The following is a 288,358-nucleotide window of genomic DNA, read 5'->3' as shown; positions in this document are numbered from 1 at the left end:
TTCCAGGGTGTGCAAGGAGCCCTGAGCCGGTAAGTGTACTTTCCACTCCAGTGAGGGAGCGGGGGAGGCGGAGAGGGCTGGTGTGGCCATGCTGACATTTCCAGGTTCTCTGCTCTTCTCAGAAGTAAGGCTGTGATGCGGCTGGAACCAGAGACCATCCCCATGGAACTGAAGACCACGTGTCGCATCCCTGGCCTGCGGGAAATGTTGAGGAGATTCCAAGGTGGGTGGAGCCCTGGAGCCTGGGAACTGATGCTGAGAGTGTGGGGCTTACTGCTGCCCTTACTGCCCTGGCCTGTGGCCACAGCAGAGCAGCCACAGCAGAGCCTCAGGTCTCTGAAACTCACTGTGTGAGTGTGCTCTCATATGCGAGGGAGCTCACAGGGTGTCGTGGCCTCTCACCTGGGGCCCAGCCTGGCAGACCTCCAGCTCCTTCCCGGGTACAGTGCGTCAGCCCTGCCCAGCAGAACATGTGGGTGTCTCCCTCGAGGAGTCCATCAGTTCTCCAGGGTTGCCCCGCTGGCTCCCACTCACTCAATTCTGACACTGTCCACCTGCAGGCATCATCGAATCCCACAGGTTGAGGGCCTGGTCCCGCAAAGCTGTGCCCTGCTTCAGGAGCAAGGAACAAGCAGGCTGTGGCTTGTGCCTCTGACCAGCCAACTGCAAAGCAGCTTTCCCAGGACCCGCTCTATGAGCGCGGTTTGTTTGCTAGAGCAGCTCCCAGAACTCAGACCCTACTCACACTTGGTCAGTTATTGTACAGGGTGTTGCAGAGGATGGGGACCAGAAGCCAGGTGGAGGAAACCAACAGGGTGGTATGGGGAGGGGCAACACACCCTCTCTGGGTGCTCCTTGCAGGATCTCCTTGTGTGCAGCCACTGTCAAGCTTCGCCTTTGGGTTTATGGAGGCTTCATTTAGCAGGCATGACCAGTGACACCACTGGCCACTGCTGACTCCTGGAGCTTCAGCCCCGCTCTCCTCCCAGAGGCAGGGGGATGTTGGACTGAAGGTTCTATCCCTTTAATACAAAGGGGGTTCCCTGGAAACCAGCCCCATCCTGAGGTCATCGAGGCCTACAAGCACCAGCCATCTCATTAGCATGCAAAAGAGTCCCTTGTCTCAGGACTTTTGGGAACTGGTGTGTCAGGACCTGTAGACCAAAAATACACTGCACTCTCTCACCATGACTCAAGCACTGCCCTTGGCCTTCCTGAGGATTTCAGTGTTGGGGTGAGTCTGGCTGTGAAGGGGTGGAACAGTGCACCTGCCTGCAGGAAGGGGGAGGGGACATTTGTGCACAATCCAAGCGGATGCCAGTCAGGGACACCCAGAGGGTCTGCATGAAATGGCTTTCATGTTGTTCTGTAAAATAGTGACGATTCAATATTTTTACTATTTCCTTTTAAAATCTACTTTGCACCACATAATACAAACTGTGGCTTCCCAGGGACAGTCTTGTCCTGTAATGAGAAAACCTACCTCAGTTGTAGCACCCAGTGACCCCCCCCCCCGTTTGGTGGACAGGTGAACATACACTAGCCATGTGACTTGATGAGGGCCTTCGCAGCACACCCCCAGACTCTGTCACCTCCTATGCTTTTCCTTTTTACCGAAAGAAATAGTTAGTGAATGAATCCAGCCCATGCTGCCTAGTTTATGCTGCCCTTTCTACCAGTGGAGTGAATCATTGAAGAACAAAAGCAAATCAAATGTGCTATGACCGTGATTCACGGTGCAAATACTGACTTCAGTTACCCAGGCACACGGCTATGAGGAGAGGACACGGGCTTCTGTAGAGTGTGATGAGGGTGGCCAGAGGCTCCAAGTTTGAACTAGATGAGGGGAAACAGTGACGTCCACTAATTTCTACAATTGATGCATGTTAATAATCATAATAATAGAAAGAAAAAGCTGCGCAACAGGGAGAGGAGCAGAGCGTCGGGAAGCAGGAAGTGCGGCAGGTGTACTGGGACGTGAGGACAGGATGGTGAGGGCAGCCCAGGGGGAGGGCAAGGAGGACAAGGCAGCAGGGCTGGAGAGGTGGGCTGCTTCTGTGAGCGGCACTCAGCGGGAGAGCACAGGGTATTCCTGGGGAGACAGCACGGTAGGACTGGCATGGTGTGCACATCATCCCGGTGCTTTATTGTGATGAATTAAAGTCACCAAGACAGCAGCTGGTGTCCTTTGTCACTGATCAGTAGCAGATGAGTGTAGGTGACCCCCAGTGTTGGTATGAAAGGTTCCAAATGGCCACATCCTTGGCCGGCCATGGAAGCGGAGCTGCTGGGATCTGCTCCTGAATGAGCTGTGTGTTGTGGTGAGAGGAGAGTGAGGAGGACCCAGGGTCTTGGACCCCGAGAACTGCCACACAAAACGGCTGGTTGTGCTGATGGCCATGCTGCAGGCAAGGCCCAAGAAGGGCAACTGGCTGGTTTGGGGGCAGGTTGGTGCTGTGGCAGGTACTGAGCATCCAAAACTGGCCAGGGAGGCAGATGAGTTCACAATAAGGACCTTCAGGGGAGAGGCCAGGCTGGCAACACGCACTGCAATCAGTAGCGGAGGACTGGAGTTGACTGGAGAGTTGAGTGAGCCAACCTATAACCATAGGGCGTGAGCCGGAAAAGAAGTCCCCAACTTGGCACTGCAGCTTGTCCTGGGGCAGTGACGGAGGAGGGGGGAGATCAAGAAGGAGGGAAGCATGGGCGCTGGTGAGTCTGGAAAAGAGTAGGAGTCTCTCCAGGACAGTCAGGTCCTCATGGTGCCGACTGACACAGGAGCATCCCTTCACCACCCTGGTGGCCACTGGGCAGGTGGGCAGGACAGTTTGTTGTGTGCGATGGTCCCATTATCCTTGATAGCTAGGTTTAGGAGAAAGGAACAGGGAGAACTAGTCAAAGCTCGTTCACAGATTTCTTTGGCTAACAATGGAGCTGAGCATTGTGCAAAGAGGTGGCATGTTAAATGAGCCCGGCAGTCCCACAGGAGCCACATTCCAGGCTGGTATTTGCTTCCTCTGGAGTTGGGAAACCAGGTACAGTCTTTGAATCTCCTCATCAATATTGTGGGGTGGTAATAGCCACATTAGAGGTGGCTTCCTAGCCGGGTTTGATGGTACATGCCTGTAATCCCAGCGGCTGGGGAGGCTGAGGCAAGAGGATCATGAGTTCAAAGCCAGCCTCAGCAAAAGCGAGGTGCTAAGCAACTCAGTGAGACCCTGTCTCTAAATAAAATACAAAATAGGACTGGGGATGTGGCTCAGTAGTCGGGTGTCCCTGAGTTCAATCCCCGGTACCAAAAAAAAAAAAAAAAGAAGAAGAAGAAGAAGAAGAAGGTGGCTTCCTGATTTAACATAGGTAATGAACACACAGAGCCTAATGATGTGGCCAGTTAGGTTTAGGTATCCATAGAAGTTCATGACGTGTGGCTTGAAGATGAATTAGACTAGTACGAGTAGTAACTGTTTTTGCCATGACCTTAAGGTCTATTAATGAATTTACTACCTTTGAGTACTTATAAGGAAGTACTCTGGTTTTGATGTAGATGTGTTTGCCTACTATGTATGTGAGTCAATCCTGCACCAGTCTTGCTGGGACTCCACAGTACATGTTAGATGGTCCTCCTCTTGCGGAACCAATCACTACAAACAGCCACTTTAGACAACATCCACTAGTAAGCTCACAGGTCCAAAGATCAGACTTGCAGGTGGGAGAAGCTGGCTCCCTTGCTTGGGTTAGGGTCTCTGAAGGCCAAAACCCAGGGGTTGGCTGCACTGAGCCTCTCTGAGGAGTCTGGGGAAGGACTTTCCAGCTGGAGTTCCCTGCAGCTGCAACGCCACGGTCCTTGTTTTCCTGCAAGCCATCATTTGGGCCACTCTGCTCCAGAGTGCTCTCACCTTCCCCTCATGTGACCCTCCCCTTCCACCCTGGCAACGCTGTATCAGAGCCAAGTCTAAGACTCTCTTCTGCCACCATCCTGATAGCTAGAGGACTTTCTAGTTTTAAAGGGCTCGTGGGATTAGGTCAGACCCTCCCAGATAGCCTCTGCTGTCCTAGAATGTCACATAATCATGAAGGTAATAACACCAGGGCGTGGAGTCAGGGCATCTAGCTTACAATTCCCCCACCACAGTCACACCACTTTGAAAGTAGTGGATTTCATATTAATGAAATTATCCTATACGTTTTAAGAAAAACAATCCCCAAGCAGTTTATAAATTTCATGCCAAGCGCAGATGATCCTAAGTGCACCCAAGAGCTCTGGGTGCAAATGCAAAGTTGCCTTCGACTGGGCGTTTGGCTTCCCAGCAAGCTGACAGCGCTGCTGTCCTAATGGCCTGGTTAAGGCCGCCCTGGGCGCCCCAGCAGATCAAAGACGTACTCAGACCCTGGAGAAAGGCCTATTTCTTGGGGCAGTCTGAGAGAGGGCGTTGCGGACGCTCACCCCCGGGGCGTCTAGTCCTTCCCGTGCATTCACGTGTCCCACCACTCTCTGCAGTGGACGTGAAGCTGGACCCTTCCACGGCGCACCCCAGCCTCCTGCTGACAGCCGACCTGCGCAGCGTGCAGGACGGGGAGCTGTGGAGGGACGTGCCCCGCAACCCCGAGCGATTCGACACCTGGCCCTGCATCCTGGGCTTGCAGAGCTTCTCATCAGGGAGACACTACTGGGAGGTGGTGGTGGGAGCGTGGGCCGAGTGGGGCCTGGGCATCTGCCAGGACTCGGTGCAGAGGAAGGGGGAAGCCACGCCATCCCCGGAGAACGGCGTCTGGGCCCTGTGGCTGCTGCGCGGCTGCGAGTACATGGTGCTGGCCTCCCCGTCCGCGCCCCTGCTGCAGCTAGAGCGGCCGCGCCGCATCGGGGTCTTCCTGGACTACGAGGCGGGCGAGGTGTCCTTCTACAACGTCACGGACGGGTCCTATATCTACAGCTTCAGCCAGGTGTCATCGGGTGTCCTCCGGCCCTACTTCTTCGTCTGCGACGAGGCGCCGCTGATCTTGCCACCGATGGCAGAAGCAGAGGCAGAGAACTGGGCATCCGGGGGCCACCCTGACCCTCCTCTCGTGGGCGACCTTCAGTCCTGAAGTGCTGTGCTCAGGGTCCTCCCGCAGCCAGTCCAAGGGCCCTGGAGAGCGGCGGAGGAGGGACCTACAGCTTCACCAAGTGCCCAGCTCAGGGCAGCCTCTTGCTCGGGCCTGAGGAGGTTCCTTGAAATCCAAGCAGACAGGAGATGCTGTGTATGCGGGAACGTTGGACCTGGAGGGTCTCCTCAAACTATTCCCGGATGGCCCCCCACTTACTCGATGGCTTTTCTTTCAAATTAATAGTCTCCTATTAAAGAGTTCTGTACGTTCGTTATAATTTCCATTCTCTTCAGTATCTTCCCATCCCGAGGCTGAATCTCGAGGCTGAGAGATGGAAACCCTGCAGGGGGCCCGAGCAGACTGAGGCTGCTCCCTCCCGGACACTCCCCCCTCACCTTCCTGGCTGGCTCCTCCTCTGTCTCATTCCTTGTCCACCACCACCACCACCACCACCACCACCACCCCGCCTTTTTTTTCCCCCTAGATACCTCTGGTTGTTTAAAGTTTCATTTCCTTTTACATCAACATATTCAAAATCATCCTTCACAAGTGTGTGTTTCTAGTCACAGTCTTCACTTGCTTTCTGTCTTTATTCTGGGAACAGTTTTTGAGGGTCGTGAAATTCATTGCTCCAACCATAAAATGGATTTCAATCTTCTCTCTATACCTCTGCAAATGTTTGTAAAAGTAGGAATGCCCTAGATATTTGATCCAACTGGTTTTCTTCAGGGTCAGGAGGGAATAAAGAAGGTTTGCATCAGCTTGCCAAAGGGCTGCACCCATTCATGGGGCCAGGGGACAGCTGCAGCCTCCTGCCTGCTCAGGGAACTGGCCCCAGGACTGCAGCAGGTGTCCTTCACTTGGGGTCTCCTGTGCCTGGAACAATTTACTGGCCTTCACAGTATTAGGGTAGGTATTTAAGGTCATGATTGATGTGACTAGTTTAAATTAACTGTGTTATTTAAATAAAATGGTAATGTTGAAAATGAAAGGATAACAATAACTATTTTTGAAGTATATTCTGTACCTTTCCAACAAAATCCTTTAAAAGTCATGGAAGACCCCCTATTCTGTACCTTTGTATTCATTTTTATCTAATATGTAATTGCTAAACCAATATTGTAATATTCTAATGCTAAATGCTGAAATGATGAACAAATATAAATTATGAGCAAATTTAATTAATGTTATCTTGATAATCTGTCCAAAGTGTATTCTTCCTTTTTAACTCCATCTCAAAGTTCAAGATGCTTTGTTTTCTTCCTGGAGATTTCTGCGACTGTCCTTCCCTGGCCTTGCAATCATGTGAATGACAAATTTATTTTCAGATTTTTAATTGTTTTGATGACAAGTAAGTGCTTGCCCTCTCTGCCTCTCATTTGCAAACAGAAGAGGTAGAAAGATGTTGTAGAAACCAAGCTGTCTCTGATGTGCAAGCAGTGCAGGGGACAGCTCTGCAGTGCAGCCTTCCCCACCGGGATGACAAAGGCTCTCTGGGGTGAAACCTCCAGGGACCCGGCCATTCTCTGGGACAGGAAGCCTTCTCTGTGGGAAGTGGCAAGTCTACAAGCCTCTGCTCTCTCTGCAGGGTGAAGGGAGCCTCAGGAACATCGCCTGCCTGCCCTGGAACCTGACAGCCTTGTCTCAACAGTGGCCTTGAGACTTTTCACCTCCTGGGTTTTATTTTGATTTCTGTGGGCCACTAAATGTCAGTCCTTCTCAGCTCCAGTGTGCTAAGCTTCAGGGATCTCCACAGTTCCTATTGCGACCTCTTCTTCATTCCTTCCAATTCCTAAAATGTTCCCACCATTCCCCTGGGATTCTGGCTCATTACCCGCCAGATCCTTTAAATCCGTATCTAATTCCTGACCTTCTTCATTCTTTCTCCTGAGCCTTAGCTTTTCACAGTCAAGTGCCACGGGTCATCAAAATCGATATTCTAGGGGCTGGGGACATAGCTCGGTTGGTAGAATGCTTGCTTTGCATGCACAAGGCCCTGGGTTCAATCCCCAACACCAAAAAAAAAAAAAAAAAAAAAAAGATATTCTAAGCTCTATATGCCTAAATCTTAACCACAAATATCTCCCAAGTCTCCCTGAATGATAAAAAGATATTTAAAGCCCTCCCCTTCTGAAGGGAGGCCTGCTCATTTCTCTGTCAGGTAGACCAAACATCTCAGTGACTCCTTTCTGCATTTCACTCCAGCTCCCATCCCTCAGCGGTAACACCCTGTTGGCTCCCATGGACCAGAGTCCAGTCAGCCCTTCCCCACCCCCATCCTGGTAGTCTGAGCTTCCCCTCCCTCGAGATCACTGGGTTCATCTCACAGTGGTCCCTTCACCTCTGAATGTAGCCCTCATTGCTCTAAGGTTTATTTTAAAATTTTTTTTTTTCCTCTCTTCTCCCCTCTCCCCCTCCCTAACAAGATTTGGAAGACAGTGTCATCTTTTCTTCCCCTAGTTAACTGCCCTCGAACACCTGCTACAGGAAGAGGGTGCCTGCTGAGAATCTGGGAAGTGAGGATCTCCAAAATGTGAATACTAATAGGCCATCAGGGCAACCTGAAGGCCCCCTCCTGGAATGTAACTCTTGAAAAAAAATTTTTTTTAATCTCCTTTGCTAGCAAAGCAATGAAGCTTTTCTTTCCTTTTCCTCAAAACCTTGGCCTCATTATCAAATTGCATTGGAGACAGGGACCAAGGTTTTGGTTACAAATCTTGGCACCCCAGATGGGACCTGAGAAGAAGCCCTGGCTCTGGGTTTCTTGGACAGTCCTGGCACCCCATGAACTGCACTTCCATGCTAAGGATGTAAGATGAACTTTTGGAGAGCTCCTGGAAAGTTAGGGGTGAGTGGGCCTCGGGTGGAACTGAACCAGAGGAGCTATTCCTGTAAGTAAAGGGAGGGACGGAGGGACTCCCAGCAGCTGCTGAAGCCCCTGAGCTCAGGGGGACTCCCACCTTCCTTCCCTGCACTGTAAGGATCCCTCCATCTTGGTCTACTTGGAGAAAAAGGAAACTGAATGCAGTAAAGTTTCGGCACCTTGGCCACCTGGTAAGCTGCCCAGTGCACACTGAGACCTTTGATTCTACACTTCTGGTCCCCTTTGTGGGAGCACCTGGTTCCCCACCCCTATGGGAACATCTGTGACACCACTGATGTAGGAGTCGCAGATAAGCGGGAATTGGGAACTTGGGGAGATTTTCCCACCATCTTGTCTGTTTTAAAGGTCCCCATCTGTCTGCCATGGTTTGGGGATCCTCTATGTTTCTCTGTCATTATGTTTCTTTGTTTGTATCTGTTTCTGGCCCTTTAAGACATGGGCAATAAGGAGTTGATCCTATAGATTGTTTCTTGGGAAAGATCTTGACTGAATGGGCTACCTATAGATGTAAACGTGACTAAGAAAAAATCATGTTTTACTGTGACAATCTGGTCTTTGGTTTTCTAAATTATTGTACAGTTGGGAGTTGGTCTGTCAGAGATAAAATAAGTGTTCTGTATATACAGACATGTAGGCCATTACATAATAAGGAGTCTTAACAGTCAAAACTAAGTTGGATGCAAAAGGTGCTGCCCTAATGTGTGAGCAGCAGAACACCAAAGGAGGATTGAAAAAAAGAAGTTGTTTTCCTTTCAACCCAGTGCTGACAGTGTGAGCACCTTCTCAGCCTGGCCCCAGGCAACTTCAAATCATCCTGCTGTGGGTCAGGATCGCCAGTTCTTGGATCAAAGAATAAACAAATAAATGAATAAAACTCAAGAAAGCTGCCTGGTCTGTAGAGAAATGGGCAAACAGGATCTGCCCTCTACTCTGCTTTTTAGCCACTCTTTGCCCAGGGATAAAAGTTTGAGACCGGGGCTCAGTTTGCTGCCTCTGAAATCAAATGAAATGTGTGCGGGCTGTAGGTCTCACTGATTTTCTTTCTGTGTTCTTGTCTCATGGGTTCAAAGAATGAAATCCATGGATGATGGCAAAGGATAAAAATTTTTTTAATTATTTTTGAGTGAGGAAAAAGAAATGAAATTCCCCATCATGTGAGGAAGAAAGTGGCGGAAAGCTTTTTTCCACTTGAGTACACTAGTCTGGGAACTTAACGCTGCTGGATAAAGGCTCTGATCAGAGTCCATGCTGAACAGACATTAAAAGCGTTCGAACTAATTGTTGGAATCTATGCTGTAGGATGTTGGGAAGGGATAAAAGTTACTGGCTTGGCCGTGACTTTCTATTTGGCTGAATGCCTTTAGCCCTGAAGTCTGAATTTTTTTTTTTTGCAACCTCCTTTTGGGTCCACCCCCATTTCCATTTTCCTGCCACCCTGGGGACAAAAGAGTGGACTGGAATGCTGGACCTCACTGGGTTTACTTTACATTTGGAAAAATTAAACAAATAAATAAATAGCCTTATCTGGAGCCCATTACACTCATTGTCTGATGATTAACTAGCCTATTTTAATGGGGTGTAAAAAAATAAAAATAAAAGCTGCCAGTCACTAGGAAAGGGGCAATGGGTTCCAGTACTCTTCAATAAAACAATAACCTGGGGAGAAAATAGTCTCCCCTTTCTAAGCTCTGACAGCATGTCCTATTTGGTCAGAGGACACTTGTGGGTGCAGCCCTACTTGTTGCCCAAAAAGCTAAAATACAAGGGCCTAAGCACTTATGTCTTGACCCTGCTGATTTCTGCAGAGAGAGGTCCCTAACAGTCTTTGTATGGTCAATGTGACCTTCCTTGTACAGAATTCCCTAGATACATACACACATACAAATGTAGAGAGAATCTCTGGGTACAATTGACAGTGGGGAACTCACTTAAAGTTGATGGCATTATGATGATGATAAGGGAGACTGGTCAAACAAGGATAACCTGTGCTCCAACCTCTTGAGCACAAACTGGAAGGGAAAAAGATTAAGGCACAATTTTTTGTTTTTAAATATTCCAGACTGATCCCTCTCCTGGGATAAAATTTGTTATAAAAATTAAATGTACAAATAACATGCTCACGCAAAGAGTAACAACTTCATTTGCAAGTGCCTTCCTCTCTGCTGGAGGTCTCCTAGAAGAGAAGGAGGCCTTTCTGGCCAGAGGGACCCTGAGAAAGTGATCAATGTTTTCTCAACCACAATTTTATTTTAGGAGGAAATAACTTGCCCTTGAGGGGAAGGGATAACTCCTTAAGAGAGAGACATTAATGGGGATTCATCCTCTTCTGGACGGTTGTTGGAAATGTGACTTGAGTCAGCTTTTCCAGATCTCCTACTCTGCCTATGCTGCCTGTTAAAAAACTCCACACTAATGAGGAACAATTTGTGCAAGGCTTGAGCTCTAAAATATTAAAGTGCGATGCCCATTACTTTTAGGTTTTTTCTTTATTAGAGAAAGAGATACCTTACAATTTTGGCCAGGCTTGATTTTTTTTTTCATGAATAACCTGAATATATATGTCACTAGAGATATGTATACATCTGAAACTAAATATGTTTGTCTGAGCCTTATCTAAATGTTCTGTAGAAGTTTATAAAAATGAAAGTTCATATAGGTTTAACCAACTAGCGCTATCTTTTATATATTGCATCTGACATAAAAGAGCCACACTGCCAATTGAGAAACTGATATAAATCTGTCTGCTTTAACTAAGTCTAGTTCTGACCAATAACACTGTTCTCTAAATGTATAAGAGATTTAAGGCTATCCTTTGATTTTTGGTAGTGCTGCTAAACTCTGCAAACCTGTAACAATCTATGAATTCTGAATTTTACTGTAAAAAATTAAACCTGATTAATATAAGGACATCTGTGGAATCATGATGCTAACTACTAGTTCTTTGCATATTAAGTATACTCATGTTCTTCTAACATACAAGTTTTAAAATATAAAGCTTGGAAAAGCACTTTACCAAGCTAATGTTCTCCAAACTAAATTTGTCTGAAATGGTAATTTTAAACTTAAAGAAAGAGAAATTTAATTGGAGATTTCTTTATGTCATTTAGTGTTCTGTAACAGGACCTGTTATCAATAAGATACACACACACACACACACACACACACACACACACATATATATCTATATATCTATATCTATCTATATCTATATCTATATCTATATATCTATATATCTATATCTATATATATATAATTTTGTTACTTTTAAAAATATTTATTTATTTTGTTTTTTTTTCCTAGGTGGACACAATATCTTTATTTTTATGTAGTGCTGAGGGTCAAACCCCATGCCTCAGGCATGCCAGGTGAGCACTCTATGGCTGAGCCACAACCCCAGCCCTTATGTTACTTTTTATACTGGGGTAAATGTAATTTAAAAGATAATAAGTGCCTGAACTTTTTAAAGGTGGATATTGTAAAACATGAAAACATCTTACCACTTTCCACAAAAGGGTTAAAAGCTCTCTAAGCTTTTCTTTCATTCATATTTCAGATATATGAAGAGCCCCACCCTACCTTAGATAAGGCTCTGGCTCCCACTTCAGCCCTTGGCCAGCATAGGCTTCATAGGTGAAGGTTTGCTACCTGGGAATCCAAAGGGAGTTTGAATTTAAGAGACAGACTCTAATTACCTTTAAACCAGCTCCAGTATGGCTTCTCGTACCCCCAGCCTCGAGTTACCTATTAGAGTAGTGAGGTTTACTGAAGAGGAGAGAGAGAGAGAGAGAGAGAGAGAGAGAGAGAGAGAGAGAGAGAGAGGGAGGGAGAGGGAGGGAGAGAACACATCAGGGAGTGGAGTTTTATTGGGGAACAAAAAATTCTGGGGAAAATCCCATCCAATGAAGATTAAGGGGGGCAGCATCCCAAGGTCAGGTGAGACAATTGGGTCTTCAGGGGCTGTGGTCAGGCACACCTCCACATGGACAAGCCCTCGGACCTGAGAAGGGTGGGGAAAGCTCTGAACATAAAGATGTGTCTAAGCACCTCTCTCCCAGCTGGGGAGGTGAATCACTTGCAAGGATGGCCTCCCACATCCCACTTTATTCCATGTTAGAATGGCTCCAAAAGAAGCTAGACTTCTGTGTTCAAAAGACTGATTTTTGTTGTAAAGATTACTGTGATCTTAAACAGGGGATAGAATATATAACTATGTAAAGTTTCAAGATTATAAGTCATTTTTCTTGATTCATAGCTACTACACAAACGGAATATGTTTTTGCTCTGTTAATTTCATTTTTTTAAGAGAGAGAGAGAGAGAGAATTTTTAATATTTATTTTTTAGCTTTCAGTGGACACAACATCTTTATTTTATTTTTATGTGGTGCTGAGGATCGAACCCAGCACCCTGCGCATGCCAGGCGAGTGCATTACCGCTTGAGCCACATCCCCAGCCCTTCATTTTTTAATTTTCCTTGTAAACTTTATAAATGTTTCCTGTTTGTGTTTTGCAGAGGTACTGCTTCTAAAAGAAAAAGGAAAAAAAAAAGAACTTGGGTTAATTTGGGAGAATAAGCCATCATCTACAGGATAAATAGTATAAAATGCTGATTTGCAGTACTAATACTAACCCAATTAAGGGAAAGGGTTAACTGTAAACTTACAGATATTAATGCTATAACCTGTTACTCCCTCTTTAAGACTGGTGCAATTGGCTTGATGGGTGTTTAAAACCAAAAATTTGGAGACAAAAGTCAAGGAAGTAAAAGGGCAAAGGAAAAAGCAGCCAATATTTGGCCCTTGGCCTCTAACGTCAGCCAGCACACAGGGAATCATGGGACCCTCTAAGGGCTCTGAAACCCTGGTGAGTCACCTGATCTGGCAGTAAGGGAGATGGAGAGGACCCTAGAGAACAGAAAGCCAACTGGTGGTGCATATTCTGCAAAGAGGAGGGTCACTGGAGAGTGAAATGCATGAAGCTTCCAAGAGAAGCCACATGTGTGGTCATCAAGACCCTGACCTGACCCAGCTTGGCCCATGGCACCACTGATAGATAAAATCTGAAGGAGCCAGGAGGCTTCAGCCATGTCCCCAAGAGTGATTGCTGATCTCAGCTGACGCTTAAGAATAGATGGGACAAGGTCAGTTTTGACCAAGTTGGTCTTGAACACCTGGCAGGAGAGTCTAGCCTGAGCACAGTCCTACAGGGACATTTACAAAAATACTATATATATATATATATATATATATATATATATTTAATAGAACTTAGGATGTACACTTGTGTCAGCCCTATCAAAATTAAGGAAGCTGGAGGCTGTAAAGGAAAGGTACTTAGGAAAGTGCCTAATATTTAACCATCACGGAGGACTCCAGAGACACAGGCTGTCCTGCATTCCAGAGACTGGCTGAAATACCGATTGTTTTCATTCTACTTGTTTGCCAAAAAAGTAAAGCTTTCTGTCATGTTTATTGTTGTCCTGGCATAAACCTTGCTTATACCTTGTCCAGCCACCTGCCAGCTGCCACCATGGACCTCTGGACTGCTGTGGTGTTGAATATCCTTAACTGTCCATGCCCCACCTCACAGAAAACAAGGACTTTGGTCACTTTCCCCCAACTTGGCCCTCCCTCAGCTTGAAGTAGCTTGAACGTGTAGAAGTAGCCCACTTTTCCATAGAAAAGGAAGGTAGAAATTGACAGTGGGGAAATGTAACAGTGGTCCCTTCACCTTCTGGATGTAGCCCTCATTGCTCTCTCTCTTCTCCCCTCCCCCTCCCTAACAAGATTGGGGAGACAGAGTCATCTTTTCTTCCCCAGTTAACTGCCCTGAACACACACACTACAGGAAGAGGAGGCCTGCTGAGGATCTGGGAAGTGAGGATCTCCCAAATTAACAAGTGAATCCTAACAGTTTCAATCCTTGCTGTCCCTGTCCCTCCCATTCATTCTAATCCAGTGGATGAACTGACCCTGACCCTTCCCAGATTGTGTGTGTGTGTGTTTGTGTGTGTGTGTGTGTGTGTGTGTGTGTGTGTGTGTGTATGGGGGAGGGGGCTGCTCCTTCCATTTAGAGACAAAGATCCCTGGTAGCCTCACTTCCTGCCCAGGGCCTTGCCCAACTCCTTCTGCTTGATAGTCCCCTTCCTCAGGCCTCTGGGACCCCCTTTCTTCCCTCCTTTGGGCTACTCTAATCCTGCTCCCCGGGAAGCAGGAGGGAGCAGCTGCAGGAGGGAGCTGCTGCAGGAGGGAGCTGTTGTGCTCACCCACAGCCCCTGGGCTCCCCGTCTGGAAGGCCCCAGGGCACCAGGGCTCTTTCCTTTCCAACAAGGTGCACAAGTCAGCTTCTATTGGTCCCTTATATATTGTTTTAGAATTAATTTATTAGTTTATTCATTTGGCAGATGCAAGGACCAAGAGGGAGAGGTGTTTAATCTAGGGACAACATAAGTCTTGGACACATTCCCAGCACCTCAAACACGTTTGCTCCTGGTCAGCACTGAATGCTTACTTGTTGAATGAATGAATAAATGTTTGACTTTGTGGAGAGCAGAATTAAATTATGGATCTGGAAATGTTTTGTGAAATGTAATAAGTTGTTATGATATTTTTAGTAATAATAGTAACCATTGTCCAATAAAGGGTTTAAGTTAAAGTTTTTTATTTTTTGTTTAATTTTTTTGGCAGTACTGGGGATTGAACCTAGGAGCTTTGTGGCACTGAACTACATATCCGTCTTTTTTTTTTTTTTAATTCTTATTTTTCAAGATAGGACCTTGCTAACATGCTGAGGCTGGCTTTGACCTTGAGAACCTCCTGTCCCAGCCTCCCAAGTTGCTGGGATTATAGGCGTGCCTCACCATGCCTGGTTTCCAGTAAAGCTCAGTACCAGGGGCTCAGTGGCAATGTCAGTGTTTAGGTACAGAGACAGTGTGACAGAGCCCTGCTGGAAAGCGCCTGAGTTCAGCCACACAGGAGTTCATCCTAGGCAAGGCATGGAGCCTCCTGCCATTCCAGCTCCCTGTGATTTCACAGAGACACCCTTGCATTAGGCACCCCTCATGCTCCATAGCCATCCCTCAAGATGCTACTCTGGCTAGGAAGCTGTAGACCCGCTCTAAACGCCTATGGATTAAACCTTCTCATTGGAGAGTGGATTCCCAGGCCCTCTGTTTGACTCTTTCTGAATGTCAGGGCAGAGTGCTCTCTCCAGAAACAAACTCCTGGGTCTGCCCTGCTCCCCACAGGCTCCCTCCACTGCCCTTCCCTTTCCTTGCTGTATGTTGATCTTCTTCCTAGCTCACATCACTTTCCTCTGTCTGACAAATCCTTAAATGCAGCCCTAATAAATATCAAATTCCCTAAAAGGCCTGGGTCCAATTCCCAGCTATAAAATACAATAAGATAAAAAAGATAAAATACAATACAATAAAATGAATAAAATGAAATACAATATAATAAAGTAAAATACAATACACTAAAATGCAATAAAAGGCAATACAAGGCAATGGAAGACAATGGAAGGCAAAGCAAGACAATACAAGACAACACAAGGCAATACAATGCAGTAAAATAAAATACAGTAAAATACAATACAATACAGTAAAATGCAATACAATAATAAAATAAAATACAAAAAAATACAATGAAATAAAATAAAATACATACAATTCAATATAATAAATTAATATACAATACAATACAATAAAGTAAAATACAATATAATAAAATGCAATACAAAGCAGTACAATGCAAAAAAATAAAATAAGTAAAATAAAATAAAGTAAAATACAATACAATAAAATGCAATAAAAGGCAATACAAGGCAATGGAAGGCAATGCAAAGCAATAAAATAAAAGGAAATAAATAAAATAAGATACAATACAATACAATACAATAAAATACAATACCATAAAATAAAATAAAATAAATACAATACAACAAAGTAAAATAAAGTAAAATACAATACAGAACAATACAATACAATACAAGGCAATACAATGCAATAAAGTAAAATAAATAAAATAAAAACTGTGATATACAATACAATAAAGTAAAATGCTATGAAATAAAATAAAATAAATACAATACAATAAATAAAAGATAATAAAATAAAATATAATGCAATAAAATAAAATAAAACACAATAAAGTAAAATAAAATAAAGTAAAATGCAATAAAATAAAATAAAAAAATAAAATTAAAAAAATTAAAAAACAAATATACATAAATTAAAAAATAAAAAAAATATAAAAATTTTAAAAATTAAAAAATAAAAAGTAAAATAAAATAAAAATAAATAAATTTTAAAAATTAAAATAAAATAAATTGAAAAAATTAAAAAATGAAATGAAATGAAATATAAAATAAAATGTAAAACAAAATAAGATAAAACAAAACAAAATAAAATAAAATAAATAAAAAATAAAATAAAAAATAGTAAAGTAAAAAATAATACAAATAAAATAAAATAAAAAATTAAAAAATAAAGATAAATGAAATGAAATATGAAATATAAAACAAAACAAAATAAAATAAAATAAATGAATTAATTACAAAATAAAATAAATAAAATAAAAAATAATACAAATAAAATAAAATAAAAAATTAAAAAATAAAATAAAATATAAAACAAAATAAAATAAAACAATAAAATAAATTAAATAATATGAATAAAATAAAATAAAAAATAATACAAATAAAATAAAATAAAATAAAAAATAAAAAATTCAAAAATTTTAAAAATGAAATGAAATAAAATTAAAAAATAAAAATAAAATAAATAAAATAATAAAAATTTAAAAATACAAATAAAATAAAATAATAGAAAAATTAAAATAAAAATAAATGAAATACAATGAAATGAAATATAAAATAAAATATAAAACAAAACAAAACAAAATTAAATAAATAAATAAATAAAATTAAAAAACAAAACAAAATGAAATAATAAAATAATAAAATTAATAAATAATACAATACAATACAATAAAAATAATACAAATAAAATAATAAAATAAAAACATAAAAATAAAATAATAAAATGAAACGAAATATAAAATAAAATATAAAACAAAACAAAAAAAAATAATAATAATACGAATAAAATAAAATAGAATGAAATCCTCCATGTCAGATCCCGGTGCTCACTTTCCCGGTAGCGCTCCCACAGCTGGGCCACAGTCTGTGTTCCCAGAAGCCTGGGCTCATCACTCACGTCACTAATTTGACAGGCAAGCTCTCTTCTCAGGTCCCTCTCTAGTCCGTCGAGAGAACTAGCTAAGCGGCCATTTCCGGGCAGTGGGGACGGCCTGAGAGAAGGCAGCTGGGCGGTGGTCACCTGGAGCTGGTGGGACGGGAGGTGAACAGCCCCTCAGCCGCCGAGGAGGGACTGGTTTAAACTCCCAGCTCCCAGAGGGCAGAGGAGTCGGCGCCGCCGGACTGATTACACCGCCCGCTCTTGGCACCAGCCTCCCATTGAAGGATTTCCACGGGAGACTCGGGCTTGCTGCTGGACCCTGCTGGATCTGTCTGTTGCCCAGGGGAGGCGGAGGGAGGCCTGCTGGGTGCAGAGCCCAGCTCCGCCGACGCAAGCTGCTCGCTGCCCTTGCGGAGTGGTCTCTTCGCCCCTCTCCACCACCTCTACCAAAGTACCTGAGCAGCATTTTGATTGACCGCTTGGTCATCCAGGAAATCAATTAGCTGGCTCTTTCTCTGACACTGCCTTGCTGATTGCAGGGTCTCAGTTTCTCTTCATTTGATTACGTTTCAAAAAAGTTGTAGCCTGTGACATCGTTTTTTGCCTCTACAAGAGCATCATCAACATGGGCACATATGCACAGTCTGAGGAATCAATCACAAGATGTTCGATTTCCTTCTGGTTAGTTTGAAATTAAAATACAAACCGGCATAGGCTGACACCTCCTTTCATATCCAAAAGTAAAAAGAAGTAAACATAAGTAAAACAAGCTTTTTGTTCATCCGGGCCCCTCTGGAGTTCTTTCAGTAGGTGGACAATGGGTATTTTTCTTTTTCATAGATAAAATTGTTAGCCAGAAGATGTCAAAATACATTTGTCCTGTTTTTAGTAGATCCAAGCGTTTGGTTGCTTCTTGGCATGTAATACTTCTGGGGGGGGGGGGGCGATAAATGGCCCTGGGATTTATGTCCTCTGAGCAACCCTGGATGGAGAACTCCAGTTTTACCTGTGTGAGGTATTACTTCCTTCTGATCTCGAGGGACAAATTCTCATGGTCCTCATTTTCTTCCTGAACCCTATGGGAGGCTGGAGCATTTGAGGTGATGCTTGCTGAGCCTGGTGGTTTCAGAAGTTTCCCCAGAGCTTGGGGAGGCTGATGCACCTGGGCATCCTCAGGTCCCTCTCTGATATTTCCTCAGGGGAGCTGCATCAACCCGCAATTGCCATAAACCCCTCTGCACACACGTGTGGTCCATTGGATAGAGGAACGGGCTGAGCCTGAAGGCGCACCCAGTTCCTCCCGCGCCTGGCACTGTGCATCAGGGGGGAGCAAATGGCAAGATGGCGACCTTCTGCGTCCTGATTGGCTGTGGCCCCTAGCAGTGCACAGTGTGCAAGGAGAAATGGTGAGTGGGTTTCTGATTGAGAAGCTCATCTCAGAGATGTGCTCTTCCAGGTTGGTTTGCTGAAGAAAGAAGCTGAGCTGGGGTTTGGCTCAGCGGTAGAGCCCTTGCCTGGAAAGCTCCATGCCCTGGGTTCCATCCCGGGTAATGGGAAAAAATCCCAAGGCTGCCTCAAAGGTGTGGAAGGAAAGAGAATCAACAGCTTGCTCTTTGCTCTTGAAGAGTTTATGGTCTATGACAGACACACCAAAGACAGGTGCACATAGGAACATGCATATCCAATCCAAGTTACTTAAGTAAAAGAAGCAGTAAATTTTTCAATGCGAAATCATATTAAAGGATTGGGTATAAGATTGCTTAGAAGGTAACTTGTGAAAAACAAAATCTTTTTTTTTTTTTTTTTTAATGTTGGAACTGGGGTTTGTTGGGGAAAAAAGAACTGAGATTTGACAGGCAGAACTAAGAAAATGGAATCTCTGACGTGAATTTTATTGAAAACAAAACAAAACAATGGAAAGGGCGTGGTCCTCAGGCTCCAGTGGGGTTGAGGAGCCTGCAGCCGGTGCCTGGGTGAGGGGGCGGGCCTGCGCCCTTCTCTGAAAACAAGATCTCACTCTCCATCATCTGTCATTGCATTCATAATTTCTGTCAATTTTGAGTTCTTTAATCTTCAATGCTACAAAGTAAAATTATTTTTAAAATTCAAACAAAAATAATTTAGTTTTAATTTCATTTTTTTTTTTTTTTTTAAGATTAACTAGAAATCCTCAACCATATAACTACCTCCTCGCTCCAGGAACTGAAAAGGGCACTTCTTGGACTTGTGGCTTGCGAGTGGCCCTTTCTGAGACAGACAGTGAGTACTTCGGGGAAGCTTTCCCGCTGCGTGACCAGCCCGCAGCCCCCGGGCCTCAGGACCAGCGAGTGGCCCGCAGGACCTGTGAGTGGCCTGGCCCCCAACCCTCGCCCACAGCTGAGCAGGTGCGTTCCTAACGCCGGGCCTCCTGCCTCAGGGGGCGCCCCACTCTCTGCGGGCTCAGCGGGGCGCTCTGTCTGGCAAACCCGTGTTTGCAGCCGGTTCTTGGCCTCTCCACTGTCACCGTGGTGGGCACCTGGCGGGGAGCCCTCACCAGTTTAGTGCGCAGCACTGCTGGCTGTGTTTCGCTTGGCTCGGTGAGGAGGAAGAGCTTCCCCAAGGTCAGGGAGCCCTGGCTGCAGCTCCACCGCTGTCACCAGCTGGGGGCTCCCTGAGCCGCGCGCCCACTGCGCCCAGATGTAAAGGGCTGTGGGAAATCTACCCTTTCTCCAGGAGAGAACATGGAAGAGTGTTGACCAGTCCACAAGAAATACAGAGAAACCCACCGTGTGCAGGAAAAGGTGGCGGACTTTTTAATAGAATAACCTTGGCAGGGATGGTAGAAGGTGTTTGCAGGGCAAACTGCTGGGGTGCAGAGAGCCAAGAGGACTGGGCAAGTGGCCGCAAGGGACTTCTCCATGCAGGGAATAGAGGATCCACTTTATTCTAGAGTGAGGATTCCGGGAGAAAACACTTGTCCTTCCCAGAAGGTAAAGGAGCCCTGCACTCCTTGGGGGCCTCCTCCACAGAGAGGCAAGTGTGGGCAGCAGGACAGGTGCTCCTGCCCCTCTGCTTGGATTTATTTTGATTATTTATTTATTATTTATTGATTTATTTTGGAGAGAAATAGGTGATGTTTATTTCCCATTTTTTAAAAGTGACTTTTGGGTTAAATTTGAACTAATGTGACCAAAGGCACTACTCTAAGGTAACTCCCAGCAGGGGTCATGTTTCTGCTCCTCTCCCACACTTCTCTAAGCTCTGGGTGTCACCCACATTTTTCAACTCTTAGATCAACCTATCAAAAAAGCAAAGGACTTTATGCTCCAATTTGTATAGCCTTAGTCATCAGTGGGAACATTCCTACCTCCTACAAGTCACTGGGTTGTGAATCACTTATAGTCTAGCGAGCTGTTCCAAGTCATCTCTGATTTCTATGTTATTATAGGTTTTTCTTGCCAACGTTTTGAAAAAAAAAATTTACAAAGTAGTCTTCTACCATTGTCATTATTTTTCAGACTTCGTTAGAAGCAGAGATTCTTTAAAAATATATCCAGATTTATTCATATTTTATTTCACCATTTTTAAGAACTTAAATTTGACTTGTGAAATCTACTCAAGTCCAAGATGAGGAGGAAAATAGAAAAGTCTTCATACTTTCTTGTAGTAGTTAAACATTTTAAAATGTTTAAATATGTAATTTGGTTTGTTTTGGTATAAGGAATACAGCAGGGATCTACAACCCCCTCTTCCGCCCCAAATGTCACGTCACTCATGCCACTTATGTTTTAATTACTGTATTTTCAAGGTATGCTTAGATACATGTTAGTACAATTTCTCCTTGTAGACTTTTTTTCCTAAAAAAAGGCTTATTTTCATGTTCTCTGTTTGTATGACACATCAGCTTTATTTAACACACACAGAAACTTCTATGTTTACACACATCCATATATATATATATATAATATATATATATATATATATATATATATATATATGTGTGTGTGTGTGTGTGTGTGTGTGTGTGTGTATTTATATTGAATATTTTTTAAAAAAATCTGTGCATAAGTGGACCGTGATGTTCAAGGATGAGCTGCATTGGTATTTCCTAAACCCTACCAGGTGATTGTTTGGAGTGATCTTTTGTATCTCTGAGGTTTTGACAGGAGCTCAGGAACTTGTGGCTCTGGAAGAAGCAGAGGTTGGAGCTTGGCAGGTGGGTGCCTTTCCTCTCTGGAATGACAGAGCACAGGGGTGGATACGGACGAAGATGTCAGGCACGTTCCCTGGGGCAGACCAGCTCTGTCTCTCCACATGTGACATTTACTTAACACACCGGTGCCTCAGTTTCCTTTTCTATAATTTGGAGACAATAATCATAGCAGAGCCTCCACACCAGTGTTTAGGGCTTAGGTGAGTAAATAAACCTGCTCTGTGCTCCTCTAAGCCTGGCTAGGAGTCCATACTCCAGCATCAGCAGGTGCCACTACTGGTGTTGACACCTCTCCTCAGGTGCAGTAGAGATGGACAGGACCAACGGCAGCACCCAGAGCCACTTCGTCCTCCTGGGTTTCTCTGACTGCCCCCACCTGGAGAGGGTCCTCTTTGTGGTCATCCTGATAGCCTACCTGCTGACCCTGGTGGGCAACAGCACCATCATCCTGGTGTCTCGGCTGGACTCCCGGCTCCACACGCCCATGTACTTCTTCCTCACCCACCTGTCCTTCCTGGACCTCAGCTTCACCACCAGCTCCATCCCCCAGCTGCTCCACAACCTGAGTGGCCGTGACAAGACTATCAGCTATGTGGGCTGCATGGTCCAGCTCTTCCTGTTCCTGGGCCTGGGTGGAGTGGAGTGTCTACTGCTGGCCGTCATGGCCTATGACAGGTTTGTGGCTGTCTGCAAGCCCCTGCACTACACGGTGATCATGAGTTCCAGGCTCTGCCTGGGCTTGGTGTCAGTGGCCTGGGGCTGTGGAATGGCCAACTCCTTGGTCATGTCTCCAGTGACCCTACGATTACCCCGCTGCGGGCACAACAAGGTGGACCATTTCCTGTGTGAGATGCCAGCCCTGATCCGCATGGCCTGCGTCAACACAGTGGCCATAGAAGGCACTGTCTTTGTCCTAGCCGTGGGCATCGTGCTGTCTCCCCTGGTCTTCATCTTGGTGTCCTATGGCCACATCGTCAGGGCTGTGTTCAGAATCCAGTCGTCCTCAGGAAGACACAGAATCTTCAACACCTGTGGCTCCCACCTCACAGTTGTCTCCCTGTTCTACGGGAACATCATCTACATGTACATGCAGCCAGGACACAGCTCCTCCCAGGACCAGGGCAAGTTCCTCACCCTCTTCTACAACATGGTCACCCCCCTCCTGAACCCCCTGATCTACACCCTCAGAAACAAGGAGGTGAAGGGGGCACTGAGAAGGCTGCTGCTGGGGAACAGAAAGGGGGGTAAGGAGTGAGGCCCTGGACTGCCCAGCATCCAGCCTCAGGGTCAGCTGCAGTGGGGCCACTGCTGACCTCTGAGCTGTGGAGCAGAACTGGTCTCAGCCTATAGCTCTCAGCATCCTAGCAGGGCTGGCCTTCTGGAAACCTATTTATGAGAGAACAGCACAGGGCCTGTCACCCACACCCAGGTGTGCAGACCTCACCCCACCAGCTCCTATCAGGGCCATGCTGGAAGCAGCCCCTCTCTGAGTCCTGCTTCTGTAGCTTGTTGTTAGTTCACATTGTGCTCTCACATAGGCATTTTATCTAAAATCCCCCAGCTCTCTCTGGGCTCTTGGTGTGAACCACTGTCTCTTCCTGGATGGCATCAAAGGCTGAGTTCAGTGTGGTTTGGTGTTTTCTCTCCCATATTGCACCACAGACTTACATGGTATTTCTGCCCTTTGTTGGACAGATAGATGAGTATGGTGGGTACACAAGTTTAAGAGGATGACTATAAGATGGGCCCACTGGCTGATACCAACCCCCCCATGCTTTCTTTGCCAAAAAGCAATTTCCCTGCAGCCCTCCCTGGCCTAAGTGGACAAGATATGTCAAATTCATCAGCAAACCACCTGTTATCTGCATGGAAATGCAGGTAGGAATTAGCATTGATGAGAGGAATGAGAAGAACCCAAGAGAGTTTGAAGGGAGTGACTTTTGTGACCCTTTTCGAAGGCCAGATTCTGAAAGATAAGCATAATTCCTCCTAACCATAAAACCTGTAAGAATGTATAGTTAAGAATCCAGTCTGGGCACAGTGATGCACACCTGTAATCCCAGCAACTCGGGAGGCTGAGGCAGGAGGATCACAAGTTCAAAGCCAGCCTCAGCAAAAGTGAGGTTGTAAACAACTCAGTGAGACCCTGTCTCTAAATAAAATACAAAAGAGAGCTGGAGATGTGGCTCAGTGGTCTAGTGCCCCTGAGTTCAATCCCAGGTACAAAAAGAAAAAAAAAGTATCCAATTAGAACTGGTCAGCATGGGCCAAGGTGACGTAGGGTTGCCACGATAGTGGGGACTTGAAAGTCTTATGTCACCCTGTTTTCAATCTAAAGTCAAGAGGTGGACCTGGACTGGTCTTTCTGGAAACTTCTCTGGGACCCCAATAAAACTGGAGTGCAGGAATGGTACACTGTCCCTCTCCTCTCTGAGTGGACTGAGTCTCTCACTTGAGAGTGTCCCCTTCCCCATTTTCCTATCCCTTCAGTAAACTCATGCCTGTTACTCTGACTGACATGTCTGAAACCTTTCTGATGTGATCACAGAGTCAGGTTTTGAAAGTTTGGAGTCTTTTCCGTGCCTCAGTTTCCCTGAAGGCCCCACACCTGTAATATCTTCTTCCCCAAACTTGGTCATTGTCCCTGATTTCTGGAATCATGTCTGGATTAACACTCTGGATTCATGAAGATTTTCACATGTGACATGATTTTGAATCATTTAACTCTTGAAGCATGATGATTTTGCAGTTGTGTTTTAATTTTGCTTGTGAGAATCACCTGGTGTTTGCCAGGTTCCCACCTGGTGCTCCCAGTTCATCTCACCTCTGTGCTTTTTAGAGGCCAGTGTGACTGGCATCCTTCCCACTGTACCCACTTGGTGCTTGAGATGTGGAGGTTGCATCAGGAGATTTGTTCAGGAGAAGAGAACCAGGATTTACCCAGGGCCTCTCTGACTCCAATCTCTGAGGTTCCTACTGCACAGAAACTTTCAAAGTGTGAAACTTCTACAGCCTTTGACAGGTAGACTCTCCCCAGGACTCCTCCACTTGCTGTGCACACAGAACCCCTGAGAGCTGGGAGGCACACTCTGATTCAGGGGTCTTGGGAGGGCTGAGGGTCTGCACTTCCCTCACCCCCCAAGTGACACTCCTGGGACTCAGGTCACATTTTGAGGACCTAGGGGCAGGTCACCTTTGCCCTGAGGGCAGACACCTCTAGGGAAGAGCCAGGACAACAGCACAGACCAGGGAAAGGAGGTGGGAGAAGGTGGCCCAGGCTCCTCTGCCACCGCAGCCCTTCCCAGCCCTGTTCCTTCCTCACCTCCTTGGCCTGTGCTGTCCCCACTCCACCTCTCATTTCCTCCTCTCCACACCACAAGTCACAAGGCACCAGCCCTGGGGTGGGGTTAAGTGGAACCAAACCAGAGCTCCCTGGAGGGGCTTCAGGGGAACCCAGGTGTGAATAGGCAAGTCCCCTGTGTAAAGGATTAAGGGTGTGGCCGGGCTGAGGGTGAATGGGAAACTGGGCTCCCTGTGAGACCCTCCCCAGAATGAAACCCAGGAGTCCTGCTGGAGCTGAGCCAGCCCTGGGAGGGGTTCCTGGGAATGGGGCAGAGCTCCCTGGACCCCTGCGACCCTCCTCCTTTTGGAAGGAGCTCACTAGTGTTCTGAGTGGACTCCATGCTCCCTGTCCCCAGGCAGCTTGGAAGGTGCCAAACTCCCAGCCTCTGGAAACATATCCCAGAGAGAACAAAGTGTTGCCAATTTTTGACCCCAAGGCTGGGTCCTTTCTCACTCAGAACTGTAGAAGCAGCAACAGTGTAACATTGACCGGTACCTTTTGAAATAGCTCTGAGGCTTATTTTTAAAAAGGACTGTTTTCCTTTTCCTCTTCTCGCTTTACCCCTCCCTAACTGCGAGTGGGAACAAGATTATCTTTGAGTTATCTGTGCCTCACAGAAGCCAGACTTCTGGCAGAGGATCTAGGAAGTGGTTGTCTCCCAAATTAACAAGTGAATCCTAACACACCCCTAGGGCACCCGGAGATCACCTGTCAGGGTACTCCTGGAATGCAGCCTTTGAATAGCTCCTTTAAAGTCCCCCTGTTGTTCCTGCTGATGGGCAGAATCACAGCCTCTGGGACTGAAGTCCCCTGTGTTTCTCCTTTGCTAGCAAAGCAATAACACTTATTTTACCTTTTCTCAAAACCGTGTCCTCGTTATTGAATTGGCTTGGGAATAAGAACTGAGCTTTTGGTTGCAACAGAATCAAATGCCAATTGAGAAGCCAAGGAGAATTTGATTCTTGGCCAAGAACAGGATGTATAAAAGCTGGACTCCCAAGTGAACTTCCCACCCTTAAGATGGGGCAGCAATTAAGGTAGGGTAAAAGGAATGAGGGGGAGGGCTGGCTGTGAAGGGGAGAGACATTCAAGTGTGTTATTGTGATGACGTCAGAGTTGTCTGGTGGTCACTCTGCCAGCATATTAACTCCAGGTTCACCAGCCCCTGAAGAGGGGCTCTGGCCTTGAGCAGCCTGTCCTCTGGACAGGATTAGGGCGGTGGAAATTCAGTGAGACCTCCCAGGCTGGCCAGGACCAGACAGGTAACAAATGTGGTTTGCTTAACTCTGTTTCAGAACAGAGACCTTCAGGGAAACTGGGGCCCTGGGAACTCCCTTCAAACCCTGATTTTTGCCGTCAAGTCAGAAAGATTTCAGACAGAGTGCTCAGAGTATCGGGCAAGATTTTATTAGGCGGGATGGAAAGGGAAAAGGGACACTCTCCAGGGAGAGAGGGTCCTCCCAGAGAGGACAGGACAGCATGCCCCTCCTGCCCTCTAGTTTTACTGGGGTCCAGGGAAGTTTCCAGAATCCTGCTCAAGGCCACCTTCTGACTTTGGACCGACAGCACAGGAAGTGCATGGACCTCCTCCAAGAGGTGGGGTGGTGCTCACTGAGGACGGAGTCCCTGAATTTGCCCCCACTTCCTGCCTCCTCGGTTGGTTCCTTGCACTTTGAAGAGCCCTCAGCAAGCTTCCCTTTTGTCCTGGGCACACTGAAGAGGACCTGTAATAAAGAAAGCTCCTGGATTCTAGTAGGGACAGAGGGTGTCAAGATGCGAGGACAGGCAGGTAGCAGTGAAGCCAGAATCAGACAGGCAGTCAGGATAGACAGGTAAGTCAGGTCGCATCAAGGATGCCTATTTGAATGAGTCTGGGAAGTTGGAGATTGTCCCCTGAGGGACTGAAAGGCCTTCAGAGCCCTTCCTCTACCCTATCAAGATAACCCGCTGAGGTAACCTGTCCCAGGGATTGCCCCTCCCTACAGGGAGTTGTGAAAGTTGTTGATTAATGTTTCCTGGGCTGCTCCATCTGGCCCTTCCCCTCCCATCTGCTTCTCACCTTTTGGCCATCCACTGAGCATCTCCTGGGCCTGGTCAGGCATGTAGGAAGGAGAGACCAGGGGAAGAGAGCAGGAGAACTCAGGAAGCCTAGGCAGGACACCCTCGCTTCTTGGGATACCAGGATACCAGCTATAGCCCCCTACTCCCTCCTGCAGAAGTCTATGTACCCCCTTTTAAATAAACCCTATTTATATGCCTGCCTTGGTGTGCTTCTCTAATGTCATACTTCAACATGGAGGGACCAGAACTCATCACCCTTAACCGTGGTATCAGCAGCATGGCTGGGCACAGATGCTGTGCCTACTAGATGCTAGAACCTAGAAACCTGTGCATATAGTCAGTTGATCCCAGTTTAGGACTATGAATGATTGGGCCATCTAAGTTGTTCCCACCAAGAATAATTGGGGTCTGCTGAAAAGAGGTCTGACTTGAGCCAGCTGAAAGATGATCACAATCTCACCTACTTTTTGGACCTGAGTCAGTTGCTAGATGAGGAGATTATGGCAGAAGTGAGAACAGGCCTCATGTTTCTCCACAGTTTTACTGCAGAGCTGGACCTGACTCAAGGAGGACTTCTGTGGACATGGACAAACATATTGGAGAAAAGAGCACATATTGGGTGGAATAATACATGCAAACACTGATAAACAGTTATTGGCTTCTCAGGGACATTGGGTGGAAAAGAGTTTGATTTCACATAGTGGTAACAGAAAGACACAAGGCTACTATGACCTTATACTTAAATTTCCATCACTCCAGACTCAGAAAGGCTCTTAGGGACGCCCTGGCCCATAGAAAAGGCGATTGTGGCCAAAAGCTATGCAACACCGCCACCTGGAGGAAGTAGCGAAGATAGCGCTTCATCCCTCCGATGGCAGGTGTGACTTGGAGGTAGCTGCGGTGTCCCCACTTGCCTTCTCACTTTTCCAGTGCAGATCAGACCTAGAAGTTGCAGTGTGTCATCAGCAACCCAGTGGCGGTGATCACTGCTCGAGAAGTGAGCACTTCTCCTTAGCTTTCTTCATTCTCCTGCAAGCCCACAGTCCTCAGGTGGTGTAAATAGGGCTGATCATAGGTGTACCAATGAAGCTCAGCTTTGATGTGAAGCACAGGTGTTACAGCTCCATTGCAGGTGACATGGATGTTTGCTTGGTCAAACTTTAGTCAGGATTATGACTCATCCTTATGAAATGCACTTATAGCAAAGAACCCTTGCTACATCAGCTTAGGTAGAAATTCCTGGGCTGATCCCTGATCAGGGTCCTGGTCCCTCATCTTCCCACAGGTAGCCACTGACCATCCTGGGCAGGCTTCAGCAATTGTCCCATTAGGTCAATTTAGCCAGAGGTCCCTTAGGCTGGTGCTTGGATTTAGCCACCTTCCCTACAGATCCCGCACCACTCCATCCCCACTTGCTGCACTCACAGCTGAGCTCAGTCCCTCTCAGGCCTGAGCCCTAAGGCCCAGCACAGTGGTCCTTATCTATTGTTTTCCTACTTCACGTTAATTACTATCACTGAATGATTTTTCTCAGCAAAAACATCACAATAATGTAAAACTATCAGAGCCTTCTCCCAGAGATCATGGAGAAAACATGCCAGCTGGAATGAAGAGCAGCTGGAAGGGGAGAAATGCAGTGTCTCTTAAAGTGGCCCTTTATTATTTATTAACATTTTTTTTATTGGTTGTTCAAAACATTATAAAGCTATTGACATATCATATTTCATACATTAGATTCAAGTTGGTTATGAACTCCCAATTTTACCCCAAATACAGATTGCAGAATCACATCGGTTACACATTATTAACATTTTTAAACTTCATGGAGGAATAGTTTACTGACAACCTTTAACAATGATTTTTGGGTAAAGGAAGATATCAGTACGGGTAGATTCACTAGTAAAGGGATATCAACAGAAACGCCTGTTTTCCCTGAAAGCAACGTACAGCAGCAAATGCACAGACACAGACAGTCCAGGAGCAGGGGCGATTTTACGTATGTTCGTGGGGATTTCAGATGACACACCCGGGAGGACCACCGTAAATCAGAGGCCACACGCAGGACGGCCAGCAGGGGGCATTCTGCTCACTGCGGAGTGTAGAAAACCGTCCCACGGAATCAAGGACAGGGTTCTGAACTCAGGAAACTGGATGAAGCCTTCTGGACCCCAGCACAGCACAGAGCGCAAGAAGAGACTGCAGAGGTATGAGAGAGAGAGGCCTCGGGAGGTGCTGGGAAGGAAACCCTCCAGCTCCAGGGTCCTCTAGGCCGACTGGGGATTAAACTGGCATACAGAGATTAAGGGAATGGGCTGGGATATAGCTCAGTTGGTAGAGGGCCTCCCTCACATGCACGAGGCCCTGGGTTCAATCCCCAGCATCACCAAAAAGAGACAGATTAAGGGAGAAAAGCTATTCAGTGACTTGCATGTGCGTGGGAGTCGCCCTCAAGTCGAGACCTAGAGAAGGGCCAAGTAACTAAGATGGCAGAGCCTCTTGAGCTACAGAAAGGGTGTGGGCATCTGGGCATGGTGGAGGGAAGGGAGCAATTCAGTGAATGAGGGTGGCCTTGCTGTGCTGATAGGTCTGCGAGTGCCAGCGTTGCGGGGTGCAGCCCTCTTCCTGGAAGACACCTTCACTGATACAATTTCCTCCCCAAACGGGGTTCTTCAGAGCCACTCCTGTGCCTGCTCAAAAGAATGACCTTGGAATCAATAGGCCAGCAGGCATATTGGGGGGCCTACTTTGGTCTTTAGAGTCATAATCTAGGGTGGAATGTGGTGAGCCCCAACATCTGGTTGATTCTTCTTTCTTTCCAAGGCACCCACTTGGGAAGGGTCTGCCAACGCTGTAGGCTTCTGAAGGCCTCCTCTAGCAAGCTGATTGCCCCCAATTCCATTCCCCTTGTGCAGTCCTGACACAGCCACTGTCCTTCACTCCAGCATGCAGAGGGCACTCATCTGTGTTTCTAGATACACCCTGGTCAACCCCAGTCTGGAGGTTTACTGAGTCTACTGTGTTAACTTGACGCTGAGACCAAAATACCTGGAAAGAACTGCTTAGAGGAGCAAAAAGCCAATCTTGGCTCATGGTTTCAGAGATTTAGTCCATGGTCAGCCAATGCCACTGCTCTGGGTGGGTCTTAGGTGGGGCAGAGCATCACCTTGGTGGAAGGACATGGAGAAGAAAACCTGCCCAGGTGTGAGATGAGCTTCTGTCATAGCAATCACTTCCTATCTGCAGAAGAGGGTGCTCAACAGGCTGTCACCTTTGCTTATGGGCTATGTTGGGTTTTGTCTGCTGCTTGGGTTTCTTTTGGGGTGGGGGGCTTTTGCTCAGTTTCTGCTGTAGTATTATTTATTCACATTTTACAGCATATATTTATAACATATAAACTTTTCTCTATTTCCTACAGCCAAGGTGTTAATGGACAGGTCCCAGACCTCACCCCAGTTCTTCTCTGCTGCTGGGCCTTCTTTCAAAAGGGCAACTATAACTGTGCCCACTCTGCATGGTGACCCACAGCGCTCTTTGTCTTCTGAATTGCATTCAGTTCCAGAGTCATCCCCAAAGTGGACATTGTTCTTCACCATGTGCACCTCCCATAAAGCATTAATCTCTAGGATATATAACGAACTCAAAAAACTTAACACCAAAACCCACAAATAACTCAATCAATAAATGGGCTAACAAACTGAACAGACACTTCACAGAAGAAGAAACACAATCGATCAACAAATATATGAAAAATTGTTCAGCATCTCTAACAATTAGAGAAATGCAAATCAAAACTACACTAAAATTTCATCTCACTCCTATCAGAATGGCAAATATCAAGAATACAGGCAACAATAAATGATGGTGAGATGTGGGGAAAAAGGTACACTCATATATTGCTGGGTGGGACTGCAAATTGGTGCAACCACTATGGAAAGCAGTATGGAGATTCCTCAGAAAACTGGGAATGGAACCACCATTGACCCAGCTATGCCACTCCTCCGTTTATACCCAATGGACTTAAAATTAGCAATTACTGTAATGCAGCCACATCAATATTTATAGCAGCTCAATTCATAATAGCTAAACTATGGAACCAACCTAGGTGCCCTTCAATAGATGAAATGGATAAAGAAAATGTGGTATAAATATTCAATGGAATATTACTTAACTTTAAAGAAGAATGAAATTATGGCACTTCCCAGTAAATGGATGGAGTTGGAGTATATCGAAATAAGCCAATCCCAAAAAACTGAAAGCCGAATATTCTCTCTAACATGTGGATACTGATTCACAATAAGGCACTAAAGAAGGATAGTATTACCTTAGATTAGATAGAGGGAAGTGAAGGGAGGGGAGGGGAGGAGATGTGTGGATAAGAAAGATAGTAGAATGAAACATACATTATTACCGTATGTATATATATGACTGCAGGACCAATGTGATTCTGCAACATGTACACTCAGAAAAATGAGAAATTATATCCCATCTATGTATGATATATCAAAGTGCATAAATGCATCCTACTATCATGTATAACCAATTAAAACAAACAAAAAAATTTAAAAAATTGTTTCTCTGCCATCATAAAATTCCAGTGGTTTTGATTGCTTTCATTTTCATTGTTTTTATTTTGGAGAATGCATGAAGAAATGTGGACGTAGGTAGCTACAGTGTGCTGTGGAAGCCCTCCACTTCTACTTGGGAGTTTTAGTGGGAGGCCTCTTCACTGTGTGACCCAGGCATGGCCATGGTGCAGAGCCACCAGCAGAGGAGTGCTATTCTGAGGTCCTGAGTTGGAGACTGGTTCACCCCTCAGTGTGACAGCTCTACGGACTGCCAAGCTGGGAGCCCTGGAGAGCAGACTGGAGATGGCTGACTAAGGCCTTCAGGTAGGACAGCCCAGACAGCAGTATTCTTAAATTTTCAAAATCAAAGGGGAATCCACACTTGACACATACCATGTAGCTGTCTGTGAAAAGGTCTTGCTGCTCCTCACAACTTTGAAGGAGGCTCCCTGGCATGTGAGAGCAGGGAAGCAAGGGCCAGCGATGTGAGAGGCACTTTGTGCTCATAAAACTGGTCCCAAACAGCAACAGCAAACAGCAAAGCCAAGCAAGGGAAAGGAAAGACGCACACAGAGGGTGGGAAGGAGAACTGACCTCAGGAAGCCAATTTCAAGACGTATTAGAGAGGATATGTGCGGAAATAAAAATATGCTGTGCAGAGATATTCAGTCAAAGTAAAATATATTCCTGCTAATTAAAAATATGGTAAAAAATCCAACAGAAGGGCTCGATGATCAGTGAGGAAATAGTCCAACAAGCAATCAATAATCAGAAAGAAATGAAAATAAGAGGAAAAAAACCCAGAAAATTGATACAGAAGATGGAACACTAAGTAATAATAGTAGTCTTAAAAGTTGGGGCTGGGATTATGGCTCAGTGGCAGAGCACTCGCCTAGCACGCGTGGGACCCGGGTTCGATCCTCAGCACCACATAAAAATAAAGCATTGTGTTGGGTCCATCTACACCTAAAAAAATAAATATTAAAAAAAGTAGAAAATAGAGGAAAGGAATCACTAATGGGATCAGTTGATTGACAGCATTTACCATCTGAAAGTCAGGTATTACCACATTAATGGGCTTTCTGAGACCACGGCAAGGTGGTGAAGATGGTTTACTATTCATAACCTGCAAGGAAAGCAATTTCTCCATAAGCTTCTGCAGAGGCTAAAAGGACCAGAAGTTCAATGGCTTTCAGTTTCTCACCAACAAATTGAAATTGGAGATTTTCAAAGTAGAATATTGTCGCTAATCCAAATGTCATTCACATAGAGGCTAAAATAAATATTTTTAAGGTCATAAAAGTTTAACTTCTCTAGGAAACTTTTTAAAAGACTTTGTGTTTCTGTAAAAATAGAAAATATGAGGGAAGAAGATGTGAGTTAAGGGGCTGTAGGTCCAACAAGCAGCGGGGGCAGGTCTGGGAGCTGAGGTGGGGCTGTGCCTGTGATGTGGAGGAGGACCAGGGCGGAGCAGGCTGAGCTGACCCCAGCAGACACAGATGTCAGTCTAGACTCATATACAACCTGATGGGTGACTTTTGTGAGGTGTAGATAAATTAGGCAATAGTTATTCTCTAGATTTCACACTCTCAAGGTATAATTGTAGTGAAATATGTTTGTGCATGATCATTAACTTGAAATGCCTTCTCTCTGCTCTAAAGAGTATGAAATAATTTATTCCCAACCCACATTTGTGCGGCCTTATATGTTTTAGTCTGGTGATTTATAAGCACTGAATCCTCTATTGGGAATATCCAACTCTCCATTTTTGTATATTCTGTTGATTTCCTGTCTGTAGCAGTATTCCTTTCTTTTTGATACAATCTTAGTTTTTCCATGTGATGTATACTGTTCTTCTTGCTGTAATAATAGAGAAATAAGAATAAATTTCAGTATTTCTAAGCTGTGCTCTAGAACTCTGCCCTGGGATCTACCAAGGTGAAGAAGAGAGAGCCATTGCAGACACCAAGACTTAAATGACTAAATGCTCCACTCACATCCAGTGTGGGAAGCTCAGTGCTCAGAGCGTGGACAGACGGTGTTTGGAGACCTACACAGAGGAACTGCAGCAAGATCCCTGTTTTGGAGAGAATGTGCTCAGAAAGTTTAGAGCACGAACTTGCCCCCAGTCTCCTGGGACAGAACTGGGAGCCCTGGGACTCATTAAGCCCTCTGCTTCTTCCTCTAGTTGCTGCCAGCAATTAGCGTGTTTTCTGTTTCTTGTGTTCTCTGTCTCTCCTGGTGCAGCCTGTCTGTTGAACTGAGCAGGAAAAGACAGCCAAGGGTCTTCTGTTTGCTTGGAAGCATAGGAATTGCAAGGTGATTTGTTAGTTTTTGTTGCATGCAGTACTGGGCACTGAACCCAGGGTTGGTCCACCACTGAGCCACATCCCCAGCCCTTTTTATTTTGAGACAGGGTCTTGCTAAGTTGCTGAAGCTGGCCTAGAACTTGTGATCCTCCTGCATCTCTCAGCCTTGTAGCTGGGATTACAGGCAGGACTACAGTGCCTGGCGAAATTGAAGATTTTGATTGATTTTTCTGCCTGGTTTTATTTGAGAAATGTATTTGATGATTCCATTTTCATGAAATTGATGCAATCTCACTGGCAAATCACTTTATTTACTTATTTATTTTTTTTGTTGCCACAAACTCGTATTAATGAATTAGGAATATACTTACATAAATAAGTTTTTAAGTAACATTTCCTAGTGAATTTCTGAATCTCTATGTTAATTAAACTACAGATGTGGGCTGACTTTGCTGTTTCAGATCGGGAAGAAATTAGCCTCAAGGATTCATGCAGCTCCCCAGAGAATGTGCCTTCTGATGCCCACGTGAGTCCAAGGGAAGACTCAGGGGAGCCTTCATCTGCCCTGGGCATGGTAAGAAAGTGGAGATGAGGAAGCAGTGTTCTCACCTCTTTGCCCACAGGTGTGTCAAGGCTTGTGACAATAAAATACCACTGGAGGCTGGGTGTGGTGGCACATGCTTATAAAACTAGCAACTGGGGAGGCTGAGACAGGAGGATTGAGAGTTCAAGCCAGCCTCAGCAACAGCAAAGCTCTAAGCACCTCAATGAGACCCTGTCTCTAAATAAAATACAAAATAGGGCTGGGAGTGTGGCTCTGTGATTGAGTGCCCCTGAGTTCAATTCCAGGTATTAAAAAAAAAACAATTATGAAAATTATGGATTACTCCACATTTTTGGTTTAAAGAAGCTGATGAGGACATTTCCTATCAAGGGGGGAAAAAATACAACTCTGGTTTTCTTGTTTTCTGTCACAGGCCAGAGGAAAAACGTGGTTGTACAAAACAGAAGTGTGACTGATTCCCTGTAATTTCTCCTTTGTCCCTCCCTTGAGCCCAGGGATCCCATGGGGAATGTGAATGCCCTGGAGTCCCAAGCCCTGTTACTCTGGGTCCTCTTCCCGCTGTCTCTGAGGATCCCTCTGGGGAGACTACCTGTCTGATGTCAGCTTCACGAAACCCTTGTCCTCAGGGCCACTGAGGCCTGCTGGAGTCCAGTAGGCAAGGGGAAGCTCCAGGGTCCCTTCCTCTTTCTCTCCTAGTGTCTCTGCTGCTTTGTGGCACAGGAGAGTCATTCCCACCAGCTCAGGCTGGGAATATTCTGGAGAAAGAGCGAGAAAACAAATGGGCATCAGAAATCACAGGGCAGAGGGCTTTGCTGGAGTCAGACCACCCCTCTTCCTCCTTCCACAAACAGCCAACCTCAGCTGCCTTGGCAACATGACATGCCACCAGGAATGGTGAGCAGGGTATGTACCTAACCTTTCTGCTGATTCTTCACTCCTTCTTCTGTGCATTAGCATGCTGACTAACGACCTCCTCGAACCATCCAGAGTGTGCAGGTAATGCCAAAGAAGGAGAGGCATGGCCTCTGTTCTTAGAGAATTTAATAGAGTGATGCCCGTGCACACCTGCAGAGTGCGTGCCACACACAGACCTACTCAGAGTCCCACAGCAGGGAAACCATGCACAGCCAACTGTCTGGAATTCATTTCTGCTAGTTAATCAAAGAACATAGGCTATAGAAAATACACTTTGAGCTACTCTTCAAATAAAATAATAGGCAAGGATATGCATAGCGATTTAAAAGAGAATGGACAAAATTCGTTCATATCAATGGCCCAGAGGGTAAAGAAGATACTGAACTGCAGTAAGTTAATGAAGGGCAGTGCCCAGCAGAGAACAATTTCATCTGAATTTGAAGTAAACTGGTATGTAGAGATAGGATGGGAAAGAAGAAACCCAACCTAGACAGGTAACAGAAAACACTCTGTCATCAGCCTTACCCCAACACAGGCTGTGGTAGGAAGTCTGGATGTGAGGAAGACCAAGGGTGAGGTATGAGAACTGAATGTTGGAGTGATGTGAACACACTGCCAGCATTGGCATTGATGTGGTGGGCACCAGGGGCCAGGATCCCATGAAGTCACTGTGCTCTAGAGCAGGGTGAGGAACAGTGCTGTTTCCTGCGAGGAGTAAATGGCCCTCACAGCCCGGTCCTGACGGGGTGGGCAGAGCTTCTGCCACTCACCTGCTCTGTGCTGGTCACACCTATTGGCACTCCCTACCGCACATCTGCTACGTGGGTGCCTGATTCCAGTGCAGGAGGGAGAACCAGACATCCTCTTGTGCTCAGCGACCTCCACAGAATAAAACCTCAGGGCAGAATGAGAGACAGTGTGCGGCTAGGGGAAATCAATGCCTAGGTGTAGGGACAGAGGGTGTGTAGGAAGAAGGGAGGCCCAAGGGATGGGTGGAGACCAAGGCTGCCAAAGCAGGGTCAGTGCAAGCAATCTGAGCAGTCCTAGGAGCTGCACAGAGGAGGTGAATCTGAAGGACATTATGAAGAGTGTGCCCAGGGCTGACGGGCCAGGTGGGCTTGCACGCTGCAAATGGCCACATGCTGGCCAAGGAGTTTGGAAAATTCTCAGCCCTGGAGAGTAGAAGTTGGGACAGAAGACACATAGGCCATTGATGAAGGAATGGTTTGGAAGCAAACCCGTGCACACGGCAGGGCTCTTGAAAAGCAGGCAAAGGCAGCTGGGGATTCATCAGGTGGTGAGCAAAGGGAAACATTTGAACGTTGTAGGGGGAGAGTAGTAATTCAGCAGAGGACTGAAGGTCATGGACAATGGTAGGGAAATGGAAGAAGTGGGGGAACTAGAAGAGGAGGGAAGAGCAGAGGGGACACTCAGCATAAATCTAGGCTGTGGTCCAGGTAATGCACGGGCAGGCACAGTCAGCTGAGGTGTGCACTGTGGATACGCAGGGAAGTGGGAAACTCTCCACGGTGAAGCACCAGCTCCTCGTGACCTCCCACTGGGGTTATGATCTTAGTGCAGTGAAAAGATCTGTGTCTTGCTTATTACTAGTGGCATGAGGTCTAAAATTTTGGTTTATATAAGCCTTTAAATTTCAAATATTTGAAAATGGTATCATTAATTTAAGAAGCAATCATAGCACCTTAAGTTCTATGAGATTTCAAGGTGGCGTTTTATGGACTGAAGTTGACCTCCTACTACCTGGACAGTAGATGGAGTCTTAGGAAGCATTGGTTTTAACAAATGATACAAAGAGTGGGAAAACGGAAGTGAAGTTTGTTCCACAATCAAGGAACCTGCAGCAATGGAAGGAAAAGAGGCACAAGAGGGTCAGTCTCCTCTGCCAAGGGCACACTTCTTCATTCTAATAGGAGGTGGAAAAGGGACAGGCTTATCTCATTAACGTCTGTCTGAGACCTGCTTATAAACATTTAGTGATCACCAAACCCCCAAAATCTGGCTAAAATATACTCCCTCTGGGTCCATAGGGAAGTCAGTAACCATTTCATTAATAAAATGCAAAGTTCTCAAGCTGAACTACATACAAAAGGGCTCTCACACACACACAAGGAACAGGAATCACCTCAACAGATCATAAGCCCAAGACCTCTGAAAACATGAAGAAATAACCAAGTTTTCACCCCAAATTTATAACACCCCAAGAAAGGAGCCTGCAGATATGGAAATGGATGACATTCCAGATAAAGACCATAGAATTATTTATATATTTAATGAGCTAAACTAAGATCAAAAGAATAAATGAAGAAAAATACAGAAAGTGAAAGACCATTTAAATAAATAAATAATGAAATTGAATACAGAAAAGCCCATCAGAATTCCTGGAATTGCAAGGCACAATGAAGCCAATAGAATTCAACTGAAAGTGTCACCAATAGATGAGATTGTGTAAAAAATGAGGCACAGAACTCTCAGCAATTTATAGAAATACCCGTGGTCTTGAAATATGTACTCTAGAACTATGTCCAGCAACCATAACTAAAATAAGGGAACGTTCATTTCTAGGTGAACTTCTGTGTGGGAACATTAATCAGGATTATTAATAAGTCTCAGAACCTGAGGAAGCAATTACTTCAAGGAGTAGGTGATTTATCAGCCACTAAATACTGAGTATTTATAGCATTGTAGTGGACATAGAGGTAAATCTAAGTATTCTATAAATCAGATGTCATTATACCCTGTCTCTAAATTAAAAAGGAAAGAGGGCTGGTGTTGTGGCCCCGTGGCTGAGCACTCATGGGTTCATTCTCTGGTACAAAAGAAAAAAAGAAAAAAATGAATGAGTGAAGGAATGAATGAGTAAAATGAGTGAATAAAATTGAAGTCTAGTTTGACATTTGGGCCTTAGGATGAGCACTTTCATCCAATTGCCACCAATCTAGGTAATTATAATTATAATCTTATTGTTTGCTAAATATTTCAATGTTTCTCTCCTCCTCCATTAGTATAATTACTGCTCTTGCTTTCCATAATATTTTCTAGTTACATTCAAACTGACATTTGATTCTGATTGTATCAGCCAGGGTTCTTAATTGAAAGGAATGAAGCAAATTAATTTCTATTAAGACAGAAAAGAAACATACTGAAAGGTATATGATGGCCCCTATGGTCTTCAGAAACACTGAGCAGTCAGGCTGGATGTGTATACATCAAGAACATCCCCAGTACATATGTGAGATAAAATGATAGAGGATGTCCCCTGGTCCAACAGCAGATGATTGTGCTGATCCCACACCACCAGATCATGTGACCTCAGTAAATCCCATAAGCTCCAGTTTGGTGAAATGGGACAGAACGTGGATGGAGCTGGGCATGTGACCGATGGCTCATGGAACTGACCAGGCAGGCAGATTAGAAAGCACGAGACCCAGTGATACCTGCAGACACAGGCTACCTGTGAGGCTCGGGAGGGCACAGCCATGCACCTGAGAGAGGCACACTGTGTTGACTGCCCAGATGGTGGGAAAGAAGACCCCAAAGAGCCAATCAAAGAAGGCACTAGTGATACGAGCCAAGGAGAACCTCCTAATGGAGTCAAGGATCATGGATGCTGCTGGTCAAATAATTTGAAAAGGGAAGTGAAGGAAAAGTGCAGCATCTACCCAGGGCATAGAATGCTCTTTACATAGCACATACCAGGAGAATGATCAGAGATGTGGGTGACGGTGGATTCCAGGAGCTGCTTAGAGTATCATATATCCATAACTGAGATTTAAAGGAAATAAATTATTATTTTAAGGCATTTAAAAGAAATGCATGGCTATTTTTCAGAGTGCAATTCTTGGTCTCAAGACCAGGAATCATATAATAAAGATGTAACATCTTTCCCTAAAGGAAAAGACTTTGAATCACCCAGAAATCCTGTGATTTGGGGACACTGGCCCCATGTTTGTGGGACACTTGAAGTTTCTACAGTTCAAGTAGCTGTGGGCTATAAGTATAAATTACACACAGGATTTGACAAAATAGAATAAAAACAAAGTATACAAGCAACAATATTTTTTCATGACACATGTAGACATGATAACTTTTCAATATCAGTATAAAATATTTTATATTGACTAACAGATATAAGAACATATAATGTATTTTATTTGCAATTATTACGATACAAAATAATATGTAATTAATATTTACATTGTTAATATTAAATGGATTTTAACATATTCAATTAAAGATATTGTTAGTATATTAATTTATAATTATCAATATATTATTTCAATTAGTTTTACATATGTGTCACTAGAAAGCTCTAATTACATACAAAGATCTCACTATACACCTATTGGTCAGCTATGATCCAGCATGTTCCAGTCTGCATGGAGAGAAGCCATACAGAGGAGTAGGGACAGCCATGCTCACTCCTTCCTGGGGGAGAACATCCCACACACTCTTCCCATGGCCCCCAGCACCTCCTTGTTCCTCAGGCTGTAGATGATGGGATTGAGCATGGGGGTGAGGATGGTGTAGAAGACTGCAAGGATCTTATCCTCTGCTGGGGAGCAGAGAGTCTTGGGACGGAGATAAGTGTAGACAAAAGGAGCATAGTAAAATGTCACCACGGTTAAATGTGTGGAGCATGTGGCGAAGGCCTTTTTTCTCCCCTCTTTTGAGTGCATGTGGAAGACAGCATAAAGGACCCGTCCATAGGAAACAGTAATACCAAGGAAAGGAAGGAGGAGAAACACAACTGTGCTCACAAACACCATGTACTCATAGACCCAGGTGTCCATACAGGCCAGATGAACCATGGCTGGGACATCACAGAAAAAGTGGTTGATGGCCCTAGACCTGCAGTAAGGAAGATGAAGGATGTAAAAAGTGTGTGAAACAGAGTTGATGGAGCCCAGTGTCCAGGACCCCAGGATCATCTTCAAACACATCCTTTTACTCATGCGGATGGGGTAGTGGAGGGGGTGGCAGATGGCCACAAAGCGGTCATAGGCCATGGAGGCCAGGATTAAACCTTCTGATCCAGCCATGGTCAGGAAGAAGAAGCTTTGCACACCACAGCCCAGGAAGGAGATGCTCTTCTGGCCAGAGAGTAAGTTGATGGCCATCTTGGGGACCGTGGAGGAAATATACATCAGGTCCATGAGGGAGAGCTGGCTGAGGAGAAAGTACATGGGAGTGTGGAGCCGTGGGTCCAAGAAGATGAGGGCAGTCATCCCTGAGTTCCCCAAACAGGCGAGAACAAACACAAAGATGATCAGGAGCAAGAGAAGTAGGCCAGTTTGGTTTTGAGGAAACAACCCCAATAAAGTAAAATCATTTGAAGTTTCATTCCATCTTTCCATGGAAATGTACTCTATAATTTCCTTTAAAGAACAACAACAACAAAAAAAAAAACCCTAAGTAATAATCATAGTAAAACAGGAAAGGAGAATAATAGAAATTAAGTTTATTAGTGTTTTTTAGAGTGAGTTATTATTATTCCTACAACACTGCAGTTATTATTATTCCTACAACACTGCAATCCAACATTCAATGGATTTTTTTCAAACAAGTATCTTTATGCTTCAGATAATGAATTTTATGTGTAGCAGTAGCTAATATGTTTCTATTTCCATATTTTTATTGCTGCATTATAATTGTACATAATGATAGTACTTGTCCACTCACACAATGTGACTACATAATGTGGCTTATATCCCTCTCTGGAACTGTTTCTGCTGGGTAGGAGCATTCCTAGGACTTTGCACCAGGCTCAGTCCCAGAGGAAGCCAGGATCCTGCTTTCCCAGCTCCCCAACTCAGCACTCAGGTTCACCACAGACATGGCCTGTGGGGTGCAGAAGTTCCCTGTGTGCTTGAGTCTGCATCCTCAGTGACCTCGCCTCCTCCACACCTTTAGTGCCTGCTCTCCCCTCCCCACTGGCACTGCTACAGCTGAGTAAGCCAGGGTCTTCTCCCAGAGCTGTGCTGCTCACCTCCTAAATAGAAGCTGCTCTGCTGGCCCTTAAAGTGGGCCACCATCCAAAGCATTGCTTTAAAACTGTGAAGGTATTATGACCCTAAAAGATCACCCTAACTGTAACATGTTCCTTGGTTATTGTCTCTTTCCTAATGAGGTTTCCATCTGTGGAAACTTTACAAGCTTAATATCAAACATGTAGGATTTCTTATATATTATCCTTTTCTTCAAGTAAGCAAATTACACATGATGAAATTGACAGAATAAACAATATACAATAATTCCATTCTATATTCACAGTGGCAAGCTAGAAGTAGAACAGTAACAGAAATGTAAGCTGGGTGTGGTTAATAGAATACACACATAGACACAGAGGAAACTTGGAGATGACACCATTTAAATGAAGTTTTCTTCACATTACTGCATTTTTAAAATCCAAATTATTGCATTAAAGTTTTCATTTCCCAGATAATAATAAGAATTCATGGATGTGAAGAATAACATTCTCAAATTCAGGTATTACTGGACTCAGACTTGACATCATATTTTTAGTCATTCCATGATAGAACAGTTAGTAACTGGTAAATGATTTACCAAAGTAATTTGTGTAATTATTATTGTCCTTCATAAGCTCAGGCCTAATTCCATACATCAGTCTAGGTCAGGCACATGGACCTTGGGGAGGATGTTTCTTTCTTCTGTTCCTGTGGTTTAGTTTCCCAAGGTGCAGGCAGGAGGTGACTCTGCTGCTGAGCTGTTCACTAGGAAGGAGCCTAAGCAGAGGCACTTCCTGACTCTAGCTAAGGAAAGGGAGCTACTGATTGTAGCTCATACATGTGTGTACTTGCCCTCCTCAGACTTGATTATGATGGGAAAGTAAAACAAAAATGAGAAATTTTAAAAAAGCAAGATTTAAAGAAAAATGAGCCAGTTCCCTTCCTAGATTGTTTTCATGCTGCGGTCTTTTCTTGGGAATGTGCAATTGTACCCCAGCTCCTGACAGCCTCTCTTCTTCTCTTTATAATATCTCAGCTGACAATTGTGTTTTAACCCTTGTTTAACCTCCCAAATATTCATAGAAAAATATTGACACACTCCTTATATTTCTGGTATGTTTTTGACTTCTTTGCGCATCAAGTCTTAGTAGACTTTCAACTTTAGGTTTCTGCTTTTCCATCTCAAGGAAACAATGATACCACCACCTGTTGTGGATGTTAATTTGGATTAATAGTTTTTTTAACAGGAAAAGAGAACAATTAATAGTTTGTTGGCACTCTTCATCTTAATAACTTAAAAGCGGTTTCCTGGATACAAAACACAAATAAAATAGAAAAGGAGAGCTTGGAACATAAAGAAGGGATACGTTTTGAGAGCTGTCAGGTTGACAAGCAATGAGAGTGAAAAAGGCACCATCAGGAAGCCAACAGGAGTAGAGCATCACTGCACCTGAGGAAGTGACAGGATCACAGGTCCCTGGCATCCAGCATGGCCTAGAGACAAATCTCCTGAGCCTACAGAGAAAGAAAACCATAATGTCCCCAGCACTGAGATGCATTCATCCCTTCAAAATGTGCTCACTGCTTCTGTTTTGTGGCAGTGCTGCTGGGGTTGATTTGCTTTAGCAGTTCAAATACACAAGATTTCACAACCTGGAGTTAATCCTTAGTGGGTGACACAGACAATAGAGGAGCAGCTCACACATACTCTGAGGTGACCCAGCCATTCATATGGGAAAGAATCATAGGACAGGGAGGAAGGACAGAGGGACAGAGGGCAGCAGCACTGAGCACCTCTCCAAGGAGGTGCTGCTGGAGCCCTCAGGCTCTGGACCACTCTGCACAGACTGAGGAGCAGGACCAGCCCTGGGGTTCATCAGGGCAGCAGCAGGGACAAGAGGGCTCTGGAAGCTCGGGCCCCAGGGCAAGTGTGCAGGGAGGGGAGGACTCAGACTCTGCTCTGGACCAGCGAGAGGCCAGTGGGTGTGGCATGGGGTCAGGTCCCCTTCTGGAGCTCACACAGGAGGCTCTGGTTGAGGAGAGATCTGAGAGGAGGACCCCAGGGCAGAGACTGGGCAGTGGGCAATGAGGACAGCTGGGGCTACCCTGGGTTTAGCAAAGGAATCCAAGCATGCCAGGGACCCCTGAGGCCTGAGCACATCAGCACAGCTGTGTGCTGCTTAGGAACAGGGTGGGACACATTGAGTCCTCTGTCTCTGGTCCCCATCTCAGGGGTTATTGCATCATAGGCTCTCAGCAGATCTGCTGATTAACTAAACCAAATGTGATCCTCAGAGTTAAATTAGCAATATAGATCAAACAAAGAAAATGTGACTAGATAATTTCATAAATCAATCTTTGACATACACACTCTGCAAATCAGGGCATGATAGACTTTTGGGTACTTGCTTCACTCCTCAGTTTAGTCCAAGTTTAACTTCAGAGGAGGAAAGGGCCCAGCAGCCCTGGCAGTGCCAATCCCTGAACACACAGTCTGCTGTACGTTTATGACTTCCTTGGGCAAGTCATTCTGAAGGCAGGCATTCTGCGGCTTAGGATGCCATAAAAATGTGTTGATAATAGTCCTACAATATTTTTTTCTAAACTGAAATTTTTAATTTTGTCAAGTAATTGATGATCATAGTTATTTTCAAGTCCCCATACATCTAAGATTTGAAGCTTTTAGGATCTGGAACATTGGAGCTAAACATGGGATCTATTTCCATTGATGGCCAACAACTTTCTAAATTGGGTAAGGGACATTATTTCATGTATCAATATCCCATGAAACAGCTCCCTCTTGGTTACATGATACCTTAGAGAATATTGTTCAATGGCTACAAAACAGGTCTAAGATTAGTGTTTTCATTGATTTTCCTATAAGGCACATTGCTCAAATATACAGGGTTGGAAAAAAAAAAACAACCTCATTAGACAGGGCTTAATACATGTAAGGATAGCAAGTGTTGAACCCTGAGTTTACCTTGCAATGGTACAACTATTACCCAATTTAAAAAGTATTATGGACAACCAGCCCAAGAACAATAAGAAAATTGTTTGGACTTCAGCTAACTTAAAGTCAAAATTCTCTTATGAAAACTGTGGAGATGGAAATAAAAGAGCTCTGGGTGTCTAGTACATAGAGTGTCCCGAATGTGTGCCAGCTCCACTCTTCCTTACATACATTAAACATTGAGAAGACTCAGAACAGAGTAATCACTGCCTCAGCTAAGGTTGCACCTCTCAAGAGCAGCACCTTGTAGAATCCTAACAGGTTTATACTGCCTCATGTTCACAGTTTTTTATTTTAGTTTATGGGTTCTTTTTACTTACACATAACAGAAGAATCCATTTTGATAGAATCAGACAAGCCTGGAATATCTCTTTTTCTAGTCAGAAACCAAGTCTTGAGGATGTATATGATGGTGGGATTCACTGTGACATATTCATGTATATACAAAGGAAAGTTGTGTCAGATTCATTCCACTGTCTTTTCTTTTCCTATCCCCCACCCATTCCCTTCATTCCCCTTTGTCTAATCTTCCCTTACTCCTTATTATGGGTTAGCATCTGCATATCAGAGAGACTATTTGATCTTTTTAGGGTTATTCTTATCTTTTCCAATTGTTATGAAATAGCCCTTACATTGTGAAACAGAGACAGTTTTCTCATGATAGGAAAACCAATCTCCAATATATTTTTCTTAGTTTAACTTAACCCAAATCAATTCAGTTCAATGACGTCATCTGGTCTCACCTTGTCTGAAGTCCTTGAGTTTGTACTTTGAGAGGAGTAATTTCATAACTATGACATTCTCAGCTGAAAGTCAATTGAATTCTTTAAAATAGTTAAACCCCATGCCATATTCATACTCTGCCCAGGTAAGCATCTTGGTCCTGCCACAGAGCAGCAGCCCCAGCATCTCACCAAGCTCTCTTGATATGAGAAGCCAAAGGGCACCAGGAAGGAATCCTCACAACACATTCAGCGCTCACTGCTCCCACCTCCACCAAGTCTTGATGCTGAAATCACAAAGCTCTTCACCTTGTGAGTGTTCCCTGTATTATTGCTTTGCTCACACATCTTCCTTTGCTATTTCCTTGTTCAAGTGAAAACAGAGTAAGACACGACACACTTACTTACTTGGGTTCTACAAAGGGGACAGAAGAATGAGCTGCTGCACCTGGTAGTGTGCAGAACCTTCCTCTACCAAGCCTCACATGTTCTCCCTTTGACTCTAATTGATCCCCAATGTCCAAGCCCACAGGGACAGGAGCCTTGGCCATTTCACCTGACTCTGCTGACTTGGAGATGAACTCAGTTCAAACTTAGAGCAAATCCACCAACCTGCTCTGGCCTGCTGCCCAGAATTAGTCTCAGGGAGGATGAACCCAGCTATTCTAAAGCAGGATGGAGAGCTCTAAGAGATATTTAGTAATAGTCACCAAAACCTTCTGGTTTTGTAAGTGAGAGACCTCAGGATCAACAAGGTGCAGAAAACACATACAAGTGTTCAGGGGATAACAGTTACATTAGAGCAGGAACAATTACCTTCTACAGTCTGATCAGTTCCCAGAGGAAATTGCTGGTATTTCTGACTAAATTAAATTATGCTATAACAAGATACTTTCTCTATTTGAGGAGAGGTTTACAGTTGGTTCATGAAAATATAATGCAGTCAGCAATTTGACTAAAGTGGAAAGTAGACTCAGAAGTTTTTTGATAAAATAAGGACTAGGTGTAGAGAGAGGAGTCCAGCCTGCCAGATCCACCCTGACTAGGAGACAGAGTTAGGCCAATTTCATAAGTCATTAGTTTGTTGCCAGATCTTTAAAACAAGACTCATTGGAGGGACATTCTGTGACTTAGCTGGACGTATGCATGCCCAATGTCTGCAAAGTGTCTGTTTCAGGAGTAGGAATGGATAGACATGACAATCTCTTATTATCTTACTAAAATACAGATTGGAAAACCAGAGAATGGTACATTTCAGGTTGTTTTGGGTACTTATCTGTGATGTGGAGACTCTTATCATAGGAGGAGATGTCAGAAGATAACTTAAAGAAATTGTACCCATACATATCAGTGACCCATTATATGGAAATATGATGAAGTACAAAACTTAACAAATGAGTTCCATTGCTTCAGATTTCAGTTATAAACACACAGATTTTTTATTGCCATTGTTCATCTTTTGTGGATATCTCCTGTCTCCCCCCTTATGCAGAGTTGTACCTATTGTGTTTACAGGCAAAACTCCAACCCAGCTAATCCCCACTTCCTGCCTGTTCTGAGGACAACAGAACCCATATGGAATAACGAAAATGACAGAAGAAGAGTACAAGCCATACTGATGGATCTAAATTCAAACTTAGGAACAAAAACCTCACATTTATGTCTTTGGCATGTCACAGTATGTTCTTATTCTCTGAAATATAGTAATGCAAGCCTCCTCTGAACTCCAGCCCCCTTCCATGAGCTGGAAAGTGCTGGAAGTGGCCCTGCTCTTGCACCAATCCACCCGTCCACTTTTGCAAGGGGCCCATCTCTTTATCTCCTCTTTCCATTGTTTCTGAGCTGGACTCTTTTCACAGGTGTATAAACATGATTTTTTTTTTAAATAGGAAAAGTATGGGTATATGTAATTTTTTCTTCTGGTCTTTTTTATAATTTTTTTAAATGACAGAAGAATACATTACAATTCTTATTACGTGTATACAGAACAATTTTTCATATCTCTGGTTGCATATAAAGTATGTTGACACCAATTCGTGTCTTCATACATGTACTTTGGAGGGTACATGTAATTTAATACTGTTCTTCAAACCAAAGTAAAATTGAAGACTCTGATATTAGATTGAGTTTCCTCTTCTGTGGAGGAGGAAGTTTCTCATTATAAGGTGGAGTAATGATGGTTGGTGCCTATTTTCTTTGAGGACATGGTATATAATATTCCAAAGGTTTTGGCTTTTAGGTTCTGGCCTGGGAAATCAGTTGAAATTCTAATTGACTTACCTCAAAAAGTGACCTGCTACTTTTTTTTGCAATTAAAAAAAATCTATTCATGTCCTATATATTAGGCATTTTAATCAAAGTGTGTCTTGGAGAGGATTTTTTTTTAATCTTGCCTATTTGGGGTTCTAAATACCTTTTGTGTTTGGATTTCTACTTCATTCCTAAGATTTGGAAATTTAAAATCTTATTTCAGTGAGAAATTCATGCAATAATTTTGTTTGTATTTTGGAGTAGTCTCCATAATTCTCAAATTTGGACTCTTAATGCTATCTCAGTGTTGAACATTTTGGTACTGGTCTCTTAACACATTTTCTTTGTCAACTTTATTTTCAAATTTATATGTTTTCTCTTACAGGCTTGAGAATCTGTCTTCAGTGTTATCTAATCTATCAGTGATACTTTCAACAAAATTTTTAATTTGATTTATTGAGTTTTATACTTCCAGAATAACTGTTTGGTTCTTTTTCAGGAAAAAGGTACACTCATATATTGCTGGTGGGACTGCAAATTGGTGCAACCACTATAGAAAGCAGATGGAGTTTCCTCAGAAAATTGGGAATGGAACCACTATTTGACCCAGCTATCCCACTCGTTGGTTTATACCCAAAGAACTTAAAATCAGAATACTATAGTGATGCAGCCACATCAATGTTTATAACAGTTCAATTCACAGTAACTAGACTATGGAATCAACCTAGGTGTCCCTCAATAGATGAATGGATAAAGAAAAGGTGATATATATATATATATATATATATATATATATATATATATATATTCAATGGAATATTATTCAGTTTTAAAGAAGAGTAAAATTATGGCATTTGCCAGTAAATGGATGGAATTGGAGAATATCATGCTAAGCAAAATAAGCCAATCCCACAAAACCAAAGGTCAAATATTTTCTCTAATATGTGGACGCTAATTTACAATAAGGTGGGGGTGGGGAGGCACTAGGGAAGAATAGCATTACCCTAGATTAGGTAGAGGGAAGTGATGGGAGGGAAGGGGAGGGGATGTGGGGATAGGAAAGATAGTAGAATGAAAACGACATTATTATTGGATGTATATATGTGACTACATATATCAAAGTGCATAAATGCATTCTACTGTCATGTATAACTAATTACAACAAATAAAAATATTTTTTAAAGTGGAAAATGAAAACCAGCATGGGAATAAATTGTAGCAAAAGAATAGTCAATTAAAGAAGAATAAAGTTTGAATTATGCATTAGAACTAAAAAAAAACATCTCTCTATAATAACACTGAAGGTAAATGGTCTAAACTCTTCAATGAAAAGACCTACACTGGCAGATTATATTAAAAACAAAACAAGATCTAACAATATGGTTTTTTGCAAGAGACTCACGGTTACAAACACATCAACAAATTCAGGTGAAAAAAATGAGAAAACATATAACATGGAAATGATAGCTGAAAACAAGCAGAGGTACCTACTCTCATCTCAGACAAAGTAGACCTCAGGTCAAATTAATAATGAGACACAAAGAAGTCACTTTATAATGGTTATAGGAATCATTCAAAAAGATATAGTGATTGAACACACTATGACACAAACAGTGGTTCATCTACTTACATAAAACAAATGCTTCTCAATATAAACAAGTAGACTATGATAAAGTAATACTTGGTGATTTGAAAACACCCCCTCTCACCACTACACAGGTTATTCAGACATGAACTGAGCAAAGATTCTTTAGAACTAAAAAAAAAATACTATTAATCAAATGAACCTAACAGACATCTATATAATATTTCATTCATTGACAACTAAAATCACTTACTTCTCAGCAGTACATGGAACATTCTCTCAAACAAATCATATTTTAAGGCACAAAGCAATCTTTAGCAAATACAATTAAAAAAGAGATAAGTCCTAGCATTCTGCCAGACCTTTAAATAATTATATTCAAAATGGAATATAATTTTAAAATGATATGAAAAAACAAACCATTCTAACACCTGAAGTTTGTATAATATACTTTAGCTTAAGGAATAGATCACAGAAGAAATCAGGGTAGAAATAAAAAAATAAAAACAAATAAGAATAGAGACATATAAAATTGTCTGGGACCATATAAAGGCAGTTCTAAGAAGAAAGTTTACAGTACTGAGTTCCTACATTAAAAAAAATAAATAATCTAATATTACACCTCAAAGCCTAGAAAAAGAAAAAAAAAATAACACCAAAATCAAGAGGAGTCATGAAATAATTAAAATCATAGACAAAATCAATTAAATTGAGACTAAGAAAATCAATACGAAGAGTCAACAAGACACAAGAGTTAGTTCTTTAAAAACAGAAAGAAGATTGATAAATGTTCAAACAAACCTAAAGAAAGGAAGAGAAGAAACAAATTAACAACATTAGAGATAGAAAAATAAATATCATCACAGATACTACTGAAATCCAGACTATTGTGAGAAACTATTTGGAATTTTATACTCCAATAGATTAGAAAATCTCAAAGATTCTGAGAAATTCCTCGAGATATATAACCTACCCAGATCAAGACATGAGGATGTAGAAAACTTAAACTTCATATAAAGAAATGAAATCGAAGCAACTATTAAAAGATTTTCTAACAAAAACTCAGAACCAAGTTCTACTAGACCTTTAAAGAAAAAATAATACCAATCCTCCTCAAATTATTCCATGAAATAGAAAGGGAGGGAAGACTGCAAAATTTATTCCATAAAGTCACGTCACCGGGGCTGGGGATGTGGCTCAAGCGGTAGCGTGCTCGCCTGGCATGCGTGCGGCCCGGGTTCGATCCTCAGCACCACATACGAACAAAGTCATGTCACCCAGATATCAAACCAAGGCCACACCAAGGAAAAAATAAATCAGGCGAATATCATTGATGAATATAGGTGTAAACTTTCTTAATGGAATATTGACAAATTGTATTCAAATACACTATGACAAGATAGTGTACTGTGAACAAGTGTGTTTTATTTTATTTTTATTTTTTTTAGAGAGAGAGAGTGTGTTTTAATATTTATTTTTTAGTTTTTGGAGGACACAACATCTTTGTTTGTATGTGGTGCTGAGGATCGAACCCAGGCCGCACGCATGCCAGGTGAGCGCGCTACCGCTTGAGCCACATCCCCAGCCCAAGTGTGTTTTATTCCAAGGATGCAAAATTAGTTCAACATACACACATCAAAAAATGTAATTTGCCACATAAATAAAGTTAAGGACAAGAATCATATGACTACCCAATAGCTGCAGAGAAAGCCTATGACAACGTCCAACAGCTATTCATGTTTAAAACCCCGGAGAACGTAGGGATACAAGGCACTTGCTTCAGCATTGTGAAGGCTATCTATGGCAAACCCAAGAGCAATTCCACACTGAATGGAGAACACTGAGAGCATTTCCCCTAAAAACAGGAACAAGGCAAGAGAGTTCACACTCACCGCTCATATTCAACATAGTTCTTGAAACTCTAGCCAGAGCCATCAGGTAAGAGAAGGAAAGGAAAGAGAAATAGGAAAAGAAGAAATCTAGTTAACTCTAAATCTAGTTAACAGCATGGTCCTATAATTAGAACATTAAAAAAATCCAGCAGAAGACTGCTAGAGCTGCTAATCAATTTTAGTAAAGTGCAGGATACAAGATTAATATCCATAAATCAATCACTTTCTTGTACTCCATTAATAAAGCTACTGAAAAAGAAAATTGGTAAAACGATTCCATTCACAATAACCTCAAAAACAATTGAAAGTTAATCAAATGAAGAATGTGAAAGACCTCTATAATAAAAAATGATCTATATTTCACTAAATAAAGAAGACCTTAGCATATAAAAAGACCTCTCAGGATCTGAATAGGCGGTATTAATATTGTCAATATGGCCATACAAAAGTGTCATACAGATTCAATGCAATCCCCATCATAATAGCAATGACATTATTCACACAACTAGAATGAGAGTTCTAAAATTCCTTTGGAAGGATAAGTGACCCATAACACACAAAGCAATCCTAAGCAAGAACAGCTATAATGGGGACATCACAATTCCAGACCTTAAATTATACTGCAGAGCTCTATTAATAAAACCAGCATGGTATTAGCCTTGAAGCAGACATGAAGACCAATTGAATAGAATAGATGTCACACAGACCAACCCACATAGATACAGTCATCTGATACTCAGCAAAAGTGTCAAAAATATATACTGGAGAAAAGAAACCCTTTTAAAAAAAAGGTTTTAAAAAACCAGGATGTCCATATATAGAAGAATGAAATTTGAGCCCTATATTTCACCTTGCACAAAAGTCAACTCAAAGTGGATCCAGGACTAAGGAATTAGATCAGAAACCCTGCTACTGGAAGAAAATTGTATAGGCTCAGGTCTCCAACATACTGCCACAGGCATTATGTTCCCTAACAAAACTTGTAAGTACAAGAAATAAAACCAAGAATCAGTAAAGTGAGATGACATCAAATTTAAAGGTTCTGAACAGCAAAGGAAACAATTAAGTGCATGAAGAGGGAGTGCACAATAGGTGATCTTAGCTACCTGCTCCTCAGAAAAAGGATTAATATCCAGAAAGTATGAAGAATTCAAAAAACTTAACACCAAATACCACCACCAACAACAATTAATCTAATTAAGAAATGGGGAAAAGACCTGAACAGACATTTTTTAAAAGAAGAAATACAAATGGCCAATAAATATATGAAAAAAGTTCAACATTTCTAGATATCAGGGAAATACAAACCAAAACCCACCTTGAGATTTCATCTTATTTTAGTCACAATGGCAATTATCAAGAATACAAATCATAATGATAAATATTGGTGAGGATGTGAGAAAAGAGGTACACTCATACATTTTTGGTGGGACTTCATATTAGTGCAACATTCTGGAAAGCAGTATGGAGATTCCTCAAAAACCTAGGAATGGAAAAACCATATCACTCCCGCTTTCCCAGCCCTCAGTATCCAAAAGATCTCAAATCAGCACACTGTAAGGATTTAGCCACATCAATGTTTTTAGCAGCATAATTTACAATATTCTGATTGAGGAACCAATCTAAATTGCAATCAGCAGATGAATGCATAAAGAAAATGTGATATATGTGCACAATGAAATATTATTCAACCATAAATGTGAATGAAAATACGGCATTTGCCAGTAAAGGTATGGAACTGGAGAAGATCATGCTAAATGAAACAAGCCAGATCCAGAATACAAAAGATTGGATAATACCCTGATATGCTGAAGCTAGGCCACAGAAGGGAAAAAGAGAAAGAGAAAAGGGGGAGTAATTTGATGAAGATAGAGATCAGGAGGGTAGAGAAAGGGTATTGTAGGGGAGGGAGGAAGTACAGGAAGAAAGGGGGAATGAATCTGATCACACCTTCCTATCTACACACATGACTACACTACAGTGAATGTCACCTTTATATATATATCCACAAGGCACTAATTAAAAAAAAAATAAATACAAGAAAGATGAGGAGACTAGAGGAAAGAGAATAAGGGAGGGAGGGGAAAGGGAAGAGGAAGCACTGGGGATGATCCATAGTCAGTTATAGTTCATGATTGTATAATTATGTCAAAATGAAGCCTGATATTATGTGGAACTAAAAAGAACTGATAAAAATTTAAATTAAAAAATATAAACCCCAGGACAGTGGACAGCAATGGATTAAGGAATTTGAAAATGGCAATGAAAGAAACATGTCACAGCTGTCCCCATTGCAAGAAAGAGCTGTTTTACATATTACATCCCCAAATATTTATTGGATTAATAATTATTTATAAATAATAGTGGTTGCTAGAAGATACTTAAAATTCAATTTCGCTACAAGAAATAAACCCAAAATTTAAAAGAAAATAGACAGTTGTTTATAAGGGTTGAGAATGCAAATCTTTATCCCAAAAGGCCAAAAATAACTGTCTGAAAGAGAAGCTTCATGTGGCCCTGAAGGAAAGTACTATAAGTCACTCACTGTCCCTTTGCTTCTATGAACACAGGCCCCACGATTCTCTGGGACACTTGACAAGTGTAGGGTGGAAATTGTCATGTGTTCTAAGGTCAGAATTTATACAAGACCTTGAGAAATTAAAATGAAAACAAACTTGACAAGAACAGTCATAATATCTTCTCAAATATTTCAAAATGATAACATGTCGATATTATTACAGATATTATTATATGCATTATAGTAACATGTGTAACATATTGTATAAAATATAAAATAATGTATGATTAATTTCAACATTGCTAAAATTAACATTATAATATTTTTTAACATAAACATATTCATAATGATTGTGGATATATATAATAACCAACATAAGATTTACATTAATTTTACTTTTAAATGCATCCTAGAATATTTAATTTGCACAGGTGGCTAGCATTATCCTTCTGTTTGTCAGCACTACTCTGAAGTGATGCAGAGGAGCAGGGACGGCCATGGTCACTTCTTCCTGGGGGAGAACATCCCACACACTCTTCCCATGGCCCCCAGCACCTCCTTTGTTCCTCAGGCTGTAGATGATGGGATTGAGCATGGGGGTGAGGATGGTGTAGAAGACAGCCAAACTCATCCTCTGCTGGGGAGCAGAGACTCCTGGGCCAGAGATAAGTGTAGACAAACCGTGTGCAGTACAATGTCACTACAGGTAAATGTGTGGCACACAGTGAAGGCTTTTCTCCTTCCCTCTTTTGAGCACATATGGAAGCCAGGAAAAAGACCCCTCCATAGGACACAGTGATGCCAAGGAAAGGAACAAGGAGAAACAGGCTTGTGCTCACAAACGCCATGTGTCATAGACCCAGGTGTCCCCACAAGCCAGGGGCAACATGGTGGGAACATCAGAGAAGAAGTGATTGATGGCCCTGGACCTGCAGTAAGGAAGATGAAGGGCATAGACAGTGTGTGCCAAGGAGTTGATGGAGCCCAGTGTCCAGGACCCCAGCATCATCTTCACACACTTCATTTTACTCATATGTGTAGGATAGTGGAGGGGCAGCAGATGGCCACAAAGCAGTCAGGCCAGGATTAAATCTTCTGAGCCAGCCATGGACAGGAAGAAGAAGCTTTGCACACCACAGCCCAGGAAGGAGATGCTCTTCTGGCCAGACAGGAAGTTGTATGTCATCTTGGGGACAGTGGTGTAGATGTACATCAGGTCCATGAGGGAGAGCTGGCTGAGGAGAAAGTACATGGGGGTGTGGAGCCGGGGTCCAAGAAAATGAGGGCAGTCATTCCTGAGTTCCCCAAACAGGCGAGAACAAACACAAAGATGATCAGGAGCAAGAGAAGTAGTCCAGCTTGATTTTGGGGAGGCAACCCCAACAAAATGAATCATTTGAAGTTTGGTTCATTTTCTCCATGAAAGTACACTCTTTTAATTTTTTTTAAATAAAAATAAATACAAAAACTAAGTAATAATCATGACAAAACAAGAGGAGAATAAAATAAATTAAGCTTATTACTATTTGATTAGAATGAGTTGTTAATCCTACACAGCTTTTGTTAAATGAATTTTTATACAAGTATCTGTATGATTCAGAAAACAAATTGGTAATAGTAGCTTATATGTTTCTATCTCTTTCTCCATTTTTTTTTAGAGAGAGAATTTTTTAATATTTATTTTTTAGTTATTGGCGGACACAACATCTTTGTTTGTATGTGGTGCTGAGGATCGAACCCGGGCCACACGCATGCCAGGCGAGCGCGCTACCACTTGAGCCACATCCCCAGCCCTCTTTCTCCATTTTTAATTGGTGTGATATAGAGAACAATCACATTTGTTGTTACATAGTTGTACATGCCCACAATATAGCAACACAATAGGGTTGACATAATTCCCTTCTGCCTTAATTTCCTTGAAAAAACTAAAGCCAAGTAATAAATAGGAAAAGAAACAGAAAAGAAGGATAAGAATGAATTGACTCTATTAGCCTTTTTAAATAAATTCTTTTTCCTTCAAAATCATAGCTTTTGTTAAATTGAATTTTAAAATCTGATAGTATATTCTGTCCCAGTTCTCTCTGGTAACCATCTCAGCACATCCTGGACACATACATGGTCTTGGAATACAAAGCCTATACCAGGCACAGGAAACCCAGTGAGGTAGCTGGAGCCTTCCTGCCTGCCGACTCCCAGCAGGAACATTCCTAGGACTATGCACCAGGCTCAGCCCCGGAGGAAGCCAGGATCCTGCTTTCCCAGCTCCCCAACTCAGCACTCAGGTTCACCACAGACATGGCCTGTGGGGCGCAGAAGTGCCCTGTGTGCTTGAGTCTGCATCCTCAGTGACCTCGCCTCCTCCACACCTTTAGTGCCTGCTCTCCCCTCCCCACTGGCACTGCTGCAGCTGAGTAAGCCAGGGTCTTCTCCCAGAGCTGTGCTGCTCACCTTCTAAACAGAAGCTGCTCAGCTGGTCTTAGAAGTGGGTCACCATCCAAAGCATTGTTCTAACACTGTGAAGGTATTGTGTGTTCTATAGTATCCTCCTAACACTTCTCCATGTGATCATGCCTAATTCCATATTTCAGGCAGGTCAAAGCCCAAGGACCTTAGAAAGCATGTTTGTTTCCTCTTCTTGTCCTGTATTTCAGTTTCCATAAGGTGAAGGCTGAGGGTGAATCAACTGCTACCTTGCAGTTCAACTAGGAAAGAATCTTTACTGTCGTACATTCACGATTTTTAGCTTATCTGTATTTTTAATTATTCTCTTCAGAATTAATTATATAAGTAAAGCATAATAAATTCTTTTTCCTTCAAAATTATAGCTATTGTTAAATTGATTTTAAATCTGATTGAATTTAAAAATTTAATCTAATTAAGAAATTTAAAATCTGACTGATTTAAAGTCTGATTGAAAGTAACAAAAATTAGATGTTCATCACCAAAAAAAGAGAAAAAAATTAAGAAACCAAAAAGACGAGATAAAATGAGTAACTTTACCCTTCTAGATAATTTTATTTTTTACTATTTGTTCTCATTGACATTGGTATTTATGTACTTTTATGTAAGTACTTTGTACTTATTAATTCATTTAATTCTGACAGCAACCTTAAGAGGTAAGTGTCAATATATCACTATTTTGTAGACAAAACAACAGAGGCACAGAAAGATTTATTTTCTCAAGGTCATATTAGTTAAAATCAACAGATCCCAGATGCTAACCAGGTAGTCTAGGGTCAGGTAGTCTAAATTCTCCTATATCCTACTTTGTCTAATGTTAAGGAAATGTTATTTATAGTTAACCCCAATATTTTAAAATTGATTCCCACTGTTAATATTTTGATACACACATTTCTAAGCTGATAAAAGTTTCAAGTTTTTATTAGTTTAATTTTTGTAATACAATTCAAATATGGTATTTATATTTGTAACTCAATTCATAATACCCCTCCTTTATCTCTTTAGGTCATCTCACTTCTGGAAATAAGCTTTTCCTTTCATCTATTTTCCCAAATTTGTATAAACTCTGATTATTATATATATATATATATATATATATATATATATATATATATATATATATATATATATATATATTTTTTTTTTTTTTTTTTTTTTTTAATATTTATTTTTTAGTTATCAGCGGACACAACATCTTTGTTTGTATGTGGTGCTGAGGGTCGAACCCGGGCTGCACATGCTTTCCAGGCGAGCGCGCTACCGCTTGAGCCACATCCCCAGCCCATTGTAATATTTTTATATTTGACTTATTCTCATATCTAGCCTTGCTGTGAGATATTCTGCTTTACAGATTTGTACTCATCCATCTAAAGAAACAGCGAGACTGCATTGTATCTCAGCTATGAATTTGGGTCATTTTGAATTATAGATTTTTGAAGAGGAAAGAACAATAATTAATAGCTTTTTGTCACATTTACACTTAGTAACAAAACAACTGTTGCTACATATAACTGTGGTGAACAAATAATATTTTGAAAATACATCTAATAAAAAATGGAAAACATTCATAGAACATTCTAATTGACAAATATTAGGAGTGAAAACATGTTTTGGGGAACTGAACAGGTGCATGGGGACAGATGGGACCACAGGCAACTCTGCTTCTAAAAACTTGGAGACAAAAACCCATAACCACAAAGGAAATGAGAAAACACTAGACCACCATCTTTGTGATACATTCAGCCCCAAGTCTTGTGCTCACTCGTTCCATTTTGTGGCAGTGCTGCTGGGTATCGACTTGCTTTAGTGGTTAAAATACACAAGATTCCACAGTTTGGAGTTAATATTTAGTGGGTGACACAGAAAATACAGCAGCAGCTCAAACATGTTCTGTGGTTACACAGCCATTATATGGGAAAGAGAAATAAAGCAGGGAGGAAGGACAGAGGGCAGCAGCACTGAGCACCACTCCAAGGAGGTGCTGCTGTGGGAACCCTCAGGCTCTGGACCACTCTGCACAGACTGAGGAGTAGGATCAGCCCTGGAGGGAGCCTGCCTGGGTCATCAGGGCAGCAGCAGAGACAAGAGGGCTCTGGAAGCTCAGGCCACAGGGCAAGTGTGTAGGGAGGGGAGGACTCAGACTCTGCTCTGGACCAGGTGAGAGGCCAGTGGGTGTGGCATGGGGTCAGGTCCCCTTCTGGAGCTCACATGGGAGGCTCTGGTTGAGCAGAGAGCTGAGAGGAGGACCCCAGGGCAGAGACTGGGCAGTGGGCAATAAGGACAGCTGGGGCGACCCTGGGTTTATTAAAGGATCCCAAGCACTCTAGGGATACCCCTGAGGCCTGGGTACATAAGCAGAGTAAGGTGCTCCTGAGGAACAGGGTGGGACCCATTGAATCCTGTGTCTCTGCCCTTTTTTTGGCTAAAGGTCTATTGCATAGTAGGCTCTAAGAAGATATTCTGATTAATTGAACAAAATAATAGCCTTAGGAATAAATTAATAATATAGACCAAACTAATAAAATCTGACTAGATCACTATATACATTAGTATTTACTATGCATACCCCAGAAACTAGGGTACTTTCTCCTTTGTTTAGTCCAGGTTAAATTTCAGAGGACAGGAGCCAGCAGTCCTGGCAGTGCCAAGTGCTAGACACACTGTCTGCTGTAAGTTTATGATTCCACTGGCCAGTCATTTTGAAGGGAGACCTGTGTTGACAGTTACATTCACTGCCATGTAATTATGATTCAGTGTCATAATGTTTTTGATGATAATTACTGAAATAATTATTACCTTTGTTGCAAAACTGAAAACTCTTCTGTTGTCTGGTAATTGATAAGAATATTTACTTTCAGTTTCCTGCATCTTGGATTTGAAGATTTTATAATCTGAGACATTGGAGTTTGCCCTGATGGTCTGTTTTTCATTGATGACCAACAAGTTTCTTCATTGTAGATTGGGTTTATTTTCATGCCCCAGAATTACATGAAACACCACCCTTTAGTTACATTATAACTTGCAGAATATTGATTCTGTGGCTACAAGGTATGTCTAAATCAGTGTGTCTCTTAATCATCCTTCAAGGCACGTTGCTCAATTATGTAGTTAAAAAAAAATCCTCATTTGACAGATCCTAACACAGGTAAGCGAAGCAAGTATAGAATCCTGAGTGTTTCTTGTAAAGTTTATAAGTAATATACTTTTAAAACATTACACACAGTCACCCCAAGAACAATGAGCAAACAGTTTGACCCTCTGCTCAGTCCTAACAACCTCAGGTGATAATTTTGGAGATGGAACAAGAAAGCTCTGGTGTCCAGCACATAGAGAGGTCTGAAGGTGTGTGTCTCCCCGCTTCCTTCCATACCTCAAACATGGAGGAGACTAAGACCCAGAGAAAAGCATTATCCCAATTAAGGTCATAACCCTGGAAATCAGCACACTGAGGGATTTTAAAGTTTACATCAATTCATTAAACTCTGGGGATTGAACCCAGAGGTGATAAACCATTAAGTACATCCCCAGGCCTTTTTATTTTTTATTTTGAGACAAGGTCTGCCTGGGTGAAATCGACCTGTGCAATGGAGTAATGTGTGTGAAGGGGGCAAGTGAGCATGAGCTCACAGACATGTTATGAGACCCATCAATGCCTGACACCACAGATAATACCAAACCCCATGTACACATACATGCCTATGATCACCCTTTGTATAAAACCTCAAAGTCCTTGTCACCCCTGAAGCCAGGTCTAAGGACATGGTTCCCTTGTCTTTCTGTTGTAGCTGCACTGATCACCGTCCCTTTCCTGCTTTTCATCATGACCTTTTCTGCTTGGTTTTGGAGTAAACAGCTGACCTGACCTGTGGGATCACCAGAGTCAGGTCTCTGCCTAGGACTCCCTAATAGTAGAATGTACAACATCTACATTAAGCACAAGGTGCCCATTTTATATCCCCCGCACACTTGCTGTCCTAGAGGATTGCCTCCTTCCTTCCTTTTTAATTTAATTTTTATTTTTTTGTCTCGTACTGCTGGGGATGGGACACGGAGCCAAAGCAGGAATCCCAATTGCTTCCTTTCTTAGCTCAGGTTGCCTCTTCAAAAGAGCAGAGGCCAGGAGGGGCTGACAATTATTAAAATAATTGTCAAATTGCTCTCATTTTTTGATATCATGTGATATATATGATATCTTTAAACAATGTTTCACAAGTTCTGAGACTGTCTTGCTAAATCCTGAGCTCACACCAGCTGATAGCATGTAAACACCTCGTTCTTCTTCTTTGCCATCCTAGGGATCAAACCCAGTGGGGCTCGACCTCTGAGCCGGGTCCCCAGCCGTTTTTACTTTATTCAAGAGAGGGTCTCACTGTTTGCAGAAGCTGACGTGAACTTGGGCTCCTCCTGCCTCAGATTCCCCAGGAACTGTTGCTGTCATTGCTGTTCGTTTCCGTGGTGAGGTTACAACCCAGGACCTCACCCGTGCTAGGAAAGCCTCTCCCCGGAGCCACCTTCTGGGCCAGGTTCCCAGCAAAAGCTTCCTTCCGCGATTGGTTCCCAGAACTGCAAAGAGGCCCCGCCTGAAACAGGGCGGGGGCCAAGGATCTGTCCCTCTCGCCTATGTCTGCCAGTGATTGGGTGATATTAGCTGTCACTCACGATGCCGCGCCTGGAGGCGGTCCATCAGGGACGCCGGGTGGAACTGTCCAATCAGGTACGCCCGACTGCGGGGGAGGGCGGGCTTCCGCGTTTTGGCGGGAGTTTCTTCCTCAGCAACACCGCTCCTGCTTTTCCAGGCAACGAGTCCTCTGCTTCTGAGGTTTCTGTGACTCTGAGCAGCCTGTGTTCTCGGGCAAGCTCCGGTGCCTGGAGAGGACAGCGGGTCACCACGGAAGCAAAAATGTGAGTGTGCAGCCGGGACTGACGGAACCGGGTCAGCACCAGCGGGTGAGCTGCGGAGCGTGGAGGAGTCAGGGCTGGCGGTGGGCAGAGAGCTGTGTCCCGAGGTCAGCTGCAGAGCATGCTGCCTAGTCTCTGCTGGCGGTTGACACTGGACTCTGTCCTCTGGTCCCCCGGCTTGGCAGAGGGCTGGGTCCCGAGGTCAGCTGCAGAGCTCAGCTGCAGAGCGTGCAGCCCAGTCTCTGCTGGCGGATGGCCCAGGGCCTCTGTACCCGTGGGCTGGGCTGGGCTGGGCTCAGGTCCTTGGCGTCCCCTCCCTTCCTTGCTGGTTGCCTGCATGCAGTCTTCCAAATGTGGAGGAAGTAGGATCACAAATCCATCTTCTTTCCCCTACTATAGTTCCTCCGAAGATTTCTGTAGGGCCTTAAAATTGCTGTTGCCTCCTGCATTCATTCTAAAATGCCGTCTTCCTCTGCACTTTACAGCTTTATCAAATATTCGTTCTTCCTACTATGTTTCAAATGGACACAGTCTATTAATTTTCATTTTTTTCCCTAGTGAAATATTGCAAAGGACATATTTTTTATTTACCGTCAAAACTAGGGAAGCTTTAACTGTGACCCTGATTGCAGTTTCATCAGTAGTCTCTTTTTTACTTTCCTGTCTTAATTTACATTTACCTTGCTCTTCTTTCTATGGTTTCCTGAAGTAGAAGGGTAAATGATTGCTTTTAGCCCTTCGTTTCTGAAATGTGCAATAAATGCCTTAAATACTACCAAAGCACCATCTGATTTCCTACAGTGCACTTTTACATTTCATTTCGCTCAAAATTGTCAACTTTTCCCTTGAGTCACCTCTTCCTCCTGTGTCTGTTTAGAGCCTGTGTTTCCCATTCCATTTCCTGGAGGCTTTCCAGCTGCTTCTGATCTGATTTCAGCTTTAACTCCCATGTTCTTTGAGCATGCTTGGGATTTCACTGGTGTTGCACACTTGTAGGGATGTGGTTTATGGCTCAGAATGGGCCCTGTCCTGGGGGGTGTTGCTGTGACCCTGAGCTTTGCTGTTGGCTAATGGCCAGGGAAGCCCTCCTGTCTGCTGCTCTGCTGCGTGGTCTCAGACCTGACAGAGTTGTGGTGTTGTCTCCCAATGTAACAGTGGGTTTTTATTGTCCTGGGCAGTTCTGTATGTCTCTGCCTGGTGTATTTTGACTTCCTTTCAGGTCAATGCATATTAAAAATTCAAGACAATTAGTTGAATGTTTAGCCTAGGACTGGCCCGGTGGCACAAGCCTGTAATTCCAGTGGCTCAGGAGGTTTAGGCAGAAGGTTTGAGGTTCAAAGTCAGCCTCAGCATCTTAGTGAGGCCCTGAACAACTTAGATCCTATTTCAAAATAAAAGTAAATATATAAAATAAAAAGGGCTTGGGGTGTGACTTAATGGTAAAGCACCCCTGTGTTCAATTCATGGTTAAAAAAGAAAGAAAGACCTTTATTGTAGGAATACTGGAATCTGATCTTTCTTAGGGATGGTCAATTTCAAGTCATTTATTTTCCGTTGATGAGTTGGGCTTTCCTGTTTCTCAGTACTCTGTGTATATTTTGTTGTTGAAAAGTGAATGGAATTGTGTTTCTCCCTTTCTTCCATGGCACTATTCCTATTGAAGGCTTCATGCATTCTGTTAGAGTGTTGTATGTGCTATGTATAATGAATAATCTCGTGTTCAGCCAGTTTGACAGATTTCCCTGAATTCCCGTATAATAGAACAGGATGGAAACTTTCACAGTTTAAGAGCTGACAGAAGGGAAAACATTTTTCCCCTCTACTGTTCTCGTTTTCCCCTCTTCCCCTCTACTGCAAGCTAGGAAAGAGCAGTAGAAACAGCAAGAGCTCAGCTCCTCTGGTTTCGGTGGGTAGTTGTGCTGGTTTCTGTGGGTAGTTGTGCTGGGGCCTCTGCCTTAACACAGGGTGCTTCTGCTTAAAACTCTGCTCTCCCTTCTCTCTGCAGAACCCAGCCTAGAGAGCAACCAGTGCTGAGCATGTGGGTCTTGGTCCTCTTTGAAAGGATTTCTCCTGGGCTACACGCACTTCCTACCTTTTCACTATACCTAGGTGGTTTTATTTTTTGGGGGGTGGATACTGTGCAGTAAACCCATGGGTGCTTAACCATGGTACACATCCCCAGCCCTCTTTGTTTAATTTTTTATTTTTAATTTTGAGACCAGGTTTTGCCAAGTTTCTTAGGGCCTCACTAAGTTGCTGAGGCTGTCATTGAAATTGCAATCCTTCTGCCTCAGCTTATTGAACCTGGGTATTTTTGAAATGTGATTTAGAAATTTTCCCTAGGCTCACTCCCACCCGATTTTATGTGGCATTTGAGTGGATAAACAATGATTTACTGTTATTGCTAGATGCAGGCTGTGTGTTTACTTAAAACACTTTGAGGAATTCCTACTAAATTTTCACAGTGATTGCTTCTGATTTAGAAGAGTGAGAGGCTTTTTTATTTATTTTTTTTCCTGTTAGACATTAAGATACTTCTGTGATTATTTTAATAGAAAAAATCTCAGAAACTCAGATAAGATCTGCTGTGTGCCCTTGAGCCAGTGACCTGGGTCTCACACTGAGAGATCAGGCCACTGACCTGCCCCAGAGAGGAGCTATCTGAAGGGCGTGTGTGAAGGTCACTCCATGCTTGAGGCTCTCCACTGTTCTTCGTGACTGCTTCATGTAGCTGTTGAGAACTTCTCAGGGTTTTCAGGCATGATGGCATTCTTATCCTGATGGTCCTGCTTGTGTTTCCACTGTTTCCGGAAGGCATGGGTATGGAGCACTCCTTTCTCTGGAATCATTGTCATTTGGATGTAAATGACTTTCCTTCTTCAAAGATCAATTGACTATATTGTGTGAGTTTCTTTCAGGGCTCTATTCTGTTCTATTTTATGGCAGTGCCATGATGGTTCCAGGCTCTCTGTTCTGTTCTATTTTATTATAGTCCATGATGGTTCCAGGCTCTCTGTTCTGTTCTGTTTTATGGTAGTACCGTGATGGTGATGGTTCCAGGTTGTCCTGTTCTATTTTATGATAGGACTGTGAAGGTTCCGTGCTGTCTGTTGTATCATGTTGGTGTTGATCTTTTTTCTTTACTGCTTATCATTTTTATAGAATTCTTTAGCTTATTCTATAATAGTAAATTTGCACTGGGAGCAGTGGTTCATGCCTGTAATCCCAGGAACTGGGGAGTCTGAGGCAGAAAGATTGCAAGTTTAAAAGGTATCCTCAGCCACTTATGAGGCTTTGAGGAACTTAGTGAGACCCAGTTTCAAAATAACAAATGTGTTTAGGATGTGACTCAGTGATTAAGCAGCCCTGGGTTCAATTTCTGTGGTATTTATTTATTTATTTATTTATTTGCCCCACCATAAATAAAATTACATTAAATTTCCTGTAGGTTTTGTTGGGAAAAGGTATAATGGCAGCCACACCCCCAAAAACCCAACATGGCGCCTGAGGTGCTTCTCTTCCTACCTCTCTGTCTCCCGCCAGCGCCAATACTCACTCCTGCCAGGGGGAAACCTTAGCCCCAATAAGAACTAATTTTGTGGGCTCCGGAACTGACATCTGGAAGAACTTACCAATAAATGGGTGACCCGTCATTTACCTAAGCCCTGCCACCTCTCCTTACATCTATATAAGCCCACAGCCTTTTGTAATGAAGTGGAACTTCTCCGGTGATTTGTCTCGTGTCGCATCTTCTTTCAGGTTTCTAAAAAGTATCTTATTTTTTCACATTTGAATGTATAATAAATATACTTCTGTCCAGAGAATAGAGAGATGCAATGCCTTTGCCCCTTAGATTCCAGTTTGCCTGGACCATCATTGTGATCTGTCTCCACAACACCTGCTGTCATTTCCACAGCATGAAGGCCAACCCACTGAAGGCTTTCTCATGGTCTCTTGCTAACCTCTGCTGATACTGTGCTGCTCTAAATGTCACATGTCTTAAGTCCTTGAGTGTGGTTGTGTGTAAGTTGCAGGGACACATTCTGGTAGGTGATTGTTTTGGCTCCTCCATCACTGTGTAGACATCATAGCGTGCTTACAGACACATGGAGTGGCCCATTTCACACCCAGACTGTGTTGGATATGTGAGGATTCTGGGCCGCAATCCTACTGCTTTACCACACCCTGGAAGTGCTGCTGCCTTAGATTTGTTTGCACCAGCATCTCTACGGTCATGAGGAATCTCTTTCACAACAGACGACCATTGCACATGTGAGCCATCCTTGATCAGAATGTCCTTGAGCAGAACATGGCTATGTGGCACATGAGTATATATTATGCTAGTGAACCATCTACTGTTCAGAAGTGTTTGTTAATTGTTGGACGTTCATTATTGCTATGAGATTTGGAAAAGTAGTTTCTGCTGTCTATTAAGAAGACTGTTTAAGAGTCTTATAAAACTTTATAAGGCTATTGGGAGAAGGTGACATCTTAGGACATTGAGTTATTTCTAAGATACATGCCATCGTTCTACCTACCCCATTTTGCTTTGACATTAATCATTAGAAATTATCAAATTGTTCTGTTTATTAATCATTGCACTTGTTTGTTACTGAATTTGGTCTGGAGTAAAGCACCTGCAAACTTATACGTGTTCCCTTGGTTTAATCATCACACTGGATGAGCTTAATCTCCACTTAACACATTGAGACTAAGTGGTTGAGAGGTTGTCTATGAGGGAAGCTCTGTAGTGAGCACATGCCCAGAGGGTGTGTGTGAAGGCTGATTATAGGCACTTCTGTAAGGAAGGAACAATAGACTTTCAGAAAAAAAAAAAAAAAAAAGATTAGTAAATACCATGGTGTTTAGACTATGGTTTGCAGAATTTGTCTCAAATGCTGAGTTTTCTTATTCCAGCAATTTCCTACTCAGTCACCTTTCTTTTCTAAAGGTAAGTAATATACTAAATGCTAATATTAGCTCTGTACTGCACAGGACGTTGTTAGGACATGCAATAGCGGTCAACCAACAAAGAAGTTAAGAGTGACCTCGGAGCCAGCCTTACTTCCTGTGAACTCACCACTAAGGGTGTAAAATACTCTACTGTTTGCCTGTGAGTAGCCCAATTTTAGTGTTGAAATGGCTATGAGGAATTGAGTATACTAAAGATTTGATGGACCAAATCATGGAATTTATTTGGGGCCAGAGAATCATGTGAACATCATGCATGTTGATTATAGATTCCCCAGGTTATCCATCTCTTCTGGCCTCCACTACAGATTTGTGTGATATTTTAGATCTCAGTGACCTTTGAGGATGTGGCTGTGAACTTCACCCAGGAGGAATGGACTTTGCTGGATCTATCCCAGAAGAATCTTTACAGAGATGTGATGCTGGAAGTCCTCAGAAACCTGATTTCTATAGGTATTAGTGATGTTTCTTTATTTAGTCAAATAGAGAACCAGTGTCATTTATGTAGAATGTGAAAAGGGAATCCTTTGATGAATTATTGCAACATAAAATGCATGTAGACTGTGGCAAAGTTTTTCTATAAGTAATACATAATGATTGTTCTGTGTTGCCATTTTAGGAAACACATGGGAAGACAAGAACATTGAAGTTCAGATTGAAAATTCTGGGAGTAGTCTAAGGTAATTGTACTCACCAGAGGGGGCAATGTCCTTGAGGAAATCTTACAATGTCATCTGATTTTTAAAACCAACCAAAGAAATATGTACAATGTGAAATGTGTTTATTCTTATAATTTTTTTTTACCAGATATATATATATATATTTGCATGTAACATAGATATTCAGTCTTTTCAAAGTAGTCAACATGAAAAAAAAATACTATGAAATTGCATATGTGCATATCACTGTTTGGATAAAAGCTATAGGGAAACTGTGTTGGTAAGGATTGTTTTCTTTCACTCTGTTTATTTTCAGGCAATTTGAACAAGTCAGAAAACCTACTGTTTAACTGCATTGGTGGTAATATAAGCCTATTAATGAATAGAAAATCATTAATTAATCAAGCATTGATAATGTGCTGGTCATTTTTATAGAAGTCATGGTTAAATTAACCTGACAAAGAAAAAATTTAATAGAGTAAATCCATGTTACTGCATTATGTATTCAAAAGACTTCGTATGTCCTTTATTCTTTCACAGGCAGATCACATCTCACTCTGGACAGAAACCCTACATGCATGTGGAATGTGAAGAGAAGCCATGTGAATTTAAACAATATGAGAAATCTCTGGTTTCTCTAAGAAGTGCTCAAACACAAAGGTTGATACAAACTGTAAATGGACCTTATAAAAATACAGCATGTGGGAAAGTCTTCAGTTGTCCCAATTCCATTCAAATGCATGAAGAAACCCATACTGGGCAGAAACCCTATGAAAGTACACAATGTGGTGAAGCCTTTTCTTCTTTCACAGATGTTCAGAGACAACTGATAGCACCCAGTGGCGATAAACATTTTAGGTGTAGAGTATTTGGGAAAGACTTTTGGTTCCCCTATTTGCTTAGAAGACATGAGCAAACTCATACTGGGGAGAAGTGCCATGAATATATACATTGTGAGAAAGGCTTCAAATATTCCAGATCTTTTAAATGCCATGAAGTTACTCATACTGAAGAGAAGCCCTATAAATGTGAGCAATGTGGGAAAGCCTTCAGTAATCCCAGTTCATGTAAAAGACATCAAATAACTCATACAGAAGAGAAGCACTATGAATGTAAACAGTGTGGAAAAGCCTTCTCAAATTCCTCTTCCCTTCACATACATAAACAAACTCATGCTGGGGAGAAGTCCTATGAATGTAAGCAGTGTGGCAAAGCCTTTACTCGGTCCTCTCACCTTCACTCTCATGAATAATCTCACACTAAAGAGAAGCACTATGAATGTCAACAATGTGGAAAAGCCTTTGCTACATCCAGTGGCCTTCACAAACATGGAAAAATTCATACTGGAGAGAAGCCCTACGAATGTCCACAATGTGGAAAAGCCTTCACTATTCCCTCTTACCTCCAAGTACATGAACAAACTTATACTGGAGAGAAGCCCTATAAATGTAAGCAGTGTGGCAAAGCCTTCACTCGTTCCTCTTACCTTCAAGTACATGGAAGAACTCATACTGGAGAGAAGCCCTATGAATGTAAGCAGTGTGGGAAAGCCTTCACTACTACCTCTTACCTCCAAGTACATGAACGAATTCATACTGGAGAGAAGCCCTATAAATGTAAGCAGTGTGGCAAAGCATTCACTTGCTCTTCTTACCTCCAAGTACATGAACGAATTCATACTGGAGAGAAGCCCTATAAATGTAAGCAGTGTGGCAAAGCCTTCACTCACTCCTCTAACCTTCACTCACATGAACGAACTCATACTGGAGAGAAGCCCTATGAATGTCAACAATGTGAAAAAGCCTTTGCTACAGCCCATCAACTTCACAGACATGGAAGAATGCATACTGGGGAGAAGCAATGTGGAAAAGCCTTTACTACATCATGTCATCTTCACATACATGGAAGAACTCATACTGGAGAAAAGCCTATAAACATAAACAACGTGGAAAAGACTTTGCTTCATCCACTCAGCTTCACTCACATGAACAAACTCATACTGGAGAGAAATCCTACTAATGAAAACAATGGGAAAAGTCTTCTGTTATTACCATTTCACTCATAAACATGTAGTAAGTTTACTGGAGAAAAATTCTTGGAATGAAAAATGTGGCAATATTTCTTGTCACCTTCAAAGACATTGAAGGACTCACAAAGTAGAATTTTTTTTTTTTTTTTTAAATCTTGGTAGTGGTGTGCTCTACCACTAAGCTACATCCCCAGTCATTTTTATTTTTTATTTTGAATCAGGGACTTGCTGAGTTGCTTAGGGACATGCTAAGTTGTGCAGGCTGGCCTTAAACTTGTGATCCTTCAGCCTCAGTGTCCAGAGTTGCTGAGATTACAGGTGTACACCACCACATTGGAGTGAATAACTCTGTACAAAATATGACAAATCATTCATTTTTCCCCATTACCTTCAAAGCCATTTATTCACACTGGAAAACAGTCCTCTAGAATGTGTGATATCTCATTTTCCTTCTCATATATGACTGTGTTCTTGGAGAGAAGTCTGTGATTGTAAGAAATGTTGGAAGCCTTTCATTTTTTTTCAGTTCTTTCTAAGGACAAGGAAGATTTGTGTTGAAAGGTTCATGCAAAGAAATAATAATAATAAACCCCATGCAAGTAAGAAATATAAAGGCTTTAGATATTCTAGTTTGTTCAGTTGTATGAAAGGACTCACCAAGTATCAAAACCCTGTGCATAAGCAATGTGAGGCAGTATTCAACTTTCACAGTTTCTTTCAAAGACATGAAAGGATTCAGATCACCTCTGTCCTTTAAGCAAGGTGGTAACACTATCAACTTTCCAGGTCTCTTAAAACCGCATGGAAGAACTCATACTGGAGAAAAGCCTTCTATGTAGAAATGTGGCAAGGCCTTCAGTTGTTTCAGTTTCATTCAGTCTTATTCAGACTTGAGTTATTTTATTTTTAAACCAGGGATTGAACCCAGAGGCCCCTATGAGCTGAGCCAATCCCAACCCTTTTTAAATTATTTTCAAATTTTGAGACATAGTCTCACTGAATTGCTTAGGTCTTCACTAAGTTGCTGAGGTTGGCTTGAACTTTTCATGCTCCTGCCTCAGCCTCCTGGGCAATTGGAATTAGTTGTGCACTTCCTTCAGCAAGGGATGTCTTTCTTGAGAAAAGAACTGTAGGTGTGTGCCTTCATTTGTCCTTTGTCTATTCAGAGGTCATGGGAATCTTTCCTGGTGTTTACATGAGCATTGCATCAGCATGAGGATGTGAAAGCAACATGCTTTTATGGGTTAAATCTCCCTTTCCATATCATTAGATTCAATTTTCCTGTATTTTAAGTTTTTTGCATCGGTAGTCAACTCTCACATATTATGACATAATCTTATACATACTGTGTATGTAGGTATGTAAAATATAGTATGTAGTAGAATTTTGTACATAGAAGTATATATTGTACAGAGTAGTTTATGAGATTTGTGGTTAAGTTTTATTAACACTTATTTGCAACACTTTAATTCTTTTTAGAGTTTCCATCTTTCTACTTGCTTTAAGTACATTTTCTTTCATGTTGTCCATTTTTTCTAATAAAGGCCTTAGCAAATAAATCATATTTTAAAACAATTATCTGATAATTATAAAATGTTTTTCATGCCCATGTGTGATTCTGTTTTCTGTGACTCTTCAGATATCTTATAACTTTATATATGTTGTACATAAATTTTGAGAGATTCTAAATTTTATTACAAAGATAAGATAATGGAGGGAGAAGAGAAAATATTATTATTATTATTATTATTATTATTATTATTATTATTATTATTATTATTATATTAGAAGTACTTAAGCACTGATCCACATCCCCAGCACTTTTTATTTTTTATTCTTAGACAGGGTCTTGCTAATTTGCCAGGCAGCTTACTAAGTTGCTGAGGCTGGGTTTGAACTTGTGATGTTCATGATATAGTCTCTTGAACCACTGTGATTACAGACATGCAACCACATCTGGTTCCTGCATGTTTTTTGGAATCTTCTAAAAAATATTTATTTAGTTGTAGATGAACACACAGTATCTTTATTTATTGTTATGTGGTGCTCAGGATTGAACCCGGTGCCTCACTCATGCGAGGCAAGCACTTTACCACTGAGCTACAGCCTCAGCCCCTTGAAATCTTGATATAAGTAAAAATGTGCCCTTTTTTGTGTATAGATTCCAGATGTTAACCAATTCAGAAGCAAGAATTACTTTCTAATGTGTAAATGTAAAATAAATATTCAAGCTCTAATATTCTAGAATAATTCTGATTTTCACAAGAACATTAATTCACACCTTATATTCCAAATTTTTATTTATCCACTTGAACTAAGTCTACTTGGAAAAATGTTATTTTAGATAACTTCCATTGAAAACAGGTGGAAGAACTATTTAAATATTTAAGGGAACAAGCTATTCATTTCTATTAAAATCTCATGATATAACTAACTTTAATTAATCACAATGAGTCATCAATTTTTTTTCAACAAACAATTTAATATTCCCTTATGTGAACCAGGCACCAGCTAAGCAGCTTAGTAGGATCACAGAGGCCATGGAACAAGGCATGGTGCTAATGTGAGTGTTTTGTAGAGCACCAAGTGAAATTACACACAAAACACCAGGGAGGGGTGAAGTGTGACCTGTCAGCACACATGCACATGCATACATCTATCTCATATGTACATGCACATGCATGTACAGGCTCACATTATCCTTCCTATACATACCCTCCCTAGTGCAATTCTTTAGTCCTCATTATGCAATGTGACCATCCATTTCTTTGTTTTTTTCTCACAACTTTGCTTACCACTGTTTCTTCTTTAAGTCAATTGTTACTTCATGACTTCACAATTTAGTTCTTGCTGTCTTTCTGAAGTTTCATTACACATTGTGTATGTTAGTGTAGGCCTCACCACTTCAGCCTCATGTACAGATTGATGAAATGCCTCTTGCCTTTCTTCTTGGCTCCCTTCCTGTCCATATTTCATCTAGGTGTTCTCCACACTGAGCTTTGTCATAGCCCTTTGAATTTTTATTTTGACACAGGGTGAGGCTGGCCTCAAACTTGTGGTCACCCTCCCTCGGCCTCCTAGCAGCGGCAGGTACCCTGTGTTCCCTGCAATTGGCCTCTTCCTTTTCCTTGATGTATTATTGTTCTATTAAAGATTCTGAAGGGCTGGAATTGTGGCTCAGTGGTACAGCGCTCACCTAGCACAGGCAGGACCCGGGTTCAATCCTCAGCACCACATAAAAATAAAGGCATTGTGTTGTGTCCATCTACACCTAAAAAATAAATATTTTTTAAAAAGAGTGGGTTTAGTCTCTCCCACTTAAAAAAAAAATTCTGGGACCACCACTCTGTAACTCATGCTTATTCTAAGTCCCATCTGTTTTCTTGTAGTTACACATGCTAAAGAGTGATATAAAATGTCATTTATATCTATTGTTTGATTGAGGCATCTTCTCAAAATATATTTTGCCCTGTACTTGAGTTTCTTTCTCTTCTCTTTTTCTGGTGCCGGGGACCCCATCCTGCCTGCACTTGTTAGGCAGGTGCTTTCCCCTAGCTAAAGCTGTAGTTTGCTGCTGCTGTGTCTGTGGACCTCACTGATCACCACTTCAGGAGATGCAGCTCTGCACATGTTTTCTGCACATTTGCAGCTTCTCTCCCTTTTAAATGTCTTTTATAAAAGCAAATTTTAAAAATATTCCACCATCATTGCTAAACCCCTTACCCTCCCACCCCTCTGTCCTAGCTCTGTGTTTGTCTATTCCTCCCATGTTCCCCTCCCTACCCCACTATGAGTCAGTCACCTTATATCAAAAAAAAAAAAAAAAAAAAAAAACTTGACATTTGTTCTTTTTGGGGGGGATTGGCTAACTTCACTTAGCATTATCTTCTCCAACTCCATCCATTTACCTGCTAATGCCATGATTTTATTCTCTTTTAATGCTGAGTAATATTCCATTGTGTATATATGCCACATTTTTTTAATCCATCTACTGAAGGGCATCTAGGTTGATTCCAGTTTAGCTATTGTGAATGTGCTGCTATAAACATTGATGTGGCTGTGTCCCTGTAGTATACTGTTTTTAAGTCTTTTGGGTGTAGACTGAGGAGTTGGATAGCTGGGTCAAATGGTGGCTCCATTCCCAGATTTCCAAGGAATCTCCACACTGCTTTCCATATTGGCTGCACCAATTTGCAGTCCCACCAGCAATGTATGAGTGTACCTTTTCCCCCACATCCTTGCCAACAATTATTGTTATTTGTCTTCATAATAGCTGCCATTCTGACTGGAGTGAGATGAAATCTTAGAGTAGTTTTGATTTGCATTTCTCTGATTGCTAGAGATGATGAGCATTTTTTTTTATTTGTTCATTGATTGTACATTCTCTTTTGAGAAGTGTCTGTTTAGGTTCTTGGACCATTTATTGATTGGGTTATTTATTTTTTTAGTGTTTAGATTTTTTTAGTTCTTTATATATCCTAGAGATTAGTACACCATCTGATGTGTGAGGGGTAAAAATTTACTCCAAAGATGTTGGCTCTCTATTCACATCACAGATTGTTTCTTTTACTGAGAAGAAAATTTTTAGTTTGCATCCATCCCATTTATTTATTCTTGCTTTTAGTTCTTGCTCTATAGGAGTCTTATTAAGGAAGTGGGGCCTAATCTGACATGATGAAGATTAGAGCCTACTTTTTCTTCTACTAGAAAAAGAGTCTCTGTTTAATTCCTGGGTCCTTGATCCATTTTAAGTTGAGTTTTATGCATGGTGAGAGATAGGGGTTTAATTTCATTTTGTTGCATATGGATTTCTAGTTTTCCCAGCACCATTTGTTGAAGAGGCTATCTTTTCTCCAATGCACGTTTTTGACACCTTCTTCTAATATAAGATAACTGTAATTTTGTGGGTTAGTCTCTGTGTCCTCTATTCTGTACCTTTGGCCTACCAGTCTGTTTTGGTGCCAATACCACACTGTTTTTAGTTACTATTGCTCTGTAGTATACTTTAATGTCTGGTATAGTGATATACCAGACTATACATACCACCTACTTCACTCTTCCTGCTAAGGGTTGTTTTAGTTATTCTGGGTCTCTTATTTTTCCAGATGAAATTCATGATTGCTTTTTCTATTTCTATGAGGAATGCCATTGGGATTTTGATCAGAATTGCATTACATCTGTATAGTGCTTTTGGTAGTATGGTCATTTTGATAATATTAATTCTGCCTATCCAAGAGCACGGTAGATCTTTCCATCTTCTAATATCTTCTTTGATTTCTTTCTTTAGCATTCTGTAGTTTTCACTGTATAGATCTTTCACCTCATTCGTTGATTCTCAAGGTTTTTTGTTTGTTTGTTTGTTTTGCTATTGTAAATGGGGTAGTTTTCCTCATTTCCCTTTCAGAGGATTTGTCAATGATATATAGAAATGCCTTTGATTTATGGGTGTTGATTTTATAACCTGCTACTTTGATGAATTCATTTACTCGTTCTAAAAGTTTTCTGGTGGAATCTTTTGGGTCTTCTAGGTAAAAAGATAATATCATCAGCAAATAGTGCTAATTTGAGTTCTTTTTCTATGTGTATCCCTTTATTTTTTTTTTTCATCTGTCTAATTGCTCTGGGCAGCATTTCAAGAACTATGTTAAATAGAAGTGGTGAAAGAGGGCATCCCTGTCTTGTTCCAATTTTTAGAGGGAATGCCTTCAATTTTTCTCCATTTAGAATGATGTTGGCCTGGGGCTTAGCATAGATAGCCTTTATGATGTTGAGATATATTTCTGTTATCCCTAATTTTCCTGGTGTTTTGAACATGAAGGGGTGCTATATTTTGTCAAATGCTTTTTCTGCATCTATTGAGATGATATATGATTCTTATCTTTGAATCTATTGATGTGATGAGTTACATTTATTGATTTTCATATGTTGAACTAACCTTGCATTCCTGGGATGAATCCCACTGGGATTGATCCCACTGAGCATGGTGCATGATCTTTTTAACATGTTTTTTATTCAATTTGCCAGAATTTTATTGAGGATGTTTGCATCTATGTTCATTAGCAATATTTGTCTGAAGTTTTCTTTTTCTTTTTTTTTTTTTTTTTTTTTTTTTTTTATGTGTCATTGCCTTGTTTTGGAATCAGGGTGATATTGGCCTCATAGAATGAGTTTGGAAGTGCTGCTTCTTTTTCTATTTCCTGAAGTAAATTGAAGAGTTCTTCTTTAAAGGTCTTGTAGAACTCGGATGTATATTCATCTCATCCTGGGCTTTTCTTGGTTGGTAGGCTTATGATGGTGTCTTCTATTTCATCACTTGATATTGGTCTGTTTAAATTGTGTATATCATTCTGATTCAATTTGGGAAAATTACATAACTTAAGAAATTTGTCTATGCCTTCTATATCTTCTATTTTATTGGAATATAAATTTTCAAAATAATTTCTAATTATTCTGTTTCTGAGGTGTTTTGTGATTATTACCTTTTTCATCACATATGCTGGTAATTTGAGTTTTCTCTCTCCTCTTTGTTAGTGTAGCTAAAGGTCTGTCAATTTTATTTATTTTTTAAAAGAACCAACTTTTTGTTTTGTCAATTTTTTTCAATTGTTTCTTTTCAATTTTATTGATTTCAGCTCTAATTTTAATTATTTCCTGCCTTTTACTGCTTTTGGTGTTGATTTGTTCTTCTTTTTCTAGGCTGTCAGATGTAAGGTTAGGTCATTTATTTGTTGACTTTTTCTTCTTTTAAGGAATGATCTCCATGTAATGAAATTTCATAGTGTCCCAGAGATTTCGATATGTTGTATGTATGTTCTCATTTACCTCTAGGAATTTTTAATCTCCTCCTTGATATTTTCTGCAAAATATCACCAGTTTTTTTTCAGTAGCATATTGTTTAGTCTCCATGTGTTGGAGAAATTTTTATTTTTTATTTTGTCATTGATTTCTAATTTCATTCCATTATAATCTGATAAAATGCAGGGCAGTATCTCTACCCTTTGTATTTGCTAAGAGTTGCTCTGTGGCATTTTATATGGTCTATTTTAGAGAAGGCTCCATGTGGTGCTGAGAAGAAAGTGTATTGAGATATGTTTCTGTTATCCCTAATTTTCCTGGTGTTTTGAACATGATGAAATATTGTTCAGGATGCAGGATGAAATATTCTATATATGTCAGTTAATTCAAAGTTATTAATTGTATTATTGTGATTTATAGTTTCTATATTCCTATAGAAACTTTTAAATATTTCTATAAACTTTGTTTGGAAGATCTATCCAGTGGTGAGAGAGGTGTGTTAAAGTCACCCAAGATTATTGTGTTGTGGTCAATTTGACTCTTGAACTTGAGAAGAATTTGTTTGATGAACATAGCTGCTCCATTGTTTGGGGAATATATATTTATGATTGTTATGGCTTGTTGGTGTATTGTTCCCTTGAGCAGTACATAAAGTCCATCTTTATCCCTTTTGATTAACTTTGGCTTGAAGTCTATTTGATACAAGAATGGAAACCCCTCTTGCTTCTGCAGTCCATGTGAATGGTATGATTTTTCCCAACCTTCCACCTTCAGTCTGTGTATATCTTTTCCTATCAGATGAATCTCCTGGAGGCAGCATATTGTTGGGTCTTCTTTTTAAATCCAATCTGCCAGTCTATGTCTTTTGACTGGTGAGATTTAGACATTAACATTCAGGGTTATTATTGAGACATGGTTTGTATTCCCAGCCATATTTGTTTTTCTGTTATTTAACTCTACTTGATTTTCTTCTTTGATTAGTTTTGCCTTTAGGATACTAGCCCTCTGCTGATTTTTATTGTTGTTTTTTGTTTCCTCTTTATGGAATATTTTTCCAAGGATGTTTTGTAGTGCCAGTTTTGTAGCTGTAATTTTTTTAAAATTTTGTTTATCATGGAAGGTTTTTATTTCATCATCAAATCTAAAGCTTAATTTTGCTGGATATGGGGTTTTGTTGGTTGGCATCCATTTTCTTTCAGAGCTTGATATACGTTGTTCCAGGATCTTCTAGCTTTCATGGTCTGGTTTGAAAAATCTTCTGCGAGTCTAATTGGTTTCCCCCTATATATAATCTGATTCCTTTCTCTCATGGCTTTTAAAATTCTCTCCTTATTCTGTATGTATGGCAGTTTTATTATAAAGTGCCTTGGTGTGGATCTATTGGGATTTTGTAATTCAGCATCCTGTAGGCTTCTTTAATTTGGAGTTTTAATTCATTCTTCATGTTTGGAAAGTTTTCTGAAATTATTTCACTGAATAGATTGTCCATTCCTTTGGTTTGGACCTCTATGCCTTCCTCTATCCCAGTAGCTCTTAAATTTGCTCTTTTTATGCTATCTCATATTTCTTGAATGTTCTGGTCATGGTTTCTTACCATTATCACTGTGTGATCTATATTCTTTTTAAGATTATATAGTTTGTCTTTATTGTCTGATGTCCTGTCTTCCAAGTGATCTACTTTGTTTGTGATGCTTTTATTTGAGCCTTTAATTTTGGTTTATTGTTTCTTTAATTTCGGAGATTTCTTTTTTCTTTTTATTTTTTAGAACTTCCATCTCCCTTTTGAGGTCATCTTTTGCTTTCTGTATTTATTTATGTAGCTCCTTGTCAAAATGATCCTTTATTGCCTGTATTTGCTCTCTCATATCTTCCTTGAGTCACAGAACATTTTTATCATGAACATCCTGAACTCTTTCTCTGTCATTTATGCTACTGTGGTTGCCAAGGATTCAAATAATGTGGCATCTTGATTTGTTTGTGGCACTTCCTTCCCTTGTCTTTTCATGTTGCTCATGTGTCTTCCCTTCTAGCTCTGTGGGTCCGGGGTGTTATTTTTTACCCTATAGGTTTGTAGTGCTCTTGTAGGGTTCCAAGACCTCTTCTTTGTGAAGGATAATGTTAATAGATGCCAGTATCAACAATATATCACCTATGAACAATTCATTGTTATTAAGACATTTACAGTTTGGTCTCAATGTACAGAAATGTTGGATTTGATTTTTATCTACGATATAATCAGTAGTTTTGTAAAACGGTTTACATTTCTGACGGTGGACAATGAACTGGGGGTGGGGTATAGGATGATATGCTGAAGAGGTAGGATGTGAGGATATAGGGTTAATATATCTTAGGAAGTGGGAAAGAGAAATAATGAAGAGGGTTATAGGAGGAGAATAGACAGGAAGTAATTTAGGGTAGATGAGTACATGGGAAGACAGTAGAGTACATAAAACAAACACACATATGTATTTAGAAAAATAAAGGATGTTAAAATAGTATAAATTGGAAGAGGAAGGAAAAAATGAAAGAAGAAAAAATAAAAGGCATATACAACACCTCTACATTATATTATTCATATGTTCCAGTCCTCAAACCTTATTTCATGCAATGTGCTTGGTTTCACTTATGTTGGGGATGTGAGGGCGGGAGGATAGGGGGGAGAAGAAAAAAAAATCAAAGGAAGAAACCAGGATTTTTCTAGTTTTACAGATCCATATCTTTCCTGCTTCCCTTCTCATTCAATAGGTGAGGTTGTCTGTTGTAAGCTGATGTCTCTGCCCTTAGGATGGTGGAGGTAACCAGGGTGGAAAGGCTAGTCCTCATGGTGGACGCCTGGAAGCAGGGAGTGGCATCCACCAGTCCCTGCAGGGAGACGGCACATCAAGGGTCTCTTTTGAGACCGCTCGGATGACTTGAGCGCACAGTCCTCTCTCTCTATCTTGCCTGGAAATTTCCCAGTTCTCTCTGTTAGGCTCCAAACTTTACCCCCATTTCCTGCTCCCTTATCAGTTCCCAAGTGAGGAAACCCTCACACCAGGGCTCTTGTGGGCAGTGCCCTGGTCACACTGCACACCTGTCCAACTGAGAGCTGTTTTGTATTGGGCAGCTACTGTGTTGGGTTATCACCCCTGGGGAGAGGGGAAAGTTGGAAACCTGGTACCTGGCCAGCTGGAGTTCTGATCTGGGAGCTGCCCCCACTAAATATGGGGAGGAAGTTATGCCAAGATGGAGGCTGGCTGCTTCTAGTGCTGGGGTGTCAGGTGGAGTGGGGGGAGCTGATGGCGTTGTGCTGAGGGTAGGTAGCAGCTGAGTGTCCTGTGTGGGAGCAGAGTGAAGTCTGGGAGTTCTGAAGCTGTGCTGATAGGTGATTCTGCTAAGGTGCTCTGGAGCCCTGCAGCCCCGCCTTTGCTAGAACTCCAAGGGTTAGGTGCTGGGAGTCAGGAGTCCTTCCCGAGAGCAGCTGTATAGGGGTCCTTTAACACTCTCAGAGATGCAGTATTCTTACTAGGTTAGATCTGAATCACAGAGCAACACAGAATGCTGCTTCCCTCTCTCATAATTGTTCTTATTAACAGAATGTCAGCATGTTTCTGCAAAGAAGTCAGTGTGGGTTAGAACTTCCTATTCTCTGTTGCTCTGCCTGCACAAGCTACGTTTGGCCGCAGACTGGATGATGTTATTTCTGTTTTAGTGGTAATTAATTTAACAAAAATTGGACAAAAGCACTTTATGAGAACTAAAAAAAGAAAAATACTGTTTTGTAGATGCCAACAAAAAAGTAAACCTCCACGACTTTCTCCCGCCACTGGGTATAAAGATCAAAGAATTTCCAAACTCAAGGTCCAGAGAATTTTAGGAGATATCCCCTCTGGAACGTCAGGCAATAAACCTTCTCCCTGAAAATTCCTCAGGTGTCCAGCCTGATATGTCCTACATTACAAACGGACCCTCCAGTGGCAAAAGAAGCCAGAAACGTGGCCAGGAATTCTTGTATTAAAAGTATACAGCAGGGGCTGACTGCCCTTCTCTGCTGGAGGCAGCATTCTTTCCTAGTGACACCAGCGGAGTTTACCACCACTCCACAGCAAGTGGGTAGGAGGAGGAGTCCCCTGCCCAGCCACACAAGCCTGGGTGATCCCAGGCAGAGCCAGCCTCCTGAAGCTCCAGGTGGCCCCACCCATCCAGGCCTCGGAGGCCATGGCCACGGCAGAGACAGAGCCACGGAGCATGGGCACCATCTGTGCCAAGAGGAAAAAGAGGGAGAAGCAGGTGTAGAGCAGCCAAAGGGGACACAGGGGCAGAGCCATGGGCCTGGGTGGTCCCCAAGGCTGTGAGGAAGGAGGAAGGTGGGTGGGGAGGACTGAGTGAACTCCAAACTCAGGCAGTCCAGGGAAGTAAGGAGGAAGAAGCTGAGGATGAGGAGCACATCCAGGCACGACTGGGTGGGCATGGACCTGGCGGTGCTGCAGCAAAATCATCAGGCCCTCACAGGAAAATGGCACCAATTCAACTGCATCCTGATCCACAGTTGTTAAGAGACCCCAGGTGTACTGGCCTCCTTTGCAGGATGACCCCAGGAGAGCACCCAAGGACTCCCCAGAAGTATACAAAGGCAAGCAGGTTGCCCCGGCCACCCACACCAAGCACTGGAAAGCGTGAGTGGCTTCTGGAGGGTTGAGTACCCCCGAGCGGCTGCACATACCTTGGACATCACGGGAGTGACGCCTGCTGGAGAAGAAGGTGGCAGCTCTGAAGTGTTGGCAGCCACCTTGAAACCAGTGCTGTGAATTCCCATCAGAGACCCTGCGGAAAGGCAGCCACCTGGGATCTGATCTGCTGGGAGAGTAAAGATTGAAGTGGCCTCCACTGACCTATGCTGGTGCAGTGGGCCCTGCGTGTATTATGCTCCTGGGACGTGCCACCAGGAAGAACTGTGTTCAAGTCATCTGGGAACGGTGATTTATAATTTAAGCTTTTAGTTGTAGTCTGAGGTAACTACAAATTATGCTTAGGCAAACTTGGGTCCCCCAAATGGGAAAAGGGGTGGGGGAGTGAATGATCTTGTTTTTCTTAGTAAATTTTTTTTTTTATATATTTATTTTTTAGTTATCCGCGGACACAACATCTTTGTTTGTATGTGGTGCTGAGGATCGAACCCGGGCCGCACGCATGCCAGGCCAGCGCGCTACCGCTTGAGCCACATCCCCAGCCCCAATTCTTAGTAAATTTTTATTTGGACAGTGCCTTTTCAGTGTTCCACATTAAGGCCTTTTTTTTTTTTTTTTTTTTTTTTTGACTTAGAATAAGCTCCTTGACAGCATATTGCTTGGTTAGGTAAGTGCCTGAAATATGCATGAGAATTATAGAGTGTCTCCTGAATTTGCCAATCCCTATAGTGGAACCAAATAGCCTTTGACAAGGGTCAGCAGATGCCAGTGGCTCTACTTCAGGTGCTGCTAAAGCCTCCAATCAGGGCTACATCGTACAGTACATGCAGTGGAGAGAGCAATTCTGCTTAGGCTCAGGGATTCACTGACCTGTCCTTAAGGATTGAAAGCATCCTGAGCAAAACCTCACCCACAACCTAATCAAGTGGCATAGATCTTCAGTGCTCATTGATAAGAATCCCTTCCATACGTGTGTCCAAATTTTTAAGATAGTAAACATTCTAAAGATGGAGTGATTGTTTCTACTAGCTCTATTACCAGCCTTTGGTGTGTCTCTAATAGTGATCATTTGGAAAGGTAGGTCAACAGATGGTGATGTGGTGGTGGTTCTGTTTATAATAACTATAGTTTAAGATATCCAGTGGTATTTAGTCCTTAAAAGGGAATTTCAGAAGCTCCCCAAGACTACTGAAAATTTCCTTTCTACCTAATGAGGCAGTTTGGCAATTTCCTAGTTTAATATTTTTGATTCAGTAGAAATACTGCATATTGGTCTGTGACCACTTGATGTAGAGTTTGGGTTTCTTTATGATAAATTCATTTGCCAAAGGTAGGGGTTACGGCTTGCTACTGGCCAGTGTGAAGCACATGAGTGATTGCAACTGTTCTGGGGTGGGGACATTCTCTGTAGGAGTTCAGTCTTTGTGAGTACCATAATGCAGGAATCAAATTCATAGGAGGGCTAAGTATCTCCTGCCAGAGGCCAGTCCCTGCAGAATCACTACTACAGTGATGTCACAACAAGCTTGGTCTAATGGAAGGTAGAATGTGATGGGTGACAGCTGGAAGGACTAAGCATTTAGTACATGACCTGGGCTCCACAAGAGTTGAAATCCTCAAATGTTCCCCTGGCAAAAGCAAGCCCCCCCCCCCCGCTCCCTGAAGGGACTGTCAACAGGGATGCTGTGGCAGGGGGAGCTGGCACAGGGCACCTGGGTTGGTGAAGGCTGCCAATGGAGCTGAGGTGTCACAGCACAAGTTCTGTAGGAAACTAGGCTCAGCCAGCTGTCCGGAGGGCTCCCTGGTGGAGATGAAGGCAGACACAAGCTGCACACAACTGCACATCTCCTAAGAACCCCATGGGAAAGCAGGCTGTGTGGCTGTGAGCACTGGCTCCTCTTCTAGAGGGTGAGGAGGGGACCTCAGTCATGTCATCTGTGCATGTCATCTGTGTCTCTGTCAAGCTGACCCTGGAGGATGGCCTGTTTCTCACATCCAGGAAGCAATGCCACCGAGGGAGCTTTTCCAGTTGTCCCAGAGAGAGCAGCACACACACATATCCCCAAGGCTCCCTTACACACCGTGAGGTGGCATCTGAGCGCCTCTTCCCTTCTGCCTGTTTTTCTTTCCCTTTGTGTTCTTTAATTAATTAAACTTTCTTTTAATAAAGCCAGTGACCCAGTTTACAATTAATATGTTAACAGAAAAGAAATTCCTGTTTCCTTCTTTAGCTTCCTGCAGGAAGAATGCCTTGTTGGCCAGGACGTGCTTGTAGCCCTGTCCCCTAAGGACAGCAGGACGGTCTTGACACCTGCCCCTGATGAAGCATGAGTAGTCAGGAGGGAGCTTTCCAGGAGGGACTATTCCCATCCTTTACAGATGTTGGGGGCCGGAACTTCACTTGCAGGTGAGCCCTATCTTAGATTCTTGGTAAGTTGTCCAAATGGGTCATTTCCCTCAGGGACAAATATCTTGAGATTTGAAAAGTATGGACTGATTACATCAAAAACTAGAAAAGAGGATAATGAAGGTTGGGCCATTAGGACATGATGACTATATGAGGAGGTCAGCAGGTTTTACCTGAGTGACTGTCACACAGTATTTGTGCATCAGGACGTCATGTGGAACCTATTCATATGCATACTTGTTTTACATATCACTTAAGATGAACTTAATATAAACTGGAAACTGGAGAAAGTCTGTGTCCACCCACATTCTCCTCAGCATGATCCTGCGGCACCCCCAGAGCTGAAGCTCAGGGCTCCAGAGGGCATTCTCTCTGACCTTTCTGCCAGCAGCTGGGGCCGGTGGGGAGCTGCACCTGGTGACCCAGGGCCAGAGTCATGGACTTCAGGTGCCTCTGCAGGCTGGCACCACCCCTGGGACACTGGGGGCTGGCAATGCAGGACCCCATTCTGCAAGCCTTCATGCTGTTTTACTTCCCAAATGGAAAGTATTTTCTCATAATCCATATAATTTTGAAAACTGATAAACTACATTTCACCCAGCATGCTCACAATTCTTCCCTTTGACCCTCTGACATACACACTTTATGCTCCTGTGTTGCCATGTGGGAGTGCCACGGTTGTGTCATGGTGTTAGTCAGCTTGTCCTGCTGTATCCAAACTATATGATAAGAACGACCTAGAGGAAGAAAGGCTTGTTTTGCCCTATGGTTTCAGAGCCTCAGTCATGGTGGGTGTGAAACAAGAGGTGAGGCAGAGCATCAGTGCTGAAGGGAGAAAGGGAGCAGAGGAGGAGCACTGCTGACCCCATGAAACCAGGAAGGAGTGGGGAGGGGGAGAGAGAAGGGAAGGAAGGAGGGTGGAGGGGGAGAGGGAAGGGAAGGAAGGAGGGGGAGGGGGAGAGAGAAGGGAAGGAAGGAGGGGGAGGGGGAGAGAGAAGGGAAGGAAGCAGGGACCCAAGGAAGACCAGCCCTTCCAGGACGTGTCCCAAGACACCCACCTCCTCCAGGCATGTGCCACCTGCTCAGTGTTGCCACTGAGAGTTACCATTCAAACTAGGATGGGCTGGTGAGGTGACAGCGCTCACAATCCAGGCATTTCACTGCCTATCCCTGCATAAGCAGGAGCTTTGGGGAAAACTCATATCCATAGCAACACAGCTGTGATCCATGGAAACAATTTAATTTTCCACAATTATCTTCTAATTCTTCTTATTATTTTATTTTATTTTTTTTTTTTTTGTACTGGGGAGTGAACCCAGAGGCACTTAACCACTGAGCAATATCTCCAGCCCTTTTTAAATATTTTGTTTACAGGCAGGGTTTCTCTGAGTTGCTTAGTGCCTTGCTATGTTGCTAAGGCTGTCTTGGAACTTGCATTCCTCCTGCCTCAGCCTCCCAAGATGTCGGGATTACAGGTGTGAGGCACCTGTATTTCTTGTTGTAAACAAACTTGAAAGAAATGTCACGAGTTGTGTCTATAATTTAATCCCTTTTGTATTATATCTTGGAATGAAAAACAGATCTATAAAAATTGTGCCTGTGGAAAAGGCCAGCTTACAGTTCAAACTCAAAAGTACCAAACTTATTATAGAAATATATTTTAAAACATATCTCTGAAGTTAGTTTTCATTTTATTCTGGCTGGTTATACATATAATAAGGAAAAATTCCAGAGGCTGATAATGTAGCCTAGTGGCAGAGCAGTCGCCTAGCATTCTCCAGGACCTGGGTTCCATCCTTAGCACTAGCAAAAAAAAAAAAAAAAAAAAAGAAGAAGAAAGAAAACAAAATTATTAACTCATGTTTCAGTGCATGAAAACAAGAATTCATTTGTTTAATGTGTATTTGTTCAATTTCAGTAAATCATATTTTAATGCTTACAGGGCATAAATATGTATTCTCCATTTCCCAATTATGCAAAGGAAATTATTAAGCTATTCAGGATTATAGAGATTTGGTTTGTGGTCCATCCCAATGTTAGATGAATTCATTCAGTTTTGTCATGTAGACCCTACTATTCTGCTTTTTTTTCTTAGAGAAGTGATAGCTTTGAATAGATGAAAGGAATAGTGGCTGCTGTTTATTGATAACTTTCTAAATATAAGTATCTAATTAAAGACTGTTTACAAACCTCCATTTTCATTCCTTCAACAACCCTAAATGTAATCACTGTGCCTATTTTAGTACAATACCTTGAGGTTCATGGGGTCCAAGCACTGTGTCTAATGCCACTGGTCTTGTAATTGTTGGAATGTAGATTAGAGGTGAGCTCTGTGCAACTCACAAACTCACACTCTCATGCTCTCAAATGCTACCTGTGATTGCCATAGGGATCCACGAATAGACTTGTTTACATGATTAAACTGTAGACAGAACTGGGAATTCTCATTTTCACTTTGTTAAATCCATGTGGGTAAAATCACCTTGTGTATACAATATTCCATTTATTTATGAATGCATTAAAATATGTATTCCATGTTTAATCTTTGCAATGAGATATACTTAGTAGTAAAATAAGCCTGGGATTGCATTCCCCCCCCCAATGACTCTAACAAATAATTTGTCCCATTTGAATAATATTTTTCTGTGTCTGATTTCCAAATATCTCTTTCCAAAAACATTTTATTGGTGAATATTAATCACACAGAGTTGTGTGTTTCATTGTGGCATATTCAGACATATACATAATTTTTATTAATTTTAAAATAATTAACCCCTGTACTCTCCCCCTCACTCCCCTGGATGCCCTTTCTCTGCCCTACTAGTCTTCATTCTATTTTCTCCATTCTTTTTTCTCTTTCTCGCTCCAGCTTCTCCATATGAGAAAACATGGCACTTGTCTTTCTGAGCCTGCATGATTTCACTTAGCACAATGGTCTCCAGATCCACCCATTTTCCTGCAAATTCCATAATTTTATTCTTTTTTTATGGGTAGGTAAAGTCCATTGTGTAGATATTCCACATCTTCTTAATCTCTTCATCTGTTGACAAACATCTAGCCTGGTTCCATAGCTTGGCTATTATAAATTGTGCTGTAATAAATGTGGGTATTTGTGTATTCCTAAAGTGTGATATCTTTAATTCTTTAAATACCACGGAGGGTTCTAGCAGGATCATGTGGACAATCTATTTTCAGTATTTTAGGAACCTCCATTCTGATTTTCACAGTGGCTGCACCAATTTATATCCCATCATATTGTGTAAGAAATTTTCCCCCAACCTCACCAGCATTCATTGTTGCTTGGATACTTGATGACTGTCATTCTAACTCAAGTGAGAAGGAACCTCAGAATCGTTTTCATTTACAGTTTCCTGTGGGTTCAATATATTGAACATCTTTTTCATATGACTAATGGTCATTCTTACTTCTCTTGAGAATATTCTGATTAGCTCATTTGCCCCTTTATTGATTGGGATATTTGGTCTTTGGTGTTAAAAAAATTTTAAATTTCTTTACATATTCTGCATACTAACCTCCTATTGGAGGAGCAGCTGGCAATGATTTTCTTTCATTCTGTGGGTTCTCTCTCCTCATTGTTTATTGTTTCCTTTGCTGTGCAGAAGTTCTTAATTTGATTTCCCTTATTTTATTCTTTGTAAAATTTCCTGAGCTCTAGCAGATCCATTGAAGAAGTCTTTGCCTGCACTTAAATGTTGGTCCTATATTTTTCTGTAGCAGTTGCAAATTTTTTTGGTGTAATATCTAGATTTTTGATCCATTTTGAGTTAACTTTTGTGCAGAGGTAGAGATGGGGATCTCTTCTCATTCTCCTATGTCTGGATATCCAGTTTCCTGGCACCATTTGCTAACAAGGCTGTCTTTCCTCTGACATAATTTTGGGGACTTTGTCAAATTTGATGACAAACTGTGGCTTTGTCTCTGTGTCTTTTATTCTATTCTAGTGGTCCAGTACCTGTTTTCATGGTAGTACCATACTGTTTTGGTTACTATAGCTCTGTAGTGTAATTCAAAATCAGATATTGTGATGTGGCCAGCATTGCTCTTTTTTGTTCAGGATTGCTCTAGCAATTCTGGGTATTTAATTATTCCATATGACTTTTAAGTTTTTTCCCACTGTTGCTGAAAAATCCTGTAATAATGTCATTGAAAAAAAATACAATGATGAAAATACATACTCACACATATACATATATACATATACCTAATATTGGAGGTGAAAATCAAAGTTAACACAGTGGGAACCTAGAAAAAATAATACATGAAGAATCTTCTTGTTACCAAGAATATTAATCAAAAGAAGTTAAAAATGCTGGCCATTTTAATGTACTTGTTTGACCCAGAAAAATAAAGACAAAACTGTAAAGTCCACCAAAATAGAGAATCAGATAAAAGACACCTGAGCAGAGGGGGGTTAAAGAACTACAGGCTCAGTGCTGGGCAAATGGTTGGAAGTAAAGCATCCCCTCCAACAAGTCCAGGAAGGCTGGAGAAACTGTCTATCTCAACCCATAGCATGAGACATGTGGTTGTGGATGTGACTGAGAATAACTAAGTCCCATGAAGACACAGGCTCATCTCCTCCAGGGAGAGGTGGCAGGATCACCATGGAGGTGATAGATACCAAAGAGAGGACTGAGTGACCCTCATGGACATCCAAGCCAGGAGGGCTTACAGGCACCCCAGCCAGCCCCTACCTGCAATCTCAAAGCACACCCCTAGCAGAGAAGCATGCCTCTGAGCGCAGCAAGACTGCAGCCTCAAGGAGACAATAAGGTCATATCACTGTCGTAGACCTACAGGGGGAGGGTGGTTGTTACAAAGCAGCACAAATGAAGATATTCTGAGAAAATTATATAGCATCTCTTTCATTGAGAGAATTCTAGGATTGTATTACAATTAGTATTGGATAAAGAAAGCAAATGTTGAAAAGGTCTCAGATACAGACAGAGAAAGCACATTGTCTAAAGTGGTGGAAAGGAACAGAAAATATGGGAAGCAGCCAGTGAACAGAGGAAGAAAGGAGATGGAGGGGCCGTGGAGAAGGAAGGCAATCAGAGTACACCAAGCCCAGAGGGGCAGACAGCAGACATGCCAGGTTTCATTCCTTCCAGAGACTGTAAGCACACCCCAGGACCCAAGGAAAAGCAAAGGGCCTGGACTTAGAAAGACAACCATTGGGGTTGCAGACGCAGGACATTAAAGGTAAGATGGGCTCATCACACAGGCACTAGCTCAGTGGCTAACTGCGTAGCCTCAGATGTATGAAGCAGAATGCACTGTAAAGCACACACGTTGCCAGATATTAAATTATCTTATCAGTCTGCCAGCTGTCCACATGTCCGTCTGTTTTCAGATGGGCCCACTGCTCCCCTCCAGATGTGCTTTCTAGCAGGTGACAGATGATATGTGATACCCATGACCACGTGACAGTTGTCTGTCCTTATGACATCCCGGTGCTGGCCCCAGTGATGGGTTGGAAGATCTGCAAAGCAACAGTCAAACAGATCCTCATTTCCTTCTCTCTCTGCCTCAGTGGGGGGTCTTGGCTGAAGCTGAGACTTCCAATGATTCCAGTTCCCATGAGAAAGACTCACAGCTTTCAGGCTTTCAGGCACCCCAGCCAGCCCTTATCTGCAATTGCAAAGCACACCCCTAGCAGAGAAGCACACCTGAGAACACTCAGGCCTGAGAGGCTCAGGAGCCAGGCTGCCAGTGCCGCTCTGCTTTCCAGGCCTCGAAGCTGCCGAAGCTGCCGTGCTCCTTGTTCCTGGGTGAGTCGTCTTGTGTGGCTCTGTGGTCCTCACGCCTCCTTTTACTCTCCCCCTCCCGTGTATTCTCAGGGTTTGAAATTCCCACGTGCCTTTCAGTCCCTTGACCTGATTCTTGGGGAAACTTCCTAATTTCACCATAAGGAGACCACGCGTAAGAACGTTCAGGTTTGGAAAGACTCGAGCTGCCCAGGACCTTTTTTTTTTTTTTTTTTTCCTGATGCTGAAAGAAGCAGGAGGACAGTCAGAAGGAGCATCTCTGCCATCCCAGGCTCGGGACTGGTGGGGACATTGGCAGCCCCAGGGAATTGGCACTCAGGCCCAAGGCACTCAGACGCAGGCACAGAGTGTGTGAGTGGATGCCTCCCAGGAGACCAGGAGCAGGTAAAGCCCACCTGGGAAGCACAGCTTACCAACCACTCACCACCCATGGGCCATGAGGGCTTGATTCAGAAAATGACTTCACAGCAAGGAGAGCATTTTCCATAATTGTCCTGCAGATAAGGCTTTTAGAAAAAGGAGACTAACCCAAAGGAAACAGCCAAAACAGTGATGAAAATGAAGGTGGGAAAACTTTTCCAAAGAAGAAAATACTGTCCTTATTTTTGATGTTCCTCATCCAGAATGCAGAAGGTGCTCACATATTCCCTCAGGGATCTGGGACTAGGTAGCCATGATGTGCGGGTTTCCTGTTCCCACCTTTCCCCAGGAGTGGGTGCTGCTGTCGAGGACTCTACAAAAGGTGCCGTGTGTTTGGTCGTCACAGAGAGAGCCCTCGGTGAGCTCCACTTGGGGATCAAGGGCCAGAACCAGGAAGCATTAGGCTTCTCAGCAGGTGGGTGCCACCCCTGGGTGATGGTGGGAAGTGGGAAGAGGCCACGGTCAGGAAAGGGGAGAAGGAGCAGTGTGGACACATGGGATGTTAAATGTGGGGGAAGGAGGAGAACTCATGCTCAGGGTACCATTTTGCCTGAGTGGCTGACAGGGTGGAGTACTGGTGTAAGCCAAGACAGAAACAGTCCCATCATGCGGTTCCCTGTGGACCTTCCTTGGTAACACCTGCGCCTGGAAACAGCAATCATCATTTTGACTTCATCACCATTGAACAGAAATGCTTTTGCCTTTTTAGCTTCTTTTCCTCAATGTGTTTATAAAATTTTACATGCTTCATATTTTCACGTAATTATTTTTTTACTGATTGGCATTATACTACATTATACTATATAACAATCATTTTTATTCTGACATTGAATATTTGTGACTGTGAAGAAAGTAACTGCCATGAAGATTTCTATGGTGACCTGTTTTGCTTTTTTTTTTTCTGATTAGTGGACATATAATCTCAGTCATCTTGGATATATACTTGTGACTTAAATTGCTTGGTTATGGGTAATGTCTTTTTTTTAAAAGAAACAGACATTTTCCAGAATAGCTTTAACACATTATATACAAGTCAATGATGCATCAGAATTCCCCAGTGCCCAAGGACGATAATAAGTCAGTACTTTGCTGAAAACACTGGAGTGAAGTTGTGCAGAGTGTGATCCAGCAGCTAATAAGCCCAACCTGGCTGCAGTCACAGGGGAGAAAAGACACATTTGGTGTGAAATGTTCTGGAGAGTCCGTGACAAAAACCTTTATATCCACTGTCAATATTTTTACTCATGGGCGTGTGCAATGGCTTCGCCTTCATTTTTGGTTGAGATACTTGTTGACCATGAATGGCTCACACTAGTAACAGCTCCTAACATGATGTGCAACAATAGACCCAGCCCCCACCCGAGCAATGAAGCTGCATGGCTGCTCAAGTCCTGCCACTCCTCACATACCCTCCTCAACCTGCCCCTTCATTCTGAATTTCTAGTTTATCACCCTATGGCCATAAAGATTTGCAGAGAAGTGGGGATTAGCCCAATGTGTGTCCATGAGGCACCACTGAACACACAGGGACTGCTCCCCATGGTCGGGCCAACACTTCCCGCCGACGAGAATCCCCACCTTCTCCCACTGTCCACCCATTCTTACTTCCTGCAGAGCTGCGATTCTTCTAGTGACACACTGGTTGACTGAGCCTGTTGCTGGAGTGCTGGGCATGCAGCACCTGTCTTGTACTTCTGTGTGCCGCGGCCTCCCCAGCTGTTGGTGACATCTGTCTGTGGAGCTCTTGTAGGTGTGGCCAACTCATTCCCACTACTGTCTTGTGTGTGGAATCCTGTTCCATGACTCACAGACTTACCAGAGCTTCCCCTGGTGATGAGGACAAGCTGCTTCTCTTTGGGACACCTGCAAACACTGGTGGTGAGCGCGATCCAGCATTCGCCCCCCCCCCCACACACACACATCTGGATGCATGTCAGATTGCCATTTGCCAGAGAGTAGAACAGCAAGATCCTGATGTCTCTGAACATTGGGATGGAAAAAAAAGGTCATTCAAACCATCCAAGGAATGGAGATTAAAATAAGGTATGATAAAACTTAGAGAACATTATGAGCTATATGAACAAATTTTAAATTACCACCAAATAACAATTAAGAATTATGAAAGTTCTACATAAAGACCAAAATCTTTCCTAAGGAAATATTAATATTTCTGAGAAAAAAAATGAATTGAATCATAGCTAATGGAGAAAAATAAATTCCCTATCAACTATACAATTTTTTAAAAGGGGGATTTTCTCCAACTTGCTTCCTAAATTCATTCAATATTGCCCTCCATTAAATTCCCTCAGTGAGTCAGTGTGTGTGTGTACACGTGCACAGTGCAGAACTTTTAATCATGTTAGAGAATAAAGTAGCTCCAAACAGACTTCATTTTTCCAGTTGTCTTCCAATTCCACAAATGAAATTGTTTGTGCTATAGAGTAACAGAACTTACTTAAAATGTGATAATTAAGTAATTATTATTGTTGAGCAAATACTGGTCAATAAAGCAAAATAGGGCAACTACAACAGAACTCATGCCCTGATTACTGACTTAAGACAAAGGAGGCTGTGGGAAAGCTCTTGTCTTTGTGTGGAAACAGACTGACTCAATTGAATATCCACATACACTTAAAGAGACTTATTTTATAGCTAATCTCTAAAACCAGGTGGCTTTTTATCTCAATATTTAAGGTACAGCAATAATTTCAAGAAGATAATGTAGGCAAATGTTATCGGGGTTTAGGTAAAGAAGTATTTTTTTTTTAATTTTTTTAATTATAGGTGGACAAATACTTTTATTTATGTGGTGCTGAGGATTGAACCCAGGGCCTTACACATGCGAGACAAGCACTCTACCGCTGAGCCCCAGCCCCAGCCCCTAGGTAAAGAAGTATTTTATATGTAGAAAAAAAAAAAAACACCTTGCCAAGCATGAAGAAAAATATTGATAAGCTAAAGAAAGATTTAATTTAAACTATACAATGAATTGAAATGCAAGCAGCTCAAACTAGCTGAAATAGCCATGTAGCTATGCTGTGAAAGAATCTCCACATACCTAGATAATGTCCCAGAGCTCAGTAAACAAGGCCAATCATCTTTTTTTAAAAAAATTTTAATGTTATATATGACAGCAGAATGCATTAGATGAAAGGATAAAGAAAATGTGGTATTCTCTTTTACTGCTGAGTAATGTTCCATTGTGTATATATGGCACATTTTTTTTATCCATTCATCTATTAAAGGGCATCTAGGTTGGTTCCACAGTTTAGCTATTGTGAATTGTGGTGCTATAAACATTGATGTGGCTGTGACCACATTGATGTATGCTGTTTTTAAGTCCTTTGGGTATAGACTGAGGAGTGGGATAGCTGGGTCAAATGGTGGTTCCATTCCCAGTTTTCCAAGGAATCTCCATACTGCTTTCCATAGGGGCTGCACCAAGTTGCAGTCCCACCAGCATCCTCGCCAACACTTATTGTTGTTTGTATTCTTAATAGCTGGCATTCTGAATGGAGTGAGAAGAAATCTGGATGGATTTGCATTTCTCTAATTACTAGAGATATTGAACATTTTTTTCATATATTTGTTGATTGATTATATATCTTCTTCTGAGAAGTACCTGTTCAGTTCCTTGACCCATTTATTGATTGGGTTATTTGTTTTTTGGTGTTAAGATTTTTTTTTTTTTTAGAGAGAGAATTTTTTCAATATTTATTTATTTATTTTTAGTTTTTGGTGGACACAACATCTTTGCTTTTGTATGTGGTGCTGAGGATCGAACCCAGGCCGCATGCATGCCAGGCGAGCGCGCTACCCCTTGAGCCACATCCCCAGTTCTAGTGTTAAGATTTTTGAGTTCCTGGGCTGGGATTGTGGCTCAGCAGTAGAGCACTCGCCTAGCACAGGCAAGACCAGGGTTTGATTCTCAGCACCACATAAAAATAAAGGCATTGTGTTGTGTCCATCTACACCTAAAAAAATAAATATTAAAAAAAAAGATTTTTGAGTTCCTTATATATCCTAGAGATTTATACTGTGTCTGATGACCATGTGGTAAAAATTTGTTCCCATATTATAGGCTCTCTATTCACCTCACTGGTTTTTTCTTTTGCTGAGAGGAAGCTTTTTAGTTTGAATCCATCCCATTTATTGATTCTTGGAATTAATTCTTGTGCTTTAGGAGTCTTATTAAAGAAGTTGGGGCTTAATCCTAGTTCAGTCACCTTGAAGTGTCACTTCACAGCATTGTTAGTCAGTGTTAGAAAGGTCCTCAGCCTCAGCAGACATGAGCAAAACTCAAATGATGTCCATCATCACTTACCACTTTAAACTCAGAAGGTCTCAAGTTAATAAGAGAAAATAACAAAAGTTGCCCAATACATAAAGGAGAGTCTTTTACAGCTGGTTGGGAAAGCCATTGTAGGAGACATTTTTGTATATCTAAAAAATTAAACTCCACATTCTCTTTGTCCTGCCAATATCACTCCTAGGTACAGATACCCCAAATTTGCATAAATATTTACTGAACACATGCACAAAAGTGTCTGGAGAGCATCATTTCCATCATCACAAAAATAAAAACTAGTCTAACATCTTCTAACATTGGAACAGAATGAACAGGTAATTTTGCCCCAAGTATGAAATTTAAGTACCTATTATTGTATGGATGAATTTCAGAAATACAATTCTGGAGAAAATAAAAGTAAGACAAATGTAGCACATGCAGTCTGATCCCATTGACATGTATCTCACCTTATTAGGGAAACTGAAGGAAAAGTTAGTGCTTGCATTTTCACAGGAGAGGCAGAGTTCTCAGAGGTGCACTCATTACCCTCCCTGCAGCAACCAACAAGGACATGGCAGGGACTGACTGCTATGGCCTGGCTCACCTTGGAGTGAGCAGGTACACACAGCACCACAATAGGGTGTGGGGGTGCAGGTCTTGGTAAGAGGGCTTGGGAAAGAGCACGAGCCCTGAGCACTCAATGTGGGGTGGTGGTGGGAGGGTCACAGTTCCTGCAGTCAGCAGACAGGAACAAGCCTATGAGGGATCTTCTCATATCCAATGGACAGGGAGGGCACAGGAGGTCAAAGCTAACAGTAACTGGTGTCAGAGTGACAGCCGGGAGTGTGCTGGCTTAGAGCTCTAAGACTTGGCACGTGCCTGGGTTCCTCTGCCCTGACCTGATTACAGAGGGTCTTGTGTTGTGTTGGCCTCTCATGGTCAACAGCCATCCTGGGTGTGATGCTGATGGTTTGTTTCATGCTGATGCTGTAACACTGAACACACCCTCAGTGACTTCAACAGTTCAAGTGCATTGCCTTCCTTCTGGAAAACATAAGTAAAAATCAACCTCAGGAGACTAATAGCAGGCTGCCTCCTCCTGGAAGCCCTAGGGCAGAACTGTCCTTTCCCCATCCCACCTTCTGGAGACCCCTAGAGCTCTGGCCCCTGGCCCCCTTTCTCCATCCCCATCCATATTGGGAGTATTGGGTAAAAACCTCATTCCGGCATTTCAACCATTCTCTCTAATGCTTCCCTCTCACTTTTAAGCATCCTGTCATTACTTTGGACTCACTTATATAATCTATATTTTAATATCAGCCTATTAGAAGCTTTACTTCTGTCTGCAAACTTTTCTTGGCCTTGTAAACTAACACGCTGACAGATTCGTGCGATTGCTACATGGAAGTCTTTATGAAGCCATTTTCTGCCTACTATGTTGACATTAAGTTATACTTTGCAATTTTAAATAAATTCAAGGCCAGTGTTTAGCAATACCAAAGCTCAATTGCTAATCCCCCCTCAGCTCTGGATGCCTCAGGCTGTGTTCTCTAGCCACGAGTACTCCATTTCTCACCTCGACAATCTGTACAGCAATTGGTAGCTAAGTTTACTTTGGCATATGCAGTTCACTATAGCAGTATGATTCTTTCATTTCATTCATTTATCTATTCAATGAAATTAAAATTGAAACTACTTCAATAGCTATTTAAAACATATTACAAATATTTCAGCAGAAATAAGAAGATTTGACTTTAAAAGTAGACTGTACCCATGTGCTCTATCAATCACATTCTGCGTCTGATTGGGATTGGACACTTTGCTAAAAGTCAACATCTACAGACAGGAAATGTGAGAGCTCTCCCCAGCACTGTTGCTGTTATAGTGGATGTTGTTACCTAGACACAAAAATGCAAACATACAAATAAAATAAAACTCTCTTTCATAAATGCAAATTGGCACCTGTACTTTAGCATTGATTCTCTTAAATTTAGTTAAAAAGGGGCAAAAAAATTAGCTGAATTCTACCCTTTGCTTCATTTCATTCCCGTTATAGCTTTTGACAGTGGTTGGTGTCAGTGGTTTAGTTTTTAATCTTCTCTTCTATTGGAATTCAGAAAAGAAATACCAGGATCCTATAACTTCACCCATAGATGTGTTTTAAAATCATGACCTTTTCCCAGGACACTTATTTACATTTTCTTTTTACTCCAGAATGAGCCTCTATTATTTTATGACTCACAGCTTTCTGAAGCATACAAAGTAGGTCAGAATCCTGGGAATCTTTAAAACACCCCTGAAATCCAACCTCTCTGTCCCCTGAAGTGTCACGTCACGTGGCTCTGGCTAATGAGAGTGCTTCCAGCCCCTGTGGGTATAGGTCACACACCCTGTAGCTGTGCATGGGCACTGATATACTCCAGCTGGACACAGCAGCAGCAAGTCACTCCTGCAGCATGAGGGGACTGCAACCATGCTTCTCACAGAGGACGCAGATGCAGCCTGCTGCAGTGAGTGTCCCCTCACATGGGTAAGGGATGCCAATCCTAGCACTTCATGCTCAACAAGTTTGAGAAAATCCTCTGTTCCCTGTTGTGCTTGTTATCCCCGGAGAGCTGCAGTGTATGCTTAGCTGCTGCTCACCAGCTGGATTCTTTAACAGCCCGATTCCCTCAAATAAAAGGTCTGTATGATATTATTTGTTACAGAAGATCATCTCAGTACACTGGGTAAGAAACTTAACATCTTAATATCAAATTTTGGCAATGAGTCTGGAAAAAAGTATAGAAAAGAAAATTACAGGCACTTATTTAAATTTCCCATGATTACCCAAAAGCTTTTTAAAAAGGAAGAAAGGGCAGGGGAATGTTGTGCTCCTCACAGCATTGCAAAGACATGGGGAAAACAACCGTTTTCACATCACTCTAAGAAAAAGCTGTGGAAGCATATGGAAATGTAGGTAAGAAATCTCCAAACCCATGAAGTCAGAGGGAAGAAAAAAAAAAAAAAAGAAATCTTTGTTTTCCAGGATAATACATTTTCCCAACCCTGGGATTTGAGCTTCCTTTCCTCCTTTTAATGGCATGTTGTATTTTATTTGTTGTATTTTATTTACTCTTTTAGCAACACTTTGCATCCATGATCATTGTTCTAGAAATGAATCCCAAATAATTCTATTTGCATAGCTTTGCAAGTATTTTTGACTAGTGTCAACTTAGTTTGTGTAATATAAATATATAGATAGTGAATTTTAGTAAAGTCAAGCATTATCATTTCTTACAAAAATAACTAACTGGGAATTATTTTATTATTTGGAGAATTCATTTGCTCTTTCTTTGAATTTAAATGCTATGTAATGCTGAGTGGAAAATTACATTTGTAATGGCAAATCACATTTATATACCCATTCTACCTTCAAAAAGTATATACAAATACCTATTTCCTTTGAAAAGTTAAGTGTTAGTGATTTTTAATTTAAAATGATTTAAACACAAGCAGAAACTTTGTAATGAATTGAAAAGTCATGGGAGTTGTTGAATTTAGTCTCTAAAACCTCATAAACCTCCCTTGCATGACTTAAGCAAAAGGATTACTGAAGTTGTCCTATTTCATGTGACATCTTATCACATTATGAAAGAAAAAGCTGTAATTTCTGCTGTCAAATGTCCATTAAAAATCACATAAATGCTCAGGAAAGTTCATGGAAGTGCAAGGCGGCCACTGATGTGTACAGAAATAAGCAAAGTGTGCTGTGCACAGCCAGTGGGGCACTAGTGACCCTCGAGAAGGAGGGACTCTGACACACCAAGAAGCACCCATGCACCCGAGTCAAGGTCATGGACAGCAGGTAGTGCAAACAGACAAGGACAGGAGTGACTTCCTCCAGGTGCAATTCCTAGAGTCACCGATTTATAGAGGGAGAGAGAATGGAGGCTGCTAGTGGCCTGGGAGAAGCATGGGGAGTTCTCTCTAATGGTGCATGGTTTCATTTTGGGGAGATGAAAAGAGTTTTCAAGGTAGACACTGGTGAGAATTGTACCGATATGTGAATATACTTCATGTCACTGTGTCACTGTTCACTTAAAGATGTTTACAGTGTAAAAAATTAAAGGAACTTGCCCAACATCCTAGAGTTACTGAATTACATAATGATTTCTAAACAGGTCTAAAGCTTAGTCCGTCTTTAACACTGAGAAGTTGGAGTAGGGAAGAATGGGTTAGGGTTTCCTCCAGTCTTGGGAAGGCAGTGAGAGCCATGGCCAGGGTTTTCATTTGGTCACGAGGCACACAGATCATGCTTCAGAGATTCAGGGGTGTGCAGAGCACAGAGGTTGGCAGGTGAGGACATATTTGACAAAGAAGTATGTCCACAGGGTGGAGCAATCCAAGGTAGGATGCTCTCCAGCCACGACTAGCATTTGGACTTAGGGTAGATCTTGGCACTCCCTAAGAGCTGCACACCTTCTGCCATGTGAGTATGATGAAGCAGGCAGCATCCCTGAGGACAGACTAGTAGCCATAGCTGTACAGTTCTGGGCTTCTTCATCCAGTTCTAGCAGGAGAAGATCAAAGACAAAAATTGATTTAAAGATTTTGGTTCTATGGGGAATGAGGAAGAAATTAATGTTTCTGCACACATTTGTAATAAAGAACCAGATTTTTTCCTTACCCAGTGAATAGTGCATCTTTAAATCAATACAAAGCACTGTTGAAGGATTAATGAGAGAGTGAATTGAACAATAGAGCTCCACACTAACTAACAAACTCAAATAACACTGATTACCTTAAGTTTAAAACTGTGGAAGTGACTAAGGTACTACCAACTTCACATGAAGTTATGCTTCTGTCTGCAGACGCTGTCTTCCTGCCTTCTAGATCTGAGAAGATAAGCCCTCCAGTTTTAGAAAAGGCTTTCCAGATTCAGTCAGCGTCAGGGAAAACATCATGATTTTGGAAGTTTAACCAATTTTCACGTGTTTTAGATTTGGAATCTTCATTATTAAGTACATAATTTTTTGAAAGTAAGATATGGACAATTCATCTCTAAGATATTGATCATGCAGGACACGACTAAAGCATCAATATGAATGACACATGTACACCATTTCCTGCTCACCCATTTATTTGGGCACCAAGTAACTAAAAAGTCTCTCTGGTATGTCAGTTGCAACTTCTCAAGAATTAGGATTTGGTATGCCAATTAATCAACACTCAACCTAGGAGGCATTTATCATGTGAAACTTCAAAATGACAAAAAAAAAACAAAAACCTTTAAGTTAATTTTATCTTGATTTAAACATGCTTAAAAAATAGATGAAGCCAGGCGTGGTGGCACATGCCTGTAATCCCAGCAGCTTGGAAGACTGAGACAGAAGAATTGCAAGTTAAAAAACAGCTTTAGCAATGGTGAGGCACTAAGGAACTCAGTGAGACCATGTTTCAAAATAAAATACAAAACAGGGCTGGGGATGTGGCTCAGTGGCCAAGCACCACTGAGTTCAATCCCCAGCACCAAAAATAAAAACAAGAAGAAAAATAAGAGATGAAAGATTTGAAATAGGTTTCATTATTACACATGTGATTATTTAGAAGGATATAAATAACAAGGGGCATTTAAAAAATTAATCTCTCTCCTATGTTTCCACTGACAGTGTCTCTTCTGTTGTTTGAAATCATGGAAAGTGGGAACACCAGTTCCGACTTCATTCTCCTAGGTCTCTTGGGCCACTCCAGAGCCCAACAGTTTCTCTTTGGGATGGTTCTGACAATAGCTTTTATGGCTCTAGTGGGCAATGCTCTCATGATTCTCCTGATTCAGTGGGACCTCTGGCTCCACACGCCCATGTACTTCCTCCTGAGCCAACTGTCCCTCATGGACGCCATGCTGGTTTCCACCACTGTGCCTAAAATGGCTGCTGACTACTTGACTGGAATCAAGTCCATCTCCCTTGCTGGCTGTGGCTTGCAGATCTTCTTCCTTCTCACTCTGGGTGGTGGGGAGTGCTTCCTCTTAGCAGCCATGGCCTATGACCGCTATGTGGCTGTATGCCATCCTCTGCGCTATCCCATGCTCATGAACTGGCCACTGTGTCTGAGGATGACCATGGGGTCCGGGGTCTTGGTTCCTGGGAGCAGCTGACGGGCTGATGCAGGCAGTTGTTGCCCTTAGCTTCCCGTTTTGCAAGAGATGAGAGATAGACCATTTCTTCTGTGAGGCCCCTACACTGGTGCGCTTGGCTTGTGCTGACACGTGTGTCTTTGAGAATGTCATGTACATCTGCTGTGTGTTGATGCTCCTGGTGCCCTTCTGCCTCATCCTGACCTCCTACAGTCTCATCCTGGCTGCTGTCCTCCACATGCGCTCCACAGAAGCCCGCAAGAAGGCCTTTGCCACCTGCTCCTCACACGTGGCTGTGGTGGGGCTCTTTTATGGAGCTGCCATTTTTATCTACATGAGACCCAAATCCTACAGGTCAGCTCACCACGATAAGGTGGTGTCAGCCTTCTATAGCATTCTCACCCCAATGCTGAACCCCCTCATTTTCAGCTTGAGGAACAGCGAGGTCAAGGGCACCCTGAGAAAGTGTGTGGCCAGTGTGTGGCCTTGAGGCTTTATTAACAATACACTACATTGCCCCAGATTTTGTGGTTGGGCAGAGTGACTGGTGGGATTTTTAGAGTTGTAATTACAGGGAACCCTCCTTATGAATTACAGACACAATCCACATTGCCCAGGGGATACCTGGAACCACTGATGCTCTCTTTGAAAACATTGTTGACCTTAGCTGAACACTGAGTGCTGTGGCCAAAACTTTTGCAACTTGAGGTTCAAGAGCAAAAGTAGCATGCTTTTCTTTTTCCTTCTTTGCAGTTTCACATGTATATTTACTCTTAGCAAAGATCTCTGCAACCTCTGCCTATAATTCTTTTCTCATTAAGTGGAGAGGTTCATCTTTTCAGTTCAGACTGGAGCATTGCTGTACCAGATTCTATACTTATGGATTATGTATTTCTGGATTTTTTAATTTTAAGTTTTCAGTTTGTTGTTGATTGCAGGTAACTGAGTCTATGGTGCACAAAACCAGAGATAAGGGAGAACAATTGGATTCCCTTGGATCTGCCCCCCACATTTTACTTATCAATAAACCTGCATGTTTTAATGAACTGTTACTCAAAAAGTGAATTCACTATTCCAGCAATTTTGGGATTATTATCTATGTTTCAACTGAGGTATACTTTTTAAGAAGTAGGATGCTCACAACCCAGCCTTTTCTTTCAAGAAATTTCAATAAATACTAGCCTAAGACTCCACACTGTTATCAAGAAAGGCTACATGCTCCAGCCTCCCAAGTCCCTCCACCACCAGTGAAGCACCCTCAAGAAAGACCATGGGACTGCTGTTTATCCCATTGCTTAGTTTGGCCTGTTCTATTCTTGTCCTTCGAACCCCATGATGAATAGTCCTACATCCTGTGTTTTTCTCTCAGTTCAAAGACTCCTCTGCAACTCTGCTCTCACCAGTTCTTCACCCCGTTTAATTCCTTCAGGTCTTCTATTGTCTAAAATGTCACAGTATGTTACCCCATGTGTTTTGGAGGATGTCTGGACTATGTTCAGTTTGGATCTATGGAAATTAAAGTTATTTGTGGGATCAAAAGTTGTTGTTGTTGTTTTTAATAACTATTATTTAGGTAGATGGATGGTGAACTTTTTCTTGACTTGTTTGCTGAAACAGAATGTTAATATGACATTTCCACCACCACAGTGCTCAAGATTCTTTTGCATCCATTGTTATCAGACTTTATTTTTGAGAACTTCTAGTGAGTGTTTTGGTAACTTATTTTGTTTTTAGCTTGGCTTCCCCTGATTGCTGTGAAAGTTCTATATTTTTGTATTATTTTACTGTCTGATTTTTTTTTAAATTTTGTTAACTGTATGTTTTTATTCTTGGAAAGAAATAATAAAGCATGTAGTCTCCCCAATGAGCCCAACTTGGTAGTTCATTCATGGACCATATATGACATTTAAAATGCTATATTAAATTTAGTATAAAAGGAAAAAATGAAATTATATATTCAGTTGTTTGTTGTGTATTTTCAAACACTCACTTTAATTCAATGGCTGAAGATGAACTGTTTTTACTAATTGTGTATTTGTGTAATATATCTTCATCCTCTTTCATTTTACTTTAAACAATAAAACTTACATGTTTGGTTATACTATGCATTTTGTTTTGTTCAGTATTTTTATGTTGTGCTAGGGATAGAACCCAATGCCTCATGCATCTTAGGCAAGCACTCTACCACTGTACCACAACCCCAGCCCTAGAGTAAACCCTTTAACACAGTCTTCCATTTCCATTGGAAGAATAATGACATTGAGAATCTGAAATTTTATAGAAACATTTTCTGCTAAAATATAAAATATTAGATAAAAATGGTAAAAATAGAATTTCAAAAATGATGTTTCAGGTGGTGAGACTATATGTTTTATCTTTAACTGGTGAATTTTTATAAAACTATAATAATTTTCAGGGAAGACATGTGGCAAGCTTGCAAAGGTCTTAATTTTAAAATAAAATAATGAAACATATTTATGTGTTGTGAAAATGTCTAGATATTATTTGTATAAAAGTCAAACGAAAAAGTAATTAGTACAAATTCAACTCCAAGAAAATAAAAATAATATAATCAGAGATTAACTATTTTGTTTTTTACTTTGACTTATTTTGTTCTCATCTGAATTACTTCTTTCACAACTTTTTATTTTCTTGAGTAACATTTAGTCCAAATTTTGTTTTCCACTTTAAAATAACATATTTTAGAGCAAGGTATTTCTAAGACACTCTATCCTCTGTAACTTTCAGATCTTTATTGACACATGGATATTGCTAAAGTACAGGACAACAGAGTGGATTGCATTCCCAGTAAAGAGAGAATTCATTTACAATTACCATCTCATTTATTGTTGGAAATCTGCCTCCTTTCAATGAATCATATCCTGGTAATAACAGTGCACTAGCCCTGCAGGAAGTTTGCTTCAGGGATCCAATATCCTGGGATTTGAGAATCATCTGCATTGAGCTAATAAGAAGAGAAAATGTCTTGTCACCCCATCCTACTGAACATGCTGCTGTTGAGACTTCCTAAGCCTGATGGTAAGGTGCTCTAGGACTTTGGATGGGTGCCTCTCATTTTACACAAGCAACAGTGCCTTTTATACAAGTACAGAGTAGTCCAGGGCAAGAGCCTGGGAGCTCCGGGCCCTGCACAGTGGCTGCTCAGGAGGCAGGTCAGTACCAAGACTTAGCCTGAGTGCTGGAAAGAGGTAGTGTTCTCTAAAGCTTACATTGCTGTAATTTTTTTTTTCATATTTTTAAGGCCTGTACCTAATTTTAAAATCAAGAATTAAAGTATCTTGATCTCATCCAATAATCTCTTATCTTTCCTTTTACTCTCTGCAAACACATTTTGTAAAATTTGCAAAACATAACTGTTACCTCTGTCAAATATCATGATCATTGTGACTGTCACTATGGATTCCCTGGTAACAATTTCATAGTTGTATAATAGTTCTCATTGTCTATTGAAAAGGAACTTAAAGAAGCAACAACTTCAGTGTACTCAAGGTGCTTTTCCTTCCTTTAGGTTGTTTCCAGGTACAAGGTTAGCTCTACATTTTCACCCCATGTTAATGAACAAATTATATTTTTAAAATTCTCACAGTGTAGTTGATAGTAAGCTATTCCAACAGGCAGTGCATAGTATCAGGAGAAACTGAAGTCTGAATGTTTGTGCATAAATACAGTAATTGTATTAGACCTGTCAATTTCTACAGAGACTACATATTTTCTATGCTTACATTAAATGATTTCAATTTATCAAGTTGAAATTTGGCAAAAAATATTGGTGATGGGGAATTCAGGAGCAGTGAGAGATGCTCAGGTTCAGCTCTGGGTTAGATGAATGCAGTGAATCCTCTCACTTAAACCTGTGCACCTAAATCTGGGAGTTTTTGAGTAGATGAGAGCAGTGGTTTCTATGATGAAGTGAGCGCTGACTAGGAAACAGTAACAGATTAATCACTTTATCTTCACTCCTGTGTTTTCCTTATGACTTTGGGGTAAGGTTTCTATCCACATTTTAAAACACCGACTGTAGACAGGTGTGCCTAACCCTCAGGACCTGTCACTACCATAGTAGAAACCAGTAATAATGTCATGCACAAGCCCACCTGCTTGCCCTCAACCCACTCCTGTGGAATGGGGGGTTCACTGCAACACACTGACGGGTTGGCTAGTGATTAAAACTACAAGGGGGACAGAGCCACTGTTTCCCATGGATTAGGTCAGCATTCCTATAGTCAAAGAGTTTTCATTTGTGGTAAATTAATAAAGTATTTCTCACCTACTTCCTTTGTGCAATAAGGGTGTGTGGGGCACTGCATCTGCTGAGAATGACTATCACAGTGGTGTGCCCTACTTGAATTAACTTGTCAGTTGCCAGAAAGCTTATCCTTGGAGCAGACTAAGCCTTGGAAAGTCCATTATTTATTTCATGTTATTTGATTTATTCAGTACATGAGTCTTGACACTGTTGTAATTGCAATGAAATCTGGCAATCAGGAAACCTAGGAGTACTCTCTCAGGCCTGCATTCTAGAGTCATGTTCTCTGGTTTAAGAACAAATATTTCCCTTTGATTTTTCAGGAAATTAAAAAAAAAAAAAACATTTTCTAAATACTCTCTTTCTACATCTGCAATTCTCAAATGTAAGCACAGTCTGCTTCATTTATCTGTTGTAACATTTGATAAGACAATCCTTGATCAAGTGGGGCTTAGGGCGATATTTGCCACAGCTGTTATCATCCATGTTGGAAGTGAGCTACCACTCTGTCCTTGGGAGACCTAGTGAAAGGTGCTTTATGGCAAATTCTGTGATTGATTGAAGAAAACTACCCTATTCAGGACAAATCTTTGTATTGGTCAGCAAGATACATGACATGCACCTTCGGTGGAAAGATTGTAGCTTTTTTTCATTCTGGGGAGCCACACTGAAGTGGGTGGACATACACTGTAGATGTAAGAAGTGAGCTCTCCATAATCACAAAGCTTATGTAATTTGGAAATAATCAAGAGCAGGATGTCATTGTTTTCAATATAAGAGGAAAAGGGCAGCGAACTGACAATTCTTTGTCCCCACAAATGTTTCTTGAAATTAATTGTATGGAGGCATACATAATTGTACTCATTTGGCCACAACATCTATTTTTTTTTTTTTTTTTTTTTTTTTGTGATGAACACATTCTAGGATTTTATCATTTGACTTAATGCTTCCAAATTTGAAAAAAAAAATTTGTGAAAATTATAGTGTACATGAAAATATCCATGATATATTAACTCAAAATAATTCTTTAGCTTATTAATTTTACTAATTCAATTCTTTAAGTATATTAATTTTACTAATTAAAATTAATTTGCTAATTTATGAAGAATTTCAAGACTAATAATGAAAGGGCACAATAGCCTTACAATGATTAAATTAGCAGTGCTCTTGTGGGACTGTTGTATATTGAAATAATTTATGAAACTTGGACAAAGTTCAGAGTCCAAAGTGATGTTGAAAGTATTGTCTTTTAAGTATACACACACACACACACACACACACACACACACACACAATATTATAATCCTAAAGTACTTATTTATTTTTCCAAAATATTTGGGTAGGCAGTATCTATTCATGACCAATTGTAATAATATTCCAAACCTAATAATTATGGGCAATATTTGTGGAACTGAAGGGTCATGCATGCTACAATGTTTTTGCATGAATTTTCTTTTGTAATAACCAAACAATGGAAGAAGTGCATACTGTCCTAATACATATTGTTAGGCTGTCCAGTCTGTACAGAATAAAGTTGAGGTGAATATTGATTTAAGTTTCCTAATTTTATCCATCTACTGGTAAGATATATAGATTTTTAAGGTTAAGTCCCCAGACCACAAATCTGTATTTCTGTATGCACATTATTAAAAGAAATGATTCTATTGAGATAAGGAAAGGAAGACAAATGCATATTAGTTCTTTAATTTTTAGAATTTGTCTTAACAACTCACATAAATTTCTGGATTTTCGGTGTCCACTTGTTAATATGCATACATTCCACAGGATACTTCATGTGGAAATTTAAATAGAAAGGAGTGTTCAGTGAGTGAAAAGTTCATCAGATCACAAAAATGTTTTGAAATACTTTTAGTGTCAAATGATTTTCTTCTTCACATATGAATAGAGAGTGCAAATTACATTGAAGTATTTTATGCTCTGCAGATTTTGTAGGAAGCTGGTGTCAGCACAGCTGTTGCTGCTTTTATAAAACACGGGTCAGAGAGTGAATCCACAGCAGCAGGAAGCCAGGGCTGGAAGCCTCCAGGGCAGTGTGAGGTTCTCCCAAGTCTGGGACCTGCCGGGGCATGTCTCAGGGGGCTGGTGACCTGCCCCACATCTCACACACCTTTTCTGAGTAGATTTGTGCAGGACTTGGATGCTTTCCTTCCACTCTCAGGCTAATTTAGCTACCCATAATCACACCTCTGTCCACAGTACACTGTGCTGACTGGCTTAGCCACAGCAAGCCCTCCTTCATCTGTGGTTGAGCCACTCACAGAGCACAGCCTTTCCATCCACACCAAGCAGTGGGAAGACAAGCTTGGACCAGTGCATTTGTAAGACTGAGATATATGAGAGCACTATTTGCTAACAGTGAAAATCAATACCAAACTCACAGTGATTATGAATATAGTTTACATAGCAATCAGTGGCACCTTTATCCCAAAATTATGCAGAACATTCAGATTTGAAAAGCTACTCACATAATGCAGCCCATCCACATATGAGTAACAGCATGTAAGTCCACCAACATGGGTGTATATAATGCAAAGTTTGGTCCTAAATAGTGTTATAAAATTTTGGATTCTATAAAATAGTTCAGGGAAGATATCTACAATATATATAAATGATAAAATAAAGCAATTGTGTATAAATAACAAGATGTGTAAGAAGCATTTTCAATAGAAAGAAGAGAAAAATATTTTAAAATGAGTTTGCAGATTAATCCAGGCGTCAAGGAGTAGAACAGTTTCTGCCTTCGTATCTTGGGAAATGTGACTCAAAACTTATTTTCACAGTAGGTATTATGACTGGCAAATTATTACTGCTCCTGAAAATACCTAACAACATCACAGCTGCAGGAATTGAAAAAGATTGACAGCTGAATATAGTGAGAAAGTAAGGGATTCATTTATCCTCAAAGAATAAAGGCAACAATTTAAGATTGATTACTACAGAAACTCTTACCACATATAAAGGACTTAGATCACAATATGAGTATTAGAGAGTTACCAGGCATTTATAAGTATAATATGCTATATGCATAATGTCTAACTGATGCAGCAGTGATTAAGAATTGGTAAACTGGATGTATATATACATACATATGCAATTAAGAGAGCATGATAGTGATATGTTCAATATTATAACAATAATATTAAATATTATGATAATTAGAACAATGGCTGTTTTGATAACAAGAACATCTAAGTATTTAAATTTAAAGAGCATTGTTGGCATACTACATTAGTCACTATAGCTGCAGTGTTTATTAGAGGTGTGCTGCCAACTTACAAAATTTATCTTGGGTTTTAATTAAATTGAAAAAAATGAATCAGAAATGGCCTGCTACACATAGATTATGACTGAACCCATGCATTTTTTATTGGTAGTCATTAATCTATTATTCTCTGTACAAACTTAAATTTATAAGGAGAAGATAAATCTCACTGAGGTGTGAGAAGAGAGCCTTTCACCCATACAGGACATCATGGCAGAGAAACGCCATCTGGAGGTTTCAGTTACAAGAGAGCCATCTCTATGATTAACAGAGAGGCTCTGTGTCCTGTTCGTAATCCACACTAACTTCATGTGAAGAAGCTTGTTTGGACCAGTCTTAATTAACAGACTGGCGCTTGTCTCCTGCCTGTAAGAACCTAGGATTACTTAAGTGTGAGAGCCTGCAAGTAGCAGTTTGTTTCTTCATGTTATTTAAGTTCCTCTAAGAAATTATCAACTTTTTAAATAGGAATTTTCAGTCTAACATAGCAGCTCTTTGAGTACCTACTAGATGTGGAAGACAGTTGCCCGGAGGGTGTTGTACTGACCAATGGCTCCTGATCAGGAGGAGAAGTGGTGACCAGTTGAGGAGGTGGGCGTGGTGGGGCACACCCCTGCCTTTGTGGAATAGAGAAATTTAGTCATGTTTTCTTTCCTAAACAGCAAAGTCTGATTTCAGTGGTTATACATTTTTGTTTAGATTGCTTATTTAAATTTTAAATTTCAATTCATCCTAGCATTGAAGGAAATCTCCAGAAACTCCCTTAAATACAAGTGTGAGAAAACTGAAAAGTTACAATCACAAGAGAGAGTGCAACATCCACTAATCTACATGAATTCAAAAGCCCTCCAACAGGGAGATATTCCAATGTAGAAACCTGGGATTACACAACATGGCTTCTTTGGGCCAGGATGACATGAAAGGCATCACACTGGCAATCACAGGCCACGCATCAGCCTTCTCAGACTAGCACTCTGCTGCAGCCTGAGAGAGAGAGCCTTGTATAAGGCCGTGTATACATTTTTTCTAATTTAGCTGGAATTGAGAATATACTAAACTCCTGGCAGCTATGATCCGTGAATGCTAAGGAAAATGTTTTGCTGGAGAGAAGAAAATTAAATAACTAGGCCTCCAGGATAAGGCTTTCTGTCAGGTGACCAAGCCATTTTAAGGAAGTTCCAGATCCTCATTTTAACCAGGCCAAATTCCTCAGACATTCTCCTGCCTTCCAGGTTGCCCACAGCCATGGAGAACTCCACTGACCCCACAGCGATGAACTTCATTCTCCTGGGGCTCTTTGACTACACAAAGACCCATCAAGTCCTGTTTTCTCTGGTGTTCATGACCTTCATCGCCTCCCTGGTGGGCAACATCCTGATGATCCTGCTCATCCACACAGACCCCAGACTTCACACCCCCATGTACTTCCTGCTCAGCCAGCTCTCCCTCATGGACTTGATGCTGGTCTCCACCATCATCCCCAAAATGGCAGCCAACTACCTGCTGAACTCCAGATCCATCTCTCCTGCTGGCTGTGTTTCCCAGATCTTCTTGTTACTCACTCTGGGAGGGGGAGAGTGCTTCCTCCTGGCAGCCATGTCCTATGACCGCTATGTGGCCATATGCCACCCATTGCGCTACCATGTTCTCATGAGCCACAAGCTGTGTTCCCAACTGGTAGCAGGCTCCTGGCTTTTGGGAGGAATTGATGGGCTGATGCAAGCCAGTGCCGCTCTGAGCTTCCCCTACTGCCACTCCAGGGAGATAGACCACTTCTTCTGTGAGGCACCTTCGTTGATGCGCCTTGTCTGTGCAGACACCACTGTTTTTGAGTTTTTCATGTACATCTGTTGCATCCTGATGCTCTTGATCCCTCTGTCTCTCATTGTGGTCTCATACAGTCTCATCCTGGCTGCTGTGTTAAGAATGCATTCTGCTGCAGCCAGAAAGAAAGCCTTAACCACCTGCTCCTCTCACCTGGTTGTGGTAGGGATGTTCTATGGCACCCTCATGGTCATTTACATGAGACCCAGGTCCTACCACTCAGTGGGCCACAGCAAAGTAGTCTCTGCATTTTACACCATCTTTACTCCTGTGCTGAACCCCCTCATCTACAGCGTGAGGAATAAAGATGTCAAGGGGGCCTTCAGAAATTGGCTGGGCAAGACACATGCTATGTGATTCCAACACGGGGATTTACTGAAATGGCACCTCCCAAAATGTACTCATGCTATCATCACAAGTTACTAGTTTATTTGCTCTATTGAACTGCTGATTTTGTGTTCTTTCAATTGATTTTGTTTTCACTTTGCCATTTTACCTTTTAAGGTATTTCTGTGCAGTGTTTGGTGAATCAGGTAAAAATTTTATTGTGATAGGCCCAGTCTGATTCCCTCTTAAAATTGGGAGCCATCTCGCCACACCAAAATCTAATTTTGGCTTTACTATAAATTACTGCAAATTCTGATCTTGCTTGTAATGCCTGACCATGCCTTGAACTCACCCATGCCTGGCTCTCTCTGACCAGATAGCAGCCTTCTCTAAACTTCAATGATGCTTCATAAATCTTGGCATTCCCTGGCCAAGATAAGGACCCTCACTGAGGCTCTGATGACCTTCATAAATTCTGATGTCGGGGCCAGCAAAAATGTAAACTAGCATTAGTGTTATGCTCCTCAGAATTTTGTTATCTGTGACCCCCCTTTGTGTAACTTTCTGCGCTATAAAGCTGGGCTACAAGAAAGCTGCAGTGCTATCTTGTTCCTGCATTTTTTGTTGGGAGAGGCAGCCTGGCTGGTTGAAATAATAAGCTTGCTTTAATTTGATTTTAGTTGGAGTCAGTGGTCTTTTATTTGTGTCCTGGTCTAACACCATCTCCTTGGGTAGATGCCAGAGTCTTTGGATAAGAACACGTTGGGGGCCATGTTCTTGCCTGCCCACTGCATCCACTTGGTTTCAGGTGCAGTTAAACCCAGGGCTGCCCTGTTGGATTTCTGTCTGGTTGAGGTTCCCATTGCTGAAGGCAGGTGTTGAAGGTGCCTGTCATTATTACACTGCTGTCTCTGTCCTCACAGCAAAGAGTGTTGCTTTATATATTGGATATGTTTTATTCTCCTGCTGAATCATCTCCTGTATAAATACAGGACTTCAACTCTTTTTTCTTTCAGCATTAGTCATTTTATTTGAATTCAAGCCTAGGTGGCTGCTCTCTTTGGCTTCCATTCATGGAATATCCTCTTCTTTCCTGCACTTTCCTCTGTGTGTTCTCACATGTGAGGGGTCTCTTGGAAGCACATGGGGTTGCTCTTTGGTATTTTTAACCATTCAACTGCTTAACATTTTAGAATCAAAGAATTTATTCATTGTATGTTCAATTTATTCATTTTATGTTCAAATGATGTAATTATTAATAGGTAAGAACTTATTACTTTCCCTTGTTTTTTTTTCTATTTTTGCTGTATGTTAATTCTTTTTTTTCTTACTGAATTCCATGTAGTTAAGCAATTTCATCTATTGTTATGTTTTGAATCTTTGCTTTTGATTTTCATTGCATCAGGTTTTTTGCTTAGTGATTACCACAAACTCTGTAGAGACTATTTTACAGTAATATCAGGTTATATTAATTAAATGGTTACTTAATTTTGATTACCTTCAAAAAAAAGAAAAAAAAAACTATAACAAGACAGGTGTCTCTCTGTTGTACAGCACTTGTCTAGGATGCATAAGGACCTGCGCTCTGTCACCAGCCCCACAAATATAAATACATAAATGTGAATACTCCATTTTAACTACACTCCCTCCTCATATTTTCAAGGTAAGTTGTCATGATCTATAACCTTGTTTCTTGCATACTTTTGAACAAATAATGGTTATTTTTAATAGATTCACCTTTCAAACTTTGAACTAAGGAGAACCAGGGTACACACCCAGTTGTATTGCTGGTGCTTTGATTGTGACTTCAGACTTCTCTGTTCACTGGGCTTTGTTCCTCTAATTGTCTTTCTGATGCTCAGCAAGGCCTTGTCTTTCCTGACCCTTGACTTGGCGCCTGTGTTTACTGGTGAATGCCGTGTGGTGACGTAGGAGCTCTGCTGTTCCCAGCCTACTCTGTGAGCAGTGTTCTGCTTGATGTGGACCCTATTTCAGGAAGTCACGTGCTATGAACAGCAACTCCCCCTTCACTACTCCAAGGGGAATGATGTACAACACAGGGAATCAACTTGAGTGTATGACCAGCTAACTGTGCAGTTGTGGGAGAGAAGTGAGTCAGAATTCTGACAGTAAGACATTGTGTTTGTCTTTTCACATTGTGTCAAATGTGAACTTGTACCAAAACACAGAATGGAAAGTACAGATTTATCCACATGTGGTGTCTTCCTATATGACTGAGGAGGTGTGATCACTATCTCTGGAGACAAGGGGAAGATTTCCCTTGATGCACCATGAGCAGTAAACCTTTTTCTTCCTCTTTGATGTCAGCGTCACTTCGGGACTCATGCTTGCAAAAGAAAAGTGACAGAAGGTAGGGTTCTTGTGGAATCAGAAGCTTTGGGAGACTTCCTCTTGCTCCTCATTTGCTTGTCTGCTGTGGTTGGGGCATAGCCTTCCTAGGGGCCAGTGAGTTTGCAGCAGTTTAAGTGGAAGGAAAGTTCCTGTGGAGCAGAGGTGAGGCGCACTCACACTCACAAGGACATGGATGGGGCATGTCCTGCACTGGGCACCATGGAGATCTGGGAGTGACACACCCACCTCCCAGCTCCAGGCCCACTTCAGGTAATGTCTGGCCACTAGCAGTGATCCCATTCCTCTCTATGATGTTTACAGAAAAGAGTTCAGCATGCATTCCAGTTAGACCAGATGTACATCTGTGAAGACAATTTCAATATTATTTTGACAGTTTCTTGAGTAGAATCTTATAAATACTATGAATTGTATATATAGAATTAGGAATGTGGCTCTCAGTTTTTAAAAGAAAAACACTCACATTCAAAAAGAAATTGTAACTCTATAAAGTAGAAAAAGGTGTAAAAGTAGATTTATTATATTATCAATCTATGCTGCGCCCCTCCCCTGACTCAGGCAAAGGCAAGGCCCTACTGAGGTGGATACTGCAAGGCATCCATCCTCTGTAGGAGCGCAGTATGTTTCTGGGAATGGGCTGGTTTGTTTTTGTATTCCTGCTAATAAGTATAGTTGCAACTTCTCATATGACCATTAAGTATGAAGGAAAAAACATGACTTTCCCAATTAATGCAACCACTTCCAAAGAATAAATCTGTTTGCTCTAAATGCAAGGATTCAGCTGTGGAATGTAAATTGTTAACGTTTAATGAGAAACCCCCTTTAGGAAAAACAGTCAAGTAAGTTTTTTAGAAATTAAATTAAAATCCAGAGAAGAAAAATTAATATTAAGGTGACAGATTAGTGCTTGGTACTGGCCAACTTGTTCTTGTTCCTATGCACAATGGTTTGGTTTTCTTACTCTTGTTTGATTAAAATTAGTAGCCTCTCTTTTCAAGATAACCACATGCCATAACCGTGGTGCCAGTTCTAGTCAGTAAATCAAGAAAGAATAGTCAAGGTATAGGCCAAAAGTCTGGGACATTTCTAACTATTATTAAAAGCTAACTAAGCAGAAACAGCTCAAAGCAAAATGTGAACTGAAAGTAAAAATGCTTGCTTATGCATAAGCCAAGATATATTCTTTTTATCTAATTGTAGCTACGTAATACTTTGTTTATTTGAATAATGATTCCTGATTTATAACCACAAAATACTGGGAGCCTGCCAAAATGAAAAGTATATATGATTAACTTCACAAGTAAAGATTGGGATTCAGCACCTTCACTTCATGTCCGTGTTGTTTCTTGGTCACCTTTCGCCGCCTCCTCACCATCCATTCCTCTCCTGAGACCCCTTGCCAGAGCTGGACTCTGACAAATCTACTAAATTAAATGTGACTCACAGTGAGCAGAAAACCTTCACCTGAAATTATTAGGTGTTTGAGTTTCCAGGGTTTTTGTAGAGGGAATTTTTTATACAAATTCAACATTACTGAATTAAAGCAGAGCTGCTCCTCTGGCACTGCCGAGCATATTGATGTAGCTCCCCTCCCACCCATTTATGCCACATAAGCAATGGTGACGGTGACTGGCTTGGAATATAGATTTGCTCTTGAAGGCATGGTCTCCAGCAGGGAGAGGAGGGACCATATCCAAGAACAGTGGGCCTATTGACGGGCCCATTAGGTAAACACCTCTTTTCATTCCATCCTTGTTTAAATGTACCCCTGTAATCAGCTCTACCAGAGAGTTATTTCCTTTAAGTGATGAAACATCTTTAGCACATATTGTTAGAACTGTACAGTATCAGTGATAACATAAAGAGATGCTTAACATTATTTGATATTATTGCCCCAATTTATTTTCATTCCATTTTATTTTCAGGCCCTATTTTTCTACATAAATCATATGTGGCACAGTATTTATTGCCAGATATCACCAAGTTATTGAGTTCAACATTTTTATACCTAAAAAAAAAACAATAAATGCAACTATTTTTTCCTAGGCAGACACAACTATTCACAATCAAGTATAATTAATTCATATTCTGGTTTTTGTCCATATTAATGTAGACTAAGTGTCAGAAAAATTGAAGAGCGTGTTCATCTTTAAAATCTCAAACATCTGTGGACAAATTATCCTGATATTTTAAAGGCAATATTTATTGTGTTTATTTTGAGTTTCCACCCAATGGCCACAATTCCACCTCACTCATAAAATCCAGTGCTTCTCAGAGGGATTCACATACTCTGAGATTTTGTCCCAGGAATCTCTCTGCTCTCCTCCCCAGCTGTGATCCCTTTGCCCCATGCCAGCTCTCCAGCTCCACTGTCTAGGGCCTGCTTTGTCCTTTGCAGGAGAAGAATTCCTCCTCTGAGCACCAAACTGCTTAATGTCCCCACCCCCTCGCATGGCTCACCTCCCTCCTCTAGAGCTCTACTCAGACATCAGGTCCTGCACCCAGGTCTCACTCAACCAGGCCATTCAAGATGGCACCTCAGAAGTGAGCACTGTTTCTGTTCTTTTCACCTATCATCCACTTTTACTTTGTATTTGTTTTTTATCACCTGTAATAATATGGATTTATTTGTTCATTTATGTATTTTCAACCTTTCCCCAGAAGTTTCTTGTACTAAATTCTTAAAATGTTACAATGCCAACACTTCCTGGGATGGTTAATAAATTGAATGGGATCTAAGATGAAGTCATAAAGTCTATATTTTTATACCTATCTAGTGTTCCCTCATTGTGGAATGTCCCATATCATGTGTGGGCCCCGTCAGCCTCAGAAGTTCCTGTTATGAGGTAATGAATGTAGCATTGCTATGTCATATGCATTGACACTTGTGTCCCACTTCAGTGTGGTCTCTTGGGGCATCTGGTTGGTTTTCTGTGGCTGTCCTTGCTTATTGACGGTTACTATGAAATAATATGTAGCCACCACTTCATTCTCAATATGTGAAAGCTTTGCAAGGGAAAAAAAGCAGGGGGTGGGGATAACCAGAGAAGCCTCTGTGTCATCACAGGGCCAGCAGCTGCTCAAAAGTGATAGTTGGCTCAAGGCACTGACAGGAGCAGAAGCAGCACGGCCAGAATGTGTGTCTTTCTGTCTTTACTGTGGTACAGGAAGTTGGAGGCTTTCAACTTTCAGCTCTATTTTATTCTGTTTCCACAGAGTTTCCTCCTGATGATTGTGAATTGTGACATATGTTTTCCATCTAAAAATACTAGAATGCAAACGTGCATCCTTTCCTTTTAACCATCAATATCCCATGAGCAATCACAAGATTTAAGCAACACCTTAATTGTTTTCTTTCTGCTTTTTTATCCCTCTCACTAAACTTTAACAATAAGACTGCCAATCTTTCCCTCAAGAGTCTAAAATTTTAGTCACCCTCTCCTGTAAAAAGTGAACTGCCGGTGCCTCTTCTGTTTGAAATCATGGCAGGTATGAACATGAACACTAGCTCCACCTTCATCTTCCCAGGACTCTTGTGCCACTCCAGTGCCCAACAGTTTCTCTTTGGGATGTTTTTTGACATTAGCTCTCACCTCCCTAGTGGGCAATGCCCTAATGATTCTCCTGATTCAGTGAGACCTCCAGCTCCACACGCCCATGTACTTCCTCCTGAGCCAACTCTCCCTCATGGACGCCATGCTGGTTTCCACCAGTATGCCCAAAATGGCTGCTGACTACTTGACTGGAATCAAGTCCATCTCCCCTGCTGGCATGGCTTGTAGATCTTCTTCCTTCTCACTCTGGGTGGTGGGGAGTGCTTCCTCTTTGCAGCCATGTCCTATGACCGCTATGTGGCCATATGCCACCCTCTGCACTATGCCATGATCATGAGCTGGCCACTGTGTCTGAGGATGACCATGGGGTCCTAGTTCTTAGGAGCAGCTGACGGGCTGATGAAGGCAGTTGTTGCCCTGAACTTCCCATTTTGCTGCAGGCGAGAGATAGACCATTTCTTCTGTGAGGCCCCCACGCTGCTGTGCTTGGCTTGTGCTGACACATCTGTCTTTGAGGATGTCATGTACATCTGCTGTGTGTTGATGCTCCTGGTGCCCTTCTGCCTCATCCTGACCTCCTACAGTCTCATCCTGGCTGCTGTCCTCCACATGCGCTCCCCAAACTGCTGGCTGAATTTCTTGAAGCACAGTCAGAGGAGGAGATGTGGGAACAAGTGCCTGGGGTACTGCATAAATGGCATATGTAAAGGGCCTCTGAGTGGCAGGCCACCCCCCTGTGCTAGGCATGTGAGCAACAAACTATTGACCCCATAAGCACAGCCCTGGGTGAGAGGCCATGTGCTGCAGTCCCTGTGCTTGCTCCACGGCCCACTCCTTGATTGGCCACTGAAAGGACAGTTAGCAGAAATTGCATTGGTGGCTGCCTGTAATCTGCTTAGCTACTGCCTGAGTATATATACATGGTAACTGCACACTAAAATCAGACCTGCTTCCTGCTTGCTCTCTGGAGGTCTTGATTAGTTACTCTGCAGCCACACTCTCCTCTACCTTGTTCAGAGTACCTTCTCGCTGGAATAGCAAGCCCATGCAAATAATGACTAAAAAGTCATCTACTTGCCCAAACAGGAAGGCCTGTACAAAGACCTTGGTATTTCTTAGGGAGAAGGTATTTAACTTTCATATATACATAGATATAGATATAAATATATTTTTTCTGCTTTACTCTGGATCATGCGTGAAGGTCCACACTTTGAGTTTGTTTTCTGAGCTGTCTTCAGCAGGTCAAACTGTGGATTGTTAAAACTCTGTCAGTTAAAATTTCAGTAACATTTCTATGTCATGCACCACAGTGGTTTCTTTTTTAAATAATGAACTAAGTGTCTAGTGATTTTGAGGACTGAGTTTCTTTGCTGCCGGTCAGTGTATGATTTCCACAGTTGGGTGTTTAGACTGCAGGAATCCTCTTCAGAGGTTTCCTCCAGTCTCTGCATTCGCAGCTCACACCCACCTCAAACAACATGGCCCACTAAGGCAGGAAGGCAGAGCACCCCTTGGGACAGGACCTGGGCCTCAGCAAGGGAACGAGGCAGGGAGGCTGTGCCATCCTGGAGGAGACATGGGCCTGGACAGCACCCTTCACTGCCCCAAAGGCGTCAGCTGTGGGGCTCTGCCTTAATGTCCCTTCCCCTCCCCCAGCCACGGCCAACCGCAGAACCTGTAAAGCGCTTCCTACTGGACAGCAGAGCCTCGTCCCAACCCTGGTGCTAATGGAGGCTTGGAAACTAAAGGAAGCTTGGAGTTTGAGCTCCTGAGACAGGAGCCCCCAGCCAGCGCATATGGAGCTGCAGCGTCGCAGGACGGCGCCCCCTGTCAGTCCTACCAGGCTGCGCATCTGCGCGGTTACCCTGGCCCTGGGCGCAGCAGCTCTGCGACTGTGTCTAGAGGCCAAGTGGCTGCAGGTGCTGTCTCTGCCTGGGTGTTTCCCTCCAAGGTCAGGACGCTGGTCAGAGTCCCGTGTTGCACTGTCAGTGTGTCTACTGTTTTCCTGCCAGTGGTCCTCCCTGGCTGGAGCCTTTGCGTTCCTCGGCCCATCGCTTAGCGGAGAGGCATCTGCGCGGTGTGCAGTGCGAACCACCATGACTTGGCTGCCTCCAGCCTCTCTATGTGTCACGTGCCTCTGTTCCTCTTGGAATGGCGGTGACTTACTCAGCCGCTTTTCAGAGCTTCTGCGTACTTCAGCCAGCAATGAACACGGATCCCAAATGTTCCCAGTATTATGGAAACTTTTCCATTTTGGTCAATTCTTGTGAGGCTTTTCATTTGAATTTTCCTGATGACGAATGGGCCTTGAGGACTTGCCATTAGCAGATTGTCTATGTGCTTATGTTCCTTTTTGTCTTTTGGACTATTTCAGTTTTGGAAAAGGAGTCTGTGGATACTTCAAAACTAAACACAGCCATTGATTCCATAACAGAAAGTATAGGGCACTCAGAACACTGTTGGGAGTTTTAGAAATAAGAGTCATGTGTTATGAATTTTCTAACATATCTTGTAATTCATTGCCCAATTTAATTGGAGAGAGAGAGAGAGAGAGAGAGAGAGAGAGAGAGAGAGATATTTCTCTTCCACCTCCTCTGTTTTGCTAGAAACTGTAACTTTATTTCTTTTAATTATGATTTCTTACAAACTACTGGTCTTACAATGGAGGGCAGATTCCACTGAAAATCCAAGAACTTTTTAAAATTGGGACTTGGGTGTTTTGGAACAGTCTTTGTTTAACAAATGATTACATACAATAATTAATAAGGAATAAATTTGACACCTTTAAACAAATTGTTGAATTTGCAAAGAAAATAAATTTGGCTATGCATTTTTAATAGACCTATCTTTCACACATATTTGTGTAATCTTCAAAGACAAAGCTAGTGAATTAAAAAAAACATCCCAAGGCTGTGGTTTAAAATACCACCTACAGTGTTTACTGTTGTGTTTCTTTTCTCCTCTTCTGATAATCTTGTCCAGATCTGGTTCCCCTCTTCACCACCTTTTCTTCTCTTGACTGAGGCTCAGTGGTTGTCCCTGGTCAGGTGGTGGAAGCTGCAGAGGACTCTAAGCAGAGCAGGAATAAAATATACTGAGGAAACAGAGCATGGTGGAGAGGCTAAGGAAAACTTTATTTTTCCTTTTAAAAACTTTTTTTTCTTGATCTTTTTTTCTTGTTGTTATCATCATTACCATAAATTTAATTCCACATGATTAATTGATGGCAAAACAGTCCATCCCTTCTCCCCTGAGAGCCAGCCTTGCCATTGCTCCCCCCAGAGTGCCAGGGCTGCCCTAGGTGTCCACCACTGTCACCATGATACTTAGGCCTGCTCCCACCCCCTCCTTCCCAGGCCATGCCATGCGAACTGGCTCCTTCTGCTGCCCTATGAAAAGACCACTGTTTTCTCCCTGAGGCCACTTGCCACAGGGCTCCCATTAAGACCTATCCTCTGTGCTTCTGCTTGCTGGTTCCAAATGACTCTTCTGCAGTGCACTTGCCAAATCCATCCCATCTGAAGGAGTGCCAAGTCCAGGCAGCTCTGGTGCCCTCAGCCACTCCCTTGGATGTGTCTCTTTGCACAAGCCAGGGCTCAGGGCCATTGGGATGAGGGTGACTGATGCCCCAGTGAGCGGAGGAGGCTAAGTGAGAAATGCTGCCTGTGGTGTTTACCTGGTGAGGTCCAGGGAGGTGGAGGCGGCCCTGCAAGTGCAAATGTGGGACTCAGGGCTCCAGGGTGAGCCTTCAGCAGAGCGCACATCCACCTCAATGCTTGACCAGTGCACTGGGCATCCATCCTGCCAGGCCTGCCTGGTTCTAGGGGACTGATCTGTTTGTCAAGAGCATGAGATCCAGTGGAGGGGGACTTTACCACTGAATATGGAGAACTGAAGACGTTGAATCCTCTGAGAGTGCTGGGTGGAGGGTGTGTGCTGCAGAAAGCATCCAGGCTTGGAAGGGAGGCAGGTAGGTAAGATCCACCACCCAAACTCTCAGACTCCAGTGGAAGGCCTGCAGACCAGGACTTAGGAGGAGTGAGGGAATGTGATGGAGCAGAGTGGTGTGTACTTAAAAGTGAGTTCCAAGTGCTGGAGATATACCTCAGTTGGTAGAGCGCTTGCCTCACATGCACAAACCCTTGTGTTCAACCCCCCTGCACAGAAAGAAAGAAAGAGAGAAAGAAAGAAAGAAAGACTCAAAAATGAGTTCCAAAAGAAATGTCTGCATTAGGATGAAACTGTATGTGTATGTGGCAAAACTTACTACTTTAAATTTCTATCTCATGAAATGGTGAGTGCTCAGCATTTTGAGTAAAAGGTACTAGAATTATCCTTGGTTGAAGATTCCCCAAATTATAATTTAATAGAAACTTTAAGAGCAGCCAACTGTCATGAGAGGCAGTAGATTTTCCCTTCCCAGATCTCACTTGCCCAAGTTAGCGAATTTTGTTTTCATTAATATGTTCCTGGAATAAATTCTTATTTCAAAATGTATAATATTCTACAATGATTATATATATATATATATATATATATATATATATATATATATATATATATTATGTATTATATGTATCCATCCATACATAAAATTCATGAAAAAATTAAAGTCTGAAACTCATGTGGAGAGCATATTTTGGGGCCAGCTTGCAAGATTATAGAGGAGAGGTGGGTAGGAAGTCTGTTTTGCGTGTCTCTCCAACATTAACAAGGATTTGTGGAGTGAGGTGGGGAAACAGACTTCACCCTGGGAAAGAGTTGTGTATCCAGAGGAGAAGCTGCCGGGTGTGTACCAGCTTCTTTCTCCCTCCTTACACATTAACTAGCTTGCTGCTAGAGCACTCATCTTTGGATTCAGGTGTAGCTCTGCTTGTCAATCCAGATGGCACTGAACAGCACAGAAGGTATAGTTTCATTAATAATCCTGGCATCTTAGGAGTGTGCTCCAGACCTGGGGTGATGGGTGGGCAGAGTCATGAAATGTGTCTGTGGAAATTCTAGGTGCCTCATAGAAGTTGCCCCCAGAGGTAGATGCAGGACACTGAGGGAGACAGGAGTGAGTGATGTTGGCTTCCCAGGGCTGCAGGGAAAATGTGGATGTGGCTGTGTAGACTCAGTGAACACCACAGGAACACAGTCAACTCAGAAATGCACAGGAGGAAGAACTTAGGAGCAATTGAAAATATTTGATGTTGTAGTCCATTTAAAAATTCTGTGTGGGAGGCCATCCTTGCACGTGATTCGAGTTACCTCCCTGGCTGGGTGAGAGGCACTTAGATACAGCTGTGTCAGAGCTTTCTCCACCCTTCTCCAGGTCCAAGGGCTTGTCTGTGCAGAGGCGTGTCTGACCACTGACCCAAAGACCCAATCGTCGCCCCTGACCATGGGATGCTACCCCCCTTAACCTTCATTGGTTGGGATTTTCCCTGGAATTTTTTGTTCCCCAATAAAAGCCCATTCCCTGGCGTGTTCTCTCTCTCTCTCTCTCACTAGCCTCTTTAGTAAACCTCGCTACCACATTAGGTGGCTAGAAGCTGGAGCTAGGAGAAGCCGTCCTGGAGCTGGTTTTAAAGGTAATTAGAGTCTTGTCTCTTTAATTTAAAACTCCCTAGCGTTTTCTCACAATTCAAACCTTCTTTAATGAAGCCAGCGCTGGTCGCTGGGCAGAATTCTGTCTGTGGTAAGTCTTTAATGGCACCTGCAATGGGCACTGGGGTCTGCTAAACACAGGGATCTCAGTAGTAAATGGTCAGGGGATGACTTCAATAAAGTGGAAAATTGAAAAAGCAAAACCAGAGGGAAAATATGCTTCCAGAGGCACAGTATTGCTCAGTTTGAGTTGTGAGTGATTTTCACTGATGTGGGAATGCTTGTGACCAGCTAGCTCACAGGAGGCACATTGCCTGAAGTCTCCACCTGAGTGTGTCATCAAGGCTTCTGAGCTGTGGGTCAGAGCCTTTGGAACAGCCAGGACAGGGGCACAGGCAGGGTCCCAACCCTCACTCAGAGCTGGTCTTCTTGACTCACTTCTAGGTCATTTCATTAAAAAAAGGACCACAGCAAAATGCTGCTAGCAGTCCAGGGAATTAGAAATAAGGTTAAGAATTGATCTAGTGCATGATACAGAAACAACATTTATAAAAAATATATGCAAGGCTAAATCATTTATGCACTGTTAGTGACTTAATTTTCATATATGCAAATATAAAAATTAATTATATTTAAGCTCAATAGTAATTATCAATGAGATGATCATTTTTTTGTTGTTCTTAATTATATATATCAATTATATGTCTCTATATATTAATTATATATATTAATCATAGATATATATATAATCTCCATATTGAGGTAGAGATTATATATACAGAACGTTACAAATAAGTATAAAATAAGGATACAAGTAACCACCTTCCAAGTATAAATAAATAACATGAATACCTATGACTTCCCATATGTAGAATAAAAAAGTTATGATTCAAATTCTACACATTAAGAAAACAGAGAAAAGTAAAATTTATTTGTAAAGATATGTTGTTGATTTTGACTACATATAGCTTTCATTTCTTACATATCAACAAGGAAAATGTTTAAAATCATCCTATATTTCATCCTCTGTAAGTTTTATCTACTTAAAATTTTATTTAAAATGAAGTTTTATTGTCATAATATTTATGTGTCTATTTGTGTATTTACTCATTTGTTCATGGGCTGCTGTGGTGCATGCCCTTGAGAGAGGACTCTCACATACCAGGCTCATGTAGAACGGTCTCTCTGGCATGGCCCATGTATGTTAGTCATGAGCTCAACACCCATGATTGAGCAACTGCTGAAGGCCAGGTCTGTCCTGGGCAGTGTCCATCATGAGGTTAACCCTGGTGGAGCAATGACAATGAGTGGTGAGTGGAATTGACCTGTTCATTTAATAAACAGAAGGCCAGGGTGGGCTGCAAACCCCACACAGCAGAACAGTAAGGAGACCAGAGGAGTCCGGGTCCAGCGGGAGCATTGGGATTTTAAGAAGTCTGTGCAGGGTAGGCCTCCTTGAGAAGGTGAGAGCTGACCAAGGACTGGACTTAAGTTCGTTACATGGAATAAACTGACACTTTGAGACCCAACAGAGACTCAAAGGCCAATTGAGCAAGCTAAGCATGATTCAGGAGCGGATCAAGTGCAGGCCCGCTCTGTGAAACAAGCCATGGGTCTTCGTGACAAAACATGCATCAGTAACCTCACTTATCCGGCAGACCTATGTAAGTGACATCGAGATGCAGCACTGTTTTCTTTTTCTAATTAATTAATTATCTCTTTTTAGGAAAAGCAGAATCGAGATGAGGCCCGACAACCACAGCGCCAACACTGACTTCATCCTCCTGGGACTCTTCTCCTCTTCTCACTCCAGTCTGGTCTTCTTCTCCTTCCTGTTTGGCCTTTTCATTGTGACCCTAACAGAAAACGCCCTCATGATCCTGCTCATCAGCAGGGACCCGCGCCTCCACACCCCCATGTACTTCCTGCTCAGCCACCTGTCCTTCATGGACATCCTGCACGTTTCCAACATCATTCCCAAGGTGATCGCCGACTTCCTGTCAGGCCACAGAGCTATTTCCTTTGCAGGCTGTGGGATCCAGGTATTTCTGTCCCTCATGCTGCTGGGTGGTGAGTGCCTCCTCCTGGCTGCCATGTCTTGTGACCGCTATGTGGCCATCTGTCACCCCCTGCGCTACCCAGTGATCATGAGTGAGAGGGTCAGTGTGCTCATGGCTGCAGGGTGCTGGCTGGTTGGGACCCTCAACGCCATGGTGCACACAGGGCTGGCCCTCCACTTCCCCTTTTGTCGCTCTAGGGCCATGGATCACTTTTTCTGTGAAGTTCCTGCTATGCTGAAGCTGTCCTGTGCAGACACTTCACACTATGAATGAGGGGTTTATGTGAGTGGCATTATTTTCCTGCTGATTCCTTTCCTCATGATATCAGTGTCTTATGTGCAAATTCTTCTCACCGTCCTCAAGATGAAGTCATCAGAGGCCCGGAAGAAGTCCTTTTCCACATGTTCCTTCCACATGGTTGTGGTCATAATGTACTATGGGCCCTTTATTTTCACATATATGAGACCCAAGTCATACCACACTCCAGGCCAGGATAAGTTCTTGGCTATATTCTACACCATTGTCACGCCCACGCTCAACCCTGTCATCTACAGCTTCCGGAACAAAGATGTCTTGACAGCCATGAAAAACGTGCTCAGAAGTAGCTTCCCATATAGAAAATGAACAGGAAAAATGCCTGAAGTTAGTCTTCTTTCAATCATGGAACACTAAATGCTCTGTCTTTATGTTTGTTTTTAGATTAATCTCAATGTTTTATCATCTTGAACACTATGTTGAAATAACATAAACATGTTGGATGAGTAAACCCAGGCAAAAACTGTGTCTGCCTTACCCTTAATGATTTTTATCCAAGAGCTCAGGAAAGACTACGTTCATATCAGCAACCACATGGCCTTAGGTTCTTCCAGTGCTCCCAAGAAAAAGCTTCCCCGGTTCTCCCAGTGTAACTCCCTGTACAGACTGCACTACATTCCCCTTCTGTGTGGATAGGTATTTAGACTCACTTATTGAGATGCATCATGTTCAAAAATAACAGCGGGCAAACCTTACTGAGGGTGTTCAAGGTTGTTACAGAAGCTAAAGAATAAGATCCAAAGAGACTGTCACTTGAGGACCCTGGACTGCTTGGTAACCATTACCCTCAGCTTGCAGGTGGCTTCCGAGGCTGGCAGTAATTCTGCAGTATAGCCCTCTGCCCTGCTGTGTCCTGCCTCCTGGTGACTCTCACAGGAGCAGGTTGCCCTTGTGCCCCTTCAGAATAAGTCCTATCTGTGGAGGACACAGGGTTCGGCCCTGACACGAGCCAATCCACATCTTGAGGAGTAGGAGATTAGTGGTCAGTGTGGACTGCGGATTTGTGAGGTACTGTCCTCACAGCATAGCCTCTCAGAAACTTTGCTTGCAGTGACTCTACAGTGACAACTCACACAAAGGATTGCAGTCAGTTTTCACTATATATTGTCTCAAATAGCTTTTCAGACCTGTCTCTCTGTCTTCATATCACTGATAAGGTATAGAATACATGAGGGAAATTCAGGAGTGAAAGCTTACATTTCCTATGAAAGAAGAAGCTAGAATTAGGGCTGGTTTTAACCCTAATCTGTCTTCAGCACATTTGTGTGCAGTGAAGTAGAAAAAACTTAATCTCATCCTAAAATACCAGCTCAAAGAATATGTTCACTCAACCACCTCCTTCCTGGGTAGAAATGATACCACCAGTTACCAGTTACCAGTGATGAGTTCTGCTCCCTCACATGTTGAAGTATAGCATTAGAGAAGCTTGCCGCAGCAAGCATAAAATGCAGGGTTTATCTAAAAAGGGGGTCACATGGACTTCTCCCAGGAGGGAGAAGGGGGCCATAGCTGGTATCCTGGTATCTCAAGAAGTGAGGTACTTTTGGTTTTTTTAATATGTCTCAGGCTTCCTTTGTTCTCCTGCTCTCTTCCATTATCTCTCTCCTTCCTGCATATGTGACTAGGCACAGGAGATGCTCAGGTGTGATGGCCCAAAGGTGAACAGAAGATGGTCTGGAGGGGCCAAGATGGAATGATCTGGACAGGAAGGAGGGCATAATTAACAACTTGTATAACTCGCTGTATGGAGGGACAATCCCTGGGACAGGTTACCTTAGCAACAGGTTGGAGCAGGGGCAGGTTATTTGATAAGGGTGAAGGAAGGGCTCTAAAGGCATTTCAGTGCCTCAGGGAACAGTCTCCAACTTCCCGGACTCACTCAAATTGGCCTCCTTTATCCGACCTGACTCGATTTTCCTATCTATCCTGACTTCTTGTCTAATTCTGGCTTCAGAAATAGGTCTCTTCATACTAATCTGCTCATCCTTCCATTGCACTGCCTCACCACTATGGTGGGGGAGTACTTGGAGGTAAATTATTGACAAGAGCCAACACAATCTAATGGCTTTCAAACTCCAGGACCCACATGTTTGGAAATTCAAATTGCTTGTGTATTAAATAAGACGATTAAGGCTGTGTCAGCAATCTGGTGTATCCCACCATGTGCTGCTCATCTCTTTTCAGCAGAATCAGTTGTGAAAACTCTTGAAACCATGAAGAATTGCAGGAAGAATCCACGAAGGACTTGGTACAGCTGTGCTGGTGTACAGCACAGGGGACATTCCTCTGACCGCTCCTTCTAATTCTGCGAAAGATACTCAATATTGTCAGTTCTGCACAGCAGGTGGCAGTACAAAATGAATTCTTTTTTCAGACTAATGTGTGAACAGGCACTATAAGAAACTAATGTGAATTTATGTACCCCAAAATTTCAAAACTCTCTTGGGAAAACTGGCCTCAATGTCTAATTAAACAGTTGGTTCCCCAAACACATAGGAAATTAGTGTAGTCATTGTGGAAAGCAGTGTGTGAAGGTGCCTCAAGCAACTAGGAGCAGAACCACCATGCCCCACCAACCCCACCCTGTATATCCAAATGAAATGACATTAGCACATCAAGCAACATTGACACTGCTGTGTCCATCCCAGCAGGGTGCCCAATAACCAAGAAATGGAAGCAACCTCCGAGTCTATCAGAGAGAGGAAAAGTGTACAGACACACAAAAGTCATACCATCAGACATGGACACATGTGATTCTGTTATTCATGACAACACAGATGGAACTGAAGATCACTCTGTCACATGAAATAAGATGGGGACAGAAAAATAAGGGTCAATGCTCTCACTCAAATTTGGAAAAATAATCATCTTATAGGCAAGTGGGATAGTGGTCACCAGAAGGTGGGGCGTAGGGAGGTAAGGAGAGATGGGGAAAGGTAGATCACTGGTTAACTAAGCTGTAGTTACAAGGAGAAGGAATTCTGGTGTGCTATTGCACAGTAGGGTGACAATAGGTGACACGATGCATTGCACATTTCAGAAAACTAGAAAAAAAGATTTAGAAAGTACTCATCATAAAGAAGTGAGAAATGCTTGAGGAGATGGACATGTTCTGGCTGATTTAAAGATTTCACAATGTAGTCATTTGTTGAACACCACATGGAACCCCATTAGTATGCACAGTGTGTGTGGTTTTATGTATCAGTTAAAACTAAATTTAACTAAATGTAAATTCCAGAGAACTGTAGGAAATTGTGTTAGCCTTTCATCACTGTGACCAAAACACCTAACAAAAACTATTTAGATGAGGAAAAAATTATTGTGGCTCATAGCTTCAAAGGATTTAGTCCATGATACGCTGGCTCCAAGGTGAAGTTCTGTAGCAGAAGGGCACAGTGGAGGAAAGCTGCTCAGCTGATGGCAGCCAGGAAGCAGAGGGGGGGGGAGAGGGAGGGAGGGAGGGGGAGAGAGAGAGAGAGAGAGAGAGAGAGAGAGAGAGAGAGAGAGAGAGAGAGAGAGATGGGGGAGGTCCAGGAACAGAACAGTCCCCAAGGGCTCTGCTTCCTCCTTCCCTGCCCTTCCCCTCCACCTGCCTGTGTCTACTCAAGTCACTAGACCATCACTCCTCACTCATCTCACTCATGGTTCTTTGCTGAAAATAGCAAGTGAAAGAGCAATATTTCAAACTTTTCTAGGATTTTATATCTCATGCAATACATCCTTTGCCTTCTAAGGCTAAAACAGGCAGCAGAGTAATATAATACCCTGATAATCACCACATTACACACCTCCCTAGGTTCTCAGACTTCCTTGAGTCTTCGCTTAATTTCCTCCACCAAAGCATGGAAATAGTTTTTAAACTCTATTGTTTGTAATTTATAGTGCATCAGAGAATTAGGTTTTGTCATTAGTATGAATGACCTCATAGAAATTTTTTAAAAAGAAGAATAAGCAAATGTGCTTAAAGATTAAATTTAATAAGATGATGTTGTATAAGGAATGTTGTTTAATGACTAGATTTTAGCTCTTTGTTTCACAAAAATAACAATGTGATGACATATATTTGTAACCATAGGTGATGATGGGAATCAATCTGCCCCACTGTTGTAGCCACTTCACTATCGATATGCACCCCATGTTATCATGTTATAAACCTCAAATATACACAACTGTAGTTATTGTAGAGAACTAAGAGAAGGGTCATTCTTTGCATGTCCCTCAGGGACGGGGCAGATTCTGGCAGATGGAAACTGGGCTGGTGCCTCATCATCAGCAGTACGTGGAGGTGCCAGCTCTCTCTTCCTCTGAATCCCCAGGGATGGTCCTGTGACACAGCACGTGAGGAACCCAGGATAAAGAGGGGATGGGGGCTGTGTTTCCAAGTCCTCCCGGCTCCTGGGCTGAGATCGTCCAGCACACAGCCAATCCCACACTATTGGCTTCAAGGGTGCAGAGTAGTCCTGTCCCACATGGGTGGTGCTGAGCCCACCCAGGTTCTGTGGAATTAAAATAGAGGTGGAGAAGGCATGCCTTAGAGCCACCACAGCAACACAAGGACAGAACGGAGGAGAGACAGTAGCTTATCAGAGACATTTGTGTTGGAAGAGTGTATAGCCGATGGTGCTTTGTGAGGAATGGGCAGCAATGAGTGGTCGAGCTGGTGGGCTGGTTTCTGGCTTGACCTACTGCACCTGGTGGAAACCTTCACTGTCAGAGGGCGCACTTGGGCAGGTCCATGTCAGACCTGGTGGAGATGATGTCCCTGTGACACCTGATCACAGATTCCCATAAAATGCAGTGACAACAACTAGCAGATGACAGATGGTCACCAGTCAGTGATCTCATGGATTAAGAAGCAGTGCTCTGAAAATTCAGAGGGACAAACTCAAGGAGTGGTTGGTATAAAGTGGGCCTGTAGGTTCAGGTGGTTGACTTCACGGGAGGAGCATGGCCTTACCCTCTCACCACTCACCCTGAACACATGGGAAGCCACAGCAAGCATTCTGACCCAGGTGCCCCTGCTCCTCAGGGGCAGATGAGATTGAGGGGCCAAGATGAAATGATCTGGGCAAGAAGGGGGCATAATTAACAACTTGTATAACTCCCTGTATAGAGGGACAATCCATGGGACAGGTTACCTTAGCAACAGGTTGGAACAGGGGCATTAGAGAAGAGGTCAAAGTGGTTGACCATCTTCCCCTTTAGCTCAGGACCACAGCAAAATGTGAGCAAATTTTGACCCATCAGTGAGCACAAAATGCATTTCTCCTGCATTTTGGTTGGCTCAGTCACATTCTCTTATATCTTAGATCACTTTCTAAGGGTCTCTTTGAAGCAGATGGAAGCCATGGTGACAGGATAGTGGCATTAACAAGGACACAGTAATCATAGAGACGGCGATGGTGAGCACAAACCCTGAGCACATCCTGTGGCAGACTGTGCTCCTTACTCAACTCTCACATTATTTAATATGGCTTGTTTAACCTTCAAAGCAAAATTGTGACTCACTGCATTTATTAGAAATTTATTGCAGATGTAATTTCATAGGTGATTGTGCACAAAAAGGCCCCAAATGGAATCTTTTCTGAAACTACATATGATTAATTTTTCTTCTTTTTTTCTTTTCATAGGAGATAGAGTTTGTCCATTACTATTTTTTCATAATTACTTGTGCCAAGGGCGTGCTCCTACCTAGATAAGGTGGAGGATTATGTCTTTCTGTAGTCATTTTTCACAAGACCTTTTTAACACAAAAGGGATCACATCTCTTCCATCTTTATATTGATTCAGCATCTGACTGCTGCCTATCGGGTGAAAGTTCAGTGTCATTTGATGAGTTATGAATAATAACCAGCTATTTTCAACCAGCTGGTCACTAACCTGCTAAGTCCCCTATCTCAAATTTTTGATATGAGTTGTAATTATGATGTCAACTGTGTCTCAGAATAATTTGTTATTTTCTTATAGTAAAAAATCCAGACTCTCATGTCAGACTTAATGTTCACAAGGTTTTCATATCAAAAACACTTGTCAAAATGAACATTTTTCATGAAGAGTTAATAGTGTTATTTTTGTCTTTTTCTTGTCTTTGGCTCAACAATATAATGTCAACAAATAATGCTAAAAGGAAAAGAGGTCCACATGAGGAAGTTACAAGTTACAAGGTGAGTGGGGCCAGAAGAGGTAGGGATCCAAGGAAAGTGACATTTTCAGAAGGGGGTATGGGGAAGGGGGCTCCTGAGAAGGTTACCTTGAAAAGAGACTATATTTCGAGAAAAATTATGGAATTAATAAAACCTTGAGACTCAACATGGCTTGAAGGTCCTTTCAATATGGAAAATATCATCATTTGATTCAAGCAAGTAAAAGATCTTCCTGAAAAATGTGGCCACTCTAAGCCCCAGCAGAGAGGCCCTTGATGTTGATTAGAAAACATGCCTCACTAGCTCAGATTGTGTTACAGAAACACAAAAAAATTAACTACTTTTCTTTTCTTATCTTCATAATTAAGTAATCATGTGTTTGATAATTTATTTTTCTTTTTAGGTTGAATATGGACACTCAGTATGAGACCTACGATCCAATTTTATCCTTACATTCATATTTACTTAAGTATTTTAATCATTTATTTGAAACAATCATTCTGTATCAATTCTAAGGAATAAAATAGAATAAAAGAAGCATTCAAAGTTATTACTCCACCTTTCTAGCTACAGACAAGACGACTTTTGAGAATCACATTTCTGTTCACTTGGTCCATTCATGTCATGTTGTATGAGTCATTTGTACCCAAGCTGGTTTTGAGGAAGGCCACTGTGGTTTTCTATATGTTCCAGCTGTCCTGGAATGCTCATCTTCAGCACCACACTTGACAGCTTCAGATCCAGAAGCCTCCGCCACCCTGACTTTGGCTCATGTGGATGGTGTGACTTTCAGCCAAGCATCTCTGTTGCTTGCAGCCGTGCTGCAGCTGCAGATCCTGGGATGTGCTGTGGTCCAGCTGCATCAAGGTCTCCCACCGCATCAGAATGTGGCCCTGGAAGAGCTCCCTTGCTGCTCTAGACACTGTGATAGCTGTGTGGGCTGCTCCAGCTAAGATGCTCAAAACACGTTCAGAATGTAGCCTAATAGTTTCCTAACTTTTGATAAAAGTGAGTCAACATAATGCCGATATTTGTGACATAGTAAAGGAAAATGTACTAATATTCATGATTTCATTTGTTCCTACTTTTAAAAATCTTTTATGTGGAAACATATGAATATGTTTAGAAAAATATGAGAGGAACTGGGTATGTGGCTCAGTGGTATTGCCTCTGCAAGAAATCCAGTACCTGTTGTACTTTGAGGCTCTCATCCACACAGAACAGCTGGTGATTGATTGCTTCAATGATGGGTTAGGTTATGACCATGCAGGTTTTTATTTTTACTTTGTTGAAGTTGATTTTATTTGTATTTTACTTCCACTATCTTACTATTCTGATGGGTCAGTTTACTTTTTTGTATTTGAATTCATCTGAATTCAAGAGACCATTTTTTTCATAGTACAGAATGAAAAATAAAATTAATAAGCTTATCTCTCCCAGGTGCCAGAGGCACATCTGGATTGACAAGTGTCAGTGCAAGCTTCATACTCTGCTAAATGAAGGTTTCACTGTTTTTCCTCTTCTCCTCACTCCCTGGCACTTGGCGAAGAAGTGGAAGTGGTAGGTGTCTACAGGGACGTGGGGCTGTACCTGCACTGGGGGCTTCATCACATGAGCACTGACCAAACGTTAGGACTGCCTCCAGTAGAGATGCCGAGAGTCAGGGCTGCAGGAGAGGGGCCACTGAAGATTCTGAAGTGTCAGGTGTGGCCCCAAAGGGATGCTGGGCTTCTCTGCAGGAACCCCTCTACAGCTTGGCCAGTGTGATGACAGTGGCACTACCCAGCTATCAGGAAGACAGGGAGGCTCTGGTTCCAACCATGTTGTCACAGAGAAGCATGTGACTGCATTAGCAGAACTGTGATTTCAGCTTATGAAAAGTCACCCTCTATAAGGTACTGGGATAGAAGACCTGCAATTTACAGGTCTCATTAGTAAGTCAACTTCAAAATGGATATTTTATTTTAATTGAATGCATATAAGTGCCATATACAGTCCTTCAATTGAGCAACTGGATGGCTATGTGTGTGTGCTTTGATATAAAGGTTCCTGTGTTCCTTAAACATACCTGTCTCCAATTCTAGGGAGAGCTTTTGTCCATTTGGGCTGGTCCAGCAGGTGCACAACCCAGGGTGTGCTGGAGAGGAGAACTGAGAGACGAATGGGGTGTAACACACTGGAGGACACGGGAGAGGAGCTCCTGGGGTGGGGGAAAGGAGGCTGTGAGGGGTAATACCACAGCCACGTGCTGACGCCCAGACGAGAGCCCAAGGTGGCCTCAGTCCGACCTCCCTCTCGGGACACTGAGGTCGGTGCCCCTGTGATCACACTCACGTCCACTCCCCTTCCTCCGTGGGGTCTAGAAGTGGCTGCTGGGGATGCTCCAGGAGCAGGGGTCAGGTCAGACCGGCAGGTTGAGGACCCTTGGGCTGTGTGCGCTGCAGTGTGCGGCAGAGCCATCCTTGGAGGTGCAGGTGCGTGGTCCGCCCTGAGCCCACGGGGCGTCCGGGGGCGGCTCCTCCTGACCAATGCTGCCCGGGAGAGCGAGCAGCCGGGAGGCTCAGGTCCAGAGCTCAGGGACTACACCGAAGTCCTCTCACTGTCCTGAGCGTGTTCCCTGGGTGTGCGGCTCAGCCCGGGACCCGGACTTCACGCCAGGGCCAGCTGCTCCTGTTAACTTCCGGAAAATACCCTGAAAATGTTCTCTTTCATTATTTTTCTAGGTATCTGTCAAGACACCCTAATCAGCATTGCTGCTGCTGCTTCTCTCCTCCTCATACCTTCTCCCCCTCTCCTTCCTCTCCTCCTCCTCCTCCCTCTCCTCCTCCCCTTCTCTCTCCTCCTCCTTCCCCCTTATCCTCACCCCTTCTGTCTCCTCCTCCTCCTCCCCCTTCTCCTCCCTCTCCTCCTCCTCCCCTTCTCCTCCCTCTCTTCCTCCCCCTTCTCCTCCCTCTCCTCCTCTTCCTCTTCCTCCTCCTCGTCTCTCTTCCCTCTCCTCCTCCTCTCCCTGTCCTCCCTCTCCTCCTCCTCCTCCCCTTCTCCTCCCTCTCCTTCTCCTCCTTCTCTCTGCTTCTCGTTCTTGCCCCTCATCCTCACCCCTTCTGTCTCCTCCTCCTTCTCCTCTCTCCCTCTCCCCCTTCTTTTCTCCCCTCCCCCTTTCTCCTGTTATACTACTGCAGTGTAGTTGTACACAATAGCTGGGTTTCTCTGGACATGCACAAAATTTTAGGACTCAATTTCTGTCCAAGTTGCCCTCCTCCATGTTTTCCTCCCCTGTCTATTCCCCTATTCTTCTTGCTCTTTCACTTATTTGTTTTCAGTTGGTGTTTTATAGCTATACATAAAGGTGAAATTCACCTATGTATACATGCACACAGTGTAATGTTGTCAAATTTGTTATTCTTTCCTCCACCACCACCCCGAACTCCTTCTTCTACTCCCTCTATCTTTATGGTAGCCAACCCTTCCTTTTTTTCTACCTGCCTTGCTCTATCTTCCACTCCTTAGAGAAAATATTCTATCCTTGACTTTCTGAGTCTGGCTTATTTCGTTTAGCATGATGTTCTCCTGTTCCACCCATTTACTGGTGCATGCCATAATTTCATTCTTATTTATGGCTGAATAAATCTCCATTGTGTACATATACCACATTTTTTTAAATCTATCCATCTATTAATAGGCATCTGGGCTTATTACATAACTTGGCCATTGTGAATTGTGCTGCTATAATAAACATTGAAGTGACTCTATCACTGATTTTAGTATGCTAATTTTGTTCTTTTAAATAAATACCAAGGAGTGGGATAATTAGGTAATAAGAGGTTCCATTCTCAGATTGTTCAGAAATCTTCATATTTCTTTCCAGAGTGTTTAATACTAATTTGCAGTCCCACCAACACTGTATTAGCATAACTTTTTTCCCACCTCCTTGCCAACAATTATTATTATTTGTGTGCTTGATAATTGTGAATCTAATTGGAGCGAGATGGAATTGCAATGTGGTTTTGATTTGTATTCCTCTAATTGCTAGAGATGTGGAGCATTTTTTAAAAATATAGTTGTTGGCCATTGATATTCCTTTTTTGAGAAGTGTCTGTTTACTTATTTTACCCAATTATTGATAAGGTTATTTGCATTTTTGTGTGTCGAGGTTTTTATATATTCTGGATATCAATCTCCTGTCAGAGGCATAGTTGGCACAGATCTCCTATTTTGTAGGCCTCTCTTCATGCTCTTAACATTTTCTTTGCTGTGCAGAAGCTTTTCAGTTTGATGGCATCCCACTTATTGATTCTTAGTGTTATTCATTGAGATTTAAGGGTCTTCTTGAGGAAGTTGGTACCTGCACCTGTAGGAGGGAATGTCACCTTATGTTTTCTTCTAGCAGTTGCAGAGTTTCTTGCCTAAATTATGAGTCTTCAATTCATTTTGATTTCACTTTTGTGCAGAGTGAGAGATTAGATCTAATTTCATTCTTTTATATATGAATATGCAGTTTTCCCAGCACCATGTTTTTAAAAGGCTAACTTTTCTCCAACACATGCCACCTTGTCAGGTATCAGATGGCATGGCTATGTGGGGTTTTCTCTGTGTCAGTGATCATGTCATTATTCTTTGTAGTGATGTCTTTCTTAGAGATCATTCTTTTAGTTATTCCTTATAAAGGTAAGATTTTATTTTTTCTTAGATTCTGATAGATAATTTTTCTGGATATAGCAAATATGGCTGGCTTTTTTTTTTTTACAGATTGGAATATTGTCCCTCCTTCTTTTTAGGGTTTAAGTTGAGAAGTCAGAAGTGGCCCTTATTGCTTTATCTCTGAAATGATCTAACTTTATTCTCCTACAGCTTTTCATATTTTTTCCTCAGTTTCTATATTAGATATTATGATTGTGTTGTGTCCTGGATAACTTCTTTTTTTATCTTTTCTACTTTGTGTTCTTTATGCATCCTGTATATGTATATTCATTTCATTTCTAAGGTTTAGAATGTTTTCTGCTATTATTTTATCAAAAAGGTTTTTAATGACATCTGTCAACATCTCCATTTTCTCTTCTATCCAAATGACTCTTACTTTTATTCCCTTGACCTTGTTCCTGAGTATGCTGCATCTTTGTGTGCTCAAATTGTATATGAAATTTCTGATCATAGCCTTTCAGTTGTTTTTATTTTTTCATTGCATACTGAGTGTTTAAGTTCAGATACCCTGCCTTCAAGACCTGAAGTTGTGTCCTCAAGGCCTGATTGTCTATGTGATCTTATCTGTTGGAAATACTTTCAAGGGGATTCTAATTTGATTCATTGTGACTTTCATTTCCAGGAGTTCTGATTGGTTTCTTTTCAGAATCTCTATTTCTTTATTAGAATTGGTTTTCACTTCCTATATTTGTTCTCTTAATTTGTTCTTTTTATTATCTTATTTTTGCTCACTGAACATTCTCATTATCAGTTTTTTATAGTCCTTCTCTGGAATTTTATCCTTTTCTTTTTGAGTGGGGAAGGCTTCAGTTTGGGTGATGAAAAATATATAGGGGTGTATGGTGTTGATGGCTGTACCAAAAGTGAGTCTGCTAAATGTAACTGACTGATGCAGCAAAAATTGACTATCATTATAAATTTTATTTAATGTATATTTTACTACAATTAAAAGGTTAGGAAAAATAAGGTAACCTGGACCCCAAGGACCTCCTTCCCAATAGAAACATACCATTGTTTGTTTAATTATGCCATTGTTTGTTTAATATTTAATTTCTGACATAAGAACAATTTGAAATTAAATGTTACCAAAAGCAAATTAAAGACTGTACCCCAAGTGTCTAATGTTCTAAGAGCACCTTCTAATGTGTTTATATTAAATTTACTGCTTTCCACTGTGGTGAAGTAAATTTACTATCAGATGATTCAGAACTATAATTCTCATGTAGACACATTATGATGATGAACTAAATGAATGACAATGCATAAAAAGATGCACTAAATTAATAACAATACATAAGATACTTGAGTAAATGCATTTGTTTGTTTTCCATTTGAACTGAGCATTAACACACCTAGGATACATGTTTAAAAAAAAAGAAGAAGAACTTGTTCCCATCTTGGCAAAAGGCCAGTCAGTGCTGGTTTTGACTAATTTCTGTCAGCAATGTCTCAGTGGAGATTGCTCACAGAACTACACACGCACACACGAGCGCGCACACACACACACACACACACACACACACGGCTAACTCAGATCCATGTAAAGTTGGGTGACTCATGGTTGCTCCTGAGTCTTCCAGGAAACATTTCAAAAGGCAAATAAAGAGATAAGAAATGATTATGGCCATTAGTTTGAAAAATATTCAAAATATTTACTCAGAAAATGAATTTGACAATGAGAACATGCTAGGAGCCCTGTCAGCTACCCAATCCAGGAACTTCATAAAAGAGGACTGAGAAGAAAGGAACATATACTAAAGTTATTTTTATTGATATAATTAATATTAGATTATTCCATTATTAGATTAATTAAAAGCTGCCATTTACAAAGTACTAGAGTAAGCAATTTGTAAACTTAGAATTTCCTTTCACCAGAGAACTTTTAAAAACAATTGACTAAAATGGGATTAAAAGTTACATCCATAGTGATAAGCCCACAGTATATAGATGATAAACTTTCTTTTTCTTAAAAGTAGACAAAATACACGTGTTCCTTACATACTTATAAACTTTGCAAATCATGAAGCTCTTTTTATGTCTAAAGCAGATTGCTATACAATTCTGGCAAGAATTAGTATAATTGCTAATACCTAATGCGATTTGAAAGTGAAATTGATAATACAACCAATGTCTGATATTCTCTGTAAAATTGTTTCCTGGATTTATGGTAAGATTAAGGTTGGAACCACTCCACACTTAGGCCAATCATTTGGTAAGTGAGTGCAGTAATCAAGGTAGGAAAGTGCGTTTAGAAAGTGAGGGGAAGTGGAGTTTGAGCAAAAGTGGCTGCAGTGCTGTAACTGAACCCAGCCTGGGTGCCAACCCTTCTATATGGCCTCAGGATAGGAGGAAGGAGAGTCGAAGGATGAGTGTGTACCTGGAGCCTGCCTTTGACATGCAGGCATAATGTTGGGGAGCACGCTGACCTACATATCCTATGTGATTGACAAGCAGACAGTGCGCTTGCTCCTTTTAAGCAGAATCCCATAGTGGGATCCTTGCTGTTGTCAGGAATACAAGGAGAATTCACACAGGGGTGCTAAGTACAGGTGAGTGTGTCTTCTGGACCACTAATTAAAGAGGCTGGGTGTGTGGAACAATGCAAATGTGGTAAAAATAACATGAAAAAGAAGTAGAAGAAAGCAAGATCTTGAAATATTTAAATTGTAAGCACTACAGAAGCTTATGTGGGTAAAAAGGTTCATTTCCCCCAAATTCTGAATCCTCTAACACCTACAATAAATTTTCACTTTTATTAGTTTTTTTTTCTTAATTCTTTTTTTTTTTTTAATTTGGAGAGTTAGAAAGATAGCGACCCTTATTTCTGAATTGTTGCCTCAAAATACTGAAGTGTAAAGACAGGTTATCAATTTAACTAAGCCTAAAATGTAAGCATCTGTATCTGTCTATCCATCCTTAAGTCTAAATTACTAACAGGCAATCAAAGGAAAGACATTCAGCCTCTTTTAAATCGACTTTATAATCTATGTAATAATAGTGCTTCCATTAACACCAAGGATGAGAGGTTGGGATAAAATGTGACTTGAAAGTGGCACAAGTTCTTGGCATCTGTCAGTTTCCCACAGCTGGGATTATCGGGAAAGTTTCTGTCCCTGTCTTCCTTTCTCTACCCAGACCTTGTCTAAGGCAAGTGTTTTCTTCTCTAAGAAGCTGTTGTCAAGGTTTTTCTTTTTATTGCTCTTTCTTCATATTTATACTACCATTAAGGTTAATGCCCAAACCACAAACTTGTAGGGGGAATCAAGACAGGTGAAAATTTTTGTGAGTGGTTTATAAATAGATTATTTGTTACTTCAGTGGAGGAATGAAAATAAAAGAGAAAATAGTTTATTTGGATCTTTTTATACAAACACAAAAGTATTCTTTTCCTTTTAGACTTTGACACAGATATTGATGTTGGGAGCTCTTTCCTGTCAGATGCAATCTTTATTTAAATGAGCCTATCATCCCACAGGAAGAGGAAAACACATAATTGGAAGAATGCTTACTTTGCAGTCATGAGCTCTGATCCCAAAGAGCAGATTTGATATGGCCCTCCTTATTTCTCTTTGGTGATGCTTTTTTCTCTCCATTAAAGTCAGAGTATATTAGCTGCCTCAGGGACACAGGACATAGTGGACGGTCCTATGTAAAATGCCAATGGTGGATGAAATGGCAATGTTCATTTTACTGATGATTATAGCTTACCTTTCAACCTTGTCAATCATCTGAACTATTTACATAGCTTCAGGCTCTGGTACCCACCTAATATGCTGACCTTGTGATGAATCCAAATGCTAGGGTGTGATAAAGATCTCTCTCCCAGAAATTTTCCTGAGCCATGCCAGTGGCCACAGAGTCCTCAGGAATCGATTGCTGCATGGAGGCACAGGGTACCACGGTGAGTTTCTTACTAGCCACTTGAGGATTCACATGTGCAATACTTTCAGAGCTTTCTATTTGTTTACCCTGATGTGATTTTATACATTTTAAAGTGTTATCCACATAACGCATAAACAGAGCATCAACATCCGCAGAATAAAACAACCAGCTCCAAACCATCCCCCTTGTCACCACAGTGAATGCTTCACTGTCTCCAAATTTTGCTAATATTTTAAACACTATGCTTTTCATCTCATGCTTGATTCCTAAATCTAAAATGTCAGGCCATCTTTTATGACTCAAACCAGCAAGTATGGACGTGGACCCTGCACTCCCCTCACTCATGTCCCTTGCCCTGCCCATCCTCTCAACACACCCACAGCCTCCTTTCTATCTGGGGAAGCAGTTGAAAAACATAATTTCATATTTAATTTGTTGATAGTATATAAAATATAAATTATTATAAAATCTGTAGGTATTTAATTGTTGTTCTGCATTTATTCTCACTATTGTGATGTTTCCTTAAGAAGCTTCTAGGAACTTATTCTGTAGCTGATAGTGATAATTTATGAGGATTATATTTAAGATGGCATTTGGAATTTTTAATAAAATACCTTTCAATATATTATTTCTCATTTTTTTCAACTTTACATGCTGTTAAAGTATGGAGCATGTATATTTGTTTGTTTGGAGAAACTGGTTGTATTGACCGTTATTAACTCAGTACTCATGTCACGTGTATTATCAGGAATGCCCGTGCATATTGGAAGGCCATCTGATATTATTTCCCTTATTCTCCCTTTTCTAAACTTCAAGCATTTGTGTTCCTATGTTGCTTTAGTTTTCTTTCTTGTAGTGTCTCTTAACTTTATGTATGTCTCAGATTTCTAATAGGCTCATTGAGTCCATTATATCGATTGTGATCATTTTAATTTCAAGTTATTTTGGTTCTCTACTATTCGTTGTCATGACACTTATTTGCCTGTACACTTAATCACTTTTCCTGTGACTCTGATGATTTGTCATTAAATTTCCTGTGCATACCCATTGTCATTTTTTTTTTTTTTGGTGCTGAGGATTGAATGCAGAAGATCTTACCATCTGGGCACCACCCCAGCCCTTTTTATATTTTATTTAGAGACAGGGTCTTGCTAAGTTGCTCAAGGCCTCACTAAGTTGCTGAGGCTGGCCATTAACTTGTAATCCTGTTGTGTCAGCCTCCTGAACTGCTGGGATTACAGGCATGCACCACTGCACCTGGCCTCCCCATCTTCTCTTCTAAGGCATTCTGTGTGTGCCCCTGTGTATGAGGGTGCCCGCATGTGTGGGTGCACATGTGTGTGTGCGTGAACATATATGTTGTGCTTCCCTCTTTCATCTGCAGGCTTTCTCAGCCAGTGGACCTGGCTACTCTTGGGCCTGGCCAGCAGGGCTTTCTGCTGATGGCATTTTTCCCTGGAGAGAACCACAGCACTGCACTAGATCTCAAATTCCCATACTTATTTTGAAATAAAAATAGACATAAATACAAGAAATAGAAGAGCAAACAAAGAAGGAGCAAGGAAAGGCATTGGAAGGCAAGGTGTAATATCATGTGAGCTGTAGGGAAGGGGAGACAGCATAACCACCAGCAGATGATTGTGGTGTTCAGATGTTCAGGGAAGGGGTCTACCACAGCGTTCTGAGTGTGGGTGAGAAAGCGAGGAGAAGGACCTTTGGTAATTTACACTGGGCCATAAGAATACATCATAGATTTTTGAAGACATGAACTAAAAGATGGCACCTGATTTGAAGGGAATCTGATTCTGCATTATTGAAAGAAAAGTGGTGCAGGGCTGATCAAACACACACGTGGGACAAGAAGTGGGTTTATTGTCAGGAGCCTGACAAGGCTGATCTGCAGAGAGAGGGACAGCAGCAGCAAGGAGGAAATGTTGGAATGACTTTCAGTTTACAGCTAGCAGCTAGCAGCTGTAAGCAGCTCGGAGTGCTTGAAGAATCTACACTTGTTCAGGCCTGATAGGAGCACCTGCAGGATGGGATGCTCTGCTCTAGCGAGCCATTAGTGAAACCACATCCTTAGCACTTGTTGCCAAGCTGCCAGGTCAGGAAACTGAGGACCAGGAGCTTCAGGAATGGAACTTCTAACTTAGAAATCCCCTCCCCTAGGGACCTAGACCCTTCCTGATGATAGCAATATTTAGAACATCCTCATAGTGTGGTTACATTAGGAAGAAGATGATTGGCTTATAGACACTATCTTGCTCATGTATGATTGACGGGCATGCCCACTCGAACCCTATAACAGTTGTATGCATTCCAAAAATAAACTGAGCTACTGGATGACAACCTGAGGTGGGTCTCCAGCCAGTTCTCTCACCAGCTCCCGGAGTCTCTGTGTTGATTCTACCCCCCGCGACAAGGTAGCTGAGCAACTAGTTGACCAGAACCACAGCAAGGGAGGGCAGCAGCGACCCCCTTGAATGTCACTTTTGACAATCTAGAATCATGGCCACAGGCTAGGGGAGGGTTTAGTCTTGATTGACACAGAAAACACCCTCTGATCTTGTGGAAGGCAAGTTTGTTTCTCAGGAACAAAACAGGCAGTTTTTCTATCTCTCAGGAGGAACAGGGAAACTGGCATGTCCCTTTATCTTCACAAGGAGAGAACAGGGAAGCCAGTATGTACCCATCTCAGGGGCTGGTAAGCTGTGTCTATCTCTCAATGAGAGAACAGGGAGACACTGGCACCTCTCCAGACCAGTACGTTTTATCTCAGGCTAGTTTCTATTTCTTGGGAATAAGAACAGTATTCGTAAAGTGGGGGTGGGGAAAGGAAGATGGCTGCAATCATGCCAACAGTCATGTGTAATGATCGCTCACAAAATGAACTAACTGTTTAAACTTGAATTGGTAAATGAGTTCATTTTTGGAGGTAAAGCTAAGACTGAAATATGGAAGAAAAGTCACCCCCGCCCCTGGGATGAGAAAAATGTATCCAAATATGAGCTATACTTTAGACATTTACATTGATTTCTATGCACTTACTCATAAGAGCTCATCTTGATGACAGCTGATTCTGTAGGGGAATAAATACCCATATTCTAATAAAATCATTGCAGAAATATGCTATTTTCATGACTGCACAGGTTTTATAAAAATGTCGGCCATGTTTGCTACCTTAAGATATATTTATGAAGAAGGAAAATGGGATTCCATTTTCAGAATAGTTTATTCTTTATCTAAGAACTTTAATAATTCACAGTCAAAATAAATGAATGATTCTAAAATACCTTACTGTCTATGTAACTTTTTGTTTCATGTGTTTGTAGGAAAACCTAAATGAATGATGGAAAATTATAATCAAACGTCAACTGATTTCATCTTGCTGGGATTGTTCCCACCATCGAGAACTGGCCTTGTCCTCTTGGCACTCACTATGCTCATCTTCCTACTGGCTTCCATTGGCAACCTGTCCATGATCCTGCTTATCCTCATGGATGCCCATCTCCACACCCCCATGTACCTCCTCCTCAGTCAGCTCTCCCTCATGGACCTCACTTACATCTCCACCATTGTCCCGAAGATGGCTTCCACTTTCATCCTGGGAAACAAGTCTATCTCCTTCACTGGATGTGGGGTTCAGAACTTCCTCTTCCTCACTCTAGCAGGTGCAGAGGGACTGCTGCTGGCATCTATGGCCTATGACCGTTATGTGGCGATTTGCTTTCCTCTCCACTATCCCATCCGCATGAACAAAAGAGTGTGTACGTTCATGATATTGGGGTCTTGGATGATGGGCTCTGTCAACTCCTGTGCTCACACTGTATATACTCTGCATATCCCTTATTGCAGATCCAGAGCCATCAATCATTTCTTCTGTGATGTCCCCGCCATGCTGCGTCTGGCCTGCATGGACACTTGGGTCTACAAGTACACAGTGTTTGTGAGCACCACCTTCTTTCTCATGGTTCCATTCACGGGTATTGCATGTTCTTATGGCCGGGTTCTCCTTGCAGTCTGCCGCATGCACTCAGGGGAAGGGAAGAAGAAGGCCTACTCCACCTGCAGCACCCACCTCACTGTGGTGACCTTCTACTACATACCCTTTGCTTACACTTATTTACGCCCAACATCCCTCCGCTCCCCAGCAGAGGACAAGGTTCTGGCTGTCTTCTACACCATCCTCACCCCAATGCTCAACCCCATCATCTACAGCCTGAGGAACAAGGAGGTGATCGGAGCCCTGAGAAGAGTCCTTCACAGAATTTGGTCCATGAAAATGTAGTCAAAGTTTTCTGCTTTAATCCTTATAACCCAGATAACGTTTATTCAACAGTGTAAAAAGGCAAGAATAACCTTATCCAGTGACTACAGCCAAGGAACTAAAATTAATCTACAAGATGTGGAAATACTAAGATTAGACAGAATAATTGTATTTTTTCTCATCAAAATAATGGACATGTATTATCCAATAACATGAAGGCACTAGGATCTGGTTGATTTGCTGAAATGAAAAAGTAAAAAGTAGAAACTATTGAAATTATTCCACCTAATGGTTGTACCATATTTTATTTTTTTCCTGTGTTTAGTAAATTATCACAAAATTACATTGAAATTTTAATGTCCATAAGTAACTGAAAATAATTTCCTTTTAATTTTTAAATAATTTACATGTAAGGCAGACTACACAGTTTACAAAACTTTTGCTTGGTATATAAAAATTTACTTCAAATAAATGCTTCAAACTTTTTCTTACACTAATGGTAATTTATAGTTGTATGAAGTATAAATAAATTTTCTTGAGATTTAGTAGTTCTTTTATCACTAATTGGGACATGGGGTAAGTTCATATTTTCCATGAGAGAGGCCCTGCATTTATCTGATTGAATTCCATGTTTGTAGTGTATTTAAAGATCTAAGGATCAGTAATTATATCTGGAAAAATATAAATTTGAATTAGAAGATTCAGATGCATTTTTAAATATTAATAAAAAAATTGTCTCTAACAGATGAACAAAGGTTAGACCGTTGGAGCAATTATGCAATTTCTACAATCACACTAGTACAACTTTGCATCCTGAGTATCAATCAGTAACCTTGGATCCATATTCTCTTTTATGGACAACATAATTTTTTACTTCCTGTTCTCATACATTTACAATACCAGTTTGTGTTGAGAGAGTCATCTTCTCTGTACCAGTGCTTTTTTATCAAGATTATAGTTTTTGTTCTTTTAACAACTGTTGATGGAACTGCCACCATGACATCAAGACCAGCTTTGCAAAATAACTGCTAAACCCTCCTTTCAGAGCTTGCCTGCTTGCTGAATGACCTGTGCAGATTTCTCTTTGTAATGAACTCAACCTTCACTGCATTCTTGGCATGCCCAATTCTGCACCAGCCTGTGTGCGGGCATCCTGCAGTGAAGCCCTTTAATGTATTGCCAGATAAATTTTTTTATTGGTGCTTCATCTCCCTATTTTTGTTTTTTTTAATTGGTTTTTCCAGTGACATTCTTACAAAGAATGTCAGAGACAATCTAATATTTCGTGCCAGTTATCTCTTTACTACCAGCATATATGGAGAACTCAAAGTCGATTAGAAATGATTTTGTGAAATCCTCCTAGATCCTCTGGATCAGGGGAATTATAAAGTTTGCCTACTATCATGGGACTGCACCCAGGGGCTCTCCTTCCTCTGACATCACAAGGTGTGCAGTAGAGAGAAGCAGCATTGCTCAAGTTTGTGCCATCTGCTATCACCTTTATAAGCATCTACTCCAGATAATCTTGCATGTTGGGCAACGGTGCCTCTCGGGGAGACTGACCTAATCCCTCTCTTCCTACAGGGTCCCTCGATCCATGTTCATTGTGCACTTTTTGACCATGTTTCACACAGTTTTAAATCTGTAGTCATTATTTCCACTTCTTCACATTCATTATTTCCCCTCCAACTGTGAGGTGCACATTTATAACACATGGTATCTCCTTGAGTAGATTTATAAGGCATAGGTTGCACACTTACAGTTATCTTAAATAACATTTTAGGCAAGTTTGCTTTAGGGAAAGGGAAATGAATATTTTATCCTTTTAGTCTTTTTGTTTGTTTGCTTTTTGTATCAGGGATTCAATCCAGGTGTGCTTTACAATCAAGCCAAATCCCCAGCCTGTTTTAAACTATTATTGTTTTTTTTTTTTTTTTTTTTTGAGAAAGGTTCTCACCAAGTTACTTAGGGCCTCACTAAGGTGCTGAATTTGGCTTTGAATGTGCAATCCTCCTGCCCCAGCCTCCCAAGCCTCTTGGAGTAGAGGCATGTGCCACCACTCCTGCTTTTACCTCATATTTTGAAGAATGAGTGTATTTCTCATCACAGTTGTGGTTCACTAGTGTGATAATGTGCAAATTATAAAGGATTAACTTTCTGTTGTAATATTTACCTCAACCCCACTATTAATTTTTTTAATAGTCTTAACATTGTGAGCAAGTGTTACTTGTTGTTGTTTGTTTTGGTACTGGGGATTGAACTCAGGGAACTAGACCACTGAGCCACGTCCCCAGCACTATTCTTGATTTTATTTAGAGAGAGGGTCTCATTGAATTGCTTAGGGCCTCACCATTGCTGAGGCTGGCTTTGAACTCGCAATTTTCCTGTCTCAGCCTCCAGAGCTGCTGGGATTACAAAAGTGCTGAGCAAACATTTTATCAGTCCCTAAACACTGTGAACTTACAGAAATTCAGTGGATATAGAGGTGCACAGAAACCTCCAACAAATTGGAGGACCCATTTGGTATTGGGTCCTTAAACACAGCCCTTTCATCCCATTGCCACACTCTAAACACTCATAAAATATTCTTGTTTCTTGCTCTAAATATTTAAAAATATATAACCCATCAATAAATGGGCCAAGAACTGAACAAACACTTCTCAGAAGATGATATAAAATCAACAAATGTATGAAAAAATGTTCATCATCTCTAGCAATTAGAGAAATGCAAATCAAAACCACTTTAAGATATCATCTAACTCCAGTCAGAATGGCAGCTACTATGAAGACAAACAACCAATAAGTGTTGGAGAGGGTGTGGGGAAAAAGGCACACTCATGCATTGCTGGTGGGTCTGCAAATTGGTGTAGCTAATATGGAGAGCAGTATGGAGATTCCTTGGAAATCTGAGAATGGAACCACCATTTGACCCTGCTATCCCTCTCCTTGCTCTATACCCAAAAGACTTAAAAACAGCATACTACAGGGACACAGCCACATCAATGTTTATAGCAGCACAATTCACAATAGCTAAACTATGGAACCAATCTAGATGCCTTTCAGTGGATGAAAGGAAAAAAATGTGGCATATATATATATATATATATATATATAATTTTACTCAGCAATAAAAGAGAACAAAATCATGGCATTTGCAGGTAAATGGATGGCATTGGAGAAGATAATGGTAAGTGAAGTTAGCAAATCCCAAAAAATCAAATGCCGAAATGTTTTCTCTGATATAAGGAGACTGACTCATAGTGGGGTAAGGAGGGGAAACATGGGAGGAATAGATGAATTCTAGGTAGGGCAGAGGGGTCAAGGGAAAGGGAGGGTGCAGGGGATTAGCAAGGATGGTGGAATGTGATAGACATCATCATCCAAAGTACATGTATGAAGACACAAATTGGTATGAACATAGTTTATATGCAACCAGAGATTTGAAAATTGCACTGTATATGTGTAATAAGAATTGTAATGCATTCTGCTGTCATTTATTTTTTAAAATAAAATCAATAAAAAAATAAAATCCACCCTAATTATAATTATGTTCTTTGTATATTGTGTCCTTCCTAAAGAGGTTTTTATTTTCTGAAGTCCTACAAACTCAAACTCAAACACATAGATTTTTTATATCCTTTTTTTGTGTGTGTAAGCAAATAACAACATTAAAACAATATGCAAGAATTTCATTCTATTTTTACATTTCACTGCATTTCAGGAGGGTGAAAGTATTTTCTGTGCTCATGCTGTTAGGTTTGACACCTCTTGGTTGTTCATATCTACAAGAAAAGTTTACTCATGTAAATAACATGATAATAATATAAGGGTATCATGCAATTACAACATCAGAGGAAATCATAAACAAAGAAAGTACTGCCAGATTAAAAACCTATGAAATTGTAAAAAGTTGGTTTGAATTAAAAATTTAACAATATGATTGTTTGTATTCCTATTGCGAGTCAGTTCTACTTGTAAACTTTTTATGTAATTAATATTTTCTAAGTAATTTTTTATTTCTTATTATATAAATGATAGAAGAATTTGTAGATTAGTATTCAAAAAATACTTTTCTTTATAAATTGATTGAACTTGGAATTTTAAGTTTGAAAGAAAAATATAAACTATTGAAAAATGAGAGAAAACATACAATATGTTTTCAACATTTACAATATAAAGATTTTATAATAACTGAATTTGCAGAGTGAAATTTGCATAAATTCAAATATAAAATACATGGAAGAGCCCTACAATTATGAGGTAAATAATGGATTATTTATTCATTATTAAAATATAAAAAACAGTTAAATGTGTAAAAAATTATGACTATCAGTGCAAATATGTAGACAAGAAATGTTACTAATAAATAAAATATTACTAAAATAAGCATGCTAAACAGCACAGAGATGTGAGAAATGACCTTACTATTGACTGCCATCAAATATTGGTTACAAAACCAAAGAATCTCTTGTTTTACTCACTAATCTATATGTAAATGATGTTAATTTAAGAAATAAGTGAAGATAATAAAATTCTCTTAATCCCAATATTTTGCTTTTGACAACTTGTCAAGAAAAAAAAATCATAGAAAAGGTAGTGCTACTAAAAGCATAAAGTGGATGGATCAATAAGATAATATTTAAATAGATAATTAGGGTTAATTAGGTCAAACTTGTATAGATAATATTGTAAATATTTATCAAAGTTTAAATTTATGTTTAAAGCAATTAGTTAAAAGCATATTATCTATAAATAAATAATTTAAAAGAAAAAAACATGCACTTGTGTTTATATGCTCAAATATTTTGTCTTAAGAAGCAGAAAATGAATTTTGGGCAATGTATTCAAGTGTTTACTTTTCAAAATGTTGCTGTAATATTCTACTATTAAAAATAGTATAAAATTCTGTATACTGTCAACATTGAATATGTTCACATTTAAAATTAAACAAAAGAGTTGTGGTTTATTTTGATCAAATATGCTGGTATATTTCTTATTTTCAGTATTATGCTTAGTAGAAGCTCACAAGAAGCAGGGCTCTGCCCCATCAGCAGTCTGCTTGGGCAGGTGGAATGGTTTGTCTGCAGAGAAGTGCCCTTTGCCTGCTGTGTATTGGCATCTCTGTTCTGATAATTCCCTTCTGCAGCAGAGGTCCATCCTTCCCCAACATGTTCACAATAAAAGCCAACTTCTGGTAATTCATCATGCCAGAACTTTCCTGCAGCCACCTCCTTGTTCCTCAAGCTGTAGATGAGTGTGTTGAGCATGGGTGAGAGGATGGTGTAGAAGATGAAGACCCTTCATCCTGCTCAGTTGTGTGATAGGCTCTGGGCAGGAAGTACTTGCTGATGGCTGATCCATAGAGGAGGGACACCACAATCACATGAGAAGAGCAGGTTGCCAGAGCCTTGTTGATCTCCATGTTGGATCCTGACTTCAAAATAGTGGAGAGGAGGCCACTCTTGGATACACACACACTAGGACATTGTGATAGTTTGGCTTACTTCTAATTGACTGTTCACCAAATGCATGGTATGTGATTATCTAGAAACCCATCTTTACAGGACTGAGCATTTGTTTCTCTGGGTCCTTTTCAAAGATCAAATATATAAATAAGAGAGACAGCATCAGATAGACATTTTAGAATTATTATATAATTTTAACTTATGTTGTTAAATGATTTGCACCTATAATGTCTCCCATATGAGGCCATTAGGGCAGATATTGGAATGAGCAGGAACACAATGCTACTGACACAGAGACTGTTTTCATAAAGAGAGGTGTCAGAACAGATGAGTTTCAGCAGAGCACAGATCTCACAAAAGAAGTGGTGAATTTCCCTGGATGCACAGAGGGGAGAGCCATGGTGTAAACGACCTAGACAAAGGCATTGAGGAACACCCCCAGCCAGGTTCCAGCCACAAGGACAATACAGATAATGGGGCACATGAGGACCAAATAGTGCAGTGGGTGGCAGATAGCCATGTAGCAGTCGTAAGTAAGCCATGACTGCCAGGAGGAGGCACTCAGCACCCACTAGAGTCATGAAAAAAGAAGATCTGAAATCCACAGGTAGCAGAGGAGATGCTGCTTCTTCCAGCCAAAAAGTCAATGCCTATCTTGGGGGTAAAGGTGGAGCTGTCCAAGAGGAACAGATGGCTGAGAAGGAAGTACATAGGGGTGTGGAGGTACATGTCCAGCCCAATTAGAGTCAACATCATGCCATAGCCCCCAAGGGCCACAAGGAAAGCCAGGAAGAAAGGGCAAAGAGAAGCCTGGGGGCTTAGGTGTGGTAGAACAGGTCCAGGAGAACAAAGTCAGCTCCCATGGTCCCTTTTGTTCCTCTCCATACCACTCTGCAGCTCTGCCCTGGAGAGGGTTACAGGAACTTCATTGCCACTCTCCACCCAGAATCCCGCTGCACTCTGAAATGGGCCGGTTTCATCTTCTCCATCAACACTGTGTGTTCTTGCTATTGCATGACAGAGTAACCATTCTAAAGCACTGGTCTGTGTCAAACAGGAGTACAGATGTCACCTAGGTGGGATATGTGGTAAACAGGCTCAATAAAAGTTCTATTTCTACAGCCTCAGTCATCTGCTGGAACAATGTTCTCCCTCCAACAAACAGTAGTGTTACTGAGACATTAAGACTTTAGACACACTAGGACATTGTGACAGTTTGGTTTACTTCTAGTTGGCTGTTCACCAAATACATGGTATGTGATTATCTAGAAATCCATAATTCCAGGGCTGAGCATTTCGTTTTCAACCTATAAATAAGAGGGACATAGCATCAAACAGTTATTTTAGATTATTATATAATTTTAGCTTATGTTGTTAATTGACTTGCACCTATAATGCTTAACATACTGCCCCATAATGTGGCAGTTCTTTCGTGCTCAACAGTTTTATGCAGAAGGAACAGTTTGTACACAGAGAGAGATATGGCAGACCCTTCTCTAGACTCTCTGGGTTGTGATTACTCAAGTTATTCTATTAAAATATTCTTCAGTATCTGAGAATCTGAAGTGCTCCCAGTCCTTTTTTTTAATTGCAACTTCTTACCTAACTTTGGTTTTACTTTTCTGTTTTGGGTCCTGGGGATGATGAACACAGGGCCTTGTTCATGCTTGGCAGGTGTTCTAACACTGAGCTGGATCCCCAGCATTTAATTTTTTTTGAGATGGCATCTCCCTAAGTTGCCTGGCCTTGACTGGAACTTGCCAATTCTCCTGCCTCAGCCTCTGAGTCACTGGGATTCTAGTGCACATTACCATGTCTGGCAGTTTTTACATTTTTGAGTACTATTTACAATAAGCTATTTCATCTGCATTAATTTATGTTTTAATACACCTGGTAGAAAAAGATCTTTTTTTTCCCGTAAAACAACTATTTTCAGAGTAACTATTTTAGACTATAATGTAATATTTGGATAAAATTCAAATTCTTGTATTGAAATCTTAATTTTAATCTTATTTGAGCCATCAGAATTGTATAAATAAGTCAATCTCTTCAACAATCCATGTTACAACATTCAATAATTATATGTTGAGGATATATTTTTTATAACTCAAAAAATTTGTGAGTCTAATATGCCCTCCCTAGCTATTGAAATGCCTCTAAAGGTTGTATAACCTCAGAAACATTTTGGTAAGTACATAAAAACTATGTTTCAGAGCATTTCTCAATTTTTCTTATATTTATCCAGAACTAAAGACTTGATGGGTTACTTTATAACTTTATTTTCAGTTATATATTAGAAGCAACATGAAGGATGTTGGATTAAGTAATGACTCACCCGAGCAGAACAACACATTGGTCATCATAATGCCTGAAACTTGATTAATTTCTTTTGGTGTAAAATAAATCCTATTTTTTTTTAGAAATGCTAGATGTAAATTGTTATCTTTTATATTTTCTTTGCAATGTCCCATAAGTGTACTTAGGTGGAATGAAGGTTGCCCAGGAAAGTGTCCAGAACAATCATCTTTTCTTGATGTTGGAGTCATACTCTGCCAGCGAGTAAGGAGATTCAAGGCCCACAGGACTCTCCCACAGAGACTCATGTCACAGAGTGCCCCTACCTACACTGTCCTCTGAGGAACTCTTCTTGTTTTCTCTGCCTACCCTCAGGTAGGATGCTGCCTAATTAAAAACTGTCCTTCAAATACTGAGCTCAGTCGAGTTTGTTTCCTTGGAAAAACATAAATAAAATTATCAATGAGTCACACAGTCACCAGCACCAGAAGCCTCCGTCTGAAGAAGGCCAAGAGGCAATCTCAGCTCAGAATTTCACATTTTCCCTTTGGATCTAGATAATGTCTGTTTCTTGGCTTCATGATTTTTTATTGCTTTCAGCTATATTACTTATAGTGTAAGCAATTGGTTCTTTGTTTCTTCACCTATAAAACTGGATAATATCAGGGTACATGGTATATATGGTCTGTGGGTATAAAGTTAATTTGTTATTGAAAATTTCTTGGAAGAGTGCCAGGTACACACAGGATATTTAGAGCTACACCTCTTAGGTTGACTTTGAATTTTATAAAGGAGTATAAATTAGTTCACAAAGTAGAGTTTTATTCACCTACTGACATCCTCAAACACACAGATTATGGAATTATGCAAGAATTAACTTTAAAAATATTATTTTTAACAATTTTATTTCTTGCTGGTGTACCTCATGGTCCTTTGATAGACATGTGTTTTGCAATGGTCAGCTTTGACTAGTTAGCAGATGCAGTACCTTGTGCACTTGGGGATTTTTTTGTCCTGACAGCACTTAATCTCTATCTTCTCAGCTGTTTTCAACATGTGGTTCATGATTATAGCTGAGGTCACCATACTGCATGGTAAATCTCTTGAATGCTTCCTTTGAATTCCTGCCAGGCCACATCACTTTCCCAGAAGCTTTGTTGACTACAGTGCCACTCTGCTTCTAAGAGTATCATTTTTTCTGACTCCAGGGTCAAGGTCATGTTTTGCTTGTTCTGCTGAGCCTGGCTTGTTTCACACAATGTCCTCTAGGTCACCCATTGTCACTAGTGAGAGACTGTCCCTCCTCTCTAATGCTAAGTGGTACGATGTCTCTTGCACACACGTGTTTTCTCATTCCATTTATTTGCTGATGCATACCTGGGTTAATTCTGTGCCTTGGCACTGGGAATGATGCTGCCATAGCTAGAGACATGGACTTTCTTTGACACACTGACTCCTGTGGTTTGAGGACACACCCTGCCGAGGACTGCTGCATCCTATGGTAGTTCTACCTTAGGTTTTCCAGGAGCCACTAGACCTTTTCCCAAAGTGACTGCACCAATTGTCATTCCCATTAGCAAAGTGTGTGAATGTTCCGTTTTCTCTGAATTCTCACAAACATGTAGCTTTTGTTTTTTGAAAATAGCCATTCAAATATGTATGAAGTGAACAAATAAATAGGTATGAAGTGGAATCTCTGTGGCTTTTGTTTGAATTTCACTTATGATTGGTGATGTTAAACATTCTTCAAACATCTGTTGATCCTTTGTACATTTTTTAGTGGAATACCTATCAGATCACTTGACCATTTAACCATCAGATTATTTTCTTGCTATTGAGTTGTTTGAGTAATATAAATAATGAATCTCCAGTTCTCCTGATCTTGTCCAACTCTTTACAGCCATACAGCATGTATTATCACAGAAAAAAAAACTGTTTAATATTTTTTCATTCTGCTAAGAAATACTGAAAATAAGGTAATCAAATAAAAATGCAAATCAACACCAGGAGGCACCTCACACAATCCAAAATCATTACAGTCAACATGCCATTAGATCCAACCAAACTCCCTGCAAAAGAGTCACCAAATTCTTAGAAGAAACAAAATACAATGATTTGCATTACAGTTACTAAAAAGAATTAATAAAAAAATAATATAATGTTAATATTAATCTTGTATAATTTTTAGAATTTCAGTTGGATTTTAAAATTTCTACAGTAATATTTCAGTAACCTATGGCTTTATTTATTTATTTTTATTTGCTATTATTATTTTTTCAATCAAAAAAAATGGAAAGACAAGGTTTTTAAAAATTCTCCTATTCATTAAAGAAGCATGACTTTCTTACTAGGTCACAGTATTTTGAACATGTGTCTGTATTTTTATGTTGATGGAATTATTGTCAGAGTGTTGGCCACTCCATCAAGTGTGAGATCTCAGCTGCTTGGCAGAGGAGAGTGGGAAACCATCACCCAGGAGTGTATTCCCTATGTGACCTCTACTGTCACCTGCCAGTAACAGGGTTTCCTTGGAGAGGAGAAGAGAATGAAAGCAGTCCTCTCTGAGGCAGGCAGGCATGTAGACAGCCAGGATTATGATCAGCTTCTAGACATCGTTCAGTGGATGCACCACATTGGTGCCAGAGACCCAGACCATCAGGGGGGCACCACATACCTTCTGAGATCTGTGGCAGCTCCCAGGTGTTTTTCAAGAGCACCCCAGGGTGGCCTTCACTGTCCCCACCATTCCAGAAACCAAACAAGCCTCTGATTGCCAGTGGTACAGTCATATACACTCTGAAAAGGTTGAGTGACTTCTGCCTTTCAGGGAATGCTGCCTTCCACATGGGATGCTTCTGGAAGGCATTGTCAGGAAACAAAGGTCAAAGGTGGGACTTGGTTTCCTATCAGTTCAGATGAACACACAGTGATTATATGGTTGCGAGTGGAAAAAACCAAGCAGTGTTATTCTACAATGAGAAAAGATGGATTTCCCTGGTAACTTGGTGAAAGTGTTGGAGGAGAAACTTACTCCACGTGGGGGAAGGTGGAGTAGAGGAAGGGTCAGGTACCAGCTGCCCCTGAGCTGGGATCCCAGCAGCAGGAGGATTGCTTCCCAACAGGGTGATGGAGGGTGAGGGAGGAAATTCAATTCACTGGAATTCCCATTGGACAGTAAAATAACCATAGAGAGACATTTACAGGTTTTGAAGATAGAACAAAAAGTACTGCATTAGAGATGAGCCAGTTTTGCTGGAGGTGGTGTCTGCTCCCCCTCCCCTTCCCTCCTTCCCTTCAGGCAGCCAGGGAGGGAAGCCCTGGCATTGAACCTGGCACCTGTGAACCTGTGGAAGAGAGGGAGACGGATCTCAACAGACCCAGAAAGGCAGCACATTGGTGATGGAAAGACGCTGAGTTTCTCTGCACAAGCTGGGGATACCCAGGCCTGAGGGCGCCCTTGGCTGCTGGCAGCTGGTGCAAGTGACTGGGAGGAGAACAGACAGTGTCGAGACCCCGCATCTGCACTCTAGGCCTGACCTGGGGAATGTGCATGTGGTGGAGTTTGTGCAACCTGTGCAGGGACTAGCAAGGTTTCTGAGCCTGGGCTCCAGTGGAGTGTGCCGTGTGTGTGTGTGTGTGTGTGTGTGTGTGTGTGTGTGTGGTGTGTTTGATGTTTCATTTTTTTATCATTTTTGTTCCACTCATCTGTTGTTTTTCCCTGCTCTGGATTTGGAATGGAGGTTTTTGTGAATCTGTAGCATCCCAATCACTTCCTAGCTGCACTTAGGAAAAAGGGGGGGCGAGAAATAATTATGGTGGTGACCAATATACGGCCTTAAAATAAATATCTGGCACATGAAATGACCTGAATATTACTAATGGCCACACAAAGCAGAATAGTGGGTCAACATTTAATGCAAGCAACAGCAATACACAGCCACAAACTAGATCTGGCACTGAACACCAGGTGTCGCCTGGGTCACTCATCATGTCAATAACACAACATCATGAATGTTGGGGGCAGGAGTTACATTCACTGAACAGTTCTCACAGAGCAGGGTTAAGTACTTTAAAACATTTTTTAAAACCCAGTTTGGTGAAATGGGATAGAACGTGGATGGAGAGTTACCTCCAGGATGGAGCTGGGCATGTGGCCGATGGCTCATGGAACTGACCAGGAAGGCAGATTAGAAAGCACGAGACCCAGTGATACCTGCAGACACAGGCTGCCTGTGAGGCTGGGGAGGGCACAGCCATGCACATGAGAGAGGCACACTGTGTTGACTGCCCAGGTGGTGGGAAAGAAGACCCCAAAGAGCCGCTCAGAGGAGGCACTAGTGATAGGAGCCAAGGAGAACCTCCTAGCGGAGTCAAGGATCATGGATGCTGCTGGTCAAATAATTTGAAAAGGGAAGTGAAGGAAAAATGCAGCATCTGCCCAGGGAAGAGAATGCTCTTTACATAGCACATGCCAGGAGAATTATCAGAGATGTGGGTGACGGTAGAGCTGCTTAGGGTACTATATTGCTACAAGAGTTACAACTGAAATTTAAAGGAAGTGAATGGCTATTTTTAAGGGTTGAGAGTACAATTCTTTGTCCCAAGACCAGGATCATAGTCAGAAAATGAAGCCACATGTTTCTCTGAAGGAGAGGCTATTAGCCACCTAGAAGCCCTATAACTTCGTAGACACTGGGTCACATATGTTTGTGGGACACTTGATGGATCTATAGTCCAATTAGCTGTAGGTTGTAAGTATAAATTACACATAAGATTTGACAAAATAGAATGAAAACAAAGTATATAAGCAATAATAATTTCATGTGATGCATGTAGACATAACATTGACTAATATATGTAAGAACATGTACAGTATTGTATGAAATAATTCATAATAGTATAAAATAAAATGTAATTAATATTTGCATTGTAAATTTTAGCATGTTTTGTTTTAAATTAAAATATTAATCATTATATTAGTTTATAATGATCAATATATTATTTCAATTAATTTTACTTATAAATGTCACTAGAGACACATAGTGACATGCATCATTTGCACTATAGTACTGTTGGTCAGTGCTGCATGAGGGTGTTCCAGTCTGCATGAAGAGAAGCCATACAGAGGAGTAGGGACAGCCATGCTCACTTCTTCCTGGGGGAGAACATCCCACACACTCTTCCCATGGCCCCCAGCACCTCCTTGTTCCTCAGGCTGTAGATGATGGGATTGAGCATGGGGGTGAGTATGGTGTAGAAGACAGCCAGGTTCTTATCCTCTGCCGGGGATCGGAGATTCTTTGGTCGGAAATAAGTGTAGGCAAAAGGTGTGTAGTAAAATATCACCACGGTTAAATGTGTGGCGCACGTGGTGAAGGCCTTTCTTCTTCCCTCTTTTGAGTGCATGTGGAAGACAGCAAAAAGGACCCGTCCATAGGACACAGTGATGCCAAGGAAAGGAACAATGAGAAACAGGCCTGTGCTCACAAACACCATGTACTCATAGACCCAGGTGTCCATACAGGCCAGAGGAACCATGGCTGGGATGTCACAAAAAAAGTGATTGATGGCCCTAGACCTGCAGTAAGGAAGATGAAAGATGTAAAATGTGTGTGCCACGGAGTTGACGAAGCCCAGTGTCCAGGGCCCCAGGATCATCTTCAAACACATGCTTTTACTCATGCGGGTGGGGTAGTGGAGGGGGTGGCATATGGCCACAAAGCGGTCATAGGCCATGGAGGCAAGGATTAAACCTTCTGAGCCAGCCATGGTCAGGAAGAAGAACATTTGCACACCACAGCCCAGGAAGGAGATGCTCTTCTGGCCAGAGAGGAAGTTGATGGCCATCTTGGGGACAGTGGTGGAGATGTACATCAGGTCCATGAGGGAGAGCTGGCTGAGGAGAAAGTACATGGGGGTGTGGAGCCGCGGGTCCAAGAAGATGAGGGCAGTCATCCCTGAGTTCCCCACTGAGGCAAGAACAAACACAAAGATGATCAGGAGCAAGAGAAGGAGGCCAGTTTGGTTTTGAGGAAACAATCCCAACAAAATAAAATCACTTGAAGTTTGGTTCCATTTCTCCATGAAAAGGCACTGCTTTAATTTTCTTAAAAGAAAAATAAAAACAAAACTAAGCAATAAACATGATCAAATAGAAAAAGAGAATAAAAGAAATTAAGTTTATTAGTGTTTGTTTTGAATGAATTGTCATCCATACAACACCACAGATTCTGTTCAATAGATTTTTTTATATAAGTAAATTTATGCTTCAGATAACAAGTGTGTAGTAGTTGCTAATATGTGTCTGTATTTTTCCCCATTTCTTATTGGTGCATTACAGTTGGACATAATGATGACATTTGCTGTTACATGTTTGTACAGGCTGAAATACAATATGGCTGAAATCTCTCCCTAGAATGTTCCCCATCTCTCCCTCCCTCCAACTTCCAAGTCCCTTTCCTTACTGATGTCTGATTTTCATGAGATTTCCACTTCCCCTAAGTTTCTTTTCCTTTTCTCTCTCTAGCTTCTACTTATGAAGGAAAACATGACTCTCAATATTTAGAGTTTGGCTTCTTTCCCATAACATAATGAACTCCAGTTCTATCCATTTTTCTTTAAATAAAGTTATTTTTTTCTTTATGGCTGGATAAACAGCTGGTTCCATAGTTTGGCTATTTTGAATTGTGCTGCTATAAACATGGGTATGCATATATCACTGCAGTATGATGACTTTAATTCTTCAGTATAAATACTGAGGAGTGGTAGAGCTGGGTCATATGGTTGTTCAGTGCTTAGTCTTTTGAGGAACCTCCATACTGTTTTCCATTTTGTTGTACTAATTAACAATCCCCAAACTGTAAAAGTGTTTCCTTTTCCCCACATCCTCTCTATCATTTATTATTTTTGTATTCTTGATGACTGCCATTCTGAGTGGTGTGAAGTAAAATCTTAGTGTAGTTTAAATTTACATGATCCTAATTGCTAATGGCGCACTAGAAGACATAGGGAAAAGCCCACACATCTCTATTCATCTGATCTCTGATGCAGTGCCAATAACATATGTTGGAGAAAAGATGGTCTTTTCTACAAATGGTGCTGGAAAAACTGGTTATCCAATATGGAAAAAAAAGATACAAAACCTTATCTTTCACTCTGTACAAAATTCAACTCATATTGTGTCAAAGATCTAGGAATCAAACCAGAAACTTTACTAGAAGAAAACATGGGGTCAACACTCCACCATACAGGCAGAGGCAACAATTTTCTGAATAGGACCTCAAAGCTCAGGAGATAACACTCAGAGTTCATAAGTGGTGTGCCATCAAATTAAAAACTTTCTGCACAAAAAAGGAAATGATAAGAAATGTGAAGAAAGAAAGAGAGAATAGAAGAAAATCTTTGCTAGGTATTCTTCTAACATTATTATCTAGAATACATAAAGAACTCACAAAACAGTAGCAAAAGTAGCTCAATTAATAAATGGGCAAATGAATTAAACAGACACTTCTCAATAGTGGAAATACATCGGCCAATGGATATGTGAAAAAATACTGTTCAATAGATTTTGATATCGGAATTAAAAATTGCTTTCCCAGTTCTTTCTGGTAACCATCTCAAATTGAAATACAAACTCTACTCCCATATGCAACAAATACAAATGAAAGAACTGAGGAAGTCCTTCCTAGATAATGCTGGGCAGGAGCATTCCTAGGACTATGCACCAGGTTCAGCCCCAGAGGAAGCCAGGATCCTGCTTTCCCAGCTCCCCAACTCAGCACTCAGGTTCACCACAGACATGGCCTGTGAGGCACAGAAGTGCCCTGTGTGCTTGAGTCTGTATCCTCAGTGACCTCGCCTCCTCCACACCTTTAGTGCTTGCTCTCCCCTCCCCACTGGCACTGCTGCAGCTGAGTAAGCCAGGGTCTTCTCCCAGAGCTATGCTGCTCACCTCCTAAACAGAAGCTGTTTGGCTGGTCCTAGAAGTGGGTCATCATTCAAAAGCATCTTTCTTAAGTTGTAAAGGTATCATGAGTCCTATATTATCAACCTTAGTGTGGCATGTTCTTTGGATACTGTCTCTTCCCTAATGTGGTTTTCATTGTGAAAACCTTACAAACTAATATCAAATATTAAGGTTTTTATATACATTTTCCCTTTCTTTTTGGAAGCAAATTACATAACATGAAGTTGACAGATTAAATCATGTGCAATCTTTTAATTCTATATTCACAATGGCAAGCTAGAACTAGAGCAGTAACAGAAATACAATGTGGGTATGGATAATGGAAGCACATACAGGGACAGACTTTTTGTGTATACAAGAAACCTGGAATTTCCCTTTTCTCAAGAACATACAAGAGGAAATGAGGGGAAAGGGAAAAATAATACAAGGGGGAGAAATGAAGGTCAGTAGAGGGGGTAGAGAGAGAAGAGGGGTGGGGAGGGGAGGGGAGGGGGGATAGTAGAGGATAGGAAAGGTAGCAGAAAATGACAGTCACTAGTATGGCAATATGTAAATCAATGGATGTGTAATTGATGTGATTCTGCAATCTGTATATGGGCTAAAAATGGGAGTTCATAACCCACTTGAAGCAAAGTGTGAAAGATGATATATCAAGAACTATGTAATGTTTTGAACAACCAACAATAAAAAAAAAAAAGAAACCTGGACGTGTAACATAACTTACATGAAAGATTCTTCTCATTACTTCATTTGTTTTAATGTGATTTAGACACTAAGTTTTTTTTTTTTATTTCCTGATAATAAGAAGAATTCATGGATGTGAAGAATAACATTCTCAAATACAGTTATGCCTTGGAAGAGATTTGGTATCATATTACTAATCATTTCACAATAGCACATTTAGTAACTGGTGAGTGATTTACTGTGTGGGCAGTAAAGCATTCAAAGTAATTGGTGTAATGATTACTGTCCTCCATAGGATCAGGCCTAATTCTAGGTCAGGCACATGGGCCATGGAGAGAATGTTTCTTCCTGTCCTGCATTTTAGTTTCCCAAGTTACAAGCAGGAGCTGGCTCTGCTGCTGAACTCTTCACCTAGGAAGGAACGTGAGCCGAGGCAGTGTCCTGACTGTAGCTTACATATGTGTGCACTTGCCTTGTTCAGACTTAATTATGTAGGGAAAGTAAAACCATAATTAGTTATTAATCATTTAGAGTAAAGAAACCAAAATGAGAGGAAAATGAGTGAGTTCCTCTCCTAAGTGATATTGTTGCTTAGGCTGTTCTTTGGGAATGTGCATGTGCCTCTCAGCCATTCACAGCCTCCCTTCTTCTCCTTGTGCCATGTCAGATCTGCCAATTTTGTTTTCATTGTTTTTATTCTCACAAATATTCATAAAATGAGAACGTCACATTTCTTATATCGCTGGTATGTGTTTGACTTCTCCCTATGTCTAGTCTTAGAAAGATTTGCAATTTATGTTTGAGCTCTTCCATCAGGATGCTGCCACAGGCTACTGTGGATGTTAATTTGGATTAATTATTTTCTGACAGGAAAGAAAAGCAACCAATAGTTTGTTGCCATAATTCATCTCAGTAAGTAAAAAACAGTGATTTCTTGATATACCGTTAGTAAACAGGAATACAATTGCCAAGGAGAGCTTTTCACATAAGAGGGGACACATTTTGAAAGCTGTCAGTTTGACAAGCACTGAGAGTAAAAAAGTGGTGGTCAGGAAGCCAACAGGAGCACAGCATCACTTTACCTGCAGAGCAGTGAGATGTCAGGCTTCCTGTGCCTCCAGCAGGTCTAGAGACAGAGCTCTGACCTCACAGAGAAGGAAAACACAATGTGCCCAGCCCTGAGATCCATTCATCCAGTCAAAATGTGCTCACTGCTTCTGTGTGTGGCAGTGCTGCTGGCCATCAACAGGATTTAGTGGTTAAAATACACAAGATTCCACACTCTGGAGCTCGTATTCAGTGGGTGACACAGACAATAGAGCAGCAGCCCAAACACATGCTGCAAGGTGTGTGCAAATTAGTGACAGCAAGAACAACAGAGCAGGGAGGAAGGACAGAGGGACAGCTGGGCAACAACACTGAGGAAGCCACTCCAAGGAGGTGCTGCTGGGGCCCTCAGGCTCTGGACCACTCTGCACAAACTAAGAGCAGGACCAGTCCTGGAGGGTCATCAGGGCAGCAGAGACAAGAGAGTTCTGGAAGCTCAGGCCCCAGGTCAAGGGTGTAGGGAGGGGAGGACTCAGACTGTGCTCTGGACCAGGTGAGAGGCCAGTGGGTGTGGCATGGGGTCAGGACCCCTTCTGGAGCTCACACAGGAGACTCTGGTTGAGCAGAGAGCTGAGAGGAGGAGCCCAGGGCAGAGACAAGGCAGTGGGCAATGAGGACAGCTTGGGCTACCCTGGGTTAACAAAGGAAGCCACCTATGCCAGGGATCCTGAGGCCTGGGCACATCAGCACAACTGGGTGCTGCTTAGGGACAGTGTGGGACCCATTGAATCCTCTGTCTCTGCCTCCGGCTCAGAGGCTCTCAGTAGATCTGCTCATCAACTGAATGAAATATTAGTTTCAGAAGTAAATTAGTAACATCGACCAAACTAACAAGGTGTGACTAGATCATTTCATAAATCAATCCTTAACACACAGCCCGGGCTTGGAGGGCACAGAGCCACTCGTGGTGCTTTCCGCCTTTCATTGTTTAGTCCAGGTTTAATTTCAGTCTGCTGTTTATGCCTTCCTTGGGCCATTTTTGGAGGTAGTCTATATTTATATTTAGATTATGTGATGTATACTTTACAAATTAAATAGTTTTGATGGTAGTTACTACAATAACTAATTTTGCAACATTAAAAATTTTCATGTGTTCAGAGAATGGGCCTGAATCATTACTTTCAGGATACTATACAACTTGTAATTGAGCTCTTATGATCTGGAACCTTTGGGTGGTACTATTTTCATTGATTACCAGCAACTTTGTTTTTTAAATTAGGTATGGAATCTTATTTCTTACAACAGAATCATTTAAACACCACATTTTTTGCTGTATTATACTTTGGAGAGAACTACTCCTGTGGCTGCAAGGTGAGTCATCCTGCAAAGCCCATTGCTCAAATATATAGAATTTTTTAAATAGAAAAAAATGAAAATCCAATTTGACAGAGCCTGATACATGTAAACATAGCAAGTGTTGGACCCTGAGTTTACCTTGCAATTGTTATGAATATTGCACAGTTTTGAAATGTTAGAGAATCAGCCCAAGACAGCCAGCAACTTGTCTGAGCCTCAAATAACTCAATATCAGCATTTTCCTATGAGAATTCTGAGGACAGAAGTAAGTGAGCTCTGTGTGTTCAGCACATAGAAGGTCCTGAATGTGAGTCCATCTCCTCTCTTCCTTCTATATGCTCAACATTGAGAAGACTCAGGCTCAGAGACATTTGTTGTCCCAGCGAAGCTCCAAATCCTTGAGAGCAGCATGTTGTATAATTTTAACAGGTTCACATGGCCTCATTTTACCTTTAAATTCACCCTTAGCTTTTCCAGTTGATTAAGGAAACACCATAACAAACCACTTTTCTGTTCTTTGTACAACAAAAAGTGTGTGAACTCATCTCCAAACTATTTCCCTCATTTAAATTTCACCCAAATCAACTGAGTTCAATAATATCATCTTGACTTACCTTGTCTGAAGTGCTTGATTTTGTATTTTAAGAGAAGTAGTTTTATCATTAAAAGAATCCCCGCTGACAGTGTATTGAACTCAAAATGTTTAAACAGCAATGTTCCCACATAGTTAACCAGGCTAAGGAGCTAGGTCCTGCCACTGAGCAGTAGCCCTGGTTCTCACCAAATTCTCCTGACACAAGACGTCAAGGGCACCAGGAAGGAATCCTCAGAACACATTCAGTGCTCTCTGCTCCCACCTCTACCATCAGCTTTATGCTGAAATCACAAAGCTCTTCACCTTGTGAGTGTTCCCTATGTTGTTGCTCACACATCTTCCTTTGTTATTGCATTGTTAAAGCCCAAACAAACTAGGATATGCCACACTTACTTCGTCAGGTTCTACAAAGGGCAACGAAGGTTGAGCTGCTGCATTTGGTGTTCACAACCTTCCTCCAGCAAACCTCACATGTCCTCCCTTTGACCCTAATTGATCCCCATTGTCCAAGCCCACAGGGACAGGAACCTAAGCCATTACACCTGACTTTGCTGATGTAGAAATGGACTCAATTCAAGCTGAGAGCAAATTCTCCAACACACTCAGCTCTGCAGCTCTGGCCTGCTGCCCAGAATTAGTCTCAGGAGAAGATGGAGTGCTGTAGGAGATATTTGGTAATGTTCACCAGAATCCTCTGATTTCCTAGGTTAGAGATCTAAGGATCAACATGATGAAGGGAATACTTAGGAGTGTTCATTTGAGTAAGTCACAATGGAAATATTAGAAAATGTAAAAAATGATATATTTCTTATCGTCATATCATATAGGAATGAAATTACAATGAACAGCAAGAAAAATTATAGAAATGATATACACATGGAGGTTAACAATATATTTAAATAATGAATGGATCATAGAAGAAAAAATAGAAACAAATTAGAACATATATGCAATATATTAAATTCTCTGGGACAGCATGAGTGTCATAATAAGAAAGTTTAGAGCATTGGATGCTTACATAAAAAAAGAAGAAGATAGAAAGATCATAGATGAATAATCATGTTACACATCAAATACCCAGAGAAAAAAGAGCAAGCTAGTTCCAAAACCAGTGGAAGGCAAGAAATAATTAAGAAGATAACCATAATTCAAAAAATTGAGAATAAAAATGCAAAGGATGAATGCAACAGAATTGGTTCTTTGAAAAGCTAAAGAAGATGGATAAACCTTAGACTTACTAACTCAAAGAGACAGAAAGGACACAAATAACCAAATTTGAGCTACAAAGGGAGATATTACCACAGGCATTGCTGAAATCCACAGGATAATTAGAAATTCTTTTGAAAATTTGTACTCCAATAAATGATAAAATCTAAAAATATTCTGATAAATTTTTAGCACTGTCAGCTACCCAAATTGAACCATAATGATATGGTAAATGTGAAAAGACCAATATCAAGCCATGAGACAGAAATAGCAATTAAAAACATTCCAATGAAGAACTGCCCTCGTTCAGATGGATTCTCAGTCATGTTCTACTAGACCTTTAAAGAAAACCCAATGCCAATCTTCCTCAAGTTATTCCATTAAATATAAAAAGTGGGAAGACTCGAAAAATTCATTCTATAAACTCTGTGTCATTTTGATATCTAAACCAGACAAAGATACATCAAGAAAAGTATAGATTAATGTACCCAGAGAACATAGAAACTAAAATCCTTAAAAATATCAGCAGACTGCCTTCAAAATCACATTAGGAGATATTGCACCACGATCAAGTGGGTTTCATCTCAAGAATGCAAGTTTGGTTCAATATACACAGTCAATATATTTAATTCATAACATCAACTGAATTAATGACAACAATCACATGATCATCTAAATAGATATAGGCAAAGCCTTTGACAAAATGTAGCACCCATAAAGGTTAAAACACTGGAGAAACTAGGGATAGAAGAAACTGACTGTAATTTTAAGAGCTCTATATGACATATTCAAAGCCATTATCATCTAGAATGGAGAAAAAACAAACACATCTCCTCTAAAATAAAGAATGGGACAAGGATGTCCACTGTCACTCTTATTCAATATAGTTTTTAAAACTGTAGCTGAGGCAAGAGAAGGTCATTAAAGAGATATAACTAGGTAAGGAAGAAGGGAATGTATCTCTCTTTGCTGAGGACATCTTCTTACACTTAGAAGACACAAGAAACTCTACCAGAAGAAATCCATAGTAATCAGGGAAATGCAAATCAAGACTATATAACAATCACCCAAAATATGAACAACAATAATTTTTGGTGAGAAGGTAGGGAAAAAAGTAAATTCATACATTTTGGAGGGACTGCAAATTAGTACAACCACTTTTGGAAAAAGCATGGAGATTCCTCAAAAGTATAGGAATGAAACCATCGTATTACCCAGTTGTCCCACTTCTCGGTATTTATGCAAAAGAACTAAAATGACGATGCGGTGATACATGCCTATCAATGTGCAAGGCAGCACAATTCACAAAAGTCTAGTTTGGGAACCCTATACAGGGGCCCATGAACAAACAACTGCATAGAGAAAATGTGGCTTTGTTCAGCATAAAGAAGAATGAAATTATTTTACTTGGTAAATGCATATACCTGAAACTACCATGCAAACTGAAATAAGGCAGACTCTGATACTTGAGGGTGGGTGTTTTCTCTCATATGCTGAAGTCAGAGTGAAGTAAAAAAAAATAGAGAGATGACTCCCTGAAAAGAGAGGGGAAATCAGTGGGAGACAAAGGGGATGAAGGTTAGGGAAGTGGAATGGGAAAGGGAGGAACTAGGAAATAAAACTGACCAAATTGTGGGAGGTGGATGTACGAACACATCTCCATGAATAATGCCTTTATGTATGTATAAAGCACAATCAACCAGTCAACCAATCAATAAATGAAAGGAAGACCAGTAGACTAGAGGAAGGGGAAGAGGACAAGCAGGAGGGAGGAAAAGAAGATGTACTGGGACTGAAATGTAGCAAATTATATTCTGTACATGTATGAAAATTTCAGCCTGCCCCTCACTATTCTGTATATCTATTATACAGTAAAAAAATATTAAAATGAAACTGTTGCGGCAACATTTTACATGATCATCTAATATTTGTGGATTATGTAAGTTCTCTGTTTGCACTAAATAAAATGTGGGGAGAAATCCAATAAGAGAATTGTTTAAATCCCCAGTTCAAAGCTATTGGAGAATCTGACAGTTTCAATAACTGTCCTTACAAATTCTTTCTCTTTTTCTGGAGGCAAAAAACCTGAGGAGAACATAATATTTGGTGCTGAACATGACCTAATTTATGTATGTGCGCAAGTTTATAGAGAGAAGAAAAGTGTTAGTGCCATTTTTACTGTCTTATCAAGGAGAGATAGACTAGAAGCTAGGGGATTAGAGCTACAGAAAAATTTACAGCACAACTCTGGTAACTTTGATTTTATCCCTTTATAGAAACTCAGTTTTTTGGTAAAGACGGGTGGACTATGTAAGTATAAGGTTGATGTTGGCCAAAAGTGGATTTCACCCAGGATATCCTCAAGTCCTACCCAGTCATTCCAAAGTACAGTCCAAATTCCAGTAATTCAAGGAGTCTCCGCTCAGCTTTGTCCCCTTCCACACTGCTCCCCTGACCCCTCATCCTCATCCTCACTCTCGTTTTCCATCTGCCGGCCTTGGCAGGTGGGGGTCCTTCAGCATGGACACCATCTACCCCACAGTACTGCAAATTCACTCTGTGGAATGGGGCTATGCCCTGTGCCTGTCCGTCCTCTGTGGTCTTTGGAGGGAGGAACAGCAAGCACTTCTCCATATTTAGGGGCTTCGCTTGGTCCCTGGAGCTTACTCAACATCAGTGGGTGTTGTGAATGAGTGAAAGCGAGAATGAGAGAGAACTGACTTGCAAGGCCAAGGTTGAGGGTGACCAGACTCTGGAACACCGGGGTTGAAATCCCACTTGGTCTCACATCATGCTCAGGCTGTGTTGTTTGCTTTTGAATTTCACTTTGAAGCAATACTACTCCTTAAATTATCCTTGATTAAGGAACAGAGGTGCCTGTGATGTCTCAGGAGGCCTGACAGGAAGCTCTGTGACCCTGATAATCAGAATCCATTCTCCTAACTTGGTGTAAATTCTTTATTAAACTTGATCAAAAGTAACAGAATTTGAAAGATATATGGAAGACAGTCTTGGGCTCTCTTCCAGGCCTCTATGAGGGCTTGTGCCCCTATGTGTGGGCCCAGAGGCTGCCCAGGGAGGGAAATGGGTGGGTGCCAGGTGAGGGACAAAGAGCCACGGCCAGGGCCATCTTCCAACTGGGAGGAGTCTCGCCATGACACTGACCAGGTGGGAATGCTGGGCGGGGAGTGGCTATGTCTGAAGATGGGTTTTGAATCTTTAGAGGAACTGGGTCAAGCTGGGATAAGGGATAAGTGCAAAGGGCTTGAGGCCACCTGGGAGGAATGCAGAGGGCAGCCTTCAGCCCTGTACACGCCTTGGGGCTCCTTTCCTGCTAGACTGTGAGTCATCTGCCTCTGTGCCTACCAGCTGAGGGGTAGGTGCTGTCACCAGGCACAGGGGAAAGGAAGGAAGAAATGTGTAGTGAGGCAGCAGGGACAGAGGACTCCCACCCAGGGGGGGGCATTGTCCAGCTCTGGCACTCACACCCAGCTCCCTCCAAGATCCACAGGTGGAGAGCAGCTCTCCTATCACAAGCAGTGCTTCAAGGTAATGTTCTCATAACCCTCCTAATTAGGGTGCTTCTGTTTGTATGTTGTTACCTTGAAATCTTTTTCCCACACAGTGTCAGTGGGGAAGCAGAAGAAGAAAATGCTCAACACAGCAAAAATGTGTGGCATAGAAAGCCAGAAGCAGATGGGGACCCAGAGCTCAAACCAGGGCACCTGGCATCTCCAAGCCTCCCAAGCCATATCTTTTTTTCCCCTTTTCTTAAGGACAATACCACACCCCAAATATGCCTCAGCTTCTCAAAATGTTGGTTTGTCCTTTAACCTTATCAAAAATGTCCCCATTGGTGATTTACCTGTGAAACTTACACTGGGTACTGTCTGAGAACAGTTTTCTTTCTGCTGACACTATTAAAAATGCTGTACAGAACACTGAGAGGTGACATTTGAAGCTACAGAACCTCTGCTAGTGTAGGGGAAGTGACATGAGAGGCACACAGTCACCTGGGGAGCATGCAGGCCTGATCTGCAGAGGAGCATAAACCCCTCTCACTGCAGCCCACCTCAGCCTGCCCCTGGGATCCCTGCACATTCTGGTTGTCACTCTTGAGCAGAACGTGTCTTCCATCCTCTCATGGAATGAGGTCGGAGCCTGACTGTGGACATTTAACCTCACATTATAGTTCCTGGATGGGATAAACCTTCTGCACCCAGCAAGGTTGTTTGAGCACAGTGAAGGGTCCTAGGGCTGCCCCGTGAACTTGGACAGAGAGAGTCAGTGGCAACCATCTTGCCTTGCACCTGTGCCCTTTAGACCTCAGAGTCTCCAACTGTGAATGGTCACTGCAATCTTTTTAAAGATTCTTTGGGGTATAAATGTTGTAGTATGTGACACAGACCATACCCTGTGTTATGTACATCCTTGCTACATCATAATTGTGTGGTTTGCAAAGATTATACACCATCAGTTAAACATTGAGTCAATCTATGTGCAAATCTTAAGTGTGCAATAGCATAAGAATTTTTTTTTAAGTTGTCAGTTAAAAAATTCTACTTTTCCTTGGAACAAGTATATTTTACTCATTCATTTTGAATGAAACTGAATTTGACCATATTTTTTGAAGTGCAGACAGTGGTTGCTAGTGAAGTGTCACTTTTTGTGTGTACTGGGTGTTTCATTGTGGACTAGAGAGACCATGTTTTCCCAGGAGTGCAGGAGAAGGAGCCCAGTGAGGCTCAGCCTTCACCAGGAAGCCATCCCATTGAAAGTGAGGCACCAGAGTCTTTAAATGGCCCAGAAAAATCACACTCTTTTGTTTGAATTCTATTTTGCACGGATTGTTTTAAGGCTAAGTGATTAAGAGGTTACTGCCTGGAGCCCAAAAGCAATGATCTTATAAAGTCACAGTGTGAAAAATACTACTAAAAAGTGTTCAACTCAGAGATTTTTTAGGTTGTCTGTTTCAGGTGTTCCTAAGAAATAGCTTGATGGCTTAGAGATGTGTTTCTCCTTTCATATCTTTGTAACATGCATGATTGACAAATTGTATAATTTTAATTAAAAGCTTTTCAAAGAAGTTCTGGGACTTTCTAACCACCACCTCCATGTGAGGTGGCAGGGAATCCTTGTGCATTTCTGCAAACCAATCTCCAATATCTTAAATATTCCATTTCTACAAAAAATTTTGGAAGAGTTTTTGAAAGCACTTATATAAATCTATTGCTGTAATTTTTAAATTGAGCATTTTATAAAGTGAAAGACAACCGGTATGCCACTTGTCTGGAAGAAGAGATCTTTCCAGACCTCATCTTCTTGTCCAAAGTTGTGGCTTGGTGCAGGCAGGGAGGTATATGCCCTCAATCAGCCACTGAGCTGCTAGGCAGTGTCTGCCCAGCCAAGTGAACCCAATGTCAAGCTGAGAAGAGGATGTGAGCACACCTCATCTGTTCTTTCCAGGTAGGTGTGTGATGTGAGTGCTTACCTAGTGTACATCTTTTTGCCTGTGTGCTTACCTCTTTGCCTGGATTCTGACTCTAATGAGCTGTGCTCATTACCCAGGTATCTAGTGACATCTGCAGAAAGGACATCAAGGCAAGAATCTTATATTTATCTGGTGCCACATAGAGTTAATTTTGCTCAGTGGGCACAGGCTCCACAGTGTGACAGATCAGGGCTTGTTAGACAGTGTGGCCTCCACCTGAGGTGGCATGCCCTGAGGGCCATTGCATTCTCATCTGTGTGTCAAGCATGCCTTTTTCCTCTGAATTTGACCTCAAAATTCACAAGTGCACTTTATGTTTCAATACATTCAGCAATGCTCTTGGAAAAAGGCAATGTTGTAGTATAGGTCAACATTCTCAAAATAGCCAACACCATGGGATTTTTACCCAGTTTTGCTAAAATAAATTATTTTGTGTGTTTTTCTGCTCCCTGGCAGGTCTAGGAATTGTGCACTGTACCATTGTCCCAGCTACTTTCAACCGACTGGTGACATCAGGGAGGCAGAAGACACCACAGTGAGTGCTGGCTCTGTCCACTGTACCAGCACCCTGGCTGCAACCAACTACCTAAGGGCCTAAATCAATAGGAAAGGGATTTCTAGGAAAAGCAGAATTTGGAGCTTGGGAGGTCAGCATACACAATGTGTGTGATAGTAGGAGCATCAGCCGAGGCTCTCTTTAGACCCTTCACTACAATGCCAATCACTTATTGGCTGTCAGTTTGTGAGGTCTTCAGTGCTCAGCTTGTCCAACTCTACCGTGGCCTGCTGAAGTATTAAAATTGTGTCTTACTCCCTGTCCAAGCTCTGCGGTGCTGGTCACAGGCTTTAAGTGGGTGTCATTTTAATTTGTTCCACTCAGACTGAGAGTCTGAGCCATGACCTAATGGATCAGAACGGTGACTACTGTTCACTTCCGTGTTGGAGGTACTGTGTCTGACCTAGGATGATGGTGAATGTGAAACCATAGAATCTGTGTCAGTTTTGGTTTCCTTTCATGGGAGCTATGGTTTAGAATTTCACCTAAAAAGGAAGCAATATGTGCACTGGGTGAAGAGGGTGAGGGGCTCCCTAGAATTGAGGACCCAGGAAGCTCCTCTCAGCACATCATTACCTCCTCCAGGTAAGGTTCCATGTGCAGGGTGCCCTTTCTCTGGGGGTCTATAGGTGAGTTCCACTGCCCGGTGGGGAGAGGGTCACAGGAGTCAGGACTGCTGGTGCTCCTAGGGGTCTGTTTTTCCTGGTGGGAGTCAGAAACCTAACCAGGTAACCACCACACATGTTCCAGGGCTTTGAATTCTGTCCCCATTTATTAAGGGAGGAGAAGGACACATTTTTTTCCCCACACCAGGGGTGGCTGAGATCATTGCCCAGAGTCAGGCTCCCTGAGTTCCTCTCCTGCAGTGATGATGCCTGATACAGTTTGCTTTGGTTTCTATTTCTCTCCTTTGCAAGTGGCAGGTTGTATGGTCTCTGTTTGTGAAAATATTGATACATTTTAATTTTATATAATATTTATGTATAATTTATGTTAGTAAATGATAAAAATGTAGCATTACCAGTATGTATTTCATGCATTTATGACATTCTAAATGTTTCTTAAATTTGGGGGGTATTTATAGTCACATGCTTTTTCTTCAAGTTTTATCAAATGCTTGCAAATCTCCAAACATGTTTCCAATGCATTTACTAAAAAAAAAAAAAAAAAAAAAAAAAAGATTTTTGTAGAAGTTTACCCATGTAGTTCAAACCCGTGATGTTCAAGGATGAGCTGCCTTTGCTATTTCCTAAATCTTGACAGGGGGTTCTTTGGAGTGTTCTTTTGTGCCTCTGAGCTCAGAAACTTGTGACTCTGGAAGAAGCAGAGGTTGGAGCTCGGCAGGTGTGTGCCTTTCCTCTCTGGAATGACAGAGCACAGGGGTGGATACAGATGATGTCAGGCACGTTCCCTGGGGCAGACCAGCTCTGCCTCTCCACATGTGACATTTACTTATCACACCGGTGCCTCAGTTTCCTTTTCTATAATTTGGAGATAATAATCATAGCAGAGCCTCCACACCAGTGTTTAGGGCTTAGGTGAGTAAAAAAAACCTGCTCTGTGCTCCTCTAAGCCTGGCTAGGAGTCCATATTCCAGCATCAGCAGGTGCCACTACTGGTGTTGACACCTCTCCTCAGGTGCAGTAGAGATGGATGGGACCAATGGTAGCACCCAGAGCCACTTCATCCTCCTGGGTTTCTCTGACCGCCCCCACCTGGAGAGGGTCCTCTTTGTGGTCATCCTGGTAGCCTACCTGCTGACCCTGGTGGGCAACAGCACCATCATCCTGGTGTCTCGGCTGGAGTCCCGGCTCCACACGCCCATGTACTTCTTCCTCACCCACCTGTCCTTCCTGGACCTCAGCTTCACCACCAGCTCCATCCCCCAGCTGCTCCACAACCTGAGTGGCCGTGACAAGACCATCAGCTATGTGGGCTGTGTGGTCCAGCTCTTCCTGTTCCTGGGCCTGGGTGGAGTGGAGTGTCTACTGCTGGCCGTCATGGCCTATGACAGGTTCGTGGCCGTCTGCAAGCCCCTGCACTACATGACTATTATGCATCCACAACTCTGCTTGGGCTTGGTGTCAGTGGCCTGGAGCTGTGGAATGGCCAACTCCTTGGTTATGTCTCCAGTGACCCTACGATTACCCTGCTCTGGGCACAACAAGGTGGACCACTTCCTGTGTGAGATGCCAGCCCTGATCTACATGGCCTGCGTCAACACGGCTGCCATAGAAGGCACTGTCTTTGTCCTGGCCGTGGGCATCGTGCTGTCTCCCCTGGTCTTCATCTTGGTGTCCTATGGCCACATCGTCAGGGCGGTGTTCAGAATCCAGTCGTCCTCAGGAAGACACAGAATCTTCAACACCTGTGGCTCCCACCTCACTGTGGTCTCCCTGTTCTATGGGAACATCATCTACATGTACATGCAGCCAGGAAGCAGGTCCTCCCAGGACCAGGGCAAGTTCTTCACCCTCTTCTACAACATCGTCACCCCCCTCCTGAACCCCCTGATCTACACCCTCAGAAACAAGGAGGTGAACGGGGCACTGAGAAGGCTGCTGCTGGGGAACAGAAAGGGGGGCAAGGAGTGAGGCCCTGGACTGCCCAGCATCCAGCCTCAGGGTCAGCTGCAGTGGGGCCACTGCTGGCCTCTGAGCTGTGGAGCAGAACTGGTCTCAGCCTGGAGGTCTCAGCATCCTAGCAGGGCTGGCCTTCTGAAACCTGTTTATGAGAGAACAACACAGGGCCTGTCACCCACACACAGGTGTGCAGACATCACCCACCAGCTCGAACCAGGGCCTCACTGGAAGAAGCCCCTCTCTGAGTTCTGCTTCTGTAGCTTGTTGTTAGTTCACATAGTGCTATCAGCATTTTATCTAGAATCCCCCAGCTCTCTCTGGGCTCTTGGTGTGAACCACTGTATCTTCCTGGATGGCATCAAAGGCTGAGTTCAGTGTGGTTTGGTATTTTCTCTCCCATATTGCACCACAGGCTTACATGGGATCATGTTGTCTTTTTCTGTCCTTTATTAGGGAACAGATAGATGAGTATGGTTGGAACACAAGTTTAAGAGAATAAGTATAAAATAGGCCCACTGTGCTCACTGCACAAGCATTCTTTACCAAAAAGCAATTTCCCTGCAGCCCTGCCAGGCCTAAGTGGACAGAAAGTGTGGATTCCTCAGCAAACTACCTCTTATCTGCATGGAAATGCAGGTAGGAATTAGCATTAATGAGAGGAACCCAAGACACTTTGAAGGGAGTGACTTTTGTGACCCTTTTTCCATACCAGATTCTGAATGATAAGGAAAATGTCTCCTAACCATAAACCTGTAAGAATGTGTAGTGAAGACTGCAATTAGACCTGGTCAGCATGGGTCAAGGTAACATAGGGTTGCCATGACAGTGGGAACCTGAAAGTCTGAGGTCACCCTGTTTTCAATCTAAAGTCAAGAGGCAGACCTGGGCTGGACTTTCTGGAAACTTCTCTGGGACCCCAATAAAACTGGAGTGCAGGAATGGTACACTGTCTCTCTCCTCTGAGTGGACAAAGTCTCTCACTTGAGAGTTTCCCCTTCCTTGTTTTCCTAACCCTTCAGTGAACTCATGCCTGTTACTCTGACTGACATGTCTGAAACCTTTCTGACATGATCACAGAGTCAGGTTTTGAAGGGAGTCTTTCCTGTGCCTCAGTTTCCCTGAAGGCCCTATACCTGTAATATCTTCATCCCCAAATTTGGTCATTGTCCCTGATTCATTGTCCTTGGTAATTTTCTTGATTCATTTCTGGATTAACACTCTGGATTCATGAAGATTTTCACAATGACATTGAATTTTGGCTCATTTACATCTTGAACCATGATGATTTTGTAGTTGTGTTTTAATTTTGCTTGTGAGAAGCACTTGGTGTTTGCCAGGTTCCCACCTGGTGCTCAGTTCATCTCACCTCTGTGCTTGTGAGAGGCCAGTGTGACTGGCATCCTTTCCAGTGTACCCACTTGGTGTTTGAGATGTGGAGGTTGCATCAGGAGATTTGTTCAGGAGAAGAGAACCAGGATTTACTCAGGGCCTCTCTGACTCCAATTTCTGAGGTTCCTACTGCACAGCAAATTTTCAAAGTAAAAAGGTCCTTCAGCCTTTGACAGGTAGAGACTCTCCCCAGGGCTCCTCCACTTGCTGTGCACCCACATCCCCTGAGCTGGGAGGCACACTCTGATTCAGGGGGTCCTGGGAGGGCTGAGGGTGTGCACTTCCATCATCCCCCAGTTAACACTCACTCCTGGGACTCAGGTTGCATTTTGAGGACCTAGGGGCAGGTCACCTTTGCCCTGAGGGCAGATACCTTTAGGGAAGAGCCAGGACAACATCACAGACCTGGGAAAGGAGGTGGGAGAAGGTGACACAGGCTCCTCTGCCACCATAGCCCTTCTCAGCCCTGTGCCTCCCAGACCTCCTTGGCCTGTGCAGTCCCCACCCCACCTCTCATTTCCTCCTTTCCACCCCACAAGTCACCAGCCCCAGGGTGGGAGTAGTGGAAGCAAACCAGAGCTCCCTGAATGGGATTGCAAGGCTTCAGGGGAACCCAGGTGTGAATATGCAAAGGATTAAGGGTGTGGCCAGGCTGAGGGTGAATGGGCAACTGTGGCTCCCTGTGAGACCCTCCCCAGAATGAAACCCAGGAATCCTGCTGGAGCTGAGCCAGCCCTGGGAGGGGTTACTGGGAACCGGGAAGAGCTCCCTGGACCCCTGGGGAACTCTCCTCTTTTTGGAAGGAGCTCACTGGTGCTCTGAGTGGACTCCATGCTCCTTGTTCCCAGGCATCTGGGAATGTCCAAACTTTCTGCTTCCAAAGTATATTCCTGAAAGAACAAACATCACCAGTTTTTGACCTTATAGACTGGATTGTTTTTCCTTCTTGGAATTTTGGAAGCAGAAACAAGACTAAGTTCCAATTGAGCAGCCAAAGACACTTTTACTCTTTCTCCAAGAGATGAAGAGGTGCTCACTGAGGACAGTATGTCCCTGAATATGCCTCAATTTTCTGCCCCCTCATTTTGTTTGTCACCCTTTGACGTCTTCATCAAGCTTTCTTTTGGTGGTCTTGGTGTTTGGTTGCCAGGGTGACTGGGTTGTGGTAGCTTCTGTGATAAGTGAGGGTCCAGTCCACCAGGCAGGAAAGGGTCTGAACTTGAAAAGCTGGTTTTTCTCAGGGTTGTGACTATGGGCTGTGGAAGGTGTGACTCACCAGGCCCCACCCTCTCCCTCCCTGAAGGAGAAGACTTTGAGTCTCCCAGAGACCCTGTGATTATTTGGACAGTGGCCTCCTGTGTTTGTGGGTCACTGCCACAGTCTGGCTGGGCACAAAATCACGAGCCACCACACAGCTTGTAGATTCAAACAGCAACTCTTTATTCCCGAACTCACACCAGCCGTCTACAATCACGTTCTGGGGAAATCCACGTTCTCTGCCCAAATCCACGTTCTCTGCCCAAATCCACCTCCACTGGGCATCTATCTCCAAAATATACTGTCTGAATCCCGTGAGAACTCAAGGGGAACTCAGGCAGCAGGATACGCCCTATTCCCGGGAGGAATAATCTTAAACCTTAAACCTGGAACCTAAACTGGGAACGCCCTAAACACGATTATCTTAAAACCGGGAACACCCTAATCTGCCTTGGTCCTTGAGCAAGGTCACCTACATTCAATGTCGCTGCAACATGTCAGCAACATGGGGTACGCTGGCAAGGAAATTGTCATACCTACTTGGCTAATGGCTCCCAGCATCTCCCCCCTTCTGATTAATTAAACAACAAGCAATGTGGCTTAAGGACCGTGCCTGGTAGGTTGTCCAATTCAACATATGGTTCTTACCCGTCATCGGAAAACTGACCTTTAGGCGTCAGCCTCCTGTCTTAGGTTGATACCACTGCAATTGAATCATACCCGTCACTGACTACCGGTCCAGCATACAGCCATACTTGTGGATAGGTCTATGCACCAGTGGGGGGGTGAGGTTCTTTGCCTCACCTCTGTTGGCCCCCAAATTTGGCCTTGGTGCCAGTGGGGGAGTGAGGTTAATGTGGCTTATGGACCGTGCCTGGTAGGTTGTCCAATTCAACATATGGTTCTTACCCGTCATCGGAAAACTGACCTTTAGGCGTCAGCCTCCTGTCTTAGGTTGATACCACTGCAATTGGATCATACCCGTCACTGACTACCGGTCCAGCATAAGCCATTGGCCCCCAAATTTTAGACCATCACTAGCAGAAGGGAGGAGGATACAGAAATGCCATGACACCAAGCCAATTGACGGCTCCTTGGGAAAAAATTGCATCACTGGTGACACCATCAGCAAAGATATGTCAGCACTACCACAATTAACATGGGGTGTGCTGGCAAGGAAATAAAAATTGCATCACTAGTGACACCATCAGCAAAGATAAGCCAGCATTACCACAATTCGCTGCACCAAACGATAGTTACATAGTCCAGGCAAGTTCTGCAAGCAGTTCAAAGCAGAGGAATCTATCAATATGTCCATTTCCTCCCAAAATCCGTTTCCTCCCAAAGTAAGTTGACTCTTTGATTGAGCATTACTTGTTGAGTTCTTCACTGGCACTGGGATGGAGATAGGAATTCTGGCAATGATGCTAAAGAGACATTATCCTGAAAAGAATTATTAAATATAATGAAAAGGAAAGGTGAAAGTAAACAAACAGATCTGTTAACCTACTTTAAAAACAATCCTTAACAGCTGTTTACCTAATTTAAATTAAACCATTTAAATCACGTGAATAAAAATAATAATAATTCGGATCCATTTTTTCATGAGCGCTCCTCATATAAGAAATATGGACATACGCACATACAGACATACAACACAAAACACAAGAGTGTACACAAATGTACAACACATAAGAAAATAGTAAAGGCCTTGTAGCTTTACCTAGGTGAAATCTCCATTGCAATGTTTAAAAACTCCACAGTCAAAAAATAAAACTGATCAGAAAAACATTAACCTAGGTTTGTATGAGCTCAAAAAATAAAAATAGAACCTTATGATGTGGAAAAATGCAATAATAAAATAGCTATTGAAAAAAGCATCCTGGTTAATCACTGTCGCAGATGTAAGAATGGCCAAGCTGGAGTTCTGGATATCAGCTGTTATGGATTTGAGTCAAATCATCTTCTTTTCGATCTGTAGAGACTGTTTTAGTTAATCTCTCTGGAATCCAAATGGACTGCTGTTCTCCCTGTGGAAAAACACAAACAGACCCCCGACTCCAGACAATCACTGGGTCAGGACCTTTCCATTGTCCTGTTAGAATATCTTTCCAAAGTACTTTAGGCTTATGTACATTTTTTGGATACATATGTCTTTCCTCAGCACTAAGTCCTGATGAATCCAAATTTAAAAAGTTTAGAGTAAAAAGCGTTATTTTAAGTTTATCTTTGGGGGATATATACCCCTTTCCAATTCCCTCTTTTTGCTTTAATAAGTATGTTTTAATAGTTTGATGAGCTCTTTCAACTATGCCTTTTCCCTGTGGATTGTATGGGATTCCTGTTATATGAGTAATACCAAATGATGAGCAAAATTGTTTAAAAGAGGTAGAGGTATAGCCAGGACCATTATCGGTTTTTAACTGTTTAGGAACGCCCACAGTGGCAAAATTTTGTAAGCAATGAGCTATAACATCTTTAGTTTTTTCTCCGGCATGAAGGGAGCCCATCAAAAATCCAGAAGAAGTATCAACTGTAACATGCAAATATTTTAATTTTCCAAATTCTGGCAAGTGTGTGACGTCCATCTGCCAAATATGGTTAGGTATCAGTCCTCTAGGATTGACTCCAAGATTAACTTGTGGTAAAAATGTCACACAATTTTGACATTGTTTTATTATATGTCTGGCTTGTTCCTTAGTTATTTTAAAATGCTTTTGTAAAGTATTAGCATTAACATGAAACCTTTTATGAAAATTTGTAGCTTCTTCAAATGTAGAGAAAATATGTATGTCATGTGTAGTTTTATCTGCTAAATCATTGCCTAAACTAAGGGCTCCAGGCAATCCTGTATGTGCCCTAATATGTCCTATGAAGAATGGATCTTTTCTGTCCCAGATTAGACTTTGTATAGTGGAAAACAAAGAGAAAACAGTAGAAGAAGGGGAAATCCTACCAGCATCTTCAAGAGATACTATAGCATTAACTACATACTGACTATCAGAAAATAAATTAAATACAGAATCTTTAAACATCAAAAAAGCTTGTAAAACTGCATTAAGCTCTACCTTTTGAGCTGACTGTTTGGGTACTAAAAATGTAAAAGTTTGATCAGGGGTAACTACTGCTGCTGTACCATTATTTGACCCATCAGTGAAAATATTTGGAGCATTCATGATAGGTGTTTTTCTTGTCATTTTAGGAAAAACTACAGGATGCTTAGGCCAAAAAGACAACAAAGGATTAGATGGTAAATGATTATCAAATGAAATATTAGATTTACACATGATTATTGCCCAAGTATTTAACTCATTAGCTAACTCATCAATTTGATCCATAGTATATGGAGTAATAATTTTATTGGGAGAAATTCCAAACACTCCCTTCGCTGCTTTTATTCCTTTGAGTATTAATTGTCCTACAGCCTCAGGATACCTAGTAAGAATAGTGTTAGGAGAATAAGATAAATGTATCCATAATAATGGACCCTCTTGCCAAAATACTCCTGTAGGAATATTTTTTGTTGGTAGTACAATAAATAATAAAGGCAAACTTATATCAATTCTATCCGAATGCATATTTTCCATATATGTTTCAATAATTTTTAATGCCTTTCTTGCTTTAGGAGTTAACATGCGGGGTGAATTTGGATCTGAGGGACCTTTTAGAATATCAAATAAAGGTCCCAACTCTCCTGTTGGTATACCTAGATAAGGCCTTATCCAATTTATGTCTCCCAATAACTTTTGAAAGTCGTTAAGTGATTTGAGTTGATCTACTCGTATTTGAATTTTTGGTGGACGGACCATGGTTGAGGATAATAGAACTCCTAAATAATTAATTGGAAAATTTAATTGTACTTTATCTATTGCTATCTCTAGATTATAATTTTTTAACAAGTTTGTAAGTGTGGCATAACATTCCAGCAATATGTTTTTATCTTTATGTGCCAATAATACATCATCCATATAGTGAAATATTTGTAGTTCAGGATTTTGATTTCTAAGTGGCTGGATTGCTTTGTTAACATATATTTGACACATGGTTGGACTGTTAGCCATCCCTTGAGGGAGTACTTTCCATTCATATCTCTGATCAGGACCTTCATGATTTAGTGCAGGGATAGTAAATGCAAAACGTGGACTATCCTCGGGATGAATTGGAATTGAAAAAAAAAATCTTTAATATCTATAGCTAAAACATGCCAGGTTTTTGGCAAAGCAGACAATTGAGGAATCCCTGATTGAGCAGGTCCCATAATAACCATCTCATTATTAATGGCTCTTAAATCTTGCAATAATCTCCATTTACCAGACTTCTTTTTGATGACAAAAATGGGAGTATTATGGGGAGATATGGAAGGTTGTATATGTCCTTCCGCTAATTGTTGTTTGACCAGATCATGGGCTACTTGTGTCTTTTCTTTAGTCAGGGGCCACTGAGGAACCCACACTGGTCTTTCTGATTTCCAAGTAATTTTGATTGTCTCAGTGGCCCTTTCTGAAAATCCAACCCATGTCTGTCTGTTCCTTGATCTATTTGTACTGGTGCTGCTATACCTTGCCCTTGTTTTCCTAATCTTTTTTCTTTCCTAAAGCCTTGTCTAGCCCTAGTAGTGGGTGCATTAGGATTGATGTTATTTGTTAAAGTCAAACCTAATTGATCTAGGACATCTCGTCCCCATAAATTTATAGGAAGATGATCCAATACATATGGCTGTATAGTTCCTTCACATCCTTCAGGATCCTTCCAATCTAATATCATAGAACTTCTATGGGGATTAGTCACCACTCCTAGGCCTCGAAGCGTTTGAGTGGCTTGTTGTAATGGCCAATGTTTTGGCCATTCTTGACGAGATATGATGCTAAGGTCAGCTCTTGTGTCCAGTAGCCCATTAAACTCATGACCTTGAATATTTAGTTTTAGCATTGGGCGAGAATCTAAATTTAAAGACAACATAGCCCAATCTACACCTGTGGAGCCTAATCCCCTGGAACCTCTTTCTACACTATGACTAGGAAATTTATTATGTAGGCTGGGTATTATTAACAACTGTGCTATTCTATCTCCAGGTGAAATTACTGATATACCTCTTGGAGAACTAGCTATAATTTTTATTTCACCTACATAATCGGGATCAATTACCCCAGGACTTATCATAAGTCCTTTTAATGTAGATGAACTACGTCCCAGTAATAAGCCTACTGTTCCTTGGGGAAGAGGTCCTTTTACTCCTGTGGGAATGATTTGAACTCCCATCTCTGGAGTTAATACTGCTCTGGCAGAGGTCCAACCCTGCGCTCCCTCGGGTTTGTCTGATGAGGGATTTAATGGACAATGTGTCCTGGGCACTAGCCTGATGGTGTTGCTGGGATCCTCCACTGCCCCGTATATTTGTGGTTGTGGGCCCCGGAGCATTGGGCCCCCCTGTCCGTTTTTTGGCAATGGAGCCTGATGCCTTTCTCCACGATATCTTGGATAAATACCTGGTCTTTGTCCGTTTTTTGATAAGGGAGTACCTTCTATGGTGGTTTGAGAACGGCATTCATTAGCCCAATGTCTCCCTCTACGGCATCGTGGGCAAATACCCGGTATTCTATTCCTCTGATACCTACTTTTGTTAAACCCTCCTCCTATGGGGCAATTCCTTTTAAAATGTCCTGTTTGTTCACAATCATAGCATGTTTTTGGCCTGGCATCTAAAGCCTGTTGTACTGCAGCTGCCAAGACCTGCCCTTGTTCATTAATATCTCTACATAATTTAATATATGTGTTTAAATCTTCATGTCTCCATGGTCTAATAACCTCTCTGCAGCAACGATTTGCTTGGTCATAAGCCAGTTGTTTTATTAATGGCATTGCTTGTTCTGTATCCCCAAAAATTTTGGCAGCCGTTTGAATTAGCCTATCTACAAAGTCAGCGTAAGGTTCATTAGCTCTCTGTATTACCTTAGATAGCTGACCTTGTAAATCTCCATGTCCTTGTAAAGTCTTCCATGCCCTAACTGCGTCTGCAGCAATTTGTGCATATATAGCAGGATCATATTCAATTTGTTGCCGTTGACCCTCATAAGGTCCTTTTCCTAACAACATATCTAGATTTCTTTGAGGGTAACCGGCTGCTGCATTTCGCCTAGCTGTCTCCGTGCAAAATTCCTCATTGGAAACCTTCCATAACAAATATTGTCCTCCATTTAGTACAGATTTACATATGCTAGCCCAATCTGCTGGCGTCATGTCCAAGTTAGTAATGGACTCAACCATGCTTACCGTGAAGGGAGCTTGGGGACCATAGGTTGTTACAGCCTCCTTTAACTGCTTCACTGTTTTAAAATCTAATGCACGGTGAATTCGCTGCCCTCCTGCCTGTTCAAGTACAGGGCATGCTAATCTTTGAGGTCCTGTCTCAGGATCCCATTTATCAACTACGGGGTTTGAGGGCCACTCAGCTGTCTCCATCGGTGGGGCTGTTGGTTGAATTACGCCCTCTTGTGATAAAACGGAGTTAGTAACAGCCTCCTGTTGTGGCCTTTTTCCTAACAACCCCTTTTCCTTTAAATTTTCTTCCTCTGTCTGACTAGCTCGAGAGACCTTCTCTTTTGTTTGATCTAAAATGTCTTTCTCCATGGTCTGAACCTCTAACAATTTACTTAACATCTTTTCGGTTTGTTTTTTACTAATTTCTAATCTACTATAAAGATAACGCAACCCAATAAGATAGCACAAAACAAAGCCGAAACTGAATGAAACAAAAACGGAATAAAAAATCATTGTATCAATTTTCTCTTCCTCAGGGCCGACAAACTTCAAACCTTTAGTCAACCATTTTTTCCAGTTTGCCTGAGAAATTTCTAGGGATAGGCAGCTTGAAACAAAAACAAGATAAATCAAAACAATAACACATTGTTTTTTGAATTGGTCACCCATTCTTTCGCTCTTCCTCAGGGGCGAGCAATTTCACTTACCTCCAAGCTTCAGAAGTTCCCCGTGCGAGCCGCCAAATGCCACAGTCTGGCTGGGCACAAAATCACGAGCCGCCACACAGCTTGTAGATTCAAACAGCAACTCTTTATTCCCTAACTCACACCAGCCGTCTACAATCACGTTCTGGGGAAATCCACGTTCTCTGCCCAAATCCACGTTCTCTGCCCAAATCCACGTTCTCTGCCCAAATCCACCTCCACTGGGCATCTGTCTCCAAAATATACTGTCTGAATCCCGTGAGAACTCAAGGGGAACTCAGGCAGCAGGATACGCCCTATTCCCGGGAGGAATAATCTTAAACCTTAAACCTGGAACCTAAACTGGGAACGCCCTAAACACGATTATCTTAAAACCGGGAACACCCTAATCTGCCTTGGTCCTTGAGCAAGGTCACCTACATTCAATGTCGCTGCAACATGTCAGCAACATGGGGTACGCTGGCAAGGAAATTGTCATACCTACTTGGCTAATGGCTCCCAGCAGGTCACTAGAAGAGTTTATAGTCCATGTTGCTGGGACTTGGGGGCTAGTATGAATTACACACAGAATTGACAAAATAGAAGCAAAACAAAGTCTACAACAATAATAATTTTATGTGAAGCATGTAGATGCGGTAACATATCAACATCAGTATGAATATTAGAACATTAACTAATATATAAGCACATATCATATATATGATAACTTATAATGACATAAATTATGGTTAATATCTATATCATTCATATTAACATGGATTTTAATGTATTCCATTAAACTCATTAATTATTTTTATATTTGTTTATAATGATCACTATATTAAATTAATTTTACTAATAAACATCTTACTAGAAATTAATTACATATGTGAAATCACATCATAATTCTCTTGGTCATCTCTGCTCCAGAGTGTGCTAGTCAGCATGGAGCAACACAACAGAGAGAAGCAGGTGATGAACCCAGCCTAATTCCACCTTAAGATTGGGGGCTGTCTTGTCACAAAGTCATGAAAATTTAATTTCTGTTTTACTATAAATTATTGCAATTTCTAAACTTGTTTGGAATTCCTGCCCATGACTTGAACTCTCCCATGCCTGGCTTTCCCTGCCCATATAACAACCCTCTCTGAAACCTTAGTGGCAATTGATAAATCCTGGCTCCCCTTGACCAGATAACAACCCTTCTGAAACCTCAGCAGCACCTCATAAATTCTGATGTTGGGATCTGAGTTTATTCCCCACTTTGAAATATCATGCCGTGCAGATCACTAACCTGCTATCTGCTTTTGTATTATGCTTGTCAAAATCTTGTTAACTATAAGTTCTCAAGATACCTCCCCTTTGCAATTTTTTGTGCTATAAAACCTGTTTCCTGAAGAGCTGGGGGCTGCTCTCTAGCCCACGTTAAGAGAGACAGCCACTGATCAGCTCTCTTTGTGTACACAAATACAAGTTTGCTTTAATTGATTTAAAATTGGAGTTGGTGGTCTTTTCTTTGCATCAGGGTTCAACACAGGGACAGTCATGCTCACTTCTTCCTGGGGTTGAACACTTCACATACTCTTCCTGTGGCCCCCAGGACCTCCTTGTCCCTCAGGCTGTAGGTGATGTGATTGCACATTGGGAATGATAATGCTCTGCTGATAAGCCAAGACTCCTGGGCCTGAAGAAGCCAGAATTAGATAGGCAGATAAGCAAGGATCAGATCCAGAGAATGGAGAAATTGAAATGTTAATTCCTTCAGAGCCCTTCCTCCTCCTCTTATCAATAACCTGCCTCTGCTCCAACCTATTGCTAAGGTAACCTGTCCAAGGGATTGTCACTCCATACAGGGAGTTGTTAATTACACCCCTTTCCTGACTGAATCACTCCTCCCTGGCCCCACCAACCCACCTGTTTCCCACTTTAGAATTATAGCTATCTCAAGGAACCTGCAAGCTAGGACAGGAAAGAGTAACCCCACAGGAAAATACCCTCTACCCCAGACCACAAGGCAACTCAGAGGCTACCTAGGGATACTGGATACTACAGGCTTTAGATTTCTGGGAATGGGGAAATGGCTAAGCCTTTTTACAGCCTCATTAAAGGAATTCTACACCAAGTAACAATTGCCCTGACATGGGAACCAAAACATTGTAAAAGTTTCCAGACATTGAAAAGGGGACTTACTTAAAGACCCTGTGCTCAACTTACCTATAAAGCAAAATTTAACCTGTTTGTCACTGAGAGAGGAGGAATAGCCCTAGGAATGTCACACAAGAGAATGGACCCACTCAACAGACAGTAGCTTATCTCAGTAAGCAGCTTAACATAGTAGCTTTGGTCTCAAAAATAATGGAAAATAAGGTATCATAATTTTTGACATCCAGACCTGTGGGTTACCAACTAGCAAAAATGGTTAAAATGCCTTGGACATGAGGTTTCTGCTCAGAACAGTGGTTTTCCTGAGCTCTTTCCAGGTCTTAGCCAGGATTTACATTGAAATGTAAATGGAAGAAGACTGCAGGTTTAGTAGGAGCCTAATCTGAGGCCCAAGGGGGGAAAAAGGAAAAAGTGTCTTTTACCTGAACTTTTACTAGACTAAACCAAAAGGTTAATTGTATAATTTACTAAAATAGTTACCAGCCGTGTCTTTTTTTTTGGTAGGAGTCTTAATTTTTCTTAGATTCTGTATTTTTTAGCTCATAATTTTGATTCTACAAACCTAAAATAGAGTTTTTGTGATCAGTCCTATTTTTTATTCAACCAAAGAGGTTTTTAAAAATTTATGTATTTATTTATTTAAACATCTATAACATCACAAGGGAGATTCACCTGGGGAAAGCTACAAGGCTTTCACTTTTGTGTGTATGCATACTGTGTTTTGTGTTGTCTGTCCACATGTGTGTGCATCCATACATTATGAATAGATAGATAAGGAGTGCTCATAAATTAAAAAAAAAAGGATCCAAATACCTTAATTCACATGATTTAAGAAGGTTCAGTTTAGATTGGGTAAACAAATAAAAGTAAAGATATCTTTGAAATTACTTAACCCACAAGTCTCTCTAGTTGTTCAAGGAACTAATAAAATGTTGATATTTATAAAAGTTAAATATCCATTGTTTCTGGGACTTTTCTTCAACAAGGGAGAGATGGCTAATACTGAGCAATACACTTGTCTGATATTTTGGTAAAAATAAGTAAGTTAATTTTGAGTTAGGATTTCTCATAAATGTGTTTGTTAGACATCTGATTAATTTACAAGGTTAAAATGTCAACTGTTGAATTATAACATCAAGTACTCTTAACTCCTTAAATTCCCCTGAGTAGCATTATTGGTGTTTTTACAAATTGAACAATAAAAAAAAGAGTTTAAAATTGCTTTGTCATCACTGAAAACAAGATTACTAACAGTTTAAAGTCCCAACAGATATAATTCTATTTAAGGGAATTGCGTATATTTTCATAACATGGTAAACAGTTGTGATTCTGTATACAAAAGGGACCCTAAAATTTCAACTGTGTTTTTAATTAGAGTACTGTAAATAACATAAAGTATTTCTTCTCATTAAAATGGAGTCTAAATTCAGAAATTTACAAGGAATTTTTCAAATTGTGAACAGAAAAGGAGGTTAACAGGTGGGAAAGAGAAATTAAAAGGTTCTAGATATGAAAACTATATTCAATAGAAGGAAAAGTAGGTGTTTGGGGGTAAGAAAGTCATCATTTGATGAAATAAACAAAAAGAGTCTAAGTAAGTGATAAAGAACATCTTGTAAATAAAGAGCAAATTTCAACAAGTTTGTATGATACTGAGTTGGTTATTTACATATATGGAACAATCATTCAAACCTATTTAAGTTTTTTCCCTAAGGTCAAATGTTGATATATTGATACAAACTAAAGATTAATCTATATGTTAAAGTGACAAGAAATTTCTTTTTTTTTTTTTTTCCTTTCCTTGGAAGGGATTTTAGTTTTTATTTAAGGATCCTGCAAAGTCTTTGATGCTTTAAAGGGCTCCACCCATCAATGTGGAATTGGGTGTGGACAGGTAGGAGATGGATTCACTTATTTGATTAGTCAGTCAACAAACATGAAATGAGTTCCTGTGTGAGCCAGGCCATCAGATGGAGATGAACTCCCAGTCCAAGATGCCCTAGTTCTGAAATATACAATGGAACAGAGACTTGCACAGTCCAGGAAATGATAATATTGCTATGTGTTTGTAGAAAACTGAGCAATCATTTTAAAACCTTGCTTTCACAGTGTTGAGCCAGGTCATTACGTGCATGGCTATTTCCCAGGCAGATTAGTGGTGGAATCCTTTATAAAAGCCAAATTGGTTCTCCTCACAAGAAATTTCTTAAAACATTAATTTACTAGCATGGTGTCTGTTAAGTTTTATTTTTTAGAACATATACTTTTTAAGAAATTAAGATTCATACAACTCTGGTTAAACAATTGTTATTTTGGAATATTGCACTTTTACAAAGTCTAGATTTTTTTTAAAAAGTTAACTTGGTTAATATAAAAACATCAATGTAATTGTAGTGCTATTACTCCTCTTTGTATATTAACTGTGTTCATATCTTCCAGATATACAAGTGTTTAATGTAGAAGAATTGAATATATATATATAATCAAGCTGGTGTTCTCCAAATTAAAGTTGTATGGTAATTTTAGACTTATAAGGATTACAAATTTTATTGGGGATTTATTTATATGGCTTACTTATCTATAACTGGACTTGTTATCAATAAGATGCATAAAGTTTTATGTTAACTCTTACACTGGTGTAAAATTTCAATATATTTTGAAGCAAATTAGAGCCTAATCAATTTAAAGGTTAATATTGTTAAACATAAAAGCATTTTGCTACTTCTCTACAAAAAAGGTTAAAAGCTCTCAGCTTTTCTTTAATTTACCTTTTAAATGTAATATATTTTTCTAGCTAAAATTCATGTAGACTCAAAAAACAATATATGTAAACTTTATAAAATGATATTTAAGAAGCAAAAATCAGCTTCAAAACTACAACACTTAAGATTTATGAAGAGCCCACCTTACCTGAGATAAGGCTCTGCCCACCCACCTTATTACACAGCAGAATGACTCCAAAGTCGGCCACACTTCAGTTAATTGAAATTGTGTTAAAAGGATTGATTTTTGTTGTAAGAATTACTGTGGTCTCAAACAGGGGATTGTAAGGTCAGGCACTGGTGATCAAAATGAAGCAGATTAAAGGCAGCTGAACAAGGTTTTATTGATATTCACTCCTGGGCAAGACCCTCCAGTCCAACAGAGCAGGTCTGGGGGACTCATGCCCAGGCTCAGCCAGATTGGAATTTTATTGAGTGTAGGGCAGGAAGGGAGGAATTGGGACAGGAAAGGGAGGTTGTTCAAGTCCCTTGTCCTCCTGGGGTTGGTTAAGGAATCTTGATGAAATCTGTGTCCTTCCAGGATTGATCAGGAGACCCCGCTGATTGACAGATGGTTATATGAGGCATGATCACTGCGTGTGTATTGGCACCTGATTGCTTGTTCTTTCACACACACAGTTTGCCTGATGCTTTTGTTCCGTTAGCCACCTCAAATTGACCTAAAAAGGATATAATGTATAACTCAGCAAAAATTCAAGATAGCTATTATATGATCTAAATATGTTTTTACATTTGTTAATTTCATTTTGCATTCTCTTTATAAATGATGTAACTGTTGCCTTTTAATATTTTGCAGAGGTATTGCTTCACGAACACACAACCTGGATTAATTTAAGATAATAAACCACACCTTCAGGACACATAGGAAAATACAGACCCCAATTAATAAAAGGGGTCAATGACTGTAAGATTATAGACATTGAAGTTAAAGCCCAGTACTCTTACTTTAAGATGGGTGAAACTGACTTGCTGGATCTTTAAGATGAGGACTTAAAAATTAGAGTTAAATTAAAAGGGCCAAGAAATCCAATATTTGGCTCTTGTACTCTAAATCAGTCTGAATCCAGGGAACAAGGGAACTTCTCTGAAGAGCTTTGCAACTCTGGGCCACACAACCTCCTGACCAGGGAGATTAATGTGACCACTGGAGAACAAAAAGCCAATTGGTGCACTTGCTATGAAGAGGACGAGGGTCATTGGAGAAGGTAGACATCTATGATACTTCCAAGAGAACTCACATGGTCAGCAAGAATGTGAACCATTCTAGCACAAATGGCACTAACAGAGATAAGAAGGTGCTCTCAAGATTCACATTAGTGACTCCCATGGAAACTCACCTGACTCTTAACAGTAGGTAGGAAGTCAATTTTGACCAGCATGATTTCAAATACCTAGCAAAAACAGTTAAACCAAAACACAGCCATTTCTTGGCATTAAAAAAAAGAAAGAAAGAAAGTTAAATGTAACTTAAGATATATACACTTGTGTTACCCCCAAGAATAAGTAAAACTGGAAGCTACAAAAGATTACAAGAGATTCTTAGGAAGAATGCCTGATAACTATCAAGAGAAATTACCAGAGTCAGAAGTTTTTAGTTAGTTTAAGGCCTATAGATATTCCTAACCTACACAGGTAAGCTTAATAGATCCCTTTATTTCTGTTACTTAGGGATAGTATGATTATCTAGCCCTAAGTAACAGAAATAAAGGGATCTCTACTAAACATAGAAGTCATACAAGTAGAAAGACTTTACAAAATTAAATGACATTGAGTAACTTAACTACATCTTAAAGGGTAAACCTCTGTGACATTAAAAGTTAAATGTTGTGCTTTAATTCCTGATAACACACAATGTTAAAGATTTACATTCCCAAATAAAGGCCTTGTCCTCTCCAGTCTAGTTATGGAGAAAACCTAACCCTCAAACCTCTGGGTGAAAGACCTTCTATTATTTTCATGATATTCATTGACATGTTCCAGATGTTGCAACATTTATTTTGTATTAATCTCATTTTAGTACTCATGTCTTTTTGTTTATCTCTTATAGAAGCACCTGCCCTGAAATAACTTTACAAACTGTTCTTCCCCAAACAGACTTCAATTCAACCTGACTTCTAAAAGGAAACTTCAAACTGCTTGCAGCATTTCACATCGTCCCTCTCAGCTCAAAGCAGCCAGATGATCGTTGTCCCTTTTCCTCACAGCAGTAAGGAGTTTCTAAAATTAGAGGGGAAAATGAAGCCAGAATTTGGTATATAGGCAAGAGTCAGATTCTACAGGATGGAGGAATTGAAATGTTAATTCCTACAGAGCCCTTTATCCAACCTTATCAAGAACCTGCCCCTGCTCCAACCTATTGCTAAGGTAACCTATCCCAGGAATTGTCACTCCCTACAGGGAGTTACTAATTACATGTCCTTCTTGCCCAGATCACTCTTCCATGGCCCCTCCAGACTGGCTTCCCACCTTTTGGCCATCCCACCAAGCATTTCCTGGGCCTAGTCACATACACAAGAAGGAAAAGGGGGAAGAGGGTAGAACAAAGGAAGCCTAGGACACATAAAAAGGAAAAACACCCTTACTTCTTGCCATACCAGGATACCAGCTATAGCCCCCTTCTCCCTCCTGGAGAAGTCTGTTACCCCCTTTTTAAGTAAACCCTGCTTTATATTCTTGTCTTGGCACACTTCTCTAATGTTATAGTTCAACATCTGAAGGAGCAGAACTCATCACTTATAACTGGCAGTATCACTGAGATAAGTGTAAACAAAAGGTGTATGGTAAAGTGCCACCAGAGTTAAATGTGTGGCACACGTGGTGAAGGCCTTTCTTATTCTGTCTTTTGAGTGCATATGGGAGACAGCAAAAAGGACCCATCCACAGGACACAGTGATGCCAAGGAAAGGAACAAGGAGAAACAGGCTTGTGCTCACAAACACCATGTGTCATAGACCCAGGTGTCCCCACAGGCCAAGGGCAACATGGCAGGAACTTCACAGAAGAAATGATTGATGGCCCTGGACCTGAAGTAAGGAAGATGAAGGGCATAAAATCATCTTCCCACACATCATCTTACTCACATGTATAGGATGGTGGAGGGGAAAACAGATGGCCACAAAGTGGTCATAGGCCATGGAAGCCAGGATTAAATCTTCTGAGCTGGCCATGGTCAGGAATAAGAAGCTTTGCACACCAGAGCCCAGGAAGGAGATGCTCTTCTGTCCAGACAGGAAGTTGATGGCCATCTTGGGGACCGTGGAGGAGATGTACATCAGGTCTCTGAGGGAGACCTGGCTGAGGAGAAAGTACATGGGGGTCAGGAGCCGTGGGTACAAGAAGATGAGGGCAGTCATTCCTGAGTTCCCCAAACACACGAGAACAAACACAAAGATGATCAGGAGCAAGAGAAGTAGGCCAGTTTGGTTTTGGGGTAACAACCCCAACAAAATGAAATCATTTGAAGTTTGGTTCTGTTTCTCCATAAAAATGCACTGCTTGAATAAAAATGAATTTAAAAAACTAAGTAAAAAATATGACAAAATAAGAGGAGAATAAAGGAAATTTAGTATATTAGCATTTGTTTAGAACAAATGGTTAATCCTACAGAGCTTTTGTTAAATGAATTTTTATGTAAGTATATGTATGACTCAGATAACAAATGTGTAATAGTAGCTTATATGATTTTATCTCTTTCTCCATTTTAATTGGTGTGTTACAGTTGTACAGAATGTACAGTTGTACATTTGTTGTTAAATATTTGTATAAGCACAAAGCATAACCATAGGATATGGCTGACATCACTCCCTAGAACTTCCCTGCCTTCTCTGCCTCTCTCCCCTTGATCCCTTTCTTCTACGGATCTCCCTATGATTTTTATGAGATTCCCATCACTCTGTCTTTCATTTACTTTTCCTTCTATACCTTTCACATATGAGAGAAAACATATGACTTTTGAACTTCTCAGTTTTTTTTTTTTTTCACTTCACATAATGGTCTCCAGAGCTATCCATTTTCCTTCAATTGACATAGGTTATTTATTCTAAGGATGAATAAAAGTATATTTTTATTTGTATATGTATATTTTATTTGCTTATTTTTATTTGTATATGTACCACATTTTCTTTATCCATTCACCCACTGAGGGAAACCAAGGCTGGTTCTATAGTTTGAGAATTGTGAATTGTGCTGCCATAAACTTGGGTATGCATGTGTCATAGTAGTATAATGACTTTAATTTTTCAAGCTAAATACCAAGGAGTGGCACAGCTGAGTCATATGGTGTAGTTCCATGCCTATCCTTTTGAGGAACCTCCATACTGATTTCCATTGTGTTTTACTAATTTATAATCCCCCAAATATGAACATTTTCCTTTTCTGCCACACCTTCTCTATCATTCATTATTATTTATATTCTTGATGACTGTAATTCTGAGTGGCATGATGTAAAAGATCTCAGTGTAGTTTTGATTTGCATTTTTCTAATTGTTAATGATACAGAATAGAGGACACAGAGACAAAGACAGACACCTATAGTCATTCAATCCCTGACAAAGGTGCCAAAAACATACATTGGAAATAAGACAGGTTTTTCAAAAATTGGTGATAGAAAAACTTATTATTCATATGTAGAAAAATGAAAATGTATTCCTCACAGTTCTTTAAAGTGAACCCCAAATGGATCTAAGACCTAGGAATCAGACCCAAAACTGAAGCTTCTAGGAGAAAACATGGGGTCAACATTCTAGCATACAGGCACAGGCAATGACTTCTCAATAGGACCACTAAGGCTCAGAAAATAGTGCCCAGAGTCCATAAATGACATGCGATCAAATCAAAACCTTTCTGCACAGAAAAGGAAACAATAAGGAATGTGAAGACAGAGCCTACAGAATGGGAGAAAATCTTTGCTAGGTACTCTTCTGAAAGAAGCTTAATATCTAGAATACATAAATAACTCACAAAAATTTTTTGGCAAAAAGTAAAATAGCTCAATTAATAAATGAGCAAATGAATAAAACAGACACTTTTGAAAAGAAGAAACACAAATGTCCAACAAATATGGGGAAAACTATCAATTGATTTTAATATTTGAATTGAGTATTACTTTCCTAGTTCTCTCTGGTCCCCATCTCAACTTCAAATATAATGAAATAACTGGGGGAGTCCTTCCTCAACACTGCTGGGCAGGAGCATTCCTCAGGACTATGAAGGAGTCTTTGCACCTGAGGAAACAAGGATCCCTGCATTCCCACCACCTCAACTTAACACTGCATTTTTACCACAGATATGGCCTGTTTGGCTCAGAAAATTTCTTGTCATTGACACTATGTACTTCATGACCTTACCTTTCACATCTTTGGTTTCTCATTTTCCCACCCCACTGGTACTACTGCAGCTGAGTAAGCCAAAGTCTTCTCCCAGGTGCTGTGCTGCTCACCTCCTAAACAGAAGCTTCTCTGCTGGTCCTAAAGGTGGTTCACCATCCAAAGCATTGTTCTTGAACTGAAAAGGTATCATGTGACCTATAAGCTTCACCCTAATTATAACATTTTCTTTGGACATCGTCTTCTAATGAGGTTTCCATTTATGGATAACTTATAATATTTTTTTTTATCAAACATAGGTTTTCAGTACATTTTCATTTTCTTTTTATAAGTAAATTGCATATGATAAAGTTGACCAACTAAATCATTTACAAGGTTTTTATTCTATTTTCACAATGGCAAGCTAGAACTAGAACATGGGTGTTGATAATGGAAACACAGACACACTTTCTTATGTGTATAGGTGAAATTTGAAGATAACATAACTTAAATGAAGTTTTCTTCACATTACCACATTTACTCTAATATGAATTTAGTCATTAAGGTTTTTATTTCCCATGTTTTAAGTAGAATTCGTGGATGTAAAGAATAAATTTTCAAATACAGGCATATCTGGGAACACACTTTGACATCACATTTCTAATCATTCCATGATATCACATTTCATAACTGGTGAATGATTTACTGTGTACGCTGTAAGTTATCCAATGCAATTTGTGTAATTTTTACTGTTCTCTAAGAGATCGTGCCTAATTACAAGCTTCAGACCTGGTCAAGGTGCATGGATCATAGGATGCTTGTTTCCCTCCCTGTCCTGCAGTTTAGTTTACAAGCTGCAGGCAGGAGCTGACTCTGCTGCTGAGCTGTTCACCTAGGAAGGAACCTGAGCAGAGGTGGCTTCCTGAATGTAGCTTACACAGGTGTTTCCTTTCTGGCTATTGTTTTTTTTTTTTTCTCTCATTTATTCTCTCATCTATGCACATATTCTGATTCTGACATTTATTATATTTCCAAAATATGTGTTTGACTTCTTCAGTGTCAGTATGATTATCTGGTTTATACATTTGTGCCCTTCTATCCTAAAGAAATACTGAGGCCACATTCTATCCCACATATTAGTTTGAGTAGTTAACCTGGACTATTGATTTTTAACAGAAATAAACAACAATTAAGGTTGCATTTTTATTATTCATATTTAGTAACTTGAAATCAACTCCTACTTTCTACTACTGTGAGTAACATGAATAAGTTTGTGATGGAGAGCTTATGATAAAAAAAATGGGAATGTATTTTGGAGTTGTCTGGTAGAAACATACTAAGCATGACAAGTGTGTGACCAGGAACCCAGCTGAGCACAGACAGAGCTGCTGGGCAGAAAGACAGAGAAGATCCAGGCTCCTCTGCTTCCACCACTGACAGCAACAAACACTCATGACTCACAGAGAAGATGAACACAAGATCACCAGCACTGAGATCCACTCATCCATTCAGTAAGTGCTCAGGGTTCCTGCCTAATGGCCATGCTGCCAGCGGTGGACTGGCTTCTGTGGCTACAACACATGAGATTCCATGACCTGGAGTTAAAATTTAGAGTGTGGATACACAGTAGTTCATATGGGAAAGAGGAACCGAGCAGGAAAAAAGGACAGAGGGAGATGTGGGCAGCAGCATTGAAGAAGCCACTCCGAGGTGGTGCTGTTGGGGCCCTCAGGCTCTGGACCACTCTGCACAGACCAAAGAGCAGGACCAGCCCTGGAGGGAGCCCGTCTGGATCATCAGGGCAGCAGCAGAGACAAGAGGGCTCTGGAAGCTTCAGACTTCAGGGCAATTGTGAAGGGAGGGATGAGGACTCAGACTCTGCCCTGGACCAGGTGAGAGGCCAATGGGTGTGGCATGGGGTCATGTCATCTTCTGGAGCTCACACATCAGGCTTTGGTTGAGGAGAGAGGTGTGAGGAGGAGCCCAGGGCAGAGACTGGGCAGTGGGCAATGAGGACAGCTGTGCCTACCCTGGGTTTAGCATAGGAACCCAAGTATGCTAGGGACCCCTGAGGCCTGGGCACCTCAGTACAGCTGGGTGTATTTTAGGGACAAGGTGGGACCCATTGAATTCTGTCTCTGTTCACTGGCTCAGGAGCTATTAAATAATAGGCTTTCAGCAGATCTGATGATTAACTGAACCAAGTATTAGCCTCCAAAGTAAATTAGTAATATAGACCAAACTAACAAAATCTGACTAGAACATTTTATAAATTAGTGTTTACCATGCATAGCCCAGAAACTAGGGCACTTTCTCCTTTATTTAGTTCAGTTTTAATTTCAGAGTAAGAAAGGAGCCAGCAGGCCTGGAAGTGCCACTCCCTGAACACACAGTCTCCTATAAGTTTATGACTTCCACGAAGCAGCCATTTTGAAGAGAGCCTCTGTTGACAATTATATTCTCTGCTATGAGATTATAATTCAGTGTTATAAAATTGTTTAATGATAATTACTGCAATAATTATTTTTCTGTTGAACCAGTGACACAAAGAAAAGGCCACTGACTCCAATTTTAAACAAAATTAAAGCAAGCATACATTGTGTACACAAGAGAGCTGGCTGGCCGGCAACTGTCTCACACAAAAGTCAGGCCAATCTAAGGGCATAGGGTTTTTTATAACCAAAATTTACAAAGACAACTGTCTTGGGAAATTTACAGCTAACTTGTTTCTGGCAAGTGTAATACAAGGGAAGATAGCAGGTTAAAGCTCTACATGGCTTAACATTTCAAGGTAGGGAGTGAATTGAGATTCCAACATCAGAATTTATGAGGGGCCACTAAGGTTTTAGGGAGGGTTGTTATCTGCTCAAGAAGAGCCAGGCATGGGTGAGTTCAGAGCATAGGCAGGATTTCCAAAAAAGTTTAAAAATCAGATTATGATCAGGACAAATAGAAATCCTAGTATTTTATGGTAAAACAGAAATGAACTTTTTATGACTTTGTGATGAGATGGATCTCAATCTGAAGATGGAATTAGGATGGGTTTATCATTTTCCAAAATTGAAAACTTTTCTCTTTTCAGGTAATGGATAAAAAAAAACATTTACTTTGAGCGTCCTAATATCTTGGATTTGAAGGTGGTATAATCTGGGACAATGGAATTTGTCCTGAGGGTCTGTTTTTATTGATGATAAGCAAGTTTTTTTAATCAGAGATGAGACTTATTTTCATGCCCCAGAATTACATAAAACACCACCCTTTAGTTACATTATAACTTGGAGAATATTGTTTCTGTGGCTACATGTTGTGTCAAAGATTAATGTCTCCTTTAATCGTCCTAAAAAACAATGTTCAATGATGTAGTAAAAAAAAAAAAAAAAAAAAAAAACCCAAACAGACAAACAAAACCTCATTTGACAGGTCCTAGCACATGTAAGTGAAGCAAGAGTAGAAACACAAGTTTATGTTACAATGTTTACAAGTAATGCACACTTTTAAAAGTATTACAGACAGTCATCTCAAAAACAATGAGCAAATAGTTGAGCCTCTGCTAACTCAGTCTCAGCAACCTCAGGTGAGAGCTGTGGAGAAGGAGTAAGAGAGCTGTGTGTGTCCAGCACATAGCAGGGCCTGAAGGGGTGTCCATCTTCCCTTTTCCTCCCATACCTCAAGCATGGAGGAGACTCAAACCCAGGGAACTGCATTATCCCAATTAAGATTAATTACTAGTTTGTTAAAAACTAGTAAGGGGGTGTCCAGCACCTGGAGTGCCAATTTCTTCCAGGGTAGTGGCCAAGTAAAATAGGGCACAACAAAAATAGGAAGTTTATCTACATTGAACTCTTTTGTAGACAGTCCTATAATCCTATAATCCTGGAGAGCATCACACTGTGGGATTTTAAAGTTCACATCACTTCATTTAACTTTTCTTTTTTTTTTTTTTTTTTGGTATTGGGGATGAACCCAGAGGTGCTTAAACATTGAGTACATTCCCAGAACTTTTTATTTATTTTTTTTTATTTTGAGACAATATCTGGCTGAGTTGCTGAGGGCCTCACTAAATTGCCTAGGTTGGCTTTGAATTTGCAATCCTCTAGCCTCAGGCTCCAGAGACAATGGGTTTACAGGCAGGCACCACCATACCCAGCACTTCATTTTCCTTTCATGTTTACTCTTAGGTTTTCCAATCTGTCATGTAATGACTTAGTCTTTGTGCAGTTGTTGTAGGGATAGATGAGGCAAGGCAGCAAAGATAGCAGGAAACATTTTTATTTGGCTGAAGCCAGGTTCAGAGGGCACAGCTTTTGCTCTACTCAATCAATCAATCCCCTGAACCCTGAGTTCAGGTAGTTTCAGAGTTTTATACCCAGCATGTAAGGGGAGGGTCTCAGAAGTTCACAGTCTGCAGAAGTTCACATAAAGCAGCTTTTTCTTTTACTGTTCTGGGCAAGTTAACCCTTCAAGAACAACACCTGAGAAGGGAAGAGCTGCTTCCCCCTTTTCTTTCCTCCCCTGCCAGCTGTTACCTTGGAACCCAATTGGTAACTTTCTTAGAAATGTAGCAATCTCTGTGAAGCCCAGCTCAAGGTTAAAGGCCTTGTTTACACTTTTCAACAAACTACTGTACTGGATAAATGTTTGTGAAAAACTAGTAAGGGGGTGTCCAGCATCTGGAGTGCCAATTTCTTCCAGGGTAGTGGCCAAGTAAAATAGGGCACAACAAAAATAGGAAGTTTATCTACATTGAATTCTTTTGTAGAGACTCTTTTGTTGACAATCAACCATGGTGATGATTTCTGGAGAAACCCAGTTAAAATTTTCTATGAAGAAAGGGGATGCCACTACACAGTAGAAAGTGTTTTCTTTGGAGAGAAAAAAACAGATCTCCAAAAGATCTCCATTAGTTAAAGCCAACACAAATCAACACTCCAGCATAAAAATATCTTTTTGTATCACCCCATTTGGAGCTCTTGAGTTTGTATTTTTTTTAGTTGTAGATGGACACAATGCCTTTATTTTATTTATTTATTTTTAGGTGGTGCTGAGGATCAAAACCAGTGCATAATATGTGTGAGGGAAGCACTCTGCCACTGACCCACAATCTCAGACTTTGAGTTTGTATTTTGAGAGAAGAGAGTTTGTAATTACATATTTCTGCTTACAGTTTATTTAATTCTTCAAAATGTTTAAACACCAATCTTTATTCAGTCTGCCATGATCGGTAAACTAGGTTTGCTGATGAGCAGAAAGGAATCCTTTGTGATTTCAGCATAAACATGATGGCTAAAGAAGGGAGCAGTGAGGCTGAATGAGCATTCACTGCTCCCTCCTTTAGCCATCATGTTTATGCTGAAATCACAAAGCCTTTCTTTCACCTTGTGCATTGTCCCCTAGTTTATTGTTTTGTTCATATGTCTTCCTTTGCTGTTACCTTGTTCAAGTGGAAACAGTAAAACATTCCTCACTTCCTTGGGGCCGGGCCTACAAGAGGAACAGAAAGATGAGCTGTTGCACCTGGTGTAGATACTTCCTGCAGCAAGCCTTGCATGTCCTCTTTCTCCTCTAATTTATCCCCAATGTCCAAGCCCAAGGGACAGAATCCTTGGCCATTTCACCTGTATTTGCTGACTTGGAGATAAACTCAGTTCAAATTTAGAGCAAATTCACCAACCTGCTCAGCTCTGCAGCTCTGGCCTGATGTCCAGAATTAGTCTCAGGAGGGAGATACCCAGCTATTCCAGAACAGGATGGAGAGCTTTAAGTGTTAGGTAATGGTGATTTGAATCCCTTTGAGACAGAAGTTTCAACCACACGTAGGAATCACTTATTAGTCTTCTGCTTGATGATAGCTACACTAGTAGCAGGAACAAATACCTTCTATAGTCTGCTTAGTTTTCAGAGGAAATTGTTGAAGATTGTGACTAAGTTAATTTATGCTAAGACAAATAAATTGTTCTATTTGAACAAAGGTAGATCATGGTTTTGTGATAATAATAACACAGCCAGAAATTCTACTAACATGAAAATTTTGATTTAAATAAATTATGATAAAAATAAAGTTTAAGATTCAGGTAAATAAATCTATACTACAAGATCCACTGCTGACTAGGAGACTGAGTTGTGATAAACATTTAAAATATTAGTTTATTGACAAATCACTAAAACAAAACTAATTTTAAGGACATTCTGAGAACTAAGTGGAATTATGCATGCCAAATATTTGCAGAGTATCAGCTGCAGAGGTGAGCTGGAGAGACGTGAGGGTCTATTACTATCTTATTAACTCCAGAGACTGATAAAACAGAGAGGTGTGCATTCAAGATATCTTGGGTACTTGATTTGTCCCATAGTCTATTACTATATCATATGATGGCAATATTTATTTATGACATTGTACTTAATAAATAAGGGGTGCATCTTATACAGATTTTTTAATATTATTTTTGCTCATCTTTTGCAAGTACCTTCTGCCTCCTCATGTGCCGAGTGGTGCCCCCTGCCCCTGCTGAAGAACTCTAGTTCACCTTAACCCCCCCCCACACCCCCTGCTTCAGCCTGTTTCCCCAGCTGCACAATTCACACAGAACAACAAAACATGACTGGAGAAAGGTGCAAGCTATGACAACAAATCTTAGTTTGAATTTATGAACACAAATATCATACTGGTCATTTTGGAATGTCCCAAAATATTCTCACTATAAAATCTAGTAGTTCATGCCTTTTCCAAACTCCAACACCCATCCACATTCCCTTGCCATAACGTGGAAAGGAATGAATTTGGTAAGAAAATATGGTCAGAGTTCAAATCTACTGCCATTAAATGGATTGGCTTCCTTCTCTTTGGACCCACAAGCTCAGCCTTCTCTCCAGTGACAGTGCGGGAAGTGGCCCTTTTCTAGCCTAAGTGCACCATCATCTTCTCCAAGGGCATCATTTCTTCTGTTGTCTTCCCTTTCCATTTTCTTTTTTTCTCAGCTAGACCAGCCTTATAAGCATGTATACAATTTTGTTAAAAGAAAAGTGTGGTTGTATGAAATTTAATCATACTTTTTAAACCAATATAAAATTAAAAAAAAAAAAACCCTGATGTGTGATTGAGAGTCTTTTTCTGTTGGTAGAGATGGTAGCTGCTCATTATTAAGGTGGTTGATGTGGGTATTATGGATAAAGGGTATACCAGCTCTCCCTCTAGCCCCTTGCTCATCGCTTCATGGGCCCTTTAAAAGTGGCTGTGGGAGCTTAGACAGAGTCAGTTCAGGAGCTCATCAGCATAAGCTTGGTCTTGCTGGGGATAACTTTTTAAAATTATTATTATTAATAATATCGTCATTATTATAATTGAGACATAATGTCAATATGCTTCTGGGATCCTATAGGATAATCTGATACATTTACATAAGACATAATGAGCAAATCAGGGCAATAAACTCTTTCAACCACTCAAACATTAATCTGTCCAGAGTGTTAGGAAGCTTCATCCTCTTCTAGACATTTTTAAACATGCCATCTGTCACTGTAGCCAGCACTTACCCTACTGAGTAGAGAAAACCAGAAACTATTCATCCTCCTCCTGTGTTTGTGCCCTTCTCTCACTTCTCCTTCTCTCTACTCCCCACTGTTCTTCCCAGTCTATTTTTACCAATTTACCCTGTTTATCTACAAGATCAACTTTTTAATTTCCACAAATGTGTGATAATATATCATATCTGTCCTTCAGCCAGTTTATTTCACTTAATGACTAGCAGTACAAAACAGAGTGGGGCAAAAGACAAAATTTCATTCCTTTTGTATCTTAATAATGTTCCATTGTTAATATATATTATTTTCTTTAATGTTGAAAGTTTTTTTTTTTTTTAATTAGTGTTTCTAATGGCTAATCTGAATTGTCTGCTGGATTGGATTAAGAGATGCCTAAGTTTAAAAGGATTCTGGGTGTCTCCGTGAGACTGTTCCTAGCAATAATTGGCTCTGTGGGACAGCAAATTGAATTGGAGACCCATACTAAGAGGTTGGAGCCTTGAGTGGAACAACCCCGTAGGCTGGAGTCTTAGATGGAACACAGTGGGAAGCACAGCAAAGCACAGTCGACGCAAGCTTGCTACTTCTTGGATGGACTGGTGATTGCTACTGTGATGGCCTGAGGACACCAGACTCCAGGTCCTTCATGCTTACAAAGCAGTTTCTTCCTAGTGACACTTCAGGGAGTTTCCAGGCCTTTGGTTCTGGACTGGGAAATAACCACAGGGTGAATAAAGGGGCCCACTGGATCCACTGTGAGATGGACCTTGGCCAAAACTCCATTGGTCAGCTGACATTCACAAGTCCCCCCCTTTTTTTACAGGACAGCTAAAATAACAAGTTTGATCTCCCAGAATCAATATCAAGTAAGAGACTGTATCTAGCTGTCCCATAAAGGTCTTTATCACTGACTTTTCACCCATGCACAGTTACCCTGGTCAAGACGTTTGGTGTCTTTGGGGAAGAATGGGAGAAAAATTAACAGTAAAGCCTGGAATCTCAGAAGAGATTTTGGACTTGGACTTCTGGTAATGCTTGAACTGTTGAGACTATGGGGACTCTTGGAAATGGACTAAATGTATTTTGCAGCATGAGATGAGAATGAGCTTTGGAAGGCCAGAGACAGATTGTTATGATTTCAATATTAGTTGTACCCCAGAAAACTCATTTGTGACAAAATTTATGAGAATGTAGAAGAGATGTGATTGGGTTATGACAGCCCTAACATAACATGTGAATTAATCCCCTGATAAGATTTACTGATTAGTAAGTGAAGACAAGCAGGGTAAAATGGAGTCTGTTGGTCATTGCCCATATAGACTGGCCCATAACATTTCCCCCTTTTCTAGAAACAATGAAGCCCTCGATTTATTTTTGAAATTAGGTAAGGAGTTATAATGGCCATGCATATACATTAACTCAACTGATAAAATGTGTTGCTTTAACAGCTCAGTCCTTATAACATAGTCTAAGCAAGAGAAAAAATGGGATTAACTTTTTTTTAACTCAAACTAGCCTCCATTTTTCAATTCAACCCAATTATCTATCTATCTCTTATTTTTTCCTCTAATTTTCTGGACTTCCTATTGCTATAAGGAAAAGGGCGTTGACCACTCTTGCTGCTTAAAGCTGAAAGGGGGTGACATGGAGTGAAGCAAGCAGTCTGGAGTCCCTTTTTGGAAATTGGTTTAGTTGAGGGGTCCATGGTAAAAGTCTGGTACAGGAGGAACAGGTCGTAAATTCACCTGGGGGTAGGTGTTTCTATGAGAGAAATAAAAAGACATGATCACTGAAATGAGATTAATTGTTGTAGCATCTGAAACATGCTAATGGATATCATGAAGATAATAGAAATCAATAAGCTCTCACTAGGAGGTGGGAGAACTGAGAGGTTGTCTCCTTAATAAGACCTAATGAAGTCTAATGAGGCCTTTATTTGGGAATGTAAACCTTTAACATTGTCAGAGTTATTAGGAGTGTAAAGACAACATTTAGCTAAGTTACTTAGGGATACATAATCATACTAGCAAACATTGATTAAGCTATGTAGGATGTTAGGAAGATCTTTAGGCCTTAAAATGACTAAAAACTTCTGACTCTAGAAGTTTCTCTTGATAGTTATCATGCACTCCTCTCTAAGAATTTCTTTTTTTTTTTTTTGCCTCCAGTCTTACATATTTCTGGGGGGCTAACACACATGTACACCTTAAGTTACATTAAAATAAATATATATTGAAGGACCTCAAGGACCCAGGCCCCACATTAGGAAATCCAACCCCTGTGCCTTGAAGCTGCAAAAAGCTTTCTTACCCAACCCCCATGTCAAAACCCCACTAGTTGCACGTAGCATTTCAAGTCTTGCACAATGGCAACCACAAGATGTTCCATATAGATAACCCCGGGAGGGCCAAACTTGAGCAAACAGGGAGAAAACAGGAACCAAAAAGAGCAGGGTGCAATTTTATGGTTTTTCTGAGAACAAAAAGTTAAAAAAAAACAAGTTTACCCCCCAGGTGACCCCGCTGCTGGATTCAGGGAAACCAATAGAAAGGCTGCTGCTGTGCTAAGCTGAAAACTAACCCCCTGCTCCATATAAAAGATCTGTGCCCCAGAGCCCGGTGTGCCAGTTCACCGAAGCTCCGGCTGAGGTGTTGCTGAGCACCCGCAGGCACCTGTGTATCAATAAACTTGCCTCTTGCTCTTGCAGCCAGTGTCTCGTGTGGTTCATTCCGGGTTTGGGATCTGTGGATCTTTCATTTTGGAGGTTCCACCGAGATCCAAGATCCCGGTTCCGATCCCGATCCCTATCCGGAGGACACCCAACATCACTGGGAAGTAAGCTGGCCGGCTCGAGCTGTCTATGTCTAACCTGTTGTCCTGTTGGTTATCTGTTTTCTGTTTTGCGCGGCGTCTGAAAGACTATGCATAGTCACTTAGTATTCTGATTCTGAAGCAGTTCCGTGATCACTCAGGTTTCTGAGGCAGACGGGGAAGGAATTGACGAACTCGGACTTCACCCCTGCCACCCTGGGAGACGTCCCAGGGATCAGAGGGGTCCATTTCTTTGGGGCCCCCGGTGTTTCCGAGGGATACACCGTTTTTGTAGGCGACGGAGAAGCAGTTTTTCCCAGGCCATCTGTTTTGTAGGCGACGGAAAAGCAGTTTCTCCCAGGCCATCTGATTCTTTCGGTTTGTGCCAAAGCCGCGCAACGTTCTTTGTGTTTTATGTCCTGTCTGATTCATATCTGTACTTTAGAGATGAGAACCAAATTTTCAGTCACAAATTTTGACACTCTCAAAGGGACTTTTAAGGAGTCCCCACTCTGCTTTCTTGGGGAAGCCTAGCACTCGAAACAACTGCAAGCAGAAGATAAACTTTTTGGGAGCTGGCTACTAAAAAGTTAGAAAAACAAAAATGCCTAATGCCTAAGGTCAAACCAAACTGGAGGAACTAATCCTATGGATAAAAGATAAGATTAAGGGACTCCCAGCAGCTGCCAGAGCCATTTAGCTCTGGGGAGTTCCCTGGGTCCTTATCTACATCTTAAGGATTACACCACCTCTATTTACTTAAAAAAAAGGAACACTGAATGCAGTAAAGCCAGTCACACTGAGACCCTTGATTTTACACCTATAGTTCTAAAGCATTGCACTATCTTGCAGTTAAAAGTTGGGTTTAAGCAATTGTTTAGTTTGATTTCAGATAGTTCATGCTAGAAAACTTAAATACTTGGAATAAAAAAAAAATTAAAGAGTTTCAATTTTGAACTGGGTAACCTGAAAAAAAAAATTAAAAAATTAAAACGTTGGTCTGGCTCATAAAAATGACATTAGATAATTAAATAGCAATAGTCTTAAAAATTTTCAAAGCTTAATTTCAGATATATATGGTAATATGTAAGTAAATTTAATGTAACTCAATGCTACTTTAGAAACTTCAGAACAAGCAAAGTGGCTTAAAGGTACTAAAAAAATTTCTTCTGATGGTAGAGATTCTATTTCCAGTTTTATGTGAACAAGTTTTTCTAATGTAAAAAGATATAAAATTTTAAATTTTAAAAATTGCTTCTTAAATTTGTATCATAATTTCCAACATCTAAACCTGAAAATATAACTTAATGTAAACAAAAAAAAAGTTTATATAATTATGGTGTTATTAATGTGTTCATATCTTCCAGGTATACAAGCCTGTAAGGTAAAAGCTTCGAAAGAACATTATATCAAGCTGGTATTCTAAAGTTATATGGTAATTTAAAAAAAAAATGTAAAGGTTTTATTGCAAAACACAAAAGTACATCACTACTTTTCTATAAGAGGTTAAAAGCTTTCAGCCTTTAATTCATGTTTTAGGTGTGATATTATATTGTGTTAGCTAATGTTCATGTAAACTTGAACAACAATTTATGTAAACTTTATAAAATGATCAGCTTCAGAACTATAGTAATTGAGATTTATAAAGAGCCCTGCCTTACTTGAGATAAGGCTCTATCCCATCTCACTACATGTGAAAATGGCTATAAAAAAGTAAGCCAGATTTCAGTACAGTTAAAGTTGTGTCCAAAAATAGGTTTGTGCCAAGATTACTAGGATCTCAAACAGAAAATTATGATGTATAACCCTACTAGAATTCAAGGTAGCTATTATATAAGCTAAATATGTTTTTACCCTAGTTAGTTTTGTTTTGTAGTTTACTTATAGATGGTTTAAAAATTGCCTATTAATATTTTAAAGAGGTATTACTTTAAGAACACAACCTGGGCCAACATAAGATAAGGAGTTAGCACCTACAGGATAGAAAAATAAACATTAAAGCCCAGTGCTCTTAATATAAGGCTGTTAACTTATTTGCTGGATGTTTAAGATCAAGTTTTAAAATTAATTAAATTAAAAGGGCCAAGAAAACCAATATTCGGCTCTTGCCCTCTGAGTCAGTATGAATCAGGGAATAGGGAACTTCTCCAAAGGGCTCAGCAACTCTAGGCCACATAACCTCCTGAGCAGGGAGATTAATGAGACCAGTGGAGGACAGGAAGCCAATCGGTGCATTTGCTGTAAAGAGGAGGATCATTAAAAAAGGGAGACATCCCTGATGCTTCTGAGGGAAGCCATATGGTCAAGCAAGGCCTGGACCCATCCTAGCGCAAATGGCACTAGCAGAACTGAAAAGCTGCTATGAAGTTCCCGAGGACTCCCAGGATAACTCAGCTGACTGTAAACAATAGGTAAAAATAAAAGTCAGTTTGACTTGCTTCATCTTAAACACTTAGCAAAGACAGTAAAAGCCAAAGCACAGCTGTTCCTGGACATCTTAAATAATAATAATAATTAAATGTAACTTCCATAAATAAGTAGACTGGAGGCTACAAGAGAGATTCTTAGACAGAAATGCCTGATAACTGTCAAAGGGACTACTAGAATAGTTTTAGTCTAAGGCTTTTATTTCTAGCCAACGCAGGTAGACTTGATGTTTGCTAATATGGTTATCCAGCCCTAAGTAGCAGAATTAAAAATTTCTCTATTAGACACAGAGAAGAAACAAAAGGTTCTCTTGGAAGCTCGCAAAAATGTGCCAGGGGACGACGGGCGCCCCACCCAACTCGCAAATTTGATTAACGAAGCTTTTCCTTTAACCCGGCCAAACTGGGACTATGCGACTGAAGCAGGTAGGAACCACCTACGTCTCTATTGCCAGTTACTCATAGCGGGTCTCCATGGAGCAGGGCGATGGCCCACTAATTTGGCTCAGGTAAGACAGACTATCCAGGGGTCAGAGGAAACTCTGACAGCCTTCTTAGAGAGATTAAAAGAGGCTTATCGGGGGTTTACTCCCTTTGATCCTGATAGTGAGGACCAAAAAAAAAAAAAAAAAAACATTTAATAGGCCTGCCTTCGTCTCCCAGGTAAGTCAGATGGTGGCCAATACATTGGAAATTAATTGGAAATTACATTGTGCTTATAGACCCCAAAGTTCAGGACAGATAAAAAAAGATAAATAGAACCATCAAGGAGACTTTAACTAAATTAACGCTTGAAACTGGCACTAAAGACTGGGTACAACTCCTACCTTTAGCCTTGTATCGGGCCCGAAACACCCCAGGCCCACATGGACTAACCCCATTTGAAATCCTGTACGGTGCCCCACCTCCCGCTGTTAACTTTTATGAAACTGAAACCTATGCCTCCCTCACCCCATCTATGCAGACTCATTTGCATGCTTTGCAATTGGTCCAGAACGAGGTCTGGAAGCCTCTAGCCGCAGCATACAAAGAGGAACTTAAAACCCCCTTGCTGCCACATCCCTTCAAAGTTGGAGACACCGTCTGGGTACGCAGGCACCAGAGCAAAAACCTCGAATCGCGGTGGAAAGGACCCTACACCATTCTGCTGACCACTCCCACTGCAGTCAAAGTGGACGGCATCACCGCTTGGATCCACGCCTCCCACGTGAAAGCTGCACATCCACAGGAGTCCGCAGGCACCTCTCCGGATCCAGAATGAAAGTTGCAACGCACTCAAAATCCACTAAAGATAAGACTCACACGCTGTTGATTTTCCTTGCTTTGTGCTTTGTATTTCCCCTAACGGTTGCTAACCAAACTGTGAGCCAGACATGGCAAATATTATCGGGGACAGGAGATATAATTTAAAACCAAACATCCACAAAATACCCCCTTTGGGCTTGGTAACCTGCTCTAAGGCCTGATCTTTGTTACCTGCTGGCTAAGGCAAAGGACTTTGATGACCCCAGTGAGGCAGAAGCATGCATCTACAGTGGACGCTGCACCTGCGTAGAACATCCCACAGGGTGTAAAGCAGCTCTAAGGGAGACACCCTTCTACATATGCCCTAGGGATGAAAAAAACCCAGTCACAGGTACAAAAATGTGGACAACATGAAAGTTACTATTGTAAATCTTGGGGATATAAAACTACGAGGGATATATGATGGAAGCCAGGTTCATCTGGGGATTTAATACAAGTAAAAAAGAAAAGAGACAAGAGCCCCCACTATCTTCCGACTCCTGTAGGAGCCTAAAATGGTACGGGGCAGGGCCATGCTCCGCGTTTGCCTGCAACCCCTTAAACATTACCTTTACTCAGGCAGGCAAGGCATCAAAGGAATGAATAAAAAAAAAAAACAATGGGGCCTAAAAATGTACTTCAAAAATGCCTACGACCCTGGGGTCCTATTCAAAATTAGGCTAACTACTATATTATCTACTGTAGCTGGCCCCTTGATTATATTACTGTTAATTTTAACCTTTGGACCTTGTATATTCAACAAATTAATGCAATTTATAAAAGAAAAACTGTCTGTAATCCAAACTATGGTCCTCGCGCAGCAATATCAAGTACTCCCACAGCACCCTGAGCCATCAGCTGAGCTAGTGCCGGACTCTGAGCAGGTAGATCAATGGATATAGGATTATATCCCGGATAAAGAAAAGGGGGAAATGAAGGACCTCAAGGACCCAGGCCCCACATTAGGAAATCCAACCCCTGTGCCTTGAAGCTGCAAAAAGCTTTCTTACCCAACCCCCATGTCAAAACCCCACTAGTTGCACGTAGCATTTCAAGTCTTGCACAATGGCAACCACAAGATGTTCCATATAGATAACCCCGGGAGGGCCAAACTTGAGCAAACAGGGAGAAAACAGGAACCAAAAAGAGCAGGGTGCAATTTTATGGTTTTTCTGAGAACAAAAAGTTAAAAAAAAACAAGTTTACCCCCCAGGTGACCCCGCTGCTGGATTCAGGGAAACCAATAGAAAGGCTGCTGCTGTGCTAAGCTGAAAACTAACCCCCTGCTCCATATAAAAGATCTGTGCCCCAGAGCCCGGTGTGCCAGTTCACCGAAGCTCCGGCTGAGGTGTTGCTGAGCACCCGCAGGCACCTGTGTATCAATAAACTTGCCTCTTGCTCTTGCAGCCAGTGTCTCGTGTGGTTCATTCCGGGTTTGGGATCTGTGGATCTTTCAATATATTTTTTAATGCCCAGAAAAGGCTGTGTTTGGTTTAACTGTTTTTGCTAGGTGTTTAAGATGGTCAAATTGGCTTTGTTCTCATTTGTTGTTAAGAGTCAACTGAATCCCCTTGGGTACACTTTTGGGAAACTTGTGAGCAGTCTTTTAGCCCCACCAGTGTCATCTGCTTTAATACGGCTCTAGGTCTTGCTGACCACATGGCTTCATTGGAAGCATCAGGAATGTCTCACCTTTATGATGAGCCTCCTATTTTTCAGTATGTACACTTATTGGCTTTCTTTTTTAGAGTCCCAGTAGACTCCCTGATTCAGAGGTCTTGTGACCCAGAGTTCCAAAGCTCTTCCCCTTGTTCCCTGGGTTTAAGCTTACTCAGAGGGTAAGAGCCACATATTGGTTTTCTTGGACCCTTTATTTTTATTTTTAAGCTTTGGTCTTAAACATCTTGCAAAGCACTATTACTAGTCTTAAACTAAGAATATTGGGCTTTAAGTTTAATGTATAACTTCATAGTTATTTTCTCCCCCTTTATTTACTATTTATTTATACTTGATGGCTTAATATCTCAAATTAATTGTGTGTGCTTTTTTTTTTGAGAGAGAGAGAGAGAAAGAATTTTTAATATTTTTTTTTTTTTTTTAGTTTTCTGCGGACACAACATTTTTGTTTGTATGTGGTGCTGAGGATAGAACCTGGGCCGCACACATGCCAGGCAAGTGTGGTACCGCTTGAGCCACATCCCCAGCCCCTAATTGTGTGTTCTTGAAGCAGTATCTCTGCAAAACATTAACAGGCAACAGTGGTATGGAAAATACAATGTGAAATTAACAAGAGTAAAAACATATATAGTTTGTGTAGTAGCTATCTTGAATTTGGTTGAGTTATACATTATACCTCCTGTTTGAGATCATAGTAATATTTATAACAAAAATATGGCCTACTTTGGAGTCATTCTAACATGTAGTAAGGTGAAAGGTAGAGTCTTATCTCAGGTAAGGCATGACATCCTACAAATCCTAGATTAAGTGTCATAGATCTGAAGCTGACTTTTGTGTCTTTTTTTGATATCATTTAATAAAGTTTACATATATTTTTCTTGAGTGTATATGGATGTTAGCTAACAAAACACAACGTTAAATCTAAAACGTGAACCAAATAAAGGCTGAGAGCCCCCAACTCTTCTCTCTTGTGTGGAAAAGCTGGCAAAATGTTTTTATAATATTAACCTTTAAATAGATCAAGCTCTCATTATCTTTTATAAATACATTTACATTTTTATCATCAGTGTAACATAAGGTTTAGGTTTGGTTAGAAAACATTAAGTAATATAAGTAAATCCCCAATAAAATTTGCCATCTTTATAAGTCTAAAATTACCATTGCAGACAACTCTAGTTTGGAGAACACCAGCTTGATTAAAATGCTCCTTTAAACTTTTTACTTTTAAATATTTGTATACCTGAAAGATATGAACATATTTAATATATAAAGAAGAGTAATAATACCATAATTACATTGATTTTTTTTTTTGGTGTATATGTGTGTGTGTGTGTGTGTGTGTGTGTGTGTTGCTAGAGATTAAATCCAGGTCCTTGTGCATGAAAGGTAAGCATTCTACCAACTGAGCTGCATCCCCAGCCCCCTATATTGATATCTTTATATTAAACAGGTTTAGATTTTAAAGAAAAATGTAGACTCTGTAATGTAGTACAATACTCAGAAATAACAGTTGCTGTTTAACCAGAATTGTACAAACCTGAATTTCTTTAAGACTAGTTGTTCTAGAGCATAAAACTTACCAAACAAAATGTTAGAAGTGAATTAATGTTTTAAGATATCCTTGTCATTTTAACATAGAGATAAAAATTTTGGTTTATATCATTATATTAATATTTACATTAGGGAAAAACCTTAAATAGCTTTAACTGCTTGTGTTTCTTATTTGTAACCAATTTAGTTACATTCAAATCTTTTAAAATAGACCCTTTATTTATATAGACCTTTATATTACTGAATTAGACACATTTGTTGTTTACACTCTGAGATAACACTTATGAATTTTCAAATTTAGAGAATTTTTTTATTTTAATAAAATAAACTATTTTATGCTATTTATAGTAATTTAATTGAAATGTACTTGAAACCTTTGGTTTCTTTGTACATAGAATTATGCCTGTTGGTACTTTTAACTCTTAGTAACACTGCTTTTAGTAAGGACACAAAGTAATCTTAAACCCTTTTTTAAATAAAAGCGCCGGGCTGGGGATGTGGCTCAAGCGGTAGCGTGCTCGCCTGGCATGCGTGCAGCCTGGGTTCGATCCTCAGCACCACATACAAACAAAGATGTTGTGTCTGCCGAAAAACTAAAAAATAAATATTAAAAAAATTCTCTCTCTCTCTCTCTCTTAAAAAAATAAAAGGACCAATTATGTTTAAATATATTACCCTATGGATTTAAGAAGTTAAGAGTACTTTGTTATATTTAATAACATTTTAACTCTGTAGATTTATTATATTTATGATCAGTCCCATATATGTCAAATATAATTTACTTATTTTTAAAAACTAAGGTATCAGATGAGTGCATTTAACAGCATTAGTCATTTTTTCCTGTTGAAGAGAAAAATCCTAGAAACAATGGATATTAAACATTTCATAGACATTAATATTTTATTAACAACTGTTTAACCACCTAGTAAATCTTGTGAGTTAGTAAGCTTTAAGAACATCTTTATTTTATTTGTTTACCCAATTTAAATTGAATTTTTAAATCATGTGAACCAAAGGTATTTGTATCTATTTTTTAAATTTTAATTTATGAGCTCATATGCCAATTTTGGTACCAAACATATGTAGACATGACAGTACACGTTGACTGACAATACATGGTGTACATACACAAAACAAACACAAAATTATGTTCTTTTTTTTAAAAAAACTATTCGATTGAGAGCTAACCCTTGTAAATTGGCCTTTGAATAAATCAGAGTGTAAAAAAAAAACTTTATAATTGGATAAAATAGGTCTTAATTGTCTCTTTGGGACAACCCCTCAGGTTGGGGTCCTGATCTACATTGGTTTTTCTGGTCTCTTGGATAGTGTCCACTAAAATCTTAGCCTGGCATTTTGAAAAATCTTTATCAGTTGGACTGTCACAATTAAAAATCTTTAGGGTTACCTCTAATAGGTGGAAGTTACACATGCAAAACTGTAAATTTTTTGACTATCTGGGTTTGAGAGACAAAAGACAAGTTTTGTAGACAAAATTACACTTTTACATATTTTAGAAATGATAATCCTATACAATTCTCTAATTCTAATCTGCCCTTTATAGGAACTGACATTATCTACTCTGCTGACTACCTGGCCAACTTCCTAAATGAAGTCCTAAGGATCAATAAGATTCAGGAAACATATACAATTGTTCAGTTGGACAATAGATATTTTAGATCAGGAACAACTTCTTTGTTTAATCTGGTCAGCTTCCAGAGGAAGTTGTTGGTGTTTCTGAGTATGCTAATTTATGCTATGACAAGATACTTTCTTCAATTTGAAGGAGGTAGAAAATTTATTCATGAAAATATAATGCAGTCATCAGTTCTACTAAAGTGGAAAGTAGACTCAGAGGTCTTTTTATAAAGTGAGGACTTAGAGAGAGGCATCCAGACTTCCAGATCCCCCATGACTGGGACACTGAATTGGCATAATTATAAGTCATTAGTTTGTTGCCAGATTGGCGAAACAAGACTCATTGAAGGGTCATTCTGGGAACTAACTGGAGGTGTGCATGACCAAGGTCTGCAAAATATCTGTTGAAGGAGTAGAAATGGATAGACAATGCAATCTCTTATTGTCTTACTAAACTACAGATGGGCAAACCAGAGAAGTGATGTTACATGTCAAGTTGTCTTGGATATTTAGCTGTGAACTGGAGACTCTTATCATAGGAGATAAGAATCAGGACACTGTACCCATACATATTAATGACCCATTAGATAAAAATATGATGAAGCACAAAACTTAACCAATGAGGTTCATTGCTTTAAATTTCAGAGGTAAATCAATTATAAATCCACAGAGATTTGTTTTTTTAATTACCATTGTTCATCTTTGTGAATACCCCCTATCTCCTGTTTATGCAGAGTTGTACTCATTGTGTTGAAACCAGCTAATCTCCACTTCCAGACTATTACCAGAACTATAAAATCTACATGGAATAATAAAATTGCCAGAAGAAGAGGGCAAGTCATGATGATGGATCTAAATTCAAATTTAGGAACAAAAATCTCATATTTGTGTTTTTGGCCTGTCACAGGCCAAAATCTAGCCTTGTCCAAACTCCAGCCCCTTTTCAATAGCTGGAAAGTGCTGGAAGTGAACCTGCTCTTGTGGAAAGCCACACTTCTGCTTTGGCAAGGTGCCCATCTCTCATCTCTTCATCTCTTTCCATTTTCTCTCAGCTAGATCATTCTCAGAGGCATGTAAACATATATTTTTTTGATAGAAAAAGTATGGATATATGTAATTGAATATTATTGTTTGAGCCAATGTAAAAATGAAGACTCTGGAATTAAGTTGAGCTTCCTTTGCTGTGGAGATGGAAGTTTTCATCATAAGGTGGCGGTATAGTAGTTGATACCCATTTTCTTGGAGGACTTGGTACAGGTTATTCCAAGGGTTTCTGGCTTCCAAGATCTGGACTAGGAAATCAGTTGAAATCCTAACTGACTCACCTCAGAAACGTGACCTGCTGCTTTTTTTTTTTTTTTTTTTTGCAGCTTTAAAATATCTATTCATATTCTGTATATTAGGAATTTTAATCAAAATGTGCCTTGGAGAGGATGTTTTTTATATTGCCTATTTGGGTTCTAAATGTCTCTTGTGTTTGAATTTCTACCTCATTCTTAAGATTTATAAATTTTAAAATCTTATTTCATTAAGAAATTTATGCAATCATTTTGTTTGTATTTCGGAGTATCCTTCTTTATTTCTCAAATTTCATCTCTAATATTATCTTAATGTTGAACATTTTGTCCCTGGTCTCTTAACATATTTCCTTCATTTTCAACTTTATTTTCAAGTTTATTTGCTTTGTCTTAAAGGCCTGAGAATCTGTCTTCAGTGTGGTTTAATCTACTAGTGATGCTTTCAACAGAATTTGGTAATCCCAGCAACAGCCAGGATCCCTGCATCCTGAACTCCTACACACCACAGAATCAGGCAACAGACATCATCTGCAACTTCTGAGCAGCTACCTTTAGTGACAATTTAGAAGCAGCTGGTGGGAAGTTCATGGCAACCAGGGAAGTGGCCCATGTGTCCCAGCACCTCCTGGGATACCCAAAGCCAAAGAATGATGGACATCTCCTAAAGGTCCCAAATACTGAAAAAAGCCCAATCAAAACTCAAGAATTTTCTTCATCTGGGCATAGTTTATTATAAATAGCTCTAACAGTGATTGTGAATAGCTCAACTTTGATTATGTATATATCATTTTTCATTTTCATTTGGTGATTGTTAACTTGATAGCTAATATTGTGTCCTCAATCCTTTTGATTGTGTTTCTTCTATTTTTAATTTTGAGTTAGGGTTTGAATCAGTGGTTAGCAGGGTGCTAACCACTGAGCAACATCCTCACATCCCCAGCCCTGCTTAATTTTGTTTTGAGACTAGGACTTCTACATTGCTTAGGGCTTCCCTAAGTTGTTGACGCTGGCTTTGAACTTGCGATCCTCCTGCCTCAGCCTCCCAAGCTGCTGGGATTACAGATGTGCCCAGATCTCTTATAATATTTTATATCTTTAATTGGAGTCATCCTCTCTCTGTGTGTTTTCCTACATCAGGTTCCTCTTTCCTTTCTTTTCCTCTTACATCACCTGCACTGTCTCAAATCCCCTTAATCATCTTTTTCTTCTTTTTACCTTGGTATGTACTATTCTTAAATACCTTTTGTTTCTTTTTCTTTCCTTCTTTTGACCTGTTTTTTTCTCTTCCCATTTTTAGTTCCTATATTAAATTATATCAATTTTACTAAATTTAATAACTAACTTTTTAACATATTCCATCACTATATCAAAAGTTCACATACTTGAATTGGAGAAACTGTGAAGAACAGTATCAACTTTTTCATTTTTCATGAGTTTGAATAGTAGCTGGTTATGCTTTGAAGAAATGGTAGTAAATAGGGTTTGTGGCTTTTGTCAAAGAGGTGCTGATACAGGGAACAGCAGAAGAGTTAAAACACGAATATTCAGATATTCACCAAGCACAGGACTTTGAAGAGAAAGAAGCTCATAAAATGGTCACTTACATAAAATAAACAGTGATAATCACCTCAAAAAATGGGTAGATGCACAAACAATTTTAAAAAGCAAGGGAATAACCACCCCATTATAGCCCATAACACTATGACTTCAACAACTGACTACAGTGATACCACAGTGGATAAATTGTTAGGGAAAGAATTTAGAAAATTTATAGTTATAATGTGCGATGAGCTTGAAGAAGTAACAAATGAAATTAGGGAGAAATTTCAGGAAATAAAGACCATTTCAATAAGGTGATAGAGATTCTGAAAAAGAGCCAAACATAAATCATAAAAATAAGATAAAATGAAGACAATTAAAACTTTAATGAAAAGCATCACCAGTAGATTATACTAATTAAAGGTTGCTTTTCAGTATTTAAAGGCAAAGTTTAAAATCTGAAAGTAAAGTCAAATAGAAAGAAAAGACATTAAGAGATCATGAACAAAACCTGGGATAACATCAAGAGACCAAATTTAAGAATAACTGGAATCAATGAAGTCTCTGAAATAAACTAAAGGAATAAACAATCTTTTCTATGAAATTACATTAGAAAAACTTCCAAATTTTAGGAATGAGATGGAGATCCAAATACAAGAAGCACACAGGACTCCAAATAGGCAAGATTAATTAAGAAAATCCTCTCCAAGGCACATCATGGTAACATACCTAAGATACAAAGTTTTAAAAGGTGAAAGAGAAAAACAGGAGGTTGTTCACATATCAAATGATCTCTCAACTCAGACTTAAAAAACCAGGAGGGGTTGGAATAATATATAACAAGCCCTAAAAAAATAGGTACCAACAAAGATTACAACATTCAGTCAAATTATCCTTCAGAATATAAGAAAAAATTAAAATATTCCATGATAAGAAGTAACTGAAAGAGTTCATAATCAGTAAGCTTGTACTACAAAATATATTTAAAAATATATATCATGTAGAAGATATAAAAAATGGAAAATGAAAACCAGCATGGGGATAAATTGTAACAGAAGAATTGTCAGTTAAAGGAGAATAAAGTTTGAATTATGCATTTAAAAAAACTCTATAATAACATTAAATGTAAATGGTCTAAGCTGTTCAATCAAAAGACATACACTTGCTGATTGAATTAAAAGAAAACAAGACCAAACCATATGCTTTTTGTGAGAGACTCACAATTACAAATACATCAACAAATGAACTTGAAAATAGAGAAAATCTATAATATGCAAATGGTAACTTAAAGAAAGCAGAAGTTGGTACTCTAATCTCAGACAAAGTAGAAATCAGGTCAAACTAATCAGAAGACAAAAAGAAGTCACTTTTTACTGGTTACAGGAATCATCCAAAATGTATTGTTATTATGTATATTTATGACCCAAACATTGTTTTATCTACTTATATAAAACAAATGCTTTTCAGTATAAAGAAACAAGTAGCTTTCAAAAGTAATATTTGGTGATTTGAACACATCCCACTACACAGGTTATCCAGACATGATCTAAGCATAGATTCTTTAGAACCCGCCCCCCCCCCCAAAAAAAAAAAAAAGAAAAGAAAAGAAGAGAAACAACAAAAACAACAACAAAACTATTAATCAAATGAACCTAACAGACACCTATAGAATATTTCATCCACTGACAACTGAATTCACTTACTTCTTATAAGTGCATAAAACATTCTCTAAAACAGATCATATTTTAGGGCAAAAAGTGAATCTTAGCAAACACAATAAAAACTAGATATTTACTTGCATTCTAGCAGATCAAAACAGAATACCATTTAAACATCAGAGAAAAAAACAACCATTCTAACATCTGAAGTATGAATAATACATTTCATCTTAAAGAATTGGTCACAGAAGAAATCAGGGTAGAAATAAAAAAAAATAGGAACAAAAATAGAGATACAACATATAAAAATATCTGGGACAGTATAAAGGTGGTTCTAAGAGGAAAGATAACAGTACTGAGTTCCTACATTTGAAAAAAAATAGAAAGTCATCAAATAAATAATCCAACATTAAACCTCAGATTTGTAGAAAACAAAGAAAGTAGCATCAAAATCAGTAGAAGACAAGAAATAACTAAAATTCTAGCCAAAATCAATTAAATTGAAACTAACACAAACAATACAAAGAATCAATGAGACACAGAGTTGTTTCTTTAAAAAGGTAAAGAGACTGATAAATGTTTAGTCAAACAAACCCAAAGAAAGAACTAGATTAACAACATTAGAGATACAAAAGAAAACAAATATCACCACAGAAACTACTGAAGACCAGACTATCATCAGACACTATTTTGAATTTTATATTCCAATAAGCTACAAAATCTCAAACAAACTTGCAAATTCTTAGAGATATTTGACCTACCCAAATCACTCCATGAGGATATAGAAAACTTAATCAGAGCAATATAAAGAAATGAAATAGAAGCAACCATTAAAAGATTTCTAATAAAAATCCAGAACAGATGAATTCTTAGCCAAATTCTACCAGGCCTTTAAATTCTCCTCAAATTATTCTATGAAAGAGAAAGGAAGGGAAGACTGCAAAATTAAGTCTATGAAGTCAGTGTCACCCTGATACCAAACAAAGTCACAGCAAGGAAAGAAAAATTCAGGCCAATATACTTGATAAATACAGATGTAAAACTTTCTAATGAAATATTGACAAACTGCATTAAAAAACATTATAACAAGACAGCATTACCATGAAAGTGTTTCATGTCCCTGGGCTTTTATAAACACAGGCCCCATGTTTCTCTGGGACACTTGACAAGTATAGGGTGGACATTGTTATGTGCTATAAGCTCAAAATTCATACAAGACCTTGACAAATTAGAATGAAAAAAAAAAAAAAACTAGAGAAGAACATCCATAATATCATCTCAAATATTTCAAAATGATAACAAGCTAATATCAGTATAAATATTGTTATGTATATTATAGTAATATAGGTGTAACATATAAAATATAAATAATGTATAATTAATATCCACATTACTAACATAACATAAATAATTATAATATTTCCTAACATAAATATCCTTAATGATTGTGGATCTATATAATAACCAACATATTATTTAAATTAATTTTACTTTTAAATGAGTCACTATAAAATTTAATTTGTGGCCTGGGGATGTGGCTCAAGTGGTAGCACGCTTGCCTGGTATGCATGTGGCCCGGGTTCGATCTTCAGCACCACATACAAAACAAAGATGTTGTGTCTGCTGAAAACGAAAAAAATAAATATTAAAAAAATTCTCTCTTTTTCTCTCTAAAAAAAATTTAATTTGCACAGGTGGCTTGCATTATCCTTCTATTAGTCAGCACTGCTCTGAAGTTTGCACGAAAAGAAGTGATGCAGAGAAGCAGGAACAGCCATGGTCACTCCTTCCTGGGGGAGAACATCCCACACACTCTTCCCATGGCCCCCAAGGACCTCCTTGTTCCTCAGGCTGTAGATGATGGGATTGAGCATGGGGGTGAGGATAGTGTAGAAGACAGCCAGGTTCTTATCCTCTGCTGGGGAGCAGAGACTCCTGGGACGGAGATAAATACAGACAAAAGGAGCATAGTAAAACATCACCACAGTTAAATGTGTGGAGCATGTGGTGAAGGCCTTTTTTCTTCCCTCTTTTGAGTGCATGTGGAAGACAGCAAAAAGAACCCGTCCATAAGAAGCAGTGATCCCAAGGAAAGGGACAAGGAGAAACACAACTGTTCTCACAAACACCATGTACTCATAGACCCAGGTGTCCACACAGGCTAGGGGCAACATGGCTGGAATGTCACAGTAGAAGTGATTGATGACCCTGGACCTGCAGTAAGGAAGATGAAGGGCATAGACAGTGTGTGCCAGGGAGTTGATGGAGCCCAGTATCCAAGTTCCTATGATCATCTTCACACCAGTCCTTTTACTCATGTGGATGGGGTAGTGGAGGGGGTGGCAGATGGCCACAAAGCAGTCATAGGCCATGGAGGCCAGGATTAAACCTTCTGAGCCCGCCATGGTCAGGAAGAAGAAGTTTTGCACACCATAGCCCAGGAAGGAGATGCTTTTCTGGCCAGAGAGGAAGTTGTACACCATTTTGGGGACCGTGGAGGAGATGTTCATCAGGTCCATGTGGGAGAGCTGGCTGAAGAGAAAGTACATGGGGGTGTGGAGCCGTGGGTCCAAGAAGATGAGGGAAGTCATCCCTGACTTCAACAGGCAAGAACAAACACAGAGATGATCAGGAGCAAGAGAAGAAGGCCTTTGAAGGAAACAACCCCAACAAAATAAAGTCATTTGAAGTTTGGTTCAATGTTTCCATTAAAACCTTCTGCCTTAATTTCCTTGAAAAAAACACCAAAACTAAAACTAAACAATAAATATGAAATGTAACAGAAAAAGATACGATTGAAATTGTTAGTCTTTGTTCATGAATTCTTTTTCCTTCAAATCTGTAGCCTTTGTGAAACTGATTTTAAAATCTGAATATTCCTGCTGCAATTCTCTCTGTATCTCAGCACATCCTGGACACATACGTGGTCTTGGAATACAAAGTCTTTACCAGGCACAGAAAAGGGTAGCTGGAGCCTTCCTGCCTGCTGACTCCCAGCAGGAGCATTCCTAGGACTATGCACCAGGCTCAGCCCCAGAGGAAGCCAGGATCCTGCTTTCCCAGCTCCCCAACTCAGCACTCAGGTTCACCACAGACATGGCCTGTGGGGCGCAGAAGTGCCCTGTGTGCTTGAGTCTGCATCCTCAGTGACCTCGCCTCCTCCACACCTTTAGTGCCTGCTCTCCCCTCCCCACTGGCACTGCTGCAGCTGAGTAAGCCAGGGTCTTCTCCCAGAGCTGTGCTGTTCACCTCCTAAAAGGAAGCTGCTCTGCTGGCCCTAAAAGGGGGTCACCATCCAAAGCATTGTTCTAATCCTGTGATGGCATTGTATGTCCCATAAGATCCACCCAACACTTCTCTTTGTTATCATGCCTAATTCTATATTTCAGGCAGGAGAAAGAACAAGGACCTTTGAGAGGATGTTTATTTCCTTGTCCTGACCTGTAGTTCAGTTTCCAGAAAGTACAGGCAGAGCATGAATCTGCTGCTGTGCAGCTCAACTAGGAAAGTATCTTAACTGTGGTACATTCATGATTTGGAAAAAAAATCTCTCTCTCTCTCTCTCTCTCTCTCTCTCTCTCTATATATATATATATATATATATATATATATATATATATATATATATTTTTTTTTTTTTTTTTAATTATTCTCTTTCGTATTAATTACGTAAATAAAATAACAAAAATGGGATTTTCATAACCAAAAACAGAGAAAAAGTAAAGAAATAAAAAAGAGGAAAAAAACAAGTAAAATTCTTCATCTAGATAAATTTTTATTACTATTTATGCCCATTTTTATTGGTATTTATACATTTTATGTAAGTATTTTATACTTATTAATTCATTTATTTGGGCATAACCCTAAGAGGTAAGTGTTAAACTATCACTATTTTATAGATGAAACAACAAAGGCACAGAAAGATTAATTTATGCAAGGTCATATTACTAATAATCAGCAGACCCGGGATGCTAACCAAGTAGTCTTAGGGTCAGCTAATCTAAATTCCACTAAACTGTATTTCGCCTAATGTTAAGGAAATGTTATTCATAGACAACCCAAATTTTTTATTTGTTTTAATTAGTGATACATGACAGTAGAATAAAAACTGGAAGAACAGGGAAGCAGCAGCAAATGCAAGCTCTATTTTTCTTGCATGTTTTCTAGATTGCTGCTTTGATCTCTGAGGATATCAGAATATCCCTTTTTCACTCTTCCAAAGCCATGCCCCAGAAGTTTTTGTTCTCAGACTAGGTTAACACTGTTGGTACCTCCTGTTCTAGGGCTCAGCCCCTTGGACTGCACAGCTTCTGGTTTTTCCAGCTCTTCAGCCTGCAGAAAGCCCTAATGGACTATCCAGCTTCTGGTTGCAAAGCCAACTTAATAAGTCCTCCTGTTATAACTATACTCCCTGCATATTCTGTTCTTCTAGAGAATTCTGACTAATACATTAATTGGCACTGGATGTATTGTAAGGATGAATTTTCTTAATTGGTTTTGTGGGTTCTGGAAAGGCTGTCTAAATTGGTTAGACCTAATATTAATAAAGTCTCTCCTACTGGTATTATAAAGAGCACTGATAATTCATGGTATGAACTGTTTAAAGAGATTTGTAAAGTAACTACATTTGATGCCACCAATCCACCACTTTTAAAAGCATGATGTTTAGTTACTCTGTACATGATAGTTTTGAACAATTCTGGAAAACTAAGAAATATGATGATGTTTGTTGGTGGCTTCTGGTTTCATTGGACAAAGTGACAAAGGAGAATGATGAGCTCAAAAATTTAGTTTCTAAGCTGCCGTCACATATAATTGATCTGAAAGCTGCTAAGTGTGTTCTGAAGTAGACTCTTCTCTCTTGTAGTCAAAGGGCTGAGTTTGATGAAAACCAAACACAAACTCTAATTGTGCAATTGGCTGAATTACATGGATGTTTAACTCTCAGCCTCAGAAGGTGTCTGCAGTTAAAGTGAGAGCTCTGCTTGGAAAAGGATGGGATCCTGCAAATTGGGATGGTGATGTATGGGAGGAGACTGAAGTGGCTGGGGTTATTAAACTTCCATATTATAATGAATTTATCTTGCCAGAAATCATTGAGTCCCCACCCTTTTCCACAACAGAGGAATCCCTATACACACCTTTGTGGCATTGGCTTCTTCACCCTGGCTGGAGGGAACTAATCCTGCTTTGCTTATGGAAACAGTAAAAACCTTCTGTGACTCAGTTGCTCAGCATGAAGATGTTCATACTCCTAGGACCCACCCTCACCACACACTTTTGTCTCCAGGACTATAACTAGGTCTAAATTCAAATTGACCTCTAGAAGTGACATGTCTTGCAAATAGATCAATACCTTGCTGAATCTCACTCCTCATCCTTGGCTCAGGGTTGTCTTGTGTCAATACTTACTTGGCCTCTATTGTTCAGGTCTGAGAAACGCACTCATAAATAAAAGCAAATCATTGGCCTTAACCCCTAGGTGAAGGGAGACTGGACCCATGGCTTCTCTGTATCTCCATGGAGATCTCTAAGATGTGAAGATGAAGAGGTACATTTACTTGAAAAAGAGTCAAGTAGTTTACCCAGAAAGTGACTCATTTATTGCTGCCCTCTGGACATGGGTTAGCAAGGCAGTGAGATTTGAATGTGAAACCCTCAATATGGCTGCTGTGTTTTATCATGTTTCCTGAGGATGATGTTCAAAATGACAGTTGTAAACCTTTGGTTTCTGATAATGGGGATGATTCCACAAAAAGGCTGCCCCTGTCCTGGATTAGGACATGGTCCCCATAATGTTATTTTAACTTGCCTGTTTATACAAGATTATTGATATGCTCTGTGAAAATACTTGGCACTTCTCAAGTCTGGGGAATCAGTGGCCTGTCTCCACCTGCTGCTCCTCTGACACAAAGGCTAACTTGGACACAAAGCTCTGCAGCCATGTGATCCTGCAGGAGCCAGGCAGGGGGCACCCTTCCCACACACTTCACATGACTTCTCCTGCAGTATTTCTTAATTCAAGGAGAAATGATGGAGTCTGAATCTCGCTTATGCTTTCACTGCAAGTGAAGTAATGAAGTGGAACCTCCTTTCTCCACAGAAAAGTCTTAACAGAGTTTCTCCAGAAATCTTCACCATGGCTGATTTTAGGTCTGTCAGAAAAAGTCTCTACAAAAGAGTTCAATGTAGATAAACTTCCTATTTTCATGTTGCCCTGTTTCCATGGCCACTGGATGGGAAGAAATCAGCACTCCAGGTGCTGGTTACCCCCTTACTAGTTTTTCACAAACCCATGTATACAGTATAGTAGTTTGTAGAAATGTGCAAACAAGGCCTCTGGTCTTGAGCTGGGCATCAAAGAGATGTCTATATTTTTAACATAAGTTACCAAATGGACTCCATGGTAACAGCTGGAAGGGGGAGGAAAGAAAGGGGAGAAGCAGCTCTCCCCTTCTCAGATGTTGTTCTTGAAGGGTTAACTTGCCCAAAACAGTAAAAGAAAAAAAGCTGCTTTTATGTGAATTTCTGCAGACTGTGAACTTCTGAGTCCCTCTCCTTACATACTGGGTATAAAATTCTGGAACTACCTGAGCTCGTGGTTCAGGGGATTGATTGATTATAGCAAAAGCTGTGCCCTCTGAACCTGGCTGCAGCCAAATAAAACTGTTTCCTGCTATCTTCAGTGCCTTGTCTCATCTGTCCCTACAAGAGTAACAGAACAACACCAAAGCTGTAGATGACAGAGTTAATACCATGTTGAACTCTAGCATTAACTAATCATAAAAACGAAATGCTTTTCTCCCTCACCATAATAATAGGAACTGGGGAAGTGCTGTCAGCAATGAGGGATACGGACATCAGCTGTTTTCATAACCTTCCTAGAATCCAAGCGGGAGGCTGGGTGAAAACTGGCCAGCCTGTCTCCTCAGAGCTGGGGGGCTGATTGGAACTCTGTGGGCCACAACTTCATCCTGCTCCTGAGGAAGAGGGTGCAACTGACCTTATGTGAGGAGGGGGTTCTTCCACTTACAGAGCTATGACATGAAGGCCAAGAGACTTCAAGGAAGGCTTGGTTTCCATGAGGCCTCCCTCAGAACCCTAGGCCAGCCTCCTCGCCCCCACTGTCTAGTGTGCGCCTGCTCTTACCACTCGCTGGTGCCCACATGTGTGCCTGTCATGTGGAAAACATCCCATGCATCCAACCCACACAAGTGAAAGAGGCCATAAATCATTTAGTTTGGGAAAACAGGAGGCATGGGACTGAAGCCAACCAGGTCATCTGACCTAGCCCAAGATATAAGACAGCCCTGGGAAGAATCTTGTGATTACTACTATTCTTTTTATTTTTTATATTTTACTTTTTAGTTGTAGTTGGACACAATATCTTTATTTTATTTATTTTTATGTGGTGCAGAGGATTGAACCCAGGGTCTCGCATGTGCTAGGCTAGCGCTCTACCACTGAGCCACAACCATAGCCCCAGTATTGTTCTTGTCTGCAGTGTGTGACACAGTGTCCGCCCACCAGTGACCCCAGATTTACCTAGACCAAGGCATCCTCCCCTAGGCACATTACTTTTCACTTTAAACCTGGGCAAAAGAGGATGCTGAAAGGATTTCCCTGGGTATTTGTCTAATCATGCATCCAGTATGGAAGGGATAGAACCTGAGTTGGACAGAAGATTTTCAATCCTCTCTTTCCATTTCAAATTCCGCTCTAAAGGAACTCTTGTTTCTAGGCTGTTGGGCCTTCCCTTGCTGCCAGAGGACAGGCAAACATTACCCGCCAAGCCCTTTGTGGCTCTAATGACTGTGGAAAATATGGTCGCCCACTAGGGCTAACGCACACCTCTGTGGGTCTCAACTTCCTACTCAGACTCTCCTAGAGGGCCAGAGTCCCAACCTGCATGCACTCAAGCAGCCAGGAAGGAGATCTGGGGCATACCTGGGACCAAGTTCCTCATCACATTTCCTCTTCTGGGCCCCAGGTGCTGATGAAATGTGGGGGTGGGGGACTTACACCAGTCTGGGATTGTCACTGTCCTGGAAATGGGTCTTGCAGTGGTCTGGGTAGAGCCCCAGATTACATCTGCAACCTAGGTGGCCTGGGACCCTGTCCCCAAAGAAGCAGAAGCAGTCTCCAGAACTCAACCTTCTCATGGGAGTAAGATGTGGCATGTCTGCCATTCTGTCATCGCTTCCCCACCCATTGTTCTCATGGCATCCCATTCTTCTGTGTAGACATGAGGCCATATTTCCGGTCCCAAAGTCAGCTTGTGTTTTCAGTTGACCCTGGAATCATTCATCTTGGTAAAAATGTGAAAGGATGCTTCCATATCCAGGGGAGGCCATGAAGGTAGATCATCTAATATTCTGTGGACACTGCCAGCTTTTGAGTCTACAGGACTCTAGAATAATTTAATTCTAAACTCTAATTGAACTCAAACTAAGGACTTTTTTATTTTATTAGTAAAATATTTTGCTTTGTTCCAGGTGTGGTGGTGATGACTATAATCTCAGCCACTCAGGAGGCTGAGGCAGGAGAATCAAGAGTTCAAAGCCAGCCTCAGCAAAGATGAGGGGCTAAGCAATTCAGTGAGACCCTGTTTCTAAATAAAATGCAAAATAGGGCTGGAGATATGGCAAAGTTGTTGAATGTCCCTGAGTTCAGTCCCAGGCATTCCCCTTGCCAAAAAAAGCCCCCTGTTTCTTCTGATGATCAGAATCACAGCTTCTGGGACAGGAACTCATGTGCTGTTCCTTTGCTAGAAAAATTTTTTTAAATACATTTTCTCTCAAAGTCATGTTATTATTAGATTGGCATTGGGGCAGAGGATGAAACATTCAGTAACACCTTAACCGCATGTTTTCATGACTCATAGCTGTTATCTATCAGCAAATTTTTGGTTTTGAAACAGTTTGCCTGATGTTAGGAGAAGTACTATAGCACAGCTTAATCATGCTGTGTGCTTGCATGGTGTATGATTCATATCCTTCTGTTTTCAAAGTATATATTTGCATCCAGACAGTGACTCCTGTAGATAATATAGAATTGGACCTTGTTTTTATTCTGCCTGATGATCTTTAGCTTTGGATAGGATTCTTTAGTAATTTCACATTTCATTTTACTGTTGATGTAGTTAAAAAATTTATGTCTGCCTTTTTACATTCTTCTATTTTCTTATGTTGTTTTTATTCCTCTATTCCTCTTTACTGTGTGTGTTTGTGTTTTACTGGGGATTGAGCCCAGGGGTGCACTATAACTGAACTACATTTTCTGTCCCTTTTAAAGTTTTACTTTGAGAGAGGTGGAGGCCAAGATGCTGAGGCTGGCCTAGAATTTTTGATCCTACCAGCATGGTTTGTACCACCATATCAGGCTACAGCTCTATTTTGTTTTGTTTGCTAATGAAGAATGTCTTCAATGATTTGTTTTCAGTGTTTTTATGTATTGGTCTAGTGATAACTTATCATGTGTGAGAAATATGCTCACTTGTCCAAACCCAAATAATTGCCTTGTTATAGACCTGGGCCTTCTGAGAAACTGAGGCAGAATAAAGATCCCCTTCAAATCTCAATTCTTGCAATCAAGTCAGAAAAATTTCAGACATGTCACCTGGTAATAGGCATGAGCTTATTGAAGGGATAGGAAAAGGGGAAGGGAACACTTTCAAGGGAGAATGTGGTTTCTTTCAGAGAGGAGAAGGACACTGTGCTTCTCCTGCACTCCAGTTTTATTGTGTTATGGGCCAGGCTCTATGGGCAGTGACCAAATAGGCTCCACTTTACCTGAGACTCCATATCATGTAAGAAATGCTTCTCCCATGGAAAAGCCCCACCTCTGTACTCATTAATAGTTACCTAGCATAGCACACTTGGCAACACAACATAGCAATTCTTATACAATGTAAAATTGTTCTCTTTTGTTCCATTTTTCTTGGGTAAGATACCTTGTCAGATTGATTGTCTGGACATTAGTAAACATTTTCTAATGTGTACTGTACTAGGATCATTTTGACCCACTTCCTTCTGCTTGCTTGCTGCTATGCCAACCTGGAAAGCCCCGTGGGAAATGCCAATGTACCCATTGCATCGTCTTGCTAACTGCCCAATCCATCTTCTGTACCCCTGCTTGCAGCTATGTCAACCCAGATGTGATTTTTGCCTTTAAATATCCTAAAATGCTCAGGCTCAGGGCTGTTCTTTGCAGAGACAGTTATGGGTCCTGTGGGGTGCTGTGGCTGGTTGGCCAGCTAAATAAAAACTCCTCAATTTGTACAAAACTGGTGTGTTTTCTAAGTGACTGGCCCCACAACAATTTGTATCCCAGAGAAGTTTCCATAGAGGCCTGTGCAGGCCCATACACTTGACTTTTGGCTGACTGTAGGGTGACATCAGATTTTCAAGTCACCACTGTCATGGCAACTCTATGTCACCTTGGCCCATGCCGAGTGGTTTTAATTGGATTTCTTATAAAAAAAATTATCCTTATCTTCCAAAATCTTGCCTGTGAAAAGGGTCACAAAAGTCTCTCCCTGCAAAGTAATTTGGGTTCCTCTAAGGGTGTTTCCTGACTGTATTTCTTCTGCAGATAATAGGTGGTTTGCTGAGGAATGTGACATCACCTGTCAACGTTGGCTGGGCAGGGTTGCAGGTAAATTGCTTTTTGGCAAAGAAAGCATGTGGGATCAGCACAGTGGGCCCATTTTATAGAATAATTCTCTTTACATTGTATTCCCACTGTTGACTTCAGTCTTTACCCTAAAAGACTGAGACAAAGGTACAGAGAAAGCACAGCTTTACTGATGGTCTCACAAGATGGAATGCCTGGGGAAGCAGGCACACCCAGAGCCATTATGATCAGCATTTTATCCTCAGGTGCACAAGGTCCCCTCTACCTAACCCAGTTTCTCATTGGCTAAGTAATATTGGGTGTTCATCTTCCAGATCATCACCTGGGTTCCACTGTCTCCCATTGGGTCATTTAAAGGAATGTGTTGCCAGACACAGTCGCACATACTTGCAACCATAGTGTCTTGGGAGGCTAAAGCAGGAGGATTGCAATTTCAAGTCTCTGCAACTTAGTTATTTCCTAAGCAACTTAGCAAGACCCTGTCTCAAAATAAAATAAAACTAGAAAGAACTGAAAATTTGGCTCAGTGGTTAAGCCCCCTTTAGTTAAATCTCTGGTATCAAAAAAAATTATATTTATGTATTTAAAGAAATATACCATTAGTTGTCCCCACTTTCCTTTGTTATCTTGCAGCAGAAAAGTCTTTGTGTATTGAATGCATCTTGGCATGTACAGAGTTTTTACTTCTTCTAAACTAACAGATATTTCTATCTCTGTTGGTCAGGTTGATCCCTTCCCCTACCTCCTGTGGTGGTGAAGGTGATCCCCCACTCCCTGTCTTGACAGGGTCACAGTGAGAAAAAGTGCTGGCAAAGCCGCTCTCCCACTGTCTTGACAGGGTCACAGTGAGGATGAATGCTGGCAAAGCCGCACTGGTTGGTGGGAAACCAAAACCATGAGACCCTTTTTTATGTAATTGGGACTTTTCATTTTCATGCTTATGTTCCTGACAGGAGGCATGAGCATGTTAAATTCCAAACAAATTAAATTTCAGATGGCTGAAAAATAACAGGTAGTTCATGCCTTGGAGGCTGTTCTACTACCCCTCAGCATATCAAGGACAAAGTAGAAGGCTGTTCTTCTATCTCAGTTCATTGAGGACAAATCTGATAATGGACAACAATCATCCTCTGAAAGGTCATGAGAATTTTAGGCACCACATTGATTATATCAACTAGAACCCAAGCCCATATTTCCGGCCTCTTAGAAAACCTAATCATTATGCTTATTTTACAAAGTTCACCACATGTAGTCTCATTTTTGATTAAGGAAAGTTATATTATACACTTAGGAAAGTTAAAACATATAAAGATATATTCTTCTCTTTTTATAAACCCTTTTTTACTTTACATAGGGATATATGATGAGCATAGTTAATATTGGTGGAAAGTGGATTGATGTTTAAAACTTACTTTCTATTGAGAAAGATTATAAAGATATGAGAACAAGTGCACCTTGACTGAGAAACAAAGAAACTCTTTGAGAAAGCAGCTCAACCAGTTTTATGAGAATAAATTTAGGAATTAATTAAAATAGCTTTATAAGACACAGTTTTAGAATAATGTTAGAAATATTATTTTATTTAGATTCTTAAGTTTAGAAATTCTTAAGTTTTTAGTTGTATGGGTTTCTGATATGTTTTAAGAATGATTTATAAACTTTAGGATGTTTTAAGTATAAGATTTAAGGGGACTTTTTTAGATGGGAATTTTAGATTGGAAATAAAGTACAAGTGTACTTTAAACTTAAAGGTTAATGATTGGTTAGGAGACTTAGAGTCTGGTTACGTAGTTTGGCATTAGTTAATAAGAAAATAGCATATCTTGAGGAAAATAGTAAATCTTGGGAAAATCTGAAAAATGTAAATTAGTGACGTATTTTATTAATGATTCTGTACTTTTAATAATTAAATAACTAAAGGTCATATCCTGGAAAAATGTAAATTAATGTTACATTTTTTGTACAAGACTTTGTTATGTCTTGGCAAAGTTTTAAATTATATAATCAATGACGTATTCTGAATCTATAATGATGAGAAAAATTGTAATAAAAGATGACCCAGAGAAAGCTGCATTAGAGCTCTCTCTCTGGAGATTGCTCCAACGGAATGACTCCTGTCTCATCTTTTCGCCGATGCCACTCATCCTTCAGGACTCCCTGGACCCCGCTAGGGCAGGACCCCGGCACTGTGGGTCAAGTGTAGTTCAGGTGCATGAACTCTGGATCTGCCACATGCAGAGGCTGTGGTGCTGTTTGGTAACCTCCAATTATGCTCTGTTTCCCATCAGGCTGCCTTTCCTACATCCCAGTTTTACATTTAAGGGCTAAATACTATATTCTGGAAATTGATCCTTGGACTTTTTATTTCTCACACCATGTATATCTCATCAGAATCATCCACATAGTCATTCTAACAATTCCAGATAAAGAGAAACATTATCCTACATAGCTCTATATCCCCCTACACATATAGCTGTATGTCCCTTTTCTACATTCCGTTTTTGCATATTATTATTTTACATATCATACCTATAAAATTATAGATTAAACAGTAATTGGCTGGAATAGTTTTAGCATTATGTAAAACTATGTCTTTTGAGGACATTAAAGAGAGAGAAATGGTATAATTCGAATTTTTTTTCTTTTCTTTTTTTTTGTTATGGGGAATTGAACTCAGGCGCACTGACCACAGAGCCACATCCTCAATGCTATTTTGTATTTTATTAAGAGATTGGTTCTCACTAAGTTGTTTAGTGCCTTCCTTTTGTTGATGCTGGCTTTGAACTAGCAATCCTCCTGCCTCAGCCTCTGAAGCCACTGGGATTACAGGAGTGTGCCACCATGCCCAGCCTAATCTTTTTTGTCATTTTCTTTATTTAATCAATAATAGATTGGAGTCACCATCTGGAGTTATATTCTAAAACCCATTACATATATGCTCCCTCCCACTTTCTTTGTACTACATAAAAAGGGGACTGGGGATGTGGCCCCTGCCATGGATTCAATCCCTAGAATAGGAGAGAGAAAAGAAACAAAACAAAACAACAACAACAAAAACCACCTGGAGTTCAGCTTTCAGCCCTGGACAGGTGTGTGGCTGCTTTTCCACACTTGTGGAGATATAATCTTTATACATTAGCCCCCCCTCCCCTTGTTCATGGGCGATTTTGTTAGGTAGCATGAATTAGGGCCAGTGTGTAGGATGTGGAAGACTTCACAAAGCCCAAGTTTACAGTAAAGAAAAAACTTTATTTACTTTCCAGGAAGGGGTAGATACCACAGGCCTTATCTGCCCCAAGTATATTTTCATATGCAGGCTCTATGAGCAGAGCTGAGCAGGGTTTTTGTTTCTTTCTGGTTTGACTATCAGTTGAAACCCAGGAAGCTGAGAACACTGGGTCAGCATCTAGGAGTATGTTGCCTTCCTGGTAGGAGAAGGTGGGCTTGTGGATTTTTTTAAAAAATGTAGGTGTCTTTGAATGATTGACATGGGAAGAACACATGAGAGGGGGACTCCTCCTGAGACACAAAGTGAGGTCAGTCTGTGCAATGGAGTGATGGGTGTCAAGGGGACAAATGCGCACGAGCTCACAGACATGTTATGGGATCCATGGATGCATGGATCCCCGAAGCCACAGATAATAGCAAACCTTACATAGAGCATTTCCTATACATACCTGCCTATGATCACTGTTTCTATAAAACCTCAAAATCCTTGTCAGCCCCTGAAGACAGGGCTAAGCACAGGGTTCCCTTGTCTTCCTGGCGCAGCTGTACTAGTCAAAGTTCCTTTCCTGCTTTTCATCATGACCTTTTTTTCTATTTGGTTTTGGTGTAAACAGCTGACCTGACCTGTGGGATCACCAGAGTCAGGCCACTGCCTAGGACTCCTCTAACCGTAGAATGTAGAACATGTACAAAAAATGCACAGGCATCCAATTTATTTCCACTGCACATTGCTGCCTTACAGGATTGCCTCCTTCTCCCACCCGCCTTCTGCTGGGGATGGGACACTGAGCCAAGGCACCAACACCAATTGCTTCCTTTCATAGTTCAGGCTGCCTCCTCTAAAAAACAGTGGCAGGAGGTGATGAGAATTACTAAAGTAATTGCCAAACTGTTTGCATTTTTAGATATCATATATGTGTGACAAAAGTTTCAATTTTTTTTTGACTGTGTCTTGCTAAATTGCCTGAGGTCGCACCAGCTTATAAGATTTTATATATATATATATATATATATATATATATATATATATATATATATATATATATTTTTTTTTTTTTTTTTTTTTTTTTTTTTTTTTTAGGTACTGTGGAATAATCCCAGTGGGACTCGACCTCTGAGCTGGGTCCCCAACAGTTTTTACTTTATTTCAAGACAGAGTCTCACTGTTTGCAGAAGCTGACGTGAACTTGGGCTCCTCCTGCTTCAGACTCCCCAGGAACTGTTGTTATCATTGCTGTTCCTTTCCGTGGTGAGGTTACAACCTAGGGCTTCACCTGTGCTAGGAAAACCTCTCCCTAGAGCCACAGCCCAGGCCCAGAGGTCAACTTCTGTGCCGAGTTCCCAGCAAAGGCTTCCTTCTGGGATTGGTTCCCAGAACTCAATGAGGCCCGCGAGAAACAGGGCGGGGCCCAAGGATCTGTCCCTCTAGCCTATGTCTGCCATTGATTGGGTGATGTTAGCTGTCACTCACGATGCGGAGCCGCGCCTGGAGGCGGTCCATCAGGGAAGCCCGGTGGAACTGTCCAATCAGGTGCGCCGACGGCGGGGGAGGGCGGACTTCCGAGGCCTGGCGGGCTTTCGCGGTCTGGCGGTCTTTTCTTCCTCAGCAACTCCGTTCCTACCTTTCAGAGCCCGTCGTCCTCGGCTCGGGAGACTCAGGTGACTGCGCAGCCTGTGTACCGCGCTAGCTTGTGTGCCCGAAGGTCCCTCGAGAGGACATCGTGTCCCTACAGAAAGCAGAAATGGCAAGTTAGCGACCAGGGCTGACGGCACCTTTCAACGCCTGCCTTGAGGCCCGGAGTGCTGGTGAGCTGCGGAGCGTGGCAGAGTCGGTTCTTGCTGGTGGCCCTGGTCTCTGTCCCCTGGTCCCGCGGGTTGGGCTGAGGGGCAGGTTCTTGAAGTCAGAAGCAGGCGTGCGGCCTTCTCCCCCCTGCCAGGTAGCCCTAGCCGCGGTCCCCTGGGCCTGAGGGCCGGGCTCTGTGGCTAGTCCCTGAGGTCAACTGCGGACGTGCAGTTCCCGCTGGTGGCCCTGGGCCGTGGCTCTGAGTGTTGAGTGGGCGGCTCGGGTCGCTGCTTGCCCTCCTCTCCCTGCTGGCTGTCTGCTCCTACTCTTCCACATGTGTCCCAAGTAGGACCTCAGATCGCTTTCCTTCCCCCACTTAGGCGCCTCTGAAGTTGGCTGTGGGTGCTAAAACTGCACTTGCCCTCTGCTTTCTGAAGCGCCATCTGCTCCACAGCTTTGTCAGATAGTCGTTCTTCCTGCTGTGTTTCCAACGGACACATCTAGCAATTTTCATTTTTCCCCCTCGTGAAATATTGCAAAGCATCTATCTATCTATCTATCTATCTATCTATCTATCTATCTATCTATCTATCATCTATCTATTTATCTATCTATCTATCTATCTATGCAAAGCATCTATCTATCTATCTATCTATCTATCTATCTATGCAAAGCATCTATCTATCTATCTATCTATCTATCTACCTACCTACCTACCTATCTATATTGGGAGCAAAACTAGGGAAGCTTTGTCAGTGACATCCCAGCACCACCCCCCCCCCCCCCCCGTTGTTTTAATTTTTTTTTTTATTTAGAGATCTTCTCCCAGGTATTTTGGATGCTAGCCCCCAAAATGTGATGCTCTTGCTTCAGCCTTCAGAGTCCCTGGGATTACAGCCTGTGCCACTATTCCTGGCAAGAATAACACTTTGAAAGCATTTGTTTTCTGTTATAGAATATTATACTTGAGGGGAAAGAATAATCACCTGACACAAACTGTGTTTGGGTAAAGTAAGTGTTTTAAAGAAATAAGGGAGATTGTATTGGTACTAGGAATATTGAATCTTGGGGTACATCACCAGCCCTTTTTTGTTTGTTTATTGTTTTTTTGTCATAAATTATTTATTTTACTTTGTTTTTATTAATTATACGTGACAGGAGAATGCATTTTTGACACATCATACATAAATAGAGTGTAACTTCTCCTTTTTCTGGTGGTACATGATGTAAATTCACACTGGTTGTGTAGTCATATATGCACATAGGATAATAATATCTAGTTAATTCTACTGTCCTTCATCCGCATCCCTTTTAAGCTTTATTTTTAGACAGGATCTGGGTATGTTGCCCAGCCTAGCCTGGAACTTGTGATCCTCCTGCATCAGCTTCTCAAGCTGTTGGGATTAAAGGCCCTGGCCATCCCACCTGAGGAAAATAGTTTATTTTGGTTCAAATATTAATGATGATAGTCAGACACATGAATTCATCTCATCCTGAATGATGTATGTGTCCCACCCTGGAAGAGATTCATATATATATATATATATATATATATATATATATATATATATATATATTTTTTTATATATATTTATATATTTATATTTATAATTATAATTATATTTATATACCCAGCCCCCCTCTATAATTATTTTTTTTCATAAATTTTGATTCAGGGTATTGCCAGCTTGCTTAGGGCCTCACTAAGTTGCTGAAGCTGGCATTGAACATGAAAGCCTCCTGCCTCAGCCTCCTGAACCTGGGTGTTTTTTGAAAACTGATTTCGAAAAACACTTTTCCTGCAGCATTCTTTATCAGATTTTAGGTGATGGTTGACTGGATAAACAATAATCTGCTGTTCTTACCAATTGCAGGCTGTTTGTTTACTTAAAATTCTTTTAAGGAATTTCTGCTAATTTTTCACAGTGATTGTTTCTAACTTAGAAGAGTGAAGGTTGTTTTGAACATTAAGATAATCCTGTGATGATTTTAGTACAAAACACAGAAACTTGGATGAGATCTGCTGTGTGCATTGTGTAGCCAGTGACCAGGGTCTCACACTGGGATGTGAGGCCACTGTCCTACATAAGAGAGGGGCCGTCTGAAAGGGGAGTGAAGGCCACACCATGCTTGCTATTCTCCACTGTTCTTCATGACTGCTTCATGTGGATGTGGTGAACATTTCAGGGCTTTTGGTCATGATGATGTTCTTGTTCTGACGGTTCTGCTTGTGTTTCCACTTCTCTCTGGAGGGCAAGCTTGTGGAGCACTCCCTCTCCCTGGAGCCATCGTCATCTTGGATTTAAATGGCTTTTCTTCTTCAAAGATCAGTTGATGTATTTGTGTGAGTGTATTTTGGGGGCTGTATTCTGGTGTATTTTATGGTAGTACCAGGATGGTTCCAGGCTTTCAGTTCTGTTCTGTTTCATTGCAGTAGTCTGATGGTTCCAGACTCTCTATTCTGTCATTTTGGTGTATGTTGATCTTTTTTTAGTGCTTATGATTTTTATAGAATTGTGTAGCTTATGACAGTACTCTGATGATTCCAGACTCCCTGTTGTGTCATTTTGGTGTGTTTATCTTTTTCCTTACTGCTCATCATTTTTGTAGAATTGTTTAGCTTATTCTATAAAACTAAATTTCTACTGGGTGCAGTGGTGCATGCATGTAGTCCCAGAAGCTGGGGACACTGATGCAAGAGGATGACAAGTTTAAATGCTAGCCTCAGCCACTTACGAGACCCTGAGCAAGTTAGTGAGTACTGTTTCAGACCAACAAATGTGCTGGGGATATGGCTCAGTGGCTAAGTGTCCTTGGTTCAATCCCACCTTTTTTTTTTTTTTTTTAATTTGCCCCATAATAAGTAAATAAATAAATAAATAAATAAATAAGCAAGCAAACAAATAAATAAAACTACATTTCTTCTAAGCTTTTCAAAAGTGTTAGTCTTTCACATTTGAATGTATAATAAACGGACTTTTGTCTACAGAATAGAGGGATGGAATGCTTTTTGCCACCTAGATTCCGGTTTGCCTACAGCATCATTGTCATTTCTCTCCATGACATCTGCTGTCACTCATCTTTCCATTCTGGGAAGGCCAGCTCACGATGGCTTTCTCATGGTACCTTTCTAATCTCTGCTGATACTGTGGTGCTCAGAAAGTCACATGTTTTAAGTCCTTGAGTATGGTTGTATGTCAGTGGTAGGGGCACCTTCTGGTGGGTGATATTTTTGGCTGTTCCATCACTGTGCAGACACCATAGTGTGCTTACAGTTGTACTTGTGGTAGCCTGTTTCACACCCAGACTGTGTTGAATAGGTGAGGATCAGGCTGATTTACCTCACCCTGGAAGTGCTCCCATGTTTGGTTTATTTATAACAGCATCATTACAGGCACGAGGAATCTCTTTCTCAACAGACAACCATTGCACATGTGGCCTATCTTTGTTCAAAGGGCCCTTGAGCAGAACATGGCTATGTGGCACGTAACTGTACCTTATGCTAGTGAACTGGCTACTGTTCAGAAGAAATTGACAGTCATTTATCATTCATTATTGCTATGAAAATTAGAAAAGTAGTTTCTGCTATTTATTAAGAATACTGTTTTTGAGACTTATATAAAACTTTGTAAGGGTGTTATTTGGACAAGGTGATATCTTTGGGGTGATATCACCTATTTCTAAGACACATGCTATTTTTCCACTTACCCCATTCTGCTTTGACAGTAACCAAATTATCAAATTGTTGTGTTTATTAATCATTGTACTTTACTAGTTGGCTAAAGTGGTTCTGGAGTAAAGCGCCTGCAAATTGTAGTTCTTCTTTTGGTGTAATCACACAGGATGAGCTCAGTCCCCAGTTAACACATTGTGACCACCTGTGTGAAAGATTTTCTAAATGTTTTCTGAGGGAACTCCTTAGTGACCCCACACTAAGAGTTTTTGCATGGGGGCTGAATATAGGCACTTTTTAAAGGAAGAAACAATATACTTTAAGAAGGAAACAGTAGATCAGTAAATACCAAGTTGTTTACATTAACTGTGTAGGCACAGTAAACCACTGTGGTTGGCAGGATCTGTCCCAAATGCTGAGTTTCCTGATTCTAGCAATTTCCTAATCAGTTAACTTTCTTTCTAAGTATAAGTAATATTGGGGGTGCTAATATCTGCTCTCTACTCCACAGGAATTGTTAGAATGGGTATTGGAGGTGCAACCAACAAAAAAGTTAGGAGTGATGTGGGAGCCTGTCTTTCTTACTATGAACTCATCAAAGGAAGGCTGTAAAACACTCTCCTGTTTTCCTTTTGAGTGACCCAATTACAGTGTAGGAATAACTAAGGAATTGAGTGCAGTAAAGATTTGGTGGACCAAATCATGGAATTGATTGCGAGTCCAGAGAATCATTATACATCATGCTTCTTGAATATTGATTCCTCATGCTGTCAATCTCTCCTGGCCTCCACCATACATTTGGGGGATATTTTAGATCTCGGTGACCCTTGAGGATGTGGCTGTGAACTTCACCCAGGAGGAGTGAACTTTGATGGATCTATCCCAGAAGAAACTTTACAGAGATGTGATGCAGGAATTCCTCAGAAACCTGGCTTCTATAGGGAATAATGATGTTTCTTTATTTAATCAAATAGAGATCTAATGTTTATTTTGGTCATTTATGTGGAACGAGAAAAGGAAATCATTTGGTGAATTATTGCAGCATAAAAGACACCTAGAATTTGTTAAGGAATTTCTACTTCCTAAGAAGTCATAATGATAATTCTGGATTGGCGTTCTAGGGGGGGAAAAAAGGAGAAGACAAGAACATTGAAGATCAGATTGAAAATTCTGGGAGCAATCTAAAGTAATCGTACTCATAAAAGGAAGCAATGTCCTTGAGGGAATCTGAGAATGTCATATTTTTAAAACAAACCAACTTAGGAATATGCACAACTTGAAATTAATTTATTCTTATAAGATTTTTTTTAACTGGAAATATATACTTAACTGTGACAGATATTCAGTCTTCTCAAGTACTTGACATGCAGAAAATAATATGAAACTGCTAGTGTGAATATCACTATTTGGATAATAGCCATAAGGAAGCTGTGTTGCAAAGGATTGTTTCCTTTGAATCTCTTTTATTTTCAGGCAATTTGAACAAGTCAGAAAATCTCGCCTTTACCTGATGTTGGTAGTAATGTAAGCCTAATACCCATGAATAAATACAAAATCATGAATGAATCAAATATTGATAATGTGCCAGTAATTATTCCAAGAAGTCATATGGTAAACTTCAAAGGTAAAGAAGATAATGTGGGGAAACTTTCAGTGAGATTCTTAACCTGACAAAGATAAATTTTAATAGCGTAAATCCATGTGACTGAATCATGTATGCAAAAGACTTCATATGTCCTTCATTCCTTCATAGGCAGATTACATCTCACTCTGAGCAGAAAAGCTACAAGCATGAGGAATGTAAAGAGAACCTGTGTGAATTTAAACAGTATAGGAAATCACTGGTTTCTTTCAAAAGTGTTCATACAGAAATGTTACTACAACCTCAAGATGGACTTTATAAAAGTACAGTAAGTGGGAAAGTCTTCATTTGTTCCAGTTCCATTCAAAGACACAAGGAAACTCATATTTGGTGGCAATCCTATTAATGTAAACAATGTAGTAAAGCCTTTTCTTCTCTCACAAGTGTTCAAAGACACATGATTACACACAGTGGAGATAAACCTTTTCAGTGTAAGGTATGTGGGAAGGTTTTCATTTTTATTCATTATTTAGAAGACCTCATTCTGGAGAGAAATCTTATGAAGGTGGTCAACACCCCCCCCCCCCGTTTTTTACTCAAAAGTCTTCAAATCTCATGATTATGCACACTGGGAATGGAAGTTTTAAATGTAAGTTATGTGGGAAAGTCTTTGGTTAGACCAGTTTATTTAGAATACATCAGAGAACTCATACTGCAAAGGAGCCCTATGAATGTAAACAATGTGGTAAATGCTTTCCTACATCCAGTTACCTTCAGATCCATGAAATAATGCATACTGGAGAAAAGCCCTATAAATGTAAGCAGTGTAGCAAAGCCTTCACTCATTCCTCTCACCTTCATGTGCATGGAAGAACTCATACTGGAGAGATGCTCTACAGTGTGGAAAAGCCTTCACTCAGTCATCTAACCTTCACTCACATGAACAAATTCAGAAGAGAAGCCCTGTGAATGTAAACAATATGGGAAATCCATCACTAGTTCCAGTCACCTTGGGATACATGGAAGAATGCATACTGGAGAGAAGCCTTATGAATGTAAACACTGTGATAAAGCCTATAACACTTCCTCTTATCTTCAAATACATGAACAAACTCATACTGGAGAGAAGCCCTATAAATGTAAGCAGTGTGGCAAAGCCTTCACTTGTTCCTCTATCCTTTACTCACATGAACAATCTTATACTGGAGAGAAGCCCTATGATTGTAAACAATGTGGAAAAGCCTTTGTTTCATCCAGTGAACTTCACTCACATGAATGAACTCATACTGCAGAGAAATCATACTAATAGAAACAATTGGCAAAGTCTTCTGTTATTACTTTTTCACTTATAAACATGTAGAAAGTTTGCTGGGAAAAAATTCTTTGAATTTAAAATGTGGTAAATTAATTTTCCTGTCAACTTCAAAGAAAGGGCTCAAACTGCTGAAAAAAAAAATATATATATATATATATACACACATATATTTGTCCCTGGGATTAAGTCTGGTGGTGCTCTACCCCTGAGGTACATTCCCAATTCTTTTTTCTTTTTTATTTGGATACATGGACTTGCTGAGTTCCTTAGGGTCTTACTAAGGAACTGAGGGAGGCCTCGAACTTACGATCCTTCAGCCTCAGCCTCCTGAGTCTCTGGGATTACAGGTGTACACCACCATGTCCGACTGAATAACTTTTTAAATATGACAAATCATTCCATTTCCCTAGTTGTCTTCAAAGCCATTTCACTCACACTTGAAAACAAACCTCCTAAAAGTTTGATGTTCCATTTTCCTGCTTGTATATGAAAATACTCATGGAGAGAAACCCTGTGAATGTGAGAAATGTGGGAAACGTTCCAGTTTTCCCCGCTTCTTCTATGGACTAGGAAGATTCTTATTGAAAGATTTATGCCAAATAAATAAATCCTGTGCAAGTAAGAAATGTAAAGTCTTCAGATGTTCTAGTTTTGTTCAGTTGTATGAAAAGACTCATACTGTAGAAAATCCTGTAAATAAGCAATATGGGGCAGTATTCAACTTTCACAGTTTCCTTCAAAGACATCAACAGATTCACATCAGGGAAAACCGTTCTGCCCTTTAAAAAGTGTGGTAACACTTTCAACTTTCCAATTGTCTTTAAAAAGCATGAAAGAGCTCATTCTGGAGAAAATCCTTGAATGTAGAATTGTGGTGAGGCTTCCAGTTGTTTCAAATCCATTGAAATTTGTTCAGACTTAAGGGAATTTTATTTTATCTATCTATTTATCTATCTACCTATCTATCTACCTATCTACATATTTATTTATTTTGGTATTAGGGATTGAACCCAGAGATGTTTAACCACTGAGTGATATCCTAGCCCTTCTTAATTCTTTTTTTTTTTTTTTTTTTTTCAATTTTGAGTCATGGTCTTACTGAATTTCTTAGGTCTTCACTAAGTTGCTGACTCTGGCTTTGAACTTGTGATCCTCCTGCATTAACCTACTGAGCCTTTGGAATTACAATCATGTACTGCTTTCAGCAAATGACCTCTTTCTTGAGAAAAGCACTATAGGTGTGTGAAAAGAATGTTTAACTTCATTTCTCCTCTTTTCTATTCAGAGGTAATGGAATGGCACCCTGGGGTGGAACTAAGTGTTGCATCAGTGTGAAGATGTGAAAACAGCATTCTTTGCTGGGTTAAATTTCTTTTTACTTATTATTAGATTCAAATTTCCTGTATTTTAAGTTTTTTTTTTTTTTTTTGCATCTGTAGTCAACTCTCACATATTATGACACGATCTTATACATACTATGCATAAATATGTGTGTAAACCTAGTATATAGTATAATTTTGTATATAGAAGTATATATTATATAGAATAGTTGACAAAATTTCTAGTTTAAATTTATAAACATTTATTTGCAGCATTTTAATTATTTTTTAAGTTTCCATCTATCTACTTCCTTAAGAACATTTTCTTTCATATTATCTATTTTTTTCCACTAAAGGCCTTAGCAAATAAATCATATTTTAAACCTCTGGTTTCATACTTAAAGTTAACTTTTTAGAGGCCCATGTGTAATTCTAATATTTTCTGTCTCAAATATCTTACAATTTTATATATGTTGTGACAGAATAAAAATGTGAGAGGTTTTAAATTTGATTACCAAGGTCAGAGAACGAAGGGGGAACAGAAAAGTAAAATTATCATCATCATCATATCTGCAGTGCTTAAGCATTGATCCCCATCCCTATCTCTTTTTATTTTTTTATGTTGCTACAGGATCTTTCTAAATTCTTCCTAAGGGCCTCATTAAGTTCCTGAGGCTGGTTTTGAACTTGTGATGCTCATGCTGTAATCTCTTATGCCACCAAGAATACAGGCATATGCTAGCATGCCTGGTTCCTGGATGTTTCTTGATACCCTGATGTAAATCAAAACATGCCTTGTTTGTGTGTAGTTTCCAAGTGTTGACCAATTCAAAAGCAAGAATTTGTTTCTAATGGGTTTATGTACATTTATGTCCTTCAAGCTGGAAGATTCTGTGCTTCTGTTTTTAATAATTATAGCTTGGCTATTCAGTATCACTTTTAAAAGAGAATTTTGAAAGCTCCCCAGGACTACTGAAAAGTTTCTTTCAACCTAATAAGACAATCTGGCAATTTCCTAGTTTTATATATTTGATTCAGTAGAAATATTGCATACTGGTCTGTGATCAGTTGATGCAGAGTCTGGGTTTCTCTGTAATAAATCCATTTGCCAAAGGCAGGAGTTACAGGTTTGCTAGTGGCCAGTGTGAAGCACATGAGTGATTGCAAGTGTCCTGGGGTGGGGGCATGCTCTGTAGTTCAGACGTGGTGAGTACATGGGTGCAGGAATCAGACTCCTAGGAGGGCCACAATATCTCCTGGCAGGAGCTGCCTATGACTTCTGGGCAATTGGCTGGTATGTGAGGTGGCAGGTGGACGGCTGCCTTCTGATGTATTTGGTTGAGTAGCTGAACCAGTAGGAAGGAATAAGAAATACAAGATTCTTCACTGTACTGAAGACATGTTTTGAGAGCCCAAAACCTTAACGTCTTGGATCTTGAGCCACATATTTTCCTTCAAGTATGCTTTTCCCCACAAACTTTTGTAGCTTGATCCTTTTGTGGAGTGAACTGAGATGGATATGAAGAGGTTTTATATAATGGCATAGGGTTCTGGAAATTTTGAAGACCTGCAGCAGATTTAAATTCCAACTCTTGTTACAACTTTATGGAAGATTGGAAAATTCTCAAAATGTTATGACTCATCAGGTGCAGTGGCACACAGCTGGAATCCCAGTGGCTCGGGATGGTGAGGTAGGAGGATTGTGATTTCAAAGCTAGTCTCTACAAAAGCGAGGCACTAACTAACACAGTGAGACCCTGTCTCTAAATAAAATACAAAAGAGGGCTGGGGATGTGGCTCAGTGTTTGAGTGCTCCTGAGTTTAATCCCCTATAATTTCTCCCAAAATACATATGAATCAAGTTTTAATACACTGTATGATGGAAGGATGGGCCATCCATTATACCACTTTTTTCCCTTTGATTTCTCAGGCATGGTTTGGCAGTGCAGAAATTCTGTAAAATGAACAAATTCAATAAAAAAAAAAAAAAACACAAGTATATGGATTTTTAAAATAATGAGATAGCCAGAGTTATCATATTTTAAACCTCTGGTTTCATACTTGAAATTAACTTTTTAGAGGACATAAATGTACATAAACCCATTAGAAACTAATTCTAGGAGGGCCATAGTATCTCCTGGCACTAGCTGCCTACCACTTCTGGGCAATTGACTGTTATGTAAGGTGGCAGGTGGACAGCTGCCTTCTGATGTATTTTGTTGAGTAGCTGAACCAGTAGGGAGGAGTAAGAAATATAAAATTTTTTTCATAATGACTATTCCCACAGTCTCCTGCTTTGGGAATCCTCAGTAATTGATGGTCATTACTGGTGACCATGATTTCTTTATTCCTAAAAGAGTTGTGAAAGTCTCTGCAGTGCAGGAGTCTCTGAAGCTATTAAGAGTGCCTGTCTGTTCAGAGCCTTTTGGTGGAAGAATCCCATATGGGCTTGCCTGATTTGTAGATGGCATCATCATAGAGATTGTGTGAGACTTACAAGTGAGGAACACATTACCACTAGGTCCCCTGCAGCCTAAAAAGTGTCAGATTTGCTTGTTTTTAAAGAGTGTGTCAGGGATCCTTGGAGGAGGATGTCAGCAATGTAAGGTCAACCCTGTGCTCCTGGAGAAAGGGGATGCTGTAAGTCTAATCTCATGGTACATGTCAAAAGCTGTTGAGTACTCTAAAAGAAGTACTTGGTCCTTTTAGAAGTAAGTACAATTTTCAGTAGACTTGCTATTGAAATAAAGGCAACAGAAAACATTAGCCAAATCTTTCTGTTATTAATGTAGAAAATCAAAGTTATATATTTTTTCTTTCAGAATTGCCTTCATATTCTCTCAAAGATTTGGCATATTGTATCTTCTCTCATTTGTTTCAAAAAAATTATTTCTTCCTGGATTTCTTTTATGATCGATTCTTCTTTCACAATTATATTATGTAATATTCAGGTGTTATAATGGTTTCTGCTTTTTATCTTGTTTTTTTTTTTTAAATTTTATTCCATTATAATCTCAAATGCAAGGAATTGTCTCTAATTTTTATATTTGATAGACTTGCTTTGAGCCCTAAAATATGATGTATTTTAGGGAAAATTCCATGTGCCACTGAAAATGAACTGAATTTGGTTGTCAGTGAATGAAATATTTGATGGATGTCTTCTGGATCCTTTTGATTAATAATGATTTTTAGTTCTGAAGGTTCTTAAATTAGCATATTTCTGGATGATCAATCTACTGGGAAGAAATATGTGTTGGAATCTCCCAGTGTTCTAGTTTCCTTGAATCTTTATATTGGGAAGGGTTTGTTTATGTGGGTAGTTGCATGAATGTTTGGGGTATAAATATATACAATGATTATATTTTGTTGGATGATTCCCATAACCAGTATGAAATGCCGTGGCGTATGTTAAAATGCTACTGCAAGCAAAGGAGTGCAGGCATCTCTTTGAAATAAATAATTTCCTTTGTATATACACCCATTAGTAATATTGCGAAATCCTCTGAAAGTTCTATTTTTAGTTTCTAAGGAACTCTCCATTTTTTTTCCATAGTGACTATATTATTTTACATTCCATCCAACAGTGTTTAAGAATTCCTCTTCCTCAACAGCCTTGTCAGGTTTTGTGAATTATTTTTTTCCCTTTTGTAATAAATAGCCTTTCTAAATTGGGTGGCATGACTGCAGTTTAGATTTGCCTTTCCTTGACAATTTATAAAACTGAGAAGATGCAGAAATGAGAAAGTTTTAAACACTAGGATATTTCAATTTGTGCTTAAAGAAGTTTTACATATGCCTTCTCAATAATTTGGTAGCTACAGTTTTCTATTTATATATATTTTTTTCATTTTTTATTTTGGTAAATTAAATATAAATCTATCCTTATTTTAGATTCATTACCTAAATATATTTTAGGTGTTAGTTACTTAGACCATGGATTTATTTAAAGCTTGTATGTTTATATTTAATTTCAGAATGCAAAACATACTCATATGTATGTATATGTGTTACGTGTATATATACATGTAAAATTTTATATGGTTTCATGTATGTGTGTATACAGTGGAATAGCTAGGATCTAGAGAAGTTCATGAGCTTCAGGCAAGGTACTTACAGCTGTTTCAATGGATAAAAATTAAAGTGGACCTATTATCTCAATTTGATTTATTTTTACATGAGAAAAAAATGTCCTCACATTATGGAAACAAATGCATATTGGTTAAGGCTGCTTCCATGTGATGTGAAGGCTCTATTTTATTATGTTATAGGTATTATAATGTTAGCAGATTGGAACATGGGTAATGAAATAGATGCTGTGTTGGCTTTTACGACACACAGTAAAGTATATAAGATTCATGTGTCATTCATTTTTATCTCTTCCCTTTTCTTTTTCCAAAATTTTGAATCAGGATAATTTTGGCCATCTCATGGTAGATGAGTCATTGACAATCCTGTGTAAATCAGAAATGGCAGAAATTATTGTAGAGGTAGTTGACTTTGAATAGTATGTTTTTACTTGCTAATAACTAAGTTGTTTAAACACCATGATACATGATGTTATCAGTCTAAACTGCTTGTTTCATGTTGACATGAAATGACATTTAAAGAATAATTTGTTCTCATTTTTTTTCTTTTACAAATTATCAAAATTCATACCTTAATATCAGTTACTCCATAAAGACTCAGAATTCTACCTAAATGATCTTAAAATTCATTTGGGCATCCAAATTAGAATGACTGAAGCTCATTTAAAAGTTTTGGCTTTTATATTAGGATAAAGATATATAAGATACAGTGAAAGCATTCACATTAATGTACAACCATCACTGCCATGCATTTTCAGAGGTTTTTAATCAATATAAACTAAAACTCGTTAATTAAATGCTCTCTCTCCCCTTCTGTTATTCCCAGACAACCACCACTCCAATTCTTAGTTCTGTTAATTTGACTCCCCTGCTTTTTCATGACTCGCTTCTTTCCCAAATTATAATCTCTTCAGTGTCCATCATTACTGTAGTCTATGACTATATTTACTTTTTTGTAACCCCATTTATTTTATCATTGTGTAAGTGTTTCACATTTGTTTCTCATTAACCTGAAGATGGACATGGCACACAGATATCTGTTTTAGCACTTCTTTTTTTTTTTTTTTTTCATGTGTGTGCACCCTAGAGGTGGAAATGCTGGCCCATTTATTAATTCAGGGATAATTTTTTTTGAAGAATCATTGTATTGCTTTCCACAGTGGCATCACCATTTCAAAATTGCCACAAAACCTAGCAAAGCTTCAAGTTCTACACATACTTGTCCAAACACATTTGTCTTTTATTTTTGGATGAAACTTTTCCTACTTGATGTGAAATGGATTCTCATTGCAGTTTTGATCTTCATTTCCCTGATAAGTACAGATACTGGGCATAAATAATGTTTTTATAATTCATTTGGATATCCTCTTTTGAGAAATGCAGTCTTCAAGTTGTTTGGTCATTTTGAGTTGCCCTTCTTCATTGAGCTACAGGTCTCTTAATGCTCTGGATATTATTTCTAATCAGATGTGTGATTGTGAGAATCTTTCCCTCCTGTGTTGCCTTTGCACTTTCTTTGTAGTATCTGATGATACAAAAAAGTTTTAATTTTGATAAAGTCAAACTGATTTTTTGCGTGTTATTTGTTCTTTTGGTGTCATATTCAAGAAATCACTGCCTAATACACTGCCAAATACATTACTAGAAAGATTTCCTCTGTACTCTTTCATTGATATGCCTCTCTTCTACCTCCCCCATGCTGCTCACCCTTCCATGGCTCAGCACTCAGCACCCTGTGCTGGCGAACTGACTCCTGGCCTCATCACCCTCTGCAGGGTGCATGCCCTCTTCCAAATCTCTCAAGGGCTGTGTCCCTCGTGATGGCTCAGGGGAGAGTTGACTACATCCTTGCAGTTATCAATACTAGTGTTTTCTCAGATGTTTTAGAATCTTGTTCCCAAGGAGAAAATACTTTCAATAAAATGCTTCTCATTTGTTTTGTGATGTTTTCATAGAATAGCAAAAATATTTGATTTCTGAGAATTTTCTTTCCTTTTGCCATATGAAATCTATTATTTTATTATATGTTTCTATGAATGCACATAAGCATCCATTAGTTATCCATTATTATTTCTCTTTTGTACTTTTTATATTGTCAGTTATCTCATGCTGTTTATTCTTTCTCATATTACCCAGTTTGTCCTTTAAAACTTCTCTTTATATTTTTAAAAATCAATGTGATTTATTTTCCAGTAGTCCTTTACTGTTCCATCATCTTGTAAAATTAAAGAGACACGTTTTGTGGATTTAATGACATCAGATTCTTCTCCAAAGTTATGGAATTTTCTGTAAAAGGATCATTATCCCAATCACTTCCAATCTAGGGAATACACTTGCATGTATTCTAGTGTATACACTGTGTGTTGCCAAGAGCATCCTGTGTATGTGTGTGTGTGTGTGTGTGTGTACAGATGTATGCACACAAGAACACTTGTATGAATCTTAATGTTTCATGATGTGAACTTTCCTCAAGTCTGTTGAACTTTGGGTCTAAAATAATATATAAACCTAAAAATACCTTTTGGGAATACTTCTCAAAATTGTTCAATGATCAACTTCATCAAGACCAGAATCCCCTATACTCCTCTGATCTGAATATTCTTGGGACACAGCTCCTCCATCCACTTAGGCAACTGGCAGGTCTTCTATCCAATTCCTTTTTGTTGAAGGGCCCATAAAGCCATGTGTTTGGTACATAAGTGTCACAGAAGCACAGAGACATAATACAAATGCTTTTTGGTAAGAGTTTGGGTACATCTGGGAAGCTGCAGAGAATATTGGCATAAAGTTAGGTACTGACATTCTATAGCACTCTTGAGATTAAATGAAGACCCAAAGGAGACTTGGTGGAGGTGAACACTGAAAATCCAGAGTATGATGAATTACTGTGACTTCGTATGTGAGGTATTGGGCAATAAGATTTCAGTATAGATTTCAGAACAGAGGAAAAAAGTTGATGATCCCTGACTGAACAAATGCTGGACCTGGAAGTGTTGTGCAAGGACCACTCAAGAAGGTAAAATCATATTTCCTTACAGCGAATATTAGAATACTGAAAGTTTGGAAGTAAGTCTTACAAATATAAATATGGAAGAAATAAATCATGCTCTCAGGATTTTAAAATATTTTGTAATATGGACCTCTACTGGATGCATTACGTGAATTTTCTATGTCTATATTTCTGGGAAAAACACAAATATAATAACTTGTGAGTGTGTTTATTGATATAAGACATTTGTATCCTACTGATATTTTAACAAATGCTATTTTCTGTACATCTTCAAGTTTCTTACAAAACATTTTTGTCATAATATTTCTCAGAAAATATTAATTTCTAAGGAAGAATATGAGATTTCTTTTTGGTAAATACATAAAACTGGTTCTTCATTTATGATGTACAAATTTAATGAATAATGCACAGCCTGATTCACAAAGGAATTTTCCAAATTGATCTAATAGTCACTACTCAACATACTGATTCTTGTGTGTCATTGCAGGATGAGCAATATTAAAGCTCTGTGGCAAATTATTAGCAAGTGTCAACTGATTTCATCTTGTTGGGGTTGTTTCCATTATCAAGAGTAGGTCTTGCAGAAACACTGTCACATGCCTATAATTCCACTGGCCCAAGAGGATGAGGCAGGAGGATGGCAAATTCAGACAACCTCTTACTTAGTGAGGCTCTAAGTAACTGAGTGAGACCTTGACAAAAGTAAAAATTAAAAAGTCTGGTAATGCTCCTCACTGGTTGCGTACCCCTCGGTTCAATATTCTGTAACAAAAAATTGGTCTTTCCTGTATATTTTCATTGTTCTCATCATCTTGATTGCTCTAATTGACAACCTATCCATGATCCTTCTCATCCTTCTCGATATCCATTTCTGCAAACCTCTCTATTTCCTGCTTAGTTGGCTGTTTCTCATTAATCTAAGTTACATCTCCACAAGTGTCCCTAAGATGGCTTCTGCTTTCCTATTTCATTGAATGTGGAATTCAGTGTTTCTCCTTTCTTACTTTAATAGGTGGAGACACACTGTTTCTGATATCTGTGGCTTGTGATATATAAGTGGAATTTGTTTTCCTCTCCTCTAGCCCATCTGCATAACAACAACAAAATACCTGATTACCTGTACCGGTGATAATGTTTTGCTTTGTTTGGTACCCGCTATTGAACTTAGGTGCACTCAGCTACTGAACCACATCCCTAGCCCTATTATAGGGTCTCACTGAGTAGCTTAGTACCTTGCTTATGCTTAGGCTGGCTTTGAACTTGTGATCCTCTTTTCTCAGCCTCCTTAGCTGCTGGGATTATAGGTGTTTGCCACTATGCCTAACAATACTGGGTCTTTATAAAGGGCTTTATCATCTTCTGTGCTTATATCACATATGCACTCCATATCTTTTACTGTTGATCCAAGGCCATCAATCATTGCTTCTGTGATATCACCACCATTTTGGCTCTGGCTTGAATGAAAATTTGGGTCCATGAGTACACAGTGTTTGTGAGCACTACCCTTTCCTCGTGATTGTATTAATTGGAGTTACTTCCTTCTGTGGTCAAGTTCTCCTTGCTCTCTGCTTTATGCACTCAAGATAGGGAAATAGAAGGCTTACTCCCCCTGTAGCACCCACCTCACTGTGGTGACTTTCTACTATATATCCTTTTCTTACACTTACCCACAGCCAAGATCCCTCTGGTCTCCACCAGAGGACAAGGTTCTGGCTGTCTTCAACACCACCCTCACCCCAGTGCTCAACTCCATCTTCTACAGCCTAAGAAGGGTATGGGGCCCTGAGCAGATGGACTCAGAGGATCTGTTCTGTGTTATGTAGATAAACTTTCTGCCTTATTCCCCTGGACTTGTCTGAAAGTCCACTCAGCAATGTGTAGTAACTGAAAATATTATTTTATACCTAGAGGGTAGAGACTAAAAAGAATCTAGAATATAAATGAACTGTTCATCTGTACAAATTGTGTTATAAGTATGTGTAATTTGAAATAAGACTTTTTAATGATGTATTTTCCACTAATTATGAATGTGTTTATTTTCTGCTAATTTACTATCAATGTGGAGATTTTTTTTTCTTGGTCTTGTTGAAATACAATTGGAGAATGACTATCTGGATTGGCATTCAACATAACAATTTTATTATTTTTCAATTTATTATTTATGCACATCCAAAACAGAAAAAGCAATTCTGCTAAATAATGAAGCTAATCAAAAGCTGTAAGCTTTGTATTTTCTTCCCCTCATTGTATAAATTTAATCATTATCATTTTTTTTTTAATTTAGGGAAATTATTACAGGATTCAGCAAAGAACTCATTAGGAATTTTTAAGTCTTTATATATCACGAGTCAAATTAGTGCTTCTTTGTGGGGGCTGAATCCTAAGAGTGTGAATATCAGTGAGGACTGAGAGGTACCAACAGAGGCCAAGGGTGGAGGGGAGGTGAACCAGAAGATATACAGGCCAGGGTTTAGTCTGATGAGTGGAGGTAAAAATACGGAGGCCCTCCCACCATCCCCCCCAGCTTGACACACAATCCACTTATATCCCACATGACCACTACTACTCATGCATCCCCTAATGCCTGTCAAATGAGGCTTTCTTTACTTTCTACTTGCCACATCTCGTACATTTATTGAAATGAGTTAGGGAAAGTCAGCATTTATGCACCAAGAATTTCAGTCATTCTTAGCAGATATTTGAAGATGATCTTAATAATTTTCAGCTCATTTAACTAAAGTTTTGCTGAATATTTACAGTTGTAAAATGTTTGGTATGAATTTCTGATGAATAAGTGCAACAAATTTTATTATGCTAAATTTCACAAATCTTTCTTTTTTTAAGTTTTTATTGTTGGTTGTTAAATTTCACAAATCTTAAGAAGTAATTTATGTTCTAATAAAATATTTAACTCTTGCTAAAAGTGAAATTCATATCATTCAGGGTTTAGGCTTCAAAAATAAGAAACACACACACACACACACACACATGCTGAGAGCCATAGCCAAGTAGGAATGACGCATGGCAATTTCTTTGTCAGCCTACCCAATGTTGCTTAGAGGGAAGACTCTCCATTGTGGAAATGGGCTTGCCTTGGACCCAGGTCATTTGCAGTGACATTGCATGAATGTTTGAGAAAGGTGACCCTGTTCAAGGACCATTGCAGATCCGGGTTTAGGGCAGTTCCAGTTTTAGGGTGTATCCTGCTGGGAATAGGGAGTATCCTGCTGCCTCAGGCACCCGCCTCGCTCCTTGAGTTCCCGTTGAGTTTTCACAGGATTCAGAGAGTATTTTGGGATGCAGAGCCCCGGTGGAGGTGTGGATATTCCCCAGAACGTGCGTGTAGAGTGCCAGTGAGAGTTTCGGGAATAAAGAATTGCTGTTTGAATCTACAAGGCTGTGAGTGGCTCGTGATTTTGTGCCCAGCCAGACTGCGGCACACACACACAACACAAAAATTGATTTTTGGCAGTGTCGAGTATCCAAACCTGAGACATGCACCTATGAGGCAATCTCTCTACCACTAAGGTATGCTCTTTGACTAAATTAAAACTTCATCAACAGCATTCAAAAGATTCTCACTGGGCTGGGGTTGTGGCTCAGTGGTAGAGCACTTGCCTAGATATATGAGACACTGGGTTTGATCCTCAGCACCACATAAAATAAATTAAATAAAGGTCCATTGACAACTAAAAAATATTTTAAAAAAGATTCTATTTTTCAAAGTTGTGGAAATTATGCAAAAATAGAATGTGTGCATGCTCAGCCTAGTTATGTATTATACATCTTGTAGTACAAAGTACACTTAATTTTTTCTTTACTCTTAATAATTGGTTCCTCTGGCTCTTTATAATAAAATAGCATTTTGATCCCCCAGATTTTTTACTTTTCACTCCTATAATCTTTCCATAAACTTTAAATTTCATTTTTCTATCTCAATTAATGGGTATTCATTTCATAGTAAGAGTACTCCAATCCTTAGAATTCAAACTTGCTGAACTCTAATACGTTCCTGCTAGGTGTTTCTGCTAGGTGTTCTTGCAATGATCAGGTGTACACTTCTACTTAGTTATAGTTTCCTAGTGAAGCGTAATACCTAAGTTCCCAAGAACTTCCTGTCTGTCTTTCAAATCAGACCGTAAGGGTGTTGTAGATCCCACAGGGCAGGGTTCTGGAACAGAAGAGAAAACCAGCTTCTCACCATGGCTAGTGCCACTGCCAACAGAGTTTCTCTTCTCTCCTGGGCTATGTTCCTCTGTTACATCTGCTGCTCCCACCATAACTACTTTATCTGAACCCAGTACACCCCTGTGGCTCCCTTGGTTACACAGGAACCATGATCTTGTCCAAGAAGTGTGTTTGCACAATGTCAGAGGACAAACTAATATTTCTGTGTACAAACCTATACATAGAGCAAATGTGTGAGCTCTGCTGCTGAACTGAACTCTGTGCTAATGCTGTCACCAGCTTAGCCCCTCAGCTTTCATACACGCTCAGAGAGGAAATGATGAACAATCCAACATGGCACAGCACAGCACTGATGCTCTCACAGGCCCTTTCTGAATGGGGGACACTGTGTATGTACACAGGTCTCATGCCCTAAGAGAGCCCTGGGAAGGACAGCATTCAGATATGGAAATTGATGGGAATGTGATATGGTGGGAATGTCTGTCCCCTCCAAAACTTCTATATCAAGATCCTAGCCCTGTGTGGTGGCACTAAGAGGCAGGACCTGTAGGTGGTGCCTATCAGGTCATGAATGTAGGGAATCATGAATAGAACCGGTACCTTTGCAAAAGACCTCCTAGTGAGCTTGTTCACCCTCCACCATGTGAGGACACAGAAAGAAGACACCATGATTAACCAGGATGCAGGCATTGAATCTGTACAAATAGATTTACATTCTTATATGCTTCCCACCTTAAGGTATCTTGGCATCGCAGCTTGAATGCACTAAGGTCCAATCTCTGCTTTTCTTGTTAGTTACTGTCCCTGGAAAGGACCTGAAGGATACAGAATTAAGCAGTGGTGCTGAGTGCAGGCCCTGTCTTCATTCCAGGCTGTGAATGATGGAGCCAAACAGGAGCCTGGTCCACTCTTTGACACACTATTTCCTTGGGGGAACTTGTGCATTTCTCTGAACTTAGTTTGTTTGAAAGCAAATGTCAGCACTGTGCCCTGTAATATCAATAATGACATCACTAACACTGAGCATGCAAATTGAACTCTTGTAATTACCCATTTAAGGTAGATCTGAGATGCCAGAAGAAAAGCAGTAAGGTCACACACAACTGTTTCAGGAATTGCCCCAGTAGGTCATAGAATCAACCTGCTGTCTTGTACTGACTGTATGTTTTGTTGCTAGCATCTTTGATGGAACTTCCAGCCATGACCTTAAGATTACCTTTGCACAGTAGCTGCTGGACCCATCTTTAAGTGCTTTCCAGGTTCCTTAATGACTTGTGCAGATTCTTCTTCAAAATTCTTAAGGTTTTGATATGGGGTGTTCTCTCCCAAGTCCAGTGCAGATGATAGAATTCAGGTTTCCTCTGCATGAAGAAGGCTGGCTGCCACATAAAGCTAAGAAAAGAAGGCAACAAAAAATAAATAAAAATTAAACATACTCATACACACATATACTCATACACACATAAACAAAATGGAAAGTAATTTTAGAAAGCGAGGGCAGGAGAGCTATTTGACATTAGGGGTCCACTTCCACACTGGAAAGAGACAACAAGAGCTTGTGTTTGCTTTATTTTTATGGGGGAACTTCAAAGGCTTTCTACAGAATGTTCTTAGCAATTAAGGTAGGAGGTGAGCTGTCCAGTTCCAAATGGGTCACGCCTAACTCTGGAGCTCCAAGATCCGTCTTCCTAGCCATGTGAAGACAAAAGTCACGTGCACTGGGCAATCCATTCAGTGGGAGGAGCCACAAAATAGCTTGCAAGCCAAACTAAAATCTCTTTGGCTCCAAAGCTGAGTGAAGATGCTCAGGAGTGGCTCCCCACAAGGTATCTACCAAAAGTTCATGTGTGAAACAACGCAAGAATTTTCAGAGACGAAATGATCAAATTATGAAAAGTGTGACCTGATCAATGGATTAATGCATTGATTTGGATTAACTAGGTGGTAATGAAAGATGGTAGAGTGTGACTGAAGAAGGGATGTTCCTGTCTATGTGCCTTTTGTGTTTGTGTTTGTCTCTGATGAGTGAAGGTCCCTCTCCCTCTGCTTCTTGACCCTAGCATTAGGGCAGCAGCTTTCTTCCACTATGCCCTTCCCCCATGATGTTCTTCCTGACCTTGGAGTCAGAAGAATCAAGTTGACTCAGACTCAGGTATATACAACCATGAGTTCCAAATAAACTTTCCCTGCTCTGTGTTGTTGTCATTAGTTCTTTTGTTCATGCAGCACAAAGACTAAAACACAAATAAACCCCTTAACCTTTGCTGTATGCTCCATATACTAGCATCAACTTAGTCTTTTCACCAGGATTCTGCACGACAACTCTATTCTTTTTTTCTTTCTTTATTTCTTTTTAAAAATATTTTGTAGTTGTTGATGTACTTTGTTTACTTATATGTTGTGCTGAGAGTCGAACCCAGTGAGTGGCTCACACATGCTTGGCAAGTGCTCTTCATTGAACTACAACCCCAGCCTGCAACCCTATTCTTTATTCCCAGATAAAATATTTTGTTGGAGACTCATCTGCCCATATTTAGTTTTTTGTTTTAGTTTTCATATTGACTTTCCAATAAAAGTCAGAGATGATATAATTTTCATGCCAGTAATTCTTTGCTATCAGTAATATGAAGAAGACCAAGGCCATCAGAAATGATTTTTTGAAATCCTTTTGATATTTGGGTCTTAAACTGAATCATTCTCTTCCTTTTTCAAAACTCTGAACAATCATAAAACAATTTTACTTTTCAGCCAGCTCTACAGTCACTGTCCTTACTTTTCCAAGTACTTCCCAGACACAGTTAAACTGACATTTACAGTATGATTGCAACACCCAGGGTTCTTAATTGAAAGAAAAACAAGTAATCAATCCCCCTGATACAAAAAAAGAACACTCTGAAAGATATCTGGTGGCCCATAAAATCTTCAGACACACAGAAAAAGCAGGATGAATTTGTACACATTAATAGTACCTGACAGCCATGAGGCAGAATTAATAGAAATTGTCACTTGGTTAAACCTCAGCTAGTTGTGCTGAGTAACTCCAGGACTTTCAGGACAAGGGACCTCAAGACAGCCCATAGCATGGGTTTGTGGAATGTGGACATTAAATTGGCTGGAGAGTCATCTCCAGGAAGGAGCTGAACATGTGGCTGGTGGCTCATGGAATCGGCCAGGCAGATAGATTACAAAGGATAGGTCATAGTGACAGTATTCACATGGCTGCTTGTGAGACATTGGATTTTAAAACTAATATGCCCTGTTAGAGGCACACTAAGTACTTAAATTTTAGGGAATCAGAGACCCAATGTCCAGCTCAGGTGACCACTGATGACAAAAGCTCAAGATGATCTTCCAATGAAGGCAAGAACCATGACAATTATTCCATCATGGAATGTGAAAAAGGCAAAGAGAGAAAACTGTGGCATTAGTCCCTGTGGCAGAAAGAACTCCTCTATGTATTGTGTGCCTGGAGAAAGATTATATTTATACAGATATAAATGATTATGTTTTCTAGGAGCCATTTGGACTTCAATATGTCTGTGTAAATTAAAACTAAAATTTATAAGAATAGAAAAGTTTTGTTTGTTTGTTTCTGTTGTTCCTGACATTTTTTTTTATTGGTACTGGGGATTGAACCCTAGGGTACTTAACCACTAGTTACATCCCAAGCCTTTTTTTTTTTTTTTTTCTTTTTGAAACATGATCTCCCTAAGATGCTGAGAGCCTTGCTAATTTGCTAAGACTGGCTTGGAACTTGCAATCCACCTGTTGTGTTCAAAAAACAGAGTAATACTGAAACCTGTGACACTCAAATATTTAAATATTCATATGTTTTGTCTTCGAGTTTATCAAAAGCTTTCACGTGTCCAAACATGTTAACGATACAGTCAGTATAAAAGATTTTTGTATGAATGTACCCATGTACCCATGATGTTCAAGGATCAGCTGCGTATGGTATTTCCTAAATCCTTCCAGGTGGTTCTTTGAGGTGATCTTTTGGTCCTCTGAAGTTTGGACAGGAGCTCAGGAACTTGTGGTTCTGGAAGAAGCAAAGGTTGGACCTTGGCAGGTGTGTTCCTTTCCTCTCGGAAATGACAGAGCACCAGGGTGGATAAGGATTAAGATATCAGCCATATTTCCTGGGTGCAGACCAGCTCTGCCAATTTACATGTGATATTTACTTAATACACAGGTATGTCAGTTTCCTTTTCTGTAAGTTGGAGATGATAATAATAATCATAGCAGAACTTGCATGCCACTGTACTGTGCTCATTTATGCCTGGTTAGGAGTCCATACTCCCCAGCATCAGTCATTGCCACTACTGGAGTTGACACCTCTCCTCAGGTGCAGTAGAGATGGACTGGAAAACAGAAGCAGCCAGGGCCATTTTGTTCTCCTGGGTTTCTCTGACCGCCCCCACCTGGAGAGGGTCCTCTTTATGGTCATCCTGGTAGCCTACCTCCTGACCCTGGTGGGCAACAGCACCATCATCCTGGTGTCTCGGCTGGACCCCCAAATCCACACGCCCATGTACTTCTTCCTCACCCACCTGTCCTTCCTGGACCTCAGCTTAACCAACAGCTCCATCCCCCAGCTGCTCCACAACCTGAGTGGCTGCGAAAAGACCATCAGCTATGTGGGCTGCGTGGTCCAGCTCTTCCTGTTCCTGGGCCTGGGTGGAGTGGAGTGTCTGCTGCTGGCCGTCATGGCCTATGCCAGTTTGTGGCCGTCTGCATGCCCCTGCACTACATGAATATTATGCATCCACAACTCTGCCTGGGCTTGGTGTTGGTGGCCTGGGGCTGTGGGATGGCCAATTCTTTGAACATGTAACCTATGATGTTGTGGCTACCTCGATGTGGGCACAACAAGGTGGACCACTTTCTGTGTGAGATGCCAGCCCTGATCTGGTCGGCCTGCATCAGCACTGCTGCCATGGAGGGCATTGTCTTCATCCTGACTATGGGCATCATGCTGTCTCCCCTGGTCTTCATCTTGGTGTCCTATGGCCACATCGTCAGGGCTGTGTTCAGAATCCAGTTGTCCTCAGGAAAACACAGAATCTTCAACACCTGTGGCTCCCACCTCACTGTGGTCTCCCTGTTCTACGGGAACATCATCTACATGTACATGCAGCCAGGACACAGCTCCTCCCAGGACCAGGGCAAGTTCCTCACCCTCTTCTACAACATCATCACCCCCCTCCTGAACCCTCTGATCTACACCCTCAGAAACAAGGAGGTGAAGGGGGCACTGAGAAGGTAGCTTCTGGGAAACAGAGATGTGGTAAAGAGTGAGGGCCTGAGGAATGTCATGTATCCAGCCTGAGGCAGCTGCAGTGGGCCACTACTGGTCTCTGAGCTGTGGAGCAGAGGAGGTGTCAGCCTGCAGGTCTCAGCACCCTTGAATTGCTGGCCTTCTGGAAGTCTGTTTAAGGTCAGCATTTTGAGTTCTATGAGAGAACAGCTCAGGGTCTGTCATCAATACCCTAGATGTCCAGACCTGACCCCACCAACTCATACCAGGGCCATGCTGGAAGCAGCTCCACTCTGAGTCCTGCTTCTGTTGTGTGTTTTTAGTTCACAGTAGTGCTCTCAGCATTTTATCTAGAATCTCTGAGATCTATCAGGCCTCTAGGTGTGAACCACTGTCTCTTTCTGGATGGCATCAAATGCTGAGTTCAGAGGGGTTTGCCAGGCACCTGGTGTTTGCCAGGTTCCCACCTGGTGCTCCCAGTTCACCTTACCTCTGTCATTTTGAGAGGCCAGTGTGACTGGCATCCTTCCCACTGTACCCACTTGGTGCTTGAGATGTGGAGGTTGCATCAGGAGATTTGTTCAGGAGAAGAGAACCAGGATTTACCCAGGGCCTCTCTGACTCCAATCTCTGAGGTTCCTACTGCACAGAAACTTTCAAAGTGTGAAACTTCTACAGCCTTTGACAGGTAGACTCTCCCCAGGACTCCTCCACTTGCTGTGCACACAGAACCCCTGAGAGCTGGGAGGCACACTCTGATTCAGGGGTCTTGGGAGGGCTGAGGGTCTGCACTTCCCTCATCCCCCAAGTGACACTCCTGGAACTCAGGTCACATTTTGAGGACCTAGGGGCAGGTCACCTTTGCCCTGAGGGCAGACACCTCTAGGGAAGAGCCAGGACAACAGCACAGACCAGGGAAAGGAGGTGGGAGAAGGTGGCCCAGGCTCCTCTGCCACCACAGCCCTTCCCAGCCCTGTTTCTTCCCTCACTTCCTTGGCCTGTGCTGTCCCCACTCCACCTCTCATTTCCTCCTCTCTATACCACAAGTCACAAGGCACCAGCCCTGGGGTGGGGTTAAGTGGAACCAAACCAGAGCTCCCTGGAGGGGCTTCAGGGGAACCCAGGTGTGAATAGGCAAGTCCCCTGTGTAAAGGATTAAGGGTGTGGCCGGGCTGAGGGTGAATGGGAAACTGGGCTCCCTGTGAGACCCTCCCCAGAATGAAACCCAGGAGTCCTACTGGAGCTGAGCCAGCCCTGGGAGGGGTTCCTGGGAATGGGGCAGAGCTCCCTGGACCCCTGCGACCCTCCTCCTTTTGGAAGGAGCTCACTAGTGTTCTGAGTGGACTCCATGCTCCCTGTCCCCAGGCAGCTTGGAAGGTGCCAAACTCCCAGCCTCTGGAAACATATCCCAGAGAGAACAAAGTGTTGCCAATTTTTGACCCCAAGGCTGGGTCCTTTCTCACTCAGAACTGTAGAAGCAGCAACAGTGTAACATTGACCGGTACCTTTTGAAATAGCTCTGAGGCTTATTTTTAAAAAGGACTGTTTTCCTTTTCCTCTTCTCGCTTTACCCCTCCCTAACTGCGAGTGGGAACAAGATTATCTTTGAGTTATCTGTGCCTCACAGAAGCCAGACTTCTGGCAGAGGATCTAGGAAGTGGTTGTCTCCCAAATTAACAAGTGAATCCTAACACACCCCTAGGGCACCCGGAGATCACCTGTCAGGGTACTCCTGGAATGCAGCCTTTGAATAGCTCCTTTAAAGTCCCCCTGTTGTTCCTGCTGATGGGCAGAATCACAGCCTCTGGGACTGAAGTCCCCTGTGTTTCTCCTTTGCTAGCAAAGCAATAACACTTATTTTACCTTTTCTCAAAACCGTGTCCTCGTTATTGAATTGGCTTGGGAATAAGAACTGAGCTTTTGGTTGCAACAGAATCAAATGCCAATTGAGAAGCCAAGGAGAATTTGATTCTTGGCCAAGAACATGATGTGTAAAAGCTGGACTCCCAAGTGAACTTCCCACCCTTAAGATGGGGCAGCAATTAAGGTAGGGTAAAAGGAATGAGGGGGAGGGCTGGCTGCGAAGGGGAGAGACATTCAAGTGTGTTATTGTGATGATGTCAGAGTTGTCTGGTGGTCACTCTGTCAGCATATTAACTCCAGGTTCACCAGCCCCTGAAGAGGGACTCTGGCCTTGAGCAGCCTGTCCTCTGGACAGGATTAGGGCGGTGGAAATTCAGTGAGACCTCCCAGGCTGGCCAGGACCAGACAGGTAACAAATGTGGTTTGCTTAACTCTGTTTCAGAACAGAGACCTTCAGGGAAACTGGGGCCCTGGGAACTCCCTTCAAACCCTGATTTTTGCTGTCAAGTCAGAAAGATTTCAGACAGAGTGCTCAGAGTATGGGGCAAGATTTTATTAGGCGGGATGGAAAGGGAAAAGGGACAGTCTCCAGGGAGAGAGGGTCCTCCCAGAGAGGACAGGACAGCATGCCCCTCCTGCCCTCTAGTTTTACTGGGGTCCAGGGAAGTTTCCAGAATCCTGCTCAAGGCCACCTTCTGACTTTGGACCGACAGCACAGGAAGTGCATGGACCTCCTCCAAGAGGTGGGGTGGTGCTCACTGAGGACGGAGTCCCTGAATTTGCCCCCACTTCCTGCCTCCTCGGTTGGTTCCTTGCACTTTGAAGAGCCCTCAGCAAGCTTCCCTTTTGTCCTGGGCACACTGAAGAGGACCTGTAATAAAGAAAGCTCCTGGATTCTAGTAGGGACAGAGGGTGTCAAGATGCGAGGACAGGCAGGTAGCAGTGAAGCCAGAATCAGACAGGCAGTCAGGATAGACAGGTAAGTCAGGTCGCATCAAGGATGCCTATTTGAATGAGTCTGGGAAGTTGGAGATTGTCCCCTGAGGGACTGAAAGGCCTTCAGAGCCCTTCCTCTACCCTATCAAGATAACCCGCTGAGGTAACCTGTCCCAGGGATTGCCCCTCCCTACAGGGAGTTGTGAAAGTTGTTGATTAATGTTTCCTGGGCTGCTCCATCTGGCCCTTCCCCTCCCATCTGCTTCTCACCTTTTGGCCATCCACTGAGCATCTCCTGGGCCTGGTCAGGCATGTAGGAAGGAGAGACCAGGGGAAGAGAGCAGGAGAACTCAGGAAGCCTAGGCAGGACACCCTCGCTTCTTGGGATACCAGGATACCAGCTATAGCCCCCTACTCCCTCCTGCAGAAGTCTATGTACCCCCTTTTAAATAAACCCTATTTATATGCCTGCCTTGGTGTGCTTCTCTAATGTCATACTTCAACATGGAGGGACCAGAACTCATCACCCTTAACCGTGGTATCAGCAGCATGGCTGGGCACAGACGCTGTGCCTACTAGATGCTAGAACCTAGAAACCTGTGCATATAGTCAGTTGATCCCAGTTTAGGACTATGAATGATTGGGCCATCTAAGTTGTTCCCACCAAGAATAATTGGGGTCTGCTGAAAAGAGGTCTGACTTGAGCCAGCTGAAAGATGATCACAATCTCACCTACTTTTTGGACCTGAGTCAGTTGCTAGATGAGGAGATTATGGCAGAAGTGAGAACAGGCCTCATGTTTCTCCACAGTTTTACTGCAGAGCTGGACCTGACTCAAGGAGGACTTCTGTGGACATGGACAAACATATTGGAGAAAAGAGCACATATTGGGTGGAATAATACATGCAAACACTGATAAACAGTTATTGGCTTCTCAGGGACATTGGGTGGAAAAGAGTTTGATTTCACATAGTGGTAACAGAAAGACACAAGGCTACTATGACCTTATACTTAAATTTCCATCACTCCAGACTCAGAAAGGCTCTTAGGGACGCCCTGGCACATAGAAAAGGCGATTGTGGCCAAAAGCTATGCAACACCGCCACCTGGAGGAAGTAGCGAAGATAGCGCTTCATCCCTCCGATGGCAGGTGTGACTTGGAGGTAGCTGCGGTGTCCCCACTTGCCTTCTCACTTTTCCAGTGCAGATCAGACCTAGAAGTTGCAGTGTGTCATCAGCAACCCAGTGGCGGTGATCACTGCTCGAGAAGTGAGCACTTCTCCTTAGCTTTCTTCATTCTCCTGCAAGCCCACAGTCCTCAGGTGGTGTAAATAGGGCTGATCATAGGTGTACCAATGAAGCTCAGCTTTGATGTGAAGCACAGGTGTTACAGCTCCATTGCAGGTGACATGGATGTTTGCTTGGTCAAACTTTAGTCAGGATTATGACTCATCCTTATGAAATGCACTTATAGCAAAGAACCCTTGCTACATCAGCTTAGGTAGAAATTCCTGGGCTGATCCCTGATCAGGGTCCTGGTCCCTCATCTTCCCACAGGTAGCCACTGACCATCCTGGGCAGGCTTCAGCAATTGTCCCATTAGGTCAATTTAGCCAGAGGTCCCTTAGGCTGGTGCTTGGATTTAGCCACCTTCCCTACAGATCCCGCACCACTCCATCCCCACTTGCTGCACTCACAGCTGAGCTCAGTCCCTCTCAGGCCTGAGCCCTAAGGCCCAGCACAGTGGTCCTTATCTATTGTTTTCCTACTTCACGTTAATTACTATCACTGAATGATTTTTCTCAGCAAAAACATCACAATAATGTAAAACTATCAGAGCCTTCTCCCAGAGATCATGGAGAAAACATGCCAGCTGGAATGAAGAGCAGCTGGAAGGGGAGAAATGCAGTGTCTCTTAAAGTGGCCCTTTATTATTTATTAACATTTTTTTTATTGGTTGTTCAAAACATTATAAAGCTATTGACATATCATATTTCATACATTAGATTCAAGTTGGTTATGAACTCCCAATTTTACCCCAAATACAGATTGCAGAATCACATCGGTTACACATTATTAACATTTTTAAACTTCATGGAGGAATAGTTTACTGACAACCTTTAACAATGATTTTTTGGGTAAAGGAAGATATCAGTACGGGTAGATTCACTAGTAAAGGGATATCAACAGAAACGCCTGTTTTCCCTGAAAGCAACGTACAGCAGCAAATGCACCGACACAGACAGTCCAGGAGCAGGGGCGATTTTACGTATGTTCGTGGGAATTTCAGATGACACACCCGGGAGGACCACCGTAAATCAGAGGCCACACGCAGGACGGCCAGCAGGGGGCATTCTGCTCACTGCGGAGTGTAGAAAACCGTCCCACCTAATCAAGGACAGGGTTCTAAGCTCAGGAAACTGGATGAAGCCTTCTGGACCCCAGCACAGCACAGAGCGCAGGAAGAGACTGCAGAGGTATGAGAGAGAGAGGCCTCGGGAGGTGCTGGGAAGGAAACCCTCCAGCTCCAGGGTCCTCTAGGCCGACTGGGGATTAAACTGGCATACAGAGATTAAGGGAATGGGCTGGGATATAGCTCAGTTGGTAGAGGGCCTCCCTCACATGCACGAGGCCCTGGGTTCAATCCCCAGCATCACCAAAAAGAGACAGATTAAGGGAGAAAAGCTATTCAGTGACTTGCATGTGCGTGGGAGTCGCCCTCAAGTCGATACCTAGAGAAGGGCCAAGTAACTAAGATGGCAGAGCCTCTTGAGCTACAGAAAGGGTGTGGGCATCTGGGCATGGTGGAGGGAAGGGAGCAATTCAGTGAATGAGGGTGGCCTTGCTGTGCTGATAGGTCTGCGAGTGCCAGCGTTGTGGGGTGCAGCCCTCTTCCTGGAAGACACCTTCACTGATACAATTTCCTCCCCAAACGGGGTTCTTCAGAGCCACTCCTGTGCCTGCTCAAAAGAATGACCTTGGAATCAATAGGCCAGCAGGCATATTGGGGGACCTACTTTGGTCTTTAGAGTCATAATCTAGGGTGGAATGTGGTGAGCCCCAACATCTGGTTGATTCTTCTTTCTTTCCAAGGCACCCACTTGGGAAGGGTCTGCCAACGCTGTAGGCTTCTGAAGGCCTCCTCTAGCACAGCTGATTGCCCCCAATTCCATTCCCCTTGTGCAGTCCTGACACAGCCACTGTCCTTCACTCCAGCACGCAGAGGGCACTCATCTGTGTTTCTAGATACACCCTGGTCAACCCCAATCTGGAGGTTTACTGAGTCTACTGTGTTAACTTGACGCTGAGGCCAAAATACCTGGCAAGAACTGCTTAGAGGAGCAAAAAGCCAATCTTGGCTCATGGTTTCAGAGATTTAGTCCATGGTCAGCCAATGCCACTGCTCTGGGTGGGTCTTAGGTGGGGCAGAGCATCACCTTGGTGGAAGGACATGGAGAAGAAAACCTGCCCAGGAGTGAGATGAGCTTCTGTCATAGCAATCACTTCCTATCTGCAGAAGAGGGTGCTCAACAGGCTGTCACCTTTGCTTATGGGCTATGTTGGGTTTTGTCTGCTGCTTGGGTTTCTTTTGGGGTGGGGGGCTTTTGCTCAGTTTCTGCTGTAGTATTATTTATTCACATTTTACAGCATATATTTATAACATATAAACTTTTCTCTATTTCCTACAGCCAAGGTGTTAATGGACAGGTCCCAGACCTCACCCCAGTTCTTCTCTGCTGCTGGGCCTTCTTTCAAAAGGGCAGCTATAACTGTGCCCACTCTGCATGGTGACCCACAGCGCTCTTTGTCTTCTGAATTGCATTCAGTTCCAGAGTCATCCCCAAAGTGGACATTGTTCTTCACCATGTGCACCTCCCATAAAGCATTAATCTCTAGGATATATAACGAACTCAAAAAACTTAACACCAAAACCCACAAATAACTCAATCAATAAATGGGCTAACAAACTGAACAGACACTTCACAGAAGAAGAAACACAATCGATCAACAAATATATGAAAAATTGTTCAGCATCTCTAACAATTAGAGAAATGCAAATCAAAACTACACTAAAATTTCATCTCACTCCTATCAGAATGGCAAATATCAAGAATACAGGCAACAATAAATGATGGTGAGATGTGGGGAAAAAGGTACACTCATATATTGCTGGGTGGGACTGCAAATTGGTGCAACCACTATGGAAAGCAGTATGGAGATTCCTCAGAAAACTGGGAATGGAACCACCACTGACCCAGCTATGCCACTCCTCCGTTTATACCCAATGGACTTAAAATTAGCAATTACTGTAATGCAGCCACATCAATATTTATAGCAGCTCAATTCATAATAGCTAAACTATGGAACCAACCTAGGTGCCCTTCAATAGATGAAATGGATAAAGAAAATGTGGTATAAATATTCAATGGAATATTACTTAACTTTAAAGAAGAATGAAATTATGGCACTTCCCAGTAAATGGATGGAGTTGGAGTATATCGAAATAAGCCAATCCCAAAAAACTGAAAGCCGAATATTCTCTCTAACATGTGGATACTGATTCACAATAAGGCACTAAAGAAGAATAGTATTACCTTAGATTAGATAGAGGGAAGTGAAGGGAGGGGAGGGGAGGAGATGTGTGGATAAGAAAGATAGTAGAATGAAACATACATCATTACTGTATGTATATATATGACTGCAGGACCAATGTGATTCTGCAACATGTACACTCAGAAAAATGAGAAATTATATCCCATCTATGTATGATATATCAAAGTGCATAAATGCATCCTACTATCATGTATAACCAATTAAAACAAACAAAAAAATTTAAAAAATTGTTTCTCTGCCATCATAAAATTCCAGTGGTTTTGATTGCTTTCATTTTCATTGTTTTTATTTTGGAGAATGCATGAAGAAATGTGGACGTAGGTAGCTACAGTGTGCTGTGGAAGCCCTCCACTTCTCTTTGGGAGTTTTAGTGGGAGGCCTCTTCACTGTGTGACCCAGGCATGGCCATGGTGCAGAGCCACCAGCAGAGGAGTGCTATTCTGAGGTCTTGAGTTGGAGACTGGTTCACCCCTCAGTGTGACAGCTCTACGGACTGCCAAGCTGGGAGCCCCGGAGAGCAGACAGGAGATGGCTGACTAAGGCCTTCAGGTAGGACAGCCCAGACAGCAGTATTCTTAAATTTTCAAAATCAAAGGGGAATCCACACTTGACACATACCATGTAGCTGTCTGTGAAAAGGTCTTGCTGCTCCTCACAACTTTGAAGGAGGCTCCCTGGCATGTGAGAGCAGGGAAGCAAGGGCCAGCGATGTGAGAGGCACTTTGTGCTCATAAAACTGGTCCTAAACAGCAACAGCAAACAGCAAAGCCAAGCAAGGGAAAGGAAAGACGCACACAGAGGGTGGGAAGGAGAACTGACCTCAGGAAGCCAATTTCAAGATGTATTAGAGAGGATATGTGCGGAAATAAAAATATGCTGTGCAGAGATATTCAGTCAAAGTAAAATATATTCCTGCTAATTAAAAATATGGTAAAAAATCCAACAGAAGGGTTCGATGATCAGTGAGGAAATAGTCCAACAAGCAATCTATAATCAGAAAGAAATGAAAATAAGAGGAAAAAAACCCAGAAAATTGATACAGAAGATGGAACACTAAGTAATAATAGTAGTCTGAAAAGTTGGGGCTGGGATTATGGCTCAGTGGCAGAGCACTCGCCTAGCACGCGTGGGACCCGGGTTCGATCCTCAGCACCACATAAAAATAAAGCATTGTGTTGGGTCCATCTACACCTAAAAAAATAAGTATTAAAAAAAGTAGAAAATAGAGGAAAGGAATCACTAATGGGATCAGTTGATTGACAGCATTTACCATCTGAAAGTCAGGTATTACCACATTAATGGGCTTTCTGAGACCACGGCAAGGTGGTGAAGATGGTTTACTATTCATAACCTGCAAGGAAAGCAATTTCTCCATAAGCTTCTGCAGAGGCTAAAAGGACCAGAAGTTCAATGGCTTTCAGTTTCTCACCAACAAATTGAAATTGGAGATTTTCAAAGTAGAATATTGTCACTAATCCAAATGTCATTCACATAGAGGCTAAAATAAATATTTTTAAGGTCATAAAAGTTTAACTTCTCTAGGAAACTTTTTAAAAGACTTTGTGTTTCTGTAAAAATAGAAAATATGAGGGAAGAAGATGTGAGTTAAGGGGCTGCAGGTCCAACAAGCAGCGGGGGTAGGTCTGGGAGCTGAGGTGGGGCTGTGCCTGTGATGTGGAGGAGAACCAGGGCGGAGCAGGCTGAGCTGACCCCAGCAGACACAGATGTCAGTCTAGACTCATATACAACCTGATGGGTGACTTTTGTGAGGTGTAGATAAATTAGGCAATAGTTATTCTCTAGATTTCACAGTCTCAAGGTATAATTGTAGTGAAATATGTTTGTGCATGATCATTAACTTGAAATGCCTTCTCTCTGCTCTAAAGAGTATGAAATAATTTATTCCCAACCCACATTTGTGCGGCCTTATATGTTTTAGTCTGGTGATTTATAAGCACTGAATCCTCTATTGGGAATATCCAACTCTCCATTTTTGTATATTCTGTTGATTTCCTGTCTGTAGCAGTATTCCTTTCTTTTTGATACAATCTTAGTTTTTCCATGTGATGTATACTGTTCTTCTTGCTGTAATAATAGAGAAATAAGAATAAATTTCAGTATTTCTAAGCTGTGCTCTAGAACTCTGCCCTGGGATCTACCAAGGTGAAGAAGAGAGAGCCATTGCAGACACCAAGACTTAAATGACTAAATGCTCCACTCACATCCAGTGTGGGAAGCTCAGTGCTCAGAGCGTGGACAGACGGTGTTTGGGGACCTACACAGAGGAACTGCAGCAAGATCCCTGTTTTGGAGAGAATGTGCTCAGCAAGTTTAGAGCACGAACTTGCCCCCAGTCTCCTGGGACAGAACTGGGAGCCCTGGGACTCATTAAGCCCTCTGCTTCTTCCTCTAGTTGCTGCCAGCAATTAGCGTGTTTTCTGTTTCTTGTGTTCTCTGTCTCTCCTGGTGCAGCCTGTCTGTTGAACTGAGCAGGAAAAGACAGCCAAGGGTCTTCTGTTTGCTTGGAAGCGTAGGAATTGCAAGGTGATTTGTTAGTTTTTGTTGCATGCAGTACTGGGCACTGAACCCAGGGTTGGTCCACCACTGAGCCACATCCCCAGCCCTTTTTATTTTGAGACAGGGTCTTGCTAAGTTGCTGAAGCTGGCCTAGAACTTGTGATCCTCCTGCATCTCTCAGCCTTGTAGCTGGGATTACAGGCAGGACTACAGTGCCTGGCGAAATTGAAGATTTTGATTGATTTTTCTGCCTGGTTTTATTTGAGAAATGTATTTGATGATTCCATTTTCATGAAATTGATGCAATCTCACTGGCAAATCACTTTATTTACTTATTTATTTTTTTTGTTGTTGCCACAAACTCGTATTAATGAATTAGAATATACTTACATAAATAAGTTTTTAAGTAACATTTCCTAGTGAATTTCTGAATCTCTATGTTAATTAAACTACAGATGTGGGCTGACTTTGCTGTTTCAGATCGGGAAGAAATTAGCCTCAAGGATTCATGCAGCTCCCCAGAGAACATGCCTTCTGATGCCCACGTGAGTCCAAGGGAAGACTCAGGGGAGCCTTCATCTGCCCTGGGCATGGTAAGAAAGTGGAGATGAGGAAGCAGTGTTCTCACCTCTTTGCCCACAGGTGTGTCAAGGCTTGTGACAATAAAATACCACTGGAGGCTGGGTGTGGTGGCACATGCTTATAAAACTAGCAACTGGGAGGCTGAGACAGGAAGATTGAGAGTTCAAGCCAGCCTCAGCAACAGCAAAGCTCTAAGCACCTCAGTGAGACCCTGTCTCTAAATAAAATACAAAATAGGGCTGGGAGTGTGGCTCTGTGATCGAGTGCCCCTGAGTTCAATTCCAGGTATTAAAAAAAACAATTATGAAAATTATGGATTACTCCACATTTTTGGTTTAAAGAAGCTGATGAGGACATTTCCTATCAAGGGGGGAAAAATACAACTCTGGTTTTCTTGTTTTCTGTCACAGGCCAGAGGAAAAACGTGGTTGTACAAAACAGAAGTGTGACTGATTCCCTGTAATTTCTCCTCTGTCCCTCCCTTGAGCCCAGGGATCCCATGGGGAATGTGAATGCCCTGGAGTCCCAAGCCCTGTTACTCTGGGTCCTCTTCCCGCTGTCTCTGAGGATCCCTCTGATGTCAGCTTCACGAAACACTTGTCCTCAGGGCCACTGAGGCCTGCTGGAGTCCAGTAGGCAAGGGGAAGCTCCAGGGTCCCTTCCTCTTTCTCTCCTAGTGTCTCTGCTGCTTTGTGGCACAGGAGAGTCATTCCCACCAGCTCAGGCTGGGCCTATTCTGGAGAAAGAGCGAGAAAACAAATGGGCATTGGAAATCACAGGGCAGAGGGCTTTGCTGGAGTCAGACCACCCCTCTTCCTCCTTCCACAAACAGCCAACCTCAGCTGCCTTGGCAACATGACATGCCACCAGGAATGGTGAGCAGGGTATGTACCTAACCTTTCTGCTGATTCTTCACTCCTTCTTCTGTGCATTAGCATGCTGACTAACGACCTCCTCGAACCATCCAGAGTGTGCAGGTAATGCCAAAGAAGGAGAGGCATGGCCTCTGTTCTTAGAGAATTTAATAGAGTGATGCCCGTGCACACCTGCAGAGTGCGTGCCACACACAGACCTACTCAGAGTCCCACAGCAGGGAAACCATGCACAGCCAACTGTCTGGAATTCATTTCTGCTAGTTAATCAAAGAACATAGGCTATAGAAAATACACTTTGAGCTACTCTTCAAATAAAATAATAGGCAAGGATATGCATAGCGATTTAAAAGAGAATGGACAAAATTCGTTCATATCAATGGCCCAGAGGGTAAAGAAGATACTGAACTGCAGTAAGTTAATGAAGGGCAGTGCCCAGCAGAGAACAATTTCATCTGAATTTGAAGTAAACTGGTATGTAGAGATAGGATGGGAAAGAAGAAACCCAACCTAGACAGGTAACAGAAAACACTCTGTCATCAGCCTTACCCCAACACAGGCTGTGGTAGGAAGTCTGGATGTGAGGAAGACCAAGGGTGAGGTATGAGAACTGAATGTTGGAGTGATGTGAACACACTGCCAGCATTGGCATTGATGTGGTGGGCACCAGGTGCCAGGATCCCACGGAGTCACTGTGCTCTAGAGCAGGGTGAGGAACAGTGCTGTTTCCTTTGAGGAGTAAATGGCCCTCACAGCCTGGTCCTGAGGGGGTGGGCAGAGCTCCTGCCACTCACCTGCTCTGTGCTGGTCACACCTATTGGCACTCCCTACCGCACATCTGCTACGTGGGTGCCTGATTCCAGTGCAGGAGGGAGAACCAGACATCCTCTTGTGCTCAGCGACCTCCACAGAATAAAACCTCAGGGCAGAATGAGAGACAGTGTGCAGCTAGGGGAAATCAATGCCTAGGTGTAGGGACAGAGGGTGTGTAGGAAGAAGGGAGGCCCAAGGGATGGGTGGAGACCAAGGCTGCCAAAGCAGGGTCAGTGCAAGCAATCTGAGCAGTCCTAGGAGCTGCACAGAGGAGGTGAATCTGAAGGACATTATGAAGAGTGTGCCCAGGGCTGACGGGCCAGGTGGGCTTGCACGCTGCAAATGGCCACATGCTGGCCAAGGAGTTTGGAAAATTCTCAGCCCTGGAGAGTAGAAGTTGGGACAGAAGACACATAGGCCATTGATGAAGGAATGGTTTGGAAGCAAACCCGTGCACACGGCAGGGCTCTTGAAAAGCAGGCAAAGGCAGCTGGGGATTCATCAGGTGGTGAGCAAAGGGAAACATTTGAACGTTGTAGGGGGAGAGTAGTAATTCAGCAGAGGACTGAAGGTCATGGACAATGGTAGGGAAATGGAAGAAGTGGGGGAACTAGAAGAGGAGGGAAGAGCAGAGGGGACACTCAGCATAAATCTAGGCTGTGGTCCAGGTAATGCACGGGCAGGCACAGTCAGCTGAGGTGTGCACTGTGGATATGCAGGGAAGTGGGAAACTCTCCACGGTGAAGCACCAGCTCCTCGTGACCTCCCACTGGGGTTATGATCTTAGTGCAGTGAAAAGATCTGTGTCTTGCTTATTACTAGTGGCATGAGGTCTAAAATTTTGGTTTATATAAGCCTTTAAATTTCAAATATTTGAAAATGGTATCATTAATTTAAGAAGCAATCATAGCACCTTAAGTTCTATGAGATTTCAAGGTGGCGTTTTATGGACTGAAGTTGACCTCCTACTACCTGGACAGTAGATGGAGTCTTAGGAAGCATTGGTTTTAACAAGATACAAAGAGTGGGAAAACGGAAGTGAAGTTTGTTCCACAATCAAGGAACCTGTCTGTTCAGGAGAGGAGAACCAGGATTTACCCAAGGCCTCTCTGATTCCAATCCCTGAGGTTCCTACTGCACAGCAAACTTTCAAAGTGAAAAAGTCCTTCAGCCTTGACAGGTGGAGACTCTCCTCAGGGCTCCTCCACTTCCTGTGCACACAGATCCCCTGAGAGCTGGGAGGCACACTCTGATTCAGGGGGTCCTGGGAGGGATGAGGGTCTGCACTTCTTTCATCCCCCAGGTGACATTCACTCCTGGGACTCAGGTCACAGTTTGAGGACCTAGGGGCAGGTCACCTTTGCCCTGAGTGCAGACATCTTTTGGGAAGAGCCAAGACAACATCACAAGACCAGGGAAATGAGGTGTGAGAAGATGGCACAGGCTCCTCTGCCACCACAGCCCTTCCCAGCCCTGTGCCTTCCCAGACCTCCTTGGTCTATTCCTGTCCCCAGCCCTCTTCTCATTTCCTCCTCTTCACACCACAAGGTACCAGCACCATTGTGAGTTTAAGTGGAAGCAAATCAGAGCTCTCTGGATGGGCTTCCTGGGCTTCAGGGAACACAGGTATAAATATGTAAGTCCCCTGTTTAAAGGATTAAGGGTGTGGCTAGGCTGAGAGTGAGGTACAGGGGACTTCCTGTGAGACCCTCCCCAAAATGAAACCCAGGAGTCCTGCTGGAGGTGAGCCAGTCCAGGGCGAGGTTCCTGGGAATGGGGCAGAGATCCCTGGACTCCTGGGAACCCTCCTTGGTTTAGAAAGATCTCAGTGGTGATCTGAGTAGACTCCATGCTCTTTATCCCCAGGCAGCTGGGGATGTCCAAACTTCCTGCTTTCCAATATGCTCCTGAAAGAACAAAGCATCACCAGTTTTGGACCTCAAAGGTCATTTTCCCCTCTTGCAATTTTGGAAGCCAAAACAAGACCAAGTGCCAAATGAGCAGCCAAGGAGACTTTTACTTTTTCCAAGAAGAGGGTAAGCAGAGATAAAATCCCAAGTGAACCCCCCCACCCCCCAAAATGGGGTGGTGATTTTTTAAATTATTTTTTTTAAATGTAGGCATATGACAGCAGAATGCATTTGATTCATTGTACCCAAGTGCAGCACAACTTCTCATTTCTCTGATTGTACACAATGTAGCGTCACACCATATGTACAGTCATACATGTACCTTGGTTATTAATGTCCATCCACCATCTTTCCTGTCCCTATGTGCCCTCTTTCCCCTTTTCCCAATCAAAGTAGGGTAAAAGACATGAGTGGGCAGACCTCTGAAAGGGGAAATATTCATGTGGGTTATATTGATGAAATCTGAGGTGGTCTGGTGGTCACTCTGCCAGCAAATTCATCAGCCCCTGAAGAGGGACTCTGGCCTCCATCAGCCTGTCCTCTAGACAAGATTCGGGTGGGGAAGAAATTCAGTGAGACCACCAAGGCAGGCCAGGACCAGGCAGGTAACCATCGTGGTTTGCCTACTCTTTAAGTGTTTCAGAGCAGGAATCATCAGGGAAACTGGGGCCCTAGGAAGCCCCCTTCAAGCCCCAATTTTTGCCATCAAGTCTGAAAGATTTTAGACAGGGTTCTCAAAGTAGCAGTTATGATTTTATTATAAGGGATAGGGAAGAGAAAAGGGACAGTCTCAAGGAAGAGAGATGGTTCTCTCAGATAGGAGTGGGACAACATGCCTTTCTGCCTTCCAGTTTTACTGAGTACCAAGGAAATTTCCACAGTTCTGCCCAAGTCCACCTTCTGACTTTTTTTATTGACAGCATAGGAAGTGCATGGACCTCCTCCAGAGATGGGGTGGTGCTCACTGAGGACACTGGGTCCCTGAATGTGCCTCAGTTTTCTGCCACCGTACTTGTTTTAGCACCCTTTGAAGACATCAGCAAATTATCTTTTTGGTGATCTTTTTGTTTGGTTGCCAGGGTAACTGAGTTGTGATAGCTTCTGTGATAAGGGAGGGTCCAGGCCACCTGGCAGGGAATGGCCTGAACTTGAAAAACTAGTTTGTCTCAGGGATGTGATTATGGCTGGTGAGGTGTTAATACATCTGATCCCATCCACTTCTCTGAAGGAGAGGACTCTGAGTCTCCCAGAAGTCCTGTAATTTTGTAGACACTGGCCCCATGTGTTTGTGGGACACTTGAAGGGTTTATAGTCCAAGTTGCTAGGGCTTGGGGGCTATAAGTCAGAATTAGACACAGAATTGACAAAATAGAAGAAAAAACAAAATATATAGACAACAGGAATTTCATTCAAAGCATGTAGATGTGATAACATATCAACATCAGTATGAACATTATTACTTTAACTAGTATATAAGAACATATAATGTATGTGATAACTTATAATGGCACAAAATAAAATGTGATTAATATCCCCATTGTTAATATTAATATGGATTTTAATGTTTTCCATTAAATTCATTAATTATTATTGTTTGTTTATAGTGATCACTAGAAATCTAATTACAGATTTAGATTACATTATACATATATAGGTCAGCAGTGCTCTAGAGTTTTTCAGTCTGCTTGGAGAGAAGCCATACAGAGGAGTAGGGACAGCCATGCTCACTTCTTCCTGGGGGAGAACATCCCACACACTCTTCTCATGGCCCACAGCACCTCTTTGTTTCTTAGGCTGTAGATGATGGGATTGAGCATGGGGGTGAGGATGGTGTAGAAGACTGCAAGGATCTTATCCTCTGCTGGGGAACGGAGACTCCTGGGACGGAGGTAAGTGTAGACAAAAGGTGTGTAGTAAAATGTCACCACAGTTAAATGTGCTGAGCATGTGGTGAAGGCCTTTTTTCTTCCCTCTTTTGAGCGCATGTGGAAGACAGCAAAAAGGACCCGTCCATAGGAGGCATTGATGCCAAGGATAGGAACAAGGAGAAACAGGCTTGTGCTCACAAACACCATGTACTCATAGACCCAGGTATCTACACAGGCCAGTGGCAACATGGCAGGCACATCACAGAAGAAATGATTGATGGCCCTGGACCTGCAATAAGGAAGATGAAGGGCATAGACAGTATGTGCCAGGGAGTTGATGGAGCCCAGTGTCCAGGACCCCAGCATCATCTTCCCACACAACCTCTTACTCATGCGGATGGGGTAGTGGAGGGGGTGGCAGATGGCCACAAAGTGGTCATAGGCCATCGAGGCCAGGAGTAAGCCTTCTGAGCTGGCCATGGTCAGGAAGAAGAAGCTTTGCACACCACAGCCCAGAAAGGAGATGCTCTTCTGGCCAGACAGGAAGTTGATGGCCATTTTGGGGACCGTGGAGGAGATGTACATCAGGTCCATGAGGGAGAGCTGGCTGAGGAGAGTGTGTGTGGGGGTGTGGAGCCGGGGGTCCAAGAAGATGAGGGCCTTCATCCCTGAGTTCCCCAAACAGGCGAGAACAAACACAGAGATGATCAGGAGCAAGAGAAGTAGGCCAGTGTGGTTTTGAGGAAACAACCCCAGCAAACTAAAATCATTTGATGTTTGGTTCCATTTCTCCATGAAAAAGCACTGCTTTAACTTTTTTAAAATGAAAATAAAAACAAAATTAAGCAATGAGCATGACAAAATAACAGGAGAATAAAATAAATTATATTTATTACTGTTTGTTTATAATGAATTGTTAATCCTACAACATCACAGCTTTCTTTGCTCATTGGATTTTTAAATACAAGTATCTGTGTAATTTAGATAACTAATGTGTAGTAGCAGCTCATATTTTTATCTCTTTTTCCATTTTTAATTGGTACATTATACTTGTACATAATTATTGTATTCGTAGTAATGTATTATATATGCACAAAATATAGCCATATAATATGGCTGATATCACTCCCTAGTATTTCCCTCTTTCCTGTCTGCCTTTACCCCTCAATCCCTTTCCTCTACTGTTCTCCCTGTGGTTTTCATGAAATTCCCATTTCCCTTGGCTTTCTTTTTCTTTTTCTTCTCTGGCTTCCACACAGGAAGACAGAAAACATGATTTTTAACTTCTCAATTTTCCTTCTTTCACTTAACATAGTGGATTCCAGTTTCATCTATTTTCCTTCAATTGACATAAGTTATTTATTCTTCATGGCTAAATAAAAATACATCTTTTGTGTGTACCATATTTTCTTTATCCATTCATCTATAGATGGACACCAACATTGGTTCCATAGTTTGCATATTGTGAATCATGCTGCCATAAACATGGGTATGCATGTATTACTACCATATGATGAATTTAATTCTTCCTTTTAAATACTGAAGAGTGGCAGGACTGAGTCATATGGGTTGGTTCCATGCGTAGTCTTTTGAGGAACGTCTATACTGATTTCCATTGTGGTTTACTAATTTATAATGTCAACAGTGTAAAAGTGTTTCTTTTCCTCCACATCTTCTCTAGGGTTTATTATTATTTGTATTCTTGATGACTGTCATTCAGAGTGGTATGATATAAATCTCAATGTAGTTTTGATTTGCATTTTTCTATTGTTACTGATACAGACTAGAAGACACAGAGACAAAGACAGACACCTCTTCTCATCTGATCCCTGACAAAGATGCCAAAAACACAGTGGAGAAAGGATAGGGTTTTTATTTTCAAAAATTTGCCATAGGAAAACTGATTATGAATATGTAGAAAAATGAAACAAGAACTTTACCCTTCACACTGCCTAAAATTCAACACAAAAGAGAGCTAAGCATAAGACCAGAAACTTAAATTTATAGAAGAAAACCTGGGGTCAACACTCCAACAAACAGACACAGGCAATAACTACTCAATAAGACCCTTAAAGCTCAACAAATAAAGTCCAGAGTTCATAAATGGCATACCATCAAATTATATATAACCTTTCTGTAGAGCAAAAAATCAACAAGGAATGTGAAGAGAGAACCTAGGAAATGGGAGAAAACCTTTGTGGGGTACTCTTCTACCAGAGGATTCGTGTCTAGAATATATAAAGAATGAAGAAAGTGTTTTAGACAAAAATCAAACAGCTCAATTAATAAGTGGGCAAATCAGTTAAACAGACCTCTCAAAAACAGAAATACAAATGGCCAACAAAAATATGAAAAACTATTCAATTGATTTTGATATGCTAATTGAATATTTATAGTTACTGCCCCAGTTCTCTATGGTAACCATCTCAACTTGAAATCCAAGGTTTCTTATGTGTGAACCAATACAAATTAAACAACCAAGGAAGTCCTTCCTAGACACTTCTGGGCAGGAACATTCCTCAGGACTATGCACCACCAGAAGAAAACATGGGGTCAACACTCCAGCATTCAGGCACACGGAACAACTACTCAGTAGGACCCCTGAGGAAGCCAGGATCCCTGCATTGTTACCATCTCAACTTAACACTGACTCTTTACCAATTTCATGGAGTGTGTGACTCAGAAATTTTCTGTGTGCTTGAGTTTTCTTTTGTTCCTGCTCTTTCCTCCCCACTGCCATTTTTGCAGCTAAGTAAACCAGGGTCTTATTCCAGGTGCTGTGCTGCTCTTCCAGGTGCTATAGGTCACCATCCAAAGCATTGTTTTTAAACTGTGAAGGTTTTGTGTGTCCTATGTGATTCACCTAGTATGTCTCTATATGATCATGCCTAATTCTATAACTCAGACAGGTAAAAGCACATGGACCTTAGACAGAATGCTTATTTCCTCTTCCAGTTCTGTAGTTTGGTTTCCATAAGGGGCAGGCAGAGGGAGAAATCTGTCACTATGTGGTTCAACTAGGAAAGAATCTTAAATGTGGCACATTCAATATTTATAGCTTATATGTATTTTTAATTATTCTCTTCAGATTTAAATACATAAGTAAAGCAACAAAGATTAGATGTTCATCATTAAAAAGAGAGAAAAGGTAAAGAAACCAATAAGAGGGAAAAATGAGTAACCTTCCCCTCCTAGATAAATATTTTATATTTTTATGCCCATTCTTATTATTATTTATATTTTTATGTAAGTACTTTATAGTTATTGACTTATTTAATTCTGACAACAACCCTAAGAGGTGTTAAAATATCACTATTTTATAGGTGAAACAACAGAGCCATAGAAAGATTAATTTAAACAAGTTCAGTTTACTAATAATCGTCAGATCCCAGATGCTAACCAAGTAGTCTAGGGTCAGGTAGTCTAAATTCCACTATACCCTAATTTCTCTAATGTTACTGAAATATTAGTTAACTCAAATATTTTAAAGTTGATTGCCACTGTTAATATTTTGGTACACACATACTCAAACTGATAAAATTTCAATTCTTTATTAGTTTAATTTTTATAGTACAACTCAAATATAATGTTTATATTTGTAACTCAACTTTAATACCCCCTCTTTTTCTCTTTAGGTCTTCTCATTTCTGGTAATGAATTTCACCTTTCATTTATTTTCCCCCATTTGTATGAACTCTGATTATGATATTTTATAACTCCTACCCCTGCTAGCCTTTGTATGAGACATGCTGCTTTACAGTTTTGTACACATCCATCTGAAAAGTTGTATCCTGTCTCAGATATAAAGTTTTATCATTTTGGATTATCGACTTTTCAACAGGAAACAACAGTAATTAATAGCTTGTTGTCACAATTTACACTTAGTAACAAAATATTTGGCTTCATGTAACTGGTAAACATGAGTAACATTTTGGAAAAGGACATCTAATAAAAAATGAAAAGCATTTTAGAGCTTTCTAATTGACAAATATTAGGAGTAAAAACACATTTGGGGAACTGGACAGATGAATGGATGTGTTGGGCATATGGGAGAGATGGGATCACAGACAGCTCTTCTTCTAAAAACTTTTGGAAACAAAACACTCAACCTCAGTGAAAATGAGAAAACACCAGACAATGATCTTCATGACAAACTCATTCCTTAAACGTGTTCACTCCTTCCATTTTTTGCCAGTGCTGCTAATAGATAAAATACAGAATATCCCACTGTCTGGATTTAGTATTTAGTGAGTGACAGACAATAGAGCAGCAGCTCACACATGCTCTGTGGTCACACAGCCATTCCTAAAGGTAAAAGAAATCAATCAGGGAATAAGGACAGAGGGACAGTTGGGCAGCAGCACTGAGGAAGCCACTCCAAAGAGGTGCTATTAGAGCCCTCAGTTCCTGGATCACTCTGCACAGACTGAAGAGCAGGACCAGCCCTGGAGAGAGCCTGCCTGGGTCATCAGGTCAGCAGCAGAGATAAGAGGGCTCTGGAAGCCCAGGCCCTAGGCAAGGGTGTAGGGAGGAGTGAGGACTCAGACTCTGCTTTGGACAGGTGAGAGGACAGTGGATGTGGCATGAGTCAGGTCCCCTTCTGGAACTTACTCAGGAGGCTCTGGTTGATGAGAGAGGTGAGAGGAGGAGCCTGTGTGTGACAGAGACTGGGCAGAGGGCAATGAGGACACTTGGGGCTACCCTGGGTTTAGAAAAGGTAGTCAAGCAAGCAAGGGAACCCCGAGGCCTGAGCATATCAGCATAGCTGGGTGCTGCTTAGGGACAGTGTGGGACCCATTGACTCCTCTGTGTGTCCCCTGGCTCAGGGGCTATTGCATATTGTGCTGTCAGTATATCTACTGATTGACTGAACCAAATAATCATCTTAGGAGTAAATTAGTGATATAGACCAAATTAACAAAATCTGACCAGATCATTTTATAAAATACTGTTTACCATACACATGCTAGAAATGTTCACTCCTTCCATTTTGTGGCAGTGCTGCTAGGTATTGACTTGCCCTAATAGATAAAATACAGAAGATTCCACTGTCTGGATTTAGTATTTAGTGTGTTTCAGACAATAGAGCAGCAGCTCACACATGCTCTGTGGTCACACAGCCATTCCTAAGGGTAAAAGAATTCAATCAGGGAATAAGGACAGAGGGACAGTTGGGCAGCAGCACTGAGGAAGCCACTCCAAAGAGGTGCTATTAGAGCCCTCGGTTCCTGGACCACTCTGCACAGACTGAAGAGCAGGACCAGCCCTGGAGAGAGCCTGCCTGGGTCATCAGGTCAGCAGCAGAGACAAAGGGGCACATTCTTCTTTGTTTAGTCCAGGTATAATTGCAGAGGAAGAAAGGACCCAGCAGCCCTTGCAATGTCAAACTCTAAACACACAGTCTGCTGTAAATTTATTTCTCAATGGCCCAGTCATTTTGAAGGGAGACCTGTGTTGACAATTAGATTTTCTGCTATGTAATTCAGTGTCATAAAATTGTTTAATGATAATTACTACAATAATTATTTTTTTCCAAATTTGAAATCTTTTCTGTTGTCAGGCAATTGATAAGAATATTTACATTCAGTATCTTACATCTTGGATTTGAAGGTGTTATAATCTGGGACAATGGAGTTTGTCCTGAGGGTCTTTTTTCATTGATGACCAACAAGTCTTCATCAAAGATGAGATTTATTTTTATGCTCCAGCTTTACATAAAACACCACCTTTTAGTAAATTTATAACATGGAGAATATTGTTTCTGTGTCTACATAATGTATCTAAGATCAGCATCTCTCTTAATTATCCTTCAAGTCATGTTGCTCAATTCTGTAGTTTAAAAAACACTGCATCTGACAGATCCTAACATAGGTAACTGAAGCAAGTGTAGAAACCCAAGTTTATATTGCAAAGTTAACAAGTACTGCACATTTTTAAAAGTATTACAGACACTCATCCCAAGACCAATGAGAAACCAGTTGAACCTCTGTTAACTCAGTCCCAGAAACCTCAGGTGAGAGCTGTGGAGAAAGGAGTAAGAGACCTGTGTGTGTCCAGCACATAGCAGGGCCTGAAGGTGTATCCATCTCCCCTCTTCCTTCCATACCTCAAATATGGAGGAGAATCAGACCCAGAGAAATGCATTATCTAGATTAAGGTCACAACCCTGGAGAAAAGCACATTGTGGAATTTTAAAAGTTCATATCACCTCATTTTACAGTTTTTTCTTTATTTGGTGCCTGGCATTGAACACAGTTCTTAACCACTATGTACATCCCCATCCCTTTTTATTTATTTATTTATTTATTTTGAGACAAGTTCTGGCTGAATTGCTTAGGGCCTTGCTAAATTGCTGAGGCTTGCTTTAAACTTGTGATCCTCTTGCATCAGTCTCCAGAGCCACTGGAATTAAGGCATGCACCTCCACACCCAGCACCTCATTTTACTTTTATGTTTACCCTTAACTTTCCCAATCTGTCATGCAATGACTTTCTCTTTGTACAGTAGAAAGTGTTTTCTTTTGAAAGGAAAACCACATCTCCACAAGGTGTCCATTAGTTAAATCTAACACAGATAAACAGCTCAGCTAATTAATATTATTTTGTCTCATCTCATTTGAAGCTCATGAGTTTGTATTTGGAGATAAGTAAGTTTATAATTAAAGGATGCCCTGCTTAGAGTTTATTGAGTTCTTCAAAAAGGTTTAAACACCAGTGCATCCTCAGTTTTCCATGCTAAGCAACTAGGGCCTGCCACTGAGCAGAAAGGAATTCTCAGAACATATTCATGTTCACTGCTCCAACCTCTAGCCTCATCTTTGTACTGAAATCACAAAGCTCTTGACCTTGTGCATGGTCCCCTATGTTATAGCTTTGTCCTACATCTTCCTTTGCTGTTACCTTGTTCAAGTGGAAACAGTAAAACATTCCTTACTTACTCAGGTTCTACAAGGAGGACAGAAGGATGAGCTGCTGCAGCTGGTGTGCAGGACCTTCCTCCAGCAAGCCTCACATGTTCTCCTTTTGCCTCTAATTGATCCCCAGTGTCCAAGTCCACAGGGAGAGGAGCCTGGCCATTTCACCTGATTTTGCTGACTTGGAAATGAACTCAGTTAAACTTACAGCAAATCCACCAATCCACTCAGCTCTGCAGCTTTGACCTGCTGCCCAGGGTTAGTCTCAAGAGAGAGGAACCAGCTATTCCAGAACAGGATGGAGAGCTGTAAAGGGTGTTAGGTAATGGTTATTGAATCTCCTTCTTTTTTATTTAGAGACCTAAGGAGCAACCAGATGTAGGAATCACATATGAGTCTTCTGCTGGAGAATAGCTACATTAGTTGCAGGAGCAATTACCTTCTTCAATCTGGTCAGTTTCCATTATTGGATCTAATGTGACTAAGATAAATTATGCTCTGACACATACATTCTTCTGTTTGAGCAGAGGTAGATGATGGTTTTGTGATAAACCAGTCAAAAATTTTACTAACATAAAAATTTGATTTAGACAAAATGTGAAAAAATAACATTTAAATTCAGATTAAATAAATCTATCATACCAAGTCCACCACAGAGTAGACGACTGAGTTGGGATTAAACACTTAAAATATTAGTTCATTGAAAAATCATTAAAATAGGACTAATTGGAAGAACATTCTGAGAACGAATTTGAAGTATGCATGCCTAATGTTTGCAGAGTATTTTTTGCAGGGATGGTAATCTCTCACTATCTTATTGAGTGTCTTACTAGATATGAGGATCTCTTACTATCTTATTGAATCCAGAGACTGATAAAACAGAGAGAATAAGTTCAAGTTGTTTTTGGTTCTTAACTTTGACCTGGAGTGTTTTATTATGAGATGACAGTATTTTTTAATGAGATTGTATTCAATAAATATTAGTAAATCATATTATGGAAATATAATGAAGTACAAAACTTTAACAAATGAGTTTCATTATTTCAAATTTCAGGAGTGCATATGTTATAAATATATACATACTTTATTTTTATTTTTTTTTTTGCTCATCTTTTACAAATACCTCCTGCCTCCTTCTTGTGCAGAGTGGTGCCTACTGCATCTGCCTGCAGAATTCCAGCCCAGCCTATCCTCAGCCTGTTCCCAGGCTTCACAGTTGACCTGGAGCAATGAAGCATGGCTGCAGAAGTGTGCAAGCCATAATGACAGATCTTAGTTTTAATTAAGAACACAAATATCATATTGGTTATTTGCCATGTCACATAACATTCTTATTCTCTAAAATCTAGTCACACATGTTTTTTTGCATGTGTGACTAGATTTTAGAGAATAAGAATGTTATGTGACATGCCAGATAACCAATATGATACTTTGAAATAAATGGATTTAGTGAGAAAGTACGAAGTTAAGTCAAGGAAACTTTGAATAAATGGATTTGGTGAGAAAGTACAATCAGAGTTCAAATTTCCTGACATTAAGTGTATCAGCCTCCTTCTTTCTGCACCCACACACCCAGCCTTTTCTCCACTGACAGTGCAGGAACTGGCCCTGCTCCATCCTAGGTACACCATCATTTTCTGCAAGGAGATCATCTCTTCTGCATCTTCCCTTTCCATTTTTCTCTCAGCTGGATTAGCCTTATAAGCATGTAAACAATTTGTTAAAAAAAAGTGTGGTGGCAGGAAATTTAATCGTACTCTTCAAACCAAAGTAAAAATCAAACAACCTGAGGTAAAGTTCAGGATATTTTTCGGTTGGTAGAGATGGTAGCTGCTCCATATTAAGGTGGGTAATGTGGGTATGATGGATATTAAGGTGGATGATGTGGGTATTATGGCCAGGGGTTCATACCAACCTGCAAGGATAAAAGGACTCCAAATTTCCATGATGGGAATGGGATTAGACAGACAAGCAAGTATTTTCATAAGTGTGTGACACAGATGAAGGTGTAACATGAGAGGTACACAAAGTAAACTTCGTTCCTTGAACACCTTGGAATGTATGTTTAGAAACTTTACTAAGAGTTTTAAGGGAGACTATGGGGTGAAACTCACTCCACAAAGGTTGCATACTCTCTGTGACCCAACTTAGGTGTGATCTGGACATCAGAAGAATCTTTAAATGAGAGAATCATTGCTGAGGTCTTTTTAATAGTTGTTGGAACACCTGGACACCCAAACCAGTTCCCTTATATTTATTGCTGGCAATCAATATAAGATTGAGAGCCTGTCTAGATGAACAGTCCAAAGCTGATGTTAGATCAAACCATAGCAGCCTCTAAGACCCCCCGAAAAGGAAGCTAAACAGAAAAAATCTGACAAAGAAAATACAGAAAAGGAACCAGTTTTTCCCAGTGAGGGAGAAAAGAACCCACCACCTTACACCTCTATTCAATATAGAAGAGCTCATGTGGGTTACCCAAGCTGCTTTAAAATGGCTGGAGGGACATGTTCCACATGCAGAAGGCAACATCCAAGTCTATGCCCAAGCCCAGTTCCCTGACATAGACACAGAGTCGGACCTCAACAGAGATGAAAACTTGCACCCAACCTCACCAAGACCTATGAGACAACAAACAGGCCGCCCCCTCAGCCCCTTCATCCCCAGAGGCAACAGATGATGCCCCTTCTACACCAGCTTCTTCTTCCTCTGTGATGTCCTCAGGAATCAAAGGGAGTGAAAATCAAAGGAAGTGAAACTATTGTAACATGGGATTCAAGCAAGTTACTTACAGCTGTTTCAATGGATAAAAATTAAAATGGATAAATTACCTCAATTTGATTCATTTTTACATGACAAAAAATGTCCTAATATTATTGAAACAAAATCACAATGGTTAAGGCTGCTTCCATGTGAGGTGCAGGGTCTATTTTATTAACAATATTTTATGATAGGTGTTGTTAATGTTAGCAGATTAAAACATGAGTAATGAAATAGATGCTGTGTTAGCTGTTATGACACACAATAAAAAATATCACATTTATGTGTCAATCATTATCTCCTCTTTTTTCAAAATTTTAAATCAGGATAATTTTGGCCATCTCATGGTAAGAGAGTCATTGATAGTATATAATTAAATTTATATAATATAAAATACAGAAATTATTGTAGTTTTAGTTAATTTCAAATAGTATATTTTTTATTTGATAATAACTAAATTATGCATCATGATACATGATGTTATCAGTTTAATCTGATTGTCTCAAGTTAATTTGAGATGACATTTAGAGAAATAAATTACCCTTCTCAATTTTTTTCTTTTGCAAATTATGAAAGTTCATACCATAATTAAATATCAACTGCTTCATAAAGACTCAGAATTCTATTTTAATCATCTTAAAATACATTTTGGAATCCAAATTGGGAATAATTGAAGTTTATTGAAAAGTCTTGGCTTTTATATTAGGATAAAGATACATAAGATAAAAATAAATCATTTTAAAATTTTAAGTGTATAATTTTGTGCTATTAAGAGCATTCACACTGATGTACAAACCATCACGGCCATGCATCTTCAGACTTTAATCAGTTCAAACTAAAACTCATGAAAAATTTATCTCCCCTTCCTTTAGCCCCAGGTATCCACCACTCCAATTCCTGTCTCTCTTAATTTGACTAATCTATTTCATGACTAGTTTCTTTCACTAAGTATAATGTTTTCCGTGTTTATCCTTATTGTGGTCTATGTCAATATTTACTTTGTTGTAATCCCAGTGAGTTTTACATTGTGTATATGTACCACATTTTGTTTATCATTCACCTCCAGATGGACATGGCACACAGATAGTTGTTTTAGCATTTCCTTTGGTTTCTTCGAGTGAATACCCAAAGATGGAAATGCTGGATCATTTATTAATTCAGGGCTAATTTTTTTGAGGAATCACTATACTGTTTTCCACAGTGGCATCACCATTTCAAATTGCCACAAAACCCTGCAAAGCTTCAAGTTTTATACCTTCTTATCCAAACATATTTTCTTTTATATTTGGATGAAACTTTCCTTAGTGAATGTGAAATGGCTTCTTTTTGTCGTTTTGATCTTCAGTTGCCTGATGAGTACAGAGGTCTGTGATATCTTCATGCCTGTGGCATGCTTGGTGGCTAGGAAGTTTCTGTGCAAAGATACAGAGTGCCTGGCTGCTGGGAAACTTCTGTGCAAACACACAGGATACCTGACTGATATGGCAATGTCCTTCATGAGGATGCTCTGTGTTAGAGTCTTATCAGCCTCTTCCTTGATCTCAGGCCCACAGCTCCTGGGAATAAATGAACACTTGTTAGACAGCCGCAATGTTTCACTGAGCCTAAACTTGCACATAACAGTAACTTTATACAATGGAATTTCCTCAGAGCTATATAAAGCGCCTAACATTGCATATAGCTACTTAGTATGTAACTGAGGAAAAGCAACATAATATTGCTAAGTCTGTAACATGCCTAGTAATACAAGGAACAATATGTATTAATGATGCCAATATAACCTATTGATATAAATAAAGCTAGCAGCTCAGGTAAGCAGCTTTGCTTTTGCTTGTGCACTTTGCTTCTTTCTCCTTTTATTGTCCTTACACCTGTGGCTCCCTTGGCTACAGAGGAACCATGAGCTGCTCCAAGAAGACTGCACAATGTGAGAAGAACAAGCTAATATCACTGTGTACAAACCTGTATGTAGAGCAAATGTGTAAGTCCTGCTGCTGAGCTGAACTCTGTGCTAATCCTGTCACCAGCTCAGCCCCTCAGCTTTCATGCATGCTCAGAGATAAAATGATGAAAAGCCCACATAGCACAGCACAGCTCTCAGGGACTTTCTGGGTGTGGGACACTGCGTATGTGCACAGGTCTCATGTGCCAAGGCAGCACTGGAAAGGAAAGAACAAGGGGATAGGAGGGGAAGGGCAGTGCCAAGATATGGAGATTGATGAGAATGTGCTATGGTGGGACTATCTCTCCCCTCCTAATGCATATACCAAGATCCTCACCCTGCATTGATGGTTCTAAGAAGTAGAACCTGTGTACGGTGACTGTAAGGTTATGAACATAGGGACTCACAAATGGAATCAGGGCCTTTGAAAATTAGCTCCTAGTGAGCTTTCTCACCCTCCACCATGTGAGGACATAGAACAAAGGCACCATGTTTAATCAGGATGCAGCCCTCACCAGGAACTGCATCTGCAAGAATAGATTTACGTGTTTCCTACCTTGAATGCACTAAGGTACAACCACAACTTGGAGGCACTAAGGTACAATTTCTGCTGTTCTTGTCAGGTGCCACCAAGCATGACACAGGCATGAGGCTATCAGAGACCTCTGTACTCATCAGGCAACTGAAGATCAAAACCACAAAAAGGTACTGAATTCAGCAGAGGTTCTGCATACAGGCCCTGTTCTCATTCCAGGCGGTGAATGTTGGAGGGAAGAGGAGCCTGGTCCACTGGTCTCTGACACTCCATGGCCTTGGGAAACTCATGCATCTCTCTGAACTTAATTTGTTGGAAAGCAAAATGTCAGCATTTTGTCCTGTAATATCAGTAATGCCATCACTGAAACTGAGTGAGCAAATTGAACTCTTGTAACACCCATTTAAGGTAGACCTGAGATGCCAGATGAAAAACAATAAAGTCACTGCTTCGGGAATTGCCCCAGTAGGTCATGAAAACAGCCTGCTGTCTTTACAACTCTATTTTTTTTCCTTAGCATCTTTTTATGGAACTGTCAACCATGACCATAAGATTGGATTTATACAGTAGCTGGTGAACCCATCCTTAAGTGATTTCCAGTTTTCTTAATGACTTGTGCAGATTCTACTTCAAACTTCTTAAGATTTTGATATGAGGTATATCTGAAAAGATCACATTTGAAACAATGCAAGAATTTTCACAGTGAAATCTAATCATTTTCAGAAATGATTAGATTAGGAAAAGTGTGGCCTTATCAGTGGATGAGGCCACTAGCTAGGTGGTAACTATAGGCAATAGAGCATTACTGAAGCAGGTAGGTTCCTCTGTGTGTGCCTTTTGGGTTTTTTGTATTGCCCTGATGAATGCAGTGCTCTCTCTCTCTCTCTCTCTCTCTCTCTCTCTCTCTCTCTCTCTCTCTCATCTCTATCTCTCTCTCTATCTCCTTCTTGACTCCATGATGTGCTTCCTGACCTTGGAGTCAGAACAATCAAGTTGACTATATAGACTCAGATCTCGGAAACCATGGGTTCCAAATAATATTTCCTTCTCTGTGGTCTTGACATCAGGTCTTTTGGTCATGGCAACACAAAACTGACTAAAACAGAGTTTTAGTATATGGCTCATCCACATACTAGAATTTACTCAGTCTTTTCACCAAGATTCTGCAAGTCAATCCTATTTTTTATTCCCAGATAAAATTCCTTTGTTGGAGATTCATCTGTCTATATCTAGTTTTTTTGCTGTTTTGATGGTTTTCACACTAATATTCCAAAGATGGGAGGCAATGATGTAATTTTCATTACAGTAACTTTTTGCCATCAGTAAATATGGACATGTCCAAAGCCATCAGAAATGATGTTCTGAAATTCTTTCCTAGTAAGTCCTCTGGATCAGGTGAATTATATAGTAGAGCCCACCCACATGAAACTAAATTCAGAAGCTCTCCTTCCCCTCAAGTCCATGACATTCAGAGAATAAATGTAGAAATCTGTGGCATTGCTCAGATTTCTGCAATCTGCTAGGTTCTTTATTAGCATCTACTCCATATAGTCTTGAATGTTGTGCAGTGATGCATCTCAGGGAAACTTATCAAATCATCTTCCTCTCAGCATCCTGGTTCCCTACTCAACATGCATAATTGTGGCCACATTTTAAACCCAATTGCTAACCTTCAGTCATTATTTTTCACTTCCTTTCATTCATTTTCCCCTTGCAACTGTTAGATGAAAAAATTTATAGCACATGGTGTCTATTCAAAATATTTTTAGTGCTCACTGTGTCTTTAATATATTAATTTAGGAAAGTTTGATATGAGGAAAAACAAATGAGTATTTTCTTATCTTTCTCATCACAAATGTAGTTAAGCTTTATGATAACATGGAATGTCGCAACAATTAACTTGTATTATGCACATTAATGCTACTAAGCATTTTTTCTTGTCTTTAAATCTATAGGGAAAAAAGAACTTATGTTAAAGAGTAGATGTATAAGTATCTGAATATTGAGTACTTAAGTTATTTTAGTGGACAAAAAAGATGTATAAATGTCTTGTAAGTTGGATACCGGTTTGATATTTGTGCCTTAACCTGAGTTCTTCTATTCCTTTTTCAGAACCCTAAACAATCATGAAACAATTTCACTTTTTAGCCCAATATTAAAATATTGTTTTAATTCTCTTCAAGCCCTGTAGTCAATACCATTAGTTTCTAAAGAACTTCCTAGCCACAGTTAAACTGACATTTACAATCTAATTGTAGCACCCGGGATTCTTAATTCAAGAAATAAATTAATCTCCATTGAGACAAAACAAAGAACATCCTGAAAGATATCTGGTTGCCCATTAAATCTTCAGAAACACGGAGGAAGCAGGCTGGATGTGTACACACCAAGAACAGTGCCAGAACAGGCATGAGGCAGCATTATTAGAAGATGTCACCTGGTCAAACCTCACTCCAGGACTGTCAGGTCAAGGCACCTCAAAACAGCCCATGAGCACAGATTTGGAGGATGTGGACAGCATATAGGATGGACAGTTACTCCAGGAAGGAGCTGGGCATATGGTTGATGGCTCCTGGAACTGACCAGGCAAACAGGAAGAATGGGATACAGTGATACAAGGCTGCCAAGGAGATGTTTGATGTTGACACCAGTGTGCCCTGTTGGAGGCACAGGAATTACTTAGATTTTAGGGAATCGGAGACCCTATGTGCAGCTCAGATGAGCCACTGATAACAAATGTCAAGGATAATTTTTTAGTGAAAGCAAGGAACGTGGCAAATACACAATCACAGAATATGAAAAAGGCAAAGAGAGAAAACTGTGGCCTTGGTACATGTAGCAGAAAGAGCTTCTTTATGTATTATGTGCCTGGAGAAAGATTACAGATGTGAATAATTGTGCTTCCTAGGAGCCATTTGGATTTCAGTATCTCTACAAAAGATAAAACTAAATGTTAGAAGAATACAAACTTCTTATTGTTGTTGTTATTTTTGACTTTTTCCCCCATTGGTACTGGGGATTAAATCCAGGGTGCTTAACCACTAAGCTACATCCCCAGCCCATTTATTTATTTTTTTGTTTTGTTTTTATTTTGAGACACGTCTGCATAAGATTCTGAAAGCCATGCTAAGTTGATAAGGCTGCCTTCGAATGTGCAATCCTCCTGCCTCAACCTCCCAATTTGTGATTTTAGGCACCACATTCACGTGAAATAGCTGTGTTAAGAGTATAATTCCTTGTCCCAATAATAATAAGTCATATGTGATCCTGAAGGAGAGGACTACTAGCCACCCAGAAGTGCTGGATATTTGGAGACCCAGGCCCCATGTTGTGGGAAATTTGAAATGTACACAGTGCAAGCTGCTAACAGGATATAACTCTAAAAACATGCAGTGCTGGAAAACATGAAATAAAAACACAGGATACAAGCACAGCAAGAGTATAATGTCAAAAATAGAAATAATATTTCAATATCCGTTTATAATTATTTTAAAATATTATGTGAACAAAGAGCATATTGTATATTACATATAATAGGAGAATATCAACATTGTCAATGTTATCATTGAGTTTTCAATTAAATATATTAATCATTAATGTACATATAATAATATATAATTTAATATCACATTTAAACATGTTACTAGAAATCGAATTATATATATGGAATAACATACATCTATAAGTCAGCAGTGCTCTAGAGAGGTCCAGTCTGCATGGAGAGAAGCCATACAGAGGAGCAGGGATGGCCGTGCTCATTTCTTCCTGGAGGAGAACATCCCACACACTCTTCTCATGGCCCCCAGCACCTCCTTGTTCCTCAGGCTGTAGATGATGGGATTGAGCATGGGGGTGAGGATGGTGTAGAAGACAGCCAGGTTCTTATCTTCTTCTGGTGAGCGGACATTCTTGGGACGGAGATAAGTGAAGGCAAAAGGAGCATAGTAAAATATCACAACAGTTAAATGTGTGGAGCATGTAGTGAAGGCCTTTCTTCTTCCCTCTTTTGAGCGCATGTGAAAGACAGCAAAAATTACCCGTCCATAGGACAAAGTGATTCCAAGGAAAGGAAGGAGGAGGACCAGGACTGCACTAAAAAAAATCATGTACTCATAGACCCAGGTGTCCGTACAGACAAGAAGCAACATGCCTGGGATGTCACAGTAGAAGTGACTGATGGTCCTGGACCTGCAGTATGGAAGATGAAGAGCATACACAGTGTGGACTAGGCCATTGAGGGAACCTAGTGTCCAGGACCCCAAGATCATCTTCACACACATTCTTTTGCTCATATATATGTGATAATGGAGGGGGTGACAGATGGCCACAAAGCGGTCATAGGCCATCATGGCGAGGAGTAAGCCTTCAGAACTTGCCATGGTCACAAAAAAGAAGCTTTGTACACCACAACTCAAGAAGGAGATACTTTTCTGGCCAGAGAGAAAGTTGTACACCATTTTGGGGACAGTGGAGGAGATGTACATCAGGTCCATGAGGGAGAGCTGGCTGAGGAGAAAGTACATGGGGGTGTGGAGCCGGGGTCCAAGAAGATGAGGGCAGTCATCCCTGAGTTCCCCAAACAGGCGAGAACAAACATAAAGATGATCAGGAGTAAGAGAAGTAGGCCAGTTTGGTTTGGGGGTAACAGCCCCAACAAAATGAAATCATTTGAAGTTTGGTTCCATTTCTCCATGAAAACCATTGTGAAAATGCGAATGAAGAAAGCAATTCTCCTAAAGTAAAGTTTGACTTTGAGGTTTTGTAATAAAATGAGGATTTGGAATCACAGTGGTTTCTACCAGGAAGCTCCAAACACTGACTAGGAGATCAAAATGGAAAAATCTCTTCACACTTTTCTTTCTTGTCAATGTTTTTGTTTTTAGTTTTTGGTATAAGAGGCTGAACCTAGTGATGCTTAAACAATGTGCCACATCCTCAGCCCTTTTTCTATGTTTTATTTTGAGACAGGATCTGACTAGGTTGCTCTGGGCCTTGCTAAATTGCTGAGGCTGGCTTTAAACTTGTGATTCTGCTCCCTCAGCCTCCTAAGCTGCTGGGATGACAGGCATGTGCCACCAACCCTGACAGTTGTCAACTCTTTAAAAAAGACCAACTGGAGGGATGTTCTGGGAACTCCATGGAAGTATGCATGCAGATGTTTGCTCCCTGTTGCATGGGTAGCAGTGACAGACAGGATGATCTCTTCCTGTCCTGCAAACCACAGACTGGTACACCAGGGAAGGATACATTTCATGTCACCTGTGGGACTTAACTGTGACCTGGTTCTCATCATATATGAAGAAAATATTCACCCTTTGACTTTCTGAGTCTGTCTTTTTCACAGAGTATGATGTTTTCTTGTTTCATCAATTTACTGTCAAAAGCCATAACTTCATTCTTCTTTATGGCTGAGTAAAACTTCATTGTGTATGTATAGCACATTTCCTTTATTTATTCATCTCTTGAGAGGCTCCTTAGTTGTTCTTATAATATGGGCATTGTGTATTTTCCCGCTATAATCATTGATTTTCCTATAGACTTTTGATGAACTTCCACACAGCTTTTAAGTTGGTTTCATTAATTTGCAGTCCCATTAACAATGCATGAGTGCATTTTCCCCATATCATCACCAGCATTTATTATTACTTATATTCTTGATAATGCCCTTTCTGATTGGAGTGACATGAATTTTCATTGTGGTTTTAATTTCAATTTCCTAGATTCTTATGGATGTGAAACTTTCTTTTTCATGTATTTTTTGGCCATTCTATATCTACTTTTGAGAAATGTCTGTTTGGTTCTTTACCCATTAATCCATTTGGCTTTTTGCTTTTTGTGGTAGATATTTTGGATTTTAGAAGAATGGCTGGTGAATATTTTCTCTCTTTTTGCAGGCTGTCTCTTCATACTTTTTTTTTCTTTTCTTTTTTTTTTTTATGTGTAGAACTTTTTAACTTGATGCTGTCCCACTGATTGACTGTTGCTTTTATTACTTGAGCTTTAATTTTCTTTTTAAGAAAGTTAATACCTGTGCTGATGCTTTGGAGTGTTCACCCTATGTTTTATTCTACCTTTGCAAAGTTTCTGGTGTATTTCTTTGATATTTATTGCACTTAAGAGTTGGTTTTTGTATAGAGTAGGGATCTAGTTTCATTCTTCTTCAAATGGACATCCAGGTTTCCCACCATTTTTGTTAAACAGTCTGTCTTTTCTCCAATGCTTTTGGGAACTTTGTCAAGTATCTGATGACTTTGTGTATGTCAGTTGTCTCTGTGTCTTCTATCTTATTCAATTGTTCTTCATACCTGTTTTGAGACCAATATTATGTGGATTTTGTATAGTTCTGTTGTATAATTGAAGATTTTATATTGTGAAAGTTCCTGCACCACTACTTTTGTGAAGGATGGCTTTGTGTACTCTGGGATTTTTATTCTTCCAAGAGAATTTTAGGGCCATTTTCTTTTGTTCTTTGAAAAATGTCATTGTTATTTTGTTTTGGGTTCCATTGAATC

General features: G+C 41.0%; 8 protein-coding genes and 5 pseudogenes across 13 annotated transcripts in view; 9 read left to right on the top strand and 4 right to left on the bottom strand.

Moving 5' to 3' along the window:
- LOC139705732 (E3 ubiquitin-protein ligase TRIM58-like) overlaps positions 1-6,266 on the top strand; it is a 14,300-nt gene extending 8,034 nt beyond the window's left edge. For 2 of the 5 annotated variants that reach the window (XM_071611926.1, XM_071611929.1), the window contains exons 4-6: positions 7-29; positions 105-223; positions 4,499-6,266. In XM_071611926.1, coding sequence (XP_071468027.1) covers positions 7-29; positions 105-223; positions 4,499-5,085 — 729 coding nt within the window. In that variant the 3' untranslated portion in view covers positions 5,086-6,266. The remainder of the gene's footprint in view (positions 1-6; positions 30-104; positions 224-4,498) is intronic. The other 3 variants (XM_071611928.1, XM_071611930.1, XM_071611931.1) reach the window with 2 other exon arrangements.
- A 15,402-nt stretch (positions 6,267-21,668) lies between these two features.
- Positions 21,669-22,613, top strand: LOC139705625 (olfactory receptor 2W3-like). Its single transcript, XM_071611783.1, has one exon. The coding sequence runs from the start codon at positions 21,669-21,671 to the stop codon at positions 22,611-22,613; it is 945 nt and encodes a 314-aa protein (XP_071467884.1).
- Positions 22,614-39,552: 16,939 nt separating this feature from the next.
- LOC139705624 (olfactory receptor 2L13-like) lies at positions 39,553-40,491 on the bottom strand. The gene has a single exon (XM_071611782.1). It carries the CDS (start codon positions 40,489-40,491, stop codon positions 39,553-39,555), a length of 939 nt encoding a protein of 312 aa, XP_071467883.1.
- Positions 40,492-60,203: 19,712 nt separating this feature from the next.
- Positions 60,204-235,826, top strand: LOC139705830 (zinc finger protein 431-like; annotated as a pseudogene).
- LOC139705804 (olfactory receptor 2T33-like) lies at positions 98,142-99,075 on the top strand (annotated as a pseudogene).
- Positions 107,381-108,316, top strand: LOC139705803 (olfactory receptor 2T33-like). Its single transcript, XM_071612717.1, has one exon. The coding sequence runs from the start codon at positions 107,381-107,383 to the stop codon at positions 108,314-108,316; it is 936 nt and encodes a 311-aa protein (XP_071468818.1).
- LOC139705729 (olfactory receptor 2AJ1-like) lies at positions 121,545-122,486 on the top strand (annotated as a pseudogene).
- LOC139705731 (olfactory receptor 2L2-like) lies at positions 140,250-141,188 on the top strand. Its single transcript, XM_071611925.1, has one exon. It carries the CDS (start codon positions 140,250-140,252, stop codon positions 141,186-141,188), a length of 939 nt encoding a protein of 312 aa, XP_071468026.1.
- LOC139705730 (olfactory receptor 2L13-like) lies at positions 154,073-155,011 on the bottom strand. The gene has a single exon (XM_071611924.1). It carries the CDS (start codon positions 155,009-155,011, stop codon positions 154,073-154,075), a length of 939 nt encoding a protein of 312 aa, XP_071468025.1.
- On the top strand, positions 169,478-176,944 carry LOC139705728 (olfactory receptor 2W3-like). 2 transcript variants are annotated; one of them, XM_071611923.1, is made up of 2 exons: positions 169,478-170,388; positions 176,938-176,944. In XM_071611923.1, exons 1-2 carry the CDS (start codon positions 169,478-169,480, stop codon positions 176,942-176,944), a joined length of 918 nt encoding a protein of 305 aa, XP_071468024.1. The 2 variants fall into 2 exon arrangements, with proteins under 2 accessions (XP_071468024.1, XP_071468023.1); XM_071611922.1 differs by lacking the exon at positions 176,938-176,944 and having other exon boundaries at positions 169,478-170,422.
- Positions 235,827-252,687: 16,861 nt separating the features above from the next.
- LOC139705829 (olfactory receptor 2W3-like) lies at positions 252,688-253,730 on the top strand (annotated as a pseudogene).
- A 15,822-nt stretch (positions 253,731-269,552) lies between these two features.
- Positions 269,553-270,491, bottom strand: LOC114082124 (olfactory receptor 2L13-like). Its single transcript, XM_071611781.1, has one exon. It carries the CDS (start codon positions 270,489-270,491, stop codon positions 269,553-269,555), a length of 939 nt encoding a protein of 312 aa, XP_071467882.1.
- Positions 270,492-285,601: 15,110 nt separating this feature from the next.
- Positions 285,602-286,539, bottom strand: LOC114082277 (olfactory receptor 2L13-like; annotated as a pseudogene).
- Between the last annotated feature and the right edge of the window lie 1,819 nt (positions 286,540-288,358).

This window comes from Marmota flaviventris, chromosome 5 (genome assembly GCF_047511675.1).
Source record: "Marmota flaviventris isolate mMarFla1 chromosome 5, mMarFla1.hap1, whole genome shotgun sequence".
NCBI lineage: Eukaryota > Metazoa > Chordata > Mammalia > Rodentia > Sciuridae > Marmota > Marmota flaviventris.
The sequence above is the reverse complement of the archived record's forward strand: the minus strand, read 5'-3'. Positions and strand labels throughout refer to the sequence as shown.

Coding starts and splice junctions, on each gene's coding strand:
- LOC139705624 (XM_071611782.1), bottom strand. CDS start 40,491: ATGGAAAGATGGAATGAAACTTCAAATGATTTTACTTTATTGGGGTTG.
- LOC139705728 (XM_071611922.1), top strand. CDS start 169,478: ATGGATGGGACCAATGGTAGCACCCAGAGCCACTTCATCCTCCTGGGT.
- LOC139705731 (XM_071611925.1), top strand. CDS start 140,250: ATGGAAAATTATAATCAAACGTCAACTGATTTCATCTTGCTGGGATTG.
- LOC139705625 (XM_071611783.1), top strand. CDS start 21,669: ATGGACAGGACCAACGGCAGCACCCAGAGCCACTTCGTCCTCCTGGGT.
- LOC139705730 (XM_071611924.1), bottom strand. CDS start 155,011: ATGGAGAAATGGAACCAAACTTCAAGTGATTTTATTTTGTTGGGATTG.
- LOC139705803 (XM_071612717.1), top strand. CDS start 107,381: ATGGAGAACTCCACTGACCCCACAGCGATGAACTTCATTCTCCTGGGG.
- LOC114082124 (XM_071611781.1), bottom strand. CDS start 270,491: ATGGAGAAATGGAACCAAACATCAAATGATTTTAGTTTGCTGGGGTTG.